Source organism: Meriones unguiculatus, chromosome 1 (genome assembly GCF_030254825.1).
Source record: "Meriones unguiculatus strain TT.TT164.6M chromosome 1, Bangor_MerUng_6.1, whole genome shotgun sequence".
In the NCBI taxonomy this organism is placed as follows: Eukaryota; Metazoa; Chordata; class Mammalia; order Rodentia; family Muridae; genus Meriones; species Meriones unguiculatus.
The window spans coordinates 177,183,608-177,471,965 of record NC_083349.1 but is presented as its reverse complement, the minus strand read 5'-3'; the positions used below and the strand labels follow the sequence as shown (position 1 = coordinate 177,471,965).

Here is a 288,358-nt window from a genome sequence, read left to right as displayed (position 1 = left end):
TTTCTGGGACCCATTTCTTCTGTACTCTGTTTTAAGCTCCCGCCTATAATCCTTTAACAAAAGCTTTCTGAAAACTCACTCTTCTGTGGTCCATGAATTTCATTCTTTGAATCCACCAAACAAGAACCCAAAACCACAGACTTGATGAGACCTTTGTATGAATGCGAGATTTCAGCACTCCAGATCCTGAGCTAAAATATGCCTTTGGCTAGGAAGTCTTTGTTGAACTCAAGAACCCCCACTTTTCACCATTTCAGTAGAATTGATCCTTGTACTAGACCATGACAGTGATATCGCTGAGCAATGGGTATGGATTTTACATTCAGTTAGAACGGATTCACATCCTAGTGTTAATTCTGTGATTTGGGGCAAGAGAGTTGTACCATTTTCCCAGGGATGTTGTGATAAAACACTTTACATGGGGATGATTTTAAAAATAGGAGCTTACTGTCTCACAGAACTGGAAGCTAGAACTGTGAAATCATGTGTCAGGATGTCTTAGAGGACCTGGATATTGTGTCCACCTACATTCCTTAGCCTCCCTTGCCTTATAGATGCACCACTCAGATGTCTGTGCCCACTGTGACACAATGGTCTACCATTTCTCTATATTATCTGTCCTTTCTGTGTTCCTTCTGTTTTGAAGATAGGGGTCATGCCAGACTGAGATGGGTCCCGCCCTAATGACCTCACCTGAATTGACTATACCCGCAAAGACCCTGTTTCTAAAGAAGGTCACACACACGCCAAGGGCTCCAGACTCAACATGTCTCAGGGCCGAGTTGGAGAGGACATAATTAAACCCAAAGGCTCCCTTCTTAGGTTTAGTTTTCCTATCAGAAAAGTTGATGATGTTCACAGTAAGAAAATTAAGAGCACATTGCAGGCATTCAGTTAAACAACACATAAGAAGTGTTAGACATGATGGGTGACAAATAAAACATGGGCTTTAATGAGAAAAATATGGGTATCAACTGCATCATCAACTCTTGTGCTTCAAAATGCATCTCAAGTCTCAGAAAACCCAATGTGATCCTGTGCACAGATGCTCTTCTAAGGCCTGGTAACAGACAGCGATGATTAGTGAAGCGTCACAGAGGGAATAACTCTCAAAGAAGGGAAGCTATAGCACCTTCTGACCCTTCTCCACCTCACACTGGCTAGTTTTACATCAACTTGACACAGGCTAATGTTATACTGTAAAGAGAAAGCCTCAGTTGGGAAAATTTTCCCACCAGATTGGCCAGTGAGCAAGCCTGTGGGGGAAATTTTATGATTATTGAATGGTGTTGGTGTGGGCCCAGCCCTTTGTGTCAATCCATCCCTGGGCTAGTGATCCTAGATTGTATAAAGAAAGAAAAATAAATAAAGAACTGAGCAAGTAATGAAGAACAAGCCAGTAAGCAGTATTCCTCTATGACCTCTGTATCAGCTCCTGCCTCCAGGTTCCTGCCTTGAGTTTCTGTCCTGACTTCCCTAGATGATGAACTACAAACTGGAAGATGACATAAGCCTTTTTTTCTCTGAGTTACTTTTGGTCATGGTGTATCATGAAAGCAATAAAATTCCTAACTAAGACAAACTATAACAGCCCAGTTTCATTTTACAAATTAATCAGGCAGGTTTCTTCATACAGAAAGCATATATTTGAAGAAGTTTCCAGATGATTTTATTTCTTCCTTGAGTGACTAATGAAGTTTGTTACTCGAAGGCCGCCTAGGAAGCCTCTTGGTCTCCATCTTGAGCAGTTCCTTAGCACAGAGGCAGGGTTGTTGGGAGACTTCCCATGCATAGATTCAAAGTCCATGCCATTTGCCATCCTCTGGGAAGTAGTTGTGAGGGCAGGGCCAAATGTGTGAAGAGATGGAGATGTAACAGTGCTTGCCTCGCATGCACAGGGCTGTGGGTTCAATTCCTACTATCAATAAGGAAAACAGCAGAATTTGGTAACTATCAAAAATAACCACATGGACAGCCTATGTATGCTTAGCTTTTCCAGGCTAGGGAAACACCCCAGAGCCCAGCAATTGCTTTATGTCAGAGCGCAACAAAAAGCCATCAGCAAAACTCTGTTTCATCTAAAAACCCATTCTAGCCCAGGCTCTGTTGCTTTTCTACATGATCATCTACTGGCCTTTGAAAGACAGATTTGATTCCCTGGAACTTGATGGTGAAAAGCATTTCAGAGGTGGCTTGTCAGGACTTGATTTAGGAAACAGCAAAGCAGACAGCCAAATGTAACGCAGCACTGCATGAGCAATGGGATGGTTACGTGTTCTGTTTCACACAGTGGAGGGGGAAATCAAATGCAACTTAGCAGAGCAAACAGAACTGTTCTTGGCCATTGCCTTCCTTCTTTTATAAAATAAAGACTTTCAATGAGTCCCAGTATATACTTTCATAGAGGTCAAGTTTTAAAAATACTTCCATCACTCAGAGTTCTCTTGAGAATAGAATGTAAAGACTGAAAGACATTTGCCATAAGGAATCAGCTCAGGATATTAAACAAGTTGGCAAGTCCTAAGATCTGTCGCTAGCAAGCCAGAGATTCAGGAAGGCCGGTAGAGTTCATTCAGATCTGACTCTGAGAACTGAGCCCTTGAGAGCTGACAAGGTAAGAGCTTGGCAGACTTGGTATCCAAGAAAACCTGAAACTGCAGCTTGAAGACAAAGGCCACAGAAATTGATATCCTATCACAAAGCAGTTGGAAGGGAAAGTTCCATCTTATTCAAAGGATGGTATGTGGGTTGGTTTTAATCAAGTTGGTTGGATTCTGAAGCACTTGAGTTATCAGGGAAGGACATCTTTGGGTGTGTATGTGAGTTGAGTGTTTTCAGAAAGGGGAACTGAAGGCTGAGTGAGCAAGCCCTGCTCCAAATGGTATAGTACAGCCTCAGAAGCTGGGAGTCCAGACCGAATAAAGAGAAAAGAGAGAAAGACAGCTGAGAGCCAGCACCCCCATCCTGCTTTTTGATCAATGGGGAGGTAAACAAGCAACATGTCCCCACCACCAGGAAGCAGGCTGCTGCCATGCCTCTTTCACAATGGACTGTGTTCTCTTAAACCTTGAGCCAAAATAAACCCTTCATCCCCAAAGTTGCTTCTGTCAGGTATTTGATTCCAGTGACGAGAAAGCTAATTAATACAAAGGCTTAGCCTTGTGAATGACTGATGGGACTCAGTCACATTAGGAAGGTCAGTGGTAGTCTCCCTGTGACCATCAGAATGTCATTCTTACTCTTAGATGCTCTCCTAGATACTAAGAATAATTTTTGGCTAAATGATTGGGCTCTTCATGGCCCAGTTAAACTGATAATAAAATTAACCATCGTAATACCACAGATTTTGGAAAGTTAAGAACATGGGCCTTTGGCTCTGAGTACATCTGCACAACCAGCTGTCTGCTAACTCTGAGGCTTCAGGCAAATCATTCATTATATCGGTATCTCAGTTCTTCAGTTGTATAATGGAGATAATGACAGTACTCAGCACCTAGATGTAGTATAATGACCAACTCAAGAAAAACATAGTACAGAGCCCGACCCGGAATAACTGCTCATAAGTTAACGACCTTGTCCCTCCTTTCTCTTCTTCTCATCCATCTCCTATACATATACAAGGAAGGCGTAGAAAGAAAAACTGATATGCAAGGGGTTTATTATGGTATAATATAGAAAGACAGGTGTGTGACAAGAACCATGCACATAAATCCCACCACGGATTTCCACTGTGGGGACAGAATGGAGAGCTACATAGCCAGTATTAGAGGTTCTGTCCAATTTATATCCTCTCACAAGGTGTGGGACGGAATACCCAGCCAGCCTTTTCCTACTCTATCAGTTTGGAAGCTATCCTGAACCAGCAGCCCAGCTCTCTCCCTCAACTCTTTCCAGACCCCTCCTCTCTTTTCATCAGTCTTCTAGAACGTCTCATCATCCTGTGTCCACCGCCACCCCTTGTCACCCTCCCCATAGTCTCAGCCTCACTGTGGTCAAGTTACAATCTCTATTACGTCACAACTTCTGTTTCGGAGGACAATGCTGTGCTCTTTTTTAGATTGTTTTCCTCTGCTTTTTAACTGAATGCAGTCTCTTCACTGAAACTGTCTTGTTTTGGTCTTCTGACTTTAGTCTTCTTTCTTTTCCTTTCTTCCCAACTCTCTGTTTTTCTTTTTTAACTTTTATTAATTATACTTTATTCATTTTGTATCCCCCATAAGCCCCTCCCTCCTCTCCTCCCGGTCCCACCTTCCCCCCCCCCCTTTCTGCATGCATGCCCCTCCCCAAGTCCACTGATAGGGGAGGTCCTCCTCTCCTTCTTTCTGATCTTAGTCTATCAGTTCTCATCAGAAGTGGCTGCATTGTCAGGGTTCTAGGTTATCTCCATGAATAGTCCTTGGTTGGAGTATGAGTCTCTGGGAAGTTCCCTGTGTTCAAATTTTCTTGTTCTGTTGCTCTCCTTGTGGAGACCCTGTCCTCTCCAGCTCTTACTATTTTTCTTATTTCATTTGTCTTTCACATAGTATGCTCCCCATGGTTCCTGTTTGGGGTTTATACTTCTTCTTATTCTACACATGATTCAAGGATGAGCTAAACTGTAACCTCAGCTTCCATATGCATGCTCTACTTTTACACTCGGTTGTTTCTTTTGGGTATGGGTCTATGTCGTTAAAAGTTTGCAAATAGTAATACCAGCTGCCTTTGAACTCTGTTCAGCTGAGGATGACCCTGACTTCAGTATCTTTGTGTGTCTACATCCCCAGGTTTATTTGTTGTTGGAGATTGCATTCCTAACCCTGAACATTGACCTTGGTCATGACAACCATGCCACAAACCTGTTGGTCTTTACGTTTCACATCATGTCATCTCAATTCTATGAACCAAATACTTAATATTTTCCCCACTCCTCGTTAAGAGTCGTGTCACTCTTCTCTCAGTTGTCTTTCTTTTGTCTCATTTTAGATAGGCTCCTATATAGTCATTTACCTTAGATATCCATCTAAATAAAGCATATCCTCTTTTAAGAATGCCTTCTTCATTCTTCATTAGTTCAGTGAAAAGTCTAAATTTCTTAATCCAGCCACTGAAGTTCTTTACAATCTGACTCTTAGCTTTCTACCTAGTGTATTTCATTCCAGTTTTAGTGTATGTGCTGCCAAAGTGACCACAGACATATAGTCTATTTCACCAAGGCCCTGATATAGAACAGCCTATGATGGGCTGAACTGTGGCCCCTTCCTTCATATGTTGAAATCATAACTCCAGTGCCTTACATTATGCCTGTCTTTGGAAGTAGAGTCTCTAAGGGAATAACTAAGTTGAAATGAGACCAATAGAGTAGCCCTAATCTACACAACTGATGTCCTTATAAGAAAGGACAATTGGGAGTCTCCATGTTAGCCTTGGCCTAGCTGGGATGTTAGGTAAATGAAAGAAAAACTTATTCTGTGTAAGCCACTGCTTTTGTTTTTGTTTTTGTTTTTGTTTTTGTTTTTGTTTTTTTTTTCCTGTAGACAAAACTGCCCTTAATAAAAGAGCAGATAACAAAGTTACGTGAGCCTACCTGGTCCGTGCCACTCTGAGTCTTTTCCTGTTTGGATGAAACCATTTTCCCATACCCACTGTTGGAATGTATTCCTGTCTTGCCCAGAGAAGTTGGAACTATCATGACATACAACTGGTTGTCCTTATTCCATTACAAAAGGTCAGAACTATGAGAAGTGCAAGCAACAGAGCATTTTGGAGGCTCTCAGGTGAGGACATCTAAATAAGAAGAGACTAGACAGAGCCATGTTAGGTGATAACACATCACGCTGGAAGTTCCTAGAGGCGTTCTAGAGGCTGGCCTCTTTAACAAAATCTTGAGAGTCTGGCATGGCCACAGTGAAATATGAGTAGCTGGGGCCGAACTGAGAGGAACACAGGAGGCTGCTAGCAGAAGTTCTCCTCGACTGAGCTGAAGATCTCCACTCTCTCATGCTCCCTCAGAATGCTCTTTCCAAAGAAAAACAAAAGGAAATATCTCTGCCAGATCTTCACCTGTATAAACACAGAAAATGAAGCAGTCTAACCATCATTGGACAGCTTTTTCAGAGGAAGCTGAGGATCAAGGTAGTTCTAAGGAGGGTGTTTGAGAAAGAGGGAAAAAAAAAAAACCTCACTTAGCTCTGTAAATATTCTGGAAGCTCCCCAGAGATCCTTTTTCCAAGATGTTCTTCTCTCCAGTTATCAACTGGCTTAAACTTCTACCACCAGGGCTATATTTTTTAATTTGTAGGGAACATTAAGAGGAGGCAAGAATCCTTTTCAAATGCTGCTGTTACCTGACACTGGCAGCGACTCATGTGACAATGGAACCCAACCAGAAATGTAAGCCCAGAAATAATAGAAGGTAGATGTGGGGCCAGTGGGAAATGCTCTCATTAGAATTTCAAGCTGCCTGCCACAGCAGCAGAAGTGGGCAGATAAGGAGAAATTAGGGGCTAGTGCTGCAGGCACCGTCTCCCTTACGACTGTTCATGCAGATAGTCTGGCTGGGTAGAGAGGGCACTACCCCTAGGCTTCTAAAGAGAGTTGACGAATTAAGGGAGAACAGCATGCAACCAATATTTCAGCGTGGACAACAGAATGTGTTCTCTGCCTAATGTGGTCCTCCTCACTGCATCGCTCTTCCACTTATGTTCCCAAGAGCAGGTTCTGCTTCCTCTGCCAAAGGAGACAGGGGGTGGGGATATTGTTGGCCTTGTGCCCACCTGCGTATCTGCTAGAAGAGTTTTGCACATGCTGCTAAGTGCCCAGTGGCACCCAGGGCTCCCTTTTACATTCTTAATTACCCTGAAATTCAGCCACATGGTCCCTCTGCTTCCTGGACCAGTGCTCCATGGCAGCTGGCATTAGAAACCAACTGTGCTTCGAGAGTCCTCAAGTTCCACTCTCACTCTCAGGAAGAAAGAGGCACTGAATATCTATTTGTGTGTTTGCATGTGTAGGGGAACACACATATGCACGGTTCAGATAGTGAGCTGTGCATATATGAATATAGGTGAGGATGTGTTTGTGTGGATATGAGATTATTTCTGAGGGCCTCTCTTGGTTATTGATAGTACTTTTAAAATAAGCTTGATGGCTAGTATTTTAAGCTGTCATGGGGAACTAGACAATTTCCGTCGTTAGTACAAGAAGGTACATAAATCATCGGGCAATTGATGATGAAGGTGATTATCTTTTCTAAAGGAAAATAGGTAGAATTTCTGGATTTTTTTTTCCTGAATATTAGGACAAAAAAAAAGAGAGAGAGAAGAAGAAAGTGGGATTGAAGGAATTTGGAGAAAGTTTTGGGTTGGGATTATCTAACCCTTTCTCTCAAATAAAACAAAACAACAACAACAAAATGAAACTCAAGCTCTCTTAATGACAAAAAGGCAAGAGAAAGTGGTGAGCGCCAGAGACTAAGTGACCAACCTGGTCAGTACACAGAGGAGATTTCCGGAGACAGGAAATCACTCCTCAAACAGTGCGCAGGGAAAACCACTTAGAGGGGCTGAGACATGAGCCCAGATTAGAAGAATTAAGAGACTGCTCTTATGCATACACAAGAAAAACAGTAACCAAAATTATCCAATAGAAACAAGTCACAGGGTCCTCCCTCCCCAACTTCAATGTTCTGTGAGCGTTGTCCCTATAATCAATGAAGACCTCACTCACTAATATAGTAGATAGCCACTCTTTGAAGACCAGATTGTGTGTCTGTAATTATAGGGGGATATCATTATAGCTTCATAGGAAGGTCTCATTTCCACTTTTTAGGAGGTTTCATTGAACTGTTTTTTTTTTCCAGCTTTATTACTGAAGAACTAGTCAGAATGGAAGGTTGAATTGGTAAGTTATTACTAATTTAAGATGATTGATTGAGTCAACATCATATCAGTGTGTCTCATATAACAGCCTGCTCTATTTATAATTGGTCTAGCATTGGGCTCAGCACTGCCCTCAAAATGTTTCAGAGTGATCCTATTCAATTGGCAGTGCAGGGGGCAGGAGAGATGGCTCAGTAGTTAAGAGTGCTTACTTTCTTCCAGAGATCTCCAAGTTCTGTTTCCAGCACCCGTGTTGTGCAGCTGACAACCACCTGTAACTCAAGCTCCAGGACACCCGACACCTTTTCCTGGTCTCCATAGTCTACCTCACTCAAGTAGTGTCACACAGAGGCACAAAAATACACATGAGCAAAAATAAATGTTGAAACAGTTGGGGTAACAGCAGCAGTGCATGCAGTGAGATGCACATTCGGTGCTCTCGGGAGTCCTGAGAGGAAGTAGTTAAACACAACAGGAGGTCAAGGGTGGCTTGATGGACAAGAGGAAGCACCACCACCTGGTTTTAAAGCAACACAGAGTTTAACTGATCAAGGGAAAACTATTAAAGATAGTGAATGTATATTTGTAAATATGTTCATACCACCAGAAGTTCTTTTATTGTATGGAATTGTTTTGGTTATCCTAGGACTTTTATTTTTCCATCAGAGCAATAGTAACAAAAACTGCCTGGTACTGGCATTGAAACAGACAGATCAATGGAACAGAACTGAAGACCCAGAAATAAACCCACACTTCTATGGGCACTTCATTTTTGACAAAGAAGCCAAAACCATACAATGGAAAAAAGAAAGCATCTTCAACAAATGGTGCTGGTCTAACTGGATGTTTACAAGTAGAAAAATGCAAACAGATCCTTACTTATCACCCTGTACAAAACTCAAGTCCAAGTAGATCAAAGACCTTTACATTAATCCAGATACTCTAAACCTATTAGAAGACAAAGTGGGGAAAAGTCTGGAACTCATCAGCAAGGAGACAATCTTTCTGAACAGAACACCCAGAACAGGCCCTGAAATCAACCATTAGTAAATAGGATCTCATGAAACTGAGAAGCTTCTGAAAGTCAAAAGACACTTGTTAATAGAACAAAATGGCAGCCAACAGATTAGGAAAGGATCTTCACCAGGCAGAGGGCTGATATTTAAAATATACAAAGAACTTAAGAAATTAAACATCAAAAAATCAAATAATCCAATTAAAAAATGGGGTACAGAGCTAAACAAAGAATTCACAACAGAAGCATATCAAGTGGCTGAGAAGCACTTAAAGAAATGATCAATGTCCTTAGCTATCAGAGAAATGCAAATCAAAATGACTTTGAGATTCCATCTTACACAGAATGGCTAAGATCAAAAACTCAAGTGACAACACATGTTGGAGAGGATGTGGAGAAAGGGGAACATTCCTCCTTTGCTGGTGGGAGTGCAAACTTGTACAACCTCTCTGGAAATCAAACTGGCACTTTCTCAGAAAATTGGGAATAGTTCTACCTCAAGATCCAGCGATACCACTCCTGGGCATATACCCAAAAGATGCTCCACCATACAAGGACATTTGCTTAACTATGTTCATAGTGATTTTATTCATAATAGTAAAAAACTGGAAATAAGCTAGATGGCCCTCAACCAAAAAATTGATACAGAAATTGTGGCACATTTACACAATGGAATACTACTCATCTATTAAACACAACAAAGTCATGAAATTTGCAGGCAAACAGATGGAACTAAAAAAGGTAACACAGACTCAGATGGACACACATGGTATATACTCACTTTTAATTGGATATTAGACCTATACCCATAGGATAATCATACTACAATCCACTGACCCAAAGAAGCTAAGTAAAAATGAGGGCCCAAGGGAGCATGCCTGAATGTCACTTGGAAGGGGAAATAGAAGTCTAGTCTATTTCTGTCTAGCAGAAGTGTATGAATAGAGGGAGCTGGGCAGGGGATGGAATGGGGAAGGAAACATGGGTGAGGATCAGATGAGGGGTGAATGGGAATGGGAGGTGAGAGGGCTGGGAACAAGAGAGGAAACTGGTGAGGGACATCTCTTGATCAAGCTGGAGGCCTGCTACAGGGTAGGTTCCTGGGAAAATATGGGTGTGATTCTGTCTGAGACTCATAACAGGCAGGGGTACGTGAAGACTGAAGTGGGCAGCTCTTAGCCAGGCAGGACTATTGGAAGGAGGGGAACAACAATCCATTGACAAAACCTGTGAACCAAAAATTACCCTGCCTACAAGAAGTGTAGGGATAACAAGGGAACAAAGATAGAGGGAATGTCCAAACAATAATTGACCCAACCTGAGACCCACCAAACGGTAGAGAGCCAGCCCCTGACACTAATAATGATGCTCTGCTGTGCTTTCAGACAGGAGCCTAACTTGACTATCATCCGGGAGGCTCCAGCCAACAACAAATGGAGACAGATGCTGGGGCTTGCAGCCAAGCATGGGGTGGAACTCGGGGGGTCCTGAGGAAATGCTGGGGAAAAGATTGAAGGAAAGATGGAGGGGACAGGAGCTTCACAAGAAGACCAACAGAGACGACTAACCCAGTCAGAGACTGGGACATCAACCAAGGAGCATGCATGATATGGACCTAGGCCCCCTGCACACATGTAGCCAGCTGACTGCTTGGTCTTCATATGAGGCACCTGAAGAGTGGAGGGGGGACTGTTTCTAACATGGACTCTTGCCTGCTTTTGGATCACTTTCCCATGGCAGGGCTGCCTTGTCTGGCCTCAGGGGATGAAAGTAATAGCAGTCCTGATGTGACTTGATGTGCTGGGGAAGGTTAAAATTGGGGAAGGGGCTCCCCTTTTCTGGAGAGAAAGGGAGAGGGGAAATGGGATGGAGGGGAAGGAAGGGAAGTAGGGAGAGAGCGGTAGGCGGGGGGAGAGGGTGAATGCTTGGGATGTAAAGTAAATAAACTAATAAAAAACATTTAAAAAATAAATAAATAGAAAAAATAAAAATACATTTGTAAATATGATGCCAGTGAAATAGTCATTGGCACAGGCAAGGAACATCTGCATAAGATATCCGTTCTAGCTGATTTCCTGTGAAGACTAAACTTCTAGATCCCATCATGTCTTCCTGTGCACCAAACAACAGACATGAAAATTATGTGAGAACTGTTAGTTTTTTATAAAGTGTAATATGATCAGCGCTAGTTCTTTTAAGTAAATTGATCATTATTTGTGAGTAAATGTAGCTGCCAGAGGAAAGGGTTTAAACATTATTATGTGCAATAAATTTAGGCATGAAACTGAAAGTGCATATGAGACATTGTCCTTGAAATAGATTTGAAAAGGTATTTAAATTTTTTGTCTAATATTAGCAAAGACTAAGACACTTTCCTGAGAGTGGGGAGCACAACCTAGGAAAAGGTGGTTCTTGAAGTCAGCCAATTCATCCTTGAGTGAGTAAACATGAAAAGAAGCCACAACTATAATGACAAAACTCACTAATAAGAGAAAACAATAAAAACTAAAGGACTAAACCTTGTATCATGGGACCAAACTTGTAATCGGAGGGAAGTTTTTCGCTTAAAATGGTTCAGTTTGGGAAAGTAAATACATAATCCTTCACCTCAACTAGCTAGAAAAAAAAAATGAAGTCAGACAATGAGGGAAATGGATAGTAATAAAACTGTAAAGGTAAGAGCAGAAACAAATTTGAAAATAAAATTAGCTGATTAATCAAGAAAGCATCTGAAATGGGTAAAACTACGATTTAAATCAGGAAAAGAAGGGAAGTTATAGTATACTTGAAGTAAAACATTAGAAAAGGACTGATGCAATGGTGACCCTCTAGGAAGTATTTAATTCACCAAGGCCTATGGGGAAAGAAATGGGACATTTGAGTGGATGAAATAATGTGACAAAAAACTTGAAAAGTGATTATGAAATTGTTCTATCACATGAAAATTTCAGGAGAAAATAGTTTCACCAATGAATTTCTCAAAATATCAAAAGGAGTCTAACCTGTAAAGAGAAAATATTGAGCATGTACTGATTTGTGTAAGAAGCTAACATAACTGTAATACAAAATTTTACATATAATTTGTAAAATTAGACTTTAGGTACCACCTCTTTTGTGACTATAGATACAAAACTTAAATAAACACTATTATAAAAGGTAAAGGACTACGCTAGAGAGCAGATACTACCTTGCTGTTCTCCACACAGAAGAGGACACCCTGAATAAAAGAATAAACATTTTTTAAAGCACTGCAGCTCTCACCCAGTCAAAGCAAGAACTGTGGGGACTGGAGAGATGGCTCAGCACTTGAGAGCACTGGCTGTTCCCAGCACCCTCACGGAGCTGTGCACAATTGCTTATACTTCCAGTTCCAAGGGATCAGCGCCTTCTTCTGGCCTTTGTAGATACCTTCCCTCATGTGCACATACACAGACACACCCACCCACCTCACACACACATAAATATAGCTAAAATAAAAATAAGGAAGGCTACATGAACATGTTAGTAACACTACAAAATTTAACATCTGTTATTGAAAAGAATTATAAGGAAATAGAGCAAACAATATTCCCTCTTAATATGTAAAAAGATCTGTATCTTAAACTAATATCAAATATCAAGCTCAATAAAGTTGGCACAATTTGGGAGAGAAGATGCTTTCATAATGAAACAGAATTAAGAAGCTGAATTATTTGAAAGGTAAAAACTAAACAGTCATAATTTCCATAATACTTTATTGTCTACTACAAATCCCTTCACAATGAACTGAAAAAATTTAGCATGAATTAGCATTAAGTCAAGTGGTGGATTACAAACCCACATATGAAACTCAATTACTTTCTCCCACAAATGCAGTGAATCAGAATATAACAAGAATATAAAACAACATAAATACAACAAATAAAAGTGAAAGCCTGCATTAAAGCACTGGAAACATGTCAGTATAAAATATATTGAAAATTAAACACATTTTGCAAAGCACATAGCCTGTCTTCCAAAGAAGAAATCATTTATTCCACCTTATTATGAATCAAATATAATAGAAAAAAAACCAAAATGTTATTTTTTTCTCACCTAATCAGGGAAAGTTTTCAAAATAATCATGTTTCATTTTGCAAAGTACGTTGAAAAAAAATCCTTCCATGAATATGAATGTTAGAATAGGAGCTTCTTTCTAGAAAGAGATGATGCAATAGTTTTCAAGAACCATGGAGATTTGTACTGTTGGGTTTGGTAATTCTACTTGTAAAACTACATCCTCATAAAGTTACAAGAAATGCATAAAAAGATTATGTAGGAGCACACTCATCATCAGTTATTCATAGTAGCAAAATTTTCGAAGCAATCAAAGTGTCTTAAAATAATGAGAGGTTTGGGAAATTATGACGTGTCCGCAGAAGCTCAGAACAAAGAATGTTTGCACAGAGCAGTTAATGACACAGGAGGAAGAACATACGATGATCAGTTTAGTGAGGCAGGGGGATGACACACGCTAGAGCGCTAACGGTTATAAATCTCTGTCTTTGGATGATGAATTATTCCTAAAGTACTTTTATATGCTTCTTCATTTTTCTCAAATTTGAGCAGCTTTGGTCAGACATAAAGCATTATTGACTGTTCTCAATCTGCATTTTCTGCTGTATGTATACTTCCTTATCCAGGGCCTCTTCCCATCTTTCCCACCAGGATCTGTTCCAGTCCTTGTAGAATGACACAGTGACTAAGTCAAAAAACAGATGGGAAGACAGAGTTCTGCTGGGCCTTGTGCCCTCTGCCTTGGTGTCTTGACTTGCCACAAACCCAGATAAAACAGTGACAAGTGACCATAAACTAAAACCTCTGAAGCCAGTTTTCTTCTTTGATTTCATTAGGTATCTTGTGACTGAAGCCTGTAACTAACACCTAGCATCTCAGAACATGGCCAGGTTCCAGTGACGGGTGAGACTCCCAGGAACTACAGCTGTTCTTGTTCCTATATGAACACTGAGTAAGAAACATGAGGCCAAGAATCAGAGAATCCATGGGTGACTTCCACCACATCCCCATCCTTCACGCTCAGTCTCAAAACTATGTTTGAACTCTGAACGTGCTTACTCTTTAATGAATTAAATAAGGACTTAAAAAAATTCTGAGTCTTTAAACTCTACAGCCAACCTCGGGCAGATCATTTTTCCATGAAGTTTAAAAAGAACTTTAGCAGTTAAGAGATTCAAACTAAACTTTAATGATGAGACATTCAAGGAAGGGCTTTGCAAATGACCTAAAATCTGCTTTTTATTCCTGAGAATAAGAACAAATGAGTCAATGAAATACTTGACCTCACGTTACTCTCATATGTCTGTAAAAATGGGAGTCAGAGGAAAGCTCTTCCCCTTACTCCGAACAGCAAACCATGAAGGGGATCACTCCTTTAAGCCAGGAGTTGGGCATCTGAATTTGTAGTCCACGGCGTCTTTACAGCTTCATGCCAACCAAGGAAGCAGCTGATAGACGTAGAAGGCTGGGGTGAACTGTGGGTACCAACATTGGGTTGATAAATGACTGTCAGTTTCTGTAATAATTTTCTTGATCGCAGAAAAAGATTAAGTGTATTTGAAAATGTGTTAAGCACCTAATGTAAAATTGCTTTTGATAATGGGGTTAATTAAAACCTGTACATTCTGAGATTTTTTTGAATTTAATAGAAAGGGATATGTATGTAAATTATAGATGCATGAAAGGTAAGTTTGTTTGGAAGACAGAAGTTAATAGTCTAGCAATCCTTAGAATCTGTACAGAGGGAGAATTATTGACCCAGTGTTTGTAAGCACACTCATCAGAAGGTGTAATGCCTATGTACATGTGAAATTCATTTGTTGTTATTTGAGCAAGCAGATGCCCAGAAACATTTTTTTTTTAATTAAAAAGTAGGGGTTGTATCTGTCAAAGCTGTCCTCTTCCTTCCCTTCATGATGTACCATTCTATTAGAAAGTGGTTATGCATACTTTTGAACTTATTGTGACATACATAAATTCTACACATTATGAATTAAATATATATTTATTATAAATAAAATTTCAAAAGTGATATCAACCAATGAAATCCACGTATATGACTAGCATATTAGCTTCATGCTAGTTGATTCTTACTGTATTTTTCTCTAACAACTTGGTCTCTGGATTTTTCTCCCTTCTACCTAGCAAAATGAACATTTTCATTCTATGCTTTTACTTTTAAATTAAAAGAAAAAGGTGATTTCAAATTACATGAGCAAAATAGCCATATATGAGTTCATAAAGATTTGGTTTACATTTCTGTCTTTTCTTTAATTTTAATTTTCTTTCCTTTTTTTATTTATTAATTACACTTTATTCATTTTGTATCCCCCCATAAGCCCCTCCCTCCTCCCCTCCCAATCCCACCCTCCCTCCCCTTTCTGCATGCATGCCCCTCCCCAAGTCCACTGATAGGGGAGGTTCTCCTCTCCTTTCTGATCTTAGTCTATCAGTTCTCATCAAAAGTGGCTGAATTGTCCTCTACTGTGGCCTGGTAAGGCTGCTCCCCCCTCGGGGGGTGGTGGTCAAAGAGCAGGCCAATCAGATTATGTCAGAGGCAGTCCCTCTTCACATTACTATGTAACCCACTTGGACACTGAACTGCCATGGGCTACCTCTGTGCAGGGGTTCTAGGTTATCTCCAGGAATAGTCCTTGGTTGGAGTATGAGTCTCTGGGAAGTTCCCTGTGTTCAAATTTTCTTGTTCTGTTGCTCTCCTTGTGGAGACCTTGTCCTCTCCAGCTCTTACTATTTCCCACTTCTTACATAAAATTCCATTCACTCTGCTCCATTTCTGTCTTTTTAAAAAAAAATTAAATTTATTTATTGCATTTCTGTCTTTTAAAATGGCAAACATGGATATCAATGCAAAAACAATGTTCTAAAGTGCATGGGAATCTTGAGAAAGCACCTTTCATCTTTCTTATGGCTACTGAACACATTGAGGTACTTCCATTAATGTTTGTTGCTGTAACAAATAAGTCCCAAACTACATTGATTGTTCTAACAAGAAAGTAGATTTCTTTTATCTTATGTAAAATCTGACACAAATGTTCCTGAATGAAGGATCAATCATTTTTTTTTCCAAGTTGCGAATCAAGAGCCTAATTCCTTCTCTACCTTTAGCACTTGGCTTCTGAAACTGCCACCACTCATCAACCTAAAGGCAAGGGATGAGGGTACAGAGCATATTACATGGTGGTAATGCTACACTAGTGCTTTGAAATGAACCTGTGGCTTATGATAGAATTCCTCTGACCAAAGCTTGGTCATGTGTCCACATTCAGATCGAAAGAAAGGTAGGGAGCTGTGTCTAGTTATATAAGCAGAGAAAATAAGGTTCAGATTTGGTGAACCTTATTCTCTGACAAAATGCCTGTTCAGGAATCAAAGCATAGCTGGGCTTGGTGGTGCATACCTGTAATCCCAGCCCTCAGGGAGGCAGAGGCAAGTGGAACTCTGAGAGTTCAAGGCCAGCCTGATCTACAAAGCAAGTCCAGGACAATAAAGAGAAATGCTGTCTTGAAAACAACAAAAACAAAACAAAACAAAGAAATCAATGCATGGGAGAAACTGCTTTCTGGCATCTGTTTTTTCATTTCCTCAGCTGAAAACCTTGACTTGTTTTGAGCACTCTAGGTAGTGTTTTTTACTTTATGATCAAATATACTGGCATAGTATTAAAACAAGATTCCCCTAATTAGAGAATATCTCAGAAAGTAGAAATCTTTCTTTGTATCAATTCAAGTGAGAAACTAAGGCCCCACTCTCATGCTGTAATGGCAGACACCTGGAAACAGCTGTGTGGGGACCAAGGAGCTAGCCATCTGAAGAGACCAGGAGGGAGCCGTGAGCAAACAAAGGAGCCTTCGTTTGTTCAGAAGATACGCTGGAGCTCTGGAGGCTTAAAACATTCCAGCCACTTTGCTGGCTAATATCTCTGTAGGCTAGAGACTACAGTATAGCAATGGCTGCATCCCAGGGGCTAAATATTGAAAGCCTGAACAAGGTTGCCTTTGTCTAGTTTCAAACCTATATTATTTCCATCTGTCATATTGGTCCAGCAAAGCAAAGTAATTTCTAAGTTAGTCTTTGAGCCACAATTAATTTTACTTAGGGTGTTTTCACAGATATACAATGAATGTTTGAATTAAGATGTTTCTTTTCCTTTTGAAATTGAATTGTGTGTTAACTGGTTGCTGGTCATCACCAATGGTCCACATGACTACAGATAAAAAGCATTGATCTGGCAAGGAAACCATTTGGCTCTTAAAAGAGGGCAGTTTGGACTTGAAAGTTGCAGATGATTAGGTGTCTTCTACTAGATACTGTGTTCCCCTCAAAAGTGTGAAGGATTACAAACCCTTCCTTTCAGCTACCCACTCCTATGGAAAGTGGAAGCTTGGGTTTGCCAGTCTGCCTGAGGTGCACAGCAGCTGAAGGCAATGCCATGGTATCCCGGGTGACTGGTGAGTCCACAGTACCCAGATCACATCGGAAGATGAGCAGGGGATACTAGAAGAGGTCTTCTTGTCTCAATCAGGTAATACTAGAAGTAAGCTTCATTTTGAGTATAAATTCCTAAAGGGCAACAGTCTTAAACAACCTCAGTCAAGGATGGCTCAGTGCATTCCCAAGATGCTAGGCCATTAATGGAGCTTCCGAGAGACCTTGTTCTACTGGAAAGAACTTCAGTTCCAATCGCCCTTACTAGATGATATATAATCTGATAGATCATTAGGTGTTTCACACAGCACTTGCTTTGCTAGCTTTTAGGTACTTGATATGAGTTCAGACATTTTTTTGTAGGAGAATGACTTATGTCCGTCTCTACCCTGTGACCTCAATACAGTGATGGGATTATCTGCTTCCTTGTCAGGAACATCAGTAGTTGGACCTCTGCACTCCTGTAGCCTAAGCAAGGTAGGGGGTACATAGCTCAGTACTGCAACTGGGTACCCCAGCTGCCCCAGTGAAACTTAAATTTTGGGGTATGTTCCTTTGATCTTTAGAGTCATCCACATGACTCCTTTAGTGCTAGATGATCTCACCACAGAATTTTCTCTGGTGCCAGGGGAGTAATGAGCAGTATTCTCTTTAAGAGCTTGGGGTCAAGGTCCAGATCCTTAGCTTTGTTCCAGTTCCTGGTACATCTAAGGAGGCTCTTCTATTTCAGGATCAACATGCCACATTTGGAGGATAATAAAAAAGGTACTTTCAGTTGGGTTTTATTCATCATTTATAATAATTGCTAAAATTACAGATGAAATAGGCCCTTATATCATCCTGCTCTCCTGCTCTCCAGTGTCTCTGTGTGTGTGTGTTCTTTTATAACATCTATAAAAGCAGCCTTCACAAGGTTTGATCCTAATTATATCTTAGCCATTTGTGTCAAGAGATAACTCTTCCAAATGAACTAAGTTTGTAATTGTCTAATTTCTATCTGGAAGTGTCTAATCATTGTTCAGGCCTGAGTGGCTGTGTCACTTTATCACCGATAGGACTGTGATACCAGCATAAATGACCATGCCTGAACTGTGGCATGGGATCTGACCCACGTCACTTCATGTAGTAGCTAGGCTCATGTTGGAGCAGTAGATGTCAGGCAGAAGTATGCAGGCCCTTGATAGGAGGTGCTGGGTTTGAACAATGTTCTTGAAAAGTCACCGCTTCTTAATGAAAATGTTCCAATATTGTGTTTCTACCCTCTGGTTTCTTCTAAAGCATGTGAATGAACTTCTGACAGCATTACAACGTAACGGACATCAGCGCCCTAGTCTCACTTGCTTTAGAGCCAATGGGCACCGCGTTACCTCCCAAATGAATTGTGTGACAGCACAATTCATTCACACTACTGTGAACACAGAAGAGTATTAAAGTGTGCTGACAACATGGTGACTTCTCAGATGCTGGCGTAAAGAAAGACCACAGGGGACAGAATAACTTTAGAGCAGGGGCGAAGCAAGCACAAAAGCAAGTATAAAACAATATAGCAACCTGGGCTCACATTTTGATTAACTTTAGATAGCCCAGCTGCTATACTATATAAAACTCGAGCGTTTTTCAAACATCAAGTCATGTGTTATGTCATGTTAAATTCATGGTGGTGACTCTAAGAGTAATTTAGTGAGTTTTCTTTCTGTGTAATTTACACATAATCTATATCTATAAGGAGCTGAGGCTTAGTTTTATGGCTATAAGTCTTTTTTTATTTTTAAGATGAAATTGAGGCATTGAAGAGATGGCTCAGAGGTTACAAACACTTGCTGGTGTTCCATTGGACCTGGATTCAATTCCCAGCACCCACATGGTGACACACTAATTATGTTGTTAAATTGCCTTCTAAATATTTATGTTCATACCTGTAGACCTGGACTGCTCTCAGCCTTGATCAGAGGATCTTCTTCCTGCTGTGGGCAGCACTCAGTGGACAGATATATAATTCTCAAAGTGCAGAGAATAAGAAACAAAGTACTCAGCCCTCAGTCGGACATCTTTCTCCATTCAACCTCCCACTAACAATGTCAAAGAACACTGTAGACAAAGAGGTGGAAAGAATGTAAGAATTGAAGGATAGAAAGAAGTGCTGTGAAATTCAGTCTTTTGGACTTGACATGACTGTTGCATTAACCCACAGCAGCTATAGTCACCTGCCCAAGATCCTTCCAGTAAAGATTCTAACATGGATGGAAGACATTCTCTCCAGATCACACCCATTACTAAGGAGCTGCTGGCAGATGATAAGTGCTGGGAAACAAGAATATTTTCTTTCTTTCTTTCTTTCTTTCTTTCTTTCTTTCTTTCTTTCTTTCTTTTCCTTTCTTTCTTTCTTTTCCTTTCTTTCTTTCTTTCCTTCCTTCCTTCCTTCCTTCCTTCCTTCCTTCCTTCCTTCCTTTCTAATGTGGAGAGACTGGTAGATTTCCCCTGCTCAAATAGAAGGCCGCACACCCATGCATAGAGGAGGACATGGAGAGCAGATATGATCCTGCCCACATTTCATTGTTTATACATATGAAATTGGCAAGAACAAAGAAAAATCATTAAAAGAAAGTTCAAGGCCCTTTGACTACATAATGAATTTGAAGGTGGACGGGGATACATGAGACTTTGTATTAAAAACAAAACTAAACAAAATCATTAAATTTGAGCCAACATGGGGCTCCATAAAGGATGTTTTTCTTCCGGTATCCAAGTACTAAGCAGGCCTGACCCTGCTCAACATCAAGACCAGACAAGATCTGGCATATTCAGGATGCTATGTTTACAAATGAGAGTTGTTTGTCTTTAAAATAGACATCTGTGGTACATTTTTCAAACTGAAAGAATGCTACACAATATGATCACACCATGCCTATATTAGGCAACTCTACTCGGTCCACGGATGCTGTCCAGGACTGTCCACAGTCATATCATTGTTTAGTTTCAGTGGTTTATGAATGCCATGTATTGGTACAGGCTTGACTATGTATGAGGAGAGGGAACCCTGATTATCTTTCCTTTGTACTCTCCCTTGGAGAATATTCTGGCCATTCCTTCTATGGACCTGTGAGCAACTGCTCCTAATACTGTGAAGTAGCCACACTATACCAACTGCCTATGCTATTACTAGGCATTTACTGCTGCTTCTCCATGAGAAAAACTTGATATCTCATTAGCATTATGTCTAAGAAAATAAGTGAAAGAACAGAGCCAGGCCATCAAGAAGCCCTTAGTCATGGAATATATATGAACAATTGCTGGATTTGGATGGAAGGCCTTCCAGAACAGTACTTGGAATTGTCTCTGCATATAATCTATGGAGTTCCTAGGGGTCTTGCACATATTAAGCTTCTTCCTTCATATTACAGAAACAGAAGCATTGTGTTGGCCAGTCTTCTAAGCAAATGCTCAATTATTTCCTGAAATGTTGTTTTAAAGAAAGAAAATCTCAATTATTCAATTTTGTCAATGAATACTCAGAAGCCAGATGCTGGAATGAAAGCCTACTAGCTTAAAGATATAGAGAAAACACTTCATCTGACCCTCCTGCTCAGCCAATGTCCCAGAAGGAAAAGTCCTTCCCACTCAGCTCATGTCCCTGAAAGAAAAAGTCTTTTCTCTTTCTCCACACTGTCTTAAAAACCCTTCAACTCATTGTCCTTCTTGTGTTTTATGTCAACTGGTGGATTGCTCTGCCTCTTGTCCTAGGGTTAACTTTATTTAAAGCTGTTTATAGAAATCTCTTAGATTAAAGGTGTGTGCTAGGGCTGAGTCACACCACACATACTTGTTTACAGTAAAGAGAAAGCTCTAGGATTAAACACTGAACCACCACAGTTAGAAACAGGTTTTAACAGGTCACAATCTCAGGGTTCACAATGGGATCGAGTATCCTGCAACAGTAGGAATCCTGTGGCATTGGAGTAGATGGGTTTTGTTGGAGGGAATGACCTGTAGACTCATCTAGGCACAGAGAATATAGTACTGAATGGGAAGGTAATCAGAGGAGTTCTGAGGAAAAATCATGGCTAGATGTGGAAAGTAGAAGGAGGAAGAAGGAAGGTGAGTTAAGCAAGAGGCTGTGAAGGTGAAAGGTTTCATCTATTTCACCCTGTGTGGGTTCTCTGCCTTGGGTCTCAGCAACAAAACATGAAGGGTCGGTTAGGCCTGGGAAACTAGAGACAGGCATGCTCATCACATCTCCTCCTCATCAGCTACAGGGTGAAGGACAACTGCCTTCTTTCAAAACAACATCCCCTGAACACTCAGCTTGAAATTATGAGATTCTGTTTCACTCACAGTTTGGGGAGTTTCAACCTGTGGCCAATGGGATGCAGTCATTTGGGGCCTGTAAATGGTTCAGGACATGATAATGGTAGAACCTCAGAGGCTGTTCACCTCATGATCAAAAAGTATCACCTCCCTCTGGGGGGGAGCAGCCTTACCAGGCCATAGTAGAGGACAATGCAGCCACTTTTGATGTGAACTGACAGACTAAGATCAGAAAGGAGAGGAGAACCTCCCCTATTAGTGGACTTGGGGAGTGGCATGCAAGCAGAGGGAGGAGGGAGGGTGGGATTGGGAGGGGAGGAGGGAGGGGCTTATGGGGGGATGCAGAATGAATAAAGTGTAATTGATGGAAAAAAAAAGAGGAAGGAAAAGAGGATGTGGTCCTAATATCCCTTCTGAGGACATGCCACCAGTGACATGAAGACCTCCTACTGGACTCAACTCTTACACAATGTCCTACAGGTCCACCTTGGAGAACAAGCTTTTAGCACAAGGGTTTTGGGCAACATTATCAGATCCACCCTTTAGAACCATTGTTGAGGGCTATGCTGATTGGATTCCTGAATTGGGCAGAGCAGCCCTGAGAGAGCCGGAGGGTGTTCAGAAGATTTCTGATGTTCTGGAAGTAGGATGTAAACCTGAAGATTTATAATGGTACATGGCTTTTTGTTTTGTTTTGTTTTGTTTCATTTTTTTTGGTGTTGCTATTGGGTGCATGATGCTGAGGATTGACCTCATAACCTTGCCTTTGCTAGGCAAGTGATCTACCACTGAGCTACAGCCCTAGTCTGGCACATAGCTTTTGATACATCTTTATATGTAATCTGTGGGTAAATCTATGCTTATCAGGTCCAGCCTTTCAAAACAAAAGTAAAATAAGTGAGCAGATATAACCACTTAAAAGCATGATTTTGATGTGGCAAGGGTAAAAGTTGGTGTGGAAGTTTATCTTTCAGCTTATGGAGTTGGGTATGGTTGACCATAATGTCTCCAAAGAGGACCCAGAAGGCACAGAGAATTCCAACAGGTTCATCACTCCTGTGGGATTTGGCCTCCATGGCTTATCACATGCGATATAGAAAGGAATGGAACATGTTCATCGTCGGCTGTGTATCTTCTTTGGTGATCATTCAAGAACATCAGTTAGAGGTGCTCCTGCTTAAAAGGCATGATTTTTATTAAAATTTATGCTTTCACATTTTTCACAGTCCCTTTCTGGTTGCCAAGTTTCTTGTATTGTTGGTGTTCCGAAAGCCATCCTTGACTTCTCTTTTGCTTCCCTGAATGTTCTTGCTGTTGATGGGCCCTAGAGCCTTGGCATGTCCTGCCCTCTAATTACTGCTGTCTCCCAAGCATCTGCAGTTATCTTTCATGGCAGTTACCATCCATAACGTGTATCTGTTCTGAGGATGGAAACCAAGCATGCTTTGCAGTGTGCTGAAGCTTAAACCCTGGCATAGCTTCTGACACAGGCAGACACTACCTAAAGATCTATTGAATAATGGATAACACTGAGGGTTTTTTTGGGGGGGAGGGTTTTTTTTCTGTAATCCCATTGATGATTCACAGATGCATTGTGAAAAAATTAGGCTGTTAACTTGAACTTGTGTCATTGATGGAGACAGCTCTGATAAAGAGGGAAAAGGGCAAATGATTTGGAACTGTTAGGATTCATTTTGAGCGTCCAATCTGCTATACTGGTAGCAAGAGCTTATGTTGTTTGCAACATAATCTCGATGTTGGTGCCTAGGAATAATGATTTTTCTTGTAACTGGGAATGAAGATGGGTTTGAATGAATGATAGTTTCTATAGATAGTTAAAAGAAAGAAAATATCATTTGGCCTGGGCATACTGCAGAACTCATTTTTTTTTTTTTCAGGAGATTCTGTAATACAAGATGAGAAGCTTCCTGAGGGTCCATGACACAAAGTTGCTTGTAGTTTAGCCTGAGGTAAAGATGGTTCAGCAAGAACAGCCATTGCTACTCTGGTGGACTGGGCCTGTGTCCTGTGTAACTGTTGTCTTCTACAAAGTTAAGCCTATTAGAAATTAGACCCTGGGAGTGTCAAGGTATTTATGTGGGTGTGGTGTTGCAGGGGCAAGGAGGAGAGGGAAGGAGAAGTGCAAGAGACAGCACCAGTCACGGGAAAAAGAGTATGACAATCTGCCTAGGCCATGTGGCTGACAACCGGCCTGACGCTTGTTTTGACTTTGTTCTAACTGCACAACCGGTACGTGCAGATGACTTTACATCTCAGAAAAAAATGTGCGACAGCAGTGTGCTAAGCAAATGCAAACAAAAATATGCTTCCCCCACTCCAAACAAATCTCTCACATGTCGTGGCAATGCCGTGGCATGGCGAGAGACTGAAGACAAGGGCCACCAAGAACCAGATTTGCTCATGGTTGACGCAATTCTTCAGTGCTTTCCTAGGTCACCTCCAGTGTGCTGGGTCACCAGCTACTATTCAGTATCACGCACACTTCAGCTTCATTTGTGCATGTACTCAGGAGAACATCACCCACTCACCTTGTTCAGTATGTGTTGAATTTCTGCTGTGGTTCAGGAAGATGCAGGGATGCTTAGGAGGCAGCACAAAGGGTTCAGTGATACACAAGGAGTCATGGCTTTTCTGCCTCCACCCATGCCTGTCCCCTTACTTTATACCCATGAAAAACTTCCTTGCACCTTAATGGCCAAGTGTATTTCTTTCCTTGTTTTCACGATATCTCCCTATAGTGAAACTTATTCAGTCTTTGTCCAGAGATCCAATAGAAGGCTACTTTTTTACTCAGAAATGACATGGTTAGTAGAAGTTGAAACTGCCTGTAGCCAGCTTATTTCTTTTGCTTCGACTAGTCTCACCTTGAAAAAGTTTGTCCTGGGGTGAGAGTACAAGGATTGGAAAACCTTACAAAAGCTGGCCTTGTGATTAAGTTTATGGCTTCTTAAATTCCAAGCTCTTTTGCCTTAAACATAGCTATGGGACTCCAGTCTGCCTTACTGAAACCTCCATCAGGCATTCTGATAGTAACAGGGAATCCTGCGACATTCTTCTCTGGCAGCACATCACGGTGCCAGAATGTGGAATTTGAAGTTCAAATTTGGTTGAGTTCAAATCCTGGATCTACCAGTAGCACTTGAATGGACTAACGTGGTAGGGGGTTGTGCCCTGTTTCTCCATTTTTAAAATAGAGATAATAGAATATACTTTATTAGGTCATTGTGAGGATCAGAATATATTAATGCATGTTCTTTCATGGCTGGAACACTGTAGGGCACTTGATACGTGCTCAAGAGAGTCTAGTCATCAGCTAATATTCTCCAAATAAGATCATTCTCCTCTACTGTGGGTTTTGTGCACTCTCTAGTTCTATCTAATCAGCTTTATCTTCTGAATGCGTTAAGATGCATTTTTTACAAAATGCTACCTCTGGGGTGAATATTTCAAATACTCAAAGTGTTTCTGAAGAATGTCCTCTGGAGTTGGACCTTAGAGCCACCATCAATCTTCATAACTTAAGGAGGAGCATAATCATAGACTTCCTTGCTCACAGTCTTGCTGCAGTGACTTGTTGAGTTTTGTGGGGTGGAATTAAGTGAATCCACATATGGAATTTTTAGCATCATACATTATCAGTCTTAGCAAGTATTTGTTTTCTTTTATTAGAACACAACACAACAAAATAACAACCAAACAAAACTTTCAAGGTCATTGAACCTGAAATCTGATACAGCTGGATCAGAGCCTCTGCATGATGCCTAACAAGAGACACTTAAAATATGGCATCTTTATAGCATGATGAGCACGGAGTGTAATTTATGACACATATGCGAGCACACACGCACATATACACACACAGGAGCATGATCTACCACACACAAATTTGCAGTTCTAAATCATCCTTCCAGTTGCTCTATGGCATCATACTTGTGATCATTTTTAAGGTGAGGGCCTTGAGAACTGCTACTAAGCCCAGTGTGCTCTTTTGAGTTTGTTTCTTGAGCCTTCTATGCATCTCTGCTGGCAGTGACCTCCCTGTGTCTGAGGACTGACTCTGCCCTCAGTGCTCACCTGGTGAAGGACTCTGACACTCATCGGGGAAGGCCCTGTGAGTCGAACTTTTGTGCGAAACGGAATGATCTCCTGACTCCATCGTCTGCTCCACCGTCAAAAGCCCACTGGCTCATGCTCTCGGATGCTAAGCATTTTTTGAACCACACCTCTTAGCCATTGTTGCCCAGACTGTAGAGTCTGCTCTGCTGTCAGATTGTTTCCTCTTCTTGAGTTTCCTAGCCCCATAGACCGTCTCCCCAGCCCCAAGTCTAGCCTTTGCCAATCTTTTAGGTTCATGTTGCTGGCTGAGGTCTCAGCATGCGACAGATCGTGGGGGTTGATTGACTTTCTGTCTGCATTGACTCTCCATGTTCTGTAGTTCCATTCTGTCCACCAGGAGGGAACAACACATCCTGAAGGACCTTAGTTCAAAGAATAGAATCATATTCCAAAAGACGTCACCATATGAGGGCAACTTACACTTAGAAAAGGCACAAAGGCATTTAACCTGGACTCTGGTGTGCGGTGGGATTACCCTGCAGAGGGGAAGTAGGGAAATGATGGCATGCTTCGATGCTTCTTGGCTTATGAATGATTGACAAGGGACAGAAGGAACACTGATCCGTACAGATAAGGCCTGTTGGTACAGAAGTCCTGTGGAAATCAACCAAAGAAGAATTGAGTGAACAGCTTTTAGTACCAGGATGCATTTTGTATATTTGGTGACCAAATTCTTTCTGTTTTTGAGTAATGAAATCCACATCTCTCATTTAGAGTCATTGAATTTCAGCGATGATCACCATGGGGGAGAGACGGAATTATTTTCAAACTTCAGGAAGAGATGAGCACGGATGAGCAACCATGACACAGTGGTGGCAGGTACTCGTTTAGGTACTCACCCTAAACTTTACCTTTGGCTTAGTGAGAGGCTCTTTCCCTGAGTCAGAACAAAGGTCAGTACCCTGACCCAATCACTCCATGGACTTTTCGCTGACCAGGGGGTGCCAATTAGGTTCCATTGTGATGGGGGTGGGAAGGAAGTTTCCTTCTAATTCACTGACCCTTGAAGGAACTTCATCACTTGTTTTGAGGCTGTGGGGGTGAGGCAGGGTTCTCTCCCTTCATCTGTCCATAGTCAGCCCCCATACAGTGACCGTTTGTCCTTGGCCTCATATCCTAAGGATAGGTGGTAATTTTAATGCCTTCTCTACATATCTCAGTCTGTAATTTCAGGAAATAGATGTTGGGATGAAAAGAAAACAAATGAAATATGTAATACTAGCTACTGGCACAATGTCTGTTTAGTCTTACCAATCACATTTACATTGGTAAGGCATGGCAGATGTCAGCTCCACTGCCCACCACCCCTAGCCAGCTCCGCGTGGAACACATGAACTAATTCCATAAGAAACAATTCAGAGAAATGTGAAAACGTAATTTACCAGGATTCAGCCAGGATAACCATTTTGTTCTAAATCCAACAAGTTGGCTACATGCTAGGGGCCCCAGTGTACCCTAAAATATATTCATTAATTTTTCAGAGATTAAAATCAGTGTGCTTAAAAACCACCACAACAAAAATACCAGCTGCCTTTTGAAAGCAAGGGCAGTGGGAAATGAATGAAATTGCACCTTCTGTTCTGTGTTCAAGAGCTTCGATGGCTACTGTGTTACATCAGGTATGTAATGAAAGACAGTTGACAAGGAATCTAAATAGAAGAGGGGTGCTTGAGTAACTGTAGTTTTTATGTTCAGGGGAGCCTGAGAGAGAAAAGCTGCATTGTACCTAGGATTAATGGAGCTGCAGGATTGCATTAATGACAGCTTTGCTTTTTAGCAAAAAGGAAGATAGTTAGGGCAGTCAAAGAGAACATGGCTAGAATGTGCTCTGCTAATTGGAAATGTATATTATCTTGAGGCGGTGTGTGTGCAGGGAGGGGGCTGGGGAGGACGTGAGAGGGAGGCACAGTGAGAGGGCTACAAGAGAAACTGGACCCAGGATGCCCCGGATTGGACCCTACCAGCAGGGCAGTTAAAGGGTCTTTTCTTGTTGATAGGACCGGCCAGTGCCTGGACCCCACCCTCCCCCACTCCCTTTTAATTCAATGGCTACGTGGGGGCTTCTTTGATGGAGGCTTTGAAGTCGGTGGCTTTGAGATTACTCTTCCTCTGTGACCTTGACCACCAGCCATGAGGTTAGTAGGGAAGGGGAGGGGAGGAGGAAGGCTCTGGAGCTGGAAAAAGGGAAGGAAGGAGAGGGGAGGGGACAGCATTTCAGCAGCATTCCAGGACTTTTCTGATCGCTCGGCAAAGTTGAAATATGATTGCAGCCTTTGCACCGAGAAGGAAAGAAACCATTTAAATGAAAAATTAGCTGCCTTAGAGGGTCAAGCACATAGTTACATTAATGTCGTGTAGAACAATAAATCACCTTCGATCTCCAATTGAAAAAATGCTAATTTAGCTCAGCGATTCACTGATTGTACTTTGCTCCGATAGAAATCTTTTATTTAATGCGAAGCCGTGATTTGACAGCCTCCTCTAATGGTGCTCGCAGCCTCTCAGCATCTCAGTGGAATTCTGATCATGGTTTTAATATTCCGTGCAGCTCTGCCCCCTCTGATTTCACGCTCACACATTAACGAGAGCTGACACTGGAGATTAGACGCAGACAGCTGGAATGCCAGGCCTTTGTTATGGCATGGACTGCAGCCAACGTCGTTCAACCACAGCCAAGAGGGACCTGGGAAAGTCTTCTTAAGAAGGAGGGAAAGGCGGGGTGCGGGGCTGGAGGGAGGGTGGGAGCGGGGGATGGGAGCCCAAAGAAAGGCAAGGTACTTTCTGAAGGGCATAGGATAATGGAGATTTTCGGGGAGCCCTTTCCTGGTGGAAATTCGTATTTGAAGCGGTTCTGGTATGTGTTGGAGGAACTAGGTCATTATGGGGAAATCCCAAACCGGTTCAGTATTTTTCTGTAAACTCCTCGGAAATTACAATGGAAGGCTGCGAACGCAGAATGGAAATGGCTCCCAGCCTCAGCCAGCAGCTTGTCTGAGAAACAATGGTGATTAGGAGCGGGAGGAAGACTGCTTACATAAGGAAATGTGTTCGCCCTTCGCCTTGAAAAAATCACTTAGTTCCAGGTGACTAAATGGGGAAGTAAAACTAGATCTATGAGCTTGGGCTGCCTGCACAGACTAGTGACTGCCTCGGCTAGAAAGGAAGTCTCCTAGTCTAACCGCCTTCATCCTAATACAGTGTTTCCTGAGACCAGAAATCAAATAAAGAGCCACAGTTTCATCTCCACCAGCAGCCAGTGCTCAGCCAGGGCGGTACTGCAGAGCTAAGAGAAGGGCACCGCCCTAGTCTGCCGACCAACTTTCTCCAGGAGAAAGACGAAGGATCAAAGTAGCCAGGACTGCCCATTAACACCTCGTCAAAAAAAAAAAAAAAAAAAAAAAAAAAGGTTCTACTCCCGGGGGAAAGCAATTGGGTAGAAATAACAAATGTCTTCCTTGCTAACTGTATCATCATTAATAGTAATTGTACTTTGCATTTTTATGGGATCCTAGGATTCTTGAGGTCTTTATAAATATGCATTGGGGGGGGGAGGCTGAAGGATGGAGATGAATAGAGATGAATGTGCCCATTCAGGATGTCAGTGACTGAGGCTTGCCACTGCGGGGGTGGGGGTTGGGGGGCCTTACCTGGAATGAAAGGAACAGTAAGGAAGTTCTGAAGTCCCAGATAGTTCCTCCGATCACACCTCTGACTCACACCTATGTACCTGGCTTTTGGGGTCCAGAAGGGTAGAGGAACTGAACTACCTTGAATAACTTTGCAGTTTTGTTCCTACTTAGACTGTCCTTTGTCCTTGTTGGGCCACCATCGCCAATATGGTTTTCAAGTTGTGTTATTGAGTATGGAACTAGACAACGTTTTTATTGAAAGGAAATATGAGTTAGAACCTACATCATATGTACGTATGTACATATATACGTGCCGATATATGTAAATTGGGGCTGGGGAGATGATTCAGTGGATACAGGAAGTGCTCTTCCAGAGGACCTGGGTTTGATTCCCACAGGCAGCTCACAAGCCTCTGTAACCCCAGCTCTACGCAGCGGATACAATACCCTCTGTCCTCAAGAAAACACCAGCACTCACGTCCACATACCCACGTGTAGACACACACCTACCTACACATAATTAAAAATCATATATAAATCTTTTAAAATAAATCAGGAGGTCATATCACAGTGGTTAAGGGCCTGTAGCTTATACCACAGCATATAAATTCAGGTAATTAAGAACAAGCCGGATGATTTTGCTCATGAATCTTACTTCTCTTAATATCTTTGTGGCCTTAGCAAGATTCTTAGCCTTTTTAAGGCTTGTGCTTTGTTTGTAAGATGTAGATTTCAAGGTAATAACCCACAGCAGAGTGCCTGATTAATAGGGGCACTCAGTCAGGGTCAACTGCTACTACTCATGCTATTTGCATGCAGTTCTTAGGAGCATTCAATAAGGTTACACACAGGTGAACATTGCCTAACAGACTCCGCAGTGTTCATCGTAACTGCTCATTATGGTTAAGCAGCCTGTGAGAATGAAACATTCTAAAGTGTGCTATTGTTTTCACTGCTATCTTAATAGATTTATGCTCATTCTCAAGATTCTGAAAAATTACTCAAAGCGTCTTTGGAACTATTCCTTAGAATGATGAGCGGAGAGCTGGGAAGACAGCTCAGTTGGCAAGATGCTTGCCTTGTGACCATGAGTTCATGAGTTCAATGCCCAGAACCCATATTAAAAAAAAAAAAAAAAAAAAAAGCCAGGTATGATGACACACAAGTGTAATTCCCAAGCTGGGGATGCAGAAATAGGTGGATCCCTGGGACTTGTTAGCTAGCCAGGTCATTTAGTTAGGGAGCCTCAGGCCAGTAGAAACCCTGTCTCAAAAAACAAGGTTGGTAAGTGCTTGAGAAATGACACTTGAGGTGCACACACTCATATACCCCCCTACACACACACACTTACTGGTACTCTTGGTATTGTGTCTTAAACATCTTTAATATTGTCACATTTTCATCCTAGGTGGATGGGTTTGTCAATAGGAGCTACTAAGAGCCGCACAGAAGCTACTTTCTGTGAATCTGATGGGCAATCAAATTGGAAGACCACTTTTTCAGAAATAAGTGTGCCTATATACAAATTGGATTTGCTTTTTGTAAATTGAATCTGACCTCAGTTCCAAGAAAGGCTTATTAGGCAAATGTAGCCATTTTAGAATATGCCCATGATTTCCTAAAAAGAGAGTGCATAGAAAGAACCATCATTCCTGCTATATCTGTAGGGGGGAAACTGAAGCTCATTATTTCATGATCACAGCTTATAAACAGACTTCTAGGAAGGAGCTTAGAAAAAGACATGTTTCTGAGTGTTCTAGTTTGCTTTCTGTTACCGTGTTAAACATCATGAACGAAAGCAACTCAGGGAAGGAGAGGATTGTGACTTTAGCTTCTACTTCCAGGTCACAGTCCATATTAGAGGAAAGTCAACCAAGAACTGAAGCAGAAATCACAGAGGAGCACTGTTTCCTTCTCAGCCAGCTTTGTTACGTAGCACAGACTCACCCACCTAGGGGATGATGCCACCCACACTGGGCTGGCTCTTCCATACCAATCATCAGTCAAAACAATCTCTCACAGACATTGCTCCACAGGGCAATCTGATTGAGGCAAGTCTTCAAACTGAGGCTCCCTATCACCAGGTAATTCCAGGCCTTAATGAGTTGACAACGAAAACCAACCAGGATAATGAAGTCTTCACATTTTACGCAACCTCAAATTCGCTGTTCTTGGCTTTGTCCTCTTGCCTTGTATGCAGCTTTAGTGTAGAGTTGGTTTGCTCATTTTAAAGAAATTAGTGGATTCAGTTGATTCAGTGGATGTAAGAATTGGTTGCTCTTCCAGAGGACGTGGGTTCGATTCCCACAGGCAGCTCACGACATCTATAACTCCAGCTCTGCCCAGAGGATCCAACACCCTCTGGGTTATTCACCTTCTGGATTTCTGATGCTTCTGATGTTTGCTAATCCCTCTCCAGGAAGGCACACACATCATTACAGTGAATAGAAGAAAATGCTATTCTTGAGGGTACACGAGCATGGCCAGATTCTGGAGATGCTGTACTTCATGCTTAAGTGTGTGAACTTGCTCTTACAACAGAGAAGCAAATGTTGGCCTGTACAGCTGAAAAGGATCACCCTTCTTTCCTTATCTTTTACTTCATTCTCACTCAAATTTGAGTTTCTATGTTTTAAGAATGAACCAAATCTTGTACTTCTTGCTTTAACCATGAGCACAACCAAATTGCAAATTTTCCTCGATCCTGATCTTGCTCTCGTATTAGGAAGTCTTTGTTTTTGACTTTGAATACCACTCCAGGAAGATTCACAATTTGGGTTTGGCTTGAAGAGTTTTAATTTGTAACATGGATGTCTGTTCAAGAATTGTGAACCATGGCAGGTTTCTGACAGCCTTGGTGACATCGCCATAGCCATACTACTCACAATTGATAGGAAATAGCTTTGACCACAGAGAAGAGGAAAGGAACTGACTAGAATGCTGACAAGTCTAAAGACACAGGAGAATGCTTCTGGTGTTTAGGCAGAACAGATTGTATTGAGAACACTATTGCGCCTATAGAATTTGTTGAAAGGCAGGAAGCCTGGAGTGGTTTTATTCAAACTCCTTTCCTTTGCCTCTGCAACAGAGAGGCTGGAATACCATTTTACCAAATGCTGTGGTTGAAATGGATTCATTTGTTCAGCATTAGTACAAGGAAAAATAAAAGATTCAGACTTCATTGTGGGTCAGAGCACCTAGAAGCCTCTGACTAAGATGATGGAGACTATAAATGCCCTAGCTATAAATTTCCAAAAGTTTTGTGGCTTCTAGTAATTTCAAATGACCACGTTATTACATGCCTTAGAAGAGTGAGCCTCTATATGGATATTGCTCTGCATACATATTTCAGGTATGGTACAGGCACAACAGTGACTCATTGTCTTGTTACCATCTATAGTTATTGGGAAAGGATTTGAGAGGTTATCACTGTAAAGTCAACTTTGTCATCCCATTTCCACGAGGCTTTCTAGAGAGGGAGAGAAAGGAGGACCTATGGGGAATTAGGAAATCTCAGAATCCCCCCCATACAGAGTGTCATATATGCTAATTTATGTTAACTTCATATAGTTCCCAATGAAAAAGAGGATAAGAACTGCTCTGTCGGAAAATGATGTAAACATGGGCATATCACGTATAGAATTCAAATAGAGCTTGGTTATCTTTAGTTGAAAAGAGACAACATAATAAGAAAGCTTTCTAGTAACAGTTTAAGGATTACATTCCTTGAGACAGGTTCTGCTTTTGAATATAAAAGAATAAACTATGTGCAAAACTATCTTTTTTTTTTTGTCCCACTATTGTTTGGTGCTAATTACCTTCATCAAGCCCACAGGTTGTCTCACCATTTAAATTTTTTCCCTCAGCAATTGCTAGAATGATTTGGGAATACAATGGAGGGGCTGGAGGAAATATCATTTAGTGAACATATACTGTGCTGGTAGCATACTGTGTGTGTGTGTGTGTGTGTGTGTGTGTGTGTGTGTGTTTATACATGGCCATAGCATATACTTTAGTCTTTAAAATAATCCTGTGTTTTGTTACTAATTAACAAATGAGAGTTTTAAAATACAAAGGAGACTAATTACTCAAACTCCTACTAACTAATAGAGAGATTAAACAATTTGAATCCAGGCTCTCTATTGAGAGCCCACTCTATTGAGAGTCTCTTCTTTTCTGAGTCCACAAACATGAGGTATTTACTGCCCATGGTAGGGTGTATTCAGTTCCCAGAGCATCTCAGTAGGATCTAAGGGCAGGCATTGGATAGTGGAAACTTTGAAATCCTGGGACCACCTTAAAAAAAAATTAAAGCCAAGTAAGAATCTTTGAGGCAATCTTGGGCTGGCCTTATGAAATGTATGGATCAAATCATGTGAAATTGCCAACATTTGACAAATTTCTGGTAATAAAAATGAGAATTCAAATGATTAAGTCTAATGGAAGTTGTATTATCAGTCCTGAGGTGCACTCAATATGAGGATTGGAATCGAGATCTGGTGATTAAAATAAAAACAGAGAGGGGTCATTTCCCTTGGCTCCAAAAGCTGTACATTCCACAGTTCTGAGATAACTGATTTGGTAGCCCCGAGCAACTTTTGTTTTATGTGGTCCTGAAGATTGAATCCACAGCTTCATGCATACTAGGTAGGCACGCTACATCTCCAGGCTCTGGGAATACTTCTCTCTGGGGTGAAGAAGGAGGTATTTCTAATTCCCTTTTAGTTCCATTGTCACGAGGACATGAGATACAGGCTTCTCCAATTAAAACCTCTGTCTGCCTGACTCTCAGCTCTTTGTCTCAAGTTGCAGAGAAGGCCTGTTATCCATTGGTACAGATGGACTTTTACACACATACACACACACACACACACACACACAGAGAGAGAGAGAGAGAGAGAGAGAGAGAGAGAGAAAGAGACAGACAGACAGAGACAGCGAGAGAGATATAGATAGAGACAGAGACAGACAGAGAAGATATACTGAGTGCCTAGTCCTGGATATATCAGAATATGATCTTATTTAGAAATCAAGTGATTACAGATGTATTAGTTAATATGAAGACATACTGGAAAAGTATGTCTTTTTATATATCCAATACAATCAATGTCTTTCAAAAACAGATGAGAAACAGAGATGTCCAGGGAAGACAGTCATTTTGATGACACAGACAGAGGTGGGAGTGATGCACCTGTCAAACAAGTAAAGACAAAGTTGCCAGCCAACCACAGAAGATGATGTATCCTCCTGGGAACTTGACTGCTTTGAAAAGAAGGCAATGTGTGCTTTCAGGAAGTTAGGCAAGATCACCCCTGAGCTTCCAAAGAAGTGTGGTTCTGCTCACTTCTTGATTTCAGATTTCAGCTGCCACCAAATTCAGGTAATAAACTTGTTCTCCTTGAGGTTGCCTAGTTTGTGACACTCCCCTCATGGCAGTCTTGGGAAATAGATCTGTCCACCTTATAGACTCCCTACCAACCCTGTGCTCTTGTCTTTCATCAACATGCTTAGGAACATAAAAGTTTTTTTTGGGAAAAGGTAGACACTGTAATCCAGAAAGCATAGCTCACTAAACTGACTCATTTTCAGAATGTTCTAGAGAGTCTAAGAATTTTTCTTTCCAAAACTGAGTTTGGAAGCTGTGCATTCAAACTCTGTCTCAGGAGGAGTTTAGTTAAAGTAGTGATGATTACCCACAAGTCTGGTTTACTCTTAGCTTTGATCATACTGACAGAGCTTTGAACAAATAGGTTGCCTTTCCCAGAAACAGCAAAGTCAGGGGTTGGTGGGATCCCCTCTGGTAGCCATAACTAACTCCTTCAGGATGCAGTGAGCAGTTAGATGGTCATTAGCCAGACTGAGACATAAGTCAGCCACAAATATATTCACACAGTATTTACTGAGTATCTGCCCTATATCAAACAAGGGTCAAAAGACTCCAGAGGCCTGTTCTTGTTGACTATGTTCTAATAACGCCAATACATTGTGTGACAGTTGTCAAAAGTAATTGATTTTATATGTATAGATATTTTGCATATATGTCTGTGCACAGGGTGTGTGTGTGTGTGTTGCCTGAGAAGGCCAGAAAAGCATCAGATATCCTGGGACTGGAGTTAATAATGTTTGTGAACTGTCGTGTGAGTACTGGGAATTGAACTCAGGTCCCCTGGAAGAGAATCCAGATCTACTTCTTTTGACACTAAGGTGAAAGATGAGAGTGTAAAAGGGACATCTTCAGTCAGGTGCTATCCTGGGACAGCATGGAAAATGAAATGCCACTGAACCCTAGAAACAGAAAAGACACACAAAAATGCCACACACTGCTGAGCAAAATGGAAAGCCTGGAGTTGGTCTTCATGGGAAAGGACCCCCTGACCACCTTATCTAGAACAGCAGCTGCCTACACATTGATCTGTTTTTCCTTCACTTGCCAGGCAAGTGGACTGAGACCCAGAATTATATCATGGGTTTCTTCAGTCATAGGTGAATCATGGATTTTCTCCATAACCACCCCATACTTGGCCTTGTCTGGAGGGTATGGGCAGTATGAAGACAAAGTCTTCATGTTATTCTTTATGATATCCCCAAAGCTGCTGATAGCTCCAGGCCCATAGCAGGTCCATAGCTCAGGAGATCCTCACTTCTGATTAAATGTTTCCACCTGGATGTTTTTAGTGGCCCTAACCACTAAACCTTTGCTAATGGGCCTCTCCCCGCTTTCCTCCCTCTGTGTTCCTCTCAAGCTGCAGCCAGTATATGGAACATTCTACCCCCTTTCTCTGTTTGGTAAAGATTTCTTCGTCTCCCTTCACTCCCAGCAAGGGCAGGGCCTCTTCTGTCCCCCAGAGCAGCTGTTCATGGCATCTCTTCGTGGATAGACATTAATGCCGGACATCTGAATGGGTCTGTAGTCCCGTTTTGTTGTCGTTTGTTTCTGGCATGCTCAGCTTCAGGGTGCTGCTCGATTTCTTGCTGATGGCTAAATGTGCCAAGGAAGAAAAGTGAAAAGCCCAGTGTGTGTTGAATCAAGTGTGACCTGGTCTGAGCCGGAGCCCTTCCAGCGATATACCTGAGACAAGCCTGCCCCACCCCACCATCACTGTCTCTCATCAGAAAAGACTCCAAAGAGTGAACTAAGCACTTGGGTGGCATTGATAGCAAGTGGAGTTCTGGCTCCAAAAGGCTCTAACTGTCCTGGGGAAAGTTGTCCCTGGTTGGAGGTTATGGGGGAGGGGAGGAGGGGAGTACTCTCACTGTTAATTCCTGCATCTGGGGGGTGGGGAAAGGGCGGGTGGACTTCTCCAGTTCAAGGTGACACAAAGGAGCGGGTAAAGACAGTGAGTTATATCTATGCTTTCAGCCAAAGTTTAGTCACAAAATGAAGGCAGAGGTGCCAAGCCTTCCTCCTGCCCTGAGATCCCCTGAGGGCCCGAATGAAGAATCAATGCCTTTAGCAAAAGCAGCTTGTAAGTGCCTACTGTGTTTCCAGTTTCCAGGTCCTTCTACATATAAATAAGCTGTGTGGATACTATTCCTCTTATCTCTTTGAAAATCAGTGCACACAATATCCGTCACACTAGTGTATGTGACGCACCATGGGGACCATTGCTCAGTGTGCAAATAGGTCATTTTGTTTAAAAATCACTGCCGGGTACTCAGTACAATGGGTGCTTCATATTGTATTGTGTAAAGTTCTTATCAAAGAGCATTTAATATGTTCCAAGCTTCAGTGACTGCAAATAAATCATCCTACGTGTGTGCAAATATATTCCCAGGGAAGAGATGGGATTTCGAAGTCAAAGGCTACACCCTGTACGTTTTCATAGACCATTGCTTACACCCTCCACAGATGGCATGACAGCACGCATCTCACCTCCTCACCCTCACCAGGGTTCATGCCATGGAGAAACCAATGGACCAGCATATTGTTTTATAGTTTCCGCTTGCCTCCCCACCCTCTTTACCTCCTCCCTCACTCCCTCTCATGTGTGTATGGTGTGTTTGTGGGCACTCACATCCTTTGCTATGTGAGTGAAGCATGTGTGTGTGTGTACCACCACACACACTGTAGAGATCAGAGGCCCAGCCTGGGTGTCGCTCCTCACTGTCAACCTTAGGACAAGGGTCTCCTGGTTGCTTCTCCCCTGGGTACTAGGCAAGTGAGCTAGCCTTCAGGTTTCCCAGAAAGCTTCTGTCTCTACCTCCTGTCTGTCTCCCTGTAGGAGCACCAGATAACAGATGCTGCCTCTGTGTGTTCAAATGTTGCTTTCGTGTGGGTTCTGGGGCCTGAAACTCAGTTCAGACTATATATATATATATATAGTCTGCTCATTTTATTTCTGTGGGTTGTCAGTTCAGGAGTTACCCTGTTACTGTTCTGGGTTATTGGCCCTGTGACTTAAAACAAGGACCTTTGCATGTTTTAAATGCACCAGCTCTTTGGCCTGTGAAAACATTTCCCCCATTTTCATTCATCTTTATGTTTTATTCATATTTAATTTACCATGCCAAAAATGTAGTTAAATTGGTCACTTTTTCATTGAGGGATGATTTTAAATTCCTGGGTATTTCAGCTTCTCCTCATATTGCAATATTAAATTCTATGTTTTCCATTACATTTTCTTAAGAATATTTTATTATGAAATATTATGAAATGACACTTAAAGGCATAAAAATATGTTTTTCAAGATACTGCTTCTCTGTTTAGCCTTGACTGTCCTGACTCTCTTTTTAGACCAGGCTAGCCTCAAACTCATAGAGATCTCCCTTCCTCTCCCCCAAGTGCTGGGATTACAGGTGTGCACCATCACACCCAGCTTATTTTTTAAAATGCACACATGGGCATCACTTAGCTTAAATAAAACATTATTGACAAAGTTAAAACCTCTGCTTGACTCCTTCTCTCTTCTCCTGCCCTGTTCCTATCTTTCCCAATGTAGTAGTGATTCTCTATTGCTGAGACCAAATATCTGACAATTAGCAATGCTTAAAAATATTTTTAGATTCTATGATTTATTTGAGTGTGCGTACATGTATATTCTTGTGTATGCACATGCATGTGTGTATGTGTGCTTGCTCATGTGTGCAGGTGCTCAAGAGGGTCAGAAGAGGGTGTTGGATTCCCTGAAACAGGAGTTACAGGCTGTTGTAGGCCACCTGGTGTGCATGCTGGGACATGAACTTCTGCAAGAGCGGCACATGCTCTTAACCACTGAGCCGTCTCTCCAGCCCACGGAGTGCTTAAAGGAGAAAACTTTTATTTTGGCTCAAAGGCTGAGGCGTGTGCTCCATCATGGCAGTGAAAGCATGGTGCCAGGTGGCTTCATGGCAGCAGAAACTACATTTGGTTCAACAGGAATCAGAGAGGAGACAGAGAGGAGGGCAGGACTCAAGGCATACAGTCTAGTGAGCCACTCCCTCCAGCTAGGCCCCCACCTCCTAAGGTTCTATAATTTCCTTAAGCATCAGCGTCACCTAGAGACTGAGTGCTCAACACATGAGCCTGTGGAGGGGATTTCACATCATGGATATAAGTTCTCAAACAAGGCCTGGGATTGTCCTGTGTGTTTTCCTCTGTAGCTTGCTTTGTCCTTAATATACTTATGAGGCTTTGTCCATACCAACACATTACTTCCAGTTTATTACAATGGCTATTTCACAGTCGCCCATGTGACTTTCTGGAAGTGGACATTAGGATGTCCCTGTTGTCTTTTGTTTATTAGAAACAAAGAGGCAAGGAGGTCCTTGCTGGGATCCTGAGCAGTAGAGTTTCCCCAGCACAGAACTGGAAGGTTTAATTCTCTGTTTACTAGCCCAGCTCCCATCTCACTGCCTCGAAGGAAACAGGGTCCCAGGGACTATGCTTGAGACAGCTCTTGCTTTCTAATCCTGATTTTCACTTGGAGTTAGGAAATTTTCATGTTCTGCCAGTCTGAGAGGGTGAAAAAAAGAATCTGTTCAGTTTGATTCACGTGAGGTATAGTCATTTTGAGCATCCTTCCTCCCTCTAACCTTCAGTGCTGGGAATTGAGCCCAGGGCTACATGCATGCAAGGTAAACATTCTACCTTTGACCTGTAGGTTCAGCCTGAGCATCATTCATGTACTTATTAACAAAGTTTCTTTTTTTATTTAAATAAATGAAATATTGAACTGGAAAGATGGCTGTGCAGTTAACAGCAGGTACTGCTCTCCCAGAAGACTTGAGCTTAGTTCCCACCACCAGAATCAGGCAGCTCACAACTACTTGTAACTCTAGCTACAGGATATCTAACACCCTCTTCTGGCCTTGTGTGCACCAGCACTCACATGGCATACATACACGCATACACATGAATACAGATGAATCTAAAAAATAAAAAAACTTAAAAAAAATTGGTTTTTGATCTCTTTTGTCTATTTGGAAGCCTTTCCCCTTTTAACTTTCTTATATTTTAAATGTAACTGAGGATGAGACATAGACTTTATGTCAGGGTGATGTGTGAGAAAGGCCTATAATGGTGTTACATTCTTTGCTGTTTGAAGCAGTGCTCAGATCTTCTCTTGACGGTGGACTGGTCTAAGAGTCTCCCTTCTAACGAAACAGTGATGGCACACTTCTTCATAAATTAGCTCAAAAAGCAGGCATGACTTTCCACAGGTTTGCCCTTCACTTTGTGTGACTTGTTCTGGGGTAAACCAGCTGCTGTACTGCAAGAACATTCAGACCTCCCTGGAGAGAGGCTCGTGTTCTCAGGAAAAGGTGCCAACAGCAAGGGACAAATCGAGACTTTCTACTTACAGCCATGTGAGTGAGTGTGCTGTCTTAGATGTGAATCCTTGAACACCTGTAAGCCTTCAAGTGGCAGTGGCTTCAGTCAACAGCTGAAAGAAAGCTCCATAAGGGACTCTGAGCAAGAGCCACGCTGCCAGCCTGCTCGTGGAGTCCCAGAAGACCTGTGTGAGGTAATAAACACTTTCTGTTCTAAGCTTCATAGTATATTTCACTTGCCCTAATATTGTGGCCAGAGTCACGAGTATTATTCTCTTTGAGTTTTATCTTCTATCACTGTGCCCTTTTTGACTTGTTTAAAGCTTTTTGGACCACTCTTTGACCACTTTCTCCATTTCCATCTTTCTCAGATCATCGTATCCGTTATTGATGATGCCTTTCTGTAAACCCAAGGCAGTCTGCCTGGGTCTTCTTTCATTCCTGACAGAGTGAATGAAGGCTGCCGTCCTCTTTGACAGACATTTACTAACTTGGCTCTTGTTATGGTAGAGTCTCTCAGTGTCTCTTTCCTACTCCCTTACTGCAACTATCTCAATTGTCTCAGATGATAGAACTATCCTATGTCTCACTTTCCCACCTCATCTCAGAGTTGGTTCTTCCTCAAACCGTACCTGGCCTTTAGATCCTAACAGTTTGCTCATCAGCCACTGACCTATTAAACTGAACTCTGGAGTGGATAAAAGGCCCAACACAACTGAGATTCCTCTTGACTTATTCCTGTGCCAGTGTTAGAACAGAGTGCTTTGTCTGGGCAGGATGATATCTGCATGGTGCACCATGAGCTCCCCATCACTCATCAATATGAATATGTTATACCTACCAGATAGTCTTTGGGCCCCCTGCTGGGGTACTCAAGTCAGCAGTCTGGCCATTACCTTCCAATATACATTACTGATGCTTCATAGTTGAGGAAAGCAGCCATCTCCAGAGGACTGGCTAAATGACGGGAATATCTAAGCGACTTACCTCTTCTTAGTTTATTCTGGAAGTCAGGTTTTTTGCATCATAGCACATGTGCTTTCAGTGGTTGTTTCTTGTGGTTCCCTATAAAGTTACTCTACCACAGTATACTCTTCCTTGATATCTGTAGGAGATTGTTATGATGAAAATTAGTAAAAGGCCTTCATGGACCAATGAGATGGCTCAGCAGGCCCAATGACCCAAGTTTGATCCCTGGAAACCACATGGTGGAAGGAGAAAATGGATTCCCAAAAGTTGTCTATCACCTACACACACGCAGTAAATGTATACCCATACTCATATACAGGAATATACATTCACAATAATAATAATAGTAATAGTAATAAATAATAGAATAAGAAGCAACTTGAAGATCCAGAAAATGAGAAATTCCCTCCTCAAAATAATAAGTATTACAACAATGAAACAATACTTAAAACACTATGTGTAGCCTGTAAATATTTTTTAGTTTATCAACATAATCATCTACAGACATGACCACAGATCAACTAGATCTAAAAAGTTTTCATTGAGATTCTTTTTTTTCAGGAGGTTCTAGATTGTATCAAGTTGGTAATTAAAACCAACCTCATGGGTTGGCTGTGTCCTCTGACCATGTTTAATTGGCTCTAATTGAGTCTATAGTTCCTTATAAAGGAGGTTGGGAAATGGACTTCAGGGCCCAAAACAAAAGATAATAGAGTCTGAGAACTAAACACTGTCTTCTAGATTGTTCAAGATCGGATCTCACTAGTTTCTTACAGACTGTTCAGTATTTTCTTAGCTTCTCCTCTCATGAGGTCGCAGGTCATGCATCTCCTCTTGACTGTAAGGGCTGATTTTACTAATTTGCTTCTGATGAGGAGAGCAGAGAGGGAATGGTAGGCTGTTGTTTGCAATATACATTATAAAATAACTGTCGATCTGTGTGTGGGGGGCACTATTTTCCTCTCTTTTTTGAATCACTTGCTCTGAGAGGAGCCAGCTGTCATGTTATGAACCACCCTGGGGAGATGACAGCCAGTTGCTATGGTGTGAAGACATCTAGGCAGTCAACAAGGAAGAGCTTTGAAGTCTTCTAGCCAGTGTGTGGCTGAGCTTAAAAGTGGACCTCCTCCCAGGTGAGTCTGTAGATAATTACAAATACCCAGCCAAGAACTTGACTTCAGTCTCAGGAAACACCCTGGCCCCGAGCCAACAAAGCTGCTCCTTGATCTCAAAACCACAGAATCCATGAGATGCTAAAGCATTTACTGTTTCGATTCTCTGGATTCGTAATAATTTATTGCAGAGACAATAGATTAGTGAGGTAAAAATATTTCCTCTTGGGCTCTAATTCCTTGGCCATCATGTAGATCTCTATACTGTGTTTTAGGAGCACATAAAGGTTAACAAATTGTCCTATAACATTTCTCAGCATGTCCTTCAGAGCTGGCACTAATTTTTGGTTATGGATTCTGGGATTGTGTGATCTGTCCCTGAAAGCATGTATGAGTGCAGTAGCCGGATGCAAATGGAACATATTTCTCTCCCTTCTCCATATGCTTTTCCTTAGAGAAGAGTGGTGCTCTTGAGTAGGTGTGTTCTCTGGGATGTCGCTGCACACTTAGAAAACATATTCTTTCCTAATTTTTGCACCTATGCCCCCTATGACACCATAAAGCATACTTCATTCACCTTATTAAAGCGAGTAATCGACAGAGAAAATAAATCCGTCCCGGTTTCAGACTTTGTAGATGGGAGGAAGCTGCCATTTTACCTCTTGTATCCTGTGTGCAATTTCTATGAATTATTATTTAGAGCCATCCGTGCAAGACTCCTATTCACTGTGCCTGTTTTATTTGAAGAGATGATGTGATGATTTGAATGATAAATAGGCATTTGAACACTTGGTCTCCAATCTGTGCACTGCTTGGGGATGTTTAGGTGGTGCAGCCTAGGTGGAGGAAGTATGTCACTGGGAGTGGGGGGGGAACTTTGAGACAAAAAGCCTCACCCTACTTCTGGTTTGCTTTCTCTGCTTTGTGTTTGAAGTAAAAGGTATGATCTTTAAGCTTTATAATTCTTCCGCCTTGCCTGGTGCTTGCTGCCATACCTACCACCATGATGGATTCAGCCTTCTGGAACAGTAAGCCAAGATAAACACTACTGTAAGTCACTTTGGGTCATTGTGTTTTATCATACAGCAATAGAATTACATGGTGTTCATCATTAGAGCAATAGAAAAGTGCCTATGATAGATGGGGAGATGTGGAGAACTTGGGGTGGGCGGAATTTTATTCCAAACACCAAGTTATATTACAAACTCTCCCATATTTTGATGGGCCTTGAGGCTCCTTTATTCCTTGGCAAGAGAGGCATTATATACTCTAGAAGAGAAATACTCTTCTTGTTGAAATCCAAATGGTAATGTCTGTGGAGCAGAACTCAGACATCTGCAAACACATTAGTAGAGCTGAAACAATTTGAACTTGCTATTTTTTTTTATGCTAGCACAGTCACAGTCACTTTCTAAATGGCTGTTTTTTAATCTTTTAGTGTTTTTTTGTTTGTTTGTTTGTTTGTTTTTTGTTTTTTTTTTTTTTTTTGGTCAGAAAAGAGATTTCAAAGGTAGTTTCCTTTAAGATTACAAGTCGTATATTGATTTTTTTGGTCTTATTTTGTGACTGAAGAATAATCCCTTCTTAAGTCACATGGACCTTTCTCCTAAGAGGCTTCTTGAGGGGCTGATGTGAGGTAAGGAGAGTCAAATGGGGTTCATCTATGGAAGTATACAATTCATTCATCCCTGAGACTTATGCATGGCTTTTCCAGATTCTGCTGCTGCCATAGCTTAACCCACTGTGGCCCAATGCACACCATCAGGTTCTCCTGGTATTAGGGTACTATAAAAGCCCATGTTAGCAGGAAAGTATTCCAGTGAGAGGTTTGTCAAGAGCTTTACTTGGCGGGCTCAGTGCAGGGGGCTGCCTTCTGAGATGCAAGGCTGAACTTTGTCAAATACCTCCCACTTGGGGATATGCTCACGCAGCCTAATTCTAATCTTTCTCACCAGCTTTTGCTTTTTAGTTTTGTTTTTTTTTTTAAATTTTAACCTTTATTTTCATGTTATGTGTATGGGTGTTTTGCCTTCATGTATGTCTGTGCACCACATGTGTGCGGTGCCCACAGAGGACAGAAAAGGGCATCAGATCTCTTGCAACTAGAATTACAGTGGTTGTAAGCCACTGTAAGGGTGCTGGGAATTGAGCCCGGGTCCTCCGGAAGAGCAGCCCATGCTATTTAATAATTAACTGTCTCTCCAACTCAGTTTACCATCTTTAGTACTCATTTTCTTGCAGAACAGATTTAGAATAATTTTAAGCTGTGAATAAAAATAACCAATACATATTTAATGAAGCCCAATAGGACTAAGTATATTAGTATTGATTTTTTGGAAGGAAATAGTTATTGATTTAGATCTCCAGCGCCCCAAACAGTATTGTTTACCAACTGCAGAGGTTTCCTTGTTCTAGGTAAAATCAAGCTCCAAAATCCTTGAGTCAGAATAAGAGTCCCGAAGTGGTTTTCTTGAGGGAATATTGTGCTGAAGTCAGAATGAAAAGTAAATCTGAAGAAAGGGTGGGGTGTGCCTTCTGAATGGGGCTGACAGACCAGGAAAGCCATCAGTAGTCTTCCCAGGTACAGAAGTGAACACCAGGCACCCTTCTGATTAAGGCTAGAGCACAGATGTTCCTGCAAGGTCTCTCCATCTCCTCTGTCTTTCTATCTCTGGATCTATCTCTCTATATCTCTCCCTGTCTCTGTCATTCTATCTCTCCTGGGGTCTCTGTGTCTCTCTCTGTCTCTCTGTCTCTCTCTGTGTCTTTGTTTTTCTGTTTCTCTCTCTCTCTCTCTCTCTCTCTCTCTCTCTCTCTCTCTCTCTCTGTGTGTGTGTGTGTATGTGTGTGTGTGTGTGTGCATGTGTGCACACCCTGCAGGCTTTGTTGTAATTCCATGGATAATAGTCAATAAAAGATCGCAAAGAGGAACTGTGGTATGTTAGATGACTACAGGGATCAGGTAGGTGACAATGGTTTTTGTTTGTTTGTGGTGATGATGGGTTGACCTAAAAACACATTCTTAATGTGCCAGGAAACCTGCACATGCCCAAACCCACTAGGCAGGTGGTGTGGTCTTTGGAAATGACCTCTTTGTATACTTTCACTCATTCTAGTTTTAACTTGTCCTCATTCTGAGGTACATGTTCCAGGCTCAAATTGTCTCCTCTGCAAACTTTGCCTTGTGGCAGACAAAATCTTCCCCTCATACCTTCCTCAGGAGAATCTCTGAAAGGTGTGTGGCTTGCCTGATGGTTCCTAGGTGCTGTCCTTTTGGATTTGGAGCTGAGACCATGCTCTCTACAGGGCATCCCCCAACAGTGACTGACTGAGGAGATCAAGGACCTGGGCTCTCCCTAGCTAAAGCAGGACTCTCAGGAAGCCTGTGCTCCAGCCTCCTGAGACACTCCTCAGACTTCCTTGGAGTTATGCTAGCAGCCTAACTGGTTCCTATTCACATTGGTTTTTCTCCCTTCCCATGTATCTCTCCAGCATTACAGTTGAAGACTTCCTCTGCCTACTGAAGCTTCCTATGCCTTGATCATTTCCTAGGATTTTCCAAATTCAGGCTCTTAAAAGGTTTGACTCTGCCTTGGCTTCTGTGCTGACACATCTCCTTTCTCAAGCCCCTGCTCTCTGGGTATTTTCTGCGTCACTAGTCAACCATCATTGGAACAAATAACCAGAAAATCAACAATTAAAAAAGTTCATGTGGGCTCATTGCTTTGGAAGTGGCCCCAGTTCATGATTGCTTTGCCTTGTTGCTTTGGGCCTGTGGTAAAGAAACACATGATAGTGTGAGGATACAGTGAAGCCAAACTGACCTATTGTATGGCCAGCATACTAGTTTCATTTATGTTGCCGCGATAAAATACTCTGACAAAAAGCAACTAAAGGGAGAAAAGATTTATTTGGTTTTCAAGCCCAGGTTACAGTCTACAGGAACTCAAGGCAGCTTGAGTCACATCGTATCTTACTTTTGTGCAACTTGATTTCTCTGCTTTTATATAGTTCAAGCATCTCCAGCCCAGGGAATGGTACTGCCACGGTGGTCCGGATCTTCCCACTTCAATTAATTTCATTAAACACTCTCCCAAAGACAAGCTCACAAGCCAACTTAATGTAGATCATCCCTCAACAAGACTGTCTTCCAAGGCTGCTTCAAAGCTGACAATTGAAGCTAATCGTCATGGTCAAGTAGCAAGAGCAACAATAGGACTGATGTCTGGGGTCCCATAATCTCCTTTAAAGCTCAGCCCCACCCCTTAGAGAGTTCCATTGCTTCTCACTAATGCTGCATGGGGACAATGCCTTCAACTCAGAAACTTTTGGGTGTTGTTGGTGGGGTAGTTATGCAACCCACAGCCTTGGCTTCCTCTAGAATGTAAAACTCACTTCTCACCAAAATAATATACCTTAACTATACTATGAGCATACAGTTAGTTACCTTTCCAGTTTTTGTGACCATAATCTGGAAAGAAAGGGAAGGAAAGGTAATTTTGGCTCATGGAGTCTGTTGCAGTGGAGAAGGCATAGGAGCAGATGTGAGTCCCAGATTAATGGCAGGAATGTGTTCAGGTCAGGGCAGATCAGTAAACAGAGAGGGGATTGCCAATGCTCAGCTCACAGTCTCCTTCTCCCTCCTTTAACTAGCCCAGCCTATGGCAGGGTGAGGCCGATTTTCAACACTCATCCACTCAGTTCACATTCTCTAGAAAAGCTGCTACAAACATAGTCAAAGTGTGCCTCATTAATGCCCTGGCTGTTTTGTAGTCTTTACAATTGACAACCGAAGTTAACCATGTCACTTTTAGCCAGCCCTCTGCCAGGCTGTTTGCACAATTCCAACTCCAGGAGTTCAGAACTCTACAGTGTCTGGCTCAATAAGCTATAGCAGGTAGAGGGATGTCAATACCTGAAGAAGGTAGCCTTTAAGAAGTATTACTGCTTTATTTTACTGGTGTTAGAGCACCTGTGTATGAATACATGACCATTGGCTCATATCCTCATGGAGATCTCTGTTCCAGAATGTTTCCAATTTTTTTTCCTTTTAACATTTATTTATTTATTTATTTATTTATTTATTTATTTATTTATTTACTGTGTGTTCATGTTTGTGTGTGTGTACACATACATACATGCCACAGCATGTATGAGTTCAGAGGACAACTTGTAGGATTCTGTCCTCTCTTTCTGCTGTTTGGGTCCTGGGGATTGACTTCAGGTGATCAAGCTTGGTGAGAGGTTTCTATCTCTCACCAAGCCTGGTTGTGATTGACATACATTGACTATCATGTTAGCTCACCTGGTGGACCTATGAGAGGTAAAACAACAGTAGTATTTCTCTTGAAGAAAATGTATGAACATTCTTGCTGAGTCCCATACATGGAGTTTGAAAAATGTTTTAAAGGTTAAGAAATGTAAAGTTAGCTTTAGGTCCCTTTGGGCAGGGCTTTTCCATAAGTTACTTAAACTGTTTTGATATTCAGAGCTTTTCATGTAGTTGAAGAAGGCTTTGTGTCCATTTTGCAAGAGAAGGAGCCTCACTTATCAAAATCCTTCACCTTGCGTCAAGCATCACACAGACCTAGAGTACACTATGGGTGTTGCTTTACTCTGTTTTAGCTTCAGCATCATGGGCAGACTTTTGAAATCCATGTGTAAGTAAGAAAAATGGATTTTAGTTTAAAACTTGTCAAAGACTCAGCAAGCAGCATACAGGAAAGATAAGAAACTTGAGTTTTGCTTTGTTTTGTTTTTGAGTAATTTTGTCTGCCTCAAAAATGTTTGTTCCTAACCACTATATCACATTGATTGGCTATGTCTGGGGTTACACAGCCCTGACCACACACAACATGATGTAATGGAACAAGTCTGGCCTAGAAGTCAGGAGGCTTGGGAGTTGGCACAGATTCTCAATCTTAGAGTTTGACCTCTTTGAACTTCTAGATCCCCACATAAACAATGAGCTTAGTCCAATCTAACTCACTAAGTGGACTAAATGAGTATCAAAGTGTAAGGGGACATTTTGTGATCACACATCGAAGAGCAGAGGATGATGATATAATAGTGGTGATGGTGAAGAAATGAGTCATGATTGCTGCTCCTTCAGAAAGGTCTTAGGACTCTCAGTAATTGCTCCCATGGCAATGAGCTGGCTAGATACTTCATCCTCCTGAGCAGCTTGGTGCTTGAGCTCCAGAGAAGGTATGGGGCACTGAAATGATGGAGAAAAGCAGGCCACTATACCTAGCATTGAACTAACGGATGGTAGGGCTGTTGGTTCTGCATGTGAGCTTCCATGTGTGTTCAAATAAGTATACAAAAAAACAGGCAAGTATACACACTAGCATGCGCACACACACATTCTTCAGACTTACAAGGCTATAATCCTTGGACGTGTCTCTGACAATTGTGAGTCACAGTGTCTGTTCCTCAAACCTCTACAATCTTATTTCTTCTTACACTGCTGTCCAGCCCCTGTTATTTATCTTTGAACCAGTAAGGGGCACCTGATGAGTGAGACAAGAGAAATGTTTGTGTTATGAAACGTGTGTTGCATGGGTCATAGAAATTTGTGTTGAGGGGGTCATGGGGAGACTCCTGGGCATTATCTGACAGCTCTATTGAAGGAGGGGCCGCCGGGAAGGAATCATTCTATATAAGGGAATAATTAATCCTCCCTTGTCCTTAGTCTTAGTTCCTGCTGAGTGGAATTATCAGGTGTGGCAGGCGGCCGGGATACCCTCCAATGGGCCTATATGAGAAACCTTGAAGTTGCATTTGTGGTGGTTTCATTTGCAGAACACCCAGGTGTGACAGGAAAAGGGAGGAGTCCTTGATTGGCACTTGGATGGAGATGTGAAGGAAAATGAAAAAAAGCAGGTATCATCAAAGAGAAATATATATTGAGTAAGTTGGGAGTGTAGGGGGCTTAGAGTTTGCACTATTTCTAGACTTTCAGGCCTAAGAGAGTAATCAGTGGGAACTTGGTAGATAGCATTAGATTCCTAAAGGACTATCTGAATGTCGGTTGACCGTAAATGGGAGGTAAAGTTAAATCAGCAGTTAAGTATACAAGGTCCAAGGTTAATTCACTGTTAAGATTACAAAAAAAAAAAATCTTCTATGTTAAGATTATATTTATTACCATAGAATATTTTTGCCACAGAAATCTATTCTTAAGCTGTTGCCTGATGGGTTTTTGGTATTGGTATGATATCAGTCTGATTTTGCAAATCTAGTAAGGCAAGGGCGATATTAGCAGAAGTGTAAGGCATAGACAAGCAGCATTTTGTTCACAGCTAGGGAGAGCGTGGGAGTACTTGAACCTGATAACATTTGGGGATCACTGGACCCAGCATGTCAGAAGCCATTACATGGAGAATAATGGGAAAGTCTTCAAATGACTGGGCCATCATCTTTTGTTTTTTAAGAAGTCTAATTTAGTCTTTTTAAAATATTTTTTTCAATAAAAATTTTAATATTTTGGTTATACTTTCCTACTCAGTGTTTAAGAACATGTAAGAAATGTGTGTGTGTGTTTGTGTGTGTATGTGTGTGTCTAAGTCTAATTAAGGGTCTGATCCTCAGGGGTCATTTTGGCTCGGAGGAGTCTCTGAGTCCCTTAGACTTTCTTTTCTTTCTTTCTTTCTTTTACAGTATTTCTCTGTGTCCTGGACTCTCTGTGTAGCCTTGGCTGTTCTGGACTTACTTTGTAGACCGGCTGGCCTTGAACTCAGAGTTCTACCTGCCTCTGCCTCCTTGAGTCCTGGGATCACAGGTGTCTTCAGCCTTTCTTTATTACCAGCTGTGTCTTCTGTTGGGGTGAGTCTGTGTCTTGCTGACTGTGGTGTTTCTCTTTTTCTTTACTCACCTCTTTGCAGAATGCATACTGATTAGAATTCACCATCTGCATCTCCATGTTGACTCTGATGAAAAGGACAGATGTTTTTTTTCAGAGCTTCAGGACCCCTTGAAGGATGTCCTACATTCGCCTGAGATCTGGTTGACACTGGAGGGCAAGGACCAAAATATTGGTCCTCTTGATCCCTATCTTCACATCAGCCTTGGCCTCCAAGTATTGTTATCACACATTCAAAAGGTCAGTTATACCAGAATTTAAGAATGAATCATGCCTTCGAGTTGAGCTGTTGCATAACACTTAGATAAACCTGGACAGAAACAGATTTTAAATAAACCTTAAGACTCAAGTCTCTTAGTTAGAAGCCTGACATGCTCAGTAAAAAGTACAAATAAATATTCTGAAAGGAACCTGAAGCCACAGTCCTAAGCCATTAAAACATAAATGGTCTAGATTCTAGGACTAGCAGGACCAGATGACAACATTTGTCCATGAGGGTGAAGTTGTATACTGTAGCAGGAGCCATTGATCCTGGGAGCCATTTTATCTTTCAAACAATAGAGATTTTTTTAACCACGTATAGAATCAGAGGAGGCAATGATTAAGCAACTAATCGCTTGACTGAAGCTGTATCTATCTATTTCTATTTGTTGTTGTTGTTTTAAACCTCTAATTACACTATATACTATAATGGATATAGGCTAACTTGGCAGCTTTAATTAATATGCCCATTATATATACACTACCTTGTACCATGGAAACAATATAAAATATAAGCATAGAATCTGCATGTGCATATGCTATATGCTACATTTATATACACATATAACAGGGTAAAATATATGACTAAAAATCAAATGTTTTTCATTACTTTTCAGTTTTATATTAGACTGTTGGGCAGACAATTCTTAACTCTAAATCAGTATTTTTAGATATATATTTTTTAATATAAAATAGGGACCTTTGATCTTACGGACATTAAGCCTAATATAACTATTGGTAAGGCTTTAAGCAGAGTGAGCGGGAACCAGCACCTTGGTTACTAAGTGGCATTTTTCCTCTTTAAATTGCACAAGATAAGAACGTAGAAACAAAGCTTTGCATGATGAGAGCACAGGCAATTGTTTTTGCCTCTTAGTGTTACAGCGCTGAGTTAAATTTATCTTGGAAATGTAAGATAGTTTACTACTATTATTGTAATATTTAATAATAGCCATTATTACATGTAGAGTAAGTTTACTAGATTTTGAATGTTACTGTTTATTGGTATTGTACAGACTGGAACCCTCAACCTGAACTGGAAACTTAACAGAGATATTTAACAAATATATATAGCTGTCATCTTACATGTATCTTACAGGTATTTATAAAAACCTCCTACTTAACATTTGCATACTGATGATATTCTTGCAAAAGAAATAAGATATAGCAATTATTCCGACAAGGATTTACAGTGTACACTACCCAATGGCACACCAACTCACACCAAGCACAATTATATCTCATTATTTTTGTTACTCACGAATATTACACATGAACTGATTAAAAATTAAATTCAAAAGTAATATTTTTAAGAACCTGTTTGTGAAAGAATCATCACTAAATCTCTGTCCAATGTCAAATCTTATAATCTCATAAAACTTTTATCTTATTACTCCAGCGGATTTTGTTTTATACAAACAAATAACATTTTAAGATTTTTATGAAACATTTAATAGATCTACAAATGCCATTTTCCTGGGTCTTAAAAAGGTAAATGGGTGTTTCCGTTTCTAAGTACATACTTATAAGGCTTTCAAAATGTATTACCAAAGTGATCTTATTCACACAGTCACACACATACTTTCAAAGTACACATGTCTAAACGTTAAAAAAATGAAATAATGTCAAAGCCTGGAATAAACAAATGAAAGAAAAAAGTCTAAGTCAAGTGTGTTTCTCAGTTATTCTGAGAAATTCTATGGGCAGCTAATTCCATTCCTTGCTATCCCAACACAGAATGACATACAAACAACTACATGAAACTACATACTGTGATGCCTATTTTTGGTTGTCACCTTCTGGAATGTACTAAAACCCAGGCATTGGAGTACACCTATGAGAATTTTTTTTTCTAAATTAAATCATTTGAAGTGGGAATGCAGACTCTAAAGCCAGATCATTCGAGGTGGGCAGATCCACCTTAATCTGGATCACACCTTCTCCTGGCAGCCTGTATGGACCCAGGAAGCTTGCTCTCTGTCTGCTGGCCTTCATTCTTGCTAGCAAATCCATTCTTTAGAGTCTACTTCTTCGGATTCTGGAGTATACTGAAGCCCAGCTGTGAGACCCAGCCTTATGGGCTGAACAACTACTAGATTTCTGGACTTCCTGTTGGTAGACATCCACTATTCAACTAGCAAGACCACAGCCTGTAAGCCACTCTAATAAAGCTCCTTTATACATACACACACGTACGCATGCATACATACATACATATAAACAAACAAGCAAACATACATACATATATACACTTATACATACATATGTTCTATAAGTTCTGGTCTACACACAATTACACTAATGAGGTAAAAGGATCCATCTCCAATTATCTCAGGAAAAAAAGAATATTAGCTCTTGGGGAATCTGTGAAGCTGAAATTTCATTGTCAGTTTGTCTTGAGTAGCTTCAGAACCATGAGGTGGTTTTGTCAGGAATGGATTCTTTGGGTCTCAGTTGTTTATCATGGAGAAAACGGTGTTCAAAAGTCAAGTCCCGCTTTGATACACTGCTAGATAGAGTCTTTCAGGGGCCCTCTATGGTATGCTCCTGTCCTGTTTTTTTTGTTTGTTTGTTTGTTTGTTTGTTTGTTTTCTTCTACTTCCAATGTCCATTCCATTTGTCTTTCTAAGTGAGGGTAGATCATCTTACCCCAGGACCTCCTTCTCATTTAGCTTCTTTAGGTGTATAAATTTTAGTATGTTTATCCTATCTTATAGGTCTAGTATCCACTTATAAGTGGGTATATACCGTGTGTATTTTTCTACTTCTGGGATACCTCACTCAGGATGATCTTTTCTAGATCCCACCATTTGCCTGCAAATTTCATGATTTCCTTGTTTTTAATTGATGAGTAGTATTCCATTGTGTAAATGCACCACAGTTTCTGTATCCATTCCTCCGTTGAGGGACATCTGGGTTGTTTCCAGGTTCTGGCTATTACAAATAAAGCTGCTATAAACATAACCAAACCTTGGGCAGAGTTCAGGGAATCATATGAAAGAAGGGGGAGTTAGTAAGTCCTGGAGAGGACAGGAGCCCCACAAGGACCAAGTATACCTGGGCACAGGGGTCCTTTCTGAGACTGACTCTCCAACCAAGGACCATACATAGATATAACCTAGAAACCCTGCTCAGACGTAGCCCATGGCAGCTCAGTATCCAAGTGGGTTTCCCTAGTAAAGAGAACAGAAACTGTTTCTGACATGAACTCAGTGGCGGGTTCTTTGACACCCTCCCCCCAGGGAGGAGCAGCCTTGCTAGGCCACAGAGGAGGACATTGCAGCCAGTCCTGATGAGACCTGATAGGCTAGGGTCAGATTGAAGGGGAGGAGAACTTCCCCTATCAAAAGGGGAAAGGGGCATGGGAGGAGACGAGGGAGGGAGGGTGAGATTGGGAGGGAATGGAGGAGGGGGCTACAGCTGGGATACAAAGTAAATAAACTGTAATAAAAACAATTAATAAATGGGACCTCATGAAAAAAAAAAGCCAAGTCTGTAGGGTCTAAGGTTCCTGTGTTATTGAACGTTCTTGGGCTAGCACAGTTATTTGAGTTAGTAATGTTTAGGAATTTTCTTTTGCAGTAAAAAGGAAAAAGAGAAGGTAGGAAAGAAAAAAAAAAGAGCAGTAGCCCTGAGCTGAGAAGTTTTACCCTTTTGGGAAAGCAGCAAAGAAGGAAGAACCTTCTATGAAAGAGGGACAGGGACGGAGGAGCAGGAAGTTTCTGAAAGCCCAGATAAGATTAAAGAGGCTCAAGATTAAAGACACGCTGAGATGTGCCCAGTGGCCCCAGTTGTTCAGTGCTGTCTGGAGATTTCCAGCTGTTTGGTTTTATTGCATCTGTTAGGATTAATGGTTGAAAAGGAACATGAACAATTACTTCTGAGGGTTCAAGTGTTTTTCCTAGGGAAAGTGCTATAGACATCAGTGTGACTTGTAGGGTTTAGATTCCTTCATATATATATATATTTAAATATAGTCATCCATCCTGGCAGAGAGCCTTGAAGGACTGTACATGACTTGATTTCTTCAAAATAAGTCCAAGTGTAGGATGGTAGTAGAGCTTAAGATTTTCTGTTTTAACCAAAATTTCTCCTCAACTAGCTTGTAGTGAGGCCAACTGATATCAAAATGGGAACATCCTGATAGCCAGAAAGCAGAGAGATCACATTGCATCGTTATACAGAATGCGGACAGAAAAAAAAGTGGTGCCAGGCTCTAAAACCTGAAGCCCCACCCCTGTTGACATGCTTTCTCAAGAAAGGTTCCATCTCCTAGAAGTCCCATAATCTTCTCAATCAGTACCATCAAACACATGAACCTATGGGGGTCATTTCTCATTCAAGTCACCAGAGTGGGCATTGTCACTTGGGCTAGTCACATGATTCCTTTTCTCTTAGCTAGCGATGTCATCAATCAGCATCCCAGTTAGTGGTAGCAGGGTTGCCATTTTGGCTAGTCATGTCTTCCTTGCTGTTTTGGCTAGTTACATATTTTTCTCTCTCGGGAGGTGGCAACTCAATCAGGTTCAGGGCACCATTAGGACATTAAGTCTTCATGCGATCCATGCACCTCAAAGATTAAATGAATACAGTCATCCCTACGTAAACAAAATGAAACAGAACAAAAACCAAAAACCAAAACACTGGGCAGCTGCTTTAGGTTAGCATACACATAGCAGGAGATGACACGTGTGTGGCCAGGTCAAAGGGCCTAAGGTATGAGGGCACACAAGAGAAAGACAAGGAGACAGAAAGCAACAAGGAATTTCCCTCCCCAATTCAAAAGAAGGGATTCCATATACCAAACCACGCCCTGTCACCAGGAACATCGAACTGTGCTATTTGGATCTCTTTTTGATCTTCTCTTGCTGAAAGGGCTAGGGCCCTGGATATGGTCCCTCTGTGTATCCTCAGAGGAGTGTCTTTAGTATCCCTTTGTAGTTGCCATAGGTTCCCAGGGAAGTTGGAGTTCCCTTTTTTATATTCATAGCATTGCTATGAACCTAGAAACTGACCTGGAAAGAAGGTCAAGGACAGTACAATTAGAATAAAAGCAAGGTAGCTAGGCTCCCATGATCCCCAAACACTTGAGTTCATCTTACCTTAATGTAGAACACCTAATAAATACCATCAGGGTCTACTGTGAGCTCCTAGGACCATGAATTCACAAGTTTCTGAATGCCTGGGTGGCTGAACCTGAGTAGATAGTTCCCCAGGTGGCCTTGTCCAACAGCAGCACAACTGTCATGCTCTCTCTCTCAAGTGAGCTTTCAGTTTTAGCACACTAAGAAATTTAAATCTCCACAGCTGCCCAAACTAGGGAGCTGGAGGAGGAAAGGGAAAGCCAAGCCCTTTGCAGTGGAGGTTAGCAGGCAGCAGTACAGTAGAAGGTGTCTGGGGAGAAGAACTTCAAATGAGAAAACGTTTATGGCAGCCAGGAAAGTATTTTCAGGCTTTGGCTAGTATCTGAAAGAAAAGCAGAGAGAAAATGAGGAAAGGGAAAAGATACATCTTTCTTAGTGTGACTCACAAGGCCAGACAGGATTCAGGAGAGCAGGCAGGCCTGTGGCAGAGACTCCACAGTCTCACAGAAAGAGACTCTGTAAGCAGGAGGATCTTTTGCATGGAAAAGCACATTGTCTCATTAGATATCTAACCCTCCCTCACCTCAGCAAGTCTTAAGGTGACTCTGGGTTTCCTCAAGGCTTGGATTCCTCTCCAGGTAACTGATAGGCCCAGCAGGATTAATTGTTAAGGAGACAGACATATGTAATGATTTGGGTCACCAGGCAGCACCAGAGATAGAAGTTAGCTTCGTTCTTTTGGACAGAAGGAAGTAGCTTTGCCTTGAGGATGTCATGGCTTTGCCTTAATAAGCCTCAAGGAAACCCAGACACCTCCAGCTTTTCCTATGGTAATTTAAAATCTAAAAGGGGGCAAAGCTGGTGCTAACCTGCAGAAATGGGATGGAGTTCAAAGCCTCAACAACCTCTATAACCATTGTAAAAAGCCCAAGGGAACCATTTCAGAATCAAGACAAAACATTCTGCGCCTTCTCTCAAAGCCTCATGATGATCTCATACAAACAAACAAACAAAACAACAAACAGAAAACAGTAAGAAACCTGCATTTAACCAACTTCAAAAATCCCCATGGTCTTAACACCTTCTTTAACAATTCCAACACTGTTCAAGAGTACAAAGTTGAAGGTCTGTTCTGAGACTCAAAACAAACTCTTAACTGTGAGTCACTTCAGGATAAAAACCAAGGTTATATACTTCCGTTATACAATGGCAAAGAGTAAATATTCCCATTCCAAAATGAAAGAACAAGAAGATAGCAAATAAAGATTAGAAAAAAAAATCAAGACAGAAACCAGCAAGGCAAACATGAAGCCCTAGAGTTCTGTGTCCAGCCTCTGGGGCTACACGGCAGCATCAGCTGAATTTGAATGGGTTTTGAAAGCCCTGCCACTACGGTCTTGCCATGTGTAGCAAACAAGGTCTCTCACTCATGCCAGCTCCATTCCTGGCCTGCCTATTGGCTCAGCAGATGTTCTACTTTGCTGGCATCTCCAACATCCCGAGAGAGCCGGTGTAGCTTAGGGTCTCCTTCTCAAAAGCTCACACATCCCCCTGTCAGTGTCAGTGTCTGTCCAAAGCAAGTCCAACCCTGTCACACACTCCTTAGCTCCTCAGACCTTCCTCACAAACCTGGGAACGAGCTCCCATGATCCCCAAACTATTGCATTGTGCTCAGTGTTATGTAGGTACCATCACTCCGCCTGTGAGTTCCTTGGACCTTGGGTGCAGCTGCTTCTGAATGCCTGTGAGGCTGAACCCGGGTAGGTAGCCCCCTAGGTGGCCATGTACAACAAGCAGGGCAACCCCTATGCTCTCTCTCTAGTGTGCTTCAGTTTTAGCCCCTAGAGCCTGCAGAGATGAGGTGATACTGTTACCTGAAATATCCTCAACTCATCTTTCTCATTGTCCAGGTGGCAATTGCTTGGCATTTTAGAAAATGATGTTATTATTGTTATTATTATTTAACAATTATGACTTCTTTGCCTATAGCTTTAAACTTGCTGGCACTTTTTTTCTTGGCCAGACTGCTCTTTTGCCATGTCTTTCTGCTCCAGTTTTCGTTCTGTATCCTCACTATAATCGATCCACCATAACGTGTTGAGGAGCCTCTCACATGTTTCCCCACTATGAGCCCTGCTGTCCTTGCCCTTCGTCATGGACTAGGATGCTCTGAAATCGTGTGAGTCCCCCTGGAAGTTGTTTTTATCATGCATTTTGGTCACACCAATGCACAAATAATCAGTACATAAAACTGTTTCCGGAGAAGTGATGTCATTGCTTTGACCAAATCTGACTGCACTGAGTATTAGGCCTTTGAGGCTGGTTTGTGGGAGGAGTTTGGAAGAGTTTGGGAGAGGCAGGCTAGAGAAGTCTGAGAGTGTTTTAAGCACATTAGTCCCAGGTTTAAAACCTAACAACAACCTGGGAAGTTAGGTAGCTTGGAGGACGAGTGTGAATGCATGGGCCATGGAAAGGTGAAGCAAGCAAATGTAGAACCTTTGAAAAAAAATTATATCTCCTATGGAAGATGAGACTCACACCTTTACATAGACCAGAAAGGAGAAACCTGAGCTGAGGAAGAGCTGTAAGGGAACGGGGTTAGGAGGTCGGGGCAGGTGGAGAAACTGAACGTGAAAGAGTTAGGGACTTTAGTAGATAATTAGCCCCACGATGGCAGGATATCTCACGTTTAGTCATTTCTGACTGAGCTAAGTATAGACTTTCAACAAATCTCTCCTTTTCACAGTCTCTGATTCAGATCCATTCTTACGAAAGAGAAAGAGTTACAAAACTATTAAGCCCATTGTTCAAAATATCAAGGCAGCTTTTTTTTTTTTTTTTTTTTTTTTTTTTTTTTTTTTTTTTTGCTCATCAATTCAGATTTAGAATTTAATTTCATGGTATGATGAGCCCACACACAGTTCTATCTATTAAGGTCACCCATTCCTAGTTCACCAGCTCATTCTGGGCATTGATGATTGTAAGACTCTTTAGGAGATAAGAATCATGGTTTCCTCTTTCTCAGTGGTCACAGTTTTCATGTGATTCAAGACTTTCTGACGCTGACATACCTACAGTGAGGCTTATGACCCCACCCAGTGGTCTTGTCACGGCTCCTTGACCTACCACCTTAAGAAAACAAACACAAACATTCTACAAGAGCCTCTCTAAGCTTTGAGGCAAAGTTGGGTGGGGAAAGGAATAATTTTGTCTTGTTTCATTTCAGAAAGAGACACATGTACTTTGAATTATTTGCTTAATTCTTCACTGCTGTTCTTAAAATCATCATTTCCTTCTTGTGCTACTCATAACACATTGGCTAGAACCCACTTAGCTTTTATAGTATTTATTGTTTTTGGAATAATGGATGGTTACGTGGTTAAATTCTTTTTTTGTCTTCTACCCAATGTGAGCCTAAATTTTCCTGGAGGGCAATGTAGTAATTAGGAGGTTGGATTTTAATTGACCTGAAAATGTATTCTCAACTGAAGTTAAATGAATATCAGCACACACATACACAAGTGATTCCAATGTGCATATTATATTACATAGCTGCATTCACGTGTACATGAAATATAACAGATATTTACTGGTCTTTGTGGCATGTACGTATTTATCATATTTATGTAAGAAAAGTCATCGTGCAGAAACTGTCTGCTCACCCCTTGCAAAGCACACCTGTAATTCAATTATGTAAAATTCAGCACTTGCAAAGCTATGAATTGGGTTAGCAACAAGAACTAACAAAGTAGGAAGAAAACCAACACTGGGAAAGTTGTGCAAACAGCCATGAATGCAAACTAGGAAGCTGTGGATAACTGGCCACCCTCTTCTCATCCTGCTTCCACAGCACCTGAACTCCCTCTGGGTAGCTGGCCTTTCCTCCTTCTGTAACAGCTTCTGTAACAGCTTGTGTGTTTTGTCTGTCTGTGTATGTGTGTGTGTCTATCTGTCTTTCTCTGTGTGTGTGTATACATATGTGTGTGTGTGTGCATCTGTGTGTGTCTCTGTGTGTAACTGTGTGTGTCTCTGTGTCTCTCTGTGTGTCTGTGTCTGTATGTGTCTCTGTGTGTGTGTGCCTGTGTATCTGTGTATGTCTCTTTGTCTATGTGTGTTTCTATGTGTGTCTCTGTGTGTATGTATGTGTCTGTTTGTGTGTGTGTGTGTGTGTGTGTGTCTGTATGTATATGTGTGTGTGTTTCTGTGAATGCACATGTATACTCTGGTAGAGGTCAATGACAGATATACATCCTTAATTGCTCTCTACCTCAGCCCATTTACAGTGCTGGGAATGGAACTTAGGGCCTTATAAAGGCTAAGCAAGCACTTTAGCACTGAGATGTTCTCCCAGATGCCCTCCTCCCCCCTTTATTTTTGAGACAGAGTCTCATATTGAACCCGAAGTTTCTTGATTCAGCAAGGCCAGCTGGTCAATGTTCAAAGCTCTATCTGTCTTTGATCCACATGGACCACCATACCTGTTCATTTGTTTTAACCACGGATTTTGGAGTTCCACCTCAGCTCCTCATGCTTGCACAGCAGGCACTTAAGCCTCTTCCCCAGCCTCACAACAGTACCCTTCCTATATTTTAAAAACTAATCTGAGAAGGGAAAACTAATTCTGTTGTTTTTGTTATGCATAAAACTTTAAGTCCAGCGTTCCCAGCCCAGAACATTTGTATTTTTCCTATGTACAAAAGATATGTAGCTACATTAAAGATGTAGCAAAAAAAAAAAAATTAGGGTTAGAATAGTGGAGATATAGTAATGATTCTGCAACGTCATTTAGAAGTGTGAAAGCTTACCTATTCATTCAGCCAGTCAATAGGGATTGGAAACCTCTTACCTGGTGATAAGATAGAAATAAGAATGAACAAATCCTCTTCTCTGCCCAGCATCTTGGAGATTACCCTGCTCAAAAAACTTTGTAATGTCAGGAGGTAAATGCTCACTCCATGTACACATGGCCCAGGGGAAATGTAGAGGCAAAGCATGTCGCTGGAGAGCAACTGGCAGGAAGAAACTTTCAGATGGGCTCCGGATGAAACTTTGCAGAGCTGGAGAAGAACACTTACAAAGGAGCAGAAGCAGGTCGTGTTTGGGGAGTTACCAGTGTTTCTGTTCCGAGGGAGAGAGACTAAAACAAAGAGAAATCGAGAGGGGCTGCTCACGAGTGTTCAAGATGTTTCGAAAACCAGATCCTAAAATTCCTTTGTCTTATCAGCTACAAATAAGTCATCATGTGCTAAAGTCTGTTTGGTGGCAAAGAAAAGGATTAAGTGTCAGTGACAGGAGTAGGTGCCTGAGGAAATGTTGGACTCTTTGGCTGTGAATCTCTGCTTTTCTTGAAAGAAATATGTCTTGTTTGGATGGCTGGGTGTTGTGGTTTCACTTGGCAAGCCAGAATCTGATGAGGAAAATGGAAGCCACGTTTGGAGGACTTTTAATTGAAGTCAAGAGTGAGAAGACATTTGTCCTAGGTACTTCACCGCATCCTCCCCACGCGCCCCCCCCCAAAAAAAAGCACACAATTTCTTCCTTTGAGGTGCAGGCCTTTTTTTTACTTGGGAAGGAAACTATGATTTCAAGAGTTTGAAACATCAAGTGACTCATTCAAACCATATTTTGATGAGGTAAGTATGCCTAAATGAAAAACACATGGCTCCATTTCCCTGAAGGTCTGTACAGATTTCAAATCAGGGAACAAGGAGCTAGGGGCAAAGCATGCCTTGGACTTGATCCAAATGTAAATGTTTGAGAAATTGTTTGGTATTTCCACGGATCTGTGCAGAAATCCAGTTATGGAACTCTGTTCTGTTCTCAGAAGCTCTCCCAGAATCGGGATCTTTTGTGCGTTTGGGCTTGTGTGTACATTTTCGTATGTGTGTGTTCTTGAGTGTTCAGGTATGCCCTTTGTGTGTGGAAACCAGAACAAAACAAAACCTCCAGTATTATCCCTCAGATATTTTTTGCTTTTTTTTTTTAAGACAGAACCTCTCACTTACCTCAAACTAGCCAAGAAGACCACGCTGGCTGGCTAGCCAGTCCCAGGGATCCAACTGACCCTGCCTCCCCAGCACAGAAAGTCTAGTACATGCCACCATGCCTTTTTCTTTTTTTTTTTTAATATGGATTGGGGTGGGGTGGGGATCAAACTTAGGTCCTCATGCTTTCAAGGCAAGCACTTTACCAACTGAAACATCTCCCCATCCAGAATTAGAATCTTTAGGGAACAATCATGGAAAAGTCATCCAAACAGGTCTGGAGAAATTAAAATTTAACTAAGTGGAGTTCATAATGACCTCGTACGGGTCATTAAAAATGTTGGCTCCTGAGACAAACTCTCAAAGTCTCCCTAAAATTCTTCTTTTATCCCCTGTGACAACACACAACCATACTGATGGGAGTGGGGTCTCACTGGGTTATACCGCTTTCAGGAGTTGGTGGTCTGTAAGAAGTAAAGGTTTATTTTTTTGTCTCTGTTTTGTTGCGTTGCTGTGGGGCGCCAGAGGTCTTCTCCACACAAGTAGGATACAGGGCAGAACAGGCCATTTCATTCTCCAGGGGAAGGGAAAGAAATCACTGACGAAAACCACACACTTGCTTCTCCCAATTTTTGCCTGCAGGTGTGAGCAGCAACTTCTGCTTGTTCTTGATTGGCCAAACAAAGTCACATGTCTAAATCTGGCGTTAGAGAAGACCATCCCAAGAGGAGAGGAGTGAGTTGAATCAGAGGGCTGGCCTATAGGATAGCTTTATATATCATTTAAACGACGATCCTATCTTATGTTTATCACATATTAAGTGTTCGAATTTAGTTGGTACAAAACAGACATTGATGGCCTGGATAACAAGTCACTCCCTGTGCTTTTTCTTTTGAAAAGTAGGCCTGTTGGTATTAGTTCTTTATAGGGATTCTAAGAAGATCAAATATTAATAGCTCAGTTTGATCAGTGAATATTGTATTAAGATTATAATACCACATCGATCCTATAGATATGTGTCAGCATAATTTCTCAATTCAAAAATAAAAACAAAAGAAGGTCGAATGAGACAATGGGCTTTTCCCTGTGGATCATTGCTGATATTTATTTATTTACTTATTTATTTATTTATTTTGAGACAGTATCTCAAGTAGGTCAGGCCTCTGTACAAAGCCACGGGTGATGGTGAGCTTCTGACGTTCCTGTCTTCACCTCCCATGTGCTGAGTGTAACGAGGTGGCTCACTGTACCTAGCTTCTTCCCTTATTACTATGGCATGAGACTGTTAAAGTTCTGTTAGAGCCTCCTTCCTGGGTTTCGGGTCTCTCCCCGCCATCTGTGCTCCTGGCGAGCCCCATCCGCAGCGGTGTTCTCCCGAAGTGAACCTGCCCTGGGATATCTCATTGCATAGATCCAGGGTGACTTATCAAGGCTCAAGCTTCTCTGTTAACAGGACAAGGATAGTCTTCACCTGCAGCCTTTAGGTACCTCAACTGCAGACAATACTGCAACTGTGTTACTTGAAAATACCACCCTGGGAGCCAGACTTGGTGGAGCAGGCCTGAAATCCCAGCCCACTGGAAGGAGAGCCAGGAGGACTATTTGAGGCCAGCCTGAGCTACATGAGGAGATGGTGGAACAAACAGAACTCTCTGGGAGCTTCCTCTAGTTTAAGTGGATATTCAGCCCCATGAGGATATCTGACCTGTTTCTGGAGACTCAAAAATTTCCCAATAAATGTTTGCAGATAGGAGATACAAAGGCAACCCACACAGTTTCCTCAGATTTCTCGGGACAGCAGTATACTGTCAATCAGCTCTAAAGCACAGAGCTCAGAGGTATCCACAGTCCATTTAGTTAGCATACTGCTGCCTCCACAGACTGGAATTTTAAAGCAGTGTTCATCATTAATCAGTCATGTTAGTCATCACTTTGTTAATTCAACACAATGAATAATTTGGAAGCTTTTCTGCGCCTCTTATAATTCTGGGTATTCTCATTACAATTACACATTTTTGTCTTGATGCTTTTTTTTCCTTGCTGGATATAGATCACGCATATTTGTTTTTCTAGTTCCCAAACAGACTCTGGAGTGGATCCTTTACTGATTAGGCTACTTGAAAGTACTCACTGAATCCTCAGTTCTTGGGAAACGTGGGCATTTACCAGCTGCCACCCGCTCATCCTGGCCTGGTGATCTTCTCGGGAACCCCCTTCAGAGGAGTAGAGAGCCCTCTGCCCCAGCTTCTATAGGACGGTTGACATCATATCCCTGCCTCACAGGGAGGGAGGGTGAAATCCACTCAGGGACTGAGAACGTGTCTAGATTGCTTGGCTTTGTTTGTGAATTCACCATCAGCCAGCCCAACCTGCAGAAGACTAAGCATCCCGTGCCTTGATTGTAAAGGCAAACACGTGTGGCTCCCTTGCTCTTCTTACGGCACTAGCAAAGAACAACTTAGTGGCTCTCACACCAGCAGATCATACTAAAGGAAGACAGCTGAGAGGAGGGGAGAAGAAGAGGGAAATATACCTCTTTCACATGCCTCCCACTCCCAGTAGGAGAGACATCTTTTGGAATCAGTGTTTACTCTTCTACCACTACAGTTTTCCCCATGATCTCTGGGAGGCCCCAGGATTATATTTGCTTCTGTATTTTGTCAAGGCCTGAAGTTCATTCCATATATCCCCAAACTATCTCTGTTTTCTTCCTTTGGGTGCCCTGCAGTTACTTTAGATATAGCAAGCCCAACTTGGCATCGTAATTGCCCTTGAATCTGCTTGGCTTCTTCTGTGCCCTTTCCTAGAAGGTGAAAGAATGTTTTCCTTCCCTCAGCCTCTTGTCCTTAAAGCGTCTTCTCTCCATACCAAGAAACCCTCACTTTTCTTACTGTTTCTTCTACTGACCACAAACTCTTTAAAGGTGAGTTTATTCTTCACCTATATGTCCCTCAATGATGGAGGCAGGAAGCGGCCAACAGTAAATGTCTATACAAACATGGCTTCATAAATGTTGACTATTATATAAATACTTGATATAGCAAGAACAGCTTGCTGAGTGCTTGCAGAGTAGGGAAGATTGGAAGGGTCTGGGCATGGCTTTAGACCTGGTTTGGGGGAACAGAGATTATGAAAAATGTTGAATTTGGGACCTAGAATACCAAATCTGGACATCATGATATCAATAGGCCTTATCTCTAGCAAGCAGTAAGTGAGGTCTGGCGTGATGGTACAGGAGATAGAGCTTAGGATGGAAAGGCTTAAAATACAAGTTCCCAGAGAGCTTCAGAAATCTACACTGGCATGCCAAAGGAGCAGGATAGAGACCCTGAGAGGCTCTAGAAAGGCCCAACAAGAGGCATGGCCTACAGCCTAGTGTGGCGGGAAGCACACAATTCTTATGTGTCCCAGTCTCGGAGGCACAAAGGAGACACTCCCTCCAGGGTAGATTCTCAACACAGAATGGCCCAAACCAACAGGCTAGCAGGGCTGTCCATGGTGAAACTTGTGACTGACAGACAGATCTGCTCAATTTCCTCCCACACTGGTCAGGGAATTCCAGAAGCTGAAAGCCACTGTGACACTGGATGGGAGTTAAGAGGAGATCCCACATTAGATAGTTTTGATTTGTTCTAAAAGCTTGGCTTGGCCTTATTAAAGTATTAGTCAAAATCAGCCAAATAGCAGAACTGTCCTGGAAAGTATGGGGATTCTATATCATTGTTGTAACTTTTCTACAAATCTAAAACCATTCCTAAATAACTCACTTCCTTGAAGGGCTTACTAAAATCAGCCACCCACATTGTAGGACCTAATGCCTCACTGGGTTGATTGGCTAGGCTGAATTTCAAATAAGCCTTGCATTCAAAATAAGTTAAATCAAATAGGCCAATTTTTATTGGTTATTAGTACAGCAGTCATCAAGCTGGCTTGGTTTGGTGGAGAGAATGGAGCATTGTTTACTGACTAGGTGACAAGTAGCCATGCCCAGGTCTGCTAGGGGCAGAGCCAGGAAATGCTTACTCTGTCTCTTATAAACCCATCCTAGTGCCAGGCTCTGATGAGTGATGGGCATGAGCTCTGCGAAGAAGAAAAGTGTGTGTATGTGGGGGAGGGGGAAGCTACATATTGGGCTATGGAGTTGAGGTCAACACTTCTTCTACTTTCAAACTTGTCAGCCCCTGCCTGTCCTTATATGACCCGGAGAGCCTGTTTCTTGGGGGCTGCCAGTTGACAAGTAAGGCTGCCAAGAGAAGCCAGTTGCTCTCTTCTGACGTGGGAGCTTACAACCTGTCATCTTTTGTTGTCTGCGGAGCAGAGAACACAGCCAAGCCAGCAGGGAGAGTCTGTCATTGAAGTCTACATCTCATTGGAATGACGTAATGTATTCACACATATCAAAGAAGAGCAATGAGTCCTTACCACAGCAACCCTTGCTTAGCTCCCAAGTAGCCAGGAGAAATCACAGGGGCAGTGACAGAGAGAGGAGAGACCTAAGGTGCTGTGTTCACCCCCCCACACCCAGGTCAAAATGTAAACAAAGAGGTGGATAACAATGGCCCCAAAGTCTGCTATTCATTCACTTGCACATTTAACAGCATCTTTAACATCACACCCTGATTTAGGGGAGAGCCAAGCCTTTAGATACACTAGAAGTAGGATATGCAGAGTCAATTGATTGCGAAGATTACAAACAACTTGAGATAAGGAGCAAGTGCGGAGAAGGCAATAATTAGAGGAGGAAAGGATGAAAAAGAAGATCTAGCAAAAAAAAAAAATCAAGTACAAATTAAAAGTCCCCCTGGACAGTTGTTGCGTGAACACGAGCCTGAACGGTCAACAAATAACCAGTGACAGCAAGAAAGTTTGAATTACCCTAAGTAGGGGTGGGCTGTGCATCTGCCTGGGATTTCAGCTTCCATTTGTTTCGGCAGCTCCCAGATTTCTTTCCCTCCTCTCACCCTCTGTCTGTGAGCTTCCTTTTGATGGGACAATGACGATAAACTCTAGATGGAGAGCCCTAGAGACCTTCCAGGGCCACATGATGCGTTATCATTCCGTGGAGAGTACGCCAACTCCAGGGTAAAGCCTGACAGAGAACAGGCACGAGAGTACCAAGCCACTGAGGAGGGAACCGACGGAAAGAGGATTGATTCCCGGAAGGGTAAATAGCTGAGGTCTCTAAGAAATCTGCAGAGACTCAGTCTACCTCAGGAAGAACAAGCCAGGATTACACCTGCACACTTCTAGGCACTTGTACACAGTGAGTTAGCACCTCTCACTGGAGAAGGGAACATGCCCTGCTTGTCTGCTATAAGGAGTGTTAGGAGGCTCAATGGTAATAACACACCAAAGCCATGAGAGTAATTGTCGGCCAGGTAAGATACCTCCGCCTGTCACCCAAAACAATTTTATCTGACCTCCAAGACTGATCTCATCAGTTATGAGAGTAAATAGGTGATTGTTTTATTTTCGCTCTTATGCGTGAGGATCGTACTTCCTCTTTTAATTTGCTCAGATTACAGTCATTTGGGTGACTCGTGAGCCTGGTAGCAATGGTGTCTTTACAGTGAACTCCCTATTGACATTTCTCCATCGATCTCACTTTCCACATCCATCACTATTGCTTTAAAGTCCCTACAAATTGACCGAAACTCCCTGCCCGACAGTTCTCCTTACCCATAATTCATCTCGTTCAGTGTCAGTGTCTTGAAGCAGCCAGTGAAGGATTATCGCTATATCTATCTACCTTTGTCTGCACACATATATGCACACAGTACCTGCCTCCATGGAATACCAAACCTTCTGGAAATAATGCACAATTAATTCTCTTGGCTGCACTTCAAACAAGCACAAAAGGGATATTTTCCCTGTTTTATGGATGAAAGGCAAAGGCCTGTTTGCTCATGGAATGAATACTACAAGGATTTACACTGATTTCTCTGGCAGCCCAGGCCTCTCACACGCTACACCACAGTCTCTTACTCCCCCATGAAAGAATTAACCACGTCTCCTTCTACTTCCTACCTTGAACTCTGGAAAGCTTCAATATCTGTTTATGCTAAGGGACAGTATAAAATGAGACCCTGGGGATTGAGGGAGACAAGAGAAGAGTCTTAATCTATTGCCGGTCTCAGGCTTACACTTTCCCAGGTTTGCTTGTTTGACTAGTAAATCAACACTGTGCTGATCTCAGTTCCCTGCATTTGCGCCATGAATCCCCAGCCACTATGGACGGAGCCTAGTGCTTGGCAATTGTATCCTCTACCTTGCAGGCATGGTGCTAGACCAGAAGAATAGATTTGAAGAGCTAAGAGAAAGAGATTGCGGCTGCAACCTGCGTTCAGCCCAAGAGTCAGAGGTAGATGATTAGATGTCATTAGAAGAGACTCTCTAAGCCCCGGGACATAATTAGCAGAATGCTGGCCACCTGCTGTCAGGTGCCAGCATTGGGGGTAATTAGTAAAGCTGGTACCTAAGGATCACAAGGTCTAAGAAAGAAAAGAAGCAGGAAGAAAAAGAGCATTCAAAAAGGGGTAGTGAAATCCCAGAAAAAGAACTTGAGAGTTCAGAATAGTAATCTGGAAGAAATTAAACAATTCCTTTAGGAGCTGCTGATGTCACACCAGCTAGGCCTGATGGAGTATCACTGGACCTGTGTATCTAGGGACACTGGCTGACCTACTCACAGCCCAAAGCCACTGTCACTGTGCAGCAGGGTCTGTCTTTTAGAATCTTACGAATAAAGGAAAGGAGAGCAATCGATATGCAACATGACGAAAGCCTGGGAGAGCCAAACCCAGTTGGCAGGTCACAGGCGGAGAGAGGGAGAGAGACAAAAAGGGCCCGGAGATGTCAGCCTCAGATTTCTCAAGCAACACAAAGGCTGTTGGCTTTCAATGCACACTGCTTGCCTCTGTTCACGGGAGAAAGGGGAACAAGGTGGTCAGTGTTAAAGGAAAGAAGGGGACAAATGGCTGACGACAGTCTTGGAGCTGAATTTAAAAACATCAAATTAGAGGCATGTGTACTGAAATGAGGCTCCGCTGCCTGGGAATGCACCTCCCTAAACAAATGCTGCAATTACTACCGCTGGTGCTTTGGCTCCTGGGTAGCACACTGAACACTGATGGGGGCCAGGGAGCACACTCATTTCCCAAATCACCCCTCTCCCAGCATCTCCACGGGAAAGTTAAGCCTGTCAGCTCACTGCTTTGATGGCCACTAATGTGATGAATCTGAGCCTGTTTCAGCACTGTTCGCCTAGCATGTTCCACACCAAGAGTCTCCAGTAGAAATCTTTGACGTTTTAAAGACACAGATCAACTTACTAAATATGACTAGCCTAATTTTCACAACAGCATGAATGAATGACCCAGTGAATGAGTCAACCAATATACAAAGATGTTCCTAAGAGTTGTGACAAATAGTGACCTTGCATCCGTACATACACACTAGCAGAGATTTTTCTTGAAATTCAGAACCACCTCTGTCCCAACCACTTACTCACGGGGCCCTGGAGTTGGAACTGTAACTACCAGGCTAGATTCTTGACTCCTCTTTAGCCGGGGTTTCCCATAGACTCTGCTGTTGTCTTGTTTCTGGATCTCAAAGTTTCTTTTAACTTGCAGCCCCTAAGACCCCACCCCCATCCCAAGTCTGTCTTACTCCTGCCCTTCCTCAGTGTCTCCTGTCTTATCTCCTTAGTTGAGGAGGCTTGAAACTGCTTAATGTAAGTGTTCATTGTTCAGGGTCTTGGTATGATCTGAATACATTAGAAGGTGGCAGGAGATTAGGGAAAGAGAAAATAAAAAGAAAAACAAATAAACAAAAAGAAAACAAAACAGCAAAGTAGAAAATGTTCTCTGAGCTGGGTCTTTCCCAATAGAAAGTGTTACTTATTCTGTAGTTAACAATGGCATACTTTTTGGGGTGATTTTTAATGGTTTTTTTATCCTTAGTTTTTGTTTTGTTTTGTTTTGTTTTTAAAACCTTCAAGACCAACATAATTGAGACTACTGTAAGGCAGTGCTAGAAAAGAATGGAATATATTACATTATAATATATATCATATATGTATATATATATATTTATATGTTTGTATATGTGTGTGTGTGTGTGTATGTATGTAAGAGGGAGTTAGAGACTCCCAATAATTATTCTAATATTTGCTCCTTTCAAAACTGAGACACTTTTGAGTAGTCCTGGGTGGTAATTCTGGTTTCATTACTAATAAAGTTCCTAGCCTTACCTATCGCGCGCACACACACACACACACACAAACATTTCCTACTAAAATCAGAGAAAATTATACCTGACAGTGCATCATACATATAGGGGAGAAGCCTGTGGGTACTAGTAAAACATCAGAAGGCTAGGGGTTGTGGAAGAACCCACGACAGGTCCAGGAAAAGTATGTAAGAACAAATACCTCTCTTCTACCTTTCAGTGGGCCCAATGGGACCAGGTACTTTGTGCTCCTGTTACCATTCACCTCCTACCAAGATGGACTGTATCCCCCAAAACTGCAAGCCTAAATAAACTCTTCCATTTTTATCTCTAAAAAGAAGTGGGGGCTGGAGAGATGGCTCAGCAGTGTAGAGCACTGTCACCACGTGGTTTCTAGCACTGATGTGGTGGCTCACAACCATCTGTAACTCTAGTCCCAGGGCATCAGACATCCTTGTCTGACCTTCATAGGCTCACACACACACACACACACACACACACACACACACAAGTTCCCATGCAATAAATATTTTTAAAAACAATTTTTAAGACAAGAGAACAACAGAAAAAGCCTTGACATCGTGAGGCTTTGATAACAGTGGAAATGAAGATTTACACCTGACCAACCAGAATCACAACCTGCTAATGAATGGCAAGGCACGCCCTGCTGAAGGACTGGAGACCCCACTGTGTGTGTCTCCCTAGGCTGCTTTGTGTACTGAGCATAGGCTGATCGAAAAGCACAATTAATATTATTTTAATGTGGAAATGAGATTCTAAATATGTAAATGCAAGGAACCACAAGGAGACACACACATCTCAAGATAAGAAAAATGCTAAGGCATTAAACCAAAAATACTGCTTGGTTTAAGATTTACTAAAGACCCTGTCATCAAGGAACTGTGGAAGATACAGAAGACAATGGGAGAATGCAGAGTCTGGAAAAAGACCCATGGATGCAGAGATGTAATAGGCTTTGAGATGGGTCTAGGGCAACTCAGTAGTGGAGGCAAAAAAAAAACCTCTCTTGTTAACAAATGGTACTGTTTTTTTAAGGGGGGAAACCTATGCCAAAGAAAAGTAAACAAGAAAGAAAGAAATCCAACATTTACCTCGTGCTATATTAAAAAATAAATTTGAGAGAGATCATGTATCTAAACCATAACAGAAATACAGTTTATGTACAGACAAGAATAATAGAAAATCCTGAAATGGAGCAGGTGAAAAATGGGGTCCTTGGACCAGCAGCAAGATGCCTTAAAAATTTTAAAGTGCTTGTCTCACAAACCTGACAACCTGAATCCAGTTCCCAGATCCCACGGTGGAGGGAAAGAACTGATTAATAAAGGCTGTCCTCTGATCTTTACAAGTGCACATGGCACACATGCCCACACTCACTCATATGCATACATCATAACATATAAGCACATATATCCCCAATAATTTTTAAAAGCAAGAATTCAAAACAATACACTAACTAAAAAGAACTGCTGTGCCCGCTCAAAAAGAGGGAAGCTATGCCTATTGCTGGAAAGCTAGTCAATTCCACATGGCTAGTGAAGTAATGGGTCTTGGGGGAGAACCTACAAGGGTCACTTTACTAAGCTGGCTTAATCCCAAACTACATTCTAAACATTTATTCTTGTACCCACAGATAAGTGTAGTTCTCACTCCTCAGCAAGGAAACTCCTTTTTGCAATAGATGGAGACCATTACAGAAAACTACAGCAGATCAAAAGGCAGAACTGAGGAAAAACAGCACTAACAGATACATCTACAAAGCACTCCCACACCTAAGATTCGGGAATCATTTCAGAAAAGAGGGCTGAAAGACTGTAAGATCCAGAGGAACAAGAAGATGCTATAAGACCGTGTCTCCTAACAGAGAAGCTACTGCACCCATGAAGTATCACCAACATGACTACCTAAACAAAAATCTGAAAAAAAAAACACAACAAAAATAGATATGATAAGCAAAGCTCATGAAGTCTCAACTGTGTCAAAGAATTAAAGGCAACTAAGGAATGTTGAGAGCAGGAGAAATAGTCCATGAAATAGACCAAATATATATATATATACATGTATATGTATATAACTAAAGTTCTTGTTATCAAGGAACTGTGAGACGTACAGAAGACAGCAGGAAAGTACAGAGTCAGGAAAGGGATCCACAGGTCCAGATAGGTGATAGTTTTTGATGGTGGCTCTAAGGCATATATATATATATATATGAATAGTAATAAACACATGTTATATTTTTTAACAACAATTAAAGAAAAAGAGGCCGTGAGTTTGAAAGAGAATGGGGTGGGGTAGCGAAGGTAAGTGGGAAATTTAGTAGGAAGATTAACTATAATTCAGTTTAGTCAGTGGAAATGGGAGAATGCAAAAAACATACAAACAAAAAGTGAGTATCAATTGCATAAACACTAGCACAAGCACAAAATACTCTGATGAGAAGGATCTGTTTAATTTTATGCAACTTTGATATGTCCCGTGAAAAGAAAATTACTGCAGGATTCTATGATTTATCGACACTCATCCTAAAATTAAAATCTAAAAGAATTACTTTTCTTTGAAAAGACACACCAATGAAAAAGTACTAAGTCCCTGAAGTTTTATGTGTGAATATTATTAAAAGTTTGAAAGACATTTAATGCCAGTATTATTTAAACTGTGTCAAAGAACAGTTGAAAAAAATCTTTCAAATTAGCTTATGAAACTTAATATTTCTACCAAGTTACTCTTAAGATAAGTGTGTTTTAAAAATGGTGATGAAATCTCATAATTCCTAAACAAAATATTTGCAAGTAGATGTTGGCATAAATAATGAAAATAATGCAAAATGCCCAGGTGGGTTTAGTAAACAAATACAATGTAGTCCATATTAAGAAGGTCTCTGGAAATTTTAATCTTGTTTATAGCTTTAAGGAGAATAGAATCAGGTGAGCAAGCTCACTGGTACCCCAACAGCAGGGATAACCAGAACTGATGAACAGCTCCCCAGTCCACCATGTTTCCACTGGACAAGGGTTTGGAAGATTTCCTCAATGGTATAGCCATAGACGGCTGAAATATAAGGATGGAATTGGATGAACAAGGCACACCCACACAACCCAGAAGGTACTAGAAGCCCACAGCTAGAGGAGTCTGATTACTGCCCTACACTGAGGATTATAAAGAAAGTTGAAAAAATCAGGTCTTGTGTGATGTTTATATAGTTTAGAAAATGCAGCTTAATCACTGGTTTCCTAGGAGCAAGGCTGGGAGGCAGGGCCTGTGCTGCCTAGTTTTATGTCAATTTGACATAAAATAAAGTCATCTGAGAGAAGGGAACCTCAATCAAGAAAAATGCCTTCATAAGATCAGGGAAGCCTGTAGGGCATTTTCTTAATTAATTAGTGATTAATGGGGGAGGGCCCAGCCCATTGTGGGCAGTGTCACTCCTGGGCTATTGGTCCTGGGTTTTATAAGAAAGTGTGCTGAGCAAGCCAGTGAACAAGCCAGTAAGCAGTGCTCCTCCACACACACTGCACCAGCTCCTGCCTCCAGGATCCTGCCCTGTTTGAGTTCCTGTCCTAATTTCCTGTGAGGTGAAAGCTAAATAAACCCTTTCCTCCCCAAGTTCCTTTTGGTCATGGTGTATTATCATAGCAGTGGTTAGCTTAACCCAAACAGGAGGTTATAATGGGGCAAAAGGAGACTATTAAGAAGCTGGCACTATTTTTTTGTATTCATATAATTTCATGTCAAAATTTATCAAATGGGTGGTTATGATATGCATTCTCTACTGCTTTTTAGTTAGACATGAGTAAGCTATTGAAAATAATCATAAGGTTACATGCTTAAATATTCTCTGAGGTCTATACTTAAAAATCTGAATGGTGGCATATAGAAATTTTACTTCCACAAACCCAAATTGAAATTAAAAAACCTCCATTTTGATTTTTTTATGCATGATAAAGTGGTGATGGTAGATGATTTCTTAATAACCTAGGGTATTTCTGTCTTAGCCCCACATAGAATATTATTCTTGATCGTAAGAACTCAAGCAACGACTCACTAAAAAGAAAAACATTGCCCACAGCTATCACTATTAAAGTAAGAAGGATTAGATATCTCACAATAAGGGGGAAAGGGAGAAGGACAGGAGAAGGGAGAAATGAGAGAGGAGAGGAGAGGACAGAAGGAGAGGGAGAGGAAGAAAAAGAGGGAGGGAGGGAGAGATAGAGACCACATTTGTAGGTATGTATCGTAACCCAGAAAGCCCAATTTAATTATCTGAGTAAAAGTGCAAATTCACAAATCAAGTTGCTAGGATGTGATTAATAAAGTTAAACTACACATACAAATAATAATCAATGTGAAGACGGACTAGAAGAAGGTCCTGTTTATAACAGGCCCACAGAATATAAGATAGCTGTAAAAAATGATGTGTGAAATCTGAGATACATTAAGAAAACTTGGCAAAATTTACTAAAGGTAGAAAATGTGTCATAATTAGAAAGAAAGCATACTTCAGACCAGGGGACCCTACTTCACAAAGGTATCAGTAGCTCTAACCCGATTTCTCAGATCAAAGCAGCACAATTCTCAACATTTTCAAAAGAGCTAGACAAAGGCTGGGGAAATGGCTCAAATTTAAAGAACTTCTCACACAGCAAGAGGAATGAGTTTGGACACCCAGAGTACTCATGGTTCACATTCATGTCATCTCTGAGCTCCGGTGGAGAGGCTGACAGGTGGAGACCTCTTTGCCATAGACTCTAACATACAGTGGGCCTGGACCTTTTGACAAAGTAGAACCCAGATACAAAGGTGGCCTGGAAGGCCCCAGGCCATCTAGCTTCGCTTATTCCATATCTACAAGATCCTGTGGTGAACAAGGTGCACAGTGAGGAGCTACCCCTGAGGTTGTCCTCCACCCTCCATCACACACACACACACACACACACACACACACACACACAAATAACATGCACACAAAAATTACACACACACAAAAATCACGCACACACACAAACAGAAAGAGAGAGAGGGAGAGAGAGATAGAGAAAGAGACAGAGACAGCAAGAGGGGAGTTACACAGAGACCTACTTCTTAAAGCTGGGCAAGAATTTTTTAAAAAAATTTAAAGGACTTACTTTATGCATATGAATGCTTACTTTCCTGCATGCACGTGTGTCATTCGGTGCCTCCAGAGGTCAGAACATGCATGGCACTGGGTTCTCAGAAACTGGAATTACAGACAGTTGTGTACCACCATGTGGGTTCTGCCAGTGCTATCAACCACTGAGCCAACTCTCCAGCCCTGAAAAAAAAAAATGATTTTTTTTTCTTTTAGATCAGTATACAAATTAAAATACTTAGCAAAAATTCTGAAGCAAATACAATTAAGGGAAGTGGAACATTTGACTTCAAAATCTTAACATTGAAAAGACCATGATCCCGGGCATGAAGAGATCACCAAATTTCTAGAGAAAGGAAAAAGAAACATTCAGAAAGAAAATGAAATAGATATACCAACAGCACTACCTAAAATCAGAGGGGAAAGATAAGTCATTACATGAAGTTGATTAGATCTAGCAGATCCTCTCCCCAGGCCTCAAACCAGGATAGATTCCAAATGGATCAAAGCTTAAGCATAAAACATAAAACCACAAAAACACTAAAAGAAAATATGGAAAGATTACAGTACAAGCTTGGATGGGAAAGGGAATTTCTAAATATAACTCCAAATTAAAAAAAAGTTAAAATTGTTACGCTTGAGTACATGACACTCAAAGAAAAACTTGAGCATGAGGGTATACTAGTCAACAAAGAAAAATATGAATGTTACATTCAATTTAAATTCTTACGACACGTATCCAGAAAAGGGTCTTATTTCCATCACCATCCTCCAAAAGTAAAGGAAAGGCCTTAATTTTTTTTCTCAACATGAAAATAAGCAAAGAATATTTTTGAAAACTCCTCCAAGTATTTTTGAATATGTGGAATGCAAGCTCTATGTATTCAAAACACAGATGCAGAGAGCAGTTGACGAAGGAGGGAAAAGACACTTTTTTTAGTGTAGTTACTGAAAAAAGGAATCTACTTTTTCAGTATACAGGGCACGCTCCTGTAAACAAACTTTCACTAACATTACAGTAAACAACACTGAGGAAACTCCTTGAGCCAATCTGAGGGTGAAAGGTAGGGGTGGGGGGAAGAGGTCGGCTGGGAAGAGGAATGAGCATGAGAGTACCAACATTGGGACTGGATCGAAAGGGGCCAGAGAATGAATACAATTGAATTACATGCATGGAAATGCCAGAATGACTCCCATTATTATTTATAATTAATACATGCGAATAAAAGCATTAAAATGCTACACTGAAACCTCCAGAATCTCAGACTACGTTATAATCTGATGGTGAGTTTTTTTCTGAACAGTCACCTTTAAACATCACTGGTGGAAATATTAATTGCTGAAGCCCGCAAAGACCACAATTTGGTAATATATATTAAAACTACAAATGTGTGTAGTCGTTGCCCCCGATCTTCTATCTACTTCTAGAAATGCATCCTGGAGTGATATCAGGATACATGCAAAATTATATACACGACTCTATCACAGCATTGTTAGCAACAGCAAAGGATTGGAAACAACCCAGCTCTTCTATAGACAGAGGCTGAGTTTTCATTTTGCTTACTCTTATAGGCTCCCAGTAGAAACTAAAACACGAACCCTGTCTCTGAGCCCAGCTCAGAGCACTCACACCATATATAATCTATATTTCAGTCCTTCTTCCATAGGACCCCAGTCTGAACCTGCAAAGGCTGGAACCCGCCCCACTGGGAGATGGCCTTAGGTAGCTTTGGGACATCTGCACAACCCCTGGGATACATAGAAGAGGAAGCAATGCAAACGCACAGAATCCCTGTTAGTCACTAAAGCAGAACTTGCCTCCGCTCTAACACCCACAGAAAGGATGCAGCCACTGTGTGAACTCACCCTAGATACCGAAAACACCAGGAATTGCTCCTGTTTTCATCTCGTTCCTGTTTTAATTGGGGCAAGATATTGCTGATTTACCCTTGTCTATTTTAACAAATGCATCCCGTCTGCTAAAACTATGTAATCTTGATGATATTTTTGCTGAGATACCAATGTTTATGGGCACTCTGTGAGACCATAAGCAGCGATAATGCCCTTCCACTGGCATCCAGTTACCCTCAGACAAAATAGTTAGAAGATACACCGTTCTAAATGAGGGTAATAAAAACTGAAACTATGAAATGATGAGAAAGGCTACCATTAGAGGTCCCTAGTTCTGCATTTACCCCAGCTTCCTTTGAAAGCACACAGTGTTAGTACATTTGTTGTTGTTGAGAGTCCTTTGAGCTTGAGTTTTTGTTAAGCACAAACTCTTCAAAGGCCATTCATAGAAAAAGAGAGAAATCTCACCGGACAGTAGACAGCAAGAACTCTGCAGAATAGTGCTGGTTTCAGATCCACTTTGTGTGAGAAGGCTCACATTAAGTGGGTCAATGTGTGTTAGTCGCACCACTTGAAGCACTGGAGATACACTTTGGTGAATCCTGTGTTTGGAGACCTTTGGGAACACACTATATTTATACTCCGTTAAATTAGGTCAACTCCTTTGTTGGGACAATCCCAGTGGGAGCACTACATTTCACCTAAAGATAGCAAGAAGAGCATGGGCACTTCACTGGCTTGTCTAACCTGACTCATTTTGATGAAATCTGATCTAGTACTGTCCTTTGTACAAATAAATCATCTTTGACTTGTTTATGTTAAAACATTTGTTTAGTGCCTAGTGTGAATTCTTCATTCTGATGGGTGTTGTGGAGATATGAAATTCTTGCTGCCAGAGTGAGACAAAAGAAGAGAAGCATTGGCATGCATGCCATGAACAAACAGAAAGACAGAGTAGAGCTTTGAGATGCTGTCAATGAGCCAGAAGAAAGCTTCCTACAGGAGAGTGGAATCTGAGACCTGCAATAGAGCAAACTCAGGGCACCAACTAGAACATTTTTTTTTTTTAGTTTTCAATGACAGCAATGCCCTCCCCCCACCCCCAGGGGAAGTTAAGACATAGCTTAGACATAGCTTTTCATGATTAAAACAAATGCAAAACTCAGAGGCAGTTTTCTAGTTTTACGGTGATGGTATGAAGTCTTTCCCTTTGAGGCCAGCCTTCAGCTCAATTAGGCAGCTGATGGTTACTCCCAAGATGTAGTTACCACTGTTGCATCACTGTAGATACTTTGCAATGCTGGTCTTTGTTGTTCTTAGGTTTTACAGCCAGGTATACCTATTGATTGCTCTTCTGCCTCGGTAGTTTGTATAGCACTTTTGGCTAGTAAATCAGCTAGTCTTCAGGGAAGAGGCCTTCAGGTCGATTCCAAAAGAACACCTACTAGTCTTGCTTCTGAAGGGAGTGGTATCTTCAGTAACAGGTCCTTACAAGCTCTAGAGACAAAGACATTGAAAATAACCTGTATAATTTTGGGTGTCTCTTGAATTTCCCTGATCAAAACTCAGAGGGATAGTTTTAATGCCTGGCACTGGGGTATTTGTTAGATAGTCAATAGGTCTTAGAGGGAGTATTATCACCCCAAGTGGCATAGTGTCATTTAAACTCTGTGTATATGCATCCATGAACACTAATGCATATTATATACATATTATTAAGTAGACATAAAATGTTTCCTATGGCTTTTACAAGCCCATGGCCGGTGAGGTCATGGTTCCTAGAGGAGAGCCCACTACTCTCACTTTCCTAAACCAGTATAATTTTTAACTGCATTATAAATACTTATTCTTATACCCATATATAAGTACAGCTCTCACCTCTCATCAACGAATCTAGTATACCAACATGAATGGAGAAAATCACACAAGGACCCACCCACGATGAAGAGCTATAGGCAGGTGGTGGCTGCTAATAGAGGGAGGAAGGACAGGCAGTCTTCTTCAGGAACAAGCCCTGTGGTAGTTATCTAATACCAAGTGGTCACTCTCTAACCTATGTATATATATGGAAAACACTAAATAAACTCAGCAAGTGTGTGTGTGTGTGTGTGTGTGTATGTAAAAGAATAATAATTAAAGAAGAGGTCACAAGTTGAAAAGAAGTGGGGACAGAAGAGGAGTTGGGGGAAAGTAAGGGATGGGGATATTATGTAAATGTAATACTCATGTATAAAAATTACTAAAAGGCTTTTTTAAGTACAGGAAGCTGAATGCAATGAAATGTACTGTAACCAATCCCCTCAGGAAGCTCCAACTGAAGGATCACTTGAGCTCAGGATATTGAGGTCAGCCTGGTTGACATAATGAAGCCTCAGTTCCTCAAATAAAACATAAACAAATACATACACAAACAGGTTGTGATTTCTGTTATTAACTAGCTTCTTTTTAACTTTGGTTTTAAATGTATTTCATAATATCTAAATAAAATGATGTTAGTGATAAGAATAACATCAAAACCACAGAGGTGAATCAACATTTGAACGTAAAAGGTTGTATATGGAAGAACTTAGAACTTGTGTTCTAGTCTTGTTTACTCAGTAAATATGATATTAAATTCTGGATTTGTATTCTAATCAGGATACTAGCAATTTATTATACATTAAAAAGTGATGAAATCTCTGAAAATCAGGGTTCGTGAAGAATGCCAATTAAGTGAGTCATTCTTCTTTGGAAAGAGAAGGCTGAGAACCATGATAGGCACTTTCAGATAATTACTGTGAATCAGTGTGTTAGTCAGCTTTTCATTACTATGACAAAAACCTTGAGCAAAACACTTAAAAGTGTTTGCTTTTGGACTCGTGGCTCAGAGTGTTTAATCATTAGGCTCCAGTGCTACTGGATCTATAGTTAAGCAGTACCTTGTGGCCAAGGGCATTCAGGGCAAGAGGAAAGATGCTTACTTTGTAGATCTGAGGAAAGAATAGGGGAACTGGGAACAAAATGGGCCCCTCTCAGCACATTCCCAGGTCACACTTCCTAAGCCTCATATTGTACAATTTACACTACCTCCCACTAGTCCATTGAGCCATGAATCCACCAATAGATTAAGCGTATACAGAATGAAAACTTTTCCAACATAATCACCTATAACTATTTTTGCACTGTGGACCAACCTCCAATGGAGGATACTCTCAATCAAAATTATGCCAATCAGTACCATTTGTAATTATTCTACAGACTAGAGACAGAAAAAGCAAATTTTATCTTATTATATAGCATAGCTTGCTGACTATTCTATCTACACAAGAACCATTTAGGGTATTTTGTGTATTTGTGAACAACCCACACAACTGCTGAGAAGCATTTATTAGAGTCCCCCTCAAATTTAAGATGCATTGAATTACCTGGAATCTTGTAAAATGCTGTTGGTTGTCAAGCATGCTTGAGTATTGTGATGGTTGATATTTATTATCATTTTGATAATATCCAGAATCACCTAGGACTCAACCCTGTAGGGATCACCTAAGTTAGTCAGTGTGTGTGACTGTGAAGGATTTTCTCCTTGAGGTGAGTTAAGATGGGAAGATCTGTCATACATGTGGGCAGAATCATTCCCTAGGCTGGGATACTGAATTGTATAAATATAGAAAGTGAGCTCTGCACTGGCATCTGCCCCCCCCCCTTTTTTTTTACATCTGCCACTTTCTGCTTCACTCTGACTACAATGTGTTCATCTGTCTCAAGCTCCTGCCGCTATGACTTCCCTGCTCTGAGCACTACAATCTTGAACCATGAGCCAAAGTAAACCTTCTCTCCCTTAATTTGCTTTTCTTGGGGTATTTTTGTCCACAGCAATAGGACAAGTACCTAATGCAAGTATCAAGGACAGAAGGTGTTATGTATCATTGAATGGAAATTTAGGCTAACAAAATTTTTAATTCACTTCCACACAGAAATTGTGGTATTTTTACACAATGGAATACTACTCAGCAATCAAAAACAAGGAAATCATGAAATTTGCAGGAAAATGGTGTGATCTAGAAAAGATCATTCTGAGTGAGTTATCTCAAGGAGAAAGACACACATGGTATATACTCACTTATATAGACCTATAAGATATGATAAACATAATGAAATCTATACACCTAAAGAAGATAAACAAGAAAGAAGACTCCAGGGTAAGATGATCAATCCTCACTTAGAAAGACAAATGGGAGGTGTGATGTAGGAGAAAACAAGTAACAGGACAGGAGCCTACAGCAGAGGGCCTCTGAAAGTCTCTACCTAGCATTGTATCAAAGCAGAGACTAAGACTCATAACCAAACCTTCGGCAGAGTGCAGGGAATCATATAAAAGAAAGGGGAGTTAGTATGACCTGGAAAGGATAGGAGCTCCACAATGACCAAATATATCTGGGCATAGGGGTCTTTTCTGGGACTGATAGTCCACCAAGGACCATGTATGGATACAACCTAGAACTTCTGTTTGGATGTAGCCCATGGTAGCTCAGAAACCAATTGGTTTCCCATAGTAAGGGGAACAGGGACTATTTCTGACAGGAACTCAATGGCAGGCTCTTTGACCTCTCCACCGCCCCTCCCCCCCAAGAGAGGAGCAGTCCTGCTAGTCCACAGAGGAGGACTGTGCAGCCAGTCCTGAAGATACCTGATAAAACAGGGTCAGATGGAAGGGGAGGAGGTCCTCCCCAATCAGTGGACTTGGAAAGGGGCAGGGAGAAGCTGAGGGAGGGAGGGTGGGATTGGGAGGGAATGGGGGAGCAGGATACAGCTGGGATACAAAGTTAAGAGTTAATAAAATGTAACTAATAATAAAAAGGAAAAAAGGAAAAAAAAGTCTATCACTCTATTATTCATTTAAATCCCAGTGCAAGGTATTTGCTAGGTGCTCTAAGATAATTGAAAATTACAGCACCTGGGATACTGTGGTAAATTTTGGAGACAGGAGAATACTTAGCACATTTGGAGTGTATTAACTTGATTCAAAGAAATGTTTCTGGACAAAAAAAAAAAAAAAAAAGCTGTAACAATAGTCTTAGAAGCAGATGGAATTTCTATTGTAAACATCGAGTTGAGACCTTCGGGCAGCCTCCTGTGGAAATGAACATGGTTGGCAGCAGACCAGACTTGCCATTGTCTGAACTAATATGCCTTCAGGATAATGGTTTGACCATAGAAATGTTTATTCTTTCATGTAAATATAAACAATGCCTAATTGGACAGCCCAGAGTTAGTGTGACAGATCAGTGGAATTACAAGGATATATTCTCCTATCTTCCAGTTTTATCATTCTCGGAGCTTCTGCCCCCGAGTTTATCTCTGATTCAAGGCTCTCATGGTAGCTCCCACACATTCCAGGGCTGGGTAGGAGGAAGGGGATGAAGCAATTCTTTGTTACTTTTGAGCAAACCATTCACAGGACAACTGCCGCTTGCATCTCATTGGTCAGAGCTTGATCACAAAAATTGAATGTAGCTGGAAAGAAACCTGGGTAAGGCTGTTTTCTTAGCTAAACAGATTGCCCGTTCTTGTTTTCCTAGTCAGGAATCAGTGGATTAATGAACTCTGGTAATCATCCAACAGTTTCTACCTCTAATGATCAGTTGAAGAGTTCTGAAGTGGAGAGAACTATGTACACAAGAATGCTTCTGAAATACAAATGTGAAAAGAATCCACAGAACAAAAACCGAATACTGAAGATTCTGTAATCAAGATGAATAGTTTCTCAACGTTAAGGAACTGTGAGGTTGTCGGACTAGGCAAGCGTAATAATAGATTAGATGACAAGAGAGAAGGTTTCAGGGTGGTCAGGATTATGATTGGCAGAGCCTGGATAGGGAGGATCCTAGGCTACTCAGGAGATGTGCCAGTTATCTCTGAGGACTCACTGTGTTTCAGATTTATGGCTGTGCTTGTTGTGATGGCAGAATTTTCAGGAGATTTGGAAATACTTAAAACATTTCATGGCTAGGACTATAGGGTTGGGGGTGTTCATTGAATTTCTCTACACTGACACGTGGAGGTCTGTTAGTCACCTCAAACCTTGTGCTGCCAAAACCACCCTCAACACCTACCACAACCCTAGTTTATTTGTTGAAGCCCAGAAAAGGTTGCTCCATTTTTCTATTAATCTGGGCAAAACACTAAAGCCCAGGCAAACTCTCTGCTGAGATGGGTTAGGATAATATCCTGAAACAGATGTGAATTATTTGTTGCTATCTAGTCTTCAAAAATATTCCCCTCTGAAATTCGAATTATTTCCTGTAGCCCACTGTCTGAAGGCCTTCAAGTTGAATTTAGCTATGTGCTCAAAGTGATAAAATCCATACTCCAACATGTCTGTATTTAGCTTCCACAGCACTCTTCTCAAAGATAAACTTCATATCCCAATGCTGATTCTATGTACATTTATTAATCAAATTGTAGACAAAGTTGCTTACCTTTTCTCTAGGCTAAGAATCCAATTTTTTTTTTCTTGACAATATACTCCCAATGTCAGGGGTCAAGCTTTTATCAACCCCTTCCAAATCTCCCCTCAAGTGGTTAATAAAGTATCCCTAGAGTACAACATTGACCTCAGCCTGAGCTTCATTTTCTTTAATTGGATTGGAGTTTTCCCTCTCTTCTTTCATTCCTTTAGGCTCCAATCAGAAGCCATTGAGCTTTTGGGATATATTAATTACACATATTTTTAACTGACCACGTTTTGGTTTTCCTCTATGTTCATCTCCTAGTGTTCTCTATCACCAAATAGTTCAGGAACACACTCTTTGGGAATTTCCAAATATTTGCAAGCAGTGGGGCGAGGCCAACCTCACCGAATGCACAGGGGACATTCCTATGCTATCACAGGATGAGAAAAATGTTCCCTTTCCATATTCATAGTGCCGCCAGGACTACAGGACATCCATAAGGCATCTGAGTAAATGCTAGAGAAGCCTCTATGGAGGATGCTGGCCTTTGGAGGAAGGACTAAAATCATCTGCTAATCAAGATATCTTAGGGAGTTTTTAAATAAAAACGATAACGAAAATATGACACAAGTAGAATTTTCTTCATGGTGTTGTATAGACAGAGCTTTGCGGCTAGTGGAGCACCATCCTACACACTGTCACTCCTTTATCACGAGTATAGCAAATGCTGTGTTCATCGCACAGGAACAGGATGCTGGCCAATCTTAGGGGCTTATTCAGTACCACAAACATGATTCTGTACAAAGCTCAGTGTCTCATCTGCCTTATTTTCCTCTCCTTCTAGTGAGATCTTCAGCTCATATTTACTTACCCAAAAAGCAACATAAAATATACAGGTAGCAAAGATGCTGGACCCATAGAATGAATTAAACTGCATGTCTGAATGCATTTCTCCCCCATTCTCCCAACCAGACAGACAACTCCATCACAGTGGTAGACTACACTAAGACCTTGCCAAACTCTCTGATCAAAAAGAAAAGGTGTTTCTATGTGGTTACTGGTCATGACATTCTTTTTTCTGACTTTGCCTATCTGCTCTCAAGCCTACTTGCTCCATCTGTGCTTTATGACTGTTCTTCCTTTTATTGTTTGTGTAGCATTGGATCATACCCTTGAACTCCTAAATCACTGAAATCAGGAACCTAACGGCAAGCAGAGCCTGAGACACTGTGTCTCTGTGCCTACTATTGATGGTAATGATGAAAACAGTACTGATGATGACAACTCTCTCTACTTTTGTACTTATCACCATATAAGTCACATGGTAGTAAATCAATAAATATGTGTACTAACTTATGGTATACCTGAAAAGGTATGGTATAGATAGTAAAGTCTTTAATAGACGATGGTGAAGTAGATACAAAGGATTGTAAAGAGTCACCATAAAGCAATGTAGTTGAATTACAAATACAAAGTCTTATGAATGTGAAGCAAATTTGAAGAATGTCTAGCCCAGTAGTTCTCGAAGTATATGTTGCCTGCCAGTAGCACTGCTCAAAAGTTGAAGATGCTCTGTGACTTGTTCTAGAGACAGGTAAATAATTATCTATGGGTCCCAGAGAGGGTGCTGACAACAGGCCAGTGAAACATGTCTTCCCTAACCTAGCTGTGAGGCACAATGAGTTTATTAGGTTTGCTTAATAAACTCATAGATGAGACAAAGACATTTGGCATCACTGAAATGTCTGCCTGGTATAACTGATAGTTCACGAAGGCTGCACCCCACTCCATGAGCTCTCTGCATGACTTGCAGGCAGCTGGGCCTGTCTGAGAGGCTCTTCACCCAGCTATTTTTAAAATAAAACCTTGAAGGGTGAGGGTGTTGGGGTGCTGGGGAGTGTGAGGTGGGGGCACAGGGGTAGGGCTTGTGAATCATGTAATGTTCCCCAGACTTCTGAATTATTCACTTTGTGGATTCTGTAAGTTTTGTTTACTTCTTGGTTCTATGGGATGAAATGTTTCAAGCTGAAGGAAATTGCTGTAGAATCAGCCCACTCAAGATTACTGAGCCAGAAACTGGACTGTGCAAGAGACAGAAATACTTGCCTCCCAAGCTTCTAAGCAGGGTGATAAAGTTTAGAATGACAGCGCAAATCCAACAACTGCCTAATTTTATGGAAGAAAGAGTGACTCCAGGAAGGTCATAGAGCTTGTCAAAAACAGACACAAGTTTGCAACTCTGAGTTCCTGACTGTATGAACTTTTTCTTTTGACCTGTTGAGTTTTAAAAATCATTTAAAACGTCATTCTTCACTCAGTTTAGTTACATTAAACATTTTCTATAGTCAGCATGCAGACAGTCTTAGCAGGACAATATGAGAATCTGTCTGGATGTTCATCAGGTTACAGTGGGGATGTAGCATAGTAAATCCACGGTACATTGAAAATGCCATAAGCCAAAAGTGCATTTGGTACCCTAACTTACTGACCATCACAGCCTAGCAACATAGTACACCACAGAGCGTTAATGCTTATCCTTATGACTGAATGGCTGATGAGAGCTGTAGCTGGCCAGGATCCCAAGACATGATGCTAGCCCTGGAAAGGGTCTGAGTTGAAAATGTCAAGCCTCGTCTCCACTGAATGTGTATCTGTTTCACACAATCCATAATAAAGCTCAAAACTCAAGAGTCAAACCGTTATATGTTGGGGAGCTTCTGTATTCTCACCCCGCACTTCCTCTCTGTGACAGTAATGAGAAAAAAAAAAAGCCTGATGGGATAAATGCAATCGGCTAACACCCTCAGACAGCAGCTTAAGGATCTGTGTCAACATGAGAGCCAAGCACATGGCATCAGAGCCAATAATGGAACTATGCATGGGCACCAGCGCATGGGAAAGCACATATGAGAACCAGGGCATGGCTACCCGTGCATGGCTACCAGGGCATGGCTACCAGGGCATGGCCACTTGGAAACGTGAGGCTCACCTGGTATTCATTTTTCCTTTGTGCTCTGTCTGTCTGGTGTCTTTTCAGAGCTACTTAACAGTCTCCAACCAGCTCTTCCTTTCTCCTGCCCTTTCAGTGTGGCACTGTGGTGTAGGGTCGGTCTGTTTTTACCCTTACTTACTCCCCTGAACTTCTCAAGGGGGGCCCACCCCTGATTAATCTCTTTTAGCTCTCACTGCAGCATGGTAGTGCTTCTGGAATGACATACTATCCTTCAGGAGCTTCAGTTTTCAGATGAACAACACAGGTCTCACGAGTCCATTCCTGGTCCAGAGCTGGGAAGTGACAAATGGCTGCTATACAGTTATTAGTAGGATTACAAATATGCCAAAGCTATTATGCATAAAGTGTGCAGACATCTGTTGCTAGAGGGACATCCAAGTGATCGCTCATCTTTCTACACCAGGTGGGACCACGTGACAAATTCAGACCAGAACATGGGGAACAGAAGTGATGGGTTTCTAACCTAGCACCAACAGAGAGTAAATGTCTTTTTAACGTGGACACAGCATGTGTTTAAGATGAAGGAGTCTCCATAGACCATGATTTGTGAGCTAATGCAGAATCCAGATCAGGCTAACCCATTCTAAAAATGCTATAGGACAAGACCCAGGTCAGGTTGTCTTCAAATGACGGATTTTTGCCAGTGTCAAGCATGAGGATTTTATTTCTAACTCCGGTTATATTTTTCTTCTGCCTTTGAAATACAGCTTCATCTTCGTGCTGATACATGCAATTAAGAAGACTACTAAGGGTCCAGAGACATGTCCCAGCGGCTTGAGCATACAGTGTGCAATTCGGAGGTCTAGAGGTCAGGATCCATGCAGAAGTTCTGTTAAGCATGGAGATCAGAGGATTAATTTGTCACCACAGATAAACTTTCCTAAGTGTATGTTCCATAAACTCAATAGCTTCATTAAAGCTTGAGGTATCTTCATTTTAACACTTCATGTTTTTAGCATTCTTTATTTTTCATTTTTTTTAAAATTTACTTACTTTGTGTGGGGCAGGGAGGGGTACGTATATGAAGTCAGAGTTTGATGCTGGGTAGACATCTTCCTTAACTGTTTCTACTTTATTTATGGAGACTTGACCCTCTGTCTGAGCTTGGAGTTCACAAATTCAGCTAGGCTAGCCAGCCAGTTTGCCCTGGCGACCCTTGTCACTGGCTTGTCTGGAACTGGGTTAGAGTAGGGCTGCTCTGTCTATTCAAGTTTTTATGTGGGTTCTGAGGACTTGAATGTACATCCTCATGCTCGCACAGTGCATGCTTTAGCTGTTAAGACATCTCCCAGGATCCATGGTAGCCTTTCTCTGAAGCTGCATTTCAGAGACAGAAGAAAAACTGAAGTTAGAAACAAATTCCTCAAGCTGAACACAGGCAATAAATAAATAAATAAATAAATAAATAAATAAATAAATAACAGTCACTTGAGAAAAATCTGACTTGAATTTTTTCACTTAGAAAAATAAAAAACTACAGTTTTACTTCAGTGATTGAGGGTACAAGACTTGTGCAGGACCAAGGTAGGCAAAACCCTAGGAAGGGAGAGGGGCTCATGCAATCCCAGGAGAAAGTGGTAGGGAGCAATTGAAGGTACTAGGGGGTGGACTTGATCAACATTTATAATATGCATGTATAAAATTAAAAAAAAAAAACCCTCCAAAATCAAACAAAGAAAGTTCAGAGCGTAATATGTTATACATAGTCCTAGCCTTCCATGAACTAGATAACTGGCCTCCATAGCAGGAAGTAATTTGCCTGACATAGTCTGCACAGAGGTGCAGTCCTATTCTTCCATTTCCTTATTCTGTTGTCACAGTAAACTCAGAGCAGGGCATCTCTACGGAGATGCTCCTTGCTAAGTTTCACGCCCATCCTGGGGGTGACTTGGCATGCAGCTATAGTGAAAGCTGGTTAATGGTGACCTTTTCAGTACTGGTGTGCTGGTTAACCAGTGAGTCCTTCCTTCTAGCTCTCAGACCACAACCAACCTGCCGAAGGGGCTGGCCGGTGGCCAGTCAGCCAGAGCAGGAAGTAATGAGAGGTCAAAACAGAAGCAGACAGGAGTCCAGATTTCACAGGCTGGATAACACTGGAAATGTCATTGTTGTAGGGGAAATGGTAAGGCAGAATTAATTGGTCCAAGTGCTGTCTTTCCAGGAACAGAGCTGTGCCAGACCTATCTTGTAGGGAGCCAACACCTTGAATTTGGAAGTTCAGAAGGGAATGCCTCTTTGTCTCTTCATATGCGGACAGAATCAAATTTTGTGCTTCTTAGTGACACTACCCAGCAATGTTTTCTATGAGTCTTTCCTTTTAATAGCTCTTGAATGCTCATAACTCAACAAGGTAAGCAGGGACACAACACGTCTTTCCTTGTGTTGTGTACTAAATTAGGAAACAAACTGTAGCACTTATATGAGGGATAATGGAGAAATTCTGAACTCTAGGACCTTGAAAAACTGACAGCACTACATTAGGATTTAACCAAAGCAGAGCTGTGGATACAGATTTTATGCAACAAAATGAAAGTGGAACACGGTGATTTAAAGTCCATCATTTTTGTGTTACAAATCTACACTTGATCTAGTTTCCTTGTTAGTGTCCAATTGTTTCATATAAAATGTGGCATCTCCTCTGGATATAGATATAATATGCATGCATAATATTATATTTTAGAACACAATTGCTCTTAGAATCCCACTCCTTCATCCTTTTTCTTTCTCGCTTCCTTTCTGCAGGAATGATCAATCTGTATAGTCACCTACTGATACACTTTGTCTTTACAAGATAATTTGGTCAACCTACTAAAACTATATAGTTTGGCTAAGCTAGAAGAATTGAATAGTGATAGGCTTTTCTATTATAGAAACAAAACAAAATAAAATATTAAACAAATTAATAAGGGTTAATGGCTTGTCGTTTTGTATTTTCGTTTGTGACAATTGATGCTAATGTTACTGACCTTCAAAACTCGACAAAAAAAGAAAACAAAAACTAACATGACCACATATCTTCCCTGAATCCTGTGAGCAGCTGGGTTTTGAAATAAGATTAACTAAAAATTATTAGGCATGACCTTGTGTCAATATATCAGGCACTTTTCTTAACACCGTTTCATTCATTCATTCATTCATTCATTCATTCATTTCATTTCATTCTTTCATGAAACTTTTTGGAAAAAAAAAAGGAAACCTGGTCTTTCTGGAGAAGGTGTGTCACTGGGGGTGGTCTTTTAGGTTTCAAAGGATGTGTGTCATTCCCAGTGTGTACAAGCAATGTCTCCTGCTTGTAGTTTGAGACGTGAGCTCCCTGCAGTTCCTGCCATCATGCTTTTGCTCTACCATCATGGACTCTAACTCTCTGGAATCATAAGTTCAACTGGGTACTTTTTTTTTAAGTTTCCTTGGTCATGGTGTTTTATTCACAGCAATTTAAAAAAAAAGTAACTTAAAAACAACCGATACAGCTATTAAAGGTCAAATGGCATGCTACGGTTTTTCGGGATAGATCTGGTGCGTCACTCACCACTGCCATATCCTGTTGATACTTCCTTTAGCTTTCAAATGTGTCTTAATTTGGAAATCCATTGACAACGTCGTTCCAAACAGAGGAGACACGACTGTAACATTTTACTAATAGGTTTGTGTGGATCTTTGTTCCCTTGCCAATGGAAAGGGTTGCTTGTTCCCGTATGGTGGTTCACTCTTGCAATTCTAACACTCAGGAAGCTGAGGCAGGAGAATACCCACAAGTTCCAGGCTATCCTAGGCTACATAGCAAGGAGAGAAGGAGAAAGAAAGACCAGTGGGGAGAAAGAGGAAGGGAGGGAGAGAGGAAGAGAGGAAAGAATGAGAACAGAATGCTTGGCTAAATAAACCATAACAATTCCTTGTAGTTCTAATGCCTATCATTTCTCATAGACTTATACAATGCTTTGCACATAGCCTTTCTGTGTGCTTTACCAAGGCTATGCTGTTGTGCCACCAGCAGTCTTTCAACACCGAAAAGGAGAAAGAAAATCCATTACTCCATTTCAAGAAGGAAGAATTTCTATGGCAAAGAGGAAGGTGAGAAGAATGGCTAATGGGTTTACAGGCACTCATGATGCAAAGCTGTGTGTTCAGACACAAAGAGTGTAATACACAATGCAGACAAACACCACGAGACAACATTTACATGAAACGACTCATTGATACCTGTTTAGCAATAGTTGGGCAAGTTACAAAATTGTCAATTTTGAATCTTTACCTCAAAGAAGAATCATGAATTCTTTCCATTGTGACATATTTCTTTTGTATGCTGATCTTCTTTGTATACATAAATGTGTTTGCAAATGCTATATCTAGAGAATGGTTTTTACTTCACACAGGCAACCTCCTGGGAAGCATGTTGTGATAGAAACACTGTGGGCTTTGGAATAAATGGGCTCAGTACTAATCCTTGCCCTAATTCTTATAAACATGTGCTGCCTCATCTTTGTCTGAACCCGGTTCCCTCATTCACTCCTTCATGTAGAAATGCTAACATTGTGAACTTAGAGGAAAAATTTGAAAATGAGTGAGGCAGTGAGCGAGTCTTGAGCAAGTAGAAGTTTATTCCTCTCCCAAGTCTGCTCCCTAAAAAGTAGCTTACAGGTGGTGCTCAGTTGGTCGTAGGACAGCTTGTCTTGCATTCATGAGGCTCTGAGTTCAATACCTGGTACTGCTGTTAAGAAATGAATTCAGTATACTACAGCATAAGTACTGTCATTATAAACTATATTGCTCATGCTTCACAGTCATAGTGGTAGCAGGGATTTTTACCAGATGATGGAGTCATCAGGAGCAGCCACTGGCAACTTGATTCTTGAGTCTACCATACACTGATGTCGTTAGAGGAAGAAGTTTAGTCTTCTGTGAGACAAGTTGTCAGTTTGCTAATCCCCCAAGATCATGGTGTTCTTTTCAGATGAGGCTTAACCAGAAGAATCTGTCCTCAGCTTTAAAGTCTGAGGCACCTACTCCCACCAGAGTCTACATGGAGCTTTCCCACCAAAAAGCTATGAGCATGAACGTCCACTCTTATGCTCTGTAGTGGTATGTGTTCTCTTCTGGATTCCACACTTTAAATGACACTTATGCAGTCTGGGCATCAGAGAATCTGAAATCAATCACCAGAGAAGAAAATTCTAGCAGCTGGAGCCAGGTAGAATATTTGACAGTATTTTGAATTAATGTCTTTGATTGGAGCACTTTTTTTTTTTAATTCAGGAAATGATGATCTTTGACCTAAAATGAGAACGGTCTTTTCTTCTGGAAGCATAGTACAGATAAAATCCTACACAGATAAAATACAGAATAGATGAATTTGAGGAAGAGATAGACGTACAGACTGCACAAATCAGAAACACTTAGGAAAACAAACAAAATTGGTAAAAGATGCTTCATAGCGTATCCCTGAGGGATTTCTGGGTTTATTTCTGGGTCCTCTGTTCTGTTCCATTGGCCTACATGTTTTTGTTTATGAAAGGACCACACTGCTTTTGTCACTATGGCTCTGTAGTATAATTTGAGGTCAGGCATTGTGCTATCTCCAGCATTGGGTGTTCTGCTTAGTCCTTTCCGTAAAGTCTTTGGACCTTAAGCTGTTTGAGTTCTTTTATATTTTCATATGAATTTCAGAACTTTTTCTAGATCTTTAAGAAATGTCTGCTATTTTAGTAATAGTATTTGAATAACAACTCCAGAACAGACACCGAACCTGGTACCGAGTGTAACTGTTCTGCGGCATCAAAAATGTTTACTACCAAATTAATAAAAAATTATATATTTTATTATATTGTGGGCTAAGTCTTGCTTAAGTATACTGTTTCATTTTTCTAAAACTCTATTTAAATTAAAATTTTTGTTAGAGATCCTCACATAGTCTTCCTCATTCCAGTATGAATTTAAACATCTGTTGTGTGACCTATCTTGGGGAGACATGAACAAACCATCTATTTAACCAGAATAGGACTTCAAGGACACAAACTAGGAAATGAATCCACCCTGGTGTAGCTTGTCGAACCAATGAGTTTCTTTAATTCTTATGGGAATGTGGGTGAGAGGGTACTTACAGGACAAGGGTTCCTTACAAGTGACTATGCCACAAAAGAAAAACCTCTTCCAGCAATTGTTATCTGCATATGTATCCTGGGGTGGAAGGATGGTGGCTCCACCCTAGCCAACATTAACTACCAATGCATCTTCAGGAAGGGACAAAGATCCTTCCAAAATCCTTCATGAAACCTGTGTGGGACCAATGTGTACATTTTGGCTGTAGGGAATCACAGCTGTGGACAGTTCAGGATGATAACAGCCATCAAAAGAGTGCTTGGATTTCACAACAGAGCCAAAGTGGGGCCAGTTCATAAATGATAACTCTTGAAACCTGCTGTCCTTTGTATAATTCAAATAGAGTTGATAGCGGGGTGCTAAAGAGACTCAAAATGATGTTCAGTAGTGAATGGCCACGCAAACTGGAGACATTAACCCAGAGGAGTATAAGTACTTGGCTACTATGGGAGACAATGCATTAATGGCATGGAAGAAGTAGGATAGTTCCAGAAGTCAAATTTCATCAGGGTCATGAACCCATCCCAACACTGAGGTGTGATGGCTGCACAGACACAGAATGAAGATGAGGAACAAAGCGAAGTTCAAGTTGTATGCTGTCCTAGTTTGCTTCTCTGTTGCTGTGATAACATGTTAACCAAAAACAACGTGGAGATGGAAAGAGCTATTTGGTTTACAGATGACAATCCATTATCGGGGAGAGCTGAGCCAGAAACTCAAGGTGGGAACTTGGAGGCAGGAACTGAAGCAGAGGCCATGGAGGAGTCTTACTGGCCATGATCAGCTACCTTTCATCTACAGCCCAACCCCACTTGTCTAAGCCCACAGTGGGCTGGGCACTCTCACGTCTATTAGGAATCAAGAAAATTTCCCATCAACATGCCACCAGCCAATCTGATGAAAGCTATTCCTCAATGAATATTCTCTCTTTCAAGGTGTGTTGACAAGTAAAGCTAACTATGATCCCCAAAGTCACAGGAGATGGAGGAGTGCCGTGTTTAAAGCAAAAACCCCATGGAACTGCACAAGAGTCTTCCAGAGAACACAAAAGCACATACGAAAGAGAAGGATAAAGTCTTTAGTAAACAAGATCAATCATCAGGTCCAGAAAGCCCACCCTCTGACACTGTATATAATTAATTGAACACTAAGCAAGACCTATACATAGCAGGCAAATAATATAAAACATCACTTTTTCTGTCAATTTATCCAGGAATTTTATGGCATATGTGTTGCATGAGTCAACAGAAGGTATTACCAAATTTCGGATACGAGTCTTTTGAAATATCAACAGAAGCATTATGGCTGATAATAGTCCTAATCTAAAATAGATCATGTAGATACTGCACTATCAACAGACAAATAATAGCATTGGAATTAGAACTACAGACTAGAGTGTTATACTGTATGTTGACATTTTTTTTTCTCTTAAGCTTTTATTTGACTTTATTTGGCTTAGTGACAAGGCTTGAACTCAGGACTTCAAACTTAGTACTACTCCAGAAGTATACTATTGGCTTTCCCTTCAGAGTTTTGGTATGTTAGCAAATAATTTATCTTTTCAACACCAAATATAATAACAAGAGTTATTATATAGGATATACCTGGTTCCCTTCTATCTACTTTATAGCCAACAAGGTGTGAAATGATGGCTAAATGAAAAGGCATGTGAGCTGGTATTTGATGCCTGGAGTTGGAATGGAGTTATTGCTCCTATCTTTTAGGCAATCTTGGGATGGGTTATTCTGTATTTTTGGTGGGTCAATGCAATTCAAGTTTTACGTTATAAGTTTTCATAAACACCTTAAAGAAGAAAACATTTTCCCCATTCTCTAGTGATTTTATCAACATCATGAATATTACTACAACCTAAAGATGTAGCTCTGTATTAGAGTACAGAAAGCCATGGGTCCATTCCTCAACACACACATACACCCCCACACACACATACACACACGAAAGTGTAAGTGTATGAGAGATTTACCGGAATGTTTTCCTTTCCATAAGCTAATAACAAACAAAGAGTTAAATTCCTCACTCTGAAACTCTCATGTAGATTTTAAGCAATCTGAAGCTAGTAAAATAATCTTTAAACATTATGCTTTTTATTCCAAGAATCAACTACTTGAAATAGAAAATAACTTCTTCACTTCCTGACTTGAAATGCAGAAGTGCCAAGGCCTAGAAGATTCCAAACACAGTACAGAAAGAACAGATGGGGGGATGTAAGCAGCACTGGAAACTCTAAGAAAAGGAGCAGGGGAAAGTGCTGGAAATCACAGATATCATTACCAAAGTCAAGGCCCCTCCATAGACTGGATGTGGCCAAGGGAAGAAGCAGTGAGCTATGGCCCCAAATGGGGCATTTATACCACCACCTTCCAAAGCTCAGGGAACATCAAGGAAGAGGGGGAGGAAAGAATGTAACAGCTGGGAGAGGAGAAGTTTTATGAAATGCTGTCTTCTGGACATGGCCTGGTTGTTGCACTCATGAACTCACAGTAAAACCTGCACAAGATCAAAGCAGTCACCATTCTAGCATGAACTAGGGAGGAGCTCATGAAGCTCCATCCTTAGGGGAGAAGGTGTTGTCATGTTTCTTTTTCTTCTCTACATTATTCCATAGACATGGCATGTACAGCATGAGCACTGAAAAAAGCTGGTATTTGCTAAAGGCCTATTATGTCTTAGATATTTTAGGTGCAATTAATTTTCTAACTTAAAATACTGGCATTTAACATGAGTGCTAACATTATGTCGGTATTAAGAAAATCAGAAATCAAAATGAAGTGTATACATTATTCCTCTGCTCATTGGAAATAACTTGGCATAGGATGCTTTCCTTCTAAAATATTCTGGGTTGTACAGGGGAAGAAATTCACTGGCATAGAGCAAGGTAAAAGGGGGAATTTAAGATAAGAAAAGGGGGAAGTTATTTGAAATCATAAGAAGAAAGATATACAAGATGTAGCATTTTTGTTTGTTTGCTTTTTGAGACAGGATTTCTCTGTGTAGCCTTCGCTGTCCTGGACTCACTTTGTAGACCTGGATGGCCTTGAACTCACAAAGATCCACCTGCCTCTGCCTCCCTGAGTGTTGGAACTATGAGCGTGAGCCACTGTGCCCAGCTCAGATGTGGTATTTTTAATAAGCACGATGATATTGAAATCTTGTCTACAGGAGAAAACAGTTTGTTAGGAATAGAGAAGCTGGCCTTTTGCCTAGTTCCGTCTTCACTGGTTCTAATTACTGCTGAACTTTGAACAAATTCCACCATTTTTCTACTATCACAGGCACAACCACAAAAAGACCTCACCCAAAACTTGTGTAAATACGAAATACTAGATGGGAAGGAAAGGAAAGATTTGTAAATGAACAAGCTAGAGTCCAAAGAGTGACATTGTGCCTCTGAGGTGACAGGATGCAAAAGACAGACTGTCCCAGCAAACCCTCCAGGAGCCACCAGTTTTCATAAGGGAGACATGAGCAAGGATAGCCAATGCATGCTGTGTCATTTATCTTTAGTAAATGCCTAACAGAGCAGGCCCCACTCCACTCCTTCCTACTTGACCCGTTGGTAAAGGCACAGTGTCCATTCTGTGTACCAACTCTCATCAATTGTTAGCAGCCTGGGCTGGAGTCTTGTGTGGGGAGATGCCTGAGACATTGTTCAGGCCAATCAGGAGCTGGACTCAAATGGATCCAGGTTTATCTCTCTTTTTCCTTTGTTTGAGCAGACAGATTGTCTGCTGCATTTTTGCCACTTCTCTTCCACTGCTTGTCTCTATTCTTGTGCACCATTTTGTTCTAGGGGATGTCTAAACTGATTCTTCAGTATAATAACTCACAGGTCTCTGTGTCTCTGTGTCTAAAATAAACATGGACGACAAAGGGCAGAGGCATTGGTAAAGCAGTCCTTCAAACTCCATAGCCCTTTGAGGCTTCTAAGAACTGTATTAAAATCTTACTTTGTTTCTGGACCATCTCATCATGGAAAAACCAAGCCTCGGCCTTCCTTGTGTACATAACAAACATTCTAAGCACATTGTTTGCTGTTACAGGAGTGTCCTCATATAAAGCACACATCCTAGTGTCTGGCAAATGGTAGTTATTCAGTGTAGTCATTCACTGCAAAATAGTGCTTGTATTCAAATTTGCCACATGTATGACAGTGGTCCCATACGATGTCCAGTGATATCATAGCTATCTTAGTTTTAAGCATGCTCTGACTATACAATAAAAATGCCTAATGATATATTTCTCATTGTAGGATGGGACATGTTTGTCTCCTTGACTGGCAATTCTGCTTTTTCAAAAGCTTCGTGATAGACAAGAGTTTTTTGTTGCAATGGTAATTGGAAAGGAGGGTTCAGAAGTCACACACCATTTGGGATTCCGGACTCCCCTCATCCTTGAAGATACCCCTCAATACTTACATTTAATTTTATCATTTCTTTTGCAACATTATACTTTAGGCTTATGTGTTTTCTTATTTTCCTCTGTTTCTTCTTCCTACACGTTTATTCTGCCCTTGAATTCCCCACAATGGTGACTAGCACCCACATTTATCTAAGCACTCTCAAAACCTGAGGATAAAGAGTGCCTTCCAGGCTGCCATTTTGATTAAAGACTATTATGAATACAGAATCATCATTAAAAAAAAAATTGCCATGAGGTGGTACACTGGAGATCCATCCTCTTCTCCGAAGAATGTATGTCCATGCCCCTGTGGTTGAGTTATTTGCAGCACCCAAACCAGCAGGAACAGCTCCAGGGGCCTAGAACAGCCACTTTTCAGTTTACCTTTATTGTATGGCCAAGAAATGGAGACCACTAAATGTTTCTTTGCCTTTCTTTTGTATGATGGTTCCCCTAGGCTTCCTGGCCACTCCATGACCTTTGCTGCATGCATGGAAGTGCCTCCTAGAGCGGATCTGCAAAGAATTGCTCTCCCCAAGGCAACTTGAGCTCCCAACTGCAGCCTGAGGGGACGAGGAGCTTAAAACATGGGTATCCCACTTGGACTCGACAACCTCCCCTCGGACATTTCAGCTGAACAATAACTCTAACGGATATAAGAAAGAACAAAGCCATTTCCCAAATCTGCCTCTCTGCACCCCCGCCCCCTGCCCAGTATGCCATGCTTCCTGTTTCCCTAGTAATGAAAATGTGTTCATCTGTCAAGGGGAAAGCTGCCCCACTGTCTTGGGTGCAGAGAACTCCAATCACAGCAGCTGCTGGGACCAGACCGAGAGCCAAGCTCCTCATTTGTTTTGGCTAACACTGAAGAATCAGTTTAGGCATCCCCTAGAACAAAATGGTGCATGGGAACAGAGCCAAGGCATGGAAGAGAAGCGGCAAAGTTGCAACAGATTATTTGTCTGCTAAAACAGAAGGAGAAAGAGAGCTAAACCTGGATCCGTTTGAGTCCAGCCTCCCTAACATATTCTCCACTTGCAACACAGATGATTTCCTCTAATATTGCTCAACAGGTGCTAAACTGTAGCTGTGCTAAAGATTAATCATGCAGCCTTGGAAACTGAATTAAAAAAATAACAAGGCAGCTCCCTGGATTTATACGCTGTTTCTCCAGAGGACTCAGCACAGAGTGTATATGAACAACATACATATTATCACATATATGTATATTATATGTATTGTAAGCCAATGAAATCCTAAGGAAAATAGCATTGCCTTCTGTATCCATTCAGCACTCTATGCTGGTATAAAGTACACTGTATGCGAATAAGAACTTATGCTGGCATTTGTGTCTCCTCTTAGGCTATGAGTTCTTTATGCTGTGTCTTTCACTGAAACTCTCATTTTCTGAAATGGGTACTCCATGCATGTATCTAGGATACTACATTTATGGACTCAAACTGCTCCGGTGTGTAAAGTGTCAATCTCTTAGTGTCTTTAAGGAGGATGAATAGAGCATGGTCAAGCTATTGGAAATTTACTAATACTGTTTAGAGTAAAAACTTCACTGATTCCTCCTTTTCCCCCCCAGACATTATAAACAAAACCAAATACTATATAGTTTTAAATTATTTAGATAGTTCACTAAGCTAAGTCCATGCTATAGCTCATTTGGCTAGACAAGAAATGAAGAAAGTAAAGCCTAGAACTAAGGTATGATTTTACTTTTCCCCTAAATTTACCAGAATATGGTTAGCATTAAACTTCTGGTTGAATGCTGAATGCCTAATTAGAGAGAAAAGGAATTATGAAGGCAAACTCTAAACAAGACAGGCAAAGAGATATCTTAGGAGCCTTAAATGACTCAACAGCTTTGAAGGGATATCTCAAATCTGGCAAGATTTTTATGGTTGTCTTCATGGTGACCAATACAGTATTGTGGGCCTTTGTAGGTACTTTTCTAGGACAAAGTAGGCCAGAACCCAGAAGTACTGAACTGTGGGCATTGTAGGGATATAGTGTCTGAATCCCTAGGTGTTGGGACAAGGCTATGATCTAGAAGGAATGAACAAACATACCCATTGGAGGGAGATTCCACTCTGAACAACCTCCAACCTGGGGAATATGGGGGAGAGAGTCTAGCTTGCAAGCTCCTTATGGTTGCATCTTCCTCCTTGAATGCTTCCCTCCCAGAGGCAAATTGCTGGCCTAGCTAAAGTTCCCATGGCAGCAGCCTTTCCCTGTTAGAAATAGTGCTTTTGCCAGAGAAGAGCATGTCTGATTGCATGCGGGTTGATACCCCAGGTCCCGCCTCTGAGAAAAAGGTATCGGACGGGTCTGATGCTCTTTGGGTGGATGACACCTAAATGAACATCGGTACAAAGTCTCAATTTATTTCTAATATCAGAGATCAGACCTCTACTCTTGCCTGATGCGTCTAAAACAAAAAGGGGGAACTGTAGAGAGCTGTGTAATGCTGTGCCTTAAAGATGGAGCTGGTTTCCGCCTTCCACCTTCCCGATGGTGAGTGCTCTCTGTCACGAACAATTCCACATTTGGCTAAGGCTGAGGATCTGGCTTGCTTCCATGTATGTGGACCTATCTGCATTGCCCACGTGGCACGCCTGGGTTGGCTACCCAGAGGCTATTTAAGCTGTGGGCTGGCTTTCCCCAGGGTCAGATGATTGTTCAAGGTTCCTGAATAAACTGCATTGAAAAGAAATAGTGCTTTTGTACTTACTTGTGACTGGAGACAGCCAGTTAGTTCTGTCCAGACCAACCAAGAGGAGGAAAGGAAAAAAAAAATCCTTTCATCTTGTCCTTGTTCTATGTATCTCCTGCTTATTTCCCTAGGCCAATTCTTCTTTCCACATTATTTCAATGGTAAAAATGGGCAATTTATTTTACTTGGCGCTTTATGTTCTATCCAGAAATTGATCTGATCCCATTTGGTTAGAATTATTAAATGCAGTAAAAAAAAAAAAAAAAAAAAAAAAAAAAAAAAAAAAAAAGGAATATAGTTGTATTATTTGTTTTCGTTTCCTCCTAATCCATGACATCTCAGTATTGATAAAAATGGTTCACTATCCAGGTCATTGAACTCCATTTTGCTAAATATCGGATTCAGTACCAGGAGGCTAGAGCAAAGTTTTGTAATTTCAAGATGGCCACTTGGCACTCCATTGTCAGAGCCTGTCTGGGGTAACATCTCAAAGCTCAGCATTACTGAAGCAAACACAGAAGAGCAGTAGCGTTATTCAGCATAAATGTGACATTTATGTCAAACAAGCATGGATTGAAATAAATTAATTCATTTACAAGAAGCCCACTGAATTTAGCAGAAAATTCTGCATAATGCATGCAAACCTGTGCCATCACCTCAGAAGCCAAGCTCCGAATTATTACCAAAGAGTTCAACCCAACCCAACCAAAATGCATTATAAATGCATGCATAATTATAAACGTATGTGTGTTAAAACCTGAAGTTTCTAAGACAAAAGGACTCCGTAGAAGGTGTCCAGGTTGCACTGAGGAAATGGTGGGAACCCACAGTCAGAATGTTGCCTACTGGAAACTGATTTGTTCCAGTGATGTGCTCAAATATCAAATGTTTGCTTTTGTAAAGCTTCACCCGTTTGTTTTTCTTCTTTTAAGTATGTCCTTGTAGCTCAAATTATTTCCCTGAGGCTGAAATTTAGCCCTCTGTGATGAAAGAGCAAGACTTTGGAAGAACCTGATGGGTTTTGAACTTCTAAAAAGAAAACGTATTTAAAGTGACTGTTAAACAGGTGATAACTCTTGCTTGACACTGGAGATTGAAAACCTGGGATGGGAATTAGTTTGGGCTTTAAAACAAGCATTTAAATATATTTAACCCTCTTCTTAGTCACTCACCCTGCATCATTGTGCGAATTTGGTACCACAAGGATGGGCCACTTCGGATAAAACTTAGGGAAATATCTGTTAGCCGTGACTACCACGTTAAAAGAGGAGTTTTTCTAAGAAAACCCTTTGATACAGAGCGCTGTAACAGTGCCAAACGTTTAAAGGGAGGATTGACCACTGGCCCCCCTCTCATATGAGTGTGTCAAGGCTCTCGGGGTAGGGTGTGTTACAGTGACCACTAGGGGTATTGCAAACAACTTAGGTTGTTTACTTGACAGTGTAAGTATCCATGTTTGTATCTTTAGCTGGTAACTTTGGGGGTGTCCACAGTCCTCATGAACTTTGCTGCCTTAGCACCCATGCTTACTCTGGAATCCTAGAGAAGTTCTGCAGACTGTCCCTGTTTGTATTTTACACACTGGAAATTTAAAGGAATTGTTTATTTAAAAAAATCGCCAATCAATTTAACAAATCTAGAAACACACACATGTGCATGCTTATTGAGTCAGGGCCATGTCATAGCTCAGGGTGGCCTTCAGTTTGCTGTGCATCTGAGAATGGCCTTGAATTTCTAAACTGCCTATGCCTACCTTTCAGGAGCTATAATTAATGGCATGAACCACCACCTGGTTTGATTACGACACAATATATATGAGTATCTTAAAACATCACAGTACACTTCATAAGCATGTGCAAGTCGCATGTGATAACTGAAAAAATAAAGGGGCTGGTGAGCTGCCTCTGCAGGTCAGGGCATTTAATGATGACCTGAGTTTGATCCCTAGGATCCACACAGTAGAAGATACAAACTCATTCCCACAAGCTGTCCTCTGACTTCTACATATAATTCTATGTGCATGTGCACATGCAAGTACATACATACAAACATACACACAGTCACATGCATATACATACAAATGTAAAAAATATATAACAAGAATAATTATAGTTGGTCTTGCTTGAATGCTCACTCCTCTCTTGTCCCTGTTTTTTAGACTAGATAGATAGATAGCTAGATGATAGATGATAAAAACAGAATACAGATAGATGAATAGATGAAGATTGGTAGGAAAATAGAATGTGGATAGGTAGACAAGTTATGTAGATGGTAGAAAGATGGCAGAAAATAGATAAATGATAACACATAGCATCATCCTTATTTCTTAAGTAAGAAAACTGAGGCATATAGCGACTTTCCCAAACTTGCACAGATTGCAAATGGCAAAGGTAGCTTTGGACTCTGCATGCAGTCTTCTCAGTGACTGTAGACCATCTACAGCAGTGGCACAGCAGTGACTGTGATAACATCTAGAAAACAGGACCCTGGGAAGTTGTGGGTGTGTTAAATACATGATCTGTTTTGGTCCTTACAAAAGGTCTATGGTATTCTTCATATCATCATGCTATCACTGTCATCATCATCATCACCATCACTGTTGCCAGGAGCAGCAGCATTAGATTTCAAGGAACCTGTCTTCCTTAGAGTCGTAATGAATATGTACGCTCTTAATTATAAAGTTGTATTATTACAATAATGAAATGTGAAATATGCTAACAGAGGATGATATGGTCTGATACTTCATTTAATTTGCAAAATGATCAAAGAAGACAAGGTGGCTTTTGCAGAGGAGACCTTTCCAGAGTGGCTCATTCTTACTACCTGTCCTGAAGGCCTGGAACATGGGGACCCTCGGCGTGGGCTCTGCTCCTCACGCTGGGGATGCCTTCAGGTGTGGGAGCAAGTAAGCCTATTTCCTTATTGAGTAATTCAGCCACACTCTGTATTCAGGCAGATTTCTTTTCATGGTTGTGGCCTTTTCTTTTATATGTTTTCTGTCTACTCTGTAAAAAAAAAAAAAAAAAAAAAAAAAAAAAAAAAAATCTTTTTTTCTCCCCCTCAGGAAAATCTTTGTGCCCTTATAACTTATATTCTGTTCTGTTCTCTTAGGGGTCAGAACACCATAATGCCATGCATTGTGTCTGAGATGAGACCAAATCCTATCGGAATTTATGACTGTGGACAGACACTGTGTCTGAATTGCTTTTTCTAGACTCTTCCCTGTCCCCTTCTGTCTAAGTAGCCTTTCTCAGGCAAGTGAGGCTGCTGAAAAAGTACTGATCTTCGAAGCAACTGTGCTAAGAGAAAGAAGCTCTGGATACTCGTACGTCCTCAATGCCATGGACCAGGAAGATGACCTGCTTGCCACCCTTTCCCCTGTGTTTTTACATTCCAGAGCTCTGCACTTAGCTATACTTTGAAAAGCTCTTTGAAGGAAACCAAATACTCCTTGTTCCATGGTTGATTTGAATGTTTTGAGCTTATAGTCATGGTTGACATAACCTAATTCAAAACATATTGGAAGCACAATGGCGCTGAACCTGAGTAGGTAGACTCAATATTTTCTAGAATGATTTCACTTTTCTTTTTTGCTGTAATTTTTTCACTAAACTCACATCAAGTGTTTATAACCTGTATCTGAGATATAGATAAAAAAAAAAGTGTGGGGGGGGAATGCTGCCAATTGTATACTGAGGGAGGTAAAGAGGAAAAAAAAGAGAAAAAGAGCAGGAAAGAAAAAAAAAAGTACAGCATCATGCTTAGCTTGCAGACTACACAAAAAAACAGACCATTTGGGGCTGATGTACCTTCATTTGCTGATCTCTGGTACAATCTACATAGCTTAAAAAAAAAAAGTACCTCCCTTGTTCCAAAGAAGGAAGGAAATATATTCATGGGAAAATTTGTTCAACAAAATTTATCACAGCATGGGAATAAAATCCACAGCTTCTGTGAGCATGAGGGCTGGGGTAAAACTCCATTTACTCATGAGCTATGTGACCTTGAACTTTTGCATCCTTTCATCTACAGATAAGCTGACTCCAGTAGGAGCTACCCAACAGTCATTGCGTGGATTGGGTGTGTTAATACTGTTGAGTGGGATGGCTACTGTCTGTGACCTTATACTGTTAACTGTTGTTGGATTCTTTACACTATTACCATGTTGGAGTTTTCAAATTTTGATAAATAGATTGCAGCTATTTTAGATATCTTGTTAGTCAGGGATCAGAAAATTCTTCAAAGTACTTTGAAATGAATTAGATTGACAAGGACTCAGAAGCAAGATGGTCAATCTGACTTCCCCTTCTCCCTATGCATTTAAGAATTAGGCCTAAAAGGATGCTCTCTGATGGAGCTTTCCTGAGACTGCCTAGGGAGGAGCATTGTGCTCTAAGAGCCCAAAGGAGAGAAAGAAATACACAGAGACTGAGAGCAACTGGAGCTGTCCTGAGTACCTTTCCCACTTCCAGCTCATTCTCATTATATATACACTTCCGTCTAATCCCTATTTTCCTCTCCATTGACATTGATTGATTTATATATTTATTTGCTCTGTTGTGTGTGCATTCTTGCATGCATGTGTATGCGTGTGTGTATGTGTGTCTTTCTCCTTTGTCCATCTTTGCTTGTAGGAGGGCGAGTCTTGGCCTTCACAAGAGGGAATTAGAGGTACTACATTCTCTTCCTTTAGTGCTCAAAGTGAGCAATTGAATGGCTCTGGCCAGGGGACCATCAGCTGCACTTCAAGCTCTGTCCACCCCCTTCAAAGTGTGCTGCCTCACAGCCTCTTGTGAGGAATAAAGAACAACCTATAGCCATCGTCAATCACACACTTGATGACAAAACTCCCGTCTGCTTTTCCTCTCCTTTCCCCGCAAGCCTGCAAGCATACTCTTCTTGCACCTGTCTCTAAACTGTTGGCATTTTCTACTGTGAAGGTCAAGGGAAACTTTTTTTTTCTTCTCCCACATGCTTACTCACTCCCAGTTGTAGCCCTGATAGTGAGCAAACCACCTTGAGAAGTGAGGTCTCCCGGCTGTTTCTCTAATCCTTATAACTTACCCATGAAGCACGTATGAAAGATGGAAAATTAACAGACGTAGAAAGAAAAGGGACCCTTTACCCTGGAGCCTGGTTGAAATTTCATCCAAAAGGTCAGAATTTTCATATAGTTAACAAAATTCACTGTGAAGATACCCTATATTAAAAGTTGCATATTTAATTGTAATAGAGCTGTTTCAAATCTTAAAAAATTAAAAATGGCAGTCATGCATATAGCCAAGGTGCACATGACTCACAAGCTTATCCTTATCCCTTTCCCAGTTGTAAGCTTGTAATTTTCTGAGACTCTCAGAAATAAATCTCAAATCGTGTTTACATTCAAAGCCTGTCTTCATTTCATTGCAGCTTACATGCTGTGAGGATTCCTCTGACCTTTTGAACCTTTGTGTTTTCATCTTATCAGCCTGTTCTCTAGTCCAAGGCTTTGCAGAAACCACCCTATGATCTCACTTACTAAAGGAAAAAAAAATGTGAGAAGGCCCTTAGAAACCCTTTGAACAATGGAAATTGCAGAAGCCACCAAAACTGTCTATACAGCTATGTCAAGCCACTCAATGGTGACTCTCTCCTCCACTGAATACTGTCTTGTACTTAAGGAAGTTCCTCTCCATTAACATCTGTGGTTATATCTGTTAAAAACCTTCCCTTGGGGCTGGGAAAATAACTCAGGAGATTGTTCAGTCAGTAAGGTGACTGCCCCTTATAAAATATGAAATATTTAATCTTTTCCAGAAAATATTGTAAAACTTATTTGTTTGTTTGTTTTCTGGTTATGTGGGGGGGGTGTATGCAGTCAACTTTCTTGAAGGTATTCAAGAGAATAGGGCTCCCTAAGCCTCCCTCCTGGCCACTTCATCTAGGTGCCTGTGATGGAAACTGTGAGGCAAGATGCTCAGTGAAAGGGGCTGAATTGGGACAGAGATTCCTCAGCAGCTGACATCTTCTCCCTTGCACTTTTCTATTCCCACTGGGGTGGGAGGTCCATGGCTTCTTACTCCTTGGAGACCATGTAGGCCATGAGGTCCACCACCCAGTTGCTATAGCCATATTCATCGTCATACCAGAAAATGAGCTTTATAGAATTATTATTGAGAGCAATGCCAGCCCCAGTATCAAAGGTAGAAGAATGGGAGTCACTGTTTAAGTCCCAGGGGACAACCTCATTCTTGATGTAACATAAGCTGCTCTTTAGTGGGCTCTTGGATGCCTGCTTCACCACCTTCTTGATGTCATCATACTTGGCAGCTTTTTCTAGGCAGCATGTCAAATCCACAATGAACACATTGTGGGTAAGAATACAAAAGTTCATGCCAGTGAGCTTCCCATTCAACTAGGGGATGACCTTGTCCATAGCCTTGGATGTACCAGTGGTTGCAGAGATGATATACTGGGCAGCCCCTCGGCCATCACCTTACAGCTTCCCAGAGAGACCATACACAGTCTTCTGGGTAGCAGTGATGGCATGCACAATGGTCTTGAGTCCTTCCACAATGCCTAAATTGTCATGAATGACCTTGGCTAGGGAGGATAAGCATTGGTGGTGCAAGAAACATTACTGACAATCTTGAGTGAGTTGTCCATTCTTCTGGTGGCTCACACCCATTACAAACATAGGGAAATTAGTAGAAGGGGCAAAGATGACAACTATTTTGGTCCCTTTCAAGTGGACCCAGGCCTTCTCCATCATGGTAAAGACACCAGTAGATTCCTCATCATATTCTGCACCCGCATCACCTCATTTGATGTGAGTGGTAACACATTCCTGGAAGACGGAGTTGATCATCTGATGATAACAAGTTTCCTATTCTCAGCCTTGACTATGTTATGGAATTTACCATGGGTAAAACCATACTGGAACATGTACATCAAGTAGCTAAGGTCAGTAAAAGGGTCATTGATAGCAACAATATCCATTTTGCCAGCCATAATATAAAGGAAGCCTTGGTCAAATAATCTAACCTTTACCATTGCACCTATGAGACAAATTTGGCACTGCATAAGAAGACGAGGGAGAGAAGTTACTCTATGGAATGGGAAGAAGACAAGAGCCAAAACTTGTATTTATTACAAGGAATTCACATATTTTTATTCATCCCACCTTGTAAGACTTTTTAAGCAAATGCTTACCCCTGCCCCTTGTTTACCTGAAGGTCCTGCTGCATTCTTGAAATTTAAGTGAATAAAGTGGTCTGGCTGACTCCTTCTGGGTTTCCTTCAATTCTTTTGTGACAATTCTTTTACAACTAGTGAATCTTGAAAGACTGTGACGTCAGACAGATCCCAGTTAATGGGGGACAGTCACAGCCATGTTAGAATACTCCAACCTATGTGTCTACTCTCATGAGTTCAGACCGAAGTTCTGCCTGGCTGAGTTCCTTTCACTTGTTTGTGTGTTCTTTGTGAGGCGTTGAGATTGTTTCTAACATACACAAGCATAGTACCAAATTTGATCCCTAAAGTGGAAAGAAAGGAAGAAAGAAAGAAAGAAAGAAAGGAAGGAAGGAAGGAAGGAAGGAAGAAGGAAGGAAGAAAGAAAGAGGAGGAAGAAAGGAAGGAAGTTAGGAAGGAAGGAAAGAACATGGAAAAAGTAGCTAAGCTTAGTGGTACATGCAGGTAGAAATGAGAACAAGAGGATCCCTGATGAGGGCTGAGCAAAATCAGGGAGTCAAGCTCCCAGTAAGGAGTTCATCTTAACATCTCAGTCTCCATGGAGGTTCCCTAGTAAGGAGAGCAGGAGCAGTCACTGGCATGAATTTGGTTGCCCACTCTTAGATCAACTCCCCCTGGCAAGGTGGCCCTACTAGGCCACAGAGAAAGAGGGTCCAGACAGTCTTGATGAGACCTGATAGACTACGGTCAGATAGTAGGGAAGGAGAACCTCCACTATCAGTGGACTAGGGGAGGGACATGGGGGGAAGAGGAAGAAAGAGTGGGACTGAGAAGAGATGAGGGAGGGTGATACAGCTGGGATATAAAGTGAATAAGTTGTAATAAATAATAAAAATAAAGAAAAAAATTAAACAAAATTCTATCTCAAAAAGGTAGGCCATTTTGAGGGACAACACTTAAGGTTGACCTCTGGCCTATACCCACCAACACATATACCCATGCCCCTCCCCCTATACACACCTTCCTTAATAAACTCCAACTTTGCTTCACACTCATTTGTCTTGAACATCTTTTTCTGCAGTGAAGCCAGGAACTCCAGCTTCACTTGAGGAAGAAGTCTCTGAACTCCTCAGGCTGCAGCAGGCAGCAGTGTTGGACAGACTCTCTTGCTCCCACTGGCTCTGGTATTCACAGCTGCACTCCAGCATGTACTACATACACTACTGGATGTTTAGAAGACAACATGCTGGATGGATTTCTACATCAAAGCAGCCCAGCTGCACATTCTGGAGCTGCCACTCATGGCCTGTGGGATGCTTGGAGAGTGATGCAATTGCCTTGACTCTTTGCTTACGTCAGGAAAGTGAAGAGCCTGGGAACTACCACCTAGGTACTGGGAGGCAGGTTTGTTTGTTTGTTTTTGTTTTTGAAGCATTGACTCCTCACTTTTGTTCAATAGGGAACTAAACGTAGTAGGAAGTAAGCCATGTCAGTCTTCCTTATTTTGGCTGAAGTCACAGACCTAAACCATTGTCCTTAATCTTTCCCAATGAGCCTCCTTGGATTCCCAGAAAGTAGAACTTTGGAAGACAGAACATGCTCCCTACACTGGATTATGGCCATTATCATGAGGTCAAGGCAGCCCGTTGGCTGAAGTAATTATCTTCTGAGCATCATATTCTCCCTTCCAGCAATAAGAACTTCTGTGGATAACTTTGTAGGCCCGGCACTGAGATAATGATCAGCAAAACCTCACCTAGACTAGAACTTCTTAATTACATACACCTCTTGTCTCTGTCCCAGTTTTTCTATTTAAGGCCAAAGCTCATGTCAATGCCCTGAAAATGGACGTGAGGTCACTGGACTCCTTCATACGTTGCACTTCTCAATTGTGGCAACATTGACTATCTCTCCCATGATTTCACACTACCATTCCTCCTCCTTCATCGATACATTAGGGACAAAGGCCTGAACCTGAACCTGAGGACCTGAGGCTGCTGGAATCCAGAACAAAAGTTCTGTCCTATAAACAGATTATAAGACTATGGTACAAACAACATGCAATGACAGGTATAAAGAAAATGAGAGCCTTATTCATTCACTTGTCTGCTCCTCTGTTCAACAGACACCCACTGAGTGAGCGCCTCTCTCCCAAGAAGTGCTTGCTAAATAGCAAATGTGCTGAGAGAGCCCTACAGTGCCTCCCCTTCCTGTTCTGCTCGCCTGCTCTCCCTCCACATTTACCTTTTGCTATTGTTCTGGTTTTTCAGGTCCAGTCCGTAGATTAGCTTCTCTACTCCTCTGCATTCCAAGCACCTAGTCTTGCTTGAGCATCCATTTTCTCATCCTGGGATGAAGCCCGCGTCATCTCTGTCTTACTTTCTTGTTGCTGGATTAAAATATTCTTACAAAAACTACTTAAAGGTGGGGGAAGCTTAGGATATTTTATCCAAAGTCAGAAAGTAGCAGTCTGGGGGTGCCAGTCCTCAGCTCCTTTCCTCTCTTTATAGAGATTCCAGAACTGCAGCCCATGGAATGTTGTCACCTCCTTCGGAGTAAGTCTTTCCACTTCAATTAACCTGATCAAGATAACCCCTCACTGGTATACTGAGAGCCTGAGCTAATCTAAATAATCCCCCTTGGTTGTACCTGGAGGCTTGACTCCCAGATTCTGTCACTGATGACAGTCAACAGTAACCACAGCAACCTCACAGTGGATTCTACTTTCAAACCATTCATTGGGTTTTCATTAATCAGAAGTGAGCATCCTGGAAGGTGTGAGCACAGAGAAGGAAGTGATCAAAGCAGTCCTCCCAGAAGCGTAATGTGAGTTCTCGGGAGTCCGGTCACAGCGGGGAAGTGGCCTCAGGCAAGGAACAAGTGAAGAATTGAAAATTTTTAAATATGAGTTGACAAAGACTTAAAATAAGGTGATGGCATCAGTCATTAAAAAGAAAGAAAAAGAGGCTGTGAGAAGCATTTTGAAGGAGGCTGGGTAGGCATGAAGGAGTCATGGGATTTGAGGATGGCTCCATGATTCATTGTCTCTGTGGCCCAGAGACCAAGGATAATACCATGTTATGGCTGAGCTGCTTAATGCATCTTTTAAGATATTATTATTATTATTATTATTATTATTATTATTATTACATATACATACCTGTACCAGTGAGTCCAGTTGTTAACATGATTTTAGGACTAACCACTTGGTATTGGATAGACATTTAGGGATCATATCCTGGGGGAAGGGGAAATTGAATCTCTATCTTTGAGCCATCATTAATTGACTATAGCTCTTCTTCTAGGTATGAAGAAGAAACTATGAAACTTTCCCCATCTATGCTGTCATGTCTCGTGGTGTTGTCATTGTGTGGGTCTTGTTTAAGCAATCATCCTGTTGAGAATTCGTGAGTGAAACTTGCCTGACCATTACAGAAAACTACACTGGCGAGAATACATGGAGCCAATGTCTATGGGTTGCCCAGCTCCAGTTGCTACATCTACAACACAACCCCTGCGTCTAAGGTTCAGGGAACATCTGAGAAGAGAGATTGAAAAAAATCATAACAGTCAGAGGACTACAACATCTGCCGCAACATGCAATTATCTACATACACCAGACGTGTCTTTTACCTACTCCTGTGACGTGTGGTTTCTTTTTCATGGATGACTGCTACTTTCTCCAACTTGGTTATGAACTCCAGAAAGCATGGTCTATAACCCATCATGCTTTGTCTTTCAAAATTTGTTTCCATAGAAAGTGAGAGAAAAAAAAATGGTCACTGGCCTGTGCTGTGTTGGTAATAGGTCCATTCTTGCTGTGAGTGTATAGCTGTTGCTTCAGAGGGTGGCAAGCTCTTTATCTTTGCTGTCCTTCCCCAGACTTGTGCCTGTTTAATACGGATGAAACTGAATGGGAAGACACTTAGAAGGCTGGAGAGGATCTGCCATTACATTCCGTTCCAGTACTACACTCAAGCTTGTGGGAATTGCTGAGAGCTAGGTGGAATGGCATAGCCATTCCATACAGGAAATAGTTATAGGGCTAACATTTTTAGATGTTTTAAAATCCAGTGAAACTGCTACCAATGGTTAGATGCTTAATTGAATTAATTAGGAGGTTAGCATTTTGTTGACATAAATTGAAGTTGAAAAGCAAGGTTGTTCCAGGAGTGCAAAGAAAATAATTGGAGTGCTACAGATCCTCTTAATTAGAAAACAAACAGGCACTACATGGAAAAGAGGTCATTCCTGGCCTCATCTCCCACACGGCAAGGTCAGTTTTATACTGCATTTAGGTAGTGTAGTTGGGCTAGAGAATTGCGTATTCTCTAATTTCCTGAAGCACAGATTTATGCAATGTGGCTCAGGTATGCAGTCCCCGGGGATAGCAGCAGCAGGTAGAACAGACTGGTCTAGGGCAGGAGAAAGCAGGGAGGGAGTTCTGAGCAGCAGATGGTGAGTCTAAGCTAATCACACCAGTGATTTCTGAACACTGAACACAATTCTTCACAAATTTAAAACCTATTGCTTCTAGGACGGTATCTCAGAATGGGTTCTACCTTCTCTCTTGCATATAGGAAACAAAACAAACAAAAAAAACTAGGGCACTAGACAGGGCTAAAAAGGCCAGAATAAGCAATTAGAATGATACTGGCTAGAGGTTATGAAGAAGAAAAAGGGAAGAAAAAGAGAATAGACAGGATTTTAAGCAAACAGAAACTGGAACCAGGGACACATCCAGGAAGTGAGTAGTGCAAACTCAGGGAGGAGATACTCGAGTAGTGGAGGAATTTATTTCACGCTTGGTAACTTGTTCAGACATTTTTCTGAGACGTACCACCTTCTCAGTACATAGAAAGGCCTGAGTTTCCAGGAAACCTCTCAACAGATAGGTTTTCATTAAATTCTGAATCCTGTGTGTGACCTCAGAATGTCAGTTCACCTACAGGGCCTACGGCTCCTTATCTATTTTTAAAAAGGTAGAATAATGAATTCTTGTAGAGTGGTCATGAGAGCCAAATGAGATAATCTGTGCCCGGCACAGCTTTGCAGAGAAAGGACATTTCAACAAACATGCGCTGTTTCTCCCTCTTCCTTTTTATTCTTTGTTCAGGTAGGGCTCACCCAAACCCAGAAAGGCCAAATAGTTTCACAGGGTGCGTTTAGTCCAAGAGGACAGAACTTTGCCAAGAACTGTTAGAAGCTAGTAACATAGCCTCAAAGTTTCACAGGTGCTGACAGACCCAAGCCTCCTAGGTCTGAGACGATGACTCCGCTCAGCAAGCAAGACGAGCATCGATATTTGTGCTGCTTCCTTGAGCAGTTCCTGCAGCATGAAGAAAAACAATGCCGGTACCCGGTACCCAGCTTGGGGTGTGTGACTAGAAAAGGCCCTGGGGTTAGGGAACGCAAGGTTTGCATGACAAACAGAAAGCTTACCTGACCCACACTCCAGACTAGCCTATTTTCCCGAGCCTATTCTCTACGGAACATCCATGAAATGGAAGCCCAGAACAAAGGCATTCAGGGCCTCCGCCTGCCAGATAGACAAACATGAGCTACCTGGAAAGTTGCCTTCCAAAGGACAGAGCAGAAACATCCCGTTTCTTTTCTATCTTCTTCCCATCTTCGCCTCTACAGAGGGGTTTCTGGATGGGCTTCTATCCCATGGTGATGAGACTGCACACATCCCGCATCCCCTGCATATCCCTCCTTTTCATCTTTTCCCATGGTGTTGGTGCCCTAGCAACTCATCAGGGAACTTGCTATCCTCATTTTTATCTGTTAAGATAGGCGTCACAGCTCACGGTTGTGAATGCTACTGGCTCTGACCATAAGACAGAGCTTGTCCCTTGGGGATCTCATGTAAGCTAAGCTTCTGTGAAAACTGTTAGTACGATCGATACAAAGGGGACGCCATCGCACCTTGATTGTTTTCTCCACACCTGGAAAAAATGGGGTCCCAGCTTGGAAACTTGAGCCAAACTAGTGTCACTGAAATGGATTAGGAAATATAGTGCTTCAGATGTGAAACTTCAGGTTTGTGGGCCCAGCACCAGGGGGATGTCTAGAGAGTAAAATCGGTCACTTACATAGAACTACTTGATGCACACCAAATCATCTTCCTGCTCCTGACATTTTCATTATCATCTCTCCTCTAGTAAAAACATGGTGGCAGCACATGCCTTTAATCCCAGCACTCGGGAAGCAGAGGCAGGAGGATCTCTGTGATTTCAAGGCCAGGTTTTTCTACAGAGTAAGTTCCGGGAAAGCCACGGCCACACAGAAAAATTCTGCCTAAGGCCACCTGCCTCCTCATCACCCCCCCCCCAAAAAAAAAAAGAAAAATGAAAAAGAAAGACAGACTTGGTCTTAAAAGGATGCTCTTCCAATATAAACACAGTACATTGGAAAAACTACCACTATCATTTACAAATGCATTTGAAATGGCCCATTCATTCAGCATCATTCAGTTTTAGATAGTGCAGTCGCCACTGAGATTCAGAAGTGATCAACTATAGTCTTGGCTACACAGGGCAGCTTAGTGGGACTCAGGAAGTAAATAAGAAATTAGGATGCAAGTTAGAAGCTTTATGATAAGGGAGTGACAAGCTGACACAGTGCAAAGGATAAGAAAGACAGTTAATCCTATTTTGGAAGATTGAGAAGTTTATTGATTTCCTTATCAAAATTAAATGTAAGCTGAAACTGTAAATTAATCACTTTAATCTGTATTTTAGAGGTGAAGGAACTGAAGCCTAAAGAGTCTAATGTCTTACCTGATGCCAGACAGTCTGTAAAGGACAAAACCAAGACTCAAATATACTTTATGTTTAAATTTTCCCATAGATGCATTGTGTTGTCTCTAAGCATGTATGGTTTTAGAAAACAGTATCTATAGGAAATAAATTTTAGAGTGTGGGAGTAGTGCGATTTCAGGGTTTAGTATGAACATACTGTATGGACTTGAAGCAGAGGTAGAAATACAAAAGCATACAACAAGTGCTTTAGAAAGCAAGAATTGGAAGCCTGGGATAGAAGGAGGCTTTGGAGAAACAGTAAATGAGGCTTGGAAATTGTGCAAATGGTACTAAAAGTTCTTAGGAGAAGAGGTGGTTTGAGTAGGAATGGTCCCTATAGGTTCACATATTTGAATGCTTAGCCACTAGCGAGTGGAACTCTTTGAAAGGATTAGAAAGATTAAAAGGTGTGGCCTTGTTATAGGAGCTCTGTCGCTTGGGATGGGTTTTGAGATTTCAAAAGCCTATGCCAAGCCCAGTTCTCCCTGCCCCACACTGCTGCATGCTAGACTGGAGCTCTCAAGTGCTTCTCCAGCCACTTGCCTGCATACTTGCTGCCCACCATGATGAAAACGGACTAATCCTCTGAAGCTGAAAGCAAGTCCACAATTAAATACCTTCTTTTCTAAGAGTTGGTCATGGTGCCTTCTCACAGCAATTAAGCTGTAACAAAGATGAAGAGGAATTAGAGGAGGAGGACAGAGGGAATGTGAAGGTGGATGGAAGGGCCAGAAGGGGAAGGGGTGTGCTAGTTGGCTTTCCATTGATGTGACAAAATACCTGATATAATCAACTTATAAAGAATAATATTATTTTGGTTCATGGTTTCAGAGCCTTCAGTCCATGGTTAATTGGCTCTTTTGTTTTCAAACTTTTGGCAAAAAGAATTCATGGTGAGAAGTGCAGAGTGCATCAGCATTGCTCATAACCTGGTAGCTGAGAGTTGAAAGAGTGAAGAAGAGGGACCAGGTCTCCACAACCTCTCCTAGGCATGTTCTCTGTGTCCTAACTTCCTCTCACTGTAGGCCTCACCTCTTGAAGCTGCCATTACCTCCTACGCTCACTCAGACTAATGACTAAGCCTTTAGCATAAGGGCACTAGAACATATGATCCAAAGCCATAGAGATGAGGAAGGATGCAGATAAAAAAAAAAAAAAGACTAATCATTTATGAGAGAATTCTGTGTGATAGCAAAACTTAACTTGTTCTGTTTTATAATTATACCTAACCCTGTTGTCCATCTGAAACAAAGCCATCGCTCTTGAAAGCAAGGAGCCAACACATCCTCTAGACCCCAGTGACACAAGAGAGACTTCAGCCAGAGCATTAAGCCCCAAAGCCCCTGTTTATTGAGTTTTTCATAGGTTCTAGTCTATGCAGTCACCCAGTCTTTGAAAAACATTACTGCTCACTTTTTGTCTAAGGATTCTGCTCTGTGTAGGGAGAACTAAAGTAACAATGATCAGTGACTTCTCCTGCCTACTCTGACCCTACAGGCGTCTGGAGTTTCCTTCAACTGACCTTGACATCTGGAATAAGTATAGTGTACAGGAGTTGAGTCACATGTGACACTGAAATAATCACCCACAAAAGTAGGAACTGTTTTGAATTGGCCCAGGATTTATATCCTATGCTGTGGTTCGAAACTTCCCCCCTAGCCCTAAAGCAAAGCCAAACTCCTTTGAGTTTCAAATATCACCATTTAGCTCTTGGTTGGCCTGGACTCTCCTCTTCTGACTGAACTCTCAGCCAATTCAGGCAACATTTGGATCCAATTTGATGGAAAAATTGGGTGAGCTCCTTGCCAAATTCCTATGAATCTGTGTCAAACTTGGGGATTTAGGCTAAGATTCAGGGTGTGGCTAAGACCCCAGAGGAATTCTGTGGTTGCATAGTCTACAAAATGACAAGCAAAGGCCATGTGCTGACTTACCTCCAAGTAAGTAGTCTCATCTTTGGGAGTCTAGATTGAGAGTTTTTAACCACAGAATTTGTGTTCTCATAGTGTTCTGTGGTCATTTGAGCGCTCAACTTCAACTCATTTTTCTTTCCCATCATTCCATCATATACCTCATTATCCATATAAACAAAAGCAGAGCAGCGCAGAGGAATGACACATCAGTCAGTCATCCAAGGTCAAGAAGGAAGACAATGGCCAAACTCAGCTACCAACTCGAGTCAGTGGCTTCTTCTGTGCAAAGTGTTCCAGAATTGGACCTTGGATGCCTTCGAAGTCTCATATGTGGTTCTCTGAACCTCTGAAGTGATTTTCTCTATGCCTGTTAAGGTCTCCCTGCAACCTGGAATCCTGTTTGTTAGAGTTTAGTTTTAATTGTTAACTGGACACAATCTAGAACCACCCAAGAAGGAAATTATCCCAACAAGGGGTTTCCTATACAGAGTTGACCTGTGGGAATATCTGGAAGGGACTATCTTAATTAAAGTAATTGATGGAGAAAGAAGGGACCACTGTTGGTATAATGTTCTTTTAAAATGTATATGTCTTACCCTTGTTAATTCAAATGCTGATTTTTCCACCCCCAACTCTCTGGTTTCAATCTGGATATTGCATTGTGATACTCACTATAAGCATCCTGTCTCAACTCTTGTGTAAACAGGACACAAATAAAGCAACTAGATACAATGTTGTGCAATGGGAGGAGCCAGAGGACAGAAAAGAGGGGCGGAGCTAGAGAAAAGGAAGGGGTGAGAAGGAGGAGGAGCTGGAGGAGGGGAGAGCATGAGGAGAGCAGAGCTGGAGGAGAGATCTTGGAGGACGTGGAGCATGAACCAGAACTAAGATTTCACAAAAAGCAAGTATAATGTGGGAAATCTAAATGTTAGGAAACTGAGGGCTTGGAGGTTTAGGAGGGAGTAAATATTGCCCAGCATTGTGTTCTAGGTTAACTAAAAACCCAGTCTGTGTGTGGTGATTTGGTTATACAGCTGCTGAGAATTAACAGCAGCGTTACAAGAAGATAAAACAATAGTAAATATCAATAACTCCTACAACAGACCACCCACTGTGGGTGGCACTATTCTTGAACTGTGCAAAATGGAGACTGAAAGCTGGGCACTACAGTGTATACATTAATTCATTGTTTTCTGCTCCTGATTATACATGTGGTATGATCAGTTGTGATAGGCTATAACCTGGAATTATGAACCAGACAAACCCTTTCTACCCTAAGTTGTTCTCAAGTAGTTCAGTTTTTTTTTTTCATTAAATCTGTTCTTTGACATCTTTATGCAATTGTACAGCGCATTCCCGTTACTGTCACCACCTACCGCCCATTGTTTTTCTATCATCCCTGTCAACCCCATCTTCATTATTCAAATCTTTTTCCCGTATCATTTTGTTTTGTTCTCTGTGTGACCATGTGTTAGGAAGTCACCAATAGAGCCCTGAGAGCTAATCAGTGGTGACTCAGACAAAGGCAGTGGTCCCTCAGGTCCCAGAATCTGTTAGTGGTCATTAGTTCAGGGGGAACATATAGCGTGGGCATTACTTCTTGTATCCTCCACTACCCCTGGTTAGCCGTTGACAGGCTCATTCTTTTGTGGACTCAGTGTCAGCAAGTACAGTTGTGTTGAGTTTATGATTGGAATGGTTAATACCTGAATGGAAGATGGCATGCCTAATAGGCCTTTTTTTCTACCTCCTGGTTTTTATAGTCTTTTCATACTCTTTTTCACAATTCTCTCTCACTGCATTTTATTACAGCAACTGAAAACTAAGATACCATCCCATTCCATCCATATCAGAGACCATGATAAGATGATCTCCAATTGTTATGGCCTATTTCAACCTTATTGTGTGCTTGGTAACCGCAGGAACATCGAACATATGACATTTTAACTGCCCACTGACTTAAAATTGTTATTTTCTTTACCCCCTTGGAAGTCCTTTCTGGTTTTGGCCCAATCTGAATGGGACTTGATTCTACCTGCCCTTTCTTATTTTTACCTATTATATACTGCTTTTCTTTTTTTTTCCCTCTCTTCCTCTTCTCCTGTGTACTCTTTTCCCTTTCCCTCCTTTTCTTACCTCCTTTCCTACTTCTATTCTTGTCCTCTTTCTTCCTTTTACTTCCCCTTCCTTTGTTTCCCTTTATTCTATTCTGTTCTGTTCTATTCTATTCTCAACTGAAATCTCCAAGATGAAAGAGATTATATGTAAACATTATTAAGTTTTGGGTAATACAAGTTTTGGGTATTACAATCTAGTTTTTGATAAGATAATATCAATAACATCCATCATCTAGCTTGCTAGCTCATCAACCCATTTATCTGAGAAACCTAGTCAGAACTAATAAAATTGTTTAATTGATTTAACTTCCTAAAAACATTGAGAGAACCAGATAAACATCAAAACAATGACCAAAATTCTAATAAAAGTTTCATTCTTATCAAAACAACAGAGCTTCTTAACTTTTGACTCATAATTTAGCTACCTGAACTAGATAAATTGTCCCAACTTCAAAATTAACTCTCTGGTGACTAGCTTTTTGAACTTCAATTAGTTTTCTGATGCATAAAATTGGAATGCCTATCAACAGATAAGACAATGGTACAGGCTTGGATGTAATAAAGCTACGCGCTCCCAAAAGCAGAAGGCTGTAGAATGGAACTGGGCTGTGTTGGCAGTGGACTGACTGAAAGGTCTTGACTCCACAGAGCATCAGTCATATCAGTGGAGTGTGAGAAGTCAGGAACTTTTAGATCAATTTTTCCTACCAGTTCTAAAGAGACAACCCAATATTTTAAATAACATGGGCTGGAAAAATACCCTTCGCTAATTTACAAGCCTGGTTTACATTCCAGTCAGCACTTAATTATTCATATAGGCATTTTCCACATCTCCAGTCTCAATGGAATGCTTTCTCCCAGATTTCAGGCTGTCTTCTCCCTGCCACCCAGCATGTGGCCGCCCCAATCTCCCTCTCAGCTATTTGCTGTGGGCTCCGGGAATGCAAACTCATTTTGACTTTTTCCTGAGCACAACATCACTGGGAAGGAACGTCTGAACCCCCAAAAGCCATACAAAGCATTCCAGAGTCAATATAAGAAACATTTGGATTGTTTTTCTGTTTTGCATTATCTGCGCCACTACTCATTTCCTCTTTTTCAGATAATCAAGAACTAGCTGCATTATGCTTAGCAAGACTTTAAAATCACAGATAACTCTGCAGGACATTGAAAAATTTTAGGGGTAAAGCTCATAACCCCAATATTTGTACCTGATAACAGACTGCCTTGGTGAAGGGTCTTGGGGAAGGGACTAGGTGGGGGCACCCCAATTGCTCCAGCTCAGGATTTAAAAGGCAATTTAGTGTCAGCTGTTTTGAATCATATCAGACCAATGCTGATTAAAATCAGATAGAGCTTCCAAGTCCAGAGGGAACAGAAAGTATGCCTTGCATTGTAAAGATGCTTGATTGTTTTAGCAAAACTTATACAAACTTTAAAAGAGAAAAAAAAAACAGAAAAAAAGAGAGATATTTTCCTTTTCCGCTAAGAAATTTCTTAACAGCATTTATCTAAAAGTAGCTCTCCTACTCTTTGTTCCTTGTAACTCCAGTCTTGATTAAGCACGTTGTAGAACTGAGCTTAATGAAGTAGTCTTGTTGCCTAATGATGGTTTTAAAAACTCCCAAGACCTAGGGAAATTGAATAATTTTTATTTCAATTATATTTTAATCGAAATAAACATAAACCTCCAAGACTGTACACATGCCACACAATGCTTACATACAGACAGAAGTATTGTTTGTCATAGTGCCTTTCCTTCTACTCATGTGAGCCTCCGTTAGCTTACTATTCCATTTCCAATTGGTGTGAAGTCAACTCTTATAAAAAGTGTATTTATTTTTACGTGTATTGTCTTGCTTGTCTGCATGTATAAGCACCACATGTGTGTTTGGTGCCTGTGGCAGCGAGGAAAGGGCATTGGATCTCCTGGAAGTGAGTTTGGAGAAGGTTGTCAGTGACCGTATGGATACTGGAAACTGACCCTGTGTCCTCTGCAAGCGCACCAAGTGCTCTTACCTACTGAGCCATCTCTCCAGCTCTGAGATCAACCTTCCTATACTCCACATGTGATAATTATGTGAAACTTTTCTTCCTGTACTTACTCCATTTAACATAATACATGTTGTATCTAATGAGAGGATTTATTCTTTTTCTGGCTGAATCACAGTCCATGCATTGTATTTTTTCTACTTGGTTCCTTATTAGTTACCTAAGTTCCTCCATTTTGCATCTGGTTTGAATAGTGCTACACCAAACATGGGGCTCAGTTGTTCCTTCAACATAAGGATTTAACTGACATTTTTACCTCTACCTGGGAGTGTGTTTCTTGAGAGTTAGTTCTATTTATGATTTGCACTAATGCAAAATTTGTGTTCTTAAGGACAGCATGCAAGCCTTCCCTAGTCTTCAATTTTCTACTGAAGACTTTGTCTCTGTGATAACATTTACTAGAGTTGGAAGAGGGTGTCTCTCTGTGGTTTTGAGATGTACTTTCTGGTGACTGGTGACATTAAGGCAAGGCAAGTTTTCATAGAGCAGTTAATCATTTGCCTATTTTCATTGAGCACTGTCTTGTGAGGTTTATTGCTCAATTAAAAACTTTGGAGCATTAAAAAAGATCCTTGCTGATTTCAGTGTCCTCCTTCTCCTCCTCATCCTCCTCCTCCTCCTTCTTCTTCTTCTTCCTCTTCTTTTTCTTCTTCCTCCTCTTCTAGGACTTTCATAGCTTCAGCTGTAATAGATTTTAATCCAATGTGAGCTGATTTCTGTAATGGGGAGAGATAGAGCTCTACTTTCATTCTTTCACATGTGGATACACAATTTTCCCAGCACCACTACTGCTCACTCTGCAACACATGTTTCAAGACATTTGTCAAAATTAGTTAGCTATTAGTTCACCGCTTTGCTTCTAAGATAAGTATTTTGCTTCATTTCTCTTTGTGCCTGTTTTGAATGCCATTTGCCAGCTGTTTTTGTGTTTATAGCTCAATAGCATGTTTTGAAGGCAAGTGGTCGACTGCATCCCGTCTTATTCTTTTTTTCTAAAATGGCTTTTGCCTGTTTTCTATATAAACTCAGCATTGTTTTTCTTGTGTGAATAACATCACTGATATTTTCACAGGAAGTACACTGAATTTTGTAATTTTGTCAGATTCTCTGGATAGTGCCGCGGCCATTTTAACAATATTAGTTTTCCCAAGCTATAACCATGGGATAACTTGTCATCTCTGTGTGTCCTCTTCAGTTCCTTCCATTTTTATTTTGCACTTTTCATTCTAGAGATTTTTCACCTGTTTGGTTAAATCTACTTCTGGGAACTTTGTTTTGATTTTTAGAGTTACCAAACCTAAACAGCCAAAGAATAACCCTGTGTTTTGGTTTGATGAGGAAAAGACACTCAATATAGTAGTGCGAATGGACAAAAAAGGTGTGTGACTTCACAACTAGAAGGGACTTGGTGAAACCCATTCATTCGTGTTCTTCCTGGACTCTTGTGTCACATCCTTATCTTCTGGAGCAGAACAGGGCACTGACCACCTGAGTCTTTAAGAGAGAAGCCCAGAAGGGACTTCAGCTTGAAACTGTGTGCCATACTTGGGTTGGCTTTCCTGCATCTCATCAAAAGGCAGCATGTGAAAGGCGGGGTTCCACTAAGCACACGAGAAGAGTATGAGAAGGACATGAAGAAGGTGCATTGAGTAGTAAGGGTAACAGTCCAGACATGGAGGGTGATTCAAGGACACCGGATATAAGAGCAGAACTTGGTGGCTGTTCTGACTCACTTGAGATCTCCTAAAGTTTCTTTTTCCTGTCCCGATACTTTCTTCATTACAATTTCTTGGTATTATTTATAAGCAGAGGGTTTTGTTGCTGTTGTTGTAGTTTTTGGCTCGGGAGCTAAGAATGTGGCTGATCTTCCAGAGCTCCTGAGTTTGTTTTCAGCACTTGCTTCAGGTAGCTCACAGCCACCTTTGCAACCACCTTTATAACTTCAGCTCCAGGAAATCTGATATCTTCTTCTGCTCTCTGTGGATACCTGTACACACACACACACATACACACACAAACGAGGAAGTGTTAAAAATTTAGAACATATGGGGGAGAACCTAGTGATTAACCAGGGAGACCATGCTGTTTGGAACATCCATCATTCCTCTCACCTTCATCAAGCAGCACTTTTGCTGCCCCGGGACCAACATCACAGATGTTGTTTTCTTAGGTAGTCAACCTGCCATGACTACCCTTTAAAAGGCTTTTCACCCTAAAAATTCACTTGTTCTAAAGTATTAGTAAGATAAATGTTAACCTCTGAAACATTGCCTAAGCACCTCCTTTTTTTGCCATGAATTCCTCTCATTTAGGGCCATCTCACCATTTATTGTGCTTTACTATTGTATGCTTATAAAATTATTATTGACTCAGCTTTATAAAATGTTCTATATAAGTGATTCCTACCTCAAAAGCCAAAGGTTTTAGGGGTCCATAGTGAGGATGAAGAGGAAGACAGCACTGACAGTAACCAGGATGATGCTGATGGACTCACAAGAGCCTCGGAGCAGATAGCTGGGATAAAGCTAACGCTTAGCATTTAAGTTAGGTGTGGCAGAGAGGGAAAGACTAAGGTTGGGAGTAAAAAAATAATTGAAATAAAAATTATTCTGCCTTGTTCCCAGCACAGAATATGGCTTATGCCAGGCATTATAGGAACTATATTCATTATGGATAAACTTTCGTTTTGCCTTGGAAAATCTTAGCAATATTGACAGTAACAAAAAGAAGAAATAGACACACAGAGAGAATAGCACATGGTAGCTGACTTAAAGGAAAACTACACGACTACAAAGCAACCTATAGACTTTGTGTAAAACTCTCTTTCTCCTTTTCCCCATCTGACTTGGGAGGCAATAGCTGGTACTCACTGAGAGACATCAGTTTAAACAAGGTACAAAAACCAGGCTTCTATTATACAATGTGTGTTCTTCCTAACAAAAGTGTTCCGGGCTTGTCCTATCCACAGCACATTTTCTGAAAATCAATCAAGTCCTCTCATTCAGCTGAAGTCCAATGGCATTGTCTGTCCCTTCCTCCAGGAGCTGATCTCTGCCAGGTAGAAAATTAAGTTTCCTTCACTCTTCTTTTTAGACACAATGCTTCAGCACCACAGAACCCTTGCACTGTGTGGGAAACCAACTTCCTGTCTCAATAAACAAGCACACACAGGCTTTTTCTGGACACATAATGGAGCCTTTTTTATTTTATACAAAAATCATTCCACACTTAACACATCAATGAAGCCACTTAAGCTCTACTGCATTTGAATTAAAGAGGAATTGTGTGATCAAAGGGTGTGAAAAGAACCACACAGGGCGTTCTTCAGATCCTCTACTTTTGTTACATTTGATACATAACAAGCCCAATAAATATGCTTATCCCAGGAGCTAGGTTCATTATCTCATACCCTTAAGCCTGGGGAAAGAACTCCCATATTCCTCCTAGTGTCCCTTGGCTTCCTTTGCTGGATTTTGGTGAAGAAATGAAAAATACTTGCATGTTTTAAGGAGCTGTGGGTGAGATTGAGGGATAAAGTCATTTTCTCTGATTCTTGATGCTCTTTTAAGCAATAAAATACATAGTTATACATAGATATGTATATATCTACCCCACTGATGAATATAATTAAAAACAACACACATACTTCAGATATATACATTACTAGTTATTATCATATACACACACAAAACGTAGGGAATTTCCTTTCCTTAACAAGTAATGGAGTATAGAGTAAAAGAGACTGGAAAAAAATCTCAAATGTTTAGCATTGGGTTGTTAACATTGTATAGCCCTATTATAGCCTTTCATGCAGTGAACAAGCACAGCTTCTGGGAATGTTACTAGGTATTTCACATTTGCAGTGATCTTTTCCATACAATGCATTCTGAAGAGAGTTGGAAATGTGCTAAAGAAAATTCAGGCATCTTTACAAGCCAGCTATCTCAGCTACATGGTACAGAAATGATTTAAAAAGAAATTTTTTAAATCATAACTGAGTTAGTAAGAAAATATGTGTCTCATACAAGTGCATAAAAACCCCAAGTACAGACTATACATTCAGTGAATTTGAGTTGATAGGCTACAGCACCATTTAAATTCATGTAATTCAGTCAACGTTAGGCAACAGAGATTCCTTTTGCTATTGCCTGTATGAACATTGGATAAGATTTCTGAATTGTTCAGATTGAAAAAATAAAATAAAATCTTCTCATCCAAGAAGTTTAAACTGGAATTAATTAACTCAAATATAATAGGACACGAATTACAAGCCAATTGCTAGTCTCTGTACAAGGCCGTCAAAGTGAAAGTCTGCCCTTTTGCTCGGTAGCAGAAGTGAGGTGGAGACAGACAGTGACAATGTGGGTGTGGAAACAAATCTCAAGTGGTGCCTATAAGAGGAGAGTGGACCCCAGCACCCCGTGCAGCACAGAAACAATCTCGAGGGCACTCTCAAAAGCTTATGATCAAACATGGTCTTAGAAGATGAAGGAGAAGGATTGGAAGTTTATCAGATACAAGAATTAGGGGGAAACCAAGTCACATAAGATGTATAGAAGCAGAGGCATGCTCGACATTCCAAAAACCTGGGAAGTGTTCATGGATCCTGGATGGTGTATGTGATCTCTAATGGGATGGCTCACCGAGTGAAGGGTGGCCGCAGCCAAGGCAGAGGTGACAAGCTGTGCGTTTGTAAGAGCCAAGTAGGACCTTAACAGACAAGATGGCTTCAGTTCTTCATTTGTCCCTGAGTTGTCTGTCCTAGCCACGCTCTGAAAGGGCATCCAACCTGGTGGTTTTTAGAGCTCAAAATAACTCAGCCAGTTGCATTTGCCTTCCTAGCATTTGGTTGTTTAGTATTATGTGTGTGCCAGCCATGTGGATGATGGTCTAAACGTTTTGCTTACATCCAGATGTTTTCACTGCTGTGGAGACAATCGCAAACATTGAAAGAAAGAAAAAATTTTCATGGGGCTGAAAGCCTCTGTGCCATGCTTCCTAAATAAATAGCTGTTGATGGTGTCACTAATGGCAGCCCAGCTCTGTTTAAACACGGTTATTAAGATCAGATGACTGTCTGTTTCTGCTACAGTTTGGGTCAGGCCAACCTTTCCCATGGAGCCTATAGACTTTTCTCTGTGGCAGAGATAAATAAAACTCAGCTAAGAACCACAGAAATAGCAACAGGCAATGCAGTTGTCCGTTTCTTCTTTGTTACCTCTGCACATATGTATATATATATATATATATATATATATATATATATATATATATATGGTTCAGGCATGCCCTATTTCTACCCATTTGGCTTTGTCAGTAGAAAAAGAGTAAGTTAATAAGGCCTCTTCCCCCTTGCAAAGATCCTGCCACAGACTTCCTGTCTAGTTCCACTTAAACCCATGGAGCACAGGGATGCTTCCTTCTGCTTTGGGATGGAGTAAAGAGCTCCTTTCTTCCTTGTTTCATTCGAGGTTTATTTGTTCTTGAATAGTATGGTGACCTATGCTAAATTCTATGATTTAAAAAAGGTCTGAAGTTAGTAGTGCACAAAATTTGACAAGACACAAAAGGGAATTTTTTGAGTAAACAAATGCCTATAAACACACTATTTTGATATAACAAGCATAGAAAAGAAAATAGGAGGGAGAGAATGAAGAAAGGAAAGAAGTAAAGAAAGGGGGAACGGATGGAAGGACATATATATATATATATATATATATATATATATATATATATATATATAATACAGGGACTGGAACTTATGAAATAAAAGAAAACATGTCCACTGTTCACTTAGGAAAAAAAAATGTGACTCCACTCCAGATATTTTTTTAAGTTCTGAGTACGAAGAAGTTTATACATTCATTCTAATGAACACATTTAAAGGACAGAAGGACAAAAGGAAGGATTTTTCAGAGGAAAAAAATACATGAAAATGAAGAAATTGGAGTTTCTACCATGTGGGGAAGAGCATAAGTCTTCATAGAAGTTTTAAACAAGGGAAAAGAGTGGTGAAACTCTTAACAGCTGTGTTCTAAACCTCAGAGTGCTGTGAGGTAAAAGACTTCAACCTCCTGCAAGTACCTGCAAGACAGAGGAGGTATTGACTCAACGTAACAAGATTCCAATAGTCAGAGCCCATTTGTACAAGGGCTATTTGAAAAAGCAAAGAGTCTCCTATATCTCAAAGAGTCGGAACAGATGCTGGCATGCCATGAGGTGCTGATTTGAGAATTAGATGAGTCTTAGAATCCCAAAAATTTTAGGCTATTATCTGCATACACCTCAGTTCCCATCCTCCTTTGCATCACACAGGCTTATGAACCACAGGGCTCTCTCTCCTGCTTTGGTTTGAATGTTTGTGCCCATCTCAAAGCGCATAAGCTGAAACTGGAACTCCAGCATGATAACACTCCTAAATCGGGAGTGAGTAGTCACAGAAGCTCTACCTTTGTGAGGGAGGCTTGAGACCTTATACAAAGTTTGGAGAGAACTGTCTAGATACCTTTTGTCGCTCCTTCCCCTCTCCTACACCATGATACAATATCAAAGCACCTTCTAAGAAGCAGTGCCCAGACCTTCATCAGATAACAAACTACTCTCGGACTTCTCAGCCTGTAGAAGTAGAGAGAGGGTGTCTTTGTGTTTGAGTAATCTCTTTGGCTCAAGCGTATTGTCACAGCGTCCCAAATGGACAAAGACTGATGACTCCAGCCTGCTCTGCTTCTGCATTCATAGGACTGTAGTTCACTTAAGTAAGACACACTCATTTTGTAAGTCTTGGCCCTATCCTGGAGTCATGCATTTGGTTGCTCTTGTGTTTGTTTTGGTTTTCTAGCCAAGTCTAGTAATCTGAAACCACATTCTTCATCCTTCACCTTGAACTGTGTCATACAAAGAGTCAAAAGACAGTCCCCAGCCCCTCCCTCTTACAGGGTCATCACAGGGCATTAACATTATAGCAGGAAAAAGTTGTACAGATTCCTGAATGCTGGTGATGGCTCTACATTATGAATGTATTTAATACACTTTAAAGTGGGTAAGCTACCAAATTTTGTATGTGTAACTTCATATGTAAATATGTGTGCTTGCATAAACTTACATGCATTATACATGCAAAAACTCAAAGGGGCCAGAAAAAAATGTGCTGATCTCCTAGAACTGAAGTTTGGGGAGGTTTCATGTGGATACTGTGAACCAAACTCTGGTCCTCTGTAAGAGTGGCCAGGGCACTTAACCCCTGAGCCATCTCTCTGTCCCTTGCATTTTTCTTTGCTTGTGTCCACCAGAAGTTTTTTAAAGAAGAAAAAGAAAGAAGAAGAAATGAAAGGATGTGTTTTAGCATGAGACTCTCACATAGATAATAATGCATTTCATTCATTCAGCCAGTATTTATCTCAAACAGTCTAGTGGCACTCATTCAGGCTCCAGTCCTCCAAAGGACTGAAAGTCTAGTGATGAAGGTCAACATGGGAGCAGGCATGAGATATGAGGTAATATCTTAGTTTCCTTTCTGCTGCCATGATAAAATACTCTAGCAAAATCAACTTAAGGGAGAAAGGCTTATTTGTTTCACAATTCCAGATGACAACCAATTACTGCAGGGAATCCAAGGTGCAAGAATTTAAAGCAATGGTCCTATTACATCCACAATCAAGAGCAGAGAGCAATGAATCGATGTATGCATGCTGGTGCTCAGCTCACATTCTCCGTTTTCAAATAACCCAAGACCCAAACCATAAAAAATGGTCCTGTCCACCGTGGATGAGTCTTCACATCTCAATTAATGTAATAAGGCAATTCCACAAAGGTATGCTCATGGGCCAACCTGATATAACAATCCCTCACTGAGACTCCCTTTTCTAGTGATTCAGGTGAGTAAAGCTGCCAATGAAAATGGGCCATTATAGATGCTACGACTGTAACAGCCATTTCATATTCAAGGTACCCAAAGAGGGATGAAGGAATGATGTAAAGCATTCCTGGGGGAATGAATGCTTGGGTCAAAGAATGAAGAAATAAGGTAGGAAGGGAGTTTAGTAAGAATGTTATGTGAGTTTTCTGTTTTCGGTTGGAGAACAGGTGGACCAGCTAATGCTCTTAAAGTTGGGTGGGGCTGGGTCACAAAGGGTCATGCATGCCAAGAAGCAGAGGACAGACACAGTTAGCATCGGGGTTAACAAAGGTCCTCACAAGTGTGTGTTTTCCTTCCACCTGTGCACATTTCTTAAAAATAAACTCATGCATCCTACAGGAAATAGGGGCAGGAAAGGGGGTGGGTGGAGATTTACTACTCAGTTTTGAGCCCTGGTAAAAGCATTTGATGTTGCATTCCTCACTGCTCACTCATTGTGCTTTCCCAGACCCTGGTTCCCCATCTGCAAGTGAGAGCACCATGATGTGTTTCAGATGTGTGGTTCATCATTTGGAGACAAGCTATTTGACTACGAATGCTCTCCATGTCCTCATCAGATAGTATGAATAATTCATGGTGGACATCATGTGGGGCTGGATTATATTTGGATATTTTATGTTGATCATTCTTAAGCCAGGCTGCTGTGACTCATCACAGCCTTTGGTAGCTCTTCAAGGATAAAGAACATGAAACACAAGGGTTCATTCTGAAGAAAAGCAGAAAAAAAAAAAGCAGTGCAAGGGAACTGAAGACACGGGTCAAAATCACAGTGGTTGGCTTCACATGTGTTTAAAAATCATTAATAATAAAAAGGAGTCTGGAACAAATAGTGAGAAATAAAGTTTTAATTCCCCTTCCACAGTCCTTAGTAACCATTATTCTACTTTGCTTCCATGAGTTCAACTTTTCTGTATTTTGCACGGAAGTGAGACTTATACTGCATTTCTCATTCCACGTGTGGCTTATTTCATTTGGTGAAATGTTCCCCAGACTCATCAATGTAGCCAATGATATTGAATAGCATCCCCTTGTGTGTCTGCAATGTGTTTTCTATGTCCTTTCATCTGCTGATTAAACACTCAGGTCAACTCTGTGTCTTGACTATCACGAAAAATGCTGAAGAAAACCTGGAGGGTAAGGTACCCTTGGATGTCCTAATCCAAATTCCCTTTAGGTGCTTATTACATAGTGAAATTGCTAAAACATATATAGAACCAGTTTTAATTTTTGCCGCTTCTACATGCTCTTTTGCTATAATGGTTGTATTTATTTACATTTCCATCAACACTTTTTACGTAGAGTTAGGTACCAGGATGCCAAGCTTCTCTGCATGCATTTTTCTACTGGGGAAGCAATCTTTATTAATATATGTTAATACAAATTGAATACTTTCTACTAACTGGGTGCTCTCTGGCTTGATGAAGTTATCACCGTATCTCTCAAGCACGTATTTGATGACACTGTCAATGTATGGATAAGAACATTAATGCTTAAGAATTTTAGTTACACTGAGCATTGTGGCAAAGCCCTTTGTCTCAACACTCAGGAGGCAGAAGCAGGCAGATCTTTGTGAGTTTGAGGTCAGCTTCACCTACATAGTGAGTTCTAGGGCAAAAAGTGCTATATAGTGAGACCCTGCCTCAAAACAAAACAAAAACAGAATCTTAGTTCCGTGATAGACAAGGACTCACAGCTGCTGGATGGCATAGCAGGAATTTACTAGCAAACCTTTCTAGCTCCAAAGTTGTTAACCAGTCTACTTTGGTACCCTCACTGGTTACATCCATTTCTCAACTGCATCACTCTTGAATGAAGATATATAGACATGAACATGATTTTTTTTTTCCTAAAGTTAAAAAAAAAAATCTCAAATAAGAAAATTCCAGATGCTGTGGTTTGAATAAGAAAAGTTCCCTACAGGCTCATATGTTTGAACACTTGGTCTCTAGTTGGTGGTACTATTTGGGAGGATTATGGGACCTTTTGAGGAAACTGAACAACTTGCTACTCAATGACAGCTCAGTTAAGGAAGAAATAAAAAAAGAAATTAAAAACTTCCTAGGATTCAATGAAAATGAAGGTACAACATACACAATGAAAGCAGTGCTCATAGGAAAATTCATAGCACTAAGTGCTATGAATTAGACCTTTTGAGGTCCCATAACCTTGAGCCTTGCTGGAAGAAATATGACATTGCATAAGACCTTAATAAGGTCATATGACCTTATTATGACATAGCATAAGACCTTTTGAGTTCCCATAACCTTGAGCCTTGCTGGAAGAAATATGACATTGGGGGTGAGCTTTGTGAGTTCACAGCTCAACCCACTTCCATTCTCTGCCTTTTTTTTTATTACAATCTATTCACTTTGTATGCCAGCTCTGGTCCTCTCCCTCGTCCCCTCCCAATACTGCTCTCCCTCCCTCTTTTCCTCTCAGGCCCCTCCCCTACCCCACTGATCTCGGAGGTCCTCCTCCCCTTCCCTCTGACACTAGCCTATCAGGTCTCATCAGGAGTGTCTGCATTGTGTTCCTCTGTGGCCTGGTAAATCTGCTTCCCTTCAGGGGGAGGTGATCAAAGAGCCAGCCACTGAGTTCATGTCAGAGACAGCCCTTTTTACCCTTACTAGAGCACCCACTTGGAGATTGATCTGCCATGGGCTACATCTGTGCCAGAGTTCTAGATTATCTCCATGAATGGTCCTTGGTTAGAGTATCAGTCTCAGAAAAGACCCCTGGGCCAGATGGTTTCAGCACAGAATTCTACCAGACCTTCAAAGAAGAGCTAACACCAATATTCTTTAAACTATTCCACAAAATAGAAGCAGAAGGAATATTACCAACTTCATTCTATGAGGCCACAGTCACCTTGATACCTAAACCTCACAAAGACCCAATAAAGAAAGAGAAGTTCAGGCCAATGTCCCTTATGAACACTGATGCAAAAATACTCAACAAAATACTCTCAAACCAAATCTAAGAACACATCAAAGATATCACCAACTATGACCAAATAGACACATTCTCTGCTTTTTGTGTGGTTGAAGATGAGATTTCTCAGCTTCCTGCTTTGATCACCTGCACCCATGCTTCTCCTCCTGTTATGGACCTCTGGGACTATATGCCAAAATAAACTCTTCCATTAATCACTCTAGGTCATGACGTTTTATCACAGGAGCAAAATATAGTCAACACACCAACTTTTCTCAGTCTTTCTCCGGGAAGTAGAAGGCACTTAGTATATCATCCTGGTCCAGAGTGGACACATATGTATGACCTTTAGTGCCGTTTCAACAGTATCTAGCTCTGCCCCGTAGCCATGTTCCATGGTGCATAAGTGCTTCAGGGCATGTCTGACTGAGCCCAGCACTCCCTGTGCCAGGTTCTGGCTCTGTGATCTAACACTTTTACCTTTTGAGATCGGAACAGCAGATAAAAGTCGGTCTAATTCACTTCCATTTCAAGAGTGCATACTTGAAGAGGAGTAAACAAGCATACTCAAAAGAAAAGTTTTAGTCAGAAGATCCCCCATGCCCATTTCACAGATCAGAAATTCAACAATGCAAATAACAATAAGGAAAACCCAGTCTATCTAGGGGTTGCTTAACTGCTTGGGAAGCTATGGTCAGAACAAGCTGGAAACAGTGCACACTTCTAGACTTGGGCACCTTTGCTCTTGCTTCTTTGAACTATGGTAAAACTCATGCGACATGTGACCATCCTTAGGTGTACAGTTCAGTGGCATTAAGTGCATCCTAACTGTTGTCCTGCCGGCAAACCAGCCAAATCCTGCTACCTCTCACAGCTGAAACTCAGTACCCAGGAATCAAGAACTTCCTATATACTCATTCTTCAGCTGCTGGTTTCACCTTGTCTCAAAGAACATGTCTAAAATAAGTAACTCATATAAACTGTGTCACACAGTATCTGTTTCTCTGTCACTGGTTTGCTTCACTTAGAATAATGTTGTCCAGGTTCATTCATACGCATGTCACAGTTTCCTCCTTCTTCAGTGCTGAGTTGTATTTCATTGTGTTTCGTTCGCTAAGTTATGGAAGCACAGATGGCTGGAGAAAGGAAATGTGGTGCATACCTACAATGTCTAAAGAAGAATGAAATTGTGTTATCAGGACAAAGAGTAGAGTTAGAGGTAATTATCTTAATCCATGTAATCCAGACTCAGAAAGACAAATACATATGGATCCTAGATTTTGTTTATATATTACATATGTAATATAAAAATATAATATAGAAACATATATATGACATGAAAATAGAAAGAGGACTAGTTGGGAAAAGGAGAGAGACTAGTGGGAATGAGGAGGAAAATAAAGAGTAAAGGAGGTTGAATATGGAATAAGGTCAAAGAACATGATATATCTGAAGGCAATGTCTTTTTTCATTGGGTATGTAATGAGTGTATTCTGCTAAGAATGTTCCAATACATTAGTCATATTTTATTTATTCATTTATTACTTTCTTCATTTTTTTGAAGTTAACCTAGAAAATATCAATCTTCTGTTTGAGTATGTGGGCTTTCAACTGGCTTGAGGGAATAGAAGAGACAGGTAAGTAGATGGACAGGGAAATCCATCATCATGTTTTCCCAAACTCATGTCTTAGCTTTTGTGCTTAGTAGTCTGATGGCAGAGAGCAGAATTTCATGCGCAGGGATGGTCAGACCTCTATTTTCCACAAAGGAATTTTCTTGTGGAGACTGGAGAAATGACTCAATGGTTAAGATCAAGTTACTGCTCCTGCAGAGGGCCCAACCTTGGTTCTAACATCCAACTGTTTTTTGGATGCCTCAGGCACCTGTTCTTAGACATGCACAAATACACACATATACACATAACTAAATATTATGTGTAAAATTGAATATGCATAAATTAAACAGCTCTTACAGTTTGTCTTGACAGCCTTGTGTTGCCTTGCTACACCCAAGTAAGTACTCATCTAGAATCAATAATTCGGAACCTGTGGCATTAAACGCTCAGTAGTCAAGTTAGAACATGGGATTGTGCTAGGTCTCCAGGGAAAGCTGAACAGCAGAGGAGCCAGCCCCCACTATTCTGAGACCAGAAGCACAGGGCAGTAAACAGCCCAGGAGCACATGCACTCTCTTCCCGAATATTCAACCCACTCTTTCGTCTGCAGACTGCCATTTCCCTCCAGTCTGCCTCTGCTCTTTTTCATCACTTGCAAGTCTTCTCACTTCCATGCCTCACTGAAACTTCATACCCCACATCTCCCATCCCCTAACCTCCTACCCCCACCTCTCACTTCTCATCCCCTACTATCCACCTGTTCCCACCCAGAAAAAGTGTTATTAACCACCAAGCTATTCGTCCAGCACTAAGGAATAATATTTTTTAAAAAAAAAAAAACAAAAAAACATCAAAATGTTCATTTTGTTTTTTGGAACCAGAAAGCTTTATTTAGTTAAAAAAGAGACAATCCTTTTTCTTACACAGTAAAGCCAGTGTTTTCCGGAAGTTTTACATTTCATTTGAAATAGTGTCTCCTTGTATAGCCAAGCCCGGCCTAAAAATCACTAGATACACCAGCCTGGCCTTCAACTTGGAACAGTTCTCAAGGGCTGAGATTACAGCTGTACACCACCATGGCTTTCTGGTTACGGCACATTTGTTTTAAGTATTTATTTAAGATTTGCTTATTTGGTTTTTTGGGTTTTTTTTTATTAATTACACTTTATTCACTTTGTATCCCCCCATAAACCCCTCCTTCCTCCCCTCCTAATCTCACCTTCCCTCCCCCTTCTTCACGCATGCCCCTCCCCAAGTCCACTGATAGGGGTTCATTTTTGAAACAAGTGAAGGGAAAAGAAAGTCACATGATGTGTCTCCTGTGTGTCTGTGCAGTGTTTGAGTGTGTGTCACTCACAGAGTTATTTGCAGGTTATTTTCAAAGAGGTTTGTGTGTTTGTCATCTTCCTCCTTTCATTTTATTGAATATACCTTAATTTTTCCTAATAAAGTATCTCCAAACAATGTTCTACTTATTATTTTGATGTTAGTGTTTTTACATAGCACTTACCTAGTCAAGAATCCATGGAGCCCTTTGGGGTATCGGAGATGCTCACTTTCTTACATCAAGCTGGAGCGACTCTGCTGCTCATTGCCCTACAGGCCTGTGACACTACCATCCTGCTATGGCTGATTATGGCAAGTCCATGTGTGACAGCAGCATGCATAACTTCACAAGTTGTCTTTTAAGAGTCCAGGATTTTTAAAATACAAAATTAACATATGTTACTTACAATGTTAATCACTTAACAATTATAAGTAAACACATTTCTTCAAAATGTCTATCTGATGTCAAAACAATTGGTCAATTTTATGAAAAAATAGCTAAATGAAATCATACAAATGAAACTGTCAACTAAAACTTCAACATTTCACTTAACTGCATTTCTTTTATCTTGCGATAAAATATCCTGGATATATGGAGCATCAAGGACAAACAAACATTTAGCAGAATTTTAAAATACAACCATTTATATTTTCATGTATGTATGTATGCATTTAATTATAAATATTATATATGTGCAAATATTGTGGAGTTATTTCAGAAAAAAACATGTATTTGTTCTTAAAGTTATTATATCTAACATAAAAGAATGTTTTACAGCTATAGTTGTATTTACCATAAAACGGAAGGCGATATTTATATTACATTTATTGTTAGATTTAATATACCTATGGCTATATTTGAAAAATCTGAACACAATTTTCCATAAAGAAAACGTTAAATATGAAAAACATAGGTTCTGTAATATGCCATCTGTTGAAGGTTTCCTTCAGGCCAGACACACATGCAACCCGAAGAGGTCTGTTTTCTTATTATAATCTTAGAAGAAGGAGAATACTTGCATTGAGACATCACTTGACTCCTACCTGGATTTGATTAAAATGACCAGCATTTACTTCTCATGTGAATTTCAGGTGCCAATGACTAGAAGGCAGTGTATCGTACTTCCTGTATACAGGAAGACAGAGATTCCCATGCTGATGAGAATAAACAGTCTCTTTTAATTTTGAGAATCCCTTCAAAATAATAAGTACCTGACAGATGCTTCCGATGAGACATCGTCAGTGTCTTCTAGTCTGCTGCTCAGATCTCTAAGTGTATGCAATGGGATACACTACCCACTACAGTGGAAAATTAACCAGGTGCTTTAACAAGGAGTCTTAGATGCTACACAATGACTGAGAGTCAGTCTGTGTGATGCTAAGGGAAAATATGCCTGATAGTAAAAATCTTTCATCCATTACATAGGTGAAAGAAGTTATGAGTGGAAGAGGTGGAGGAGGAAGAGGGAGACAAAGAGGAGGATAAAGAGTAGGAGGAGAAGTGGGAGTATGGTGAAGAGGGGGAGTAGGATTAAAGAAGGAGGAGAAGGGTTGGAACAAGCCCGCAGTGTCCACTAACAGCCAAGGTTGACCTGAAGGCCAGCAGGTGTAATATGCAGCATACATACTACTAAACATTCAGCTTCCTTTCCTTCTCTGTGCTGGGAATTGAGCCCCAGGCTTGGAGTCTGCTAGTCTACACTACCACTGAGCTACATCCTCAGCCCCAGTTTCACCTTTGGAGGAATATGGTTCCTATTTGGGCCAGTTGTTACATTACCATGGGGTGAGTAACTGCCTTAATGTTTCTGGAATAGAATATTGAAAGGCAGTTCCTCAAATTCTTCATTTATGCATTGTTTAATGAATATGGTTGTTTATATCTACATCATAACAAGGCATAAGTTTTTTCTAAAATATACTTTCTCTTGTACCTAGAAAAGTTCACCTAAGGTATTATTTGATCCTGAAAACACAGCTGGGCTGAGGATGTAGCTCAGTGGAAGAGTGCTTGCCTATTGTGTCCAAGGTACTAGCTTTAATGCTTTCCTGGTCCATCAAAAATTAAAATGCATCAGCTGCATGTCTAGAAAAATTAACAATACCAAATGAATATTCATACTTATATTATTAAGAGAGTCAGATATCTGCAACCTTGATTTTGAGCATAGGGTCTCAGAAATCTAGGCTGCTACTAGACCCTCAACATTTTCAAAGCTTAAGTGCAACCTATACCTAAAGAACCCTACAGGCATACTGTTAAACAGTTCTACTTATTTCATGGATTTGTCTAGACTCATTTATGATAGAAACTATGTTCAAAATAGTACCAGGCAATGTGTGATTCAAAATAATGGCCTCCATCATTGTTCTAGTTGCTTGCAATATAATTATTCAGAAACATGAATACAGGTGAATCAAAGAGATTTGCTTGTCCCATTGACCTGGACACTGCAGCTGGTGTCTCAAATACTGAGAACAGGATCCTTTCTAAATCAACCTTATGAATACAAAGAGAAAACCCACTCCACATTGCATTTCATGTAAAGCCTGTCAGGCCTATTAGGGTCTAATTAACTGTACTTAGCCCTCTCATCAACAGAATGATGCTCTACCTCAGGTAAATAACAACATTCTGAAAAGGAAAGAAGCTTTGCATTGAAAGAAAATAACACAGGACTAAATGATGGGGAAGTAAACCCTCATTTTCTACTTACGTACATGTACATATTTGTATTCTTATCTTCAAACTAGGTTTCCTGTTATATGTATAAGACTGGAAAAAACGCATGAAATGGTATTTAAGGTTTTAAGCAACAGGCAATGTAGGCTGGTGATTACTGAATGTAAAGAAACAAAATGGGGTCCATTCCATCATCTTTCCAGGAGATGCTTTCTAAAGTTCAGAGCAGGAAACCATGTCATGGTCATCCTTGACTAGGAGATACAGGCTAGTATGGAACTGCTGTCTTGGTGAGAATTGATGGGTTGGCTTCCTAAATCAAAGATGAGGCTGAGAAATCTACACAGGGGACTCTTTATTCCTTGGCTGAGCACATAGTTTCACCTATGTAGAACCAGAAGCCATGAGCTCCACTCAAAACAGCAACTGAGCACAGATACTTGAAAGGGGACAAAACAGTGAGGATCCATAATAGTGCTGGAGGTGGAATGGGAGTGAGAGGTGTTTCTTTTACAACCCTCCACACAGGAGAGGTCACATTAAGCTCCCACGGTGTTTCAGAGAGAACTCAGAAAAGACATTACTTAGAGAAAGAAGAAATCTATCTGAAGATTCCATAGCAGCTCTAACATAACTTTAAAAAACAAGACTCAGATTCAAGATGGCACCTTCTCATGGCCTTCCAGAACACAGCTCAACAGTGTTAAGGAAGATAGCACAATGCAGACCCTCGGCAGCATTCAGACCTGTAACCGTCAGCATCGAACTGGAAAATATTTGACATGCACAGACTGTGGCCAGAAGGAAAATCAGTTAATATAAACAGACCCAGAAGTGACAAAGAGAATGGAATTAATAGACAGGAACATTAAAACAGCTGCTGTCAATATATTCAGGCATTAACAAAAACAGAAAGTTAAATAACAAGTAGAGAAGCACAATTCGGAATTAAAACATTATCAAAAAAGATGACGGAATCAATGACAAAGCCTAGACATTTTGCCCAAAGAGAAAAGTGAATGAGTGAAGTGGAAAATCCAGTGGATGAGCTTAACATTAGAAGAAAAGATAAATTAATTTGAATACATAAAAGTAGAAACTATCCAAACTAACAAGCATAGAGGGGAAAAAGACTAAAATGTTAGGCTTCACTGGCCTCTGAAAAGATTGAACTGTACTGGTAAGTTGCAGCATGGGAAGGGAGATGCATTCTCAAAGCAAAATCACCGAGATTTCTCTAAATTTGAGAAAAATATCAATTGTGAGCTCTTAGAAGCTTAATTAATCCCAAAGAGGATAATTCCAGAAAAACTACTTTAATACCCATCATCACTCAATAGCAAAGATCAGTAATAATAACAATGTCTTAAAGGCAAAGAAAAAGACTACAACCTAAGAAAAACTAGACTCTTCATGTCCAATTGATTCAAGCCAAAAAATCGGCAGACTTACTGAGGAATCCTGCACAGCTCCAAAGATGGACCTGGTTGGTGATGCAAGGTAAGGAAAACAAACAAACAAACACCAGAGAGACATACAGACACAGAAAAGCTTTAATTGGGTGGTCTGGACTGTCTGTTGGAGAAACCTCAACACCTTAGAAACTCGGCGTGTTTACTAGAAGCCCAGTTATTGCATAGAGCTGAAAAAGGCGAAGAGGTCATTATATACAGATAAATAAGGAGGCAGGGTTTATGATAGACAGCTGGATCAAGTAGACAGGATTAGTTAAGCTCAGTAGGAGCAGTGTCTGTAGGGAAACAGTCTTTAGGCCATGAACGTCAAGCGGGGAGAAAGCTGCCATGGACTTTTCTGCACACACTGTCAACACGCACAGTTGTTCCTCCAAGAAAGGCTTTGCTATTTACTATTGAGCATCTCCCCAAGGGGGAGGCTTTCCCATTTTCCCCATGTGTCTGAGGTTACAGAGTCCTTGACATCCTCACGCCGATGTCAATAACACATATTCGTTCAAGACTCGACTCACTTACGGCAGCCTTCACTTCCTATAATTGGCAGGTTTTAAATGACAGAAAGCAAACAGCCAACAGAGTTCTCTGCAGAGTAGGAAATATTCTTTAAAAACACAGATACGCTATTTCTATACTTGACAAAGAGCTAAGACTGTGTCACCAACAAACCTGCTCTACACTAAAAGAAATTACAAAGGAAGCTTTCAAGGTGTTAAAAAAAATAAACATCTAATTTCAGATTAAAAATCAGATTTGCACAAAGAAATGAAAATCCCTGAGAATAGTAACTACACAGCTAGATATATGCCATGCTTTGTTCTTTAGTTTCTTATGAGAATAATGTATTGATTAAAGAAAAAAAAATAACAATGAATTGTACCTTTTGTAGCATGGTGAGAAAAAAAAATCTTTGAAGATTAGGAGACAAAAACTATTTTTGTTCCTTGTGATTTACGTGGGGTGGGCTGATTTTAATTCAAGGCACAGTGAATTAGAGGAGCAGAGCTTCTGCTCTGTGTGTCTTCGTACAGGACAAGGAAGCTGCACAGTGAAATCTTAACAATATGGCTACCCAAGCAAGACCTGCACAAGTGACAACTCCGTTTGGAATGCCAACCAAGAAGGGAAAGACTAACAGGGTTCTACCCTTAGAAGAAGAGCTGCAGGCAATTAATTCATGGTTATTGAGAGAGGCAGAATCAGTCTGCTTTAGGGATGAGCCCCTTCTTTAGGATATGAACCCCAACTGTTCAGCCCTAAAACTATACACATATGAGCCATATGAACAACGGTAAATGTATTCAGTGGGCAGTGTGTGTATGGGTGTGTGTATGTGTGCTCACGTGCATGTCTATCTGTCTGTGTATGTGTACAACTATAAGGAAGAAGAGACCATGAATTAGGGAGAGAGTGGATAGAACATGGAAGGAGTTGAAGGGGGGAGAAATGATATAAACATAGTACTAATGTACGAAGTTCTCAAAAAATTAAAAGCTGACATACTTTTTGAGCCTTTTATAAAGACTTCAAACTCAGATGACTTTCACTGGTAAATTCCATCAAATAATTAAGAAAAATATAATTGGATATACTGTGAACATTTTCAAAAACACCAACAATGGGAATACTTCTAAAAATAGGTACCATATTGATACTAAACCGTCCAAAATATTATGAATGCTACCAATTAATATTTCTCATTAACATAAACACAGAGAAAAATAATCAACACAAATTCAGCAATACATAAATAGATAAATGCAACAAAGGATTCTCCCAGAAATGCAAAGGTTTTTTTTTTTAATATTTAAAATAAAATCTGTGTTTACCTACAGACTGAAAAGATAAGATACAAATCATTTCATTATCTTGTCAGTTGAAGAACAAGCATGTCACTAAATTCAGTGCTGGGTTATAAACAGCAACTATTGGAGAATTACACATGGATACAAACTTTAATCTGATAAAGGACATTTATTTTCAAAACGACAGATGACATTACATTTAACAATAATAATAAAAAATAACTGACTGCTGCTCCTCTCTATAGAACTCAAAGGAACGAGTGCCCGTCCTTTCACTCATACAACCATCTTTGTGATGGAGAACCTAGTTCGTGCAGGAAAACAACATCAAGAAATAAAAAGCATCCAAGGTGGTGGCACACACCTTTAGTCCCAGCACTCTGAGGTGGAGGCAGGTGAATCTCTATGAGTTCTAAGTTAGCTTGGTCTGCAGAGTGCAGTCCAGGACATCCAGGGCTATAGAGAGAGAGAGACCCTGCTACAAACAAAACAAAACAATAATGAAGAGGAAGAAGAAGAAAAGGTGCAAGAATGACTGAAAAGACAAAAGCAAAACTGTCTTGAACAGTATGCACAGAGAATTCCAAAAAGTATATAAAGCTAACAAATACATTTATTATCCTTAAGTACACAAACCAATTAAATTTCTAGTATTACCAATCAAAAATTGAGAAAGAGGGGCTATACACATCATTCACAATTTTATAAAAGATCAAATACCATCCAAGTTAAGATAGCATGGTCTTAAAGATTAATAAAAAACATTGTTAAGTAGAAAATAAACCCTTTTTCATGATTTCCTTTAAAACAAGGTGTCAAAATAACCAAATTGGAAAGGACATTATTTTCAACAAATAATGCCAGAATAGCTGGCTATCGGTGTGAAGATAAGAAAGGGGGAGGAACCCAAACTTAGACCTTATATTATGCGTAAAAGTTAATTAGATTCATTAAGACTGAACAATACAACTCTGTTAAGCCTAAGACCTTATGAAGAATACATCCACGAGCAGGACAGATGGCTCAGTGGGTAAAGTGCATTCTGCGTTCCAATCCCCGGAAACCACGTAAAGTTGGGTATGGTGGTGGCTTTTAACAAGATGGAAGCAGAATCAGGAGATGCCACCGAAGCTTGTCAAAGGGACTACTAAAGACAGCAGTAGGAAGAAACCACAAAAACACCAGAGTAAAAGGAGCCAGATCCAGCTCAAATGACGTTGTGTGACTCTATGCAGCATAGGAAGCCCTGCAAAGGGCAACAGTAGAAACCGGGGCCACAGTTGTTCTTGGAGTCAAGAGTTGTTGATGGAGACAGAAACAAGAGGATCTTTGGGGAGTGATAGAAATGTCCTGTGTGGTTAGAAGTTACCCCTGCTGTCCTTGTATTAGCTTTGAAATGTTAGCCTGTTCTAATGCAATTGATAGAAACTTGAGCTTGATGCCGGGTTTTTCGTTTGCTTATACCTGATATTATCCACAAGAAATATTACATTACACGGAAAACTGCATCCAGCTGAACACAACTGTGCAGGAATAGAAAATCTCTCTCTTACACAATACCTCCAAAATCTAACTTTGCAGCCAGTCCTGAAGATACCTGATAAAACAGGGTCAGATGAAAGGGGAGGAGGTCCTCCCCAATCAGTGGACTTGGAAAGGGGCAGGGAGAGGATGAAGGAGGAAGGGTAGGATTGGGAGGGAATGAGGGAGCGGGATACAGCTGGGATACAGGGTTAATAAAATGTAACTAATAATAATAATAATAATAATAATAATCTGTTCTAGATCTCTGTGTTCGCCCATGTTGCTACAAAATAACCACCCTTTTCAGCATTCATTTCCTTAAGAGACAGCAACAGGTCTTTTTCAAGGCAAAGTAGAGATTGATTTTTGAGACAGGGTCTGGATAGCCCAAGTTGACCTTGAACTTGCTGTGTAGCAATGAGCCTGGTCTTCCAAATCTTTCTGCCACCACCTCCCAAGTGCTAGGATCATAGGCGTGTACCACCACACCTAGTTTTATGTGGGCTATAGGTCAAACTAGAGCTTCATGCATGCTAGGTAATCACTCTGCCAACTGAGCTGTATCTTTAGAACCAACATAGATATTTATTGTAGTAATTTGAAATTTCTTAGTCACCAAAATGCGAAACTCACTTACTTACTAGGCTCCTACTTAATCTTGTGTCACTGAGTATTTTGCTCCAACGTCATTCTTTTTTTGGATAACCTTCACATAGCATCTTCATTGCTTGGTTTTGCATGGAAATTATAATTTGTAGTAATAAACTTTTGGGCTAAGCTTGTAGCTCAGTTGGTAGAGTGGATGGAGCCCTGGCTTTGAGTTCTAGCATCATATAAAGCCATCCAGGGATGGTAATACACCCCTGTAAATCCCAACACACAGGGGTACCTGGAGTTCAAGGTCATCCTTGGCTACATAGCCAGTCCCAGGCCAGCCTGGGCTACATGAGACTCTGAATCAAAATAAAGAAGTAAATATAAAAATAAAGCAGCCCTTCCTTAAAATACATATTCACCTTAAAGTAAAACTGATGAGTACTGCTTGAATAAATCTGTTCTATCAGTTAGTATAGCTTTTCAAGCTGGCTCCCTAAGCTCTGAATTTTGTGACAGTTGAGAGACGTTGGTGGTATCATTAAATCCGCCCTAACACTTTTGTTTTGCTAAGGCCCATTCCTCGTCCACACGTAGGCATTAAGCTTATCGGCACAGCTCATTTTATTTTCCAGTGAGTCGCTAACTACTCACAGTTCTCTGGCTGTGTCAAGTTTGTCCATGACTCTCTGACCTTGACATTACTTATGTTTACAACATTACATCCCCCATCTTTGTCAGAGTAATTATTAACAGTCATTAAATTTTAGTTAAAATATCACTTCCCTTGGGACTTTTCGTGCCTGTCTTGTCATTCTGATTAAATACCCCTTGCTTAAGCCCTCGCCGCCTTTGTACTTACCTTTGATCATAGATTTTGACTCATTTTGAAGATGCTAAATATTAGTCATTTCTCTGAGATCATAGCTTTCAAGTAGAGGACTGTGTGTTTATCCCAATGACTCCACTCCAAGCTCAATGCCTGGTGTGTGTGAACCATAGAGCATAATGTTATTTGAAAAACTTCTGCCATTGGAGTGAATATACTATTTGCTGAATTCATCCTCTAGATTCCTACTGTAGGTGAATAGTCTAACATAGATACAGTGGCCTAAAAAAATCCCATATTTATCACCTTACATTCTAGACATCAGACGTCTCACATGGCTCTCAACGGTCTCAATCAAGGTGCCTGCAGGGCTGTGCTCCTGTGGAAATGCTGGCTGGAAAGTCCTCTTCCTTGCTTCTACTGGTTTCCTGTGTCCCACGATTCTCTGTTTGCATCTCCTTTCCATCTACATAGACAGCAGCCTCATCTCTTCATTTCCATTCGCTGTTTCTCCTGTCTCCTCACCTCTTCTTCTGGATGCCAAAGGCCCAATGCTCAGCAGGTTATCTGGAGGCATGTAGGCTGGCATGGGAAGACCTGGAATCTAAACAGTAAGTACTGTCCTGCCTGGATTGTAGACACCAGCCACTGTACATGGTAAATGGCTGGTGGGTTTCTGTTGTCTTAAAGGAGAGCTATTCATGTTCTTCTCCATCTATCACACGTGCGATACCTGTGAGGGCTTTGGACTGACCTGGCTACTTCAGAGGGACTTCCCTAGCATCTTTAACTTGATCCCATCTCAATGTCCCTCTTGCAGGGTGAAAAGTAGTCACAGATCCCAGGAATTAGAATATAGGCCTACAAAAATGCTTACTCTCCTCTCTGCTTTGCAGTGGATGTTCCAACTGCTTGAAATATCCTTGTATTCAATTCAGTACAATTCTGTGTACTCCAATGTCACATTTCCTCAGGGACCTCAAGTCTTTGCATAAAAATTGTGTTAATGACTTTATCTCTACCAAGCTTATTTAATATTACAACCTATGTCTGTCTTTGTGCCAGCACTCCTGGTCACCTTTAGTTGGCTCATATTTCCTTTTCCTCCGAGCTGATCAATTAATTGATTAAATAATCATTGATTACTTAAGAGTCAGTTTACTTTGCTTTATGCATTCATATACCCCATGCACCTAGAACATAACCCGAAGCACAGAAGTGAGTCAGGAGGCATGTGATACATGCCAGTGAATGAGCGATTGTATAGCAACACTTGAAGGAGTGCAAACATGATCTTTACTGCATGTATATCCAGAGAAGATAGTCTTCAGCAAAAATGGAGTCAGAACCATACCCGTTTTGAGGCCACTTTAAAAAGTAAATTCTTTAAAAATCACATATTGTAACATTTTTTCTTTATAAAAATCTAAACATTGAGATATTGCAGACCCCAAGTTTGAAACTTTTCAGAGAGAGGGTCACTCCAGCACAGACTGACCCATACCAAGAACAGCAAGGGACATTGAAGAAAAGAATCATTAACAATACTTCAGAGACAGAACACCAACAGCACAGGCTCTAAGAGCAACAATCAATAAATGGGACCTCATGAAACTGAAAAGCTTCTGTAAAGCAAAGGGCACTGTTGTCAGAACAAAACGATTGCCTACAGATTGGGAAAGGATCTTCACCAACCCTTTATCTGACAGAGGGCTAATATCCAGTATATATAAAGAACTAAAGAAGCTGAAAAGCAGCAAACCAAGTAATCCAATAAAAAAAATGGGGAACAGAGCTAAACAGAGAACTTTCTTTAGAGGAATATCGAATGGCAGAGAAACACTTAAAGAAATGCTCAATGTCATTAGCCATTAGGGAAATGCAAATCAAAATGACCCTGAGATTTCACCTTACACCCATCAGAATGGCCAAGATGAAAACTCAAGTGACAACACATGCTGGAGAGGTTGTGGAGAAAGGGGAACCCTTCTCCACTGCTGGTGGAAATGTAAACTTGTACAACCACTCTGGAAATCAATCTGGTGCTTTCTCAGACATCTAGGAATAGCGCTTCCTCAAGATCCAGCCATACCACTCCTAGGCATATATCCAAAAGAGGTTCAAGTACACAATAAGGACATTTGCTCAACCATGTTTGCAGCAGCTTTATTTGTAATAGCTAGAAGCTGGAAACAGCTCTGATGCCCCTCAACTGAAGAATGAATACAGAAATTGTGGTACATCTACACAATGGAGTATTACTCTGCAATAAAAAATAAACAGTAAGTACTGTCCTGAAATTTGCAGGTAAATGGTGGGACCTGGAAAGGATCATCCTGAGTGAGCTGTCCCAGAAGCAGAAAGACACACATGGTATATACTCACTCATATAGACATATAACATAGGATAAACCTACTAAAATCTGTACATCTAAAGAAACTAATCAAGAGAGAGGACCCTGACTAAAATGCTCAATCCCCATCCCAAAAGGCAGAAAGGATGGACGTCAGAAGAAGAAGAAAACAGGAAACAAGTTAGGAGCCTGCCACAGAGGGCCTCTGAAAGGCTCTGCCCTGCAGACTATCAAAGCAGACACCGAGACTTATGGCCAACTGCTGGGCAGAGTGCATGGAATCTTATGTGAGAAGTAGGAAACAGTAAGATCTAAAAAGACAGAAACCCCACAAGGAGAGCAACAGAACCAGAAAATCTGAACACAGGGGTCTTCCTAGAGACTCATACTACAACCAAGTACCAGGCATGGAGATAACCTAGAACCCCCACACAAATGTAGCCCATGGTAGTTTAGTGTCCAAGTGGGTTCCATAGTAATGGGAACAGGGACTACCTCTGACATAATCTGATTGGCCTGCTCTTTGTTCACCTCCCCCTGAGGGGGGAGCAGCCTTACCAGGCCACAGAAGATGACAATGCAGCCACTCCTGATGTGATCTGATAGACTAAGATCAGAAGGAAGGAGAGGAGGATCTCCCCTCTCAGTGGACTTGGGGAGGGGCATGCATGAAGAAGGGGGAGGGAGGGTGAGATCGGGAGGGGAGGAGGGAGGGACTTATGAGGGGATACAAACTGAATAAAGTATAATTAATAAAATAAAATAAAATTTAAAAAACAATACTTCAAAGTAATTCAAGTGGTGGTGAGACTTGTCATGTCAAAAGTTGGAAGGAATTAGAATTTAATAATCAGATTCGTAGATGGAATTAGCCATGATTTTTGAGAGTACAATGGCCCCATACTAAGTGTGGGTTGTTTGAGTGTCCTCTCATACCATTATGTACATCTCAACCTGTCTCTCTGTTGCCTGAATCCATAAAGCAAAATCCTATGATAAAGAAAACTAGCACTGAGCTATTCCTACAAATGCAGGAAATAGACCCATGCTCAGGACTGTATCAAGAATGGAGCCTTCCAAACACACTCTCTTTATAGCAATGCCACATATTAAAAGTGATGCGAGTGTAAAGAAACATGTTTGTACAACTGACATATAATTGTGTGTGTGTGTGTGTGTGCGCGCACGCACGCGCGAGTGCATGCCCTTGGTTCTGATCATGGTATTTTGAAGAAACCAGATATTTCTGGTCCATTGCAATCTGAAAGTATAGTTGATCTTACCGAGATTTGAAAATGTAAACACTGAGCACCCATGTTGATCATACAAAGTTTAGACGTGAGCTCGATTACAGTTGTCACACAGAGTGGGGTAGCTCTTATTTGGAGCAGTTCTGACTTGCAGAAGGTATATACCTGTTTTGTTTTTTCTTCACTACAAACTGAGCTAAGTAGTTCCTTTCTAAATATCATTACATAATGAGAGAAAGCAAAAGGAAAATAAACACAGAGTGGTGGTGATGGGGTTTACAAGAAATCAGCTTAAAAATTAAAGGGCGCTGATCCCACCATGGTTTCTTTGTCTGGGTTCTAAATGTCATCTAAAAATAATTGCATTCTCTATGTGCCAGGGCAAGCAGAATGATGTGGGCCTTAGCTGGGCCCCTCACCTTTCAACTTCCAACCCATTGCTTTGGACGTTTTTTAAAAGCATCTTTACCCCGTGCTACTATGAAGCCTAAAGTCCAACATTCTCGTCTGTTCTAAGGGTGACACTTTTTCCTTATTTGAGTGACACCTTCGAAATTAGACCTTACTTTATAGCCACAGAAATGGGGACAGATCCTGTAAAATAACAAAGAAACACTAATCTGGAAGCTGAGTAACCTAAATTCCTGCCCTGGTTTTCTCAGGAGCTTAAAGCTTGAAATCTCATCTGGGGAAGTAGAGCGACTGACCCTGTTCGTCTCTTGTGTCCATGCAAGATCTATGCAAGATCTGTGCAAGATCTGCATCTATGATCATCCTTAACTAACATCACTGAGACTCTTCTAGACGTAGCATACTTACCAAACTCCACCTTTAATTCTTCACTTTATTCCCCATCTCCATCTTTATTTTGAGAAAGAGTCCATTACGGGCCAGTCTGGCCTGGAATCCTCTATGTTACCCAGTCTGGCCTTGAACTCATAACCCGACAGCCTTATGATCCCAAAAGTTGACTTTACACTATAACATCTACTTCTGCCTTTATTTGTTGTGGTTTTGTTGGTCAGTGATGGGGGTTGCACTCATAGAGCTTCACATATCTTGGGAAATACTACCGCTGAGCTTCACATATCTAGCCAAAACACTACCTACCTACCCCTAGCCCTTTCTAGCTTCATCTTTTTGAAATAAGATGAAGAAACTTGTCAAGGGCTCATGATTTCCTAATGCCATACAACCCATAAATGACGGAGCTCAGACTCCCTTGCGGGTGTTATCTCTGCAATGTTGTGACAATGTCCTTAAAAAAAAAAAGGCAGCTCTAGATTTACATATGGAAGAGATCTCAGGCAATGGACACCTGGTACTCCTTACCTTCACCACTCATAAGGTCTTCTCAAGAGCAGACTTATTTGATAAGATCTTGGTGGCATAACTTCGGCTAATTAATTTGCAGGCAACATGCACCACAGGCAGTGTAGAATCCTTTCCTGAGGTTTGTAAATATTGATAGAGATACATTCTTATGAAGTGATAGAAATGGTAAAATGGAAAACTCATATGTTTGCAGAGAATATTTTCAGCCAAGGGAAAAAAAAAACTGGTTTTCCTTCAGACATGGTGAAGTAGATAGAGAGGAAGGATGCTATTACTAAAACTGGTCCTTGAATTTTTGGTTGTTCATGAGATCTAGTCCTATGCATCACCTTCTAAGAATTCAGCCACCCTGTCCTCTCCTGAGCTCTGTCTGTCAATGTGCCTGGTTGTGTTTGTTTGGTTGGTTGGTTGGGGTTTTGTTTGTTTGTTTTGTTGTTGTTTGGGATTTTGGTGTTTTGTTTTTGTTTTTGTTTTTTGTTTTGTTTTGTTTTGTTTTTGCTCTCATTGTCAAACTACGCTATATTTTTTTACTATAGCTATTATAATCAATTGCCACAAATGTGTGTCTTAAAATAAGAGAATTTCATTGTCACACAGTTTTGAAATCCCTAAGTCTGAAATCAAAGTGGTTCCTCTTGGAGAGGCTCTCAGTGAACCCATTCAATGTGTCTCTCCCAGCCTCTTATGGCTAGTGCCAGTCCCTGCCTCTGTGTCCATATTACCTCCCCACTTTGCTTTATTCCTTCAGTCTCTTAAAAGCAGTTGTGTTATTGGATTTAGAACCAACCATTATCAATGATGCTCTCTCTTGAGAGAACCTCAATGCTATTAAATCCATAAAGATCTTCCTTAACAAGGTCCTATCACAGTTCAGGTAGATCTTTAGGTGAGCAACTGTGGACCCACAGGTTTCATGATATCTACTTCAGTGGGTTCTTTTCTTCCCCAATATATTATAATCTCGTACTTAGACATATAATTGTGATATCATAAGCATCTTCTGTTGATTAAATCTTCTGTACATTAAACCATTACATTTTTCACAATTTTAATGACCCTTTGCCTATTGCCACATGGCCGTATCTCTTATTCTTTTGTTTCTGTCTAGCCATTTTGGCTTTTAATGTTATGCTGAAATATCCATTTAGAGACATTTTAGATTTGCCTCTTTAGTGTATGTCAAAAAGACAAGCGTAATGATCAAGTGATCTTAATCTGCCTGGTAGAAAAAAATCTCATTTTGCTTAAGTCCTCCACAGACAGCCAAAAATTCGTTCATTTAACTTCTTCTGGATTGGTTTATAAATTCTGGAATATGCCTTACTGGAGTGTTTCATATCTCGACACCCCTGAGGTGTTTTATTTGTAGGGTTTTTTTTTTTTAAGTAAATAACAAAGAGAGGGAAGTGTGTCTGTATTTGGTCTTTTGAGTGATATAAAGTGCCTGCTTTTCCATGGAAGTGGTTCCTGTTTTGTGAAGTCAATATCCACGGAACCAGCCATTTGGTGGAGTAAGAAATTTACCCCATTCTGGAACCTCAAATAAAAAATCCATTTTAATGCCAGTATATAGCTGTTTTCATGTTTTGTTTGCCAGCAGCTGTCTTCAGATCTTCGATATTGCACAATTAAACAATTCCAAGGCATTGAAAAATATATTCCAATCACAACAACAGCAAAAACACAAAGACCTGCTTTACAAGAAAGGTGTTTTATTGAGGAAATTCTGAGGAATGGATTTAATTTTAAAAAATAAATAAATTAGAAAAGGAAGTCATGTCTTCCCCTTAGTACAATCGTATGGAAGCCTTCCATCTTTCTCAGTCAGGATGAAGGTGCAGCGTTGCTTTGCAGAGGATATCCGCCAGGTCTAAGCTTTGTGGGGTTTGCAGTCTGAGTCTGCCATGGGCACCTCCACATTGCATCTGGGCTGTAGAAATAAAAGCTTGAACTCTGAGGGGACCAGTCATACAGCCTCCTTGCAGCTGGGGACACAGTCTTCGATGGTGTACACAAGGAGCCTCCGTCCTCAGCAATCGCCTTGCAGAGCTGTACTCTGTCTCCCTGTATCACAGCACAGTGTCTGGACAAAGTGAATCCCATACTGGGAATGCTGAGCTCCTGCCATGGAAAATCTCTCAGTGTGCCACCAGGAAGAGAGACAGCTCCCATAGAGCACCAGGGTTGCCATCAACACGTGATGGCAGCTCTGTTTGGAGAGAGTTAATTACTGTCTTGTTAATTCCTAATAAAACCTCGAAGGCTCATAAACAGCTTACTTTTGGTTGTTGAGATACCTTTTAATATCAAGAGCTACGAATTATTATTTAAAACACAACAGAACAAAACAAAATCTACACTTCTTTTTGTGGAAAACAGTTCTGATTTTTTATAATTTTCCATCCCTAAACCTACTTGATCCTTTTTAATGGTGCTCATGCCCTCAATCAGGGCTGTGTAAACAATTCATATTACACATTTCATGAAGACACATGTGAACATTTAACAAGCTTTGGGGAGACATTCTCAGTTTGAAAAATCTAGGTGGATTTTCTTTCTTGGAGATTATCCAGTCCTAGTAATAGGCAGAGAAAATACTTCCCATGCCTGCAAGTATTTGGGCCTTTCTCTGTATGCCTCTATCTTTTTCTTCCATAAAGGAGAAGCAGTGTGCACTGGGGGCTGGGGAAAAGAAAAATGATGAGAGAGGCGAAAACTCTGTGGCTGGAGGATCAGATTCCAGGCAGAATTCCTTCATACACTTCCAGTTGTGCGAGAGTGCCGGGCGGTGTTCGTGTTTTCACTGTATCTGCTTGCTTAATTGTTTCTGCCTGTTCACTTCATTCTTCAGTGAAAACATTAGCCTAAGGGACATTTGAAAATCAAAAGCTAGGTTTGGAGTTTAACAGGAAATGAACAGTGCTGGTATCACTGTGGCATTAAAGGAAAAGTTGAGAACCAGAAAGAAATAGGTGCGACTTCAAACCCAACATGTCTGTTTGCTTTGTTGTTGTTGCTTTTTATTCTGTAACAGCCAAGATAAAAACAAAACAAAACAAAAAACTCTCCACAGCCCCTGTGTTTTCTACATGGCTGGCTATCTAGCAGATGCTATGAGGTATGCGCTAATGGATTTAGCTTAGATGCGATGAAAATCAAGAGATTTTGAACTATTATGCAGGAATTTATAAAATCCTGGATGGATTTCCTGACAGCTATAATTATTTAATTCATTCAGAGTCAACCCTCCCTACCCCCCAAACCTCCTCTTGCTGAGATTACCAAGATAATTAAGGAAGTAGTGGGAAGGTTAAAGTCTGAACCAACTCAAATACCAAGCTGACCAAATAATTCTGTGGGTCTCTGCTTCATTTGAGATGGAATAGTGTTTTCTGCTTGGTGCCACGGATGTGCTAGCTGCATTTGATCTCTAACAGAAGACTCTTCAGACAGAATGAAATTGGAACTTCAGAAGTCAGTGTTCCTCACTCCAGTTGCCCAAGCACACCCAAGGCAGTGTGGATTAACCCCCCCCCCCCCCCGCAGGATCCATTATGCTAACTGCTGCAGTGTTACCAATTCAAGACAGCATATAGACACTGGCCATCTTCTCCCTGATCACAGACACAAAAGAGGAGATGTTCAGACACCACCCTCAGAGGTCACAACTTAGAATACTGCCTGTTTTACAACATTCTTCACCTTAACAAGGAAACCAAACAATTCCAGGAGAGCAAAGCTAGCCATCAGCAAACTTGTTTAAAATGGCCCAGCCGGATACAGATGTTTTAAGAGGTGAATAATGAGGTGGAAAATATCAGACTTGAAAAAAAAATAAACAAAAGCCTAGGTGTTTAAACATACAAAAGTCATGAGACCAGTTATTTTTGGAAGTACTTTGGATTCATTCAGGTGGCCATAATGTGGACTAGCCAGATAATAAGCGAGAGCCCTTTCCTGCCTTCGAAGAACAATGTATTCAATGTAGATCCAAATTTGTAAAAGAAACAATCATGATTTTACATGTGATTATCTCATGAAAAGACTGCCACAGTTTGGAATTCTTTTGCTGGCACTGAATTTCATAGACATTGCACACCTGGAGAAATAATTTAATCAGTAGTTAGATTCAATTATTCATTGGCCATGCACTGCACACATCAGCTTTAGGAACAGCAAGACACGGGAACTGTTGATTATAAAAGGGGGGAAGCTGGCTCGGTTAGCTACCTTCACAGTGATCATTCTCTGTGGAGAATGTAATCCTTCGGCGGTTTCTATTCCTGGAATGGACTCGGTATTTGTGGTGGCAGGGAGTGGGGGTGCAACACCAGTTATAGGTCTGAAATGGGAAAAGCGAAGCAAAGCAAATGGACAAATTGCACGTTAAATACATTGAAGGGAGGGGTGGTATTTTTACAGGTATCAATTATCAGCGTTACAAGTAATAAATAATGCTAAATAAAACATGTAACTAAACGGGCATTAAAGGACCTTTACGTATATAGAAGACAAGAAAAGCTTTTTTCCCCCTTCCTATGCTGCAGACTGCAGGCATTTCCCTCTGCCTCTGTCAAGTGCAATTCTTTCTTGATGAATGACAAGGCAGGATAATAGGCTGTGGTCACCATGGCAACCAGACAGCAGCCCTGTGTGCCTAGCATTTTTTCATCTGAAAATGAAACCAGAAGCAAAGAAAAGCTGAAAATGTAACCAACAGATTAACTGATACAAAAAAAAAGAAGAAAAGAAAGAAAGGAAGAAAAATAGGAACAAAAAGGCAAGTTAGATTACAAGCAATTAAATTACAGTACCTAGTCCTCATACTCTCTCTCTCCCATCAGCTAGATATTTCAAAACACATTTGATAAACATGAAAAAAAATGTGTTTTATCTCATTTCTCCAAAAGGTTTCATTTCTTTTTAAAATCTAGAAATCTCTGGGGGTGGGGGGAGAAAGGGGGTTGTATGTATGTTTCTGTTTTTGTTTTGTTTATAAGCAGCTAATTTCATTAAACATGGCAGTTCAATCAGCTTTATAAGTTGAGTTTGTTCTGGAATTTCTAAATTCCTTTCCCTGATCCTTTCCCAGCACTCTTCAGAGACTACAGGCTTCACATGCAACAATTTTATCTGGGGCCTGGGTGGGATGAGGGAGGGAGGGAGAGAGATGTAGACCTGAGCAATAAGGCAGTTCCCTGTTCACCCCTGTGGATGCTATAGACACCAGACACTGATGCTGGAGCTAAGAGAACACTGCAGATCTGCTCTATCTCCATATCTGCTTGGGAGAAGGTGGCTGCTCCAGAGTGTTATGCATTCTAACCGTTTGCTCCCTCCCAAAAATCTTCATTACAGTTTGTCTCAGAGCTGTTTCCGGGCTCTACTAAACACAAATAAACAAGAAAGCAGACCTAGAGGAGTGTGTCCTGAGAGTGATTGCCCCTGTACTGTATATTCGGCAAAGAATTTCCAACTGGTGGTTAGAAGACAAACACCCCATCAGGAACTCAGTCTTGCAACTTCAGAAAGATGAAGCCCAAATCAAACAGGTCTTCTTGGGACCAAGATGTCTGTTGTGAATCTTAGCTCAGCTCTTCCTTTAGTGATATAATAATGCAGAACAATACTTAGCATCAAGGAGCCAATTCTTAACCTCTCTGACCTGCAGCACTTTTTTTTTTTCAATCTCTAAACTGGGCAAATTTCATCTACTTTACAGGAATGAGAGGGTTTCTGAAGTCTAAGGGCAAGAGTCAAAGATTCTTCCTTCTCATGAGCAGGACGAGGCATATCCGTGTCGTATATGCAGGTGCTCTGTGTAAGGCAGATGATGAAAAGGAGAATAAGCATGTATAACCAACTCTTTCAAGAGGGTGTGGATCAAATAGGTTATCTCACGCAGGGTGCTTTGAAAATAGGAAGTCACTTGTGAAAAGGCAGGTGTATCATCCAAAGAGGTTACAAAACTTTATAAGAGAGTCCTAATGCACAGGAAAGGACTGCTCAGTTCTGGACTCCACTTTCAGGTACCTTCCCTTGATGGAGAAGAAGGCTGAAATAAAGAAAGAGGCCCTCAGAGCAGTTGACAGATGTTACCGAAAGCACCGGGCATCCGGCTACTGACAAGTGTCCAAAATGTGCTGGTACATAGTCCTCCTAAATTTCCCTCCCACATGCCCAGTGGTTGCACCGGCCACCCACAGCAAGGCCTAATAAATCCTTCCTTTGTCCCCATTTCCCCAACACACACAAATGCAAAGTAAACAGTTGGATCAAAGCTTTTAATGTGCTTTGTACTGTTTTATTTGAAAAGATCAGGTCTGATATTTGAGAGGAAGGGTCCATCTGGCCGGGCTGAGCTCAAGAAGCCTCAGACAAATTGTAAACAAGACCCGGGCACAAAGTCCTTGCGGCCCACAGCCTGCTGCTGGCACTTCAGAGCTGAGACTCCTGTGAGCTGGAGTTCTCCAACCTCTCATGCAAAAGGAGCCGAAATGGACCCTCACACGTTTCTGGCTCATAGATTGCATGATATCATTGTGTCTAGTTTTTTTCTAAACTTCTCTAGGCCTAAGATGGTGCCTGTTAAAAGTTCCAGCATTTGTAGTAGGAACACTGGTATGATTTACACACCATTAAAAACTATAGTTGTTCAAATAAACTCCTTAATAATGAGAGTTAAAAAAAAGATGAGGAATGAAGATGAAGGGAAAGGAGTAATTGCCTTATTAAGTGTGATATATACTTCTAAAGAAGGTTTTCATTATTTACCACTTTTGGAACGCATGGGAGCACACTTACCTCATCTCTTTTTTTTCTGGACATTTATCACACTTAGTGTTCTCACTAATCATGTGACTTCCTGCAGTACTGTGAGCTCTCTGCAGATGGGGCATGGTCATCTTATTGCATTGGCACATCCTTAGGTCTTAACAGAATGTTTGGCTCATCGTAGATACTTAAAACTAGCTGTTAATAAAACAGATGAGTGTTGAAGTTAGACTGTAGAGTCGGCATTGAGGGCAGCCTCACTTTCTGAGCTTAAGCTCTCCTCCATAAAATGAGTAGAAAAATATCCCACCCCGTGTTTGTCTGTATGTTCTCACACTTGTGTGTATACAGGTATACACTTGTTACTGTGCATGTACGTAAGTGTATAGAGGACAACCTTAGATACCATTCCTCAGGCATCATTCATCTATTTTTGCTTTTGAGACCTGGAACTTGCCAATTAAACAAGGCTAACTCACCAAGGTACCTCCGGAAACATCCTGTCTCTTAGTCTGAGATTAAAGGGTGTGGCAAGGCACCAACTCTTTCACTCGGCTTCTGGGGATCAAATACAAAGCCTCCTGCAGCAACTGGGTCTCCCTAGAACCAGGAGAAACGTCTTAGCTACATTTCTGTGACTCTTAAACAAGACAGCGAGATGCTTAGAGTCTGGCACAACAATGTAGTTCTACAATGGCTACTCAAATTTTTGTTTTAATGCAATGTCTTTCAGAGATATTTTGGATGAACTGCCTACCATTCCAAAATATTTTTTTTTAGTCTCTGGAAGCTCATGCAGTGCTAAAATAGAAACGACAAGTCCATGAAAGGCTTGTTTCTCCCAGAGTGTTGCAATGTGACCTATTGAACTGAGTGTAGACACACAAAAAAGCAAGTGCTTTGCTTAATTATCTAGAACAGGGAAGGTGGGACATGATGAAAAACACAGAAAAGAAAGCAAGCCTAGAACCATAGCATTGCAAAGGTTAAGGGATCAAACACAGAAGCATACTGTAGAGACATCAGCCTAGAGATGACTTTCTACATTTGAGCATCTGGTGAATAAACCATAGATGGCAAATTAATGTAAACAGTACTAGCTGAGATCAAAGATAGAACTGGCATTTGAACATTTATTGAGCATGTATTGCATATGGGACAGTGAGTATATCATCTGTATGATAATAAGTATATATATATGTATATATGATACCATTCACACATATATAATATATATCCTGGCTTAGAGTGTTGTCTCTTGCTCTAATGAGTTTGTTGCAGTTTCTACCCAGCTTCTTCTGTTTACTGGCTTCATGACAAAGCATACTACTTAAAATGCCTTGTAGCTGTTTTCTTATCTGTATCCAAGGGATAGAAGTAGTTATGCCTCACTAATGTTTGTGGTCATGGAGCTTTTCAGTACACACAACAATATTTGGAAGCCTGGAGAGATGACACGGTGACTAAAATCATTTGATGTGAAAGCAAGCAGACCTGAGTTCAAGCCTGCATCATTCATATCAAGCTGGGCATATCTGCATGTACCTACAATTCCAGTAGGACAGGTGGATCCTGGGAGCTTGCTAGCCAGCTGAAACGATGAGCTGCTGGCTTAGTGATAGATGGTGACTCAAAAAATAAAGTGGGAAACAGTAGAGGAAGACTCCTACATCATTGCATTCATGAGCACGGTGCTCACACCTGCACACAAACATACTATGCAACATCACTCACACACATACTCAATCACATGGCAAATATGTATGGCAAGACTCATTAGATTTTTTACTGCTGTAGTGTAATTTTGCACTTACTCTTTTTAAAAGTAAAAGAGATGATGAACCAAATGTCAGTTTCATCTTTCACAGAGAAGAGTGAGGCTTAGAAATTGGCTCTGTCACTTACAAGCGTTTTTTGGTCTCATCTGAAAATAGAAGTAGGAAGTCCCAGCTCCAAAAGATGTGTGATGAGCTAACCATTTATTTCCAGAAATCAAGATTAAACATTATTAGTGACCACCCAAATGCCAAATTTCTAACTGGAGGCCACAAGGATGGAGGAGACTCAGTCTCCAACACCAAGCTAGAACAGCAGAGATCAGGGTTACTCTTCTGAGAAATGGAGAGCAACTTGGAGATAGCTTATTCCATAAAGCAGCGCTTCTCATATAAACCGTCTAGAGTCGTACCACCCCAAACACTGGATCTTCCCAGAAACAGAGATCGGTGAAAACATCTGTGCTGGAGGTCACATGATCAACACAGTGGACACTTCCTGCTGAGATTCAGGAGGGCTGAGGGAATCTTCCACTAGCCATTCAGATCAGCTATTCCCATGGATCACCAATGACCACACTGGCCTCAATAAAACACCCAAGTTCCTGCACTGCAACAGCACACGTGTGAGACACGAAGGAAGAAAATCCTTCCTTCCCACTTCCTCCTGTCCTAGTAGTCTCCAATTTGCATGCTGGCTATGGAGTCTCCTTTCTGAGACTCCTCTCCTCCTCCAGGCTAGGAGCCAACTCCAGCTCTCTTGGGCCGCAGACAGTTTCTGCTTTGAATTAGAATCATGTACTATCTACCATTTGTCCTCCACACAGTGACAAGCTGCTCTTATGAGACCATGTTTCCATTTCACTCTCGTTTTCTTTTTTCCAGTGTTCATCATCATGTCCATGCTCATCATCATCATCATCACCACCATCATCATCATCCTGTGTGCAGGTGCACGTGTATATCATGAACAACGAGTGTGTAGAAGTCAGAGGACGACTTTTGGCAGCCATGTCACTCCTCCCACCACAGGTTCCTAAGATTGCAGTCAGAGCATCAAGCTTATGTGGCAAGCACTCTTACCTGCTGAGCCATCTAGCTAGCTCCATGCTTGTTTTCTTAAAAAGGGGCTTAAACATAGTAATGCTTAACATATATATCAGTGTGTGTGTATGTGTGTGCGCACTCAAATATGTGCGCCCGCGTGTGTGTTGTTTGTTTGACAGCTACGTAGAATAAAGCACAAAGGAAGGAAGGAATGAAAATGTTAGTTTATATATGTCTTACCTATAGCCAGGCTTGGTCTTATAATAAAGGCCAAGCTGAGCATAAAGGTTAGCATTAGTAACAGTGAGCATAAATTAGCTCTTATCAATCTTATGAGCCAAGAATGAGCTAAGACCTAGCAGAATGAGGCAGTGGCAAATAAAAGCCTCCTATCTACACCACCTCCACTAGGCCCCCCGGAGTCCAGATAGCCAGTGCACAGAACAAGCATTTATCAAACCCCAGCCCAAATATATAACTGCAAACCATGAATGATAGAGGAAAAGGCATTACAGTAAGTTGTGAGAATACAAACAAAGGGACAAGATCTAATTGGGGGCAGGTCGTGGATGGCTTCCTTGGGGAACTGATGTTTCAATTCAGATTTGAAATGATGATAGCAGTGGCTTGTGGATAGTGCCGAGGCTTGATGGCAGGGGACTGAACAGAGTGGCCATTAATGGCATCTCGCCCTGCAATCAGTTTCTAAGACTGTATGTGGATGAGAAGTGGCCTGCCATTCGTGCTAATAATTTTGAGTGTGTGTTGAAAAAAGGGAGGCAGGCCGTAAGAGAAATGGTTGAGGGAAGAATGTGATAAAGGAGAAGAGAGGTAAGACTTGTGGGTGGGGGAGGGTACTAGTTCAATGAATTAATAATAAACCTGAGTATAGAGAGAAAGAAAAAAATCACAAGTAAAAATGAGGTGATGTTGAGGATGCCATTAGTTTCCCTGTGGACACCGCAAATAAATCCTTTAAGCCTTTATCAGTGACTGTTTTGTTTTTGCAGTTTAACTTTCTGCATTTGAACTTGGAATCCTACTGTCCTTAACATTCGAATAGGCACATCTGATTCCATAGCCAGGGCCAGCGTGAGCTCATTGCCTGTGGGGTGTAGAGAAGGACAGTCCAATGAGTAATAAGGTTAGATGGGATCAAAGGTGAGAGATGAGACCAATGCCTTGATGTTTTGGGACCCAGCTAGATTCTATTTATAAACACAGTTGTCACTGCACTTGTGGAAATAGCCTGGATGGCGGGTCGTGCTTGGACCAGGAGAAGGCGGGTGGAGTTGTATTGACGGTTTCTAAGTTCCTTTTCCAGTGGTTGACAGCTTAAAATTTTTAAAAAGAGCCAGAGAAGGCACAGCAAAACTTCTGATACAGAGCACTAAGGGTTCCATGTGCGTGGTAAACTGTAGAGTGCTGCCCTGGGCTCCAAGACAGTTCAGGTATGCTTTGAAGACCAAGCTTTTCCCTATGTGTTTGGATCCAGTTGTCTAGCTTTGCTGGCACAATAACATGGCGATGCCTACAGCAGAGAATTCCTGTTTGGAAATCCCTGTGCCTTTCGACGCCAGTAGGTTTAGACGTGAAGAACAAGGGGCGAAGGGCTGGGTGTTTGGATTAGTAAGAACAGAGCGGAGAAAGTAGAAACTTTGTGAACAAAAGAGGAGCGTTGTCTGCCTCAGAGTTTCTCAAAGCTAAATGGTGTTAGGAAACATGAATAAAAGTGATTTATCTAGGTTCCTCCTTTCACCTTCACATGTCTTCCATGATGTCAAAAGATCTGTCTTGGGAGAATCCTTCTCTAAGCTGTTAAGTCTTCTCAGGGTATGAGGCTCCTTTATTAAAGCATAATACCCAGGGGAGGAACCCACCTTATTAAATAATATCTTAAAGAAGGATTAATCCATCAGTTATTCTCTCCTAGGTACAGAGAGGAATCCTGAGGCCCTAAAGGGAGGAGACATGGGAGAGCTGAGGGTTGGGCAGAGGCACAGGAGTAAAGAGTGGGAGAGCACTGTGGGACATCTCCTCCAAGTTCACCACCTCTGTTGGCTCCTGAAAATCAGCTCCCATCCTGCCACAAAATTGCCGTGTGCACAAAGGTTTTATCACAAAGGAGTCGTGTGCATCAATTACACAATAAAAATATACCATATTAAGGACATTTGTTTTTTGTTTTTGTTTTTTTTGCATTCATGGAACTTCACATAGTAGGATATTTAGCCAGATGCAAGAAAGGGGAAAAAAGCTACTAACTGAATGAAGAGGGTGTGAGAGATCCACTTAACGCACGCATAGCTGTCTCGCCTACCATTTACTGTTGTGAATGGGTTCTACTGCCTGGCATTGGAAACAAAAGCAGATTGGCCAATCAGAGCTCATTAATGCTTTGATTCCAGGCTTCACCTCTCTCTGCCTCTGTCTCTGCCTCTCTGTCTCTCTCTTTGTGTGTCTCCTCTCTCCTTTTTTTGCTCTCACACACACTCTCTTCACATACCTATACTTACAAACATACACATATATAATACACATATGTACTGGGATTCCGAAGCTGATAATACTTTGAAATTTCTTTATGCTATAACTTTATAAAGAACAGCAACAAACATTCAACTGGAAGGAGGACTTGCTTACCCCGTGAAGCAGAAGGCAGTCATCACGGCAAAGTATTCTCTGGGGGGTTGAAAATGGGGACAAGCTCTAAAGCCAAATACACAAGTGACCCTGATTATAATGGCTTGCTTCTACATGACTTTTAAAGTCTTCAAAACCTACTTCTAAAATTCATGTGGCATTGGGTCAATGACTTTTAGGGTTCACGTGACACACTTAAACAAACTACAGGCTACTCACTCTGTGGTCCTTTAAATGAGGAATGTCCCCAATGGGCTCAGGCCCTTGAACAGTTGGTCTCCATTTGGTGACAGTGTTTAGAGAGGTACACCTATGCAGGTGGATGTACCATTGGGGGTGAACGCTGAAGGCTTAAGCCTCGCCCCACTTCCAGTTTTCTTGCTGCTTCTTGTTGGTGGTAAAAGGACCTCTGAGCTTCCTGCTCCTGCCGCCATGCATGCTGCTTGCTGTCACGCTTCCCCACCATGTTGGATTCTCATTCCTCTAGAATCATCCTTCCAAATTAACTCTTTCTTCTGTGTGTTGTCTTGGTAATGGCTTTGTTTTTTTAATCACAGCAAGACAGAAATTATAAAAACGATCCTCTTCTCTGAAGAACTGTAGAAGACTCTGTGATCCACCTTGGGAGAGGGTGCCTCAAAATTCACTCACTATGTTGGGTTGGTAGTATGCCTTTTGTTCATTTACAGTTAGGTGTGTTTGTTTTGTTCTGTTTTCTTGAGACTGGATCTCTTTATGTTGCTTAAGCAAGCCTTCAATTCATGGCATTCCTCCTGCCTTAACCTCACAAAAGCTAAGATTACAGGTGTGAGTCACACAGCTGGCATGGAGGTGTCTGTCTTAAAAGACATTGAAATATTTCACACCGGGAAGACTCCTATTTCTGTCATCATAGGACTTTACAATGGACTGATAAGACCTTGGTATTCACAAAGTCAAGTCCAATCCCTATAGAAGCCAGTCTTTTCTACTGCACAGATATTTGTCTGTCCTTATTATATACTGTGATATTAACTAGGCGCCTCTGAAATGACACTGTTTACAAGAAAACAGGGTCCCGTAGGTACACATTACATTTCAGTATGTGCATCTTTGGCATATCTATTTTGCTAGATGGAAGAACCGCAGAGCATCTTGCCATATGAACTAATGAACGTGCATTGAAAGATACCTCAAAAATTGGGCATCTTTTCTCCGCCCAGTGACTCTTTTACAAATATGTTTTAATGCAGATGACATAATTATGTACAAGAACAGATGGGATGGAGTCAGTCTTCTAGAGCATCTGAACCATTTTGATTTGACTTTGGAGTGCAAAAATCACCATCTATGCTGGCTCACCGCACTCATGTGTTCACTTACTAGAGAAGGCACTGGGCAGCCATCCTTCGTGCAGAAACTCTCCAATTTCATCATTTACCATTCTTTAGATATCCCCTGTCTTTTCAGTCAAGTGAAACCCGCACCACTAATTTTCCTGGCACCGAATGTTCCCTAGGACCTGCAAGTCTTCACATATCTGCTTCCTCTCACTGGTGAGCACTTTGGGGACAAGGTTATGTATTAGTCATTGTTGTAGTCCCAGGATATAGTAGACCCTCAATTAATGTTTATTGAATGAGTTAAATACAAAATATGTAACGAACAATTGAAATGTTATAGAGCCAGTTTGCTCTATAATTTTTTAAATGGTTAGGTTAGCACAAATTATTATGTTGCTTTGGGCAAGAAGCAAGTAGCTATTTACAAAGCAGACTTATATATAAGTCTATGCAGTGTGTTATAATGATGTGAATTGATTTGGTTAGCCTAATTTTGATGAAAGATATTTCTTAATGATATTCCTGCCAATACTTTCTATGTCAGTCAAATACTTAAAGCCTTGACTTTTACAACAGTTGTTTAGGGACCAAACAATAGAATCTATAAAAAAAAATTACCTCATACAGCTTTGCAGTTTCATAAGATGTTAAACTCTGCATTTGCTTTGTCATAATGGGGTAACAAGATGGGATGTGACAAAGCAGACATATGATCATGGCAGCAGAGTAAGAGACTTTGAGGGTCTATAAAAATAGTAAAATTGCTATGTCGAGGATTTCTTTCCCTTGGATTCGTATTGTGTTCATTTCTGGAAATGTGAATAAAATCTTAATTCCTACTTTACAAATTCCCAATCATCATTATGAGTAGTAAATTTGGGGAAAAAAATCACCATCAATTTACAGAATAAAATATAAAGTTGTTTTACTACAGGAGCAAAATCTGGGGACAAACTGTACCTTGATTATTATGTTTAGTAAACTAAAAGCCAATGGAGAATCCATAATTTAAAAAAAAAAATCTTGCAAATATAGGATAGAAGCCAAAGGAAAGCGTTTATTTACGTGTTTGGTCTAGTCTTAGTGAAATTCTAAATTCATCTTAGTTTTACGTACACAACCAAGAACAAGCTGGACTCAAAGTTAGGCAATCTATTACTTCAAAAGAACTTTGTGTGCATATGCATGGTGAGCATAAGTTTGGTGGGAGTTTGTGTCTGTGCGACCTGGCATAACTGTGAACAAGTGCAAGTGCCTCGTTGTGCTCCACTGTGTACAGGCTGGAAGTTAGCATTAGATCTCATCCCGACTAACTCTCCAGTTTATTTCATGTGGCAGGTTCTCTCTCTGAACCCAGATGTAGCTGTTTCGCTAGTCTTGCTGGACTCCTTTCCCTGAGGCTCCCTTCTCTACCTGTGGAGAGTGCTGGAGTGCAGGTGGGCTTCCACACTACCTGGCCTTCATGTGGTGCTGGGAATCTGAACACTGGCCCACAGGCTTGCTCAGCAAGCATTTTGTCCACTGAAAAATCTCCTCCCTTGCTCAGCTTTGTTTTCCTTTTTTATTTTTTCCTTCCTTCCTCTTTCCTTCCTTCCTTCCTTCCTTCTTTCCTTCCTTCCTTCTGCTCTCCCTTCCTTCCTATCTTCCATCTTCCCTTCCTTCCTTCCTCCCTCCCTCCCTTCTTTCTTCCCTTCCTTCCTTTCTTCTTTTATTTTTTAAGCAGTGTTAAAAGATCAAGACACTTTATCTTAAATCTGCAGTGGACTTTTAATTAAAAAACAAATTCTCTAAGATCTCTGTTAGAACCATGAACTCAGAGTCAGAAGATCGGACTTCAAAAGTAGTCCTTACACCTTCATGTTCCCTGCTCCTTTTTCACACCCCCTTGATTAAAATGAGATATTATCATTTGGATGCTATGCACATATGGTAATGGATAAGAATGGGTCACCCTCTCTAGCTGAGGCTTCTAGTAGCAGGGGTCATGGAGACTAAAGAGGACACCTTGAAATTATACAGGACACTTAGTAGAGGGATGGGGACACCAACCCACCCACAAAAGTTCTACCAAAAATTCGCCCTACCTACAAGATGTGCAGGGATAAAGATAGAGCAGAGATTGAGGGAATGTCCAACCAATGCCTGGCCTAACCCAAGACCCACCCCATGGGAGAGAGCCAACCCCTGACACTATTATTGATACTCTTCTATGTTCGCAGACTGGAGCTTAGCATAGCTGTTTTCTGAGAAGCTCCACCCAGCAGTGGATCTTAACAGATGCTGAGACTCATGGCCAAACAATAGGCAAAGCCTAGGGAGTCTCACGGAAAAGTAGAGGAAAGGATAGATGGATCTTGAGGTTTCAGGAGCTCCACAAGAAGATCAACAGAGCCAACTAACCAATGCCCAGAGGGGCTTTTGGAGCCTGAAGCACCAAACCAACAACCATGCATGGACTAGACCTAGGCCTCCCTATGCAGATACAGCTTATAGGCAGCTCAGGCTTCATGTGGGTTTCCTAGTAAGAGGAGTGGGGACTGTCTCTGACATGGACTCTATCATCTGCTCTTTTGATCACTTCCCCCTGGGTGGACTGCCTTGCCAAACTACAAAGAAAGAGGACATGCTCAGTCCTGATGCAATTTGATGAGCTGGAGTAGGTTAGGAGAGGCTCCCCTGTTCTGAAGAATAAGGGAGAGGGATGCGAAAAGACGGAAAGAAGATGGAAAAGGGAAGAGAGAAGGGAGAAATACGAATGAAAATGAATTAAATAAATAAAGAAAAGAACGAAAGAATGGAAAGGAAAAGAAAAGAAAAGACAAGACAAGAAAAGAAAAAAAAGAAAGGGTCACCTTGACCTTTGGGAGTCAATCATAGGGGATACTTTGGGGGGGGTGTACATGTGTGTGTGTGCATGTGTGTATGTCTGTGTGTTTGCCTTGGAATTATTCACAGACACACATCTGGTTCTAGCCATTCCACTACGTACAGGTTTAGAAGATATCACGGAACTCTTGATGACTGACAATCATGCATCTGGGATTGGGGACTCATACCTGTAACCCCAGCTTGTGAGGGGGAGGGGTTGAGTCAGGGTTGCTGTGAGTTCAATCCAGCCTCTCTCAAAACCCGCAAAACAAACAAACAAAACAGTCCTACAAACCCTAGTCACTAAAGAAAGTTAAAAGAACGCTCACTGTTAATCCTACTGAGGAGACATTCAGAGAGGACAAAATGATGGTTTTGAGTTAGAGCAGTACTTCCCAACATGTCCTGCCAGGATCTGCTGCAGCCGCCTGGCAACCTGTGAGAAATGCCAGCCCTTTCTCCCAAACAACTGAGTGAAGAGGTCTGGGTGCGGCCAGGTAGCCATTGTCGAGCTGCCCTTCAAGGGTCACTTTCTGAACCTGAGGGTCGGTTGTGAGGAGAGCAGTGGTAGTGAGACAGTGAGTGGTCCTGACCTTTGGGAGGGAAAAGGAGACTGCATATGTCAGACAGTTCTCACACTTCCCACTCTTAGGTGCTAGAGAGCAAAAGAAAAAAAAATGTGCAAAGGGATTCAAACAAGATGGAGCTCGGACCCCATCTCAGGAAGTCCCCCTATTCCCTTCCTTTCTCCCTCCTTTCTTTTCCCTCCACCCTTTTTCTTCTTTTCATATTTTTTTCTCAAAGTACAAATAGAGCCAGATTATACTTTCTACATGTGTTTGTATCGTGATATGACACGTTTACATAGTAAAAAGATGAACTCTCACGGGAGTAGTGGTAGAATAAGAAACAAAGGCACATCGACACAACACTCCACTCAAGCAGTAGGAATGTGTGTGTGTGTGTGTGTGTGTGTGTGTGTGTGTGTGTGTGTGTGCAGTTCTGGAGGCCTCACCTGTAACCACAGCTCCAGGGGACCCTATACTTTCTTCTGGCTTCTGTGGACACTAGAAGTATATACAGCACACCCGTAAATACAGGCATTCACATATACACATAAAAACTAAGCCTTTTTTTTTTTTAAGAGAAAATAAGAGAGGGAGAAAGACCTGAGAGCAAAGGAGATGGGAGAAGGAGGAAGAGAGAAAAAAAATAAAGAGCACTAGCAAATGGAATGGGAAAAGCAAGTTGCCAGGTCTCAAAACAGGAGAAAAAACATGGGTCAGGGCTTTTGAAACTTCTAGATGCAGCTGTCAGCTGATACCCTGGAGAGACCCCCTGGAGACTTGCAAGAATTTCATCCGCTGGGCCAGACTGTGTCAGGGCTGTTTCTTGGAGTTCAAGTTATTTAGAGAATCTGAAGAGAGTTGAAATGCCTTCTCCCGAGTTCCTTCAGGCACTTTGAAACTAAATCACTTGGGTAAGTACCAGCCCACAGCCACCTTCCGTCATTCTCTCTTCTCACATGGACAATCATTCAAGGAGAAACTAGAAAGATGTGTTTTGAAATCATATTGACTTTTACTTTTTTTTTTTTTTTTTTTTTTTTTTTTGAGGACACAAGGATCCCAGTGTCACTTGCCCTAAAACTCCTTTTTCACAAAAGGGCTGTTTATCAGCCTGAAAGAGAACAAGAGAGAAGCAGGTAAAGTTACTAAAAGTATCAGTGAGTGTGGTGGCCATCTCCTTTTCTCAAAGATGGAAGTTTCTGTCCTTTGGTTAGCTGAAGTAAAGTGCTGATCCAGCCAACTTTCCCTTGACACTGTCAGTAACCGAGATGTCTAGATTTCTGCTTCATGACACTGGACCTTGTTTTTTTTTCTTTAGATATTTGAAGGATGTATATGTACACACACAACTGACATAAGTTAGTCTGATACAGTTTTGTAGTTCAATATTATCTAAAACTATAACTTCCCACGATGCACTTAATATCTTGTTTCTTTGGGGTAAGTTTGAGTGAATCTGGTGAATTTGAAAACTTAGAGAAATGTCTAAAATATCTAATATACTTGTTTGGGGGAACAAAGAAAGGGCATAGGAAGCTACATCCCTCAGCCAGTGGGTTGCTTGCCTGGCAAGAATAAAGATCCGAGTTAAATTGCATGGCACACATTTTTTTTAAAGCCAGGCACAGTGGTGCATGCTTCTAATATCAGCTCTGGGGAGAGGGAGACAGGTGAATCCCTGGCGTTTGCTAGCCAGCCAGTCTAGCCTAGTTGGCAAGGGCCAGACCAGTGAGAGACCACATCTCAGAGAGAAGAAAAGACAAATTACGCCTGACAAATGATACTCGAGGTTGTCCTAGGGCCTTCATGTACAGACTGCCCGGGTACCCAACCAAACCTGAGCGCAGGCACACACACACACACACACACACACACACACACACACACACACACTAAAGTAAAACCAAATACTTTTAAAAGAGAGCAGGACCTTGCCTGAATCTAAGAATGACAAAAACGGGTATTTGGCAGGGGTGTGTATAAAATATAAAAGAGTAAGATAATGCAGGGTGACAATGCTAAATGTTTTCAAAGATCGATATTCATCTTTATTTATAAAAATGTAAGGCTCCTCCTTCCCTCTCTATTTGTGAATACATTTCCACAAAACTGTATCCAGTCCAGAGAAGCACATTCCAGAGGGGCAGGTAGGCAGACAGGTGTGAAACCCAGCAGGATGATGAAGGGGCCTGTGTTAGTGCTGGGGACACAGATGCTCAGCACCCGTGGCCTGATGAAGGGAAGACACTGGAAGGGACATGCTGTTTTTTCCTTTAAATCTCTGAAGGAGGGACAAAAAGCAAGGCCATCAGATGTGATGTATTAACATATGGGCGTATGGAGGAGGCCTCTGTGGTTCGTGTGGGGAACATGTATTTCAGCTATCTGTACTGGGACTTCTGGACAAGGAGGCAAGCGCGGGTGGCTTCCTCATCACTCAACATCTGCTGTCCATTCTGAAAGTCGTTTCTACCTTTGCAATGTCTGCATTCTTCTACTAACTGGGCATCTAACTGTTGGGGTTAGAGGAGGTATTCTAAGGTCGTCTGCAAACACAGCTATACTCACTTCTAAAATCTATGCAAGATAAATATATCAACGACTGTGTTTCTCATTTTATGTAAAAGCTGAGTCAAGTTCAAAATGCTTTGAAAATCATAGTTACAGATAGGTGGGTTCGTCTGTTTTTAGAAATTATGACAGTACAACATTTAAGGCAGGTTAACTTTAGGAAGAAAAGTGGTTTGTTTGCCTCACAGGCTTGGAGGCTAAAGGCTCCTACTACCTGCTGCAGGCTCTTATGGGGGCCTTCTCTTGGCTACTACACTTTCTGGCAGAAGCATGTTCACAGGAAGGATGAATACATGAAGCAGTAGGAGAGATTAGGTAGGCCTAAGCCCTGGCTTGTGTTGTAATCTTTTGAGAAATAAGCAGGCTTTCATAAGAAATACCTTCATCCTTCTAAAGGCGCACCCCAAAATAGCTTAAGATGTTCAAATAGGTCCACATCTTAAACACTCCAAACCACCTCCCCACATGTCACCTTGGGGACAACCATGCTCAAACCACAGCAACAGAATTGCATCTAGAACCTGGGGCCTACCACTTGTGAAGATGACATTTTCAGCACATGACTCTTGAGCTTCATGGTCAGCATGTGACAGAAAATTCTCCCCAATAAGGGGCAAGCTAGTTGACTTATTCAGGTTTGTTTAAGTGCCATCAAAATTCATAACCCACTGTTCTGGAACCATGACAGTGTTTTGTGAGTTCATGTGCTGATTACACTTCAGGTAGAGCAGGAAGCTGAAGAGGGTCCTGCTCTCAGGGTGCACATGATGCTACGATTATTCTGTTGTTGTCTTCCCACTAGTGACCACACAGTGGTACAAGTTAAGAACATCTGTCAGGACCCACGAAATGCCCGTGAGCTGGTGTTTGGGTAACAGTGGAACTGGCCTTCTGTTTTCTCCATTTCAGGTACCAGTGCTCTGCACCCCAACCCTGGCGTCTCCACGTAGCACCTGACTCCATGCAGCACTAGGGAAACCTTCACAGTCCCTTGGTAAGTGTCATAACCCATCCAAGCAACAGCAAGAAAATGATTCTTTCGAGGGTCCCTTTAGAACTTGAATTTATTTCTAGTTAAAAATTAATCAGATTCACTGATTGAAAATAACCCTGGTCTTTTAGAAGTTAATACTCCAAAACAGCAATCAGAAAGTTGAGAGGAAAAGCCTACAGTGAGAGGTTTCTGGTAGGCAAGATTTAAAAACTTAGCTAATGAGGAGTAAAGAATATAACCAAAACTGGGCTTAAATCGTATGCCCAAGATGCGCTGTAATGTATATATATATACATATGTATATAAATATATATATACATATTTGCTATACATTAGTGATATGAGATTTTATATTCATATATATTAGTAATATATGCACATAGTGATATTGACTCAATATGCTAATGTTGACACATTATGCATAGTAACATATATGTTACTTGTGGAACTTGGTCTAGAGCTCTTCCTTCAGACATCCTTCTTCTCTAAGCACAGATGTGCTGCTTGGCAATCTTCAACATGCTGTGTCTCACTCCATCACTGTAGCTCTGCTACATCATAAAAATTCACCAGGCTCTGTTAAGCCAGGAAAACAAATGTCTCAAAGCATTGAAGCAGCTGGTGGCCAATATATGCATGAGCTAAGTTATGCATATAGATTAATAAAAATAATTACACGCACACATGCAAACACATGTACACACATATACACATCTGTTAGGGCTGGGTTGCCTGACATTTTGGCAATGTAGAATGTGAGGTGACTTTGAAATGTGGTTATATGAGCTTCCTGGTTAAAGAGAAAGAAAACTGGCAAAGAAATAGGTATATATTTTCTTTCTTTCTTTCTTTCTTTCTTTCTTTCTTTCTTTCTTTCTTTCTTTCCTTCCTTCCTTCTTTCTTCCTGTGACATCTATTCAATTTTTCTGGGCAGTTCAAAGGCTCTAGTACAAGATCACCTAGTGGTACACCTTCTCCCCCAGCTTCATTTACTTATGAAATCTGAATATACTAACAGGATGCTGGCAGATGACAGCAAATATCTTTTAAACCATTAAGTTTGAATTTGGAGTTATATCTCTGTAACGCTGAAGGACCTGAAAATACATGTGAAGCAAATGTTGAGACACTATAGGAGTTGTGTGTTTGGATTCCCTCGCTGCATATGGCAAACTGCACGTGGTTAGCCACACCTGTGCCACTCAGGGCAGCTTGATGTATTCTGGGATTTATTAAAATGTAAATGACAAAGCGGAGAAGAATGTTCAGACAATTGGATTACTCCATTGACTGAACGCCCTATACCGTATCTATTTTTGTCCAAGCATTGGTGGCTCCTGCTGTGGAATGCCAAATGGAATATTCCATCACAGGGCATGGGGTGGGGGGACCTGCTTTAAGGAAATTGAAATCTGATCATTTAATTTTTAACTTGTCTATCCCAAAAGCAGCAGTTTGTCAATACTTTGTGCAAGAAAATATGATAATTTTTGGCCTGTAATTATTAGAAGACAATCATTCTCAACTATTTATTCAGTGTCTATTATTGGACCTGTAACTTCATTCATGAAAATAATGATTCATGTGCTTGTTTTGTGCTGGGCCTTGGCTTGTTGAAAATAAGAACATTATGCAATGAGCGTGCATATACGTGACATGGCAGTAAGCATGCACAATCCAACAGATGATTTCCTGATGGGAAAGTATTACTCATTCCAGAAAAGAGAAGGCAGAGAGGTAGGTGTCTTTATGAAGAGATTGAATTTAGAAAGAATGGGAGCCAGCTGTTTTTTTCTCTCCATGGAGAGCAAGACAAAATGGGATTAGACAACAGCGTGAGGGATTTGGAACAGAAATATGAATTTTCCAACTCCATAGACTCTCCAAAACCAAAATGTGCTTGAAAGGAAGTGTTCAGACACCAGTTTGTTTATTTGTTTGTTTTTTAATGACTTTAGAAAAGCAGTCCTCAACCTGCAGTTCTCGACCCCTTTGGGAGTCTGACCTTTGGGAGACTGACCCTTTCACAGGGGCCACCTCATACCATCAGGAAAGCACAGAGATTTTTCTCTACAATTCATAACAGTATCAAAGTTGCAGTTATGAGGTAGCAACAAAAATAATTTTATGGTTGGGGGTCTCCACAACATGAGAAACTGCATTAAATGGCCGCAGCATTGGAAAGGTTGAGAACCGCTGCTCTAAATATGGAAAGGCACATTTTGTATGTTTGGTCTTAACATGCTGTGAAGAATGGAAACCAGAGGACAGATCTCTAAAATTCTCTTCACCTAGGACCAGAATCTGAAAGTGGGGAGAATCTGAAAGTGGTGGGAAGGTCACAGAAGCTATTCTTTAAATAGCAGTTATTTTCTAATGCCAACTTTCCTCTTGGGGACAGACTGACAAAGTTCACCTGTACTATGAAATGTTAAACTGAATGTATTGTCATAAAATAAGGTAGATGGGAAGCAAGAATGCAAGAGCACAAGGCACTCTTATTTTTTTTTCTCTTCCCACTATCATTTCTGCTCTTCAAAGGCAGAATGCCCTTCCTAGTTAGTGTAGATTGATCTTTGTAAGAATGTTGTTAGAATTCCAAGTGATTCAATCTCTTTCTTCCTGGAGTGTGTGTGTGTGTGTGTGTGTGTGTGTGTGTGTGTGTGTGTGTGTGTGTGTGTGATATGTATGTACATGTGTGGGTTTTGTTTTAACAAAGAGAATCTACTCACATTTGATGCCTGGCTTTTTAAAATTGTGATCACAGTGGATACTGATTCTTTTCTGGTTTGAAGATAATTTTCCTGGGCAGTTTGCAATAGCAAAAGAGTATTTGTTAAAATTAGAAACTGAGATTGACTTGTATACGAGCCATTATCTTGCTGATTTGGAGAACTCAGTGACTAAGTATTGATTTGTAATTCTGAGGAAATTTAACAAAAAAAAAAAAGAAACAAAAATATGTTAAAGAGATGATTTTAAATTTTCTCCTTTTGGCTCTAATCAGCTATCAACTGCCAATACCAAATCTGTAGTTTTCTGAATGTGTATTGATTTATTTACTTATGGTACTGAAGACTGAAGCTAGAGCCTAGCACATGCTAAGGTGAATGCTTTAGCACTGGGCCTTCTCCATCCCTAACCTTTCTCAACATTTCACTAAATTTCCTAAGCTGATCCTGAACTTACTATGCTCCAAGTAGCACTTGCATTCGCAATTCTCCCATCTCAGCCCTCTAGTAGCTAGGATTATATGCCTATGCCCCCAGACCAGGCTTCAGAGTTCACTTTAATACTATAGTCTCATAGGTCAACAGTTTTCCATTATATCTGCCTATTCAAAGCTCTATGGAAGCTTTGAAAAATAAAAACCCTGGGTGTCAGTATCTCAATACCCTAAGCAGTTACCAGGAGCAACTAAGTGTGACAACTTTTATGTTGGGTGCTGCTAAATAACTAAAATAAGTACATTCATATTATTCACTATTGATGAAAGGACCACATTCATCTTGTTTCCTGCTGCATCCCTAAGAGCCAGTAAGTACCTGGCCAGTATATGCTGTACATACAGTAAGCATGTTCACAGTAAGTTAATTAATATTTTAACAAATTCTGGCTCACCAGTCACTGAAACAGGATGGACCTAATCTATCCTTTGCTTGAGTCCTTCTCATTTGACCCCACTCACTAGGTAAGAGCTGAACTTCCTTCTTTTGTTTTCCTGTGGAAAGGTCAGAGCAAAGTCACTGTTGGGTAATACCAAACACCCTTCCTTGGGATGAAAAGCTGTGACTATGTGTCGTCAAGGCAAGGGGTCCTTATACTTCCAGAGACAAGTCCCCTATGAAGCACCATGCCTCTGGTGAAAAGAAATCAAGACTCCATCTTGCTAAGGATCCAGATGAGCCATTTTATTCTGCAGGGATTCTGGGAGCATGTACACTACACTGTGGATGGTGGTTGCAGACTTCCTCAGTCAGACTTTTGTGCTAGTGCTCTAGGTCTCTCTACATATAATGATTTAACTTCCCTAGTATGTAGTCCAGTATTTATCAATCAAGGGATAAATAAGAAGATAGTCATACGAGTCATGTTTTTATGCCTATAGTCCAGTTTTAAAAAAACAACAACCTAGTTTTAAAAGTATCATGGATAGAGGGTGAAATAACCAACAAAACAGAATTCTTGTCCTCTAGATCTGGACAGGAAATTGGTGTTAATGGGAAGTGTGTAGCCATGCTGCTACTGGGGGTTGGGGTGGCACTCTGGACACATGTGGCCATTCAGTTCTTGAGATGTAGTCAATACAGATGAGAAATTGAAATTCATTTAATATTAACTCACCTCAGTCGAAAGAACTGCCTATGCTGGATGACTAACATGCTGAACAACAGAGCTTTTGGATATCTTACAGGGAGAGGAGACTGGTGAAGCCATCATGACTTGGTGGTAAGTCTAACAAGATCCTATGAGGGCACCTTGGTGAGGAAGCCAACATACTGATGGTGATGTTTGGAAGGACGTCTTCTGGGAGGAAATGGCTGCTATGAAGAGACATGAAAGACAGGTAACAGAATTTGGAAAGGCCAGTAGACAAAAGGTTACACATGTGAGAATGTGAAGGAGGTAGATGGCTAGCAAATGCTTATAAGGGAAAGTTAGATGAAGACTTGATGTTCCAGACAGCACTCTTGGAGGAAGAAGCCAGAGCAAAAGTTCTCTTGGTACCATGATAGCTCAAGGCCAACAGTAATTATGGAGAGAGATGTTTTTGGTGTAGAGAATTGTCTGGATTCCACTTGGTACTCTAAAGGGAAATCCTGATAGGATGAGAAAGTATTCCAGAAGGGAGAAGATATTTTCATACCTTACTAGCACAGAAAATGGGAAGCATATTTATCTGACTAGAAAAAAGAGGGGAGGGGATAAATGGAGGCCATTGAATTCCCAGGTACATCAGATGGAAAACAAAGACTGAACCAGGATTCATTAGATATTTGGTCCTTATGGATCACAAAATAGTTTCAGAGTATTCATATGCAAGTGAAAGCAAGCTCTGAGAGCTGTCATTTTCAATAAATAAACACAAGTTCACAGTTAATGCAACATTTCTTTTATTGGGAGTCAGGGATCAAGGAAAGTCTTGGAAAATGTCAACAAAGTCACATTTTGTGCTTGGGCTACTTTTTAACAACAAACCTGTTTACTTATGAACTCAGTGAAAACAGTATAAACAGAGCCATGAAGCATTTTGAAAGAAAAAAAAACAAAGCAAACAAACAAACAAAAACAAGACAACCAGACCCATGACCAGGACTACATATGACAATGTCAAACAGCTAAGCAGAAAGTTACATCAGTTAAATATTCAGGTATCTCAAAAAGATAGACATCTGTCCCTTAAGCAGACAGCTTGACTGTCTCCTTCAAGACAAAAATCATAATTTAGACATCTATGTTATCTAGATGATCACTTTATCAATCACTGCTAAATACCATTCAAATGCAAAGTGGCTGGAAATAAGAATGGGAATTTCAGTTCTAAGCTTTTATGGACAAAGTATTCTTGAATTAGTCACATGGACAAATGAAGATCACAATACAAAGTGACTAGTAGTATTTGTTAATACTTAAGTACTTCTGAAACAGTCATGGATAAACATTGATAGCATTTGCAGATGTTTGCCATTGGTCGAATTAGTTAAAAAGCTGTACAATAGAAGACTGGATCCATACAGGTGAACTAATGACTTCATGACTTCATCATTTAAGTTATAGAATACATACAACTTTGGCTATTCTGTGTTTTTGGGGGGCAGAGCATTGACAACTTTTTGACCTAAATACACTAGTTATAGCTGTATTTAACATTAACATGAAATGCCAAAGAAGGAAGGAACGGAGAAAAGTACTAGATTCAGTCTATGCAGCATTACTTGTTTTAATCAAATACAGGTTTATTTTACTTTAGGACAGGGTAGAGTAATTTAAAAGCCGTTGAAAGATAACTGAGGGCTTAGTTTCTGGTCCTTGTTGGACACTTCCAAATATGTGATGGTTTGTTTGTTTGTTTGTTTGGTTGGTTGGTTGGTTGGTTGGTTGGTTGTTCATTTGGGGTGGTTGTTTGTTGCTTTGTTTGTTTGTTTTGTAAGTCACTCTGAATATACGCTGTAGATTTACATTTTCTGTCAAAAAGATGTTGTAACAGGTAACTTAAGGCCCTTCCCTTACTGCTCTTAAAACTTTGAGATTTCGGGAAGAACTAAATCAGAAGTCTTGTGTCAGACCCAAATCAAAAGGAAATGTGTAAACTGTTGGCTGGCTCTGCTTCACCAAATTCTCAATTTTCTCTCAGGAAAATACATTTAATCATTCTGGTCCTATTCAGCTGCAAAAGTGGGAAAGACTGAGGTGATAGGAAAGCAGAAGAGCTGTTTGTTCTCACAGACAGGTTTTAGGGCTGTGGGGAAGGTAACACAGTGTTGGAACTGGCCACAAAAGTCTGACTTGGGGCTTCAACTCATGAGTTCTGTGACCATAACCTTGAATATGCATTGCTGCACATAGCACCTCTGCCAGGCACTTAACCTAATCAAAATGGGTTTTATCCTGTGTAGTTTTCATAGTTGTCATGAGATGTCATATGCAAAACACTTCCTATATGGGATAAACTTGGTAACTAGCAAGCATGAATGGAAGAGTCGCGAGTTCTACACAGGTACCACCGGTGTAACCTTTATAGTGACAGAGAACTGGAACTTTAGTTCTAGTTGGGTTTAGGTGACTTCTGCGGGGGGGAGAGGGAACATACGTGTGTGCGCCATCTCTACTAGACACACAGAGAGGGGTGCAGAGTTTGTGGTGACATCAAGTTGAGATGAGTGTTTGTAATCTGCAAAACTCACCGAGTGGATTTCCCCTGCCATGTCCTTGCTTACCATTGTGCTCACCTCAAGAACTCTTTTCCTCTACCTTCCCATTTAGCTATTTGTTTATTTTGTTGTTGTGGTTGTTTTATTTGTTTGTTTGTTTAGAACCTTCAAGGTTTATTTCTTATTTTCTCTTAAGGAGACCGTTCTTCCTTAAGCAAACCAATTTGGCCTCCTCCAAGCACATTGTCTTTTGTGTTGTTTCTGTTCTTGTTGTCTACTGACTCGGTTTATCACTACATTTTACATAGCTCATGCACCTTTGCCTACCTTGAGTTCCACCCCCAGCAGCAGCTGCTGTATGTCATAGAGCCAAGCTTGCTGCACAGAGTCTGGGGGCATGACGTGGGGTTTCTGTGTGGTGCTCTGAATGGGTCTCTGAACATTGCCTGTGACTGCTTTGCTGGCTTTCCCAAGTGTTTTCACTTTCTAGATCACTCTCAGGAGCAATCACTATGTGTTGGGGAAAGTCGCTCCCCCAGACAACCACTGTCCTCATGCATGAATGAATTTGGTCACCAACAAGCATACCCATACTGAGATCAGAAAGGACGGCAGGTGATCCGAACACACACAGAGGAGTACACACAAGGAAGGGGAAGTTTGTTACGCATGAGTATTGTGGGTTTTCTCTGCTTCTTGCAAAGACTACTATTGGCTGCAACTGCCCCCTGTGGGTGGCTGCTGGGCAGGAAGGGTCTCCTCAGGTGGCCACTTGCTTTGTTTCAACTCCACAGTTGGCAAGAGCGTCCATCAGGCTAGCAGTCTCTGCAGGCTCTGTCTTTTCACTGGGGAGACATTCCTGAGGAAGGGGGCTATAGGACCAGCTGAAAGGAACATCAGTACGACTAAAAAAGATAATAGAACACGTCACAGACAGTTATCACATTGACTGTTTAATGGAAGTGAATTTGTGACACCTTAGAGACAACTAAGGCAAAAATGCTACATCACTTGAACAACAAAGAGTGGCTTTCTTTCATTGTTCCCCTTGCTCAAGAATCAATGAAGCAGTGGTCTTGTCCCGGTGTGTACATACCAGAAAGCCCTACTGAGAGGAGTGCTTCCGGTCTACCCTCACTGAAACAGGTCAGACAAGCAGAGAGCAAAAAACCACAGGACACAGAGAACAGTCAAGTAGGTCCTAGGAATGAAAGCAAACTAAGTTAGCTGTGGGTGCCTAACTGCTTGGCATTGCAGGACAGAATGAAGACACTAGACCATTGAGTGTCAATCACTGATCCCTTGAATTTGTATTGGTATTTCCAATACCTGGCATAGAGCTTGGCACATGATACTGAAAGAGAAAGAACAAGAAAAAAAAGAGAAGAAAAGGGGAGTGGAGAAGGGAGGAGGAGAAAGTAGTTAGAAAGAGAAAGGAGAAGAAATATGAAGGAGGGAGAGGAAATGAAGGGAAGAGAAGAAGGAGAGTGGGAGAAAGGGAGCAAGGGAGAAAAGAATGAAGAAGGGCAGGAGTTACTGTAACTCGGGGCACACAGGAAGAAAACTAGTCAGATTAAGCATATCAAAGGTGTGCAGACTGGGGAGTCTGGCTGAATAAAATAAGGAATTTTGCATCCTGAGTGATTTGAGGTAAAAAAAAAAAATGGGGTCATTTCCAGGGGGCTTTGAACATGTCAGTGTCTCATTTGGGAAGTGTGTTCTCATTGTCAAGTGGCAGAAACATTTTCACAATTAAAATGAACCAAGAGGAACAAGAAACACAAGACTTAAAGGCACCTATCCAACGGAGAAAACAAACCAGAAATGACTAGAAGAATAGAAGGAGGGCTGAGGGAGAGGCTATGGCCTAAAACAATAAGGCAGGGGTCTGCCTGGATATCTTCCAAATCAAGGTTGAGGGATGTGGGTTTACAACTGAGATCAAGAATTTGTTTCTTCCACTGGGAAGCTTTATTTTTATTTTCTTTTGTCCTAGGCCGTTGCATTTTTCTGTCACTATCTCTTCCTGAAACAGAACTCCAATCTGTAGTACTTTCTCAACAAGGTAAAACAGATTAGTAAATATTGAGCGTGGAGGTGGAATCAGATGTAACTTTGAAGGGCAATTAATGGTACAAATGGACTCTGGGTTCATGGGTTCTGGCCTTGTTCCAATTGCCCCCATAGTGTAAAATAGCTTCAACAATTCTGAGTGCGGTAAGAACTGAGACCCTACCTAGCCTGACCCACTCACTTCACAGATAAGGATATTTGAGAAGAGGGGTATTAATGTTTCTCTCTTAACTCTGCAGGGACTGTTATGAATGAGATGGATTTTGTAGCTGGTTTTAATTTAACTAAAGCCTTTGACATCAGCTTCTCCATTATATTCACACAATGAAAATGCACCACCAATGAGCTAGACACACTGAATGGGATGCACCACCACATATGCTATAGTAAATACTTTGGTACACTGAGGCTACTGATTCTCTAGAGGAGACATCCAACTGGTAGAAAAACTTAGGGTGAATTTTGTGATGGGACAATGTATTTTGTAAACAATGATATTGAGGATGGGGTGCTAAGTTTTGGCGTACATGTAATACTCCTTTGTGAATAAATTAGTATGCTATTGTATTATGAAAGGACAGTGCATATAATACTTTTATGATTCATACTGATAGTGAATAATGGAAAATCCAATAATATGTGAGAAGATTAAAAAAAAACAGGCTATACACTGCTTTGTTGTTATATAAATCCATCCCTTGGAAAAAAATAGCTTCTATATACTATAAATACTATTAAAAGGAATTTTGAGGCATGAATAAGCAGTAGACAGTAGGAGAATGGGCAGGTTTCACATGTTTGTCATGAATGGATAACTTTACAGATCACTTTGGTTTTTTGGTTCTATACCTACCTAATTGCAATGACTACTCAACGTAAGGGTCTCTTGCGATCCTTTTTGTAATTTGAATGAAGAGGCAAAAAAGGAGACCCTCACATAGCCTTACTCAGTAATCCTTCTCCAAGCTTGTCTTGACAGTCTCATCACTCACTGCATACATAGTAAATGGCAAGTAGCGGGCCGACCAGCCAACTCACTGTGTTCTGCCTGGGTGCTTTGTTTTTTTTTTTCTTAATAGGTAGATCTTCAGGGGGCAGCTTGCTCGAGGGGGCTCCCCAGTGGAGCCATCAGTAGATCTCTGGAATCATGTTGAGGCCCCAAAAGGAAACTGAAGTTAGTGCGTAAGAGTTTCAGTTACTCATCACATGACATGCAAAATGGAGGGGAAAAACAGAAAAGGAATTGTTTGTTATTGTTAACGGCTTGATTACTTTTATCAGATTAAAAACTACCAATCTCTGGCTAGTGCCTGTTTCTCTAATTCTAACAAAGGAAATGGATTCCTTATGAGTAATATTTATTATTCTCATGTTCTCCAAGCTCCAAAGTTATCCATAATCAGGATGAAGACCAAGTCCACAAAGAATTGCAAATATTTTGCAAAGAATTCAAGTTTCTCCAGTGACAACCCTTCAAGAGATCATTAGTTTTCGACATCTAGGTTTTCTACTTTCATTCTCGCAGAAGCACACAGGCTGTAAAGTCCTTTTATTCTTGTATTAATTAACACAGAATTAAAAAAAAATAAGCTGGCTTGAAAAGCATTCTACTCAGGAGCAATTTCAAGTGATGAGACATTCCCAAGGGTGGGGGTGGGAGACAAACTCAAGTAGGCTACACGTAAAGCAACGTGCAGCTCTACGCACATTAGTATAATTACAGATTGCAAATTATATCGGATGTATCTAATATCTAATTTTTTGAAAGCTGATTCCACTTGAGACTTCAATAACAGCATCAACATTTTGCAGGTGGCTTCTCTGTACAGTATCCAATGGGAATTAACTCTTCTAATGTGCTTATAGCCCTCAAGTTAAAACTGGAGCTCCCACATAGAGGACCAATGAACAATGAACGCAGAGAATAACACCATTGACAAAGGAAATGGGGAGGGGCTATTACACTGGATAGCACTGACTGTAGTTACTTATTCCATCACTGTGCGCATGATACTTACTTGCTTCAAGCAATAAGGGACTTCAACATACGTCATTAGAAAATGTGGGAGAGGCTACGTACACATTGAGGAAGCCAACTGAAAAGCTAAGGGCTTGGGCGTTTCTTAGATCTATGGAACAGAGAAAATGTGCATCAGAGTGACGTGTTACATCTCTGACTGCAAACATAAAACCTTATGTTAAATCCAGCTCATCTGAGACATACAGTTTGTGTGTCCAAAGAAGATCCAAGCTCTGCTTTGAGGAACTGGCTTTGGTCCTCAAGCCCTGCATGAATCAATCACCAAACAACGAAAATATATTTGAGGTCTCAGAGAATGAAGCATATATATCCTCCAGGTTGATTTGGATCTATTTTCTGGATTCCTCCTTAAATATCTTCCTGGTAATTAGTCGGGTTGCTGTTGAATTATTTAATTATCTGCACTTTTGTGCGATGAAATGTGTTGTCATAGCACAGACTTTACAGTGCAATGACTGCTCACATCTCACGATGCCTCTATAGTTAGTACTTTCCTTTGTTCTGTTCAGAAGTGGTTTTAGAAAAAGGGGGTGGGCCTGGAAGGAGGAGCCTTGGGGTTTGTAAAATAAAATCATACATTCCTGGTGCATGTGCAGAATTTGATGCATTTACATGAATTCCGTTTTAGAAATTAAGCTGCAGTTCCACTCGGAATAAGCCAAGGCACATGTCAGTGGCTTCAAGTGCAGCCACAGGCTCTGAGTGTACCTTGAACATCTCTCTAGTGAATACTCAGTGCAATGCAATGGGGAAGGGACAACTGATTTTTTTTTTTAAATCAGCAAGGAATGTCTTTAACGAGGAAGAAGTAAATTATGATAATTACTCTGAATGGTCGGATCCTTGAACATTACTAATTAGCATTTATTGCCTGGATTATAGAACAATACGAGTGAAACCAAACTGTGATTGCCCTTTTACCTTGAAGACTTGAAAAGGCAATGGAGAAAGCAGTCTGCGGCCACCTCCCAGACTGCAGTCAGTCCACCTCTCCACTGCCTGCAGACTCCCTCCTTGTGGAAACACACCCATATGGGCCTCAGCATTTCCGGTCCATTCATCTTTTTTTTGTGCTAGGTTCATATTTGCACGGGCTATCATAGCTTCAGGAGACTGATGACAGGCGAAACATTTTGGCATCATAATACCATCTGAAGAGAGTGTTATCAGTTGAGAGAGCTCAGCAATAATAAAGAGCTGAAACTCCATGCTCCATAAAAATATGGAATTCTCCCATGGAAATATTTGACTTAAAAATAGAACAAAGAACTCGGCTCTTGGTGAATAAAATTTCACATTCCTTTCCTCACTTGCCCTTAGGACAGAAGTTTAAAACAAAAAGCTAAGAAAAGAAGATGGGTTTCTGGTATAAAGAGATCTATCTACCTACCTACCTACCTATCCATCTATCCATCCATCTATCTATCTATCTATCTATCTATCTATCTATCTATCTATCCATCTATCTACCTATCTATCTATCTATTTTCCATTAGGAATCTGTGATGAGATAGGTTCTGAAATTAGAGAACAAAAATTAGATGTTCATGAATGGGCTGACAGCACTAAATAAATGCCACTCTTACAATTTGGCAACTGAATTTTTTAAATAAGCCAGCAGGTAGGAGAGAATGGGGGGGGGGGGCTGAGCCATTTATCATTCTACAATCTCTGCTGTCTCCACACCCCATTATAGCGATTTAAGAGAAAAGACTATGGTCAGCCAGAAAACAGGCCTTAAATACAGTCACTGGTCTTCCAAATACCTTTCATGGTTTCCCCTCCCTGGTCCTTTTTAGGTTGAAAGAATAAGTTTGACTAAATCTGTGAGGAGATTAAATAGACTGGTGATAGAAATTAATTCTGCCGAATGAGCAAATGCATTCGAGTTGCCCAGATGCAAATAAGATAGATAATACTTTCCTTTGCCTTTGACATGCTAGGCGGATTAGTTTAGAATGTTAAATCTGATTTTATTAGAATATATTAGCAGTGTTTTAATTAATACCAATCAAACCTTTCTCTTTCCCTGGGGCTTGATATGTTCTTAACACTTTCTAAATCATCTGTCTCCCCACCGCAGGGGGAAAAACACACACACGCACACAAAAAAACTACCAAAACAGCAAAGCCTTTGTTACATTCTTTTAATTTCACTGTATTCAATGGAAAACTATAAACTTTTTGCATAAAGGTGTTTTGCCTCATAAAATTGTCCCAGGTGCCAGATTTTAAAATGAGTACTGTTCTCTAGCATGCTTCCTTTTAGGAGGAGGTAGGGGAGGAGGAGAAGAAGAAGAGAAAAAGAAAGGAATTGGAGATTTGAAAATTAAGCATTTTCTATATTTTCTTTGGGGGGGATACTGCAAAAGGGGGTTCAGCTGGCTCCTCTTGTCATCAGTGGGCATCTTAAAGCTGTTAAATTTCAACTGCATTGGTTTTGAACAGACGAAAAAGAACCTTTTTTTATGAGGTGGTAGTGTTAGTGAAGAAGTGTGTGTGTGTGTGTGTGTGTGGTGTGTGTGTGTATAAGCTAGGTAAAAATATGGTGAGCTGTAAGCCCTGTGAGCTGAACTGTAACTGCGCTCCAAGGAGGCCCAGGACAGTGTTCCACTTATTATCCCTCCCTTTCTCTCCCGCTTCCTGTCCTTCTTGGCCCTCAGCTCCAGAGCTCCAGCTCCCTTGGTCTCTTTTCTTCCTCCAGTGCACCCCCTCTGCAGCTCCCAGCTTTTTTTTTTTGTTTTGTTTTGTTTTGTTTTTATCTGCCAGGCTGGATTTGTGCTTTTAAAGATCGGTATCGATAATAGCCTGCTTGTTTCGGTTACACTCTCCCTTTAAAAGACAGTCCCCTCTAATTGATGCGTCTGGGCTAGTCTAGACCGGTAGTGATTGAACCAACCACCAATTATGTTATTCATTTCACTGAACTTCACTGATGGGCTCCATGAGGAAGAGGGGATGTTGAGAAACCTGCCCTTGCAGCGAAGCAGTTGCCTGCTGAAATATAAAAAACCTGTGTGTCACACGCACTGCTGAGTGCCTGGGCACCCGGCTTTAGGCTGAGAACAGGAGCAATAGGCTTGAAAGCATGGGGAAAGCAGGAGCGCCTCAGAGTACAAACGGAAATGTTGGTCTTGAATTATGGTCCTCTATCATTTGAAATCACAGAGAAATTACAACTCTCATGGCTTTATTGATCATGCATACATTTCTGCCAGATTGGCTACATACATAGTTTGCCTTCCAAAGCACCAAATGTTCGCCTATCTTTCATATGTATGATGTGATAATATATTGCCCATAAGTTAAGCTGATGCACCACCATAATTTTCACATAGCTATGCATACACATTGGTTGACATGGGGTGGGGAATCACTAATTCATTATTTTATACAAACTAATGAAAAATCTCTTAGACAACTGCACGCTTTGAAGCACATTCTACCAAATGCTGCCAAGTAATAGTTAAATTACAGCCGTACAAGAGGTTTCAACAAAAGGCATCACACAATTGTTGCATACTTCCCAATTCAGTGTTCTGAGGCGAGGTGCTTTCTCGACTGCAATTTGGAATAAATGAGTAAAATTGCAATAAGTTCTTAAAAATAGGAAAAAAAAAAAAACACCCCAAACTGTTTCCTTAACCTTCCACTCCGTGTGTACAATGAGGCTACAGCCATTCCAAAATCTTTCAAACATGAAAGCATTTGGAGTCTGGGTTGATTTAGGTATTTTCCAAAAATGGAGAAAAAGGTTGGGCTGAGAAGACTAAAACTGTTTAAAGGAAACCGTACGGCGAATTTTCTGCAAAAAAACAAAGGTAAGCCGCGTCCTCTTTTTCCCAGTGTGAGGCAGACCTGAAACACTGGAGTTACCCTGTGATAGAAAGCTACAAGCCCAGAAATCTACAAACTAGGAAACGCTAACAAATGGCTCAAGAGAGGATCATTTTGAAATGTGGTTTGGTATTACCAATAACTTTGTTGGGTTGTATTAAAATCTTGATATAAAAAAAAAAATCTGTCCAGTTTCTAAAGGAGAGTCATAGGCATTGATTTCCCCCACCCCAAAGAATGCAGCAGCATCAAATGCACCCAGTTATTTCTTTCATTCCACAATATTTAGAAAATACATTTCTATCCTCATCACCTTCAAGTTCGTCAAGCATAACATTTTTAAAGAGGTACAAAACCAAGGAGCCAGTCCCCCTCCTTCCATTTTGTTTTTTAGAAATCTTGCAAAGTAACACATATTTTCTCTTTCCTGACCTCTTAATTTCCTTCCTTTGTATTGAATACAAGAGTTGAATATTTAACCTCTTCATTTATTCCAAACTAGTGGTTTGTGCGTACCTATGTCAGTGAAACCTCTGTCTAGCCATGCATGACACACGTGTGGACAATGCAGCTATAATACATTCTCGTGCCCATTTTAATTGGGCACAATTTTGAGATTAACTGTTGAGCTTAAAAGTTGGAGACCTGGGGCATGCTGGGACTTAGCTGAGATGTGCTGAGGCCAAGTACCAGGTACTGAGCTGTTGCTGTTACGCTGGAATAGCACTGCGCCGTTGCTCTCAAGGAATAGACCCACCAGCCTCGTGTCAGCCATATACACAGGCGTCCATAGCAGCCAACACAGGATGCTAACAGTCTATGCCTACTTTTACAGAAGCCAGGAGCTGCTTCACTCCGGTCACCTGATCCTGTCTAACAATGGAAGTCTCAGAGGTGTACTCCCACCACTCCTGACAAACTTTTCTTTCTTTCTTTCTTTCTTTCTTTCTTTCTTTCTTTCTTTCTTTCTTTCTTTCTTTCTTTCTTTCTTTCTTTCTTTCTTTCTTAAAAGACAAAAAGTTTCTCAGCGACGCAAAGGCACGACTCGCAGCTCCCAAGAGCCTAACCCGTGGATTTAAACGGTAAACATCACAAGTTAGGGTCTCAGGGACTGAGGGGAGCGCAACACAATTTTCTTTCTTTCTTTCTTTCTTGAGACAAAACAAAGCAAAACAAAAATGACAGGCAGTGTCGGTTGCAGACTTGGGACTAAAATGCAGCAAACAGGTGGTCCAGTGTGGCTACATCCTGGCTCTCTCTAAGCCTCTTCCCTTCACAAAATTTAGTTCCATTTCAGTCTCCGTACAGCCCTGCATACGCAATATACATATACATACACCTGAGCATGTAAATGCCTGTAACATGAAAGAAAACTTTCAGGCTTTGGTCAAAATCATTTACCAAATTGGAAAAGAATATGAATAAATTCATAAATACCTAGTTCTGTTTTTTTTCTATAGCGCGCACACGCACACACCACACACACACACACCACACACACACACACACACACACACACACTAGATCTACAATCGGGATTAACTATCTCTTCAAACCTTTCATTTGTAACCAGCACGAATGACTGAGGAGAAGAGAATGTGCCTCTGCCTCCCCCCAGGGCAAGGGTGCATACAACAGTCTGCAGAGATGGGGTCTGAGGGAAGCAGGACTGGATTTGGAGGTTAGAAAGGTTTTTTTTTTAACTCACCCATTTGAAGCGGAGCCGGGCTTGCGGAGCCTCCAGGAGCGCCATCCGGAGCCAGGGGGGAATGTGAGTTCGCAGTGCGCTAGGCTGGGCGAGGTGTTCAATAGAACAGAGAATGGGGCGGGGAGGGAAGGCGGGGGCAGGAAGCGATACTCCAAAATCGAGAGAAGACCGTAACTCTCTGGTTTATGCTTTGACCGGGGGTGGGGGGCTGGGGGTAGGGGGAGGCAGTTGGGTGGGAGTAGAGGGAGGGGCTGGGGCTGATCAAATTTGGAAAATAGTCGGTTAAAAAATTAATGATAAATAAATAAACCGAGAGAAAACGAGAAATTTTCCCAAGGACTACTTGAAAAACGAAAATTATTTTTCTTTTCCTTCTTTTTTCCCCCCTCTAGCATGCGGAGTTCTGTCACTCTTGCAAACCGGGCCCTCCTTCTCTGCATCAGCTGCTTGGCTGAGGCCAAGGCCAAAATCACCCAGAGCGAGCTCCAGCCTGTCATTTGGTAGACGCAAAGTGGGAAGGGTGGGTGAGAGCTGGGGAAATGCTCCCCCCACCCTCGCCTCCCGCTGCGGATCCTTTGAAGCCTTTGGCCAATATTTCAGAGGCATCCGAGGCATAATCCCCCTCCATCTTCACAGACAGCTTCTAGCGCTGTACCTGATAGAGGCGCTTTCTTGAACCTCCTCTGCCTGGAAGCCGCGCTTTCCTGTGCAGACTCCAAAAAAAAAAAAGAACCGAGAGGGAGGGAGGGGAAGCCAATGGGAAGATGCCCCTTTAAAAATTTTTCTTTCCCCTCACCCCTCCTTTCTTTCTTTTATCCCAGGCCTGAGCGAAGTAGATGCCTCGCTGGGCACACAGAATAACAAAGCACCGGCAGTAAGGAAGACACTGGAGGGGGTCCTCCGACTCAGAGTTTAAAAAAGAAAGAAAGAAAAAAAAAAAGCTAACTATTTTTAATATACTTTCATATACAACCGGGAACGGTAAAGAGCTCCAGGCTCGCCTCCTCCCCACCAGAAGAGCTACAACCATGCCAGCCAGCCCGCTAGACCTCTTCTCCTTCTCCACAAGGGTCTATTTAGAACAGACCCCCCCCAACACACACACACCCAGACAACTTCTTTTTTTTTCTCACCTCTGTAGGTTCTGCTCACACACAGTCCTCCGTTCAGCTCGCCGTCTCTCCTTTTTTCTCTCCCCTTTCCTCTCCAAAAAGCTAGACCATCATCATCACACCTAGTCTCTCTCTCTCTCCCTCTCTCTCATATTATTATTAATAATAGCCCTTTCGACATAGCAGCATGAAGTGGCTGCCTTTGAGAAAGCACATTTAATCTTTACTGGCTCCCCTAGGCTTCACTGAAGAAGAAGGCAAGGGGAGAAAAAAAGGAGAGGGAGAGGAAAAAAGCTTGTAAGGGAGGCTGCTGACGGACAGCAAGCATCAGGCACAAATCAGCGACAAGTTGAATTTTCCTAGACCACACTGCCCCCTTTCTTCTCGGCTCTCTCCCTGGGCTCCTGGAAAGCCCCAGTGTCTGGTTACAGGAGGCAATGGGGCTCTTTCTGCCAACCCCGGTACAGATTCCTCACATGCCTGCTTAAACCTCTGGCAGAGTAAGGAATCGATATCCCCCTCTAATCACCTTTAGCTCTTTGATGGCTTCCCCCCTTTTCTGAGAATCCACTTGGCTTCCCTCGCACCTCCCCCGCCCTGCCAGGCTCTGGCATACAGAGCTTGCAGGCTGTCATCTCTCACTTCCTTCCATATCTTGAAGACAAGCCTCTTCTAATATCCTCCCGCACTTTCTCTCTCTGTGTGTAGCATATCTCCTCCCGGACTCGCAGCACCGGATGCACGGAGACGTCTCCCTGACTACTAATGAGATCAAAAATATACCATCGGGTCAGGGGAAACTAGACATTGTAATGTATATACACACACACACATATATATGTGTATATATACGTATATATTTCTTTCTCTAAATCTACAGTTCAGGTAGCCCATTTTCTAAGGGGGAAGGTCAAGGTGGGGATGATGAAGAAGTGAAACATCTGTATGGTTCTTTGACCAATTGTCCGGCATCCACACACGTACGTGGATGAACGCAGGTGAGGCTTCTTGTGAAATGTTCTTTTTTTCTTTTTCTTTCTTTTTTTTTAATGGACAGATAGTCAACAACGCCCAAACACTTCTTTGAAATCAGTGTATGAGAGCATAAAAGAGCAAGGATGTGCGTCCTTGCTCTTTTATATATTTAAGATACATAGATACTATTTAGTCACATAAGGACCACAATGCTAAAACTCTTGCCTTTCGATGGCTGGGTTTTTCTGGTTCCCCCTGGTTGCAGTGTGCACTAATTTGCGACTTATGTTCCTGGGATTTGGAAAGCCCCTCCGTCAGTCTCCTCAGCTCAGCCAAACCCTTGGCTTCCGATGCAGGCATTTTCTTGATGCCTGAAGGAGCTGTATCCCCCCATGTCCATCAGATACCTGCATACTTTATCGATCAGTTTAATGTCCCTCAATAATGATAAGCAATACTTCAGATGACAAAGAGAGAGAGAGAGAGAGAGAGAGAAGAGAGAGAGGCACAAGAAAAAAGAAGCCATCCCTAAAAGGAGGGAGCAGCATGCAGTGTTTCCGTTGTCACCCATCTTTAAATGCTTGCCTTCTATACAGTGTCTTCTCACAGAAGGCACCACCCCCAAAATCAGAGTCTCTACCTATCTATAAACACAGTGGGTATATGGCTGTCTTATGGCTGTCTTAACACAGTTCCCCCAATGGGGCTAGAATCCTGCAGACAACAGACAGTACTGTGTTAAAATAGAATACGGGCTTCTGTAAATAGCAAGAAAGGGGCAGAAGGCAGCCAAGAATGCAGGTTCCCTGCAAGTGGGTGTTTTAAAAGGTAGTTTTCTTTGTGCTCATCACAGACATTCATTTTGCTTTGTTTCTGACGGTGGTACTTCAGAAGCACGGCTGAAGCCAAAGAAAGGAGAAGGATGAACATATAGGAGATGAAGAATCAGAGGAAGGGAAAAGAGAGAAGAAAGGGGAGGGAGAAGAGGAGAGAGGAGGACAATCAGGCAAAAGAGAAGAAGTTACAGAAGGCTGAGTTTTCCTTATTGTCATGTCTGGGAAGGAGGAAGGCAATTGCCAGGAGGAGTTAGTGACTGGGTCAGAATCTTTTTCAGATTTGACTAATCGAGTGTTTGCACTAGATTGATGAAGAAGAGAGACAGACACACACAGAGAGACAGAGAGACAGAGAGACAGAGACAAGAGGCTTAAATAATCAAAAAGGGTGGAGCTGTAAAAAAAAAATCTTTGACTCATTGGGTGCCTCCCTGTAATGCCAAGATGACTCACTCCTAAGGAGAGTCCTTGATTGTCTCAGCATATGAAGGCCCAAGAGCAGGCAACTGCACCCAGCTGGAAAGGAAAGATAGAAGGAGAATGAAATTCTCCAAACCCCTCTGATTCACAGTAACAGTGTAGCCTGACTTCCACATACTAAGCTAATTTGTCCTGGTCTGTGTTCACTCTGCTTACAAAGATATACAAATATGTGACTTGTGAAAGTTGGGCTGAGGAACGCATCATTTTCTCCATACAACTCAGCGATGTCTTCAGAGGATACTTATTTCAAGCAGTTAACACCTGACCCCAATTTCTGTGGGTAATTAGTGAGCTAGATAACCACACAAAGTGGGTAATTATTTAGTACCCAAGGGTACGCTAGAAGTGGGTAGTGGCTTTGTTAGCAAAAGCCTATCTCTAATTATTGTATCTATGATGGGTGTTTTTAAAATACCAGTTACTCTATCAAGTGAACCATGATAAATAAGTAACTGTTTTACTGTCCTCAGCATATACATACATGTCTTCCGTCATGGTTAAGAATATTTACCTCTAATGTACGAAGTGTGGTGAAGATTAATTAGTTAACATCTGTAAGACTCTTGGAAGATGAAATGAGCTAGAGAACTTCTAAATACAATATTGGTATCACAATTGTACTTTGGCTACATTATTTCTTGCTGACAGAAGTTGTGGGAGTAGAAGCTATTGTTCAGCCTGTGTCTTGGTCTGATGGTAATGCAGAGACCACAGACATAATGAGCGTGATCATGAGAAGTGCTCGCTTGCCCAGCAATCTAACCAGGCTGGAAACGAGAAATAGTATTGAATTGACAGCCGGCTCAGGTTAGGTCTGAGGATCCAGGAGGTGGGGAGAGGGAGGAGCCACAGGAAAGAGTCAGAGATGAGCCTGAAGGGAGCTGAATCAGCTGAGCCACACCCTCCTTCTAAAGTCTCCTATCCCTTTGAGGGACTGAAAATATGTACAGAGATCCCTCAAAGAAGACATCTGTGCAAGTACTGGGATAAGTTTAGCATGATGACATCAGTTATATAGTATTTATTATGGAGAAGAACTTCTGTATAGATTGTATAAGCTGATGGCAGATGTGGTTTTGAGATAATTGAGGATAGGCACGTAGAGGCTAACCTCAGAGATCTTCAATCCAGGACTGAAACCACGAGGAAGAAGCAGTTTGTTGCTTTTATAAATCATTCCTGGGATGGGAAGAGTACTATTTATTTTTACTTGGAAGGGAAAAGGAGGGAGAAAGAAGAGGAGAGGAAAAGGGAGGAAAGACAGAGACGGAGAGACAGAGAGGGAGTCCACACATGCTTTGAGGACCCTGAGCCTAGAAATCAACTAAGCCTTGAAAATAACAAACAAAATGGCAACAGTGAAAACTTACTACTTTCTCTGTGAATACGCATCACCTGTAGTCTGGGTCTAGCAGAGGCAGGACAGATAGATGCCTCTGGAGTCCCCATCTTCAAGCTGGTTCACCACACTTTCTTCTTTCAAAGCAAGGCTGTCCTGAGGAATTAACCCTAGAGATCTGGGAGGCGCAAGCATATGGGAAGTGTAAGAAAAACATGCAAAGATATTGTATTCCATCCAGCTGGTACTTCTAGAGCACTGGGAAGAGAGTCGACCTCATCCTTCAGCCAACAGGTACAACTGTTGAAATCTCCTCTTCTGTCCAGGACACATGCTGAGGCTGTGATTGGAAGGTAACATTGGGGTAAATATATTTGCAGTGTTTGAGAGCTGAGAGGAAATTTTTCCAAAAGCCATCCAAGCCAGTCTTGTGACCCGGAGCCTAGTGTTTGTCACCCCCTCTCTGAGCTCAGAACTACAAAGGCTAACTGGAGTCCTCCAACCCGCCCAGCTTCTTTCAAACCCACAGACTGTGCCAGACTTGGCCCCACCTCCCCCTTCAGCAGACTGTGTAGCCCTGCTCCACACTACGCTGCCGGGAGCCAGATTTCCATTTTAATTGTCCTACCTGGCCAGCCCCTCTGTGACTAGTCCTGGTTCTTGGTCCTTGGCAAGATTTCAAAGGCCCAATCAATTGTTTTGCCTCCCCCCAATTTTAATCTTCAACACGTCCGGTTCCTACTTCCCCCAAATGGAATCCTTTCGAACAAAACCTTCTTCTCTTCTGCAGTTTCTTGCATTATGGACACCACTACCTCTTTTCTTGGCCCTCTTTAACTCTTATTATTTTATTATTTTATTTTATTTTGCCTCATATAATAGAAGGACCTGAAAAAAAGCAAAAGCTAGCATTTCCCCCTGTACTAAAACATCTCAGACAATACAAAGCAACTCAGGGCCTTTCCTAAAAGTTCACCTAAAAAAAGCTTGAGCCAGCAGAGAACAAGTGTATATGGGGTGGAAGCCACTTGGGGGGAGGGCAGGGTTCAAAGACACACAGAGAGACACATACAGAAAGACAGAGAGAGAGAGATAGACAGACAGACAGAAAAAAAATTGACCTAAGTATACGAATGCAGTAGAAAAGGCCCTCAGGCAAATAAAAGGAGGGTGTTAATTGTGGCAAGAACATACAGATAACACCCCTTCACACACACACAGACACACACACACACACACACACACACAAGCACACAGAGAAAGACAGAGACATCGAGACAAAGAGACTATATCAAGTACCTTCACTGCACCATCTACCACAGTCCCTTAGACTGAATAACTGACAAAGTCTTTGCCTTCAGGTGGGCTTAGGCCACATGGTTCTGCAGTAATGGCTGAACCACAACAGTCTCTGGGATGGAATAGAATCAAAAAGGAGGCCACACTTCTTTAACTCACCACCAATCTCTACTTCTGTGAGGGCTTAGGAGCTAAGACCACAATGTCTCCCCTACTTCTCTCCAAGATGTTATGGCCCTGGCAATTGCTCTCTCTTCCTTAAGGGTTCTGCTTACCCTTACTACTAAGCACTTGCACTTCTCAGTTGTGATCTTCTTTTCTGTGTTTCCACAACAGATGGATGGGAGTGGGTGGGTGGGGGTGGGGGGTGCTCCTTCATTCCAGATGCAGAAAGCTTATATCTCAGTCCTTGCTTTTAAACCCATCATGAATGGCTGTTTATAGGTGCAGAGAATTTTATAGGGTTCAGAATAGCCAGCTCTACTCAGATAGTATGGGGACAGTGTCAGGATTTGAAGCAGGGACATTTGCTTAAGTACAGTCTTGCCTTTGCATTGCTACAGTCTTTCGCCCCTGTGCAGTGTAATCAATCTTTCTGATTGGTCTCATCAGACTCCCTTAGTTTCTCCTGTGTATTTTTCACTTTACTCCATTTTTTTGTTGTTTTTATTTTGATGATTTTATCCAATTCGTTGTCTTGTTCTTAAGAATGTGCCAAGCGTTGTTCTGGGCCGCTTCATTCTCGCAGCTGGGAGATAGGCAATGGCACATGTGTCTCTGCCCTGCTGTCTTCTTCTCTGAGCCCTAAGGCTCGGAAGGAAGAGGATTTGAAAATTTCCCTTGTGCCCTCAGGAGACCACATAGCACCTAGATACAACAAGAGTGTACCAAAACTTTTTGAATACATTTGAATGTTAATATTGTATGTATTGAAGCTTGTATTGAAGCTTTACTTTTTTTTTTCTAGACAGGGTTTCTCTGTGGTCCTGGCTGTCCTGGACTTGATTTGGAGACCAGGCTGGCTTCAGAGTCACAGTGGTCTGTCTGTCTCTGCTTCCCCTGAGTGCTGGGATTAAAGTGGTGAGCCACCATGCCCGGCTTTTGCATTTTTTTTTTTTTTTTACATTTACTTTTTACTGTGGGGCAAGGAGTATGCCGCAGCACCTGAGATGATGTCAGAAGACATCTTGAAACAGTCAGTTGTTTCCTTCCACCTTGTGGGTTCTAGGAACCAAAAGAGGATTAGCAGGCTTGGCGGCAAACACCTATAACCACTGAGCAACCTTGTCTGTCCATAGTATAGCCTTTTGAAGGAATAGAATTCTGTTTAAAATAACCTTTAGAGAAAAACTTAGCAAGATGCCATACATAACTAGCACATAAGAAATGGTGTCAGCCTGACTTGCTTGCCTGTTTTAACTTATTTATTTATTCATTCGCTTTACATCTTGATTGCAGCCCCCCCTTCTCTTATCCTCCCTTTGTAAACCCCTGCCCCAATCTCCACTCTCCTCCTCAGAGAGGGGTGAGGCCTTCCATGGGTATCTGCCCACTCTGGCACACGCTGCAGAACTAGGCTCATCCTCTCCCACTGAGGCCAGACAAGGCAACCTGGTTAGGGGAATGGGATCCAAAGGCAGGCATCAGAGGCAGAGAGGCACTCCCACTCCAGTTACTGGGGCATCCACATGAGCATCACACTGTGCATCTGCTACATATGTGCAGTGGGCCCAGGACCAGTTCGTGCATGCTATTTGGTTGGTGGTTCTACTTCTGGGAGCCCCCGAGGGTCCGGGTTAGTTGACTCTGTAGGTCTTCTTGTGGAATCCTTAACCCTTCCCAGCCTGACTTTTTAAAGACTGATATCCCATGTAGAGTTAGATTCATAATACCTTCTAAAAGTCCTGAGGTCGTGTGTGTATGTGCGTGTGCATGTGTGCATGAGTGTGTGTGTGTGTGTGTGTGTGTGTGTGTGTGTGTGCCTGCGTGAAGCCCCTGAATTGTGACCTAGGAGGTTCTCAAGGGATAGATTGTGCAGGGTGATGTGGTAGTGAAGGAATATTCTGGACTGCATATGGGAAGGGAGAGGGCTTGTTCAAGAACATGTGCAGGAGTAAGTCCCGGTCTACAGTAGGCAGTCTAGCCAGGATGCCTTCATTTTGAAAAAAGAGGGTGAGGCACTCCAGGTGTTTCATGGCCATCTGGCCTGAATGTCTCCAGGGTTTCACAATTTGGACTCTGAAGAAAGATTAGACAATTCCTTATTTTGCTTAAGGAAAGAATATTTTAAGTATATATAATTGCTATCTTTGCAGACTAAATTCTATTCTGGTCTTAAAACAAAACAAAACAAAAGGCTTCACGTATTTTTTGCTTGAGCCCATCTCCTAGTACAGAGCATAGAGACAGAAAAACGAAAAACAAAAAACAAAAAACAAAAAAACAAAAAAAAAAAAACAAAACACCAAATTTCCAGAAAAACAAACCCAAGCAGTGACAACATTATCAGGTTAGTATGGTTTGATTACTCAGATCTTGATAGGGCATAGATGTGGGAGGTGCATTAGGTACAGTTCCTCTTGGCCCCTCCATGGTTCTTTGCCAATGTCTGCTCCTAGAGTTCTCTCTGACTTTATTATCACTTTCCCTCTGAAGCCAGTGGGCTCTTTTGCTTTTTCTTTCTTGGAACGGAATACCTTATTCCAGGTAGTTTCTGAAAAGACATGATGAGGTCAAATGCATAGTCCACCCTGGCCGGCCAGAGAAGAGGTGGAAGTGGGTTGGAAAATAAGATCTACAGGTGCTGCTGAACAGTGGGGTGGGTCTCTGCTGTTCACCCCACACTATCTGCCTCTGACTAGAGGTGTAGGGGTATGTGATTAGGGTGACGTTCACGCTTTCCTTCTCTATCAAGCTGAGTCCTCTGACGCCAAAGAATTGGTTACAAACATGCTGCTATCTTCACTGACTGGGAAAATTTTCATGCTATCAACCCGGGGCACAATCTGTAAAGTTGTATCCTTTGGTGAGGTTCCTCAGTCAAGAGCTGGGTGGGATGCTGCAGTTCTTCTATCCCAAAGGCACTCAACCTAGAGACTGCTCAAACACTTTCAGCAGGAGTCCCCCGGAGCTGTCTGCTCTTCACAGAAAGATGAGAAATGGGAATGTATTTACATAATGCGTGGTCAGCAGAGCCTTCTCCTCAAGCAAGGAGACTAAGCCAATAGGGAGTGGCATGGGCACAGGGTGCATGTACCTCAAGTGTTCTTAAGGTCTGTCAGTTTACACACAAAACTGTATGCTAGTTCCAAGTGTCAGGGTGAAAAATTGAATGTATTTCTTCATAACGGAAATTTGACTTTCTGTTTTTGGGGGGAAGTGTTATGGTTTAATAGAAGGTGTCCCCCTAAAAGACTTGGTCTCCAGACACGCTGCTGTCCTGTGAGGATTAGGCCATGCTTCCCTCACCAAAGGGTTAACCCATTGAGAATTCCATCAGCTGAACCACCTACTAGAAGGCGGGACCAGCTGGAGAAAATAAGTCACAGTGTTTTGAGGAGGGTGGTGGTGTTTGAAAAATATACCATGCCCTTAGTCCCTCCCTGTCTGTCTCAGTTTGAACTGAGCAGCTTTGCTCTGCCACACCTTTCTATAGTCATGCTGTCCTACCTCATCACAAGGGGGCAAAGACCAAAACCTCTGAACTCCTGAGCCAATATTTCTTCCTTTAAAATAGTTTTTCTCTAGTATTTTGACACAAAAACTGAAAAAAAAGAAAGAAAAAAAAAACCCAGCACATCCAGTATTAGGAAAAATCAATAATCCCCTAGTATACACACATGATAGTATTTGTTGACATGAATTTAGAAAATGATTCTGTTGTCTCCTTCTGCCTCAGTGGGTGGCTTATTCTGCCTTCATGCCTAACTGTACTGAAGACCTGCTGCTTCTTCAGTAGGGCCACATGAAGTTTGCAGTTTCTGGATAGTAATGTACAATCAGTTCACAGATTGCACTGAGCTCCAGTGAGACCCCCACAGCGAAGGAAGGTAGGCAAGAAAATGTCTCCATCTCTAGGCTAATGAGGAGAGAGAAAAGAGAGTCCTCCCGAAGTTGGATGCCTATTACCTATATAGCAAGAGGACTATGTGACATAAAGCCCATTATTCTTGGCCAAAGGGTGCCATCTGGGATCCAAGTTCTATTTCTGCCTAGCTTCCCTGCCATTCATTCATTTTTAGGTTTAAGCTGCCAAGCCAAGAGATGCAGATACATCCCTGGGGCTTTGGAAGATAGAGGTTACTGGGCCAAGATCCTTGAAAGGATAACCAAATAAAGACACAGGCCAAAGATTTGGTCTGGAGTCATTCCTATACTTTTGAAACTGCCACACACATCCTGGGGCTTGGGAAGAAAAAGAGATGAGTGAAAGGGGAGGTTATGGAAGCCAAGAGCATTCCCATCTCAAGTCAGGCTTACGGCTGGTGTGATTTCTAGAAAGACTCTGACTAAATTAATGCTCCTTAGAAAACTGGCTCCCTCATGGTATCCATAATCCTTGGCTCTCTAAGCACTTTTCAGCGCAGGCAGGGAAAGAGGAAGGCCTATGACCCACCAAGAGGGAGAGGTCAGACTATGACTGCTCTTCCCAGGTTCCAGTCAAATACTCAATATTGTCTTTCACAGCCTTTCATGTTCAAGAGTCAAAGTGGGGGCTAGGGAGATGGATCGGGGGTAGAGTGCTTGCTTTGCAAGCGTGATGACCTGAGTGTGGATCTCCAGCACTGGCATAAAACCCAGGCTTGGTGATGTGAAACTGCAGCTGCAGCTGGCTACCCAGGTAGTGCAACGGAAGAGGGGCATTCAGGTTTTATGAGAGATCGTGCCTCAAAATGAATAAATAAAAAAGTGAAGAGTGACAGGGTAACACTTGGAACTTACCTCTGGTCTTCCCTTATGCACACATGAGCAAATGCACCCATACACACACCTACCCATAACACACACACACACACACACACACACACACACACACACGGTAGGTAATTTTCTCACATTCATACTCTTCATATTCTACAGCCTTTATGGGTCTCCTGCTCTTCCTCTTACGCCATTTACATTCTAACAGTGTAGGATAGGAAAGGATGGAAATGAATGTCCCCATGTCACCATTCCTGTCTCACTGTTGGGAAGCAAGACAATAAATGACTAAGTGCTTTTTCCAATAGGGCTATAAGAGCACTGACCGCCAAATCTAGGTCTTACCCCAGCTCTTGTGAGCTAGTATGTGTAAGTTGCACCAAATTCATTCAAAAAGCGGTTTGCATGAATCTGAGGTGTCTTTAATAATAATAATGCCCCATGGTTCCCTCTGTTATTAATGAATGACAGTGTGGCGAGAAAGGGCTTTCAACAAGACGCAATTAAATTTACTCAAGCATTTGTGAAATAGATGAGTCTCCAAAGTGCTGAGCATGCAGAATTTTTAAAAAAATTAAAAGAATACAGAGGCATAATCTGAGATCTGTTCTTGGGTCCAAGGTGCTGTGGCAGAATCAGAATTCCTGTGGAGATTCAAGCAGTGAGAGATGAACAGGAGGCACTCGGGGGAGAAACCGAGGAATATTTTAAAGGCAAAAACTGCTACCTCAGAGATTTTAAATTTGGCACGTTTGACACTTCTCAAGGAGTCCCTCCCTGCTACAAATAGCAAGGACATGAATACCAAAGAGAACCATGTCATCAGAGCCAGGCTTGTTTTCTGGGGTCCAACGCTTTGATCTCCATGGACATTTGACATTGAGCTCCACTACATGACAGCACATGTCAAACTAGGTGTAGCCTATGACACCACACCCTCCAAGATCTGGGAAAGGTGAAATCACTTCTTTTCTTCTCTTTGTTTTCATTCTCAAGGCTTTAAAGAGTGGCTGTGACATTTTTATTACCTACCCCAATTCTGGACAGCTCAGTTAGGTCTGTGAGTTTATAAGCTTAGCTTTGGGGTGTGTGTGTGTGTGTGTGTAACAAAAGAACACTTTCTATCACTTCTATGCTTATTTCCTTGATACAGAGTTTCCTACTGAACATGAACCTCACCAGCTTTCAAGGAGGCTTTCCTGCCAGTGAATCCTGAGCAATTGTTTCATCTCTGCATCTTCACCCATAGGGCACTGGGATCACAGGCATACACAGTCATGCCCACACACAGCATTCTGATGTGGTTTCCAGGGATCTGAATTCATGTCTTCCTGTTTGAGTGGCAAGCACTGTAGCAAGCGAGATGGCTGTCCATCACCTTGGCAGGATTCTTATACACATGAAATGAGGACATGATATATTGAGTTTTGGTCCTACTGAGGTATAGCACTGTACTGGCCTCCTAATAAGAATTTTATAGGTGACTTTTTTTTTCTCCAGTCTTCTAGGATGTTGGTAAAATCCAGGGCCATAGAGTGGTGGAAGGACCAAAGACAAATCACCTGATTAAATACAGATTATCACTCTTCCATTGTTGTTTTTATTTTAATTTTCTGGTTTTGGTTGGTTGGTTAGTTTGTTGTTGTCGTTTTTGTTTGTTTGTTGTAAAGATCAGATATTTCAATAAAGTCCAAGCTAACCAGAGGTTGCTGTGTAGCCCAGGCAAGCCAGCTGGCCTTAAACTTGCTTCCTCCTGTTTCAGCCTCCCAAGTGCTAGGATTATAGGTATGTGACACTATGTCCCATCCAATCTTTAATTGATCATTTATAGTCATGATCTTGATTATCATAAGTCAACATCTTAGAATTTATGAGGGGGCAGGAAAAAGGAGGCAAGTACTTTGAATATAAAGTAGGTCAGTTTGCTGGTGTCCAGATTCTCTTTAGAGTATTAACAGTACATTGGGTGCTTCTAGGGGTCTACTTGTCAATAGCTCTAAAGACAAAGTAACAGGAGAAAAAATGGATTTGGAAAAATAAACAAGAAAAAGGATACTCGACTAGTGACAGATTCCCCACCCCCAACCTAAATACACACATATGCCTGTGCGCAGATGACTTGCTTTCTACAGTGTGGTAAGACATCATCCAAATGCCAGGAAGTGAGCTTTGCTGAACAGATACTTGGAGAATTGCTGAGTTATGGAAAGTCTGTGTAGGGTGTGTGGAGGTAGGAGAAGAATCCTGTAGGCAGCTTAAATAAAAACAGAGTTGAGTTTTTATGAACTTTTTTTTGTATTTATTGGTTTTAAACAATTCTTCATACAATATGTTTTTATCACATTCTTTCCCTTTGCCCAACTCTTAACAATGATCACGTTCATCTAACGAACGTATTTAACACGGGCTTAAGTACAAAGGCTAAGAGAAAGACAGGCACTCTGAAGAGAGCAGCATGGATGTGGGATTCTCTGAGTCATGGAAACTAAGACATATCCAAGTGTGAGAATGGGTTCTTCAAGGAACAGCTGCCAGAATCCTACACAGCATGTTTCTTCTTTTGGGAACAGGTAGAGATTACACTGGAAGACACTCATGCTTAAAATACGCTTCTCTGTCCTGCTAAGGACAGACAAGGAGAGAAAGAGGAGAATTAGCACGAGAGCTTCCGAGTCTTTTTCCACCCCTCTGGGGGTCTTACCTCTCCTTCCTCAGAGTAGCCTCCACACTATAAGCCTATCCTCAGCAGGACATATGACAGCAAGATGGATCACAGTCAGTTCTCAATAAATGTTGTACTTATGTGAACTTACCGATAAATTGACAAATGCAAGATGAAGTGAGACTGTATCCAAGATAAACAAAGAGGAATGGAGATTCAGTCAGACCTAGATAGTGGGCTGGGTCTCCAAAGGGGAAGGGGCTTACAACAGCAGAAATCTTTTTTCTTCTTCTATGAAGATACCAACATCTGGCATGCTGAGGTATGTGCATGAACTTCTGGTTCTATTTAGGTCTCTGGTGTCCCAAGGCACATGACCCAATGGAAGAAATAAAGAACTGAAATTTAAGAGAAATAAGTTCTCTCCTCAGTTTGTCATGGCAACCTTGGGTAAGACATCTCGCACCTCTAAGGTCATGAGCAACCCTAGATAATCACCAAACTAGACTGAACTAGACAAACCACACCCTTCAAGACAACTTTAGAATTGCATCATCCCTCTTTCTGCCTGGGTTCTCATCTGACATTTTTCTGAAAAGCTATGATACAGATGGAATTTGGATTTTATAACTAGAGGAATGAGGAGATGGCTCCGAGGGTAAGAGGGCCTGCTGCACACGCTTAAGGACCTGAGTTTGCATTCCCTTCACTTCTGTACATGCTGGAAATGGCTGTCTGTGCACTTAATAACTCCAGAGCTGTGGTGGTTGGTAGCTGAGATAGGTGGATCTCGGGAGCTTTTCAACCATCCACCCTGCTTGAAATGGTGAGCTTTTAAGTTTAGAGGAGAGATCCTGTCTCAAGGAAATAATGCAAAGAACAGAGGAACACACTGAGTGTCTTCACTCAGCTCCACAAATATGCACAGAGGATACACATGTATCTGGACACATGTGTGTACACACCACACATACAAAGTAAATAAATAATTATAAATAAACAAACAAAGCACATTATTTTATAGTAACAATAATTTGGAGTATAGATGTACTAATCAGGAAAAGAAAAATGTTCAGAATCTCAGCATGGTGGAATCCGTCACAGCAGATGGGGTGGTGAAAAGGGACCACAACTTTGTTGTCTATAAAATCTCCTGATACTTGAGGAGAACTTTAAATATATGGATGGATAGATAGATGGACAGATAGATAGATAGATAGATATTTAAATATATCTCTTGACAAGATTCATAAGTAGTAAAAAAAAATAAGAAAAGACAAGCACTATTTGCCATTTACAGAGTAAAGCTGAAGTCTCGAACGAATAGCTGACTGACTAAGCAAGACTGTGTTGTGAGAGGAAGCCTTGCCTCGTGCAGAGTGCCAGCCTCACTCCTACTTATGCACACTGTTTGCATTTGTCAGTGAAGGAAAGAACAGTGCTCCCTGGGAGCACACCACCTCTTCCCCCTGTGAACGGGCAGTCTTGCCCTGCCCAGTGCAAATGGGCAGACCTGGCTATCATCATCATCATGATCTCAGCTGAAATCACACCTGCTGAAAATATGGGCTGCGTCAGCTTCCATAGAAAGCAACCACATCCATGGCTCGGACCGCCTTCCTCCTAGAAAATTCTTCATGGCCAGACGCTTGTAGCAGCCATGGATCAAGGACCTTGCCCTTCATCCCACCTTCTCTACCCCCATGCTGTCTGTCAATTTCCTTCCTCACGAGCTAAAAATTTTTATAAAACTCAGATGTGCAAATCATTCCCAGGTCAATATATGGAAATCTCAGTAGAAGAGTTTTTGTCCAACATTACGGATCACCTAAAGAAATTGCTCTTATCTAACTTTCAAATACACACAATGTGCTTATATGCTTAAAATTTACTGATATTTTGATTTTTAATTCGTGTCAAGGGTAGCCTACAAAGTGATGGCTTTTGTTGTAGTAGTTTCGTTGCCATTATGCTTTGTTCTTATTCATCTTCACCGCAAACATCACCTCCACTGACATTTTAAAATACACATTCAGGAGTCCACTCTCATTGTAAAATTATCTACCCATGTGCACATGTGTAATTACACCCAGGTATCTATGTATGTATGGGACTCCATAATCATTTATGCATATGCCAGATCTAGATACAGCTGTCTCCCTTCCCCCCTTCCCTAGTCCACCGAGGAAATCTGTGTGGAGATGAACGCTCTCTCCTTGGACTTGATATATGGCGTAGTAAGCCAGCCTCGATGAACACAGCTCTCCCCTGGGAAACACCACAGAATGACTTTATTGATCTCTCCTTCCCCTTCTCCGCACTGCTCTGCTGAAACACAGCCTTAACTCTTAAACATTAGACCAGAAGGAAACAGGAGAAAAACAAAACCTTCGGCTTTTTGACATAAGGTTGATTTTCTTACATTCTTATTTGAAAGAAAAGGAAAATCAGAAAAAACAACAGGTAGCCCCATGGAATGTGGACATAGCAAGGGAGAAGGTGCTGAGTTTCTTGGTTTTCTTAACACACAAACCTGTGCTTTGCATACACCGCTTAACAGAATTTCACTCCTCACCCCCTGTGACTTCACCGCCATCTTTGAAAAACACGTGACTTTTACAAATACTGTGTTCTCTCACACTTCCAGGAATACACCCAGAGCAGCAGAATGTGGGGAACCTGCGGTCAAGGTTTTCTTCTTACTATTCTCGGAGTAGATTAAGGGCCCCTTTCTTATTAATTGCTGTTGGATTTATTTGTCTTTAACAGAGAAAATTCTTTATGTACAAAGGCTTCGGGATCCCTGGCACAGTTTGGAAGCTTCTCTGATGCAATTTTATTCCGGTTTCTCTTGTTGCCATTAATCTGAAAAACTGCCTCCAATTCTTTAGATTAACAGGGGAGAATGGCCCAGTGCCTCGTTCTCTTCTTCCAGCTCCTGAGCCATCATCCTGTGCGATCAGTTCTGAGGGCAGACAGGGAAGGGTCAAGGCAGTGAATAGAGGCAGAGAAAAGGGACACTGAGAGGGCAAAGCAAAATCTCTAAAAATGCCCCATTCCACTCCTTCATTTAGTTCCATTCCCTCTCCTAACAGTGCACAAAAAGCTAGCAGAGTTTCTGTAGCCACCAAGTTCAAGGCTTTCGGCAACCACAGTTTTTGTTTGTTTCTTTGTTTGTTTTAGGGGTTCTTTTTTGCTCCAGTTATTTAAAAGAAGTCACAACAAGTAAATAAAGCTGTCTAGTCAAACAGATTCTGTCATTTAAAATTGAAGGCTCGGCTGAGCCAGCTACTCGAGAGGCTAAAGTAGGAGGATCGAAAGTTCAAGATCAGCCTCAGCAGCAGCCTTAGGGGTGCTCTGTCTCAAAACAAAAAGTGAAAACGATAGATGTCTTAATGGTAGTGCACTTGCCTCATGTGCAAGACCCTGTTTTTGATCCTCGGTGCTGCAAAAACCAAACCAAACCAAACAACCAAACTAAACCAAACCAAATCAAACCAAGGACTTATAGGAACCACTCATTACTCAGAAACAAGATTAAGAAAACCACAGAAAGGGAATATAGACTGCAACTAAGGAAGATTAGTACAACACCCAATGTTAAATGTACAATTTAGTGCAAGATGGCAGCTCACCATGCTACTCAAGCTATAAGCTTTAATCTTAGTTTTAAATTAAATGGCATATGAATTTTGACTAGCTGGTTTGTCTTTTTTTTTTCCTTAATTCTATTTTTTCCTTTGCACAATTTGAATAAAAAGACAAGCTATTTAGAAATACTACAGGTAAAAATGGGTAGGAAAACATGCTAAGAGTAAAGGCATCCTGTCGGGATTTAGTTCTGGTCTGTGATACGAAGCAGGCAGAGTGTGAGGAATCTTCCCAGACATCCTGCGGTACCTGCCTCAGCCCTCTCTGTATCATGATGGAACTGGAGGAGTTTCAAAGGACATTTCCAAGTCAATCCCCTTCATGTGAGAGGAGTCAAGATTGCCATTTTTCTAGGCAACAGAAATCTTTGTTTATAGCCCACTAGCATATTCCATTTGCCATTGAGCCATGAAACAGCCAGCCAGTCACCTTCCAGGAAGACCACAGCACTTGCTCAGCTTCCAGTGGAATGTCTTTCACTCTCTTCTATGGCACAGTGAAGAAACACAACAACTCCACCATCCTTCGAATCTACTGTGTGAAAAAGCGCAGAATTTAACATCCATCTATCTATTCATCTCATTAATTCATAGTTGTTTTTTTAATAAGGTAATTCTCACACTGACTGTGCTTGGCTTAGGCTCATTGCTAGGTGGTGTTATGGTTTGAATTTGAATGTCTCCCTACTGGCTCAGGTTTGGAATACTTGGAGCACAGTTGGTGGCATTACTTTGAAAGCTTTGGAGCCTACGGGAGGTGGAGCTTGGCTGGCAGAAGTGGCCTTCCTAGAGGCAGGATTCTGAAGGTTATATTCTCCTTTGGTTCTGGTCTTTCTCTCTCTGCATTCTGGTTTGTCACCCTATGACGACCTGGCATAACATAGTGTGGGTTCACAGCAGGAGCTGTTACTTCAGCCTTTGATTTCCAAGGGACTACTCATAGATCTGGAGAGATGGTTCAGTGGTTAAGAGCACATCCTTGCTCTTACAGAGGACTTGAGTTTGGTTCAACAATGGCTCACAATTGCTTTAGGACTTTAGATCCAGGGGATCTGACACCCTTTTCTGGCCTCTGAGGGCAACTACACTCACAGGCACATATCACCACATAGACATACTCACACATAATTCAAAAGTAAAAATAAATGTTTAAGAAAATTAAAAATTTCAAGATAAAAGAACTACTCAGGAATCTTCACCAATCCAGCTTCCCAGGGGCTGAATATTTACTTCATTCTTTCCTCTGACACCTCCATCATCTCAACAATGTCCCTCTCTTGACAAGCTTGATGTAGACACTGAATCTGCATCTACTGTGTGCACTGGGAAGAGTCCAATGTTAGCTCCTGGAGCTGAAAAAGCAAGGTTGGTTTCTAGATTATCCACCTCTCATGTGAATGAACATGAGTATTTGCTTTGTTTCTTAGGAAGAAGCTAAGGCTTTGGATCCAACCTGAGGACGTCATTATCCAGGGAAAGATTAAAGCCTTGACCCAGCCCTCTCTTGCTTGATAGGTACACAGTATTAAGTATCACCCTTTCAGTAGCAGGACAACAGAATGAGCACTGTGAATTCTAAACCTTCCTTTTAATGATATTTTGTAAACAATCCCTTGGTGAAGTACCAGGTTTCCAACCACGTAGTAAACAAATAAATAGACACAGTACAGTTATTTTCTGTTCTTCACCCCAGAAGACCTCAGGAGCATGTTGTTTTAAATGAGCGTGTGCAAACACTGAAAGACGTAAGTCTGGCCTCTCCTTCCTGATCTTGGTCTACAATGTATCGGGTAGATGGTACTTCAGACACACTGCCAATTAGGAAAACCTTTCTAATCATAAGCAACAGACCTAGAGGATGAAAAATACTGTTGTGCCAAGAGAGAAAAGAGACGAAACATAGAAGCTTCTTAGCAGTGACAGAGGCTATGGTAGACCCTGGCATTTCACATGGCTCATGTCAGGCTAGAAAAAGATGGAATGCATCACATATAAATTAGCCCACTGACCCTTGTTTCCAAACAGGGCTGATATGTAACAGATACAAAGTTAAAATATCTCTTTTAACACTGAGGTATGGAGGTGCTTGAGTTGGCATGGACTTGTCCTGGAGTGTATCTTTTCTCATTTCAGTAGGATTTCAGTAATGCCTCAGACTGCCTGTGACAAGGATGGTGGCATTTGACAGCCGATGAAGAATGCTAGGGTTATAGACAAAAAGCTGACACAGGGAATGGAATTATACAGTGAGACTGGAGACCAGTGTCTGTTTCTTGCTGCTTTTATGCAAAGGGCAGACCTGCTCAAGTAATTCTATGGGACATTCCTGAACCCACAGAGATTCTAAGATTCAATCAGAGGGATGCTAGAAGTTTTCAGCCTAGCAAGTTTAAAGCTAACTCAGAAAAATCCACTCAGTATTTTCTAGAAAATTAAATAGACAAAGTAGAGTTGAAAGAAAGAAGTGGGTGATGATTGGGCTGGCAAGATGGCACGGCTGGGAAAGGAGCTTGCTGCTAAGCCCAGCAACCTGAGTTTGATTCCCAAGACACACACATGTGGTGGGTCAGTTGTCCTCTGACCACAACACATGTAATGTGGCATGTAAGCAACCACACATACACATAGATACAAACACAACGATAAATGTATAAATATGTAAAAAAGTAGATGATGATAAAAAATTACTTAGATATGGTTTGTAACCCAAGTCTGCAATATTTAATAATTCTGTAAACCCAGAGAAACTATGTATCATGACGGATTCTTTCGTCTTTGATCTGTGAAATGGATATAGTAATATTATCTATGTTAATTACTGGTTTATGTTTATTCATGTATGTATGTGTGCATATGTGGGATTGTTTACATGGCATGGTGAGAATAACATGTGGGAGTTGATTCACTTCTTCCATCATGGGGGTCCTGGGGATTAAACTCAAGTCATCAAACTTGGTAGCAAGGATTGGACAAAAGAGGGACACAAAAGTTAGGAAATCACTTCTATTGGAAGTGTCAGGGAAGGTTTTATAGAAAAGAGGCTATCTTGGCTAGGTATGTAAAAGGAAGTAGATTAGTACCAGATAAAATGAACCAAATTTCTGAAAAAAAAAATGCAATTTACTAAAGGTGACATAAATATAACAGAAATTATAAGTGGCTCCACATTTATCAGAATGATGGGTTATCTACCTCTTCCCACTGGGAAACTTATATAAACCTTATCACTGGGAAAATCTGGTGATTTCTAAGAAATAGTCAAGTAATGAGTGGCACTCTGTGAATGCCAAAGGACTGTAGACAAAAAGCAGAAAGGGAATAGAGAGACGGCTCACTGGTTAAGAGCACTTCCTGTCTTACCCAGAGGACTTAAATTCATATGCCAGCGCCCACATCAGGTGACTCACAAATATCTATTCCTCCAGTTCCAAGGGATCCAATGCCCTCCTCTGGCCTCCATGAGCTCCTGCATGTACATGTAGCATGCAGTCACACAGGCACAACACATCTATATAAATTTCAAACAAAAAGAAAAATACTTCTTGAGCTAAGTTAGGAATGTCTTTCCAATTTTGCTTCTTCGAAATGTAAATGAAAGTGACTCTCTTTTTATTTAGAATGCAAAAATACCTATTTCAGTGTAATGAGTTCTTAATTATTAAAGTATGCTCAGTTCCAGACCTTCCTAAGGTATAACTGGGTCCTCTCAAGAAATGGTGTGGTCCTCTGGATCTGGAAGGAGAGAACAAACTACGGTAATGTTAGGCGTGAGTGTGTGACGTCAAGGTGCTTAGCCTCTCAAACCCATGGCTTTTTCATCTGTTAAGTGAACATACATAACATCTTTTTAGATCTGTCATGGTTGGAGGAGCTAAATGTGGGATGAAGCAAACACAAAACAGCAACTCAACAAACATGACTCCTCTCGGCCATTATCACTGCAGCCTGGCCTTCAGTTGAGATGGGTTTTATTTCAACATTACCAGGGGTGTTAATTGCCACTGCTGTATTTTGAGTTGTTTACTTGGAGGGAAAAATTAATTGATTTCTAGTTTGGGTTTTAATTTCTTTGGTAGTTAGAACCACTCTTTTACAAACAAACTGCACAGTGCTTCTATATACTAGCAAATGCCGATGGCATTCCTGTAAGAGCTCTATATTTCTTACACAGCTCTTTGCAAAATTAACTTAGAAACCATTTGCCCTGAGGGAAAGTTTTCAAGAAAATGTTCTCTTCTCGTGATGTTTTTGGAACCCTGATAGGGACCTGAATTCTTCCATCTTTCTTGAAACTGTTTCGGTATATAAGGGAAGGGCTTCTCAAATTCTGCAACTCATTTCATAACTCTATGGAAGAAATTATGCAATGCATTTAGAAGTATTACTTCATTTTCTGCATGTCATTTCAATAGTCTCAGTGATGAAACCATCTTCATATCTCTGTTCTTGCCTCAATGAGTGGTGTGACCCATCTTTAAATTTCTGTGTATAAGGACAAACCTGAGGCCCACAGCTATTGGTGCCAGCAAACCACAGAAAGCTGAACAAGAGAAAGCCTTGTCATTAACCCTGTTATCCAGTGCTGCCTGCCCCAGTAAACCCATCTTCACCTGCCTGTAGAACCTGGTACGCTATTTACTTGTGTGGGCTTGTTTTTCTCTTGAAAGTTGTTGCTCTGTGGTTCAGCCTTAGGCTGCTGCCACAAAACTGTTCCTTAACTGAACTTCTGGTCTTGATTTTTCCATGCAGCTCTAGCTGTTGCTATCTATGCCCTAGGCTGGCACTGAGACCAGGGCTCTGTCCAGGTTCTAATTTAACTACATTTGAAATGGGAATGCTGGGCTCTCTGGGACTCTGTACAGACACACTAAAGACAATTAAAAGGAAATGCAGTCATTATTCAAGTGTTTAAGTAGAGCAGTCTCAATGCTGATATTAATACAGGAAACCTATGTGGTTTCTTAGGTGGGGTACTCTGTTCTTGGTACTCATGTGTGGAGTGTAGGAAACAAGTATTTCATCCACTGGCTCAAAAATTTTACTCAACACATCCTCCCCAGACAGAGGACATACAAGCTATTAGAACAATAAAATAGCTTAAATGATGATTTTTAATAGAATAAGTTGTATATAATTTTAAACTGGTCAATCTACAAGTTATTGTAAATTTGAAATCTTAAGATGTGCTTCCTTTAAAACAGTACAGGCCTTGCACAGGCAAAATACTATCATATGAGCATACTTAGGAAAAAAATCTAATAATAGCAAATGTAGAAGAGAAAGTTACACATACCTGAGACACACAAATAGCCCACCAGCATACTGATAGGGACTCTCACAGATATCCATCAGGAGACTTAACAGAAGGCCAGACACTCAGAGGCAATTCAGGACTCTACTTGATCTTCAGAGCCTCTTTCCTATACCTTCCATGCATGCTTGTAAAGCTTACCCTACAGGGCTTGGTTCTCTGAGTACTTTTCTGTAACTCACTGAGAGTAGATATTTCTCTAAAGCCTTGAACATGAAAGTTGTCAGCTCTGTGGAATGGACAGAGATTTACTTAAGAAAATGGCTTCCAGCAGGATCATGGTGGTATATTCAGGAGGCAAAGGCAGGCAGTTATCTGTGAGCTTAAGGCCAGCCTCATCTACAAAGCAAATTCCAGGACATCCAGGGCTGTACAGAGAAACCCTGTCTCAAAAAACAAACAAACAGAAACAAAAAGAAAGAAAGAAAGAAAGAAAGAAAGAAAGAAAGAAAGAAAGAAAGAAAGAAAGAAGAAAACAAAAGAAAATGGCCTCCAATCATAAGAACAAAGTGCTGTCTGTACATACAAGCATTTCAGAGTTGTCTGTGAGAGCCAGTTCCTTAATGACAGTGATGAAAACACCTGAGAAAACCAGTTTTTAAAAGGAAGGCTTTTGGATCTATGGCTTCAGAAGATTCAGTTCATAGTCAGTGGCTTCCATTGTTTCTGTGGTGGCACACCACGGCAGAACAAGGTGGCCTGCCTCATCAGAGCCAGGAAGCAGAGAAAGCCAGTGACAAGAGGCCTAGGAACCAGACACCTGTTTCAAAAATGTCCTTCCAGCTAGGCCACACCTCCTCACAGTCTCACAGCCCATTCAGCCACAAACTTGTCACTGGATTGATTCACTGATATAGTTAGCATATCCAGGAACCAGTCCTCACCGGCTGGGGACCAAGCCTTCAACATTCAAGTCCATAATAGCATTCAAAACAATAATGGCTATCTTTATATTTACACTGTTAGGTTAAAAAGTCAGGCTGATTATGCAAATCTCTGTCATTTCTCTCCTTAGCAGACACTGGACTTTGCTTTCTACTCCTAAGTTAGGGACTAATGTAGACTCTAATAATCTGTAGTGTGAATAAGTAAAAGACCCTTTCTTACCCAGAGGTCAATATTTCATTAGCCTCAACTTCCTGGAGCCCAGCCTGGAATGTAGAAGAGAGTAAATCGAACAAGTAGAGCTCAGTGTCCATACAATGTAATGATGGTTTCTCTTCATAGGCCACTCCAAACTGTTCACCTCCCCAATTTCATAATTTATCATAACTCTTGTTACTTTTCTCCACTTCTCAACAATCAACTAAAAATGATGTAGAAGTCAGATGAAGTGTGTGCATTAAAAAAAAAAAAAAAAACCCTGAAAAAAAAAAAAAACAATCATCACAGCCAAACACTGGAATGATTAAAAATCAATAAGCAGAGAAAGACACCCATGAGCAAGAGTCATCACCATCATTCATAAGGATAATACTCAGCACCATTCACAACAGGAACCCTTAACATCTGCCATAAGAATGAGCATTACCTGCCTTTATACAAGTGACCTGCAATACAATTTATTCACAAGGATGTTCTATAGTCATCAAGGAGGTAAGTTAGTGAAATTTATTTAAAGAGAGGATATGTGAGTCCAAGGACTTGGGAAGCAGAGGCAGGTGGATCTCTGTGAGTTTGAGAGCAGTCTGGTCTACATAGTGAGTTTCAGGCCAGCCAGAGATACATAGGAGACCCTGCCTCGAAAACAAAACAAAACAAACAAAAAAGTAAAAGAGAAGGAAAGGGGGCCAGAGAAATGGTTCCATGGATTAATGTGCTAGCCCTTGTAAGCCTAACAACCTGAGTTTGATCCTTAGAACACATACTAAACAGCAGGATGAGGTGACACACATCTGTAAACCCAGCACTCCTGTGACCAGAGCCACGTACAGAAAAATCTCTTGGAAGCTTGCAAGCCCACTAGGCTGGAGTATGTGCAGCAGCTGAAGCAAGACTAAAGTGTCTCAATAAAGTGTAAGGCAAGAACTGACTCTGAAAAGTTGTGACACATGCATGGCCTGCACTCATACATACATGCACTGAGCAAACAAATCCATTGCTGTTTGGAACAGAATGAATGGCAGACGTTGTGATGCCTGGAAGCTTTTGCTTTTATGAGACAGGAAGTTTGCTCATAAGCGTGACTGTGTATCTTGATATAATAGCTGGTGCTTCTGTTAATGTAACTGAAGAGGCACCATGAAAGCATTCATCCAACCACTCTACTCATGCTTTTCTCTTTTATGTAAAGTTTGTATGCCTGATCATGACACCCCGTGTTACATTTGCCATGTGTGTGTAGTCTTTGCATAAGCACAAGCAGATGTTTCATTTATGCGTGATGAGAGGAAGATTGTCCAAGCCTTAACAACAGGGTCTTCCCCACAGACTGCTCAACCGGGTTTTCTGTTAATATCGCTCCATGCTCACCTTGTATTTACTTATTTGTTTTTATGTGGAGTGGAAGGTCTACAAATTGAGCATCCATTGAAGGGAAGCTGTTCTAGTCGGAAGTAGACAGTGTTGGCAGGAAAACTGCTGATGGGATATCCAAAATTTTACTCCAGTGGCTCATCCTGTGATTTAGACATATTTTCTCTTAGTCAGTTTCCCTTTTCCAAGATTTTCCTAACCACATTTACCATTTGCCACATTTGAAATGTATCTGCAAAGAAATGGTCCTTGGTTCAACAGGAAGAGTGCACTCTTGCAATCATCCACCTTTGTACTGGGAAATCCAGGAGTGCTGGCAGCTGCTGGGACCCTACAGTTCTGCAATGCCAAACGGGAGGGGACTGAAGTCTCTGCTTGACTTTTACTCCACAGAAAAGCTTTCTTTGCATGCAAACTGGAGACTTCTCAGTTGCTGGCTCACATCTTCCCATTACTCCCATCTCTCATTGCCATCAAGCAAGCAGGAGAACAACAAAATTAGCCTTTTTCCCAATCAAGACACCTCCAGTCTTCCATATTTAAAAGGTGGGGGTTTTAACTCTTTCCCTCCCTCCCAAAATACACTTTTAGTTACAAGGTCCTGTTGCTTCCCGGCACAGCTTTCATCTTTTTAAAAATTATTTTTATTTTTATTAATTACAGTTTATTCACTGTACCTGTACCTCCCTCCCTCCTCCCCTCCCAATCTCACCCTGCCTCCCTTCTCCATACCCATGCCCCTCCCCCAGTCCACTGATAAGGGAGTTCCTCTTCCCCTTCCCTCTGATCCCAGTCCATCAGGTCTCATAAGGAGTGGCTGCACTGTCCTCCTCTATGGCCTGGCAAGGCTGCTCCCCACTCAGGAGGAGGTGATCAAAGAGCAGGACAATCAGTTCCTGTCAGAGACAATCCCTGTCCCCATCACTATGGAACCCACTTGGACACTGAACTGCCATGGGCTACCCTTGTGTAGGGGTTCCAGGCCATCTCAATGAGAGGTCCTTGGCTGGAGCATCAGTCTCAGAAAAGACCCTTGTGCCCAGAATTTTTGGATCTGTTCCTCTCCTTGTGGAGCTCCTATCCTCTCCAGGTCTTACTATCTCCCACTTCTTTCATAATTCTCTGTACTCTGCCCAAAGTTTGGCCATGAGTCTCAGCATCTGCCACAATACTCTGCAGGGTAGAGCCTTTCAGAGGCCCTCTGTGTTAGGCTCCTGTCCTGTTCCCTGTTTTCTCTCTCCCTCGATGACCATCCTATTTGTGTTTCTGAATGGAGATTGAGCATCTTAGCCAGAGTCCTCCTTCTTGATTAGCTTCCTTAGGTGTACAGATTTCAGTATGTTTATCCTATATTATATGTCTAATATCCATTTATGAGTAAGGCAAGACTGCCCACTCTCTCCATATCTCTTCAATATAGTTCTTGAAGCCCTTGCTAGAGCAATAAGAGAATTAAAAGAGATCAAGGGGATACAAATTGGAAAGGAAGAAGTCAAAGTATCACTATTTGCTGATCATATGATAATATACCTGAGTGAACCCAAAAATTTTACCAAGAAACTCCTACAGCTGATAAACACCTTCAGCAAAGTGGCTGGATACAAAATTAACTAAAAAAAAAAAAATCAGTAACCCTCCTGTATACAAAAGACAAAAGGGCTGAGAAAGAAATTAGGGAAACAACACCCTTCACAATAGCCACAAAGGACATAAAGTACCTTGGTGTGACCCTAACCAAGCAACTCAAAGACTTCTGTGAAAAAAAATTTTCAGTCTCTGAAGAAAGAATTAGAAGAAGATATCAGAAGATGGAAAGATCTTCCATGCTCATGGCTTGGCAGGATTAACATAGTAAAAATGGCTATCTTACCAAGAGCAATCTACAGATTCAATGCAACTCCCATCAAATTACCAACACAATTCTTTACAGACCCGGAAAGAAAAATTCTCAACTTCATATGGAATAAAAAGAAACCCAGAATTGCTAAAACAATCCTCTACAATAAAAGATCTTCTGGAGTTATCTCCAGCCCTGATATCAAGCTGTGCTATAGAGCAACAGTAATAAAAACTGCATGGTACTGACATAGAAACAGAATGGTGGATCAATGGAATCAAATAGAAGACCCAGAAACAAACCCACACACTTATGGATACCTGATTTTTGACAAAGATGCCAAAACCATACAATGGAAAAAAGATAGCATCTTCAACAAATGGTGCTGGTCTAACTGGATGTCTACATGTAGAAAAATGCAAATAGATCCATACTTATCACCCTGCACAAAAATAAAGTCCAAGTGTATCAAAGACCTCAACATAAAACCAGACACACTAAACCTGTTAGAAGAAAGAGTGTGGAAGAGCCTCAAACTCATTGACATAAGAGACAAGTTCCTGAACAGAACACCAACAGCACAGGCTCTAAGAGCAACAATCAATAAATAGGACCGCATGAAACTGAAAAGCTTCTGTACTTCTACAAAGCAAAGGACACTGTCATTAAAACAAAACAACTGTCTACAGATTGGGAAAGGATCTTCATCAACCCTATATCCGACAGAGGGCTAATACCCAGTATATATAAAGAACTCAATTAGTAAAACAGCAACAAATAAAGTCATCCAATTAAAAAATGGGGTACAGAGCTAAACAGAGAACTCTCAATAGAGGAATAAAGAATGGCAGAGAAACACTTAAGGAAATGTCCAACATCCTTAGTCATCAGGGAAAGGGAAATCAAAACAATCCTGAGATTTCACCTTACACCCATCAGAATGGCTAAGATAAATAACTCAAGTGACAACACATGCTGGAGAGGATGTGGAGAAAGGGGAACCCTTCTCCACTGCTGGTGGAAATGTAAACTTATACAGCCTCTTTGGAAATCAATCTGGCCCTCAGACAATTAGGAATAGTGCTTCCTCAAGATCCAGCTATACCACTCCTAGGCATATATCCAAAAGACGCTCAAGAATACAACAAGGACATCTGCTCAACCATGTTTGTAGCAGCTTTATTTGTAATAGCCAGAAGCTGGAAACAGCCTTGGTGCCCCTCAGTTGAGGAATGAATACAACTTTCATCTTTTATCCATTCCTTCTCCTCATCTTTTGTCATCTCCTCTTAAGCTCTTCCGCTTCATTTCTTTGCTAACGCCAGAAGGCTACTTCCATCTCTTCACCTACCAGTCCACCTAGAATTTCCACAACAGAATCATCTTTAAATTCTGCTTTTGTTTTGTCAAAACCTGAGTCTCAAATCTTTCATGACAACTTATCTGGTACCAGTTTGAATCTATGAGACCAGGAGTTTGAGGAAACCTCATCAGCTGTAAAACACTACAGACCTGTCATTCACAGTAAATGGCTCTTTCTGGATATGACATAACATGAACTACCTTCCCTGAAGTATAGCCTGATTCGAAGCTCCTTACTAATGTACCTCTGTGGGCCTTACTGAGGTCACCTCATCACTGCCAAAGACTATGCATATTTTTCCTGTCTCCATGTTCTCTTGGGAGAAAGACATCAAGACTACCTGAAAAGCAGAAAGGTGTTTTTCATACTATAAAATGAGTAGACCTACATGGCTTGCCCAAGAGCTCTACTCTTGACCCCCTGTCTTGTTTATTTTATTAGAATCTAGAGTGAAAATAAATCACATTCTTGTCTGCAGATATTAAAAGTATGGGGGAAATGCAGATGACAAGATTAAAGTTCATGGAGAACTCCAAAGGAGGTCAAAATGAAGAGCATAGAATGTGACAGATATTAATAACTTTTGAATGTGAAGTTCAAAACTCTAAAGGAATGAGATGAGGGAGACCCTACATACTTATTATACTAAAAACATTCCAGGGTAGGAGGTCAGGATGAGGGGGAAGGTCGTAAATTATTTATAAGAAAAATACTAACTGCCAGCAGTTTTCTTCCAAGCCAGCAAAAGCATCCTTAAGCTACAGTAATGGCATCACATTGTCTAGAACAAAGAATGAGCTTGTTGCATGGTGTTCACTAAGCGGACAGCCCACAAGCATTTTCAGTTCTTGTTGCCATATCAAATGAAAAACTAATCATGAAGAACTATGATGGATCTGGAAATGACATGCAGCTCATAGGCTTACTTACATTTAACTTGAAAGGGTAAGCATTAAGAAAACACAATTTCTGGTTTGGGATTTGATGTTTGTTTGATTTTCAGAATGGCTCACTATCTAGCCCAGGCTGACCCAGACCTTTTTATATAGCCCAGGTTGATGCTAAACTCAATATATTCAGGCCTAAGCCTCCTCATGCTGGGAGAATGAGTGTGCATTACTGTGTCTGGGTACAATGTATATTTTAAGGATGGTCATGAAGAAAGAATGGATTTATTCCCTGTACTAAGGACAAGAACAAGACTTATTGGTGGAAATTTATGGAAGAGGTAAACAAGTAGAAGACAATAATGTACTTTTAGGTAAGAGATGAAAAAAGTGGAATCAGATGGCTTGAGAAATGAACTTCCTGTGACTAGAGATGTCTGGACATAAATTGAGTAACATATCATAGGAGATTTTTATGTCATTCTTGGAGTAAATAACATGAAGTTACACTGCACCTCAAGCACCTCTTCCGGGGCCTCACAAATCCTCCCCTGTTTCCTGTGTAGATGTTTACTGTGTTTGTTCCATTGCCAGGTGTCTTTAACAGACTGTGCCTTTTTTAAGAGTAGAGAGACTTGGTGTTTTGTTTATGTATACAGACTTCTGATGCAATCCCTTTAGGGATTGAGTCATAAAACATATTTCAGAGCACTGACAAAATTATGAAGTTCTATCTAGAAAGACCCCATCTGTTCTTCAAAGTACAGAGCAAATTTCTCAAACCTTTCCTTGACTTTTTAATAGTTTATGATCTGTGGCACATTATTTGGCATGGTTTAAATTTTTTTTATTACATGGTAATGCTTAATATGTGTCCTTCCAAGCTCCCTAACTAGACTGTAAGTTCTGAATAAACAAAAGAATCAATTCTGTTTTAAAAACTATGTCAATGGCATCATTAAATCCAGCATCAAATAGGATAATATTAACGTGTTTACTGAAAATAAAAAACATTTTAACATTAAAAATCACCTTTAGGACCTGTGCATGGTGGCACACACCTGTAATCCCAGCACTCAGAGAGACAGAAGCAGGCAGATTTCTGTGAGTTCCAGGCCAGGCTGGTCTACAAAGCGAATCCAGGACAGCCAAGGCTACACAGAGAAACACTGTTTTGAAACAAACAAACAGAAACACATTTGGGCTGAGGAGATGACTCAGTCTATAACGTGCCTACTGTATAAGCATGAGGACCTGACTGCAGATTCTTAGCACCCATGCAAAAATGTGGCATGTTTGCATGTGTGTTTGTCATCCAAGCAACGGAATTAGGGCATAATGGGTGGGTCTACAAAGTTCACTGGCCAGCCAGTTTAGCTGTCTAAGGAGCCCTGGATTCAGTGAGAGATCTTATCTCAGAAGATTATTTCAAGAGCAGTTAAGGAAGACACTTGACTTTCATGTCTGGTCTCCATACATATGCACACATGTTTTTATGCCTCTGAATGCACAAACAAACACACATGCAAACCATGCACGTGTAGGGGAGCCACCTTCAACTCATTAACTACAAAAAGAAAAGCTCGTAACCTTTTAGCAAACAAACAAACAAACAAACAAAAATCATGTCAATTTAACCAAGAGATCAACCACATATTTGAAGACATGTTGATTGACTGATTCAGGAGCAAAGCTCTATAAGGGGTTCAGCTTCATCTCTTTGGCATTCTGGATACAAATGAGTAACCCTCACCTAAATGTGAGGAATTGTCATATAACCCCAAACTGAAGGAATTTCTACAAAAGATGTGAATACCAATAGGACAAAGAAAGAAATAGGAACCCTTCCAAACAGAGGAAACATATCCCTGAATGCAATGAGGGACTCTTGAGTTTAAAAAGGTGAGAAATCTAACAACAGCTATGGATGAATTTTTGGTATTTTTACAACAGTGTTGATTTCCTGGCTTTGTATTACATTGTGGTTATGATGACATCAAAGTTAAGGAAAGCTAGGTGTTGTGTTTCAGACCCTGGAAAAGCTTTAACATACCAAAGCAGACCTGACCTCTGGATTCTCCCAGAATCCCTCAGTCCCTACATGTTACAGGGCATGACTGGCATACTCCACCCGTTATACTGAACTTTACAGCCCAGGGGCGGGGCTTCTTCCTCTGCCCCAGGGGCTCTTTACATATAATCCAGACATTTTGGTTCTGTCTCTCTTCCTGCACATGCTCTTTCCTTCTCCCCCATTCTTCTCTGTCTCTCTGTTGGCATGACAACTTCCCTGGCCCTGTTCCTTAGGACCAGTGAACCCTTTCAACAGCTGCTCCCTATGAACTGGCCTTTATACTTTTATTTGGCTTGAACCGACTCATTTTGTTGGGAGAGAATACCTATCACTAAGAAGACATCATAAGAAACAGTATAGTATCTTTACACTTTGTCTGTTAAGTCTAAAATGACAGAAAACTGAAAGTTGAATATGTCCCACTTTGGTTTTCAACAGCGTTGGGTATCCCCAGCACCAGGATAGCTACTTTTCACCAACACTAACAGCTGAAATCAATTCTCATGACCTGGAATGGTTATGCTCTGCATGCTTCCCGTGGAAACAGAATTAGCAAATACTGGAGAGTTGCTCCTCAAGGACACAGAGCCTTAATTTTCTGAAAGCCTCTGTGGAGATAGTTTTCATACAGCCAAGACGTCTATGTTTTATGAAGGTTTCTCTTAGAAGACATGCTATTTGACATAGTCATTAACATGGAAATCAACAGCCAATAGTACTGTAACTCATACATTGAGGACGGTTTATCTAACACTCATATAATAATTTTTTTTCCTACTAGACACATCACAGCCTTAATCAGGGCATTTTAGCACTGTACTTAGAAACCATATCAAATAGTAAAACCATCAATAAAAAGCTTAAAATGCAAAAACAAATAAGAAATGTTGCATCAAGTTACAAATTTTTTTTCCCTTGTACTCTTCTTCACGGGATGATCACAAAAGCTTTTGTAATTTGCCAGTTACAAATAAATTTTAACAAGTGAGCTCATTCACCAATGTGGAATCTATGGGAAGGAATCAATTGTATTTTTAAACACATCCAGTGATTGTGAACTTATAGGCCTTTGCCCTTGCTGAATAAGAAAATAAGAATAACATTTCACTTGAAATGATAAACCAAATTCTTCAAAATTTAGTTCAGGGCCAAGAATGCTTCAACTATCAGTACACAGCAGAGACTGAGGGTTATTCACTGACATTAAGACATACCAAGAAAAACTGCATGACTTTTAGTTTAGGAGCATTTTAATTTTGCAGCTTAGGGCTGAGGATATAACTGAGTGTAAACCAGCAGCCTAAACATGCAGAAAGCCCTAGGTTTGTCATCCTTTGTAACACACACACACACACACACACACACACACACACACACACACACACACTGTAACTTCTATTCCAGTTCCTAAGCTTGTTCCCCATCCTGGCTATACTGAGAACATTTGCCATTCTGTGGTACCATCAGCTCTAATGCTCTGTATCTCCTTCCCATTTTAATCTCTGCTGCACATAGCCACAACGTGAACTCCCTCAATAACAGGGCTTGCTTGACCATCGGGAAACTCCTTAATGACCATATAGTCCAGTCTCCATTCCTATTACATCTATTTACTTTCAACTTATGACAAAGGAATTCTAGTATCTCCTCTTCTCCCCAGACCTCTATCAATCTCTCTCTCTCACAGTGCTACCTAAGCATCCTGTCTAGCTGGTTAGTGGCCCTTGTGAAATCATGCTGGTGATGCTTTTACTATCCCTTTGGGAACTAGCGTCTTTTTGGCTTTTTTTTTCCTTTCCATATCTTTAATTTTTCTCAAATAATGATCTTGAGTAATTACTGCTTCAATTGCTAGTTTGTCAAGTATTTTTTCAGATAGTCACCAAACCGTACTGATTATAGATACATAAATTAACTTGCCTAATTACCCTTGATCAAGTCTTCCCTGTTGTCATTCCTACCCATTTCTGTTGCAATCTACTCACCCAGACAGGGGCTGTCAGGCATTCCGTCTGTGCTGCACAGTGCCAGTGCTGGAGCTTAAGATGGCATATAGATCACCTGAGTCTATGGTAATAAGTTCTTAGCTTGTCTTCCACATCTTGTCCTGTCCACTTTATAAGCTAATTAATCATATAAAGCAGACAGTTAATCAGCCTAGATGCTCCCCATTGCTGCCTGGCAAAACTCCAAACACCTTCTGCGTGGTAGGCAAAATCCCTCTATAGATATTATTTATAAAGACTTCTTTTTCCAAACCTATTTACAAGCTGTGACTAAGCCCGATGGACAACTTGCGTTCTTGAATGCGTCCTATTCCTCTCCAATTAAGTCCTTTGTTTACATTTTCCCCTTCTTTGGGAATATTTTGCCCCTAAATCTGTCCACCAAATCTTACCCATTTTCCATGGCTGAAATCTCATCTCTTCCACCAAGACTTCTCTGGCTTTGTAACTGGGAACAGGCTCTGTCTCAGACTCATCACAGTGCTTTGGAATCATGGTCTGTGTATTGGTATTGACACCCAGATTGTTTTACACTCTTCCAATATTCAGAAATCTTTGAGGGACAGAAATATCAACTCTATCTTGCACCCACTACAACACCTCACATTAATGCTCAGTCAAGTGATATTTAACAAACAGAATAATAAGAAGTCTAACATACCTAATGTGTACGTATGTAGAGTGTAATTTACATGTAATCAATGTAAAACAGAATGACCAAGATACAATACATTGTTAATGAATCATGCTATCAGATTAAAATTTTAAACATGCACCAAAGAATAGTATAATTGTGTACTAATAATATATATTATTAATACAACTATCAGCAAATAATAATTAAGTAAATTAATATTTATAGTATGAAATCAAATTTGGGGAAAATGTCTGAGTAGGTCACTATAGAAACATTAACTCTTTAGACCCAGTGGCTATAAACGATTCCTAGGCACAGAGTTGCATATCCTTCATTCAAGGGATCGCTAAACAACACCTTAGAAAAATGTATCCAATAAACCTATAAATTGTATAGGCATTGCTAGCCACAGCAAAATAACGAATGGTACATTAGTTAATTTGAAAGACTTTCTACTGTTGCCTAAGTAAAAAAAATAACGCAGTGTTTGTTCTCTGTTCCAATGGCACAGTGGATACTAATGAAATAAATCACCCTCATTACCATCTCTAGCACCATTGTCATAAAAATATATTCCTTAGTTAAAAAAAGAAGTTCAAAAACTGACACCGAGAAACACGGCTCAGTGGGAAGCTGCAACAACTGTGGAAGCTTCCTGACATCAAAGAAGAGCCGTTCATCATCATCATGACCATGATGGTTTCATTTACAAGCAATGAGCAATGCAGAAAAGGGAACATCAGGTCCTGAGCATTTAACAAGGGCATTTCTTCCCAAGCATGTTCTGTTTCGTTTTGGAGAAATTGCATTTATTCCTCTAAGACAAGGGTAAAAATTCAGATAGTGAAAATATGACAATACTGTACTGAGACACACTAAACACATTCACTCCTCCTTCCTTTTCTAAAACTCATATTTTAATTGGTGTAACTTCTGGTGCCATTCAAAAGCTCTGGCTCTCAGCTTCCCATAATTTTCACTTGATAGCTGAACTTGAAGTGTGATCCTGTATGGGACACTACAGGACGAAAGGCAATACTTCAGTCACTTTGGCACAAACTGAACCAACTTACACACAGAGAGTGAAGGTTGCCTGAGTTTCCACTCTCTAGATCACAATCCTCTTTAAAGTTGTTCGCTGAAAGGAGAGTAAGAGCCAAAAGACCAGGACGACTGCTGCAAGGTAGTGTCTTCTCGACATGACAGCGGAGCCGCACCTGTGAGATCTCAGCAGTGCGGTTGCCTAAACAAGACCTGCATGATGACAGTGCCGGGTGACATGCCAGCATGGATAGATCAAATCTCACAAGGCCCCACTCCTAGATGAAGAGCTATGGGCAACCAATAGCTGGTGAGGAAGGGAAAATTGGTTTTGTCCAGGAATGAGTTCCCTCATGGATTATCTGATCACTAATAGTCTACCCTAATCACATGTATATATGAGTACTACCTAATGGCTCAGTATGATAAGTATGTGTGTATTTATACACAAACATATATATGTACAAAGAGCAGGTTATGAATATGAAATAGATTGGAGAGACATGGGAAGAGTAAGGGGAGCAGAAGGAAGGGTAGAAATGATGTAAATACACTTCATGCATGACAGTCTAAAAAAAATCAGTTAAAAATAAATTTCAAGTGTTTTCATTACAAAAGAAAAATTGCTCACTTATTTGGTTTAAGTGAACTTAATGAGCACCTTCTGAATGTCATCCTGGGATTTAACAGGTGATTAAGAAGAAGTCACAAAACCCAACAGGCATCTGTCACACTGAGCATCCTTTAATATAATGTGCTAGTTGTCTGAAGAAGACTGAGAATCACAGAGAGGATAGTCTAAGACGTTGTAAGATAATGGAAAGGATAGCTTTTTAAACTAGGACTCGCAAGACAAACATAGTTAAACACATCTTCAATCACAAGGTCAGTGCCTAGCTGACTCAGTTTTAGGATAATTTCAAGGCGTTGTCTATGCGAGTGATTGACAGCAACAGGTGGAATACATCCTGACATTGAACTGAGATGTGCACTGCTCATGAGCATGTCTTTCTCCTCAATAAACCAAAGAAGTTTAGGGTGAGGAATAGACACTACATTGCCCATTGAAAATGTTACTGGAAGTGACCTTGAAAAATGCCTGCACCAGACAAAAAGCAGGAGGAGAAAGACTTGATTGATACTTTTTTAGCAAACACCATACAGATTATGGGAAAACAGATTATCCTTCTAAGATTTGTTTTTATTATTTTTAATTAATGTGTAGTTGTGTTTCTGAATGGGACTATGTGCTTGTAAGTGCAGATATCCTGAGGCATTGGGTCTCCAGGAGCTGGACCTACAAACAGTTGTGAGCTACCTGGCATTGATACTAGGAGCCATACTTGGGTCCTTTGGAAGAACAGCGAGTGTCTGAACCACTGAGCCATCTCTCCAGCCTCCAAGTTATATACATTTTTTAAAGGTGCATTTTGGTTTAGTGATAAGTAACAAAACCACTCTGGTGATAAGTCATAGGACATTAGTAAGGAAAATATTTGGATGGCCTGTCCTCTCAGTGTGGAAATAAATCAGGCCTCTGAATGAAGAGGCCAAACAGTGGAGATCGATCACAAAGCCTTCCAACAGAAATCCTCACAATGATTATTGTCATCTGAGACAAACAGCATTCAGTACAGCAAGCCCAGTGTTAGGCTTCTACCTAGCCATTGGTGTATCTTAATTTTTAATTATTAATGTATTTCCCCTCATATTATGTGACATATATGAATTAACAGAAATCATTTAATCACAAATTGATAAGCAGGTATAAAAGAAAGATCAACATCCAGCCTTCTCTTCTAAAAACAAAGATTGGTACATAACCAAGAAATATTATACAAGTGTGTGAAAATATCATAGTGAAGCCCATTATTCCATACAATTGACATATATTATATATATATATATATGAAAAGAAGACCTAAACAATTTAAAATATAATTATATGAAGCAATTGAAATTATATGTGTTATGCATACATTAATATTATTATATAATTATGTCATATAAATATACTATACACATACACCTATAAAAATGTACAACAAAGCAGAGAATGGACCACATTTTTATCTAGTTGTCTCACTAACATGATCTAGAGATGATTCTATTTTCATCCGCCTTCTTTTTTTTAATTTTTCTAATTTGGTTTTTGATTTTTGGAGACAGGGTTTCTCTGTCTTTTCTTGGCTGTCCTGGACTCACTTTGTAGACCAAGCTGGCCTCAAACCCACAGAGATCCATCTGCCTCTGCTTCTGCTGGGATTACAGGGTCATCTGCCTTCTTAAGGATCTACCTTGACCACCTTTTTAAACCACCCTGTCCCAGAGTGAATTGGGCAAGAAAGCAGCTAAGCAGTCCCAAGTCTTCTGGAGCAAAGATCTCTTGATTTTGCCTCTACTCACTTGTAAGGAGCCTAGTGCCAGGTTTCAGTATATTTGATTTAAAAACACAGCATATCAACACCGACCATATAAATTGTTGTGAGTTTTTTCAAGTCCCAGAGAGATCATTCAAAGTATTAGCTGGTAGAGAAGTCAGAAGATGTTTCTAAAACACTGAGGAAAAAGTCCTTAGAAATGTTTTTGTCAAGCTAGTTGTGGAGAAACAATCGTATACTAAAAATACTGTAATTTCTCCCAATGCTTCATTTCTCTAGGTAAAGGTGGCCCACGGCACAAAAACAAATCCTTAATAAGGTTGAAATGTACAGTATTTTATTTATTTATATTAGGCTTGTGTTTTTCTAGCACTTTTTAATTTTTCTATCTTTCCCAACATTTTTAGTTTCCTGAGTGCCTGCGATACAACTTGAGAGTAAAACAATTAAACCAATTACCATAAAAGACAGGTCTTGATAATGGCAGCAAATGTTTATTGGTTTCACAGAACAACATATTTGCAGTTTGCTTGCTGTAGAAAACAGATTCACTACTGAAGAATTCTAGCTCCCTAACTCTACATATCAAGATGCTGGAGAGAAGCTAGAGGGAATGTCTGTGCTTTTAATTTACGGATCCTATTTAGAAGGAAAGCTACTTGAGTCGCCCTGGCGCACTTTCCCTAGTATTAGTCACATTGCATTTTCTTCAGTCTCTGAGTGTGTTTCTATGTAAACAAACCATGTAGTTCACTTGGGGATAGAAGTCACAGTATTTGAGATTACAAAGACCTATTAGATCATCCGGTCTGGCCCACAAGAGATAGCCTCAAGATAGAGAACACAACCGTTGATCTCTGCCAAGAGGTCAAGAAGAAAGAGTTGGCAAAAAAGATTTTCCGAGCTGTTTTGGTTTTTAACTCATCTCACAGTGCATTGGTCACTTCCCAAGTGGGCTAGTAAAGTTATCGCTGAGCAGCTGTGCTTATCTGGGTTGATAACCTTCCACACCCATCCCCCATTTATGAAAAAATGATCTTGTTCACAACATATGAAGAGCAAAGACAATGCTCTTCTAATGTTCTGAGTGCTGGAGTACTGTTTCTTCAGTGAACGAGGGATAAGTTTTTGTCTTCTGGTTTTCTTCAGCTCCTTTCACTAATCAGAAAAATCTGACATTCCAACTTGACGTTAGCAGAGCTGGAATGGACATCATAGAATGCATTGTGGTTGTGACTTTCTGCTTTACAAATCAAAGTAGCATCCATTTCCATTGGACAAGAACTTTGTGTGTTCTGTCCATCCATTCCATGGACTTCTTCATGGAATCAAGTGTGATAAAGGGCAGTTTGAAACAATACTAAGAATCCTAACTTAATAAACACAGAACAAAGGAGATAGGCAGCTATCCCTGAGTTTTCAGTGTCTTACTTGATGTACAGCTGACATTTTCCACTTACCTAGATCATATCCAGAAATTATCAATATTACTAAACAGTAAGAGCATATATAATCTAAACATATATTCAGACACAAGTATGAACAGGCACAAATGTACAGAGGAAAAACTAACAAGGAGTAGGAAATAACCTGGTGGCATAAAGAATAAATTAGAAAAAAACAGATCCAAATATTTTCAAACACAGTTATTCCCCATTTGCTGAACACAAACCAACCCAGCCCTGGAAGGAAATATGTTTTTATTGAGTTAGAACTCCTGGCGTCAGCAGCGAGGAGATTATTTTATGTTAGAATTGCTATGGGAGAAAAGAATGGTCTTTGACTTCCACAAGTTTACATCCCACAGCAAAGGTTTACATTTCATTTTAGCATATAACAAATTTAAGGATTTGGTGGGAATTCTATACAGCTATTCATGGGCACCAGCTTTGTGTTGGAAGCCAAGCCTTTTTACCAGGTTTTCTGGACAATGAAAAGAGAGGCAATAGATATTCTCTCTGCCTTTTCTATTCCCATGGTCCTATGTGAAAGACAATCATATAGTCCCACATCCCTCATCTCCTACAGCATGGAGAGTGGTGACACTTTGAAATGACACGCTTCTGTTATCCTGTTGACTTTAGAAAGTGAACTAGAGTTTGAAGAAAAACAAACTTCCCTCAACTTTCCCTACCTGAATGTACTAACATGAAAATTACTTCATAAAAATTGGGTAGAGATAAGAGAAACCTAGAGGGATAGTGAAGGCTCCTCCTAGGTCAAGCAGGAAATCCTCGTACACTTGCAACTAAGAGAGAAGGAGAAGAACCAATTGTTAGAAGATGGAGTCAACACTGGAGCTTTCAAGAATGGCCATCATTAGTGAGGTCCAGTTCCATCCCGTGGCCTTCTGGAAGACAGTTGGGGGATTCCTAGCCCTAACTTCATTCTGCATTTTCCCTCCAACTTCTTCCTGGTGACTTCTGTGGTTAAACATACTGAGAAGCTATAAGAAAAAGGCACCATTTTGAGGCTGTACACAAAGGAGCCCCCGGGGCACAGAACAGGATAGGAGAGAAGAATTGGCAAGGAAATGCAGAGGCCACAGAGCCAACTAAACTTTGAACCACGCAAAGTCACAGGACAATGTGTGTGCTGTGTTCAGAACTAAACACATTGGGAGACTGGTTAAGAGCAATGTTCCGTTTGCAACATAACGTTTTTGGCACTTTCCCATTTAAACATCAAAGCCATATCAATGTGAATTTCCAACTCAAAGCCATAGAACTTAAATGGTAAAGTTGAGCTGAGCCAGTATTCTGCCAAGCCAAGGTCTGTAATTGGCACTTTTACATGTCAAACAACTCTACAAGATAAATTTAGCTTTATAATGCTGACCTCAGAACACACAAGGTTCAGAATTACTTATAAACCTTAAGAAATGTTAAACTGTGTTCAGAACACTTTTAAGTTTAACCAGAATATATTCTTTAGAATTCTCCTTACTGTGATGAAACATTGTAGCCAAAGGCTAGTTGGGGAGGAAAAAAAAAAGTTTATTGGCTTACACTTCCATATCCCAGCCTATCATTCAAGGAAGTCAGGGCAGGAACTCAGCGCAGGAACCTGGAGGCAGGAGCCGATGCAGAGGCGATGGAGGGGTGCTGTTTACTGGCTTGCTCTTTCTGGTTTTCTTGCCTGCTTTTCTTTTCTTTTTTTTTAAATAAAACCCAAGACCACCAGCCCAGTAACAGTATCACCCACAATAGACTGGGCTCCTCCCCTGTGGATCACTAAGTAAGAAAATTCTCCACAAGGGTTTGCATACAGCCTGATCTTATAAAGGCATTTTCTCAGTTGAGGCTCCCTCTCTCAGAAACTCTAACTGTGTCAGGTTGACATAAAACTAGCCAGATCAGGTACTCATTCATGTTTCTCATAGAGGGACATCTAGTAAAATGATTAGCCAAAATCCTTTGTTCTTAGACATGGCAGGTAATAGAAAGTTCATTTCCCAGGAATTCTTTTTTTTTTTTTTTAACCTTTCTGTTTGGTGCTTAGGGATATGCTCTCCTTAATTAAAAATATTATTTATGTGTGTACATGCATGTGTGTTTTGCAAGAGACAGGGTCACAAAGCGACATAAAAAGAGACAGAGACACACACAGAGACAGAGCATATGTCCCATGCTTGTCGGAAAAATCCTTTCAGGGGTCACAGCTCTGGCCTTCCATTATGAGATCAGGGGATTGGACTCAGGTTGTTTGGTTGGTGCAACCAGAACTTTGAAATGTTTTACCATTTCTGAGTTCCTTTAATTTTACTTGATTTAATGTGCTTTGCATATAGGTTTCACTATATCAACAGCACCTAATTATGCAATAATAAAGAGCTAAAAATAAGTCAAGACTCCTGGCTGCTTAGGGGTCGTAGAACATGCATTTGAGAGTGCCACCGTGTCTCCTTGAGGCTTGTCCACACTGGACAGGAGTACCGCATCACGACAGCAGTTCAGCCTCATCACTGAACATGAGCTGCCCAAGTCTGGAATTCCAGTTATGATGTGAATTCTATACATTTCATTCCAGCATACAAGTGGCAGCCACAGAACACTTGGAGCCTTATTCATCAAACAATGAGACATTCTAGAATTCCTGGACCTGATGAACATTTTATACATGTGGTCTGGCTGCCCTTGATGCAAAGGAATCAACCTTTAGGGTGGTATTGCCGTGGGTTGGCCTGCTGTCCTTTGTCTCTGTAAATTGCCAGTTCAGAGTCAAAGCTGAATCTCCAGCTACACTCTTCTGCACGACCTCCTCTGTCCCCCCCTCACACCCACTCTCAGCAAAGCCAGCAGTAGTTAACTCACAGGCGCTACCAGGAAGAGCTAACCTCTGTGTTTCAAATACCCTATGCACCATGAAAAATTTGACAGTTTCCTAAATCTAAAATGAGCAGATGCACCTGCAAACAGATTCTGGATCCAGAATTTTCCACTTAACAGAAATTCTTTAGTTTCTAAGGAATCTTGAAATTTTAACTTGTTATCACAGCCCATAAATGATAAAACAGAACTCTTTCTAAAGTCCTATGGGAACAAGAAGTGATCTTGATTGACTAAGATTCATTCCCTCAGGGTCAACTGGCAAGTGGAAAAAAACAGTAAAAACACAAAATATGTTGTCATATGATCTTTCTGCCATCATAAAAATGACAGAGTCACTTGCAGGTAATCTTAGAGCAAAAAAAAAAAAAAAAAAAGTCTCTGCAGAACCATAATTTATTGATTCTTTTACTTTTTGTCTGTCTTAGTTTCTTTCCACAAACATATCAGTTTGTGTTCCTTATGCTTAAAGGGGGCAGCAGAAAAAAAGCAAGATACACTTACATAGGATAAAAAAGAGTCACTTGTGCATCTGATAGCTTTTGGGGCCACATTTAAGAAAAATACCACGTAGATCTTCTCATTGTGTTTGTTCAGAATTCTCTTTCCCCCAGTTACGTTTGTAAAGGTTGCATCTCTTTCCCTTAACAGAACCACAAGCGTTTACTGAAGCAATACAGAAAAAGACAGAGAATGTGAGAAGACAGAATCCTCCCTGTAGACAATGCCCAGGCCTGTCAGACACCATGTTAGGTGAACTTCTCCCGTGCTCCACCTTGCCTTAATGTACCATGTAGAGAGAGGTCTCTCATGCTGTAAAGATGTCACATATATTTTCTCTTCACTCGGAGCTTTCTGAATAAAGAGAGATCTATTTGTCTCCATGGTGTTTTGCCATTAACAGTATCGGAGCTGCTGGAACACAATGGGAGATGTGTTTTCCCTTAACCTCTTGACTCAGAGATGTCCTGATGCTAAATGTTATTGCATTTTGCATTAGCCCAGAACAGTGGGAGATCAGTGACGGATGGAAAAAGGCTATGAGGAGCCATAGCAGCCCTCATGTTCTCCACATTGCAGTTGGTGGCAGAGCACTAGGCGTATAATATTTATTCAGAGGAGGCACAAATGGGGATTGAGAAAGGAGGTGGTGAGTTGTGCCTTTCTCATCCTTTCCATCATTGGGATAATCTACCCTGGAAAGTGATATACAGGGCTTGTTTATACATATTACCTTGGCAGAAGCTAATTTACTTTTCTTTGTTCCCCTAGTGATCTAACAACCATGGGAGGAGGGAAAGAGTCTCACGCGTACTGCTTAGCTATGAAAACACCTCCATATTATCTTACCCATGTCTGTTTGACAGTATGTCCCATGTTATAGGACAGACTCAAAATAAGATTCTACTGTGTGTGAGCACTCAGTGAGCATCTCGAGACTGCACAATTCTCAGCACTCTAGGCATCTCAGATTACCTAGTTCTGTTCACAGATGGATGGCGAAGTCCAGGAATTCAAATGACTTGACTAGAGCAGAAACATCTTGGGTGACAGCATCCATACTCCCAGGTAGATTCCTTTTACATGGGCTGTAGATGGGTGTTCTGCTGAATGAGTGATTACTGTATGATTTTTAGGAGCATGGTTAATGTTACAGTGTTTCTGAGTTCTCTATCAGAGAAGAACCCTGAAGTACTTAAAAAAAAACCTTATTTTTCTCTTTAATTATGTGTATGAAATGTAGGTTGGTACAACTATCCAAGGAGGCCTGAGGAAGGTGATCCTGTTGAGCTGAAGTTACAGAGAGTAAGCTACTCACTGTGGATGCTAGGAATAGAAATTGGGCCCTCTTCAAGAGTGGTCTCCACTCTTAGTTAACAGCTGGGCCATCTCTCTGCCATTTTAGAATAGGATTTATAAGCACATTGGAAGAGGCAGTTGAACATACCTATGCAAAGACAACAAGCAATTCCTGAGTTTTGTATTCCCAGGTTGCATAGCTAGGCAACTGACATTAAGTAGTAAAAAAAATAAAATTGCAATTCCATATGCTCCAGCCATCTCATTCCTGGGCAAAAACAGGGGAATCTAAGTCAGCATAGCACAAACATAATTGCATATTCATATTTAATGTGACAAGTTCATGATTGCTAAGGACTGAGGCAGCCTAGAATAGGACCAATAGATAATGGATACAGAGAATTTGCTACATATACAACAGGATATTATTTAGACCAAAAAAAAAAAATTTGAAATCATAGACTTGGGATCTAGCTCAGTTGATAGAGCACTTGCCTAGCCTGCATGAATTTCTTACTTTAATGCCCAAACAAAGCATGGCAGCACATTGCTGTAATACCCACATCTGGGATCTGAATGTCAAGGGATCAGAAGTTCAAGGTCATCCTTAACTACATAAAGAGCTGAAGGCCAGCCTAGGGTGCATGGGACTCTGTCTCAAAAACCAAAAAGAAAGAAAAGAATGGAATCATATAATTTGCTGGACAAATGAATGGAATGAAAGATTATCATGTTGAGTGAAGCAGTCCCAACTCTGGAAGACAAGTATCACGTGTTTTCTTGCATATGTCAAATTTAGAAGAAAAAAAAGAGATAAAGTTGAAAGCAGAGATATTTGGGAAGAGGACAAGAAATGGCAAGGAGATATGCCAAGGGAACATATAATAATAAAATATCTGAAAAATATTTTCTTATACTCTTGCTGTTCGGGAGTATATATCATGTACTGATGACATCAGACCCACCTAAGAGCTGACTGAATAGTCGGGATTTTGAAAATTCATAGTGATTGAACTTAGGTTCTCACTTCTCCTTGAAGCTCCAGAAAGGGACGATGAACCAAGGCCGACTTTGAGAGGACAAATGTCGTGTCTTAGAAGTACATGCTATGCTTGGCACAAAGACGAGACTAAGGACATCAAAATTTCTCCTAATGAACCAAAGGAAAGAGTAATCTGATGTCCAATAATTAAAACTTGTGAATGAGCTATCATCAAGAAAACTTACAAACTTCTAAATTTCTAGTTTCTTTAAACTGCTTTGGTAAGCATCCCTTACAGGACAAAGATCAAGACACCAGCAACACTGCGATGTTCTGAAGATGGCCAGTATATTAGAATATAGCTGGATTGAATAAATGGATTACAAAATAAAACAGCATTTCTATTACCAATATAGGTCTTATAATCTGTATCTTTCATGCTCCCTTTTGTTTGTTTTTTGTTTTGTTTTGTTCAAACTGGGTCTCACCCTCTAGCCCAAGATGAGTTCAAATTTATTATGCATTATAGGCTGGCCTCAAACTCATGGCAATCCTCCTGTCTCACTCTGCCTTTCCAAGTGCTAAGATTAAAAGAATGACAACCATATCCAGCTGGATATTTAGAAGTTAACCTTCTAAAGCTTTCTTTTTTCCTTCCTGAGAATCAAGATTAATTTCCAGGAGATATTGGAGACATTTGTATGTTGTTATATTTGAGAATTTGGGGGCTAACAGTGATTAGTGAAGAGTTTTCCTGAAGGAATAGAACACATACTCAGCTAAAATGAAGGTAAGGAGTCTTTGGAAACACATTTTAACACCCTCGTGAAATTAATACTAAGATGGTCATTTACTTCGTAGTTCTCGAACTCTGCTCTACCATAGGCCTCTGGGTAAAAAGCACTTCATTGCGAGCTCCTGGACATTATGCCATCACTAGAATTCAGGTGGACACATCCTGTTGTCAAAGCCGGTAGATGAACAAACACATCAGCATGGCTTAGTCTTTATGGGGGTGGGAGGAACCTCCCAACACTCATATGCTTGTGGGAATCAAAGGTATGTGAACCCAACCAAGTTTATGTTGCTGAAAAGGAGAAGATTATTTTACACAGGGGTGTTATAGCATATAAAGCTTTGTGGATACATGGACAGAACCAAGTAGATCCATGTATGTCAAGTGGCTGCATACGTGGAGTAGGCAACCTCTTACCCAACAGACACAGGTATTCAATGTATTTCACTTCAAACTTGCAGCAAATGTTGCAAAATCAGGTCAGTGTTCTCTCCAGACAGGCCTCAGTCTCTGCTAAAGGAAGAGGCACTGAGGTAAGGAATGGATGGCCATTTTACAGTCTTGATCTGAGCTCTGCTGTGCAGTTTCATGGTAGCCTTCACAAAGCCCACCAAAACTTCAACCATGCTTTATCCCTCAGTAGGACTAGTTAATCTTGACTCCATATTTGCCCAACACCCACTGTGATTCTCCATGAAATATTTGAGCATAGAATCAAAGTGGAAAAGGGACCTAATTATTAAGGTGATTGAGGGAGTCACTGAACTGTGTGTTATGCCAGGTGCCCGAAAATAATACATTGAATTAGAGTACTTCACTAAGCATCCTCTGACTACCTATCTGAGTTTTCTTCTCAGAAGTGTCTGGGCTTATAGCAATCCTGTCCTAAACAGCAGAGTCGAGTCACCTACTGGTTTTGGTGTTCATTGTAGGTTGAGAGGTTAATCTAAAACAAGTGGCATGTCTGTCATTAGAGGCTCTGGCCATCTTCATGAAATGACCCAGCTTCTACTTTGATATTATCAAGTATCCAAATGAGCACCAGAACCACCTCTTGGCATTGTTCTGAAGACAACTGGTGCATATCTCATCAATAAAGTTGTAATACAGAAGTCAGAGACCAGCTTAGCTTAAATCTAGATCATGAACTAAAAACATGACTCCAGTACCTGGAAGCTTCCTTTCATGGGGGAACATTATTATTTATAATTTGATGATACTGAAGAAAATGCAATACAATGGCAAAAAGATGACCCAAGTTTGTACCGCCTTTTTGAAATCAATCCTTTGCCATGACCCTAAAGGTATACCTCCCCACTCTCAACCCCATCTCTGGCTTCAGGATTGGCTCTCTGTGTCTTCCTTTGACCAACAAAATACCAGCATACACAAAACAAGCAGAAGCTTACAAAATCCTAAAGACCCCTGACTTTTTCTTGTTATTACTTCATCAGGTTTACCTTGAAGACATGCTGGGTCTGCCTTTTTGGTGAATGTGATGTGGCAGAGAACTGAATTAGCCCAGTGGCTCCATTCTACACACAATGGCTGCAATTAATCAGCCCAACCAAGGCCATAGCAACTGCCCCACTGAAGCACAGATCCATAGACTAAGATGGTTATTCATCTGTGTTGCTCATTATGCAGTATTATTGTGACAATGGATAAATGATAGACAATTTGTGAAGATAAAATTCAACCCAAAGAAACAAAATACGAAAATACAGCACTGCTACAAGTATGAAACAAATTTGAATTCTAAAATTCCAGTAATATAACTCCACTCAGTCTTACCTTTCAAAGACCTTCCTAGGAAAAAAAGGCCCGGAGAAATCATGGTTTGTTCTTGCCATGTTGCTTTGTGCAAGTCCCAAGGAAAGCTAGGAGGCTGTACAGTTATCTCCCTTGATGTAATTCTAAACTATACAACCTACTACCTCAACCTGGGAACATGCAGTCACAATGGCTGGAGAGCTACCACTTCTTAAGCTCTGCAATTTCAAGTTAGTCTTATAAAAGTTGCCTGCTGTTGCCTACTTGGGTCAATCATAAGTAACAACACATAAAAAAAATTTAAAAAAGAAACAACACATCAAAGGGTCTGTCCAAGCAAAAAGGTAGAGAAAAATTTGGCTTGAGATTGCTCTGTGGTAGAAAGGGGGCACAAATTGGGGACTGGTACCCTTGAAATTATATATTCATAAAAATTATAGTAGTGTTATCTAATAGTTGTTCTGATCAATACACCAGCCTCTGATAGCCATTGAAGAAATAGAAAAACTAATTGCTGTCTATACTTGGGTAACTGGGTGGGGGAGAAGTATTTGGAAAAAGCTAAAATTCTAAAAGCCAAAATTCTGAAATTTCTTAAGGGTCAGTAAAAAAGATGGATGAAGTCAGAAGCGTGAAAATATTGAACACAGGGTTCTGAGTAAAGCAGAGAGAACACAGAAGCCATATCAAGCGCTCATCTCTAGATATCCACTTTGCCTGAGTTGTTTCAGCATCTTGTAATAATTTTTTCCCCTTGTGGTTTCTTTAGTGGTCTGTGAAAATCTGCCTCTATTCTTCTCTTCATAAAAGAATGAGGTAAATTTCTCTGATGGAGTTTTTGAAATTTTTAATTAACCCTTTTCTGTCTCTTCAGTCCCAGGGAAATAGATGATAGAGAAAGACTTGTTCAAGACAGACAATTCCCCAGCTCTGTGTCTGCTCACATTTGGTCTGATGTTTGTTTGGCCCATGGCCACCTCGCCTCACTGCAAAGCAGAACTCTCATTTTGACTTGTCATGAATGTGCTGGCATCTCTGAACACACTCTGAGCCTAGCTCTGCCATACCCATTATGTTCAAAGGACTAAACTACCCAAAGGATCATGTTGTGTTTCTACATGCTGCTCTACTCCCCTTGGTGGGTATGTTTCTTCTGAATTTTGTAACCTTAGTCTCTTGCATGGCCTTCCTGAATAAGGCTTATTTTCTTGAGGGGTCAGCTAACTAGTTTTGTGGGTGATAATGGGAGGCTGAGAGGTTAATTTTGTCAAGAAAACCCCATGCATCCATCCTTTAGAACTCAATTCAAAGATTTATCTGATTAACTCACAATTTATAATTTAACCTTCATACCATTGCCTTGCAAAGAATCATATAGATTCTTCTCAGCATTTATCTGTTATGTCATTCATTAGATGCCAAGCTATGCTGTTAATATCTAGTATTACTGACATGGCTACTACCTTGTACATGGCAGAAGATGATAGAAATATAGATAAAAGATAGATATGATCGAATATATATATATATATATACATATATATATCCAAATCAAGAATATGCACATGAATAAATAAATGTGAGTATAAATAAACCCAAAGACGAGGCTGGGTGATTTTTATACCCAGCCCCCTATTCTTTTCCTAATACTAGAATATCATTTCCAGCAAGATGGATTTGCTATCAATACTTTAAATGGGAGAAAAATTACAGTGAATAAACTCATCCTGACCAACTCACTTGAATTCCTAGATCTCATACAAAAATTCCCAAAGGATTTCTGAGACTTCTGCCTCTAGCCACTCATGTAGAATTTTTCATAGTCACTGAACCCAAAAAGACAAAATATAACTTTTCAGTTACATTTTTTTCACTTATTTTACATGGACAATTAGCTCAATGGTATAAATACAAAAAAAGAAAAAGGTAGGGGAGAGAATCATTATCAGAAGACATGACTGAGCAAGGAGATGCCAGAACCCTGAGAGACTCTTCTCCTCACACAGCTCAGACAGTTTCATAAATATCTGTAGATCACAAAATTATTCCCCTCCTATGCAGCCTTGTTCTGCAGTCAAAGATTCAAAGAATCTGGTCTTAAAACACTAATGGTTTTCAATATTCTGCTCTTTGGGTTGTGTGAATTTTCATGTTTATTTGCACTGATTTTAGCCCATTATCATGTATTAGTGCAATTATAGTTCATTATGTAATTAGTGTAAATATTTGCAGGCGTGCAATAACAACATGCAATTAAGATATAGGATGATGTCATAAAAATTCTTATTTAAAAGTGACAGCAAAAAAAAAAATTAAATAGTACTTCCAGCATTTGTCCATGTTTAGGTATGGACTCTTTTGTAGCCTGTAGCTCTAAAAGAAGTATCTTCCATCAGTCCACTGAACATGTAGAAAATTGACCCCTAACCAACTAAATATTTAAGTTTTCATGGCTGACAGCATCTCAAGCAGTACACTCTCCACTAGAGTGTGTTCTGTGTGATTAGATATTGGGAAGGTGAGCACAGGCTTTCATTAAAATGTGATTCATTAAGGGTTTCATCTATACAGCCCCCATGCAACTCTTCAAAGGGTTAGGGAATCCGGGTCATTGAAATGAAGTCCAAGCCATGTATCTGTCATTTAACAAAGTGCTGAACACAGTAAGCACCTCTAAAGGTTTGCTGAACGAATGAACTAAGTTTTTTGTAGCTTATGGATACACCAAAAATAAAATGTAGCCTTTTCTTTTTTTAGTTGTATTTTATTAGCTCTCGTGTTAGATACAAATATGTCCTTGAAGAACCATTCATGTTGACTGCTGTGTAAAATTTCAGTGCTATCAACATTTGTTTATGGAAGTACCAAGCTTCAAAAAAAAAAAAATCTTAACTGGAGAGGCCAGGTTCTAGTTGAAGAAATGAGGTATTATAGCCTAAGATGGGGATCCAGAAGACTTAGCAATATGAGGAACGGCGGGAAAATGTGACAAAAAGAGAAATCATATTGATTTAAAATGTCAAGTGAACCCAGCCATACCCGGCCACCTTCTTCCCAAGTAAGAAACACAGGGCATTGTTTTGAAATACTTTCAAAGCCCTTCTCAGCTTCCCTCCCAACAAGCCTGAGGGCAAAGGGCGAGCTATTTGAGCAGTTGTAGTTCTTAGAATAAGGATCATTTCTTTCTGAGTTTGAAAAAAAGTTATATATTCAAGAATTATGTTGTCATGGATATATTTTAGCAGTGAAGATTCAGGGATTTTGATGCGTTTACCTCCTACCCATTTGCCCTGTGATTAATTGGCTTTTGAAATATATTCTCAGAGCCTTTCTTGAGAGACACCTTGCCTATTTCGCGTCCTGCTTCTTCCTGTAGGATACTTGGTGCACTCTGAGGGAATCCCAGCGGAACAATTAACACTGGCAAAAGCTATTCATTCATAAACATGGAAGAAGGGAAAAATACTGAATTTCATCATCATGTAAAATATTTAATATCCTGTTTCTTGTGGCTAATAGCCAGAGGCTTCAGACTTCCTACTACGAAATTTTCTAACCAGATGAAGCAAATGTTTGAGGCTTTTAGAAATTTTGAAAGAATAATGTACTCACCCCTACTCCCCTGGACTAGTCAATTTACAAAACCCCCTTCAAAAAAGAAAAAAAAAATCCAGCAATGCATGTACAGTTGGGTGTTGTTCCTATACGGACAACACTGAGCACTCAGGGGCACTGTGGCTCCAACTCCTCCATCTGTGGCCCACCTAACTGCAGCAAGCTAAGAGGATGATGGGATCAAGTGAGACACACTCTCTGTGTCAAACAAATGTTCAGCCAGCAGAGGTTCAGGCTTAACATGTACACAGTTTACTCATTTCGGCCACTTCAAAGAGGCATATAAACCAAGGCAAGTAGATTGTTTGCAGGGTGAACAGATAAAAGCCTGGGGCAGACAGTTCTATGGGACACACACAGCAAGGACAGCCTTTCTCTTCTGGGTTAATGTCCCATCATGCAATAGGAAAGCTTTCCTGACAGGTTAAAAGCTGAGCCCTACAAACAGCAAGACAACAGTCCTCCACAAAAAGCAAAAACCAAAGCATGATTGGAAAGTACCCCCTTCATGTATGGCATTTATAGATTGCCACATTCCACACTCTATACATACATGAGCTACATCTAGGCATTCCTGATTCAGAAATATCAATATATATCTATATCTAGATATCTATCTATTCATATATATATCCTCTTCATGTATCCTATAGAAGAAAGACTTCTATCTGTCCCTGGACAGTGTGACTCTTAAGAGGTGACAAAATGTATCCAGAAGGGTTTCAGACTGACTCTGCCATTATTGCTGAGAGTCTGCATAGAGAAACAAAGTTCTTAGGGGAAATCTTGGTACCACGCTTGACCAAAAGCAAATGTGAAAGTTCCAGAGCCATCTAGAATCCTGTCAACTTTTCACCCTGCCTTCTGTTTACAGACTCTTCAGCTCACATTGTTGGAAGGAGACAAATATATAGCCAGTTTTGCTTTGATCTGTGGTCAGCTTGGCTTTCCAATCCCGGCACAATGGTGACATTTAAGAGGCGAAGGGATAAAATTATTTTCATTCCAGCCTTTTAAGCATGATAAAGACTTTTAAAACTGCTCTGGGCAAAGATGAATTTTGGATGTAAACAGAATATCTTTTTCTGTTATTTTTCCGTGTGTGTGTGTGTGTGTGTGTGTGTGTGTGTGTGTGTGTGTGTGTTTCCTTAAATAAAAAGCCCTCCTTGCCTCCTTGCTAGGTATTTACAGAGGTATAAATCGGCAGGTCATGTCCATCCCCCTCAGTCATCTTGTTTATTAAGTAAAGGGCCCAGTGGCCTGCACTTGCTGAATGATGGGGGACAGGATAGCTGCAAGGTGCAACCCACACCACACCCAGAACCAGATCAGCACTGTCAGCCAGCCTTCATCACTTTCTGTAAAAGATTGTCATAACTTTGAAAACAATTAGGCTCCCAGAAAACAAAACAAACCCTTGTGTGTGCGTCTATTTACTCAGCACTCAGCAGTCAGCTGTCTGAATCTCTGGAATTCTTGCTGCCTCATAGGCAGCCCAACCCCCTAATCTGACAGCCAAGACTGGATAGAGGCAATATATCCGAGTCCCAGTAAGCCTCTTAATTAACCTCATCCATCGTGGCACAAAAGGTCTGTTTCCTCCTCTTCAGCCCCTCTTTCCATCTCTACCACTCTTAAAGGCAACCACAGGCAGACAGGGAGAGCAGAAGAAGGTGAGTGGATACCAACAGGCAAAGCCCATGGACTGTGAGATTGCCTAACAGACACATACCTATAGACACAAGCTTGTGTGGACGATCAGCACAAGTTCGGATCTACGGGTTTGTGGCAACAGGCTTCAGTATCTTCTCTTGTGTGGGGTTGACTTGTCTGAAGATAAAATGTTAAAACATTAGTCCAACAAATGAGTCTGTCATTGGCTCCTTTAGTCCAACAACAGACCTTGCCATTGGGTCATTTCATGCCAGATATGGAAAGGGTTTTAAAGAAAAGTCTACTATTCTCTCTGGAAGACCTCCTGGATTTTCATTCACCTGATAAGGTGAGCTTCAGGTGAACTTCATTTTTATCAGAATTCTTATCTGTTTAGTCCAAACTAATGTCAGGATGGTCAACAAACAGGACAAGACAGATTCTAAGAGAAAGAACAAGGACCTGGAAGCAAGGTTATTCTTTTCACTTCTGTAATTCTGAGGTAAAGGTTACTGAGATCCACTCTTTCCCTTTTTTTGTTTGTTTGCATGTCAAAAAACAAAACAAGTGGAATTAACTTTTAAGCATTGATAAACAGCTTGGAAAAGAGCTTTCCCAACACATCCTAGCAGAGATTTCACTATATTAAACTAGAAGGTTTGTCTTCAGGAAAAGTTTATGGTTTTTAGTCATCCCTTCTCAACCCCATCATTGGCCCACATATGAACAACAAGAAAGGTTGGGTGTATTTTGAAAATTAAGTTATAAGAGAAAATACATCACTGCTACCTCTACAACTGCTGAAGGGCATAGGGTTGCTTCTATTGCCTTATTATAAAAATGTTTCATTTGTCAAGATGCAATCAATTATTTATGCAAAGCTAAGGCTCCATAGGAAAAATGAGATCTTCAAGACAATGAACTTTTATGAATGGCCTCTCCTGTGACATGGTCATAACAAAAATTGCTTCAGGGAAACTCATTGGACATTTAGACAATCCCTTTCCTAGATGTCAGGAAAAGCATATACCTTGTGCTTTTGAACAACCTGTACCACAGGCATTTTAAATTTCTGCTAGCTGCCAACTATAGACTTTGGCCTTCAAAAGGCTCCCTTTCACCTTGTTAAATGGATATTCAGTTGCTGGGAGCCCAGAGGATAAACTGAGGTTCCACAAACAATAACACTTAAAAGCTGCATTGGGGCACTGTTCATGGAGCAGGTCAGGCTTCATGTACGCATCCTAACTGGTAAGAGGAAATCAAGAGGGCCAGAGATGCTACCACGGTGTTCCCCATCTGCCCCTTTCACCTCAGAGCCATGCCCACAAATGTTCAGAGTTGGATGATGATGCATAAGTTGCTATATCTGAGAACCACACGTAGAAGCTCCCAAACCATCATTTCCCCCAAAAGAGTCTCTACATCGTTTATGTTAAAACACTCATTTCCTTTATAAAGCACAGGTGTTTCACATAATTCTTGAGCTTCCGGTTTTCCTTTGATCTCTCTGACAAGGGTACGGGAACGGGGGTATTTAAAATTGGATACTGGACATGGTGAGGGATGGCTGAGATATGGGAATTATAGCTCACACTGAAAGTTTAAGGGGATGGGCTCCAGCTCCCTAATTAATAATAACCAATGTTTAATACAGGCTAAGTCATCCTAATGCAATAATTTAAAATTTTACCCTTCCCCCTTTTTAGACAGGGTTTCATTGTGTTGGCTAGGACTGACCTGGAACTCTCATGGAGAACAAGCCGGCTTCTAACTCACAGAGAACCACTTTCCTCTGCCTCCTGAATGCTAGGATTAAAGAGGTGCACCACCATACCCAGATAAAACAAACAAACAAACAAAAAAAAAACCTTATTGAAAACTGACTTGACCCCACAAGAAGAAAATCCCACAGCTAATGCTAAGTAGCATGTTCTAGTGACATCATGGATGCAGTGAGAACCTTGCATAGAATACCTCCAGGCTACGCATGCAAGATGTGCCTGAACACGAATAACTTCATGTTTAGGTGGGGTCCCATTATCAAGACACCTCAACATATGTGTAAACATAACGTTTTAAGTCACAAATCCAAAACACTTCTCAACCACTTCAGATAAGGAATATTCAAATTACACGTGCTCGTAAAATAATATTTGTCAGCAATGAACTATGATCTATCGCAGAACACGTTGGCTCCCTCACACAGTACCATCTATACATTCCCATAATACATTGAGGCCATCTTTTTTTTTCCCCAAATACAGGATAGAGGGCTGTCAATTTAAAGGTTAGTTTGCCAACAATCTAAAGTTTGAAATTCAGAAATCAAAATACTGACCAGAAGTTACAAAGAAAAGATTCAAATATTAACATAATGCTAGGTGAGGAAAAGATTGTTTGCCATTAGATGCCTTCCCTGAAGTAGCCATTGAATGTCTCCTTCGAACAACTTCTTTGTGTTGGTGAAAAAAATGGGGATTCATTTTTCTTCCAAAGAACATTTTGACTCATTCCATGAGGCATGATTCCATGGAGCTCCATCAGATAGCAACCAAATGTGAAAACACGAGGTTGGCATTTGTAAACAAAGGGAAAGGTAACTTCTCAGATAACAGATCATGGATCCTTGTAAACCTTCCTAGGTGGCGTGAAGGGCTTCAATGACAACAAAGGAAGCTGCCTGGATTATAAGAGCTGAGCTCAATACCTACTCACTCAATAGATAGTGGAGAGTTCCAGAAAGTACTAAGTTGTCATCAAGTAGAACTGAAGTTAAAATATCAGTAACAATCTTCTGAAATGTATATGAATCCTAAATTCTGAAATTTATATATATACATACACACACACACACACATATATATATATATATATATACAGCCACAGAGTTCAAAGACAGTGCTTATGGTTTCAAATGAATTCTTCCTAAATTACTTTAAAAAGAAGCAAACACTATTATGAAATTAATTTTAAAAACTCCCAAACACCATAGAATCAAAGACCACTAAAACTAGATCAATTGCTTGTAAAATTATAAAACTAGCAACATTAGAAATATAAGTTTTCAATGGCATAAAAATTGCACTATTTGAGGAAGAGGAAGGTTTGGGGGAAGGGGTTGAATAGAGGAGGAAGAAAAGTGAATACCTGAGAAAACCAACGTCCTATGAGTATTTTTCAAACCAGATTCCATGTTGCCAGTATCTTTAAATCAGTCATCCACACCTGGAAAACAAGACATTTAAAAAAATTTTTTGTAAGTCAATCAGGAATCTTTGCTTGTTTTTCAGTTGATTTCTTTTTGTCACTCACAATTCGTTAAATTGTAAGTAATAGTAGATCAACCATAAAAAGACATAATTTAAAAAAAAAAAAACCTGAATCTATTCCTAGAAAAAAAAAGCAACATCATTGAGGCATGCCATTTATGTCACTCTAGAAATAATAATAAAATATAAAGATAATATTATATGACAATAATATTAAAATGTCTTACAAATGAGTAACTTTCACATTTCTAAAACCCTCCCCCCCAAATTCCATGGCTACCAATGCGCTATAAAAAGGATTTTTACCAGAAAAAAAAAAGACATCAAATAATAATGTGAAGTCTCAGAATATTCCCAAATTCCAGTGTTTTCCCCAGACCACTTGCTTAAGAAATGGGGTTGAGAGAGACCACTGACAGTCAAGGGTGAAAAGGCATAACGGGTGAACAGGATGATGACCACTTGGCATGACATAGCACCCCTGAGAGAACACGCTAACTTTCTGATGGTGCACGAGCTTGGGAGACATCTACTGTCTGCCAACAGGGCTGTGCCAAAGGAGCAGACCTCTCACAGTGCTTGGTTCCCACGTCTGCCCCTCTTCTACCACATCAGGGCTCTTGGCTTTGGTTTGGTTCTCCTTGCATCCTGCCACTGGCCACAGATTTTCCCTTATTTCACTCTTCCTTCGCTACGGGAAGGCAGGCCGACCATGTGACTGATTGCTAACAAGGACTCTGAGCTCTGCTTGCCTTTGTATGTGAGCATCAATTCTGTGGTGATGTCGGCAGCACTGCGCCTTCAGAAAGATGCTTTTTCTTTCATTTTTGAAGAGGTTATGTCTTACGCACCTCCCTTATTCTGAAATGACAGGGCAAGTATATTGTACAAGTTTTGATGAAGAAGGAAGAAAGGAAGAATGAGGAAAAGAGAAACTGAGATGTACAAAGAAAGAAAGAGAAAAGAAAGGAGGAAGGGCAAAGAGCAAGATAAAGAAAAAAGAAAAAGAGGCAAAGAAAGAAGGAAAGAAGGGAGGGAGGGAGGGAGGGAGGGAGGGAGGGAGGGAGGGAGGGAGGGAGGGAGGGAGGGAGGGAGGGAGGAGTCGGGAGGGGAGGTAGAGGTTGCTCAGGAACACTCCTCACCATTCATTGCCATGCAGGATCAGAAACCAGGGAGAGCTTTCGGCGGCCAAAAGCTTTTCTGTTTCTCTGCTGCCTTTTCTCTCTTACTCTCTGAGGTCCCTTGGGTGTGTGCATGGGCCTGTGCATGTGTGTGCATGTGTGCTTGTGCGTGTGCAGATCCAGCAGCTTCCACACAAAAGGTACACCGAGCAGTGGCTACTCCCAGGGTAGTTCACTGGTGCCCCACATTATCACACCACACTTTTTTCCAGCAGCGATACTGACACAAGGCCCCTAGACTGGGGTGTGGGAAAACCTCCCAGTGATACGGTTTGGTACCAAAGCTATCCACTTTAGTCTAAATTAAAAAAAAATGAATTGAAGAGATGAGGGGAGGGGAGAGCCAACCAATGGAACGGCACGAGTCTCCTGTTCTTTTAAGCAAGGCCAGATCCGACACTGTCATTTATACTCTTCCCACTACACGTTCCTCGTACTGGAAAAGAAATAATTTAAGAAAAATGACAAGTGACAGAATGTGTAGGTCAACTAAAAACTAAAGATGTGGAAAATGTGGGATAGAATAAAACAGGACAAAAGATAAGCTCTCAGATTGCTTGAATTGTGCACTTCTATTTTTTCGTAATTAAGGAAATGACTAAATCTACTCAATGTCTGATGCAAACAGATGTATACCAGGAATCAAGACTGGAGAGTGAGGAACAGGACCAAGTTTGCTTTTGACACACTTGGTAAAACAAAGGAGAAAGAGCTGCTGGCTACCCAGGATGACTTTCACTTCAGGAAGGATCAGGTTTGCTCACAACGACAATTTCCTGCCTTGTTAAGGTGACTAGGTGCCAGCCCACAACTCTTCTCTAGCTGTGTTGTCAACAAGCAAGGGAGGGGGATTCAAATGAAAAATAATAACGCAACTCTGTTCTGACACTGCAACATCGGGCGTCTGTCGTTTCTTTAATAAAAGCGAACTGTGTGCTGAACAAGTGTTCCCAGGAGGCTGGCCAACTTTTACACTTTCTATCCAGAGCCAGGTTTTGTTCCTGAGAAGGCATGCCACAGTTAGATTAGAATATGGGGGGGGGGGGGTAGTGCAGAAGAAAGATGAAGTAGCTTGTACCGTGGAAGGAAGAGAATATGCAGTATTCTATAAAGGGCCAGTACATCCTGGGAGCACTGACTGCTCCAGTCAGATTCCTCAGCTGGGGAAGGTAGAGACAAGCCTGGATCCTCCACAATGATATCTATGAAAAGGATCAGCCATCTAACCTGAGTGACTACATTCTTAGGAAGCAGAATGCCCTGTGCATACGGAAGGGCACAGGGCCACATACAGGGACAGGTATCATTAACCACAAATACCTACATTTCACCCTATCCCTGGAAAGGCCGAATTTTCTCATGTAGACTTCCTGATCTCAACATTTCCTTATTTAGAACGACAACCAGCCAAACAGATTACAAATTTATATAGCCTCTGAAAACTAAGGTTCTGAAAGGAAAGAGCCCCGGTACCCACGTTACTAGTTCTGCTTTCTAGTCATATCCTCCCTCCTCCCCTACCCCACACACAATCTGTTGCCTGCTTAACCATATCAGAATGACAAGCAACATCTGTTTGTTAAAGAGCCAAGATCAAACCTTAATTTTATTTTATTTTTTTTGTTTTTGTTTTGGCCATGTTTCTCTTCTTTTTCCCCCCTTGACTGTAACATAGAAGAGGGAGATAACAATGTTAAGATTTGGGGCCCCAGCACACTGTCCTCTAGCTCCTCCGGGCTGGAAAGCAAAGGGGTTTCCTGTAGCGTACATAGCACTATTCAAGGATGTTGTCCTGGGCATGCTCAGCCACACCAAGCATCAGGCTTTGACTAATAGTTTTCCAGTCATCATCTAAACAGAGCTGCACAGCCTTTGGTGTCGTCGGGTAAAGGATGAAAAGAGAAAGGAAGACAAGGCAAATGAAAAGAAGGGACAGAGAGGACTGGAGCTTGTGGGTGTCTCCCTTTTTTTTTAATCATACTGGCCCATTTCACACACATCACACACAGGAGCATGCAAGAGGGGCAGCCAGAGGCCAAGGCAGGAATGAACGAAACTAGCCATCAGCAAGGGACCTCATCATTCCCCCATGGCAATGTGGGTTTCAGGAAAGTCCCCAGTGAGCCACAGACAGATACACAGTGCAAAGAATCAGAGCTGTGTCTGCGGGGTGGGGGAAGGAAAGGAGGAGAAGCTTCGCTCCCCAGCATAAAAGATTTTGCCCCAGCAGAAGGGAAAGAGGGCCTGCCTCTCAATGCTCATTTCACTCAGGATTTGGAAGAAACCCACAGACACGGAGAAAGAAATGAATTCAGACAAGTTGCTAAGGAGACTTGTGTAAACTCCAAGGGTAGACATATTTCCTGGCCTTTCCCCTGCACCGCATCTCATATTCCGAGCACGCAGCTCTGCAGCAGCCATGCACCAACCTCCCGCATTAATCTTGGCCTTAACCGAGCAGGCTGGCAGAGCTCACTGGTTGGATTATCACTGTTCCTCAGACTTAACAAGTTAAAGGGGTGTGTGTGTGTTGTTGTTGTTGTTGTTGATGTTTGCTGCTGCTGCTGTTGTGGGGAGAAAGTAGGGTCATCTTAATTTGGAATTTTTAATATATCAGTGTTGAACAAAGAATATCCACATGATATTTCAGGAGCGAAGTGGAAATGGATAGGTAAAGCATGCAGTTTTGGCAATTTCCCTGTGCCTCTATATTTGGCTTTTCTCTTTGCTCCTAGACTTTCCCTTCCTGCACATCCAGTTAAAATCCTGTCCTGTGGCACACATAAACCGATTCCATGCCTGTACATGATTCTGTGGGGACCCAGGTTTCTAGAAGACAGTACATCCTCTCAAGAGAGAATCTGCCCCTCTGCTCTCCAGCTCTGGAAAGTCCCAGAGAAGTCAGCCCTTGCAAATACACTGGGACAATTCCTCCGGCCTGGAGCTCCATCCTGTTAAAAGGTGATGACCATGAGCCTTTTGAAGGGGAGGGTCAGACTGAGCACATTATTTGAGACAGAGAACTCCTCCCAAAATGGCCCCTCTCCAGCCACAGCTGATATCTGTCAACATTTGACTTAGGGGAAAATTAACATTTTCTTGTCAGACAGAGCTGTTTGTGCTGTAGAAGCCAATATTTTCTTTTTTCAGCCTCCTTTATTAGAATTTCTGTGATTTTCTTCAGGACAGAGATGAAGTAGAAAATTATAGTCCAGATTCTTGCTCAGGGTACACAGGTAAACATGTGTGTCTCAAAGTTTGGCTTGCAGCATGTCTGTGTTTTAGTTGTATGTTTGCTTGCGCGTTCACACGCATGTATTTGGATATATATTTTTAGATGTATGTGTGTGTGACTTGTGCATGAGTCTGTATGTTTGCACATGTGTCTTTCATGTATTTGTTTTGTATGTATGTGCCTTTTAATATGTTTGTATATACTTGCATAGTTTTGTATTTTCTCACGTGTACATTTGTACATGCCTCCCTTGGTGTATGTGCGTGTTTCTCTGCCTTGCCATGGATGGTGATATTGGCAAAACACACACCAAAATAGTTAGGGTATGGGCATCTGCTCAGGGCCTCCCCAGATTAGGAAGGCTTGTGTTTGCCCACCAGCTGTAATGGATAAACTGCAGTGAGGAGATGCGAACCAAGCACCCTGAGGTCACCATTCTTGGATGGGTGGCTCTGAGAACTACCGAAGCAAGGGACAAAGTCTCTGCACTTGTGCAGGGGACTGGGAGTGTGTCTTTGTGCTGCAGGAAAGCCATGCTGCCTCCATCTCTTTATTCTGCCAACCACACCTATCCGGCTCTCATACCTCAAGACTAAGACAAATTGCTCGCCTCAGTTGTCAGGTGGAGGGGCCACTCTGAAGCTGACTCTTAAGCTAGCAAGATGGAGACTTTGCTCCCGTCATTCCAGAGAGGAGAGGATAGGGCAACCAGCTCTGCCCACTCCCCTTTCCCCAACAAGACTCCATGCAGCCAGGCCCTCTCTTTGAGGGAAGGTGTTGGTCATGCGTTTCTCCCAAGTATATCCTCAGATGTCAGCTGGCACTATGCCATCAAGACTCAATCAAAGTGAAAAATGAACTGGGGGATTTGATCAGGGTGGGCAGGCCCCAGCAGGTGATGGGACACTTGCCCAAGTGTTGGGTAGCCTGAAGGCAGGAGGGGAATATTTGCAATTTTTAAAATATTTTTGATATTGTAATATAATTATATCATTTCCCCTTCTCTTTCCTCCCTCCAATCCCCCCTATACCTTATTTTATCTCAAATTCATGACATCTTTTTCTTTAAATGTTGTTATGAATGCACACACACACACATTCCTAAATACAACCTGCTCAGTCCATATAATGTTACTTGGATGAATGTTTTCAGGGCTGACCATTTGATATTGGATAACCAGTAGGTGTGCTCTTCCCTGAGGAAGACTATTTCTCCCACTCTCAGCATTCCTTAGTTGCCTGTATATAATTCTTTGTCTAGGGCTGAGGCCTTGTGAGCTTGCCTGCTTCCACGTTAGCACGTCTCTTGATATTCATCCTTGTTAGGCCATGCTTCAGCAGCCATGTATTTTTTTTTCATTCGTCTGTCCTTGAAGCTGCAGTGGCCAGAACCCCAGGAATCCTGCCTAGCAGCCCATTAGCACATTTGCCCCTCCTGCTGGGACCGAGTGGATTGCTTCCCCTTAATGTGGAAAAACATTTGTCAGAGCTGCACAGACCTGTATCACTGAAGAGAGGAAGAATTGATTTACAGGATCAGCACAATCCCCATTTCTGAAGAGAGGTTTCTTTCCCACATATATCGCCCCAAAATGTTTTCCTCTATAGCTTAGCTTATTACTTTCTGAAATTCCCCAAACAATGGAAAACATATGAGATAGCTTTCATTCTACTACCACCTGCCCTCCCTCCAACTCTGCCAACCCTTTGTGGAAAAAGATATTAGTAAACAAAAGATCAACATCGCTGGGCAGCCTTAAGGGGAATCCCACTAGATGTGTACTCTGTGAATTCAGATACCTTTCAAATTTCAAAGAAGGCAGTTTTCACAATATATTGGGAAATTCTTTAAGCAAACCTCTGAAATGTGAGAAGAAACAGGAGAAAAATTAACAGGAGCTGGCACACTAAAATGTAGTTTAGATGTATCTTGAGGACTAAAGTAACTCAACCTCTGTTCTGAACATGGATGTGAGGGCAAATTCACATACGTGTGCTGTGGTGGTTGACATTAATTGTCAACTTGATAGAATCCACAGACACTGAGAGATGAGTCCCTAGGCATGCCTATAGGGGATTATCATTTTTTTAAAGACTTATTTTTATTTTTAATCATGTGTGTGCATGCATGTCTGTATGTGGGTATGTGCAGGTGAGTGTAGGCATCTGCAGAGCTGGAAGGCATCAGATCCCCTGGAGCTGGGGTTACAGGCAGTTGGAAGTCACCCAACACAGGTTCTGGGAATCGAACTTGGGTCCTTTGTATGAGTAGCCAGGCCTCTTAACCACCAGGTCACCCCTCCAACCCCAAGGGCATCTTGATTATATCAACAGATGTAGAAAGACTTGGCCCTGTGGGTGGCACCTTTCCCTGTCTGGGATCCTGGCGTATATACATGGAGAAATCGAACTGAGCAGCCACAAGCATTCATGTGGCGTTGCAATGTTATCAACTGTCTGCTGGAGTAACCCCCTGCCATGATGGAGCACAGTTTTATTACAGCAATGGAAAAGAAAATAAAGCCTATGCATGCTAATAAACAGGCTTACGTGCTTACCACCACACCTGTCACTAGTAACCTTGTGGACAAAGACTACATCTTTTTTACTTTTATAATCTGACCTTTATTTAGTCCTCTCTGAGATTTAATCTTGAGGGCAGGGTACAGGGTAAGACATGGACTGCTCCACATTTCTGTCTTGCATGAACTAGCGCTTCAGATTGCAAAATATCTTCACCTCATCCTAAGCCCAGTGACTCCACATTAGACAGGAAGTCTGCACAAAGAAAAGCTGAGTTTTTCCAAAGCTCAGACATTATTGTAATAACAACCACGAGATTCAGATTCCTAGGTATGGCTGAAGGAATCTGGGGTGCTTTGTTCATTCTGCTTCTCCTGTTGGTCAACCATGGCAGATCATCTGGAATCCCACAGTACAGGACCACACCAGCCACATGTCCTCTTGTAGCTATCATGCTGGATAGTATCAAAGATGATGAAGTACCTAAATGGTCAGACTGAGAACCCGGCATCAGAGATCAGCTAAGTAGAAAGCGGCGCCTGGCAGTATAGTATTCTAGTCAAGCCAGAGCAATTGTGCATTCCTGTAATTCTGATCATGAGTGACAGATAGTTGGCCACAGGGTCACCAATTTGGAAAGTGGTAGAATGCATGCCTGTTATGTGAGGTGATTGTTTACTTGTTTCATATACAGGACAGAACTAAGAGCAAATCTGAGATGGGAAGAGAGGAACTCACCGAATTCATAGTGTCTCCTGGAACATTTTTCCTTGTTTTCTATATATACTTAAACAGTTATTAACATGCAATTTAAAAATGACCAGTTCCCCTAGGAGGAGTTCAAGTGTTATTCTTAGGCAGAGTTAAGCCCTGCTATAATCACATCTGTATTTTCATCTCACATAAATAATTTATTGGTGACATTTACTATGAACCAGACATCACCTCATGGATGGCTTATAAAAGGAGGATCATATTTCCATTTCCTCTGGTGTAGTATTTTGGGGTTGGTAGACAAAAATGGGTGGAGTGTGTAGGAAGTCTCAAATCCCATATAAAGGACTTATAACAGTAAAGCACTCTTGAAACATCTTCAGTGTACCTTGAAGAACTCTGGTGACAACCTCTCTCTCTTTTTTAAGTAAGTCACTTTTATCAATTTGGACTGACATGAAACTTTCTAAACTTGAGTGAAATCTCAGTAGAAACAAGCTTTATGAACTAGCAATGTGCTTCCCTACCACAGAGGAAGAAGGCTGACAACAATGAGATTTTTGTCATTTCCATTTGACCCTAGACTTCCTTGTGTCACCATGCCTTTGCCTTTCTTATGACAGAGAGGATAAGATAGTCAGAAGCTTCCAGTGGAAGACATTTTGAGATGCCTGAAAATAATTATTTTCATTACTATATCATCTCTGGACATTGTATCTAATAAAGAAGTATAATCTTATCTTACAAGAAGTAAGTCTGATAAATGTTAGTCACGTGACCCTTAGGATACATAGCACATTATACAGGAGCAAATTAGTTTTCCACCGCTGTGCCATGATGGCTAAGTCTATGTGAAGGGCAAATAAATAATAAATAAATATTTGTAGAGATTCTGAGTAGCTAAAGTCTTCAAATCCATTGATTTTAACCCTAGTTCAGAAAATGCATTTTTACAACAAAGAACCCTTCCAGGACACAGCCAGTTTCTCTAGCAAGGCTTGGAAAGGATCTGGCAATGGGTGATGGACAACAGAAGACAGCACTGGCTGCCCAGCTCCTTCCTTTTAGAAGGGAAGACTGTCATGTCAGAACAGATACAAGGGCAGTGGGCATGTTCTTTACTGAGGACAGTGTATCAGTCAGAGGAGCCAAAGACCTTCTGGCCCGACTGCAGCCTTTCCACAGGAAAGGCCTGAGTTCACTAATGGACTATGATTGCCCTGAGGAGGAGGGAAAGCTTCTCCCAATGGTCAGTGGGAGAAGTTTTTTTTTTGTTGTTGTTGTTGTTTTTTTTTTTTTCTTTTCAGATACCAAGCTCTAAAAATGACCACATCAGAGACTTCTTGATCTAAAGTTTCCCGATGAGCTCATATGCTGGGCTGTGAAATGTGCCTTCCATAGAATGAAGGTGGGGAGCTTTCACAGGGAAGTCAGGTATGTCTACCTGTGGGGTAAACAATCTTATTTCTACATTTCAAAACTGAAAAAGAAGGTCCTTCGCCATCATTGTCCCTAAGGAACCAGGATCCTTCCAGCCATTGGTCACCAGCCACCCATCCTTTCTTGACCGGGCTCACAGAACCTCCTGAAGTCAAACCATGTACTAGTCACTGAGGAGGCCTTCAAGTGCATGCCACAGCTCCATCCCACTCCCAGTGCGTGTGGTAAGTGGACAGGAAAGGTCAATTCTACCAGATGGTTCTGAGTGACCTGTGTGTGCACGTCAAATCACTGATGAGTTTTCCTTGTGGACCCAGAGCCCTGGGCAGAAGTGATAACCACACCAGACAGGAGACTGTGCCTCCACCACCAAGGTAGGGATTTTTTTTCAGGGAGCCTTACAGGCTTGAACGCCGAAGGGTAAACCTAGTTAGAAATTGGAAATAAAATACAATAAAAACTCTGTCTGGAACGGGTTTATACAAGATCCCTTGAGTAACAGAAATTATGAGAAATTCTATCCAGAGTTCAGCTGGACGTCAGGACCCTCCTTACTGTCTGCACATCTGTAAGTCCTATTAGTGCTTATGAAATAGGACTGCCTGCTGATGGATTTGGGAGCTGCCCTCCCACTGAAGCAGCCATGCACATTAACATATGGCTGCCTCCACCCTCTGCCCATAGCTGTGTGTGTGTGTGTGTGTGTGTGTGTGTGTGTGTGTGTGTGTGTGTCAGGAGTTGACATATGCAAGTGAATAACAAAAACTCAGGGTGCCCTCCAGCCTAAATGGCTACCCCTAGACACGTGCAGGAGTAAGATTCTATAGCAACTGCTGTTGACATCACTGTGTTGCTGTATGGCTCCTCAAACCCAGAGCAGTTCTCTCTAGACCTATGGCTGACAGACAAAGGCATCGATAAATGATCTCCAAGCTAGCACATAAGCTCTAAGAAAGAGAAGCCCTCACCCCCATCCCTACTATAACTGCCTTTCTTACGGCAATGTGAAGGCAATGAAATTCTTGTTTCAACATCTTAGCAGAGAGTTCTGGAATGATACTGCCTGCACTGTGCATTTTTCTTCCTTTCTGCTAGAATTCTGGCTGACTTGATCCCCATTTCCCTATGCACACACACCTCACAAACAGGCTGTGCCAGAGGGGTTCTCAATCACAGCAATCATCTGGGAAATTAAATATTAGTAATTTCAGCTCATTTTCCCACTTAAGATTTTTGGGGACTAGGCTGTCACCATGTCCTATATGATACCCAGGCTGCCTTTTGAAGAAGGGCCAACGCCATGGATCCAACATGGGCTTCATGCTTTATGGTATCTGTGTTTCTTTCCCAGAAAATGACTGCAGCTCAATTCAGTTTTGTTTCTGTTCTGACGGCTGCTATTAATACCTCCTATTTACAGAACACATACCTCAGAGGAGCTCAAAACATTTACAGAAATTAGCCAAGCCTTGTAACATCCTGTCAAGTGGGCAGGCACCAGATATTAGTTTCTTCATTTAAAAGGGAAAAACCAAGCTATTAAAAGGGCAAATATCTTTGCTTGCCACAGACACAGGACCCCAGCACCCACTCACTTCCAGGGTTCTACTCAAGCTGCCAAATAGGGTAAGCGTTTATTTATACCATGCTCACTAGTTTAGTACTCTGGCGGGTTTCAGACACAGACATAATACCTTAAGAATCCACGTAGATATCATGCCATCTTTCCAGGAGTCAATCTCTTTCTCTCTCTCTCTCTCTCTCTCTCTCTCTCTCTCTCTCTCTCTCTCTCACACACACACACACACACACAACACAAGCTTCCTCCAGTGATGATCAATATGATTGGTGAGTTTGCAATCAGCCAACACCTCTTTCTAGAGCAGTTTTTTCCCTCTATTCCCAGGTGGCTCCTAGACTCTGTTTCATTAGTCCTCCTCAGGTGACCTTGAGGTCGCATGAGAAGTCAGAGTGTAGGGATTTATAATCCCCATGAAGACCAGCACTCAGCCTATTATAATCACTAGGCAGTAGTAACATGGAAAGAAAGAGCTGCTGGTTTCTAGGCAAGTGGATTATTTGGTGTCATACAGTTCCACCACTAGAAGGCCTTGGGGAAGGTCGCTAACTTTTCTCAATCTCATCATCTATAAGAGGAATTTTCTCTGAAATTTCAACATATAAATGCACCAATGTGATTATGGCCAAAGATACAACAGTCCCCCCATGTTAGGATATTCTGCAGCCAGTATGAAGAAAGACTGGACCATGCATGGTAGTACACACTGTAATCTCAGAATTTTAGAGGCCCAGGCAGGAGATTTGCTTGAGTTTGAGGCCAGCCTAGGCTATGTAGTAAGTTCAGGCTTCCCTGAAATACATGAGCACTGTTTAGAGAGAGAAAGAAAACAACCAATTAAAAGAGAAAGGATAGACATGAAGAACTGAACTGGTAAATATCTTAAAGACCCATTAAGTGTTAAAATGAGAAAAATGAAATACAAAGTACTTTATGACCCTTTGTGCATGGAAACCCCTTAAATTTCATTCTTGGTCAGGACAGGTTACTGGAACATAGAGGATGAAATAGGTCATTGGCATAAACTGAATGGACTGAGCAGATAGTGTTGAAAGAACCATCCTTACTGCTACTGCTGTCCTGTGGATTCAGTGGATAAGGCGAGGATTCTTGTCTCTCCAGCTTCTGGCATACAGAAGAGAGAGGCCAACAGACAAGCAAAAGAAAAATTGCTCAATGAATGACCTAACCAGGAATTAATTGTTGAGTCAGAAAATAAGAACACAAGCATGAATCACAAAGAATCTTATGTATTGTTTGGACAAATGAATGTAGTAAATCCACATCATCCTTTGGGAAGTAACAAGGCTAGAAAGCCCAGAGGTTGAGGTTCCAGAGGAGTAGTTCTTCAAGTGCAGCCCCAGGACCACCCAGCCAAGTCCCCTGGGAAGCTGAGTAATCATTAAGATTCCTGGGACCCACCCAGGTCTGAACCAGATTCTCTGGGATGGTGATCCAGAAATATGAGTTGCCTATAAACTCTCTCTCTCTTTTTCTCTTTGTCCCTGCCACTGGCTTTGTGAACTGTATGTATTTGGAGTATATAACTTGATGTTCTGTTGTATATATATATATACATTCTAAAATGGCCAACACACGCTATTTAACAGTTGCCATCTGCTCCCTCCCATGCTACCTCTCCTTTCCTGTCTTTCTCCTCTTCCCTCCTTTTCCTTTCTTCTCTCTCCTTGCTTCTTTCCCTGCTTTCTCCCTGCCTCTCCCTCCCTGCGTTCCTCCCTCCCCTTCCCTCTCTCTCCTTCCCTTTCTCCCTCTCTATTTCTCTTTCACTTTTTTTTAATGGGAAGGACACGGGATTTACCTATTTAGGAAAAACACACACACACACACACAGAGAAAAATGGACTAAAAGTCACAACACTGCCAAAATATGCATACCACCCAGAAAGATATATTGACCAATGTAGTCCCTATCAAAATTCCAATGGCATTCATTGTTGTGGATATAACCATGTTTTTGTTTTGGTCCCAGGTGTGGGATGTGGGACTGATTCAAATGGCCCACAGCAGCAAACTATTTGCCTCCTGAGGGCTCTGAGAGGAGCTCTTTGCCAGCTGCAGATAGGTTAAATCTGATGACTCTGGAAAGAGAATAAATGCCAGAGCCCAAAGAGTGTGGGGTTCAGAGAAAGAACAATGTTGCTCCTGCTTCCGCCTTGCCGCTTCTAGTTGCTGTTGTGAGACAAGAAGATGAAGATCTCCGGAAATGAGGACTGGACTGCCTCCAAGGAACCTGAAGGCCCTGACCAGCAGGAAGCAGCTAAGAAAGAACTACTCCCCTTCTCCCACTAACCTTTTCTCCTTTCTGGTGTTGGGGTGTTGGAAGGGATTGGAGTAGAGTACTGAGAAGAAGACATAGACAAATAAATAAAAGAATTTTTTAAAAGTACACCACAATTCATCACAGGATGAACCAAGGGAAACCCTGAAATTCACAAGGAAACACAAAATACCCTAAATGCCAAAACAGAACTGAAAAAGACAAGCAGGGCCAAAGACCTTAGACTTTGTTATTTCAAAATATGCTACAAAGGCACCATAATCCAAACATTGTGGTTCTACATACAAACATATAGAAATATAGACAAATGGAGCATGACAGAAAGCCCAGAAATCTGTGCCTTATGGCAAACTTATTTCCTCACGGTGGAAAGAACTTAGGGAAGTGAAGAGAGACACAGCATCCTACCAACAGTGTTAGGAAATTTGTTTACATATGCAGAAGAGTGAATTGGACCCTTATAATAAATTATATACAAAATCAATTCAAAATGTAAACTTAGGTATAATGCTTAGAACTTTAAAGCTGCTAGAAAACAAACGAACAAAAGCATTTCAATAGCTTATTGAAGCCTCTGTGGGCAGCTGGTCATATGCTGAGGGAATTAAAAACAAAAACTGCCAACTCTTGAAAGGATGCACATTGCTGATTGTCACCAAACTTTGTCAGGCACAGAGCGTGTTCTGAAATGGGGCTTCTGTTGCTCTAAGTTGTCCTTGTGCCAAAGAGAGGCGGGTCTTGGGAAGCTCCTGGTGACTAACCCTAAGACGCCCCTGAGTGTGGTATACTCCCTTCCTCGAGGCTGGGAGGGGTCTGCAAGGGTCACACACTTGCATCATCGGTGCAGTGGTTCGCCCCTTTGACGTTAGAGGGAATCAAGGGCCGGGTGCTATATGTCTTGAAATCTACGGCAAAACTGACCCAAAGATGCCCTCAGGAAATTCACATTTTATGAAGCCCAGGGGCTTAGACAGTTTAGACCATGTGGAGATTATTATGGCCCTAGGATGTGAACTTGGGTTTGAAGTTCCTGATCTAAATACAGAGAAGTTAATGTGTCCACAAGAAATTATAGATTACACTGCAGATAATAAGGATTGTATGAGTCACACATCAGAGCCTTCTTCCTCTCTGAGAGTTCTCAGAGAACACTGTCGAGTATCTGGAAGTGAGAAGATGTGGGGTAGCATCCTTGCCAAATGACAGCAGCCATGTCGGGCTTGTATTTAAATTGTCTGAATAAGCACTCATACAATACGTCCTTTTGGTACAACTTTATCCTTTGAAAATAAATATGTTATAAAACCCAAAAAAAGCTTATAGATATTGGTCATGCCAATAAATGTTTTGGTTATGACAGCAAAACATTAAGTAATGAAAAGAAAAATAGACACGTGGTTTGCATTCAAGTGTAAAATCTTGACTGCAAAGGATAGGAGCAGCAGAATAAGTGGGCAAATTAAGAGAGTGAGTTTGGCCTGTACATTTCATGTCTGCCATAAGGGAGCTCCTTTCCAGCCACAGGTAACAAGTCTAAGAATGGAGAAGTCAGCATGAGCTTAACGTCTTCCCTAGCACTTTTCCCGACTCTGTTAGGACAAACCATAACCCTTCTGGAATTGAACTCCTTTGCTATGGTATATGGGATGCTTTTGAGTGACACTTTCAGTGGCAGAGTTCTTTACCCGTGGCCAACCCTGTTCCCTGACTTGAGGTACAAAGTGGATGACTCAGACCTGGCTCAAGCTGCCCTGAAATTGCTGGGTACCACCTTCACATCGTCAACTGCAGAGGCTACCTGTCACTTGACTTTGCTGCTCTGCTCATTAGTTACTAAAACCAGTGAGGAAGGACTCTCTGAGAACTGCTTCTAAATTATTATTATTCTAAGTTATGCACACAGGTTTTATGATTAATGCATTGATAGTTTACTTATAAATGCATGTCATAACACATAACCAGAGCAAACACACACACACAGAGAGAGAGCGACAGAGAGAGAGAAGAAGAAGAAGAAGAAGAAGAAGAAGAAGAAGAAGAAGAAGAAGAAGAAGAAGAAGAAGAAGAAGAAGAAGAAGAAGGCTAACGAATAAAACATTTTTCTCCAGCCTTGGGCAGAGATAGAATAACAAGAACATATACAGCCATGTCCATGTGAGTAACAGCCAAAGAACTCTAGAAGGTTCTAAGAATGGCAGGACCCAAAAGTGGCAAGTGATGATATCCTCAAGAGTCCGAGTTTTAGAAGGGAAAATCCATTAGTCTTCTAATGGAGAAGAGCTTGAAAAAAAATGGAAAATAGTCATGAACAAAAAGGCTCTGAGCCTCCACGTGGAGCTAAAGGAGCTCAGCCAAGGGAGAGGCTCTTGGGGCCGCCATATCAGGAACTGTCACCCTCACCTGATTTATTAAGGAAATGGGCTGGGTGACTTACTTAGTCACCGATAGCCCCAGTTTCCTTGAGTATTGAGTTGGAAAAGTAATAATAGGGGGCTCCTAAGGTTAAGGATATGGCTGACTACAGTGGTCCCAGAGTCCTGAGGAATGAGATTCAGATACACCAAGGGCGAGTTTCAAAAGCTAACTTTCAGACAGTGTAGTGGGCTGTCCTCCTGGGAGCTCTGGTCTTGCCTATAGGCTCCAGAACATGGAATGGTGATGTGGGATTTGAAGTCTCTGTGCACTGGACTTCTATAGTCTCCAAACTGTTTTAATTCTATAGTTCCTGTGTTATTTGTGTACTCTATATAATTCTTCAAAATTAAAGCCAAACCTGAATGGTGTGTCCTTTTGTCATAGAATCTAGATTCTTTTCAAAGATGCCTGAAATATACTTTTTTTTTAAGGCAAAAATTATTCAGAGAAATAAAAGATCTGTGGCTCAGAGCTGATGAGTTCCTAGGGTCTAGGATGCTGCATATTAAGTAGCAAGTAAGTAAACACTGCCTGAAACATGGCTAATGTATATATCCACTGCAACATGGAAGCAGAGCTTTTACCAAAGTATCTGACAGAGTTTGAATGCCAGGAGTGTTACTGGACATCCCTGGTCAGAGTTAAAAAGGGAAACTGGACATGAGTAATCCATCCCACAGTAACATAGACGGTGGGCCAATATTAATCAACTTTTTACAGACTACATTGGTCTGGTTTGTATGTGCTGTCTCTAAACTTCAGATATTGCCAGTGGGGTAGTATTGAGAAGTGGGGGGAGGGGACCTTGAAAAGTAATTAAGTCATGAGCTCTTCTTGGCCTGAACAGGACCAAGTCCTCACAGAACAGGCTTTATATAAGCACATGGTCCCTTGGACTTTTGCTTTCTGCCAAACAAGAACACTTAGTTTTTTTGGTATAACCCATTCCTTACCAGACACCTCAGTTTTGGCCTCCCTGGTCTCCAAAGCAGTGAGAGATAATATCTGATTTTTCTAAATAACTCAGATTGGGTTTGGAGCGATGTCTCTGTGGTTAAGAGCATTACTGCTGTTGCAGAAAACCTGAGTTTGGGTCCCAGCACCCGTGTGGGATGATTTACATCTACTGATAGCTCCAGCTCCAGGGAATGTGATGCCTCCTTCTAGTCCCTGTGGATACCTGCACTCACGTGCATACATGCATAGCTATGACAATTAAAACTTTAAAAATAAATTCTAAAAATATAAAGAAGTAAATAAGCCAGAGCATACTGTTCTATTATGGAAGTTCAACACAGATCAAGACATAGCCAGTCACCTCGGCAATATCTAGCTTTTTCTTTAAAAAGTGTCTTAGGGAGAACGTTAAAATTTAAGTTTTAGCCATCATGTTTGGCCTCTTAGACCAAGAAGCGCAGGACCGATGAGGATCTGCTGGTCACTTTTATCTCCTAATCACTGTTTCTGCTTCCTCCCTTCCACTGTCACCTTTGCTTCTGCTCACCCCTGCTCACCCTCCCTTTTACCCATGAGTCAGGCACTAGTAACTGGCTTGCCCCAGAATTAGAAGTGGTTCTTGAATATTTCCTATTAACTATGAAGTGCCCAGCTGTGGCATAACACTTGGCATACAGACATATACAAAAATATATTAAATAAGTTAAGTATCAGCTGAGAGAAGCAGGGGTACTTCACACAAGGAAGAAAAAAATATCTGTTGTTTCATCTCTGTAAGAATCCCAATCAGTTTCTAGTCTGCATCATTTATTTCTTTTTGCAGTTCACACATTGTATTTTTATGTATTTATGCCTTTAGTTATTTGCTTCCCTATGAGCTGTGAAGGCCTCAGAAATGAGAATCTATGTCCCTCTTGTCTCCACCCACAAAGAGCCACTCCAAAGTTCTTCCCACAGTGGTTGTGCTCACCAAGCATGGCCGGCAGTCTCAAGAACAATAGTGTGGGTGCAGCCCTCTCTGAACTTCCTACAGCAGGAGGCCATGTCTCCACTGTCCCAGCATCTAGAGCAGTGTCCAGAAATTTATAGAGATTCAGTAAATCTGATGATGAAGAGGCCAGAAGCAGAATGAATGCTATCAAATATGCCACAAAGTGAGCAAAATGCACTTTTCTACTTCAGTCATTCAATAAGCATGCATTGAATACCACTTTGTACCAGCCATTGTGCTACATACTAATAACTTTTACAGGTGAATTACATGAGGATGAGAGAAAAGGTGTGCGTAGAATCCCCCTCAGGTGGGAAAAGTGGGTGGGGTACATACCCACTGGCACTGTCAATGGGCAAGGAGAGAATGACACTCTAATACAGGTGTTAATGAGGTACAAAGTGACAGAGGCTGTACAGAAAAAAGACTAGTAAAAAGGAGACTAAATGAATGGTCAACAAACCCATCCATTCTTTCAACAAGGAACGTCTTACAAAGGCATTCTTTAAAGTCATTCTTTAAGTTAGTGGCTTACTGTGTTGCCACATTTTGCTATAACAAACAGACATCTTTCATGCATGGTGATATTGACACCACCAGCCCCAAACCTCCAACATTCCCATTTGTCTGACTCACTGGAGCAATTCAAACGCCCGTGCTCAAGTGTGGGCTGACCTCCCTGACCTTGGCATCAGCACAGGCATGTTCTAACTAGCATAAGAAAGCAGCAAGCTTTTCTGTTTCGTTTTTCCTCAGAGCTAGCTCTGGCCATGTATCTGCCACTCGATGTAATATTTCACACCAGGCTTGCTGCTCCATCAGGAAGCATAGTAAAGAGGGGATAACGAGGCAAGACCTTGAGAAGTCATCAAGAGAGAATCACAGAACTTTAAACACTAAGTAAAACTACGCAGAAATGGAGTAGAAATGAGTTCTCATGCTGACCTAGAATAAAAGTTTAAACTCAAGTACAAAGACCTTGAAAGTCAAGGTGCGTAAGAAGTAAATCAAGGTGCTCCATTTTTAACTGCTCACAACTCTCTGGTCTGACAGTCAATTCTCTTCTACATCTTTACGTAACATGACCACCCTGGTCCACCACGCCAGAGGTGTGGCCATAGAGCTTGACCTTGCTGTCTGTAAGACAGAGCTGTGGTAGTTTTGTTAAGGGACAGGTGGAAAGGTTCAAGGGCTCAAAAACACGGACACACACATGAGCACCTCTTCATATAAGTCTGTATATAAGGAGTCTGTGAAAAAGCAAAAAGAAAAGCCTCTCGACAGAGTCTGCAGCAAGCATGTTCTGTCAGAGGGCTTCTCAGAACTGACTTTCCAGAGGTGTGTACAAACACAGGGACATCAGAATGTAGTTGAATCCAGCCAGCCCTTCCCCTGGAGGTGGTTCTACGTGGACTACTCCACATGCTCATGCTTAGTCTTTCTCATACATGTGCTACGTTAAAGAGTGCACTGTGCCTCGGAGAAGCAAGTGCCCTCTGCCTTGACTTGACCCCAGGCGCTTGAGTCAGGCAGGCCAAATGGCATTCTGGTTCTGCTTCCTGTTTTTACTATGAAAGACAAGATTTTGAGATCAAGAGAGAATAAGAGAAAACAGCTGTTGTGGGCCTCTAATGTATGGATATCACTGAAAATGCTAACTGCTAACCAAATGGCAATTCGCACACACTCACAAAAGCCTACTTAAAAGCTTCACACTTCTATCCTCTCATTTTCTTAGTATTTGTTTTTATCTTCAATTGTGTGTATGTGTGCATGTCAGTGTCTGGGTATGTGTATGTAAAGGCAAGTGTGTATGGAGGCCAGAACATGCATGGGGCTTCCTTGAGCTAGAATTACAAAAAGCTGTGAGCTACTCAAGGGTAGGTGCTGGGAACTGAACTTGGGTCCACTGGAAGGAAAGCATGTACTCCTAATCTCAAGACATCTCCTCAGCCCCTGTTCTAAAATTTCTGTTTGTCACAGGAAACTGCGTAGAAGGCACTTGATTTTAGTGACCTCTCTGTTAACCAAGCCTCAGAAATGTGTTCAATATATATTTACATTATGTGGCATAGTGGTGAACCCCTGTTATTTGCATAATATAAGTGACATTATTTTATTGTTACATAAATATTCCGTGCATCCATCTAACAAATATTCATTTGCCACATTTTCTAGATTTGGCAGTGAGCTAGACCACACACACATGGAAAGAATTTTTATATGTCCTTAAATAGTATTTACTGATGTAATAAAGATACAGATTTTATGAATACACAGTGAAGCTCACTGTCAAGCTGAGCTTAGACAACATATCACATTGATTTTATAACTTAAATTTTTCATTATTAATGTATTCTCTTCATTGTTTCTTAGCCTGAAAGAATGGAATTCCCTGCTATAAGATGATTTTACACTTACTATAAAAAAAAAACACAACTGTGGTATAAACTGGTGGATTAGAAGCTGCCTCTATGTGCCTTCCTTCAGGAAAAAAAGTCAATAAAAAAGAATAGACACTATCAAAGAGGGAGGAAGTGTTTAAGGAATTCTCAAAGGCAGTAATAGAACAGCTAAAATTGCCAAGAAAAATGTGCACAGCACACCAGAAAGAAGCAAGCCGAGGGGCTGGGTCCTAGCTCAGCAGGTAGAGTGTTTCACTAGCATTCGGGAGGTCTTGAGTTCAATCCCAAAAGCCACAGAAAGCAGCTGCCATGGGATATGACTGCAACCACACCCCTTGGGAGGTGGAGGCAGGAGCATCAGAAGTTCAAGGTTATTCTTCATTACAAACTGAATGTGAGGCCAGCCTGAGCCACATGAGACCCTCTCTCAAGACAAAAAGAAAAAGGAAGCCAATATAAGCACAGCTCTAGGCATGTGATTCCCCAACAGGGGTCAGGAGGCAGAAGCCTCATCCAAAGATAAGATGATTAAGACAATGTCTAAAGGACTGGCAATCCTTCCTTAGGGCAAGCCCAACAGCCTCACAAGCCCCAAATCTAGCTGTAGGTTTTGTCGAGAAAGCCATAACTTCTGCATATGCTACACACAGATGAACAGTACAGAGAAATCCCACTTTGTTATCCATGAGTCAGAAGCAGTAACCTGCTGCCATCTTGACAGGGAACTTGTTGCTCTAAACTGAGCCTGAGAAACCCTAAGGGTTTGAGGAAAGGGGACAAACACAGGTCAGGGATCCTTGCAAAGTCCCAAAGCAAGAAACGCTCTAGGGGAGGCAGTTACACGGAACAAGAGAGCCAGATACAGACTAGCATAAGTGCAGAAGGTGCAGCTCAGGCAAGGAAGTGCAGAACCTGCCATCGGAGGCCTGAAGGAACCTCAGCGCTGGGAACAACACTGAAGTTTGATAGTCCTGAGCTGAGGTCAACAGGTGGACCAACCTCTGAGTTACCTACTCCTGTAAGCCACTTTGCGGCTACGAGAAGGGAGGACTCTGATTTGCAGCCCTCCAACTGCGTGATTAGAGACCTCAATAGCTTGAAGACAGATCTTCCGCTAGCCAGATCTCAGTACCATGGCTGCCCCCCCCCGTTCTCCCTACACATTCTCCCTAGAGCATTAGTGAGAACATCAGCTACCCCAGACAGCATCTTAAACCCAGAGAGTTTGCCTAGAGTGAAGGACCCTGCCCAGCCCAGAGATTCCAAGGCTATCATTCAGATTACAAAAAGCTCTGGGTAAGCATAGAAGGGAGGGAACTGGAGTGCACACAGGTATGGCAAACACCAGATGTCTGTCCAAATCAGGCTCAAGACCTGCATATATCATCAGAACGACCAGCGTCCACCAAACTATTGAGGAAGAGCTAACATCAGTGTGCTTTAAACTGCTACATGGAATAGAAAAGGAATGGTCACTATTAAAATCATTATACACAGATGCTACTACCCTGCTATCAACACCAGATAAGGACACAACGAGAAAAAACTATAGGCCAGTTCACCTGATGAACACAGACACAAATAGTCACAAAACAGTTGCAAATCTAAGTAGTGATCACATTAAGAAGATAGTACACCATGACCAAGTTTTTTACATCCCAGGGATGTAAGGATGATTCAACATGTGTAAATCAATAACTACAAGGCAACACACAAATAGACTTAGGGACAGAAATCACATTATCATCACAATAGGAAACTGCCTTTTAAAAAGCTCAGAATCCCTTCGTGAGAAGTAACTCTCTAGAAACTAGGACTAGAAGGAGCAGCTCTCAATATAATAAAGTTTGTGTGTGATATACTGGTGGGGTTTGGTCTGGTGCTATCTATTCTAATGTCAATTGCTTTCTCCCCTGAGGGCTGCTTACTACAAGACATGGGCACTCACTACCCCAAATGACATTGTAGACTTTGTCTCTCTGTTTAACCAATAAAAGGCCTACTCATCTGGGCCCGGTAGATGAGGAGGTGTGGCTAAGGTTCTAGGGCTTTTGGGGACAGGAAGAGGATCACAGGAAGGAGAGAGAGAAAGAGGAAGAACAAAAGGAAGGAAGTCATGAAGGGTTAGCCTAGAAAATGAAGTCATTGGGCTGGGAGGAAGAACTCTCAGACTGGTGTGGAAAGGAGTGATTAAGATGAAGAATAAGCAAGTAGTTACGGAATTATGGATGGAAGATAATCCAACTAGAAATGATTAAAGCAGATGGAAGGGGAAGGGGACTAGGAAATATGAGATAGCATAGGTGGAATTATCAGCCCAGCCCAAGGTGAAATAAGACAATTATAAAAACCTAACAGGTATTTGTGTTTTTATTTAATTGTGATAGTGGGTTAAAAACACCACCATATTAATTATGAGGCTAATAATGAATGTTAGTAGCCCAATAGCATTTTATTTGGCATAACAGTATACTAATCAGGAAAACACTGAAAGTGTCAGGAATGAGGCAAGGGTACCCATGAAACAAAGTTAAAGTATCCCTATTTGCAGATGACATGATGTTGTACAGAAGTAGTGTGGGGACTGAATAGGAAGGAAAGCAGCAAATGGCAGGCAAAGGAAATGGTGGGAGCAGAGGGAGATGGGAGGTAAATAAGAGCAGAGGGCAGTGACATATATGCACATGGACACACATGAACATGCATACCAAAAAAAAAAGTATCTCCTCAGCTAACTGAATCCAGCTGAGGAAATTCTCTGTGATAAGCAATTCTTTGCAAACATAGAACTGGCCCTTCACAGGAGCCATCACAGCAGACAATGATCTGAATTATAAAGGTATTCTATCTGCCTCTTTAGGGCCCTCAGTGAGCCAGAAGCAGAGACTAAAGGAGCATCAGACAAAATTCTTAGTATGGAATGCAGTGTCCTTGGTCAGGACCTTGAGGCCCTAGAAAATTAGTACAGATAGTTCCAGACTGAGTAGCCATTTGCACACAGCCCATGGCCCAGCAGGTTGCCACTCTCTAGCACTGTCACCCTGACACAGCCATCTGCAGTTTCTGAGCTGAGGTTTCTCAAGACCAAATTGATCACACCCAAGATTCCATCCTTATGTAAGAATCACCTGTCACTGTTCCCATTCTCATGGCTCACGGAGCTGAGGGTAATCAAGATTTAAAGGGAAGAGGCCTGGATAGATACCCCGCAGACTTCCTCTCTGTGAGGCTGAATTTTGAAAAATCTTTGGCCTTCACGTGCCCCTTGGAAGACACTGTCATTTTTCTGCTTTCTGTCTGTATCACTACTATTAAGAAAGTGATAGTCTAAGAGCCACAGGTAATCTGTCTTCCGGGAAGTCCTGTTTGAGCTATGATCTCAGTTCGTTCCAGTTTATGTCTCTTCTCCTGAATTTCAGCATGCTTGCCTCACCAGCTAAATTAACCATAAAGCAAAGCCTTGACTCATGGTACTGAAGCCGGATAGAAACCAGGGCAAGGCTGGAGTCATGCCTCTTCGTGATAAAGGCAGCAGATCTGGCCCATATCCTCATGCTCATGCAACACTTCAAACCATCTGGAAGATTCCCTTCACTTCCAGTCTTAGAGTGGAGATGCAGGAACCTTGGCTGAGATAGATAGATAGATAGATAGATAGATAGATAGATAGATAGATAGATAGATAGATAGATAGATAGATAGAGAAAAACACCATTGGCGAGGAACAGAAGAAAGTAGCATTGTTTGAGTTGTGCTAAGATCAGGATGAAGAGGGAAGGAGAGGCTCTGGGAAGGATGACATCCTCTAACTTAAAACCAGGCCAAAGAAATTATCTACAGTTTTGCTCTGTTGAGGCCTGGGAAAAGTCAGCCGGGGTTAGCAAATATCTGAGAAGGTTTAACTCTGTGACCTTGGGCAAACAGACTCCTCCTCTGGGTTTCCATCTGCAAGACTGGGGAACAGAGTGCAAACTCTTTCCTGCACCACCAGGCTGAGATGGAAGGTAGAAGAAAAGGCCTTTGAAGCCAATATAATTACTCCTCTGTCCAGGGAAATATAAACAACAATAACTCCAACAGCCTTCAGCCCTGCTTCTGAATGAGTTCTTTGCTTCAGTCCGAGAGGTAAAGAAGTTGGTTTCCTTGGGGAAAAGTTGAATGTGGAATGGTGAGCCATGCCCTGCTCACTTTGGTTTCATTATGTTACATGGAATTACTATTAACACAAAGGACATTCAATATAGTTTGAGAGTTTATTAAGTGTCCACCATGTGCCCAGGGCTGCAGGAGGTCCTATGGGGGTAAAGAGTGAAGTGTGGGATATATTCGGAGAGTTTCCAAGGGTCAGAAGTTTGTGTACTGCAAGCACAAAGTGAGCTATTATATTTTAAAACTCTCCTTTAGATGTACATTACTTCTCTCTATTACCATAAGGAACGGATCCAACCAGATTTTTCTACTGTGTTTGTCCAGGTCAATACATACTACATAGGTTTTATTTATTTTCGCTTTGTCCATCTGCAGGAAGCCTTCCTTTGACAGTTAAAGAACACTTTGATTTGAATCCTGGTTGATTATCTCTAGACCAATGGTTCTCAACCTTCCTAATGCTGCAATTCTTTAATGCGGTTCCTCATGTTATGGTGAACCCAAACCATAAAATTACTTTTTTTGCTACTTCATAACTTGCTGTTATGAATCATAATAGGAATATCTGTGTTTTCCAGTGGTCTTAAGGGAACGCCGATAAAAGGGTCGTTTGACGCCTAAAGGGGTTTTTGCTGCCTACAGGTTGAGAAGCTTTAGACAAATAACCAGGAAACTCTTGAATTCGCCTGCAAATGCACAATTGCATGTTTCAAAGTTCTGCTCCATATGACAATGGAACTGCAAGAGCTGAGTGTTTTCTCTGGTTTCTGAGTGAGCACCTTATTTAATAATTTTATACATCTAACGCTCACCAACGCTACCTTAAGTTAAATCCCAGCAATGTACACTTTGGTGTACAGTTACTTATTTTTCTATATTGTATAACTATCTGTCTGCATGTATTTGTATGTGAGAAAGTGTGTGTGTGTTCATGAGCCATTAACCTCTTTTTGGAAGCAGGGTCTCTCCCTGGAAACTAGGATTTGCTAATTAGCTTGGGATGTCTGGCCAGTGAGTCCTAAGGATTGGTTCTGCTTGGCCTCCTCAGCATTTCAATTACAAATGCACACCATGATGTTCATATTTTTCCATGGGTGCTGGGGGTCAAACTCGGGTCTCCAGAGCTGTAAGGTAAGCATTTTACCAACTGTGCTACCTCCCCACTCAGTTTTTTAATATTAAGGTACCAAGTAGATGGTCAGTTAAATTATCTTTTTCAGACTACTTTGTTTTCATTTGGTGTTTTTCTAAGATAAATGAGTAATCATTTTATCAGAAATGGTGATTACTTCCCAAATATGTCTTGGGTATGAAAGGAAACCTTTAAATAAATATAAATGATCTATATGGTCTGTTTTCCATCTTCACATAACCTGATAGCTCTTGTCCTCCATGTTCTGAACTTTAAAAGATCCATGCTATCTTTTTGCCTTTTTGTGTGCTATCATTACAAAACAAAAAACAAAACAAAAAAAATGCATTGAAATCCCAGGGGCACCAGTGAACAGGTCTTTGTGTATATTATATGTTCAGGATTGAAAGCACCACTACTTTGTGCTTTAAAGAGCAGAATGACTGAGAAGTTATCGTTATTATGGGTCTCAAAAATCTAGCAATTACTTCTGAAGATCACCAACCAGCCCAAGTCCTGACTACAAACAAACTTAAAAGAACCTCGTAGAAAAATGACCATTTGGTCACCTTTCACATACAGAATGGGAGCGGCTGACATTTACTGAGAGCCTCCTATAAGCAGCAAGCTGTGCTTGGTGCTTTAGCTGGATTAGGTCAAGTAAATCTCACAATAAAACTTCCATGAGGTAGCAACTACTGCTCCTGTTTCCTAGGTGAGAAAAAAAAAATGTGGCCAAGAGAGGTTAAGTCATTCAGTGGAGTCACAAAAGTTCATCGGCGTTGAGAGGGGGATTTAAATTCATACAATTTGATCCTGTCACCACACCACCTTTAATGAAAAATAGGTAAATGGCATCCCTATGCCCCAGTACCTAAGCATACAGAATACTCTAACAGTTCAGACGGAAGACTAACCGTACCACATGTGCCAGTGAGGCCCAGCACATGTCCAGCTACCTATTTAGGTCAAAAGGCATGAGGCTTTCTGGGCACAGGTATTAAAGGATCTGACGAAGAGATTTTGTCTGTTGATTAATTCAGGACTTCGATAAATTGCCCTGCCAAACTCAAGTGTTATTTCTTCAGCACTTCCACTTCCCTCCCTGAAAACAAGTGAAAATAAAGCATCTTGGCTATCTAGGAGAAATGACTGCACGAAATAATGAGAAAGCACCATGAAAACTGTAAAGTACTTTAAAACAATTATACCATATGCTAAGCAGTTTCCAAAATAGCGATGCCTTCAGATGTCCTTGAAAAGCAAATGAAACCCAGCTGCTGGAATGTTCTGCCAAGGAGGAAATCCAGCTCTTGTCGAAGGAGAAGGCACATGTAAGAGTCCCCAAAGATGTACTGCACAGAAAAACATGGAAATCTCTTCAACATTTTTGGTGGTTAATTCTCAAAAGGTCTCAGTGTCTTGAAGATCAAACAAGGCAGTTTTCTTTGCCTGAATTTGGAAAAATACACTTAAGTGATGTGTACATAACAGTTAGAAATATAAATTGTACTCACCTATGGAGACGTGAGATAGCCAAGTTTACCAAAACTTCTCAGTATTATTCCAAAAAGAATCCTGTTCGTTAAAAAAAAGGAGACTTCTAAAATGTACGTAAGACTTCTAAAAGTATTTGTGTGTGTGTGTGCGCACACGTGTGCATGTGCATGTGTGTGTGTGTGTGTGTGTGTGTGTGTGTGTGTTTCTGTATGTTTGCAGGCACACATATGTTAATATAGGCCAAAGGGCAACCTAGGGTGTCATTCTTGAGAATGCTGTCTACCTTTTCTTTTTGCAATAGGGTTTCTCATTGGCAAAGAACTCAGCAACTGGGCTCTGCTAGCTGTCCAGAGGGTCCCAGGGCTCCTCTGCCTGCACTGCCCCAGTGCTGGGATTACGAGCCCAGGCCCACCTGACAGGCATTTGTACAGGTGTGCTGGGGGTTGAATTCTAGTCTTAGTGTTTGCAAAGAAAGTGCTTCACCGACTAAGCTACCTCTCCACCCTCAGGAGGACCTTTGTTATTGGCAGTAGTGGTTTTCTGGTTGTTTGGTTTTTATCCTTTTTCTTTTTAAGAATGAAAGTAAAGAGAGTGAGGTGTCTCTGGGGCACTGTGAGGCTTTGGAAGTGACTCAGCGCCTGACAGGGAGTGACAATTAAATGCCTGCATGGAAAGAATGCCAATGAGATGAAGTGTTCTCTTTAACTTCAGAAACAGGACAGAGCTACCACAGAAAGCAAACACTAAATAAGAGTGGGGAACTGTGGGGTGGAAGTTGCTGAGAGTGGGGGACATTGGAAGTGACCCACAGGCTCTTGCAATGACCTGAGATGGTGGCCTAAAAACTAAAGAAGCCCGTTTAGATCTCAACCCTCCTCACTTACTTTCATTTCTTCTCCCAGGGGATTTCAGACCCCATAGAACAAGCTAAAAGGAACTGGTGAGCTGGCCACTGGGCAAAGAAATTTTGGGAAGAAGTACTCATATCCTCTCACTTGCAGCACCCGTATAAAATGTGTGCATTTTATAAACAAAGCTTGAGAGGTGGAGGGGAGACCTTTGTCCCACCTGGCCCCATGAGCACCCTCACTAAAGTGACCTATTTCTGGATGCAAGAGCAGGAGGTTGTCCATAATAGATGAGAAGCAGAATTTAAAGTCTCTTAGGATAAAGAAAATCCAAACCCTAAGTAGCTGGTTTCTATCTTCAGCTACTCTTAGCCATTGAGCTCTGTGCTAAAACCACCTTCAATTTCTCCTGTTATAACCTGGCCTCCGAGGATGGGTGAGCTTGTTTAGTTCCCTGATAAAGACTAACGAAAACAAAATCTATTTCCTATTTTCACCTACTTATTTTATACCTCCTTCCTAACAGAAATCCCAGCAGCTGTCTTCCACATTCCCCACTGAGAATGCTCTCTCCCACCCCGGAGCCATGCCATAGAAAGAATGAACCACTTTGATGCTTGCCATAGCTTCTCCCACATGAAGTGCCTAGCATCCGAGTGAACACAAGGTCTATTTTCTCATGTCCTATAAATGTGACCTGAAAGGGGTAAAATGTGGAGGCTTACTATTTCCCTATTAAGTTTTCAAAGCACTGCATTGGGCTTCGTTTCTGTTTGTGCCACAATAAAATCAGGTGTGAACAGCATTTGTAAAATGTCTGTCAGCAAGTGTGTTCTTCATCCATAAATGAAACTCTCCAATGTTCAAAAACTGATTTCCGTTAATGAATGAGGTGTGACATTCTTCCAGTTCTCCAAAAATCTACCTGAACCCACAGCAGCTGGCTTTTCCCTTGAAGACAAACATACCTACTGATCTAGTTGATATCCTCTTGTCCTAAACATTAAGAAGCAACATCCACAATTAATTTAGGCTTCCCGTCCCTTTTCATATTGGCATTCTTATAGGAAAAGGGAGGAAATGATCTATGTTTCATCAGCCAGCACAATACTAATTTGATATTTGAAACTGCTTCTTAAGGAAGCATCCTATGGTTTTTTGGAACACTTTGATGCTCTCCACATGATTTTCCTTTGTCCTCAACCATGGTCAGTACCAGAGCCCTCCGCACACAGAAGTAGGGACTGAATGCCATGACCAACAATGAAGTTGTCACTGCCTCCAGCAAGCTGACTTCCACATCTGACCAAGAGAGTAACAGGTATTTGAGTTAGGGCTGGATGAGCAATTCAATAACTTAGTAGAGCAAAAAGAAGCCTGGAGCTTAAGAATCAAATCCCATAGCGACCTTGGTCAGGATTTTGCTCTTTTTATGGGCAGCTTAGTAGATAAGGGTCAGTCTTTTAATTTACTTAACAATTTGCAGAGAGCTTTCCCATTGCAGTACTTAATCGTGTCTCTCAACTCAATTTCCTCATCCACACAACTGGGTTAATACAACTTATGGTACAGGTCTATCACAAGAACCAGATCAAATGTGCATTTAAGATGCTTACTCCCATGAGTGGCACATGAAAGTGAATCATGGTGTTTGCACCCACATGGCTCTAAAATAGTTCTGTGGCTAAACCTTGGTTCTCAACAAAATAATGTTGGCTGTCATAAACTTTCATGCCCATCTCTTGAGAACAAAAGGAAAAATAGCTAATGAAAAGCAGTTCTCTAATTTTGACAGTTTTGCTGGGTAGTTTCTAAAGAGTTCTGGCATCTTAGAATGTTGTCATTTAACATTTCATTTAAGTGTTCCTTAAAGCTTATTTTAAGTTACCATAATACAAATATTTTACATACAATAATCTTTCTACTATGATTTGGTGGGCTCCATACTGGGATGAGTCCTCAATGTTTTTCTTTAAACATCAATGTGAAAACTCCTAACAACCATGCTTACAAATACCAGACTTGAAAACTCTTTGTGCAGAGAGCCTTAATTATGAATAGTTGGGAAGATTAGCAGAACACTGAAGACTCTCTGTTGGCCACAGAAATGTGTGCCAGGAAAGAGGAGGCCTTAGATATAAAGACACGGACTTTCTTTTGAAAAAACCCAGTCAACTGGTTCACTTGGAAAAATTCCTTAAAAGGAACATTTATGGCATACTTTTGTATTGTGCTTGGCTTCATTTTATTTTTTGAACAAATATTTGTAGAACCTTATACTTGGGCCGTATTTTCTTTTGTAAAGTTTTTGAGATTTTAAGAAATAATGTTCCCTACTTTGTGGGAGAACTTAAGGAATCAAAAGAAACTGTATACAGGGTTTCAAGCCTACCTTGACTCCTATTGGTTGCATTCCTGTCGCTGCTAAGATGCCATCTCTTAGGTGAAGCCAGATCTTCTGTGTAGATTCTAGATACTGTCACTGTTTGCCAACCCAGAAAAAAATGGCTTGTGGAATTCTTCCCGTCTGTCCTAAAACATCTCTGTCTACTAGAACACTTGTATCGCCACACACACTGCAATTTCTTTTAACTACACTCAAACGAGAGAAACCTTTGAGCTTGACCTGCTTGTTTGGTTGGTTGGTTTTTTGACTACCTGTTGCCATCTCACTTCTTCATCTCCTTTTGCAGGAACCTCAAGAACTGGCTTTTCTTGATGTTTCCAGGTCTTATACCATTCTTTCAGAAGCTGCTTAAGCCAGAGTTTACCCATCACTACTCCTCCCAGTTGGGGGTAAATGTTCTTGTTGAGATCACTAACACTGTCCAACTGTAAAACCCCACCAGCAATTTTCCTTCTCCCTCTCACTGGATATGTCAGTGGTATGTGATGCTATTACTCATTGCCCTCTACTTGAGACACTTACTCTTTTTTAGTTACATATTTATTTTTGTGTGTATATGTGGTATGGGGGCAGTGTATGTGTACAAGCATGTGGTGCACGCATGCATGTGACTATGTACAGCCATGTGAGCGCCAGTGTGTACATGCAAAGGCGAGAGGAAGACATTAAATGTCCTACTTTATCATTCTCCACCTTATCCCTTGGAACAGGGTCTCTCGTTGAACTGGAAGGTTCTAATTTTGTCTAGACCAGCTAGCCAGTAAGTTTCCCAGATCTGTTTGTCTCTATTTCATAATACTAGTGTTGCAAGCACAAGTAGCTATGCCCAGCTGGGTTTCTTTTACATGGTTGCTAAGGCTACAAACTTAGGTCTTCATGCTTTCTCAGCAAGGGCTTCTACCCATTGAGCTATTTTGCTAGACCCAAGACACTTCCTCTCTTGACTATTCTGATACTGAACCTTGCTAGTTTAAGTATTCACTTCTCAGAGACTAATGTTGTCTTCCTTTCCCAGATTTTTTTCTCTCTTTTTTCCTTCCTTTCCTTCCTCCTTTTTCCCGCCTTGTTTTTTGGTTTTTGTTTGTTTGTTTGTTTGTTTTGTTTTACTTCTTAATGCTAAGGAAACAGAACTGAGAGTCCCTGTCTCCTCTATATTAGCTACATTCACTCCCTTAATAATTTTATTCTGCCTCGCAGTTCTAGTAACAATGCAAGAACCCCTGTATCTCTACTTCTTGTTTATCTTATTACCTTTTATTTATTATTTATATGTGTGGTGTGTTTGTGCATGTGCATAGGTGTGTTGGTCTGAGAACAACTTGCATGAATCAGTTCATTCCTTCTATCATGCTCATCCTGGGGACCACACTCCGGATGTCAGGCCAGGTGGCAAGTGTCTTTATCTACTGAGCCATCTCGCAATATCTGAATCTACATGTTTAATGCACAAATACTCAACACAGATTCACATATGCACAATGTACAACCAGCTTCATAGTTGCAATTGGCTCCCTAATAGTCATGTCCAATTCAATGTGTCCAAAGCCAGAATCTCAACATTCCAACAGCCACCTTAATCAATAGCAATTTCACATCTTCAGGCGATGACACCACAGCTTCATTCTTTTTTATCTTATCCACTACATCCAGCCTACCAAGAAACCCTGTTCAATTGCACTTTCAAAACGTAATGAGAAGCAGGCAACACCTCACCAATGGCCAACCCAAGACCAGAGTTATTTTATCTCTTGATGCAGCTAATTACCTCCTCACCTAGCTTCTATCCTATCCCACTAAAACTAATTTCAGCATAACATTTCAGTGGACCCTTCTGAAAAAGCTGGCTCTCCCTTAACACATTAGAGTGACTCTGACTATATTCATATTGAAACCAAGGTTTTCGTTAGTGACTTGTGAAGCTGCCAGCTTAACTTTGCAGTCTTTACTTTAGCCACTCTGGCCTCCATGTTGTATTCTAATGCACCAAGTGCATCCCTGCCTTTGGGCCTTGGTAGCTGGTATCTTCTCTGTCCCTGACACTCTGCCCAGGCATAAAGTTTTGGTCTTAGTTTTCTCAGGTCTTTGCTCAAATGGTATTCCTGTGTGAAATTGCAACCAGGCATACTCCCTGAATCTTGAATCTTTCCTTTTTTTTTTTTTTTTTTTTTGGTTTTAATTCAATATCTATATGCTGGTTAATTGTTTACTTTATACAATCTAGGAACTTTATACACTATCCTAAGAGGAGAAAGTCTCTGCTGAGGATTGTGCAGGTCAGAGTGGCTTAGAGCAATGTCTACAAGGGACTGTCTTAATTGCTCCTTAGTGTAGGAACAATCCTTAAGAGGCTCTGTGTATTGTGCGCAATGCCACTCATGAGCAGACTATCCTGGATTGTATGAAAAATCTAGTTAAGAATGAACTAGAGGAAGCAAGTCAGTAAACATCTTTCCTCCATGGTCTTTGTTTCAGTTCCTGTCTCAAGTTCCTGCTCTGATTTCTCTTGATGATAGGCTGTTACCTGAAAGTATAAACAAAGTAAGTACTTTCTTACTCAAATTGGTTTTGGTCAGAATATTTAATCACAGGGACAGAAAAGCAAACTAGAACAATCTACTACCAGAAACTGAATAGATTATTTATGAGTTTCAAATATGTTCATTGTCTGTCTCCCTCTGTTAGAATGCAGGTTCAACAACAGCAAGGGTTGGTATATGCCTGAATCACATCTTGTCTTTTTGAGTCAGATTCTTATTTCACATAAACACATACTATTAACGCAAGCACTGGGTATTGGGCTGATGTCAATCAATGCATGGGCTTCCACAGAAAGACACTAATGTAATAGCATGCGCCTCTATGAAATAAGAATCTGATCCAAAAGGGCTTGATAGAAAATTGTATTTCATTGTCCACTTAGATCATAAGTAGGATACATGAATATATGCCTGTTTGTTGGAAAAGGAAGGACAGCCTAGATAAGCCACTGGTGGTAAACAGAGACATAACACAGGGGCATGCCTTTCTCTGTTGCTTTAAAGATTCAGGTGACAGATCTTTCAGCTGATTCAAGGATGAGTTTGAGCAAGATGTGGTGGCTTATTCCTGTAATCCCAGCACTTATGAGGCTGAGGCAGGAGGACTGGCCATGAGATTATATATTATTATCACTGTAGAGTGAGTTCCACATCAGTTTAAGCTTCAGAATGAGACCCTATCTCGCAAAACAACATTGAAGAATACAAACAAAAAAAAAAAAGAATGAGTTCAGAACCGACTACATTAATGAGTTCTAAGAAGTCAGGAAGAAGCTGAGAGCTTGATTTAGACCAAAACAAAGTCACCTCAGAGAAAGTCACAGTTTACGGGATACTTTCTTTCACTATCATTAACAATCGTGTGTGTATATGTGTGTGCTGTATGTTTAGCTTTGTGTGAGGGGTGATGTAAAATGTGAACATGTGTGTGAAATTGGGAATGTACATGTATGCACATTTGTGTAGAGGATGGAGTTCGGTGTTGAGCGTCTTCCCAGTTGTTCTCCACCTTATTTTTTGAGACAGAGTCTCTTGTGAAGCTAGATCACTGGTTCTTCTGGGCTTGCTGGCCATTGAGCTCTAGGAATCCACTTGTCTCCCTCTCTCCAGTGCAGGGATTAGTAATTTTTCACACGGGTGCCAGGGATCTCAAGTCCTTATGCTTTCGTGGTTAAGTAGCCCTTATCATCGGCATCTCAGGGAAAACCAGGGAGCACTGCGGTCTTGATATATGACCCTATTCACGGTTTAACAGCACCTGGCAGCTAGTTATTTTATTGAAATTATTATATTTATTATTATAATTATAATTATTGTGTGTGTGTCTGTGTGGGGGTGCACGTGTGCACATTGATGTTAGGGCACATGTCATGGGCATGCCTGTGGAGATGAGAAGACAACTTTCAGACGCTGATTCTTTTCCTTCCACCATGCGTTCCAGAGAACATCAAATTCAAGTTGTCAGGCTTATACAACAAGGACTTTCATCCACTGAGCCATCTCACCAGCTCTAGTGATCTTGTTCTAGTAGCTATTTCTTAGTATCCAACCCTTTTTGTCAGCAATCAGAGACTTTGAGAACAGCACTCAAATGCCTGTACTAAGTCTTTCAGGTGACTCTGATGTCTGCTCATGTTTGTGAACTACTGACAAATGAATGGCTCCTCTGTACATTTGTGATGGCTTTCTTTGTCAGGCTACATTAAGGTGCAGACTTCTTCTGCAGAGAAGTACAATAACTTTGCTATGTCATCCAGCACCCAAAAGGGACTCAATGAACTTCTCTCATGTACGAACCTTTGTGAAATCACTCTGCCTGGGTGTTCCACCTCAGATTAATGAGAGTGGTAGACAGCTCACATATTCCAGAAGCCTAATTTAACTGATTTCACAACACTTGTGAGTTGCTTGGCTCCAGGCTCTTCCTGTTGAGATTTATGAATCTGAAATTTAAGAAACCATTTTTTAAAAATACCTTCAGGTTGACAATTTTATTGCACCAGTGGATATGACCACACTGGAATGTGAAGTGAGGGGAGGAACCCTGGAAACTGAAGGTTGTAAGAATTTGTCAAAAAAAAAAAAAAACAAAAAACTTAGTAATTAAAAGTGCTGACCCACAAGTGAGTCACTGAGAGCATTTTGCTTTGATTATTCACAGGAGCACCATCATTTGGAGAGTTATTTATTTAAGGAGAAGATTTATCCAGTCTACAATGTGAATTCTCAAAGGCCTTGCTTTCTGGGACCTCAGATTCCTGTTAGTGCTTTAAAGGAAGCCCAGGGCCTCATCTTCTATATGATGAAGATCAGTCAATCTACTCAAGACTCCATTGTTATGGACAACATCCCAACTCTGTCTTAGAGTCCTTTGATTGTTTTTGTAGATATCAATTCTACAAAATAAATATGAATTAAGTATCTTCTTGTGGCCAGCTCCTGGATTTAGACCTGGAGATTTATAATAGTCTAATACAGCCCTTTCCTTGAAGGAGCTCAATGATTGAGATCCTGTCTCCTTGATCTGTAATATTTATCTTTGGCTGACCTTGAACTCCAAAGAAGCAATGAAAAGAATAAAGAACTATCAACAAAGAGCTATCAGACAAGCAAAGATTTCATCACAAGTTGCCCAATGTCCTCACTCTGGCAACTAGTAATTTGATCAAGGACACCTTGGTGATAAAGAGTTTAATAGTATATTGACCTTGTTGATTGTAGCGTGTAGAGTGCGGCCTTAGTGTGTGTGAGGCCCTGGGTTCAATCTCCAGTGTTATGCTGTATTAAACAAACAAACAAACAAATGTTCTATTTCATGTCACATTCATATTTTATATTCAAATATGTGTGCACATGAAAATGCTAAGTTTGTAAAAAGGCAATTGAAATTTGAATTCAAAGTTAGCAAAGAATGAAAGTGAACTTTGGGCAAATAGTATTTTGTATACACACACACATAAACGTTTCAATAGATTTACAACAGAAAGACATGCAAGAAGCGGTAGCTTCTGTCTTCTTCATTATTTGAGTATGAGGTTTAATTTAGAGGCCTGGGTTTTAAAACACTCATAGGTCACCTTAGTAAATGTTCAGGTTAAGTCAATAAAGTCATGTGACTGCTGAGAACCAAGAAAAAAGGCAGGCCTCCACTCAGACCAAAAAATAAAAATAAAAATTAAAATTAAAAAAAAGGCTAAGATTTTGGTGGGGATGGGGAGTAGATAAATATATGACCAGCTCAGAGAGGGCTTCTAAGGAATGAAGGCTCACCAGATTATTAAAAGCTATAGAGATAAGAAGCCATATTTGACCATTCAACTAACACTTTAAGCTCTTGTAATATATAATGAATGACACTAAGTCATAAACACACCTTAGTGAAGATGACAAAATGTTAGTGTTTTCTATTCTGTTATTAGAATAACTATGAGAAACCTTAAGGATAACAGCTCCCAATGCTCTATAATATGGACAAGTTGGGTATAAGAGGACCTTTTAATTAGTTGATATTTTTTTTATATTAGAAAAAAAACAGGCCTTGACAATTTTTAAAAATTTTGCAGTACTGCTGTAAGACAAACTCAGGTTAGCCAATACAATAGTAATGAAAAGATAAATGGATGTCAGCATTAAGTCATGGCTTTAAAAAAAAATGAAGATTGATGGAGAGGTTTTGGGTTTTTTTTTTTTTTTTCCTGGAATGCTAAAGCTGGCTATTGGTAATTTTGAACATGATTAGCTAATTGTTCCTCTTAATGACTTTAAAACTATGACTAAAAGTAGGGCAGTAGGGTACTCAGTTCCACTGAGCTCTCTTCTAGAGCTCTGAGTAGCAATAGGTGCATTGTAAGAGTCTTTCTTCTCTCTCCTTTATCTGGCTGGAGTGTCAGACTCCAGATTTGGAAACTCCTAAACATTGCTGGTAAATGTATCATAGACCATGACTCACTACAAAAAAAGGACAAGTGTGTAAATTGCCTTACCAGAGGAAAATCTTCTGCCAATCCTTCCCTTTCTTCCTAGGACAAGATTTCACTTCTTTTTCTCTGATTCATATCCTGAGGAAATTAACATGACACAAAATGGCTGCTGTGTTCCATTTAAAAAATGTCTCCAACCCATGTTTAGAACACATAAGCTTTTTTAGATCCAGAGAATTTGTCATCTTCCCAAGAATGCTTTCCTCCAAAACGCCTTGGTGTCATGTAAGAGAACAAAATGCCAACCATTGAATGGGTGCTCTACATAAAAATCCCTTTAGCCAACGGACCTGTACCTGCAACATGGATCTGTTTCATTAAAGTTTTAAAGCTGAAAACCAGCAGAAGCAAGAGTAACATTTAATCCAGGCCCACTGCCATCCAACATTCTGGTTGCCCTTCTAAAGTAATAGTTCCTGCATTAATTGAGAGCTTACCGGAATTCAGGTTCCACTTTAAGTTTTCCATGTATTATTTCAATGAATCTATATAAGTTCATGAGGTAAATAAGACCCTTTATGGACCCTAACCACATTTCAGGGGAAAGAGGCTCAGAGTTCTGAATGAATTTTCTCAAGATGATGTGTTAGGTAAGGCACACACTGGGCCTCAAACCTCCAGCTGTTGGATACCAGAATACAAGCCTTCTGTTTCCTTATTTAGTCCTTGAAAAGGTCAAATCACTACCATCTCCATGATGCATACAAGAAAGAAAACACTTAGGAAAAGTTAAGCGATATGATCAAAAACATGAAGATTACTGACATGTTTGATCTGAAATCTGAGTTCAATTGAGGCAGGGTCCCAGTGTTCATATTCTGTTCCTATAGTTAGGAACTTTCCTTACACTCATTTCATACTAATCATTCCCAAGTCAACTTAGAGAAACAAATGCATACTCTGCACACCTCATGAGTTCACAGCCTCGAGACACAACAGGAACTACAGTGTATTATGATCTGAATACGTTCTGAAGAGATTCTAGAAAAAGGAGGGATTAGAGAAAAAGGAAGCTAAAGGAAGCTCCTTACGAATGAGGTCAAATGAAATGATGGTGACTAAAGTTGACTCTGTTTCCTGACACCTCCCTAGCTATTTTGTAGGAAGATGAAAAGTACTCTGAAGATCCATGGAAAGAAAGTATAACCCTAGCACTTAGTGGGAAGGCTCCAGTACAGATATGTGTCATGATCAGAGCAGTGAAGAACTGAAGGAGAGCAAAGAATTTTTTTGAGATTACACTAAATGCTCCTAGTGATGACTCTCTCTCTCTCTCTCTCTCTCTCTCTCTCTCTCTCTCTCTCTCTCTCATCTAGTAGGTTTCCAAAGAATCCCATCAAAGGCAGACTGGAAAAGTTATAAATCAAACCCACACTCTCTCTTTATAAGGAAATGCAAAAGGGCAAAAGGGAGGGGGGTATCTCAATTTCAACATTTTCTAGGGGTTTTCCATGCAATTTATAGGAATAGAGAAGGAAAAAAAAATAAGGTTAATTTTAGTAGCAGAGCTTTAATGGATAAATGAACTCAAATTTTGACAATTTTCATCTAAACCATGCTCTATTTTTGTTTCACCTAAAGCATGGGCTCAGAGTATTCATTTGCTAAGACTTCTATGAGAACAGTATTTTCAATAACCTATAACATTTGAGGAGGTCTATGGGACCTCACTGGCCAACAACTTCAAAAGAGACAACTCAGTTGTTTTTTGTTTTTTTTTTAATTTTTTATTTAACTTTTATTAATTACACTTTATTCATTTTGTATTCCCCATAAGCCCCTCCCTCCTCCCCTCCCGGTCCTATCCTCCCCCACTTTCTGCATGCATGCCCCTCCCCAAGTCCACTGATAGGGGAGGTCCTGCTCTCCTTCTTTCTGATCTTAGTCTATCAGTTCTCATCAGAAGTGGCTGCATTGTCAGGGTTCTAGGTTATCTCCATGAATAGTCCTTGGTTGGAGTATGAGTCTCTGGGAAGTTCCCTGTGTTTAAATTTTCTTGTTCTGTTGCTCTCCTTGTGGAGTTCCTGTCCTCTCCAGCTCTTACTATTTCCCACTTCTTACATAAAATTCCATTCACTCTGACAACTCAGTTTTTTATCTGTTAGCTTTTTTATTTGTTATCCTGTTGTATCTAGTAAAAACTGCTTTATTACTCTGCTAAGTGCACATAACATTGAACTGACTCCTAATGACTTACAGTCATTCTCTTCAATTAATACATCTTTCAACCATCAATCGAGAAGCTTCTTTTTGCAGAAGGTGGAGATAGACACAGAGACCCACAACTGGCCAACATACAGAGGATAAGAGACTCTAGAAAGCTCAGCTCTAAGTAAGACATCTCTATTGTCCATGCTCCTCCCAAGGCTTGGGAATCTTTGTGGAAGAGAGCATGGAAAGAGTGTAAGAGACAGTAGTGGTGGTTTACCATGAGAACACTGGTCACAGCAGAAGAGTTGCAAATATTAATTAACAGCAGTTGAGACAACGCGAGCAGGGCCTACACAAACTCAACACACGTAAAATCCCAGCGTGAGGAGGGGAAATGGGCATGAAATTCCACCCCTTGTTAAGGAGATATTGGCAATTGATAGTCAATGATTGGCTCCTGGTGAGTTGACCACATGCAATGAGCCGCACAAATTATACTTAACGGGTTTTTAAAAAAATTAAAAAAAGACACAAAGTTGAGTGGGTAGGGGCAAGGATGGCCCTCATAGACAGGGGAAGGGAGTGAATATGATCAAAAAACATTAGAAAAACATCTCAGAGAACTATTTAAAAATGAGAATTAAAAACAGTATTTTCCTACTATCTAGGAATCAAGATTTCAAACTGTTCTCCAGTATTCTGAAATAAAAGTTCTACCATTATTCATGAGTGAATTAACATGATTCGTTAATAATTGGGGAAAGCGAAATCTGCAAATATTTCCTATAGCACCCAGTGTTCATTCTACTGCATACAGGCTAAGTGTCTTTTGCCATACATTTCCTGCTTGAGAACAGGAATCTTAGGCTATTTCTCTCACAGCTCCAGAAGTCAGCAATTGAGAAATGCAAACAAAGTCCAGCAAAGGGACATAAAACCAATCGAGGTAGCCAGCAGCTTTAAGGAATACCAAGCCCTAAGGGGGAGAACAACAGGTAAAGAGACCACAACGCACTAAACTTCTCACACATCAGTGGGTTCAGGGTACTTTGGCAGCAGAGATAAGAAGAGACTGTGTTATCCCCACAGTGAAGCCTCAGAGAGCAGAACTGAACAAAGTCTTGAAAGAAGAGCAGAAAGCCAGCTGATACGTTCACAGAGCTGAGAGGAGTTTGTGGGCAGGAAAGGGGGAAGGCAGGCTCCAGCAGAGCGGTATTGTGCATCCTACAGAACACTGACTTTCCCTGGAAGAACCTACCTCCACCCAGTCTGCTGGTTCCAATAGCATGGCCCGTCACATTCTCTGCTTTTGCTGGGACATCAGACTTCCCAGAGGTTTTGAAAAATTATCCAGCCTCCCGAAGGGAGGAAGTAGATCTGAGGGCAGATTTGGCAGTGGGGGAGGGAAGCGAAGATGGGGGTGGGGATTGAGGCTTCAGGATCAGGGGTCGGGGATTGGGGAAGGATAGAGAGGATGAGGTGGAAGGAAAGGTCACAGTCTTTGGTTCAGGTAAATTTTGGAACCTGGTGTACTCCATATCTTTCTGGAGTTTGGGTTTGTAATCTGATCTATACTTACAAACACAAGACCCTAGCCAACAACAGCAAGACCTTAAAAATAACATCTCATATTACATAAACACAGAAAAGGGCCAAAGGGGCTGCTTGAGACTGTGTCCCTCAAATCGATCCTTCCCCATTGTGCTGTTTAGTTCTGTGTCAACTTGAAACATGCTGGAGTCATTTGGGAAGAAGGAGCCTCACTGAGAAAATCCCCTCATGGGAGTGGCCTGTGGGGGCATGCCTTTTCGATTGAGGACTGATATGGGGCGCGGGGGGGGGGGGGGACAGGTCACTGTGGATTGTGCCATCCCTGGGCTGGGTGGTCCTGAGTGCTATGACAAAGCATGCTAAGCACGCCATGAGGAGCAAGCCAGTACCTGCTGTTTCTCCAAGGTCTCCACTTCAGTTACTACCTGTAGGTTCTGCTTGAGTTCCATGCCTTGACAGGCAGCTCCTTCAGTGACAGACTTCAAACTTTAAGATGAAATAGATCATTTCCTCCCCAAGTTGTTTGTGGTCCGTGGTGCTTATCACAGCAATAGAAACCCTAACCAAGACATTTGGCTCAATCTCTTCATTGATATACGGCCACACAGGTGTGCGTGTGTATCCCATTGTCCCCCATCCTACTCTCAACAATTTATCGAGATCCGAACTCTTCCCCCAAACAATTATTCCACCCCTAAGACTGCTTTCCTTGCTTTCTGCCAGCTAGTTAGTCTCAAGGTAATCATGGGGGGTTATATTTGGTGGGAAAAAATATGGAAATAGAAGAAGAAATTCATGACATGACCACAGAGTAATGACTTCATTGTTTTTTGATTTACTCAACAAGTTAGTCCCAGCATGCACCTGCTGCTGGAGTAGGCTATGTGGAGACAAATGAAGCATTCTTCTTGGCCTTAAGCAACTTACCAAGTGGAGTGAGAAATAGCACAATTTCCCAGCATTCGTGTACCTCAAGTTAGCCATCTGGGAGGATGTGAGCTTATTATTTTTATAATTTCCGGTAAGTCTTTTTTAAACCAGTCATGATACAAATGAAAACATCCACTCACAATTTTATAGCTACATTTAAATTTATTTTTAATAAATAAAATGGCCTCATTAGCTGAGCCAATTGGATGTGGCACTTTGGCTATTTTTTTTTTTTGAAAATGTAAAATATATACCAAAGACAATTATTTTTTTTTCTCTCACTAAGTATCTAAAAGGAATCTGCTATAGGTCCTGAGTCCTATTATCGAGAAGAGGTACAAAGCTGTCTGCCCGAGGCTAGACAGCATCACTGCCCCAGAGGGATTTATCGTATTCAGAATAGATACGTTTTAATGCATTTGTTAAAATAACAAGTTCTGGAATTTTTGTTAACTTTCCAGACAGGCATATACCTGCCCAGAGGCAGGTCCCAGGGTCACCTTAGGTCACATCCAGTGGTGTCTCCCAGCTTTGGGATTCTGCGGTTATTCAAACTGGATTTCTCCAAGTCTGTGAAGAGCTGAAGAGCTAATCTTGTCCTGGTTCTCTCCCTATGTAGGTCAAATCCCATCCCAGTGAGGACCCTGCCAATAACCACCTCGTGACCTGGTTATTTTAGATAGCCTGATAAAATGAGAATCAAACTCGACCTCCAAGCCAGAGTTGCCTGTTACAGAATTTGACCTGAATACTATTTAAGCAAAGTATGTCCGTGTCATAGTTTTCCTTTTTTTTTTAAATCTTCAAGCCATGAAGTGAGTACAGAGCAGTCATAGAAAAATTATCAATGAGTACACCAAGTCCTGATCACTGACTCCGCTTGCCTGATGAAGACTGCAGAGTCGTGGTCATAGCTATGCACCTTCTGATAAGGATGATTTCTGTGCTAGCCAGACTGACAGGACAGGCCTGTGCTCACAGCACTCAGGAGGTAAGCAGGAGAATTATGAATTCCAGGCTAGCATGATGTACTTTATAAGGTTCTGTCTCAAACATACAATAACACAGAAACAAGTTCCCAGCAAACACCCCTTTCTGAGAATGGAAACTCCCAGAGACCGTTTGCTATATTTATTGAGTCCTCTGGTTAGAATGGAAGTTCTACCAAAGTATGAAGCCTCATGCCTAGAACCACACACAGGCCATAGAACGTTTGATAGAGACTTGCTGACCTGTCAAATAAATAACGGTGTTTGTTAAGACTCAATTTCATACCCTTTCTACAGCAGTTGAAAGTCTTTCCTCTGACCCATTAGTATAGCTTAGAGTTCTCCAAAATACTTGTGGGACACTCTCTTTGCTGCTGTCATTATATCCATTTTACCAAATTAACTGGGGAGTATTTTACGGCAGGAACTATGTTTCATAACATCACATCCTTTGTGTTAAAATAGTAAGCATTCAATAAATGCCTGTTCCTGACAATTGAGAGAATGGCGAGAAATGTTTCTCTTGTAATTACGAGTGTTACGGATTTATGACTGAACATCATATCTCAGGTTCTGCCTGAACTCCCGAGCCTCCCATAGACCAAACTGAAGAAGCCATGAGTCACTGCACTTGGAGGGGAGGGGCGTGTGTTTGTGCAGGATTTCTTTCCCGACCTCGATGAATCATGTGTATAATCACCCAAACTGCATCCTGTCTGGGGAAGTAACCAAAACCCCTATTTCTGGCCCAATGGCTTTTTGGTTTTATGAGTAAATGCCGCTGGCATGCCATTAAATAAATGCCCTCAGAAAGCCCTCAGCTAGTGTCATACCTACAATAGCAGGGGATGTGACAGATCAGCCATGCCTGGAGAGCACGAGGTGAAGGGCTCTCTTTCTCAGCTTGTCTCTACCTGGCGCTTTGCCCCCAGGATCTGACTGAATGTTGTGATGCTCTTTTCCAAACCATAGGTCAAGTCATTCTCTTGCACACAGTGAATGGGCACCACACCTACAGAAAAAGATTTAATTTTGTGTGTGTGCATGCATGCATGTGCAAGCATGCGTCCATGTGTGTGGAGGCCAGAGGCCAACATTGGATGTCTTTTCTCAGTTTTTCTCCAGTTTTTTTGGACAGCGTCTTTCATTGACACTCGAGTTCACCGAGTCAGTGAGACTGGCTGGCCAACGAGCCTCAGGGATCCTCCTGCCTCTGCCTTTCCCATGCTGCGAGTACAGGCATGTACTGCTACACTTGGATTTTTTTTTTAACAGGGGCACTCAGGATTGAGCTCAGTTCCTCATGTTTGCACTCAAGAATTCTGTCATCAGAGCCCGCTCCCTAGTGTAACACCTAACTTCTTTTTAATTCTTAAAAGGTTTAGGTGTAGCAATGTCTGCCTACATGTATGTATTTCATGTATATTCCTGGTTTGCAAAGAGACAATAAGAGGGTATTGGGTCCTCTGGAATTGGAGTTATAGATGGTTATGGGCCACTATGTGGGTGTTGGGAATTGAACTCAGGCCTTCTGCAATAGCAGAAAGTGTTCCTAAGCACTGAGCCACCACCACCACCCCCGGCCCTAAGACCTAACTTTTCAACCTATTTTTCCAGAGTCCTCTAGAATCTGGCCTTAGTCTACTACACTCATTTCCTCTTCCTTCAATACGATCAAACCACTGCCCATGAATGACTTTTGTGAATATATATAAAGCTTCCCCTTCACTCTGTAATTTTGTTCCCTCTATCACTCTTACACTGCTTTCTCCTCCAATTTCTAAATGGTTAAAACCTATATTCTCTCATATCTCACCAAATAGTACTTCCTCTACACTGTTGGCCAAGTTTGCCTGACAAGAAAGACTAACTTCTCCTTGGAGGATGCTGAAGGCTGTGTTCTCATCTGAGGTTTCTAAAGTTTATTATAGACACAGGCACACATGACTCTCTAATAAGTCATGGCTTGGAGAAGCTAGAGTCTTGGTCACTGCAATAATCTTTCAACTAGCAGTGTGAGGTAAAATGCATGGTCAATATAAAATCAGGTTAAATGGAAAATCAAATTTACTCCCTCAGAATCACCAGAGAAGGCTCAATGTAGACGTTTCTTACTCTCAGCTTTCTCCTTTTATCCTTTACCTCCTTTCATGAAAATGTAAGATTAAGGAAAACTCTGGTCTCTGAAAACAGCCATTGTCTTGTTTTATCATACCAGGCTTCCTTCCTCCTGACATCCACCTCCTTGTGGCCTACTTTGCTAACAGATGTCATAAGCTCAGGGGGGAGAGATATAATTTTGATATTAACTTGAATTAAGAAAAAAGAAATGTAATTAAAAGTAGATCTTCTGTTTCCAAAAGCAAACTTTTTAAAAGACAGTAGATTCTGCGCACAAACACTTTCCTGTTGCAGGATATCTGTCCCATTGTGCCCATCTCTGGGCAGATGGAGAGGAGAGCATTGATGCAATAAAGCCTTGCTTTGTTCGATTACACAGCACCATGCTTTCTTTCCATTCTGCTTACTCGCACAGCCCTGGTGCTGAGAATGGGGACAGAGAAGATAAGCCTGGGTTCACCCTAGCCAAGGGCAGATAAGACCGGAACAGAGCGTCAAGAATTTTCTCCCTCCAGCGTCTTTTGGCAGTTGACAGCATCTAGGGCAAGACTTGGTGGCACTCCTTTCTTGTTTGTCTAGTGGCTGCCAGCCCCTACCCACACCACTTCATGACTGTACCACCACAGGCCAATTTGCCATTTCTTCCTCAGCTAAGAAAGCCTCATAACACCGGCTACAATAGAACATGCAGACTTAATAAATTTTAACATGTTTCCCACACAGGAGTTGTAGTCACAAATTCAAAGATCCCTGTTTTTGTTTATATCGTTTTTCTCATTTCTCTACCTTGGTGTTTGCAAGTATCTTTAAAGGTCCAGTAATGGGTAGTTTCAGCTTTGCAGAATCCACTGAGTCTGTCATAACTTCCCAGAGCTGTTTTTGTTTTTTTAATATATATATAAGAAAATGTAGTTATGGACAACATTTACACAGATGGAATTTTACTCCAGTAAAACTTTGTAAAAACTGTAGTTGACCAGACTTGACCCATGGACCATACATACTACTCTCCGGTAAGGACAAAACAGCAGAGGTAGAGAGAAATATTTAAATTTGTTTTCTGGAATAAGGCATGATGCTGGTAAACTGTGTGAGCCTTGCTGATGTCTCCTTAGGGTACCATCTGAAATTAGAAGGTTTCCACCCTGTCCAGTGTCCTCACCACCATCAGGAGAGGCATAGGACAACCTTTCTCTGGACCACTCTTCTCTAGGAAAGACAGCTCTGATATTGTTAAAGAAAATATCAATCACACTTGTGGTAAAAGGTCACTACATTTTTTTAAAACAAATTGGTCCTTTGAGCAAGATGAATTTTAATGGATTGGTTTATTAACCTAAAGGTTGAACTAGACTGCAAGTAACTAAATGATTTGTTCATAATTAGTATTATTTATAATTATTTTACTTGGGAAAAAATATCACCTTAAATGTCAGGATGTTTTTTTAATTGCCTCAGATGAGATTCAAAATAATTGACTTTGCAAATGTATTTTTTTAAAACTCATTAAAAATACCTGAAACTGTTGACAGGCTGTCTAGAAGAGGCAACATATCGATATTCATTACTATAGACAGAACAGAAATTGATCTATGATTTTTTTTAAGCCATGTGAATTGTGGTCACTTCTGGACTCTAAAACATCAGAAATGCTGATGAAGAAATTCATGTACTTACTCTCCATTAAATATGCACTTTGAATGTACTATGTGAATATTTATGCACAGTTTTCATTAAGTGCAGAATGGATATATGTTTGAAAGGGGAAGAAATGTGTGTGAATGCACACACAAATCTATGTGTGCACATGTGGGTCATATGTATTTGCATGTGTGTGTGCTTGGTGATTTTAGAAAACAAAAACAGCCTTCTACATATTGTACATTCAAATAGGATATTAACTTCCTGCAGGTGAGTAAGTGTGTGGCTGAAACTTATCATCTTTATATTTGTTTGTTCCATCCTTTGACTGGCAGAGGTGAAAAAAAAAAGCAAGAGAAAGCTTCTTTTCGTTAGCAGCTGGAACAAAGATCTGAAATAATTTCAAGATATGGGGGCATCACCAGAAGAAACGCAGTGGAATCATGATGATAGCACAGCGCTTGCCAAGTCACAAACCACTGATGTCTGCAGGTCAACAGTGCTCTTCAAATGCACATTTAAGATGCAAGGAGGAAGAGTTGTGAGAACTCCAGGTGGCGGATGAAGGAGAGGTATCAGAGACTCACAAATGGTCTACACTGCCTTCCCCATATGCCACACTGCTGCTCAAAGCTGAGAGAAAGGAGAAAGAATACGGCTACAGGTGTCAAAGCCAGCTAAGGTTCTCAGAGGCGACCTCCACCAGCCTGACCCAGGGCACAGACCCAACTTTATGTCTGACACATTGCAGTGCAAAAAAAAAAAAAAAAAATTACAAGTGACCTAGAAAAAAACATTCTCAAAAAGGGAGATAGTGACGGGATTATTATTATCACAGCCTGTCATTTGCTTCTTCCAAATAGTTCAACCATATGCCCAAGACATGACATTGACTCCTGTGTCCAGGACACAGACAGCTCAGTCCCCCAGGCACCATGTAGACACCATCAATCACTCATCTGCATGAGAAACAGAGCCGAGGCTGGAAAAAGAACATTTGATGCTGTCAAAAAAGGAGCGAATATGAAGTGTCCCATTCATCAAAGAGATTACTTCTCAAAGTCTGAGGAGCTGTGTGTATAAACTGTCCACAAATAGTAGAATAAGATTTGAGTGTGGCTTTGCATGCATACCGTCCTCTCCAGGATTTGGCAAACTCCCTGCTGAGAGCTACAAGGCTCTATTAACTGATTAATTATTATTAATGCCAACTTTTATTTAGCTAGCAATTATAATCTATTAAGAGCATTTCTTCGCATCCTCTTACTCATTCAGCCCTCGGAACAATCCTGTGACGCTCGTCAGTGATATATTATTATCTCCCCTTTTTAGACAAAGGAAAGCGAAACTCCGGGGTTTCCTTGCTTAAGCTAATCCCGCCAATAAATGGCAAGTTCTAGACTAGAACACAGACTTTTTGACTGCCGGTCCGCTTCCTAGAGTGGCTGTGGAAGATCCAAAGGAAGAAAGGGAAAGTGGTTCAGAATGGAAAGAACCTAGAAAAGTCGGCAGAACAGAATTCCTTCTAGTTTAGGTCAAAGTGGGAGTAGGTGTGGCCCTATGACACAGAGCTAGGATGATTAGACCGACTGTGAGGCGCATCTGCTCACGCTGAACTTCCTTAGGCAACCGGACGCTCGATGTCAGTCTCCCACCCACTCTTTCCTTGTCAAGTTTCTTAGGCAGCTAGTTGGAACCAACTTCAGACTGATTGTATTTTCAAGCCCTCCCTCTCTCGGACTGCAACCTTTCTCTCTTTCTTTCTTTTGTCCTCCATTGATCAACCCACCCCTGGCCCTCCTCCTTTCCTTGATGCTCCCAATCAATGCCCCTCTCCACTGCCTTCCCCCTTCACCTCTGCTGACCACCCTCATTTTCCATCCATTTCTCCTGGTCAGGGGCTCTGTGCCTCTTTACCCGTGAGCCTCCTGGTTATCCTCCCTCTGTCTCTCACCTGTACTCAGCAGCCACAGGCATCTCGTGGTCTCGCCTCAGATGTCTTCTTTCTGTCGGTCTGAGGGCTCTAGCCCTGCTCCATGGCCTACAAGCTGGAGCTGTGCAGTCTTCAGGCTCTTTGTTACTTCACTTCCTTGGTTCACAGCGCTAGTAAATAACAACATACAAGCAAGGATTGTCTCAGCTATGTTTCTCGCCTGCAGCCTTCAGCAGTGTTATCTCAGACCCCAACATTGCAACAAAGAAATCTCACAGTTGGGTTAGTGCAAACCAGTACAGGACAGGAGCAGAAAACTTCAGCGCTTCCCAAATTGTTCAGCCCCAGCTGCCCTCCAGGGGCTCCCCCTAGTGGGAGATGCTGAGCACAGCAGGCCAGTACTAGGTTTGGGATGGTGCCTTGGAGTGGGAGGAGGGGAGTGTTGCAAAAAGAGAGAGAGAGAGAGAGAGAGAGAGAGAGAGAGAGAGAGAAAGAGCACACACTGTGTTCTTCTGTGAGCAACAGCCTCCATGTGAATTGCACGACTGAGATTCTCTGAAATGAATCAGGGAAATCTTTTGGAGGGTCAGGGTTCTTGGGGGACCTGGAAGTGTTTGTGTACAGGTGAACGTGATCCGGCTAGAAAATAAGCTTGCAGGGCTTCTACCGTATAGGGACACGGTGATTGTCAGTGATTTGCTGCTGCTGTGTGTCCAGTTTGCACTGGTTTAAAAAGAAATGTACCTCATAGTCACAAAGTCATACATGGCTGTTCTGGAGAGGAGGGCGTAGTCTCTGAAGTCTGAGAAAAAGCATGATGGTCCAGTCTCCTGACCCCTCCTGGCCTTTTTGTGTCACAGGAACCCTGGCTACTTTCTTCTGCCCACTGTGATGAATACAGACTGCATATCCAAATAGCATGCTTCTCCACAGAGATGCAGTCTCATCCATTCTAACTTACCCAGCAGGCAGGTAGGAAGTAAAAAAATAAAAAATAAAAATAAAAAAATCAATAATTCTCCTCTGCAAAGAGGCAAGCGAATAATGCTGCCAGTGCTGCTAGACAAACCATCACTGGAGGGAACATTTTGGAACTGGTTTTCTTGATCGCCTCCTGCCCGG

At 41.2% G+C, this 288,358-nt stretch overlaps 2 long non-coding RNA genes and 1 pseudogene across 5 annotated transcripts; all 3 read right to left on the bottom strand.

The window, feature by feature from the left end:
* Positions 1 to 51,806: 51,806 nt before the first annotated feature.
* On the bottom strand, positions 51,807 to 287,562 carry LOC132649059 (uncharacterized). 2 transcript variants are annotated; one of them, XR_009587494.1, is made up of 6 exons: positions 287,258 to 287,562; positions 275,924 to 275,998; positions 239,507 to 239,584; positions 74,820 to 74,986; positions 55,481 to 55,844; positions 51,807 to 55,393 (listed from the first exon to the last, which is right to left on the bottom strand). It is a non-coding gene; the product is annotated as an uncharacterized LOC132649059 (long non-coding RNA). The 2 variants fall into 2 exon arrangements; XR_009587493.1 differs by lacking the exon at positions 275,924 to 275,998.
* LOC110562389 (glyceraldehyde-3-phosphate dehydrogenase-like) lies at positions 105,391 to 106,325 on the bottom strand (annotated as a pseudogene).
* LOC132649058 (uncharacterized) lies at positions 172,681 to 189,971 on the bottom strand. Of its 3 annotated transcripts, XR_009587491.1 has the most exons (3): positions 185,255 to 189,971; positions 184,122 to 184,378; positions 172,681 to 183,723 (listed from the first exon to the last, which is right to left on the bottom strand). It is a non-coding gene; the product is annotated as an uncharacterized LOC132649058 (long non-coding RNA). The 3 variants fall into 3 exon arrangements; XR_009587490.1 differs by having other exon boundaries at positions 184,122 to 189,971; XR_009587492.1 differs by having other exon boundaries at positions 172,681 to 182,137; positions 184,122 to 189,971.
* Positions 287,563 to 288,358: the final 796 nt, after the last annotated feature.